This window comes from Lutjanus erythropterus, chromosome 8 (genome assembly GCF_056507025.1).
Source record: "Lutjanus erythropterus isolate fLutEry1 chromosome 8, fLutEry1.hap2, whole genome shotgun sequence".
NCBI classification, from domain to species: domain Eukaryota; kingdom Metazoa; phylum Chordata; class Actinopteri; order Lutjaniformes; family Lutjanidae; genus Lutjanus; species Lutjanus erythropterus.
The window spans coordinates 31,330,926-31,619,283 of record NC_139324.1 but is presented as its reverse complement, the minus strand read 5'-3'; the positions used below and the strand labels follow the sequence as shown (position 1 = coordinate 31,619,283).

Sequence of the window (288,358 nt, the reverse complement as noted above, 5' to 3'; positions counted from 1 at the left end):
TAGCTGCTCTGTATGCACCCCACATATGAACACATGCAAACGTGACTGCTGTGTGTAAACAAGTGCACATGCAGACACTGACAGGAAGGTCTGTGACTGTAATTACTGCTAAATGTAATTACAGTGCACTAATAAATTGAGAATAATTGGTCCAGAATATATAAAAAGAGATACTCTGTCAGAGGTTGCAGTTAATGCAGATTACTAACCTTAACCCTGCATAGTAATTAAGAAAGCAATATTGGAAACTCAGAGAGGAATCAAGACACTGGCTCTGCATTTCTAATTAAGACATTTGTTGTTGTTGCTTTTGTCTTTAGGGACAGTGAGAAAATTATTAGGGAGAGAGGAGAAGACAGAAGAAAGCAGAAATGAGAATTTTCAATTTAGTTTTAGTCTTAGTTATTTACTGAAAACTGTTTTTAGTTAAAGTTACATTTTAGTCTTTTTGTTTTGTTTTAATTTTAGTTTTTACTTAATGTTTCAGTTATAATTTTGTCATTTTCATGATGGATCTGTGAAAATTCCAATGAGAAGTAAGCACACCTTGAACTTTGTTTAGTCTTCTAGGCTGAGAATGTATCACTGACACATTCTTTCATATCATATAGGCTAAAAACGAATGCATTAGTCATTATTGATGCGTCATTATTATCTCTGCCAGGCGTAAATCTGGAGGGAGTCATTAGATGGCTTGTGTGCGTGACGTGTGGACCTGGAATCTGTCCACAGCTAATCTGGCATACTACTGGACCGATCAGCCTGATTTTGCTTGTGCACATTCATGATTACATGCTGAAAAACCTCTGTGATTCACAAATTTTGAAAAACTTTTTTTTTATGGCTCCACACAGGCAACAGAAGTGACCACAGGCTTTATGTTTTTGGGTCATCTCACTCTTGTGATTGTGATATCTCAAGAACACCTTGAGGAAATTTCTTCAAAGTTGGAAAAAGTGACCACTTGGACTCAAACATGAGCTGATTAAATTTTGTTGTCATTTGTGTCAAGTTTTAAGAAATTCCCTCAGTTTTCCTCTACTGAGTGCGCTCTCATGGTTGGTTATCTAACACTGTTTATTACTTGACAAAACAGACTTTTCATCTATTAGTGAGATCTTCTGCTAAACTCAGCATTGTGTTTCACTCAGCAGAATTCAGATTTAATAAATCAGCAGATAAAAAAGTTGAGACATATAAGCATTATCTGGGAAACATTGCATCTCTTCACTTATGCAGAGATAAAATTAATACCAAATTATGTTAAATGTTCACCAAATGAGATAGTGTCTTTTAATGAGTTGTAACAAAACATAAATTATCTTTTTGAAGGATGCAGATGTTTACCATGACCTCAGCTCCGTTTAATTAACAATATGTTAACGGAGAACAGCAATGCGCCCTGAAACCACAACAAGCTTTGAGCTACACTCCACATTTAGTCTTAAAAGGGAATTAACATGTATTTTATTGAATCAGTCAGTTTACATAACTGATATTTACCTTGGTAGATACTGAGGTGCTTTGTGTTTTCAGGTGTATTTTCAAACTGGCTGTGATTTTTCCTTCAAATCTTTAATCCACAATTTGTGCCGTCAGAGGGTACATGAAGGTCTTTTGACTTTTTCATATCCCGAATTAATATTTTATTTTGTTGTTGTGATGGGGACAAAAAAAATTAATGTCGAGGACCCTTATTCACGATTCAATGCCCCCCTACTCATCTCTGTATCTTTTGTATGGTCTCTTTTTGGACAAAAATGTAATACAGCAGCACAAGTTTTTATTTTTGAGGTAAACCAACTAGTGCTTCAGACATGCATGCACAGCACGAGTCCTGCATCAAAGCATGCATTCATCTACTGTTTCATATATTGTGAATATTATCGCATGTATGGATTTGCATTCACTGCTGTTGCCTTTGATTTCAACAACAGAAGAAAATGTTGACAATTTACATGGTCTCTCTCGTTAGAGACGGAACATGTAATATATTTACTGTACTAAACCATAAAATGACCATATGTTATCAGAGATTAATGAAACATGATAAGGTGAAACACTTAAATCAAGAGTTAAAATTAATACTGAATGTTTACTGAGTGAATTAGTCCGTCTTTATGAGTTGTAAGAAATCATCAATAATTTTTCAGAAGGAGTAAATATTTATAAAGGTTAAATTGAGCAAAATGTTAGTGCAGTCTGGCAGACAGTCACTGAACTACAACTCCAACAGAGTGTGTATTATCAGAGCAGTGTGCCTTTGTTTTCAGGATAACGGGCTTAAGTTTAGATTGACGGACAACTAATGGTTATAACAAATTATCAACTTAGAGTGTAGGACACATTACCAACTGTCGAGTATAATGTTGCACTCGTCTTGCACTCCTGTTCGGTGTCCCTGCAGCCTGCTGGGAAACCTGCCTGAGGTTCCAGTCTGGGGAGGAAAGAGTGAGGGGGGGGAAACAACTCGCTTCAACCACAGATCGATTATTAAAGATTCAGCCCATTCAATATATCATTTATGGCTCCACTGTTTGGACTGCAGTACTGATTACAGTTACATATTTCACCTTAAAACCAAAAGAATCTGCAAAAGGCACTGAATTAAATCTTATCCAGGTTTCACTGGCAGAAGAAGTGTAAAGAATTCGTCAGTCATCATCAAAACAAGCCAACAAAACACTGAGTCACTTCACCCATGAAAACTTTATAAGACACAAAAACAACTAAGGCATTTACCCTGATATTTTTTTGGTGTTTGTTTCATTTGAAGAGGAAATATATCTATAATAACTGTTCGGTCCAAATCCCTTAATCCATGACTGTGGTAGTGATTGTATTTTTATGAGTGTATGCCACAGTGATTTGTATTTTCAACCCTGTGATGAAGACTAAAGCAGAAACTCTTGCTCCAGAGTTTTTAACCTTTTTATTCAGTCCAGAGAGCAAATCCACAGATTAAAAGCTTCTAAAGCTTTCTCCATGAAGTCTGCCCTGCAGGTTGCTCCTCTTCACTCGACGTTAGAGCAAATCAGGAAACTTGTCAACTGAAAATAAAGTGTTTTTTTTGTGTCAAACCCCCCCTATACTCTACACTGCACTGTTCTGGGAGAATCTCTTACAGCTTTACAATACAGTGTTTTAAGGCCCTTTTTGTTGATGGAAAAGGTGCTTGATTTAAGTCTCTGACCTCCACAATAAAAGTGCAGTGGAAACAAAGAGGAAGTGCACCACTTGTAGGAGGATTTCATAACTACAGGTGATTTCAAGCCAGAACGAAGAACATTTCCGAAAGAGTATTTCAATAATCCAAGCACGCAGGAAATGACCTGATGGCATCAGCCCACTTCAAACACTAATATAAGAAATATATTTATCCTTATCAAACTTTATTTCACACAGGCACACCTACAGACTGCCTACACACAAGCACACAGTTTTGCAAATCAATAAATTGCGGAGTCAGGATGTGCTGAAGGCTTTCATCGCGGATCTGAAAGCTGGTCGCTCACCGCTGAGCAGCGCACAACTGGGCCAATGTCATTTCACTTAACATTTATTCTGTGACCCCATTCACACCTGGCAGTGCAGTCTAATTTTAAACAGAGGAAACTAATGCACCGTGTCACACAGTACAAAAGCTACTTCACAAACTCCATGTGGATTACTCGCAAATCAAAGTTATTTCCCCTTTGATCGTGATGAATGGGGTGTGTGTCATGGTGACAGTTTGGAGCAGAGCGCGCTGACAGCTTAATGTTCCTAATGTCAACTATAATTTGGTGTTGTCTGATCAAAAATAATCAGTGCAGATCAGATAAGGATTCTGTAGAGGGCCTCAAATATAAAGGCATCCATAGGAGCAAAAAAAAAAAGTCAATCAATACCTGGGTCCATCCTAATCCATAATTTAGCCAAAGTTTTGTTTATATGCTTCTCTGTCTCTGTCGTTTGGAAAGAACTCCTTCCAAAAGATTGATACACATTTTGACTTTAAAACATGTAGATGCACAGCTTGATATTCAGCCACACTGGTTCCCAACCTGAGGGTCAAAACCAGCACTAGGAGTCACCAAATCCTCACAGGGGGTCGCAAGGCCTTCGTGACTGTAAGAAAACTTTTTAAAAATATATACAGTAGGCCTATGTTTCTGCATTTCATCCAATTTCATGCCATAGGTGGTTATTTTTACATTTCAGATTATTATTTAAGATAAGTCACAGGATAACAGCACATTGAAAGCCTGACAATCATATTCACAGAGCGTTCGCTCTCTGCTATAAACAGCCTCGTCCTGCATTAGAAAAAAAACACATGTAAAACAACGAGTGGAATCATGGGAGAAGAAAACACTTACATAATAGAGAGAATTGTAAAGAGAAGAAAGTTCCTAAAAATATCAGTAAAGTTCATCTCTGATGCAACATTCAAATCTGCTCAAAATTCATCCAACGTTTTACACAAACCTTCCTGCAGGTATTGTTTTCACTGTGGGGGTTTATCGGTTTTTCTATAGACTTGCATTGAATATAATATGGAATATCCATGAAATGTCACTTAGTCAGGGGTCATCAGTTTTTTCAATGATAGAAAAGGATTCTCGTAAAGATGTAATGTGCGACATCTTCCTAAAAAGCAAAAACAAAACTCCATCAGCTGCACTCTTTCACCTTTTTTTCTACACAAGCTCCCAAATGTTTGCTCACCAATAAATTTACAAATTGTTTCACTAATCTTGAACTCCACTGCATGAACCCAGAGGACAGTTGATTTAGTATGAGGCAATGCCTCATGCATTTGTTACCCATTGTATGGAAAATGTAAGTATAGTATAGCTTGGATCCTAGATTCTCACACTACGTTACCACTGGTGTTAGTTAAGTTCCCCCTTGTGGTGTACTATGGAATCTCCTAAAATAAAAAAAATGAAAAATACTAGAAGCAAAATACTAGATTATTTCATATGAAAATACTTAACTTGTGAATCTCTGATTGTAATTTTGCAAAGAAGGCCAATGTTACTCTATTTTTCTTTAATGAACACAGCTAATATGTTAGCAGCAGTTAACATTTTGTTGAGGGTTACGTTCCCAACAGTCCCAGTGGGGAGGAGAGACAACATCAACAGGGCATCACTTAATGATCACCTCACGTCCACATCTGTCTCGGTCCATCCCGTCCTCAAAGGGAATAAAAATAATTATTGCCTTTGGACATCGAGTACACATATAAACCTAGTATAAACCCACTAAAAGAAATTAATTATGGAGAAAAAATCAGAGGAAAACAAACTAAGAAAGGAATACAAATCAAATAAATAATAAATTAATGTTAAAATAAATAAATAAAAAAATTCTGATTAATCCAGTTAGACAACAAACTTATGTTAAAAGAAAGAAAAAACAAAGGAGAAAGTAAAACAGACACACCACCAGTAATTCCTTTCTTTCTATGTAATGTCCTTATTCATGTGTGATAACCACTTGGATCAGTACTTACAAGAAAAATGACCATTTAGCAGTCAGTTTCTCGATATCGTACATTTCCTTAAAACTGCTACCCTCTCTCCATTTGTTGGTGGTTCTTTGTCTAGCCATTTACTTTGAAAAGGTTCTTAGTGCTCCATTTTGACCTCAGATTGATTCATGATTCAAAAAGTTTGAGAGACACTGACATAGATAATTCTGAATCTTAAAATATAAAAACCTAACTCAAATACAACAAAACAATGCAAGTCTTATTTTTTCCCCAAAATAATATCAGAAATCTGGGCCAGGGGTCTGCAACCTTTAATATCAAAAGAAAGAAGAAGAAGAAAACAATTCTGGAGCCACAATTATTAAACTTTTACATTTTCCTCAGAGACTTTGGAGGCATTGGCATCTTTAGCTAGTCTAGAGACTCCAGACTAGGAACTGGCATAATTTTAGGGAAATGGGCAATAGACTGAGGCTAAGACGGACAATGTAGTTGAGGAAATATTTTTTTAAATTCAATATAAGGCTATACACAAAGTAAGAAACACTTCAGGCCTAGTGCAATGATAGGTAAAAAAAAATTAAATATTAGTTAGAGAACTGTAGTATTAGAGCCGTAAATTAAAAATTCTACATAATAAACATTTCCCACCTAAACTCAACTATACACGCAATCAGCCTGAGTGAAGTGAACACAGCACAAAAGGACACAAGTATAGGCCTATACAGATCATTGCGGTTTTTAATAATCATCAACACAATTATGTACAAAGCAAGCGATGTCATTCAAATGACAAAAAAAAAATCCTAAAATGCATTTTCTTCCTTTTTTCTGTCATTAAAATAGCTAAAGATTATCTGAGGAAAATTCAATTAACCGGTTCAACACTTTTGGTACGGAGTCAGTATAGTTACAGTTTGACAAAACCTTCACAGATTATCTTCCACAGTTAAACAGCCCTGGGCATGTGGGTGGTTGACAAAGAAGGATGGATCCAGAATGATTTCCCTCTCCAGCGAAAATAATATGAGTTGTGAGTGCAAGATTCCTTAAAAAAACAGAAAAGCCTCATCCCTGCCAGTTTCCACAAAAGCACCAATTTCGTCTTTGTTCTTCAGTTATCAAATGGGACGAAAACACGGATCCCGTTTAACCAGACAAAGCTCACACAGAGGACGTACCACCAGCCAGGGTAACAACAGTTACAACTAAAGCAGATGGTAAATGTGTCAGAGGATAACATGAAAAGGGTTGTTTTTTGTTATGTGTGCGAGTGTTAGACATTCTGTTATCAATAATTCTCTCCTATGCCATCTGAATACAACACTGCAGGATGTCTACATTTCACGTGGTTTTAGTTCTTGAGACAAAGAACCTGATTGTCTAATATACAAAAACCTTTAACAGTGTCACAGTTTGGGACTTACTAAACTGTCTTCATTCAACTCTATAACCACTACAAGTCATTTGTCATCCCCCCCCCCCCCATGCAATAACATGAATTCTGTTCTCCACGTGTGCCTCTAAAAAAAAAAAAAAGCCAAAAATAGAAGTTATGCTTTAATAATATAAACAGCAACAGAAAGGGAAAACTTGTCATGTATTCAGTCACACAGTGAAATACAAATGTTCTTCTAAACAAGTAATATTGTCCTCCATTTACAGTGTGAAGTTTTAGAGAATTTCTTTTTTTAGAGAAACTGCATTTTCACCCCTCCTGTTTTATATCATGAAAACAAAAAAAAAAAAAACATTTATATAGCCTGAGCTTGGTGGATCAAAGTCCAGGCAACTGGGTCTAAATTGTGATCTTAATCTGGGATTATAAAATGTTTTGCTCTGTTGGCAACATCCCAACATCTGGGATCTCCAAGACAGTCATCAGTCCAATTCACAATTCCATGTTGGTTTTTATGCATTTGACATTTTATCATATATAAACACATAACACTGCATATAAGCATACTGGTGTTAAAACTGTGGCAGATGAAAGGTCCATTTAAATTTGCAGGAAACATGTTTCTAAGTCGAGAAAAAAAAAAAAATCCCAACAACAAAGTCAAAGGCCTTGGTCATGCCTGGTATTAAAATGCATCCCAAATGATCCGAGCCGATCTCTCAGACCAGATTCAGAGGTGGTCTGGGCCGCATGTGACCTACAGTCTTTTAACGATGTGAACGTAAATATGTCCTGGGGTACACTGAAAGACCGCCTACCTAAGTGACGTCCTCTAAGTACATAACTTGGTTCGATGAAATGTAAATTACGCATGGGCTCCCTTACCTGCAGAGGATGTTTGCCAAAACAACAGTAACCCCAGACTCCATTGAAAAATTGCACCATTTTGTGAGTTACTGAATGAGGAGGAACTTTACAAACGTCATGAAACACTGTCTGCAAGAAATTCTTAATCATTTGGAACTTCTTGTACTTTCGGCCAATGATGTACATTTCTTTGTGGGGGAAAAAACACTGTCTTCATTTGTTAAAAACAACACATTTTGCTAACGTGTTTATTTGCATACAGAGCAGGGAAGTAAAATGAATATGGTGAATTCTTAATCTGTTGTGCCTTCTTATAAATACTGCATTAAATGCAAAACACTGCTTTTATTTTCCTTGTTAAAAAAAAACAAAAAAAACCAAAACATTGTGTTTCTGGGAACAGCAGACAGGAGAGGCTCTGTCACAGGATGCACACTTTTACTTTCTGATTCTCTGACTAGGTCATTCTTTGTCATCTGTGATGTAAAACCATCAGATTTACACACTGTCAGAAAAATATAAGTGTGCATAGTCCTGATCATAGTTTATTTATAAAAATGCAGCACCCCACAGAGCTCTCCTGCCAAGCTGCTGACAGCGCAGGTAAAACATGAGTCTCATTGGGGGTTGATAGGAGTTTAGTGTGCAGCTGAATTACAAAAAAAGAGAACAAAAACAGCCAAATGGATAGTACTGGACATTCAACTGACAAAATAGCCTGTTTATTTGCATACAGAGCGGGGAAGTGAGATCCAATCACAAGTGGTTGCACAAAACGAATCTGGAGACGCATTGTAACGCCAGGTGTGAACTCACATACTCAGAGCTGTCCACTTGTGAACGGATCACCCAGGATGCATGTCAATACCAGGTCTGAACCAGGTGAAAGATTAGCTTGGTGCAACTTAAAACAGAGAGGAAAAAAAATCACACCCAGGGCAGAACTAACTGAATTTAGTTATGTTTTAGTGAATAGAGGTGATAATCTGTCTCATAGTCGAAATTCAAAACCTTCTCCTGTTTGAGGCCAATATATTCAGTTATTCCCTTCCTTCAAAATAATCCAATCTGGCACCATGTTCCAGGATTCACAGCACGTGAAAACAAATCACATGAGGATCGACCAAAACTTCGTCTGCATTATTATTAGTATATAAAATCAGGGACTAGAGATAACCGAGGGAAATACAGCAGAACAAGGAAGCAATCTCCACTTAACACAATCCTTTAAGAAAGCATAAAAGTAAAACAAATTTAGAGAAACTAATCTTTTACAAAAACACTTGCGCCACTAGTTAGTTTGGTTTCTTTTCCTCTTCAGTCTTTACAACAGTGGCTGCTTAAATGCGCAGCGACACTGAGGAGTTGGTGGTGAAAGTCACTATATACACACACACAATTCACACACAGACACACACACTCACTATACAGTCATACAACTGTGCACACATGTCAGTGTGTCCAGTTTTCTCAGTGGTATCACAGGTGACAGTCTGCCAGTCTCTCATTCTCTCTCACGCAAACAGAAACAAACTGGGGAGCTGAGTGGGGTCGGTGCTCCTATATCGTAACTGTAACAACTAGGGTGGTCTTCTTCTTCTTGTGGTTTATGAGGCTCAGTCATGTGGCTGCCAAATGGAACCGTGGGAAAGGTCCTCATGTTTTTTTTTGTTTTGTTTTTTTACATTTTCCTTAAGTCCTTTGAGGGGAGAGGGGGAGAGGCTGTGTGTAGGAAAAAAAGAGAGAAGAACTTAGTTTCTTTCAACATTTCATTGATTTTTTTTTTTGTATTAGAGACAAAATCATCGGTTAATGCCTACTAGAGGCTGACATTTTTTGTGAATCCCCGTAGGTTACCAGCTGGATGGAAGTCAATTTTATTATGATGGGACTGGGACAGACAGGAAGAAACAGTCAATGATAGGGGGCATGATGGGGAATCGTAATAAAATAAAGATCGTTTTTTTTAATATATAGAAATATGCAGTTCTAATATGAATACACTATTTTCTTCGTTTTGTGTGAACTGTGGATTGACAGGAACGAGATGGGAGTCATTCTTCAGGGACGGGGATGTGACAAGAGTATTTATGTGGGAGCCGGATGGGACAGAAGTGAAACCAAAAGTCAACCTCCAAGAGAACAACATTAGGTTTCATTATGACCATACCTCGTCTACACAACATGTAGAGGAATCAGTGAGCACACATATAAAGTGAGAGATAATTGTCTGAACAGTGAAAGAACTGCCACAAAAATCAGTGTCTGATTAGATAAGTCTGTCTGGTTAGCATGCTTAAACTTTGGCATGCAAAGGACCAGCGTGGCGTATTTAGTGGCATCTAGTGGTGAGGCTGAAGATCACAACCAACTGAAAACCTCTTGCCTCAAATTTCTCTTCCAAGGGTGTAGAAGAAACTATAGCCTTTTTTTTGTTTTTAGAGAGATTGTGCAATACTGATGCCAATGAAGACTCGTCTGTTACCTTTATTTTTGGGGTGACAGAACTCGAACGCTTATCGCCTTATGTGATGATCTGTGGGGAGGGATTTCACTCTGTGTGTGTGTGTGTGTCTGCTTAGTGCTCGCAGCGCTGTGTCAATGCTGGACGAAGTGTCTGCTTGTCTCCCTCTCTCTGCTTTAACACAGCTGACAAATATGTGTAATAAGTATGTAATTTAGAAAACCCTCAACAGTAGGGACCATGTAACTCAACAGCATCCTGTCCTGTGGCTCACCATTTTACACAGGCATCGATTCTGCTCTGTTACTTCCTTCTCTCACAGATCAGAGAGGGAACAAAAATGCCCAACAGGCTGCAAAAAAGGGGCTTGTGATGGCTGCAAAGCTTGCTGAAAAAAAAAAACAGCTCTGTCTTGAGTCAGCGTTTGATTTGTCCATTAAAAAAACATGGTGGTGCAACATGGGCAACTACTGGGAAATGGACCTGCCCCCTCCCATAGATATAAATGGCTCATTCTAAGGTAAAGAATATGAGTCTTATTTTCAGGTAATTATACACTAATGAAAACATTCCTTGCATGGTCTGCGAATAAATCATCCTAAATCTTACATACTGGACTTTTAATGAGTGCAATTATCATAAAAATAACAATGACAAGTTTGAGCCATTGTAATGCTGGATGCCACGGTGCAATATTTATCAGGGTCTATAAATAATTTTAGCAGTGAATTTTCATGCCAGGTTATCAGGTAAAATGGCCAGCAGGCTAAAGAGTTGGTGTGGGTATTTAAACAGATGAAAATGTATGTGAAAATTGAACTGAGTGAAGAAAAACCCATCTCCAACAATGAAGGGGTTGATTGTATTTTAATGGGTCACAGATAAATGACTTAATTAATCATAAATATAAATTAAGGATGTAGGGAAGAGGAATGGAATGCTAAGCCAAAGGGAAAAGCTATAAAAGAAAAGGAAGAATATTTCATATCAATAATTTAAAAAACCCAATGGCCACAACAGAAAGAAGTGAAATTAATAAAGCACTAATATAAAGACACAGGACAGACTGACAAAGAAATGAAAGAATGAGGATAGAAAATCTTACCATGAGGGCTTGGTGGTTTTAGCTTTCATCATCTGAGACATGAGGTTTAGCGATGGCCATCTCCTCCTTGCTATTTGCGATCATCTTACACTTCTACAAAAACAGAGAAAAACAAATTACAGTCGAAACATGTTACTTTAAGTGAAAAACAACCAAACTACTCACTCTGTTACATTAATCATGCAAACGTGCACACATATTGTTCAATCAGTCCACCAACCACCCCCCGATTTACCTCAGTAAGCTCCTTAATGGTGTGTATGTTAGCTTGCTGAGTGACCTTCCGCTTTGCTTCCTCGATGTGGTCCAGGTTAAGGGTTGGCGTTGGGGGGGCGAGGCACGGGGGAGGCTTGTTAGTGATGGTAGGAAGTGGGGCGAGGGGAGGCATGGCCGCCAGGGCACCCATGTTGGTCAAGGCAGCCGTCATAGTAGCTGCTGTCATACTCGCCATAGCTGCACTCATGGTGATGTTTGACATGCTGGGCATTCCTGGAATATTGGGTAACCCCATTGGACCCATGTTGGGCATATTCGGCATGTTGGGCATCCCCATGCCCATCGGGAGAGGTAAAGGTAGCGGTAAGGAGAGGGGGGCAGGAGATGGGGTGGGGAGAGGGAGCTGGAGGATCGCTTTTGGCCGAAGACTCTCAGGAATGGGCACCCCCGCCTTGGCACACATGGCAGCAGCATTAGCTTTGGCTATCTCCAGTAACTGGTCCTTATCTGAGGAACAAGGGAGGAGGGGAGGGAGAGACAGGCAAGATTAATTAAATGAGCAGTGTAAAACAAATCATCAACTTAAGAGAAATTGCAACAAATCATGTAAAAATTCCCAGTGGAATCAGATTTCGCTGTCCAAAACAAATATTCAACAATTCATTCTTTTTTTGTTGTTGTTCAGGGTGCCACACTAAATTCCTATATTAGCCAACGTGAATATGTTTTATCATTAAGACTCACGTGTTAACGCCTTAAAGTTTAAGTCTGTCCTATATGAGTATAATATGAGTGCACTGTGGAGCTTCTCTCTCCCGCTGCAGCCATGTCCAGTGTCATCTACCATGCAAAGTAAGCGCTTCTTTGCACCGAGAATTAATGATTTATTTTGACCAAACCAGAGTTGATGATTGTTGGAACAGTGGAAACACAAACCAAGATGTTTTGGGCGAAGTTTTTTGGTTTCTTTGTTTTCTAATTTTGTTGTGAAGTGGCTGATAGTGCTTCACCAATACTCTTCTATCACTCTTCTCTGCTTCTATTACAGTAAGTTTTGTGGTTTGTGGAGATTTTGAGATACAGTTTGTGAAGTTTAGAGCCTGTGATACAATACTTTGCTCTGTGTACAATGACATAACTAAAAAACAAGAGCTGAAACTTATTTACCAACCAGTCGTTTCATCTTCTCTTGTCAATTAACCACCAATGAACATTATTGCAAGAATTTTTTTTAATAAATGCGCCAGCTAATATACATTATGATTCATCTTGTTCATAAATCCTAATTGAAATGTTATCTCTGGGCATTTTTGTAAGCTTGTGTGTTTCATCCTCTTATTGTAATGCACACTGACTGACGAGGGAAAAATCTGTCAGCTCAACTGGAAGAATTTCAATCGACAGTCTCTCCGTCTGGTGATTTGAATTTTCGACTTTCAAGCAGCAGCCCCACCATTAATGATCATTAAATGTAACATCATAAATGTACCGTGTCAAGTGTGATCAAAACATCTTACCCAGTTCAGTGAGCCGTGGAGGAGTCTTGCTGGTGCTGCGTCGTGTCCGGGACCCTGAGCGGCGCTGTTTGCGGAGAATGAGAACTGGAGAGTGGCTAGGTTCCCTTTTCCACCTGTCCCGTCTGTCAAATGAACGGCTGCGAAATGCCGGGCGCCTCCCTCGCCCCCTTGATCTAGACCTGCGCCTGCGATCAGAGGATCGAGACCTTGATCGCCTGCTTCTGTCTCCTGATCTGGACCTTTTCCTCCGGCCTGTGGAGCGGCTCTTGGATCGCTTGCTTCTGTCTGTGGACTTGGACCTTCTCCGCCCACGGCCGTTGGGTGAACGGGATCGCCTCTTGCGGGCTGGAGAGCGGGACTTGGACCGTCGGGTTCTAGTCCGTGACTTGGAGTGTGATCGCTTACGCCTTGCAGGAGACCGCGACCTTCGCCGTCGGGCAGGACTCCGAGATTTAGACCGTCGCTTCTTCTTTTCTGATGGAGAGACAGAGTCTCTTTTCCTTACTGGAGACTTGGACCTGTGGAAAGGTCAATGAAAGACAATGATCAATAATAAAAACATATACATAATACTGACTTGTTACACCTACTGGGTGTGCAGCATTGCATCTGGCAAATAAATGCCTTTCAAGTCTCTGTGTCATGGGGTGATTAATATTTAATTCCTTTAAAGACCTTATTGTTATTTAATTCAAATATATTTAGGCCCCAGAGAACAGACACACGGGACGGGCACATACAGTATAAACAACAAACCTCGACTGCTTCTTCTTCGATGCAGACTTGGATGTAGATCGTCGAGGCGATGAAGTTGAGCGTGAAAGTTTCCTGCGGTCTGTGGGAGAGCGTGACTTGGACCGCTGCTTCTTCTGCGCTCCCGGAGATGCTGAACCTGAGGTGGTGAGGAGCCTGAGGAGGGTTTTAACGGGAGACTCCTTTTCTTCATCTGAGCCTTCCGAACAATCCGACCGTTCCGGGCTAGAGCCAGACTCTCTGGAACCAGACCTGGACCTGGAAACATCTCTTTCGTTGGATGAGCTGGCACGCTCCCTCTGTTCCTTATCACTGTCGGGAGCAACAATCTGAGCTGAGGAGCTTCCAGCGTGGGGGCTGGGGGCAGCTACTGAGGGCACGGGTTTCCATGCACCTGCATGACACATTAAATGACAAGACATTAAGATACATTAGGCCATTTGAAGGTAAAAATAACACAGCTTTCTGGGAATTGTGTTAACTGAGTCTGTACTTTGAAAACTGAATTTACATCAAGTATTAAATAATAAATATTAACCACTCGTTAAAAAGAGCAAATAAGGAGCAAGGTCATAACTAGCTATTTGGATTGCCTTGGAGGCCTGAGGGGTGGAGGTTTACTTGAGTGTCATTTGACACAGAAATCCGATCATGACTAAAGGTAATATGAGTTTTAATATTGAAATTTTATACATTTAATTGATTTATTAATAATATTTCCCATTGAGTGGAGCAGTGATTCCCAAAGTGAAGGCCCTGCGGGTGGGCCTGAAGAGGTCATGAAAAATAAACAAATGAAACATTTTTAGCTTCAATTTTATAAGCAACAAATATCCATGAAATATTTATAATTAACTTTAATAAGTACTCAGAATTGATGAAGCAAAGCCATGGGATTTAAATTACGGGTTAATCTTCATTTATCGGATCAGGTGTTGCACTATATTTGGTAACCTGTCACATTAACACCAGAACGCATCTTATATCTTGTCTTTGGTACGATTAATCTTGTGTGTTCATCATAGTAGTGATTAAAGGTGGGCAGATTTTTTAAGCTTTCAGATTAGGCCCTGGCACTCTTAAGTTTGGTAATGGCTGGTGTTTGCTGAGCCATTTTAGGAACAAAATCAATCAGTTATTCAGGGCTCAACAACTTCCCTGACAGGTGAGGGGTAAATAAAGAAATAAAACTACTAAATTACTTTGATTATTAATAATTAAAGCTTTTCTCTGTTTTATATCATGTTAAATTGTGTATCTTTGGATATGGACTGCCTAAACAAAACAACTTTGGTCAATGTTGTTATTTGAAAACTGCAAATAAATAAACCAGTTTGTAGAGGAGTAAGTAAAAACTGGCTTCAAGCAAGTGGATTTCTGTCCTGCTTTCCTGACTGGGCAAGTGGGAAAGAAAAAAAAAAAAAGAAAAAAGAAAAAAAACAAAAAAAACATTAAGGTTGAACCCTGATTATTGTAGTTTACTTGAAAACACAAAAATGAAAAAACTCACCTGTTGCAGCTGAAAGATCTCCACTTTCTCCAGCTGCCTTCCCTGCAACTGGCTGCTCTGCCTTGGGAGAGGAAGACTTCTTTTCTTTAACAGGAGAAGAGGATGTGGATCTGGCTGGGGAGGAGCTCTCAGACCGTCCATCACTTGACTCAGACCTGGAACCCGCAGAAGCGGATTTAGACTTTGACCGTCTTCCACTCTTCCGAGGAGATTTGGATCTCCTCTTGCCAGGCAGTGGTGAGCGTGATTTTGACCAATGTCTCCGAGACAAAGAGCGGGATTTGGAGCGTTTGCTAGACCTTGGTGGAGAACGATTTCTCCTAGCAGGGGATCGAGAGCGCCTTCTGACTGGTGATCGGGATTTAGACCTTCGGCGGGAGGGAGGGGTCCTGGATTTGGTCCGTTTGCGGGGACTCCTGGATCTGGACCGACGGTTGCGCTTAAGGACTACAATGGAACGTGACCGAGTCCGCCTGCTCTTGCGGATCGACCGGGAGCGTGAGCGGCGGGATCTGGGGGGTGGTGACCGCCTACGTCGAGACAACGATCGACTCCTGGAGCGCCTGCCTCCACGCCTCACAGGCGTCCGCGACCTGGAGCGATGAGCAGGGCGTCTCAGTCTAGAGTGGGATCGACGGGTTCTTGTGATGGAACGTGACCGTGAACGCCTGCTAGCTGCACCGCCTCGTCTAGGTGAGCGAGTCCTGGAGCGCCTCGTGCCTCCACGAGGCCGTGACTCTGACCTTCGACTCCTCCTTGGGGACCGAGATAGAGAGGGGGACCTGCGGCCACCACGTTTAGGAGATCTTGACACCTTTCTTTTAGGAGAGTGGGAACTCCTGCGCCGCTTTGGGGAAACAGATGATGAACTTCTCCGACGTTTAGGAGACTTGGACTTCTTTGGAGGCTTTGACACCTTCTTCTTGGGGGTGAGGGAGCGAGAGGTGGACCGAGATTGACGGCTAGCTCTCTTGGGCGACTTTGGAGACGGGGAGAGTGACTTCCTCCTAGATTTAGGAGACTGCGAGATGGACAGAGAGCGGGACAGCTGGCGACTTTTTAGTGGAGTTGTAGAACGTTTTCCTTTTGAGGTTGACCTGGGGGTTCTTGAACGTTCTTTCACTGCTGCTGCTTGATCATCAGACTGCTGCTTACAGGGACTACATGTTGGTGACATACTATGACTTGACCCAGACCTCTTAATGTCAAGGCCCCTGGAAGGGGAAGGAGACCTAGACCTGGAGGAATCCCGGTCCTTGACCTTTGCCCTCTGAACTGAATTGGCCTGATCTTTCAGGCCTGGGTCATCTCTGGGCGTAGCACCTTCCTGTTTGGGGATGATGTCTGGGAGTTCCTGGGTGAGGCTGAAAGCACCATCAGCATGACCACCCTCTGTCTTAACATTAACAGACGCTGTCTGTGTTATCTCATCCTGGCATGCAGGGGGCGACCTCATATCCTGTTCGGATCCATTGGTATTACCGCCCTTGACGCCGGACGGGGGGACATCCATATCTGATATCTCCTCTTTCTTCACTCCGAGCAATTCGGGTTTCTGCATGAGGATGGGAACTCCCTTCTCCTCCCCACGTTTGCTTTTAGGAACCAGTTTGGACACTGGTTCCTGCAGGTCAGATGCTGCAGCTGGAGAGTATTTGCCGTCACCAGCCCCTTTACCTCCTTCACCATCAGACTCCGAACCTGAAGCGGAGCTGCTTTCAGACGGGGAGCGAGATGGGGATTTCTTCTCCTGCTTTTCATCTTTCTTCCTCTTCTTTTTCTTCTTCTTGGCAGCGTGTCTTTTGTGTTTTTTAGATTTTGCATCACCCTCCGTGTCTGCACGATCTGAGAGGAGAAATGATGATTTTTTTAAAAAAATCAGATGGGAATTAACCAACTTTCAAAGCAAATGCTTGTGTGTTTGAGGATATTGTACCTGTAATTACATCCTTTTTGCTCTCCTCCTTCAGCCCAGCATGGTCTCCAGCTCCTGCAGCTGCTGCCAATCTGGCACTACAAGCACAAGGAAACACAAAGAAAAGAGGAGAGTGTTTGCAAAAATTGTGTTTCTGATAAAAACAAACCACAATTGACAATTTGTGTAAGGTACAAAATTTTGTTCAGGTAAGCATAAAAACCAATTAAGCGGGATTTGGAATTTCCTTAGTTAATACCGTATTGTAGACCATTACATGCATGTCAAAATGTGGCTTGGTGCCTAGTGACTCTTAACACCTCCTATTACACACAACATTAACTTTTCTGTATGTAAATCAATCACCATAAAACCTGCCAACAATCCACTGAGATTTATTCCCTACTTTTTTTTGGATGAGAATGTAGAAATGCATTTTATAATGGTAGTTTGTGTTCAAAAGTTGTGGCCACAGCCTGAGTAATATGAGCTCTGAATAGCTAAAGATATAAGATTTTGAATAAAAATATATAGTAACACATTACGACAAAATGTGCTTACTATTACAGTTTCTTAGCTTACTTGAAATTTATTAAATGCATAAAAATTATAGAATACATTTGTCAAGTCAAGTTTACACAACATATTCTAATTTAAATTTTAGCTCTTCTGACCTGGCTCTGGTGGTCCTGACAGGTCTCGGCGGAGGTGCTGGCTCTACATCCGACTCTGCACCAGATTCTGAACTGCTCTCCTTTTCCCCCTTCCTCTTCCTCTTCTTCTTCTTGCTCTTGTGTTTTCTGTGTTTCTTGTTTTTCTTGTGGGGTGGCTCATTCCCTTCCTTGGCATTCATGTCATCTTTCTCAGGTGCCTCATCCTCACCTGCATGGGGCAGCCAGTTTTTCAGATTACACAAGAATTTGGCAAATCCATTACATGTACAAACAGGAGAGCAAGTCATTTCTCGAGTTATTTGATTAGTCCATTCATTATCCATTAACATTATCCTCCTTGGAGCCTGTCCCAGCTTCAATTTACTGTGCACCATTCCCAGGAATCCTGTGTAAATTGTCCAAGGTACACAAAGAGTAAAGTGATGTATGGCTAAGGGACATCTGGCAGACACTGATTAAGCCTTTCATGATTTCTCCCAGTAATGTAAAGACATACCCACATCCAAGAGCATGTGCAGTGACACCTGTCTGAAATGAAGCCAATAATGGACTTTTATGATAAAGAGGCTTAAATTAACATTTTAAACATGAAATCTGGGAGAAAAAGCAGCAAAGTAAACTCAATCAAACTGGGTAAAATTTACACTACAACTTTACTTTGTCATTTCATTACAGAGTTCTTGAGCTACCCATCTCACCTGAGGGAATGTCCACTGCACAGTCCATTGCGCTGGTGCCCCTGGTTTGTTAAAAGGCCCTTTTAATGTCACTGGTGTGCCGCTCCCTCACTCAACCCTATAAGAAAAAACAAAGGCACTGAAACTTGAGCAACAAAGAATGCAGCACTAACACTAGAACTATTATTATGATTCATGATGTCATAGCCATGCTACAGCAAATTATAAGTGACACCATCTTGTTTAACTAGCGATGTACATTAAGAATTACTGGCCCAATAAAGGGAAGTTCATATTATTATTGGGGATGCAACTAACAACTATTTTCATCATTAAATGATCTGTATTATTTTCTTGATTAACTGATTAGTTGTTTGGTCTGAAAATTGTGAAAATGTTGATCACTGTTTTCCATTTCCCAAGGTGACATCCTCAAATGTCTTGTATTGTCCACAACCCAAAGATATTCAGCTTACTGCTACAGAGGAGTAAAGAAACCAGAAAATATTCACATTTGAGAGGGTAAAATCAGAGAATTTTGACTTTATTTGAAAACTTAGTCAATGATTAATCGATTATCAAAACAGTTGATGATTAATTTAGTTGTCGATAAACAATTGATGAATTGTTGCAGCTCTAAAAATAACATTATAGCCGATAATATAAAGCCAATTTGCTTTCACTGACTTAACAAGTGTGCATCCATACACTCTGACACTAAGTGTGCACCTGCAAGTTAATCTGCAATCCAACAATAAACACAAAAATGGTTATCAATATAATCTGAAGACTAAAATCAGCATCGTGCATCATTATCAACAACCACTAACAGGGTTTTTTCTGTTGGTCTGGGTCCATCTGTTTTGGCCAATTCCGAGCCAAGCTGTGAAGAAACGCATTTTTTCTCTACAGCCTTAAAACAGGGGATAGTCACGCCACTATGGACCTGCTTGGTCACCTATTAAAATGATTACGGTGTGATTTTTGCAGGGGTCTGCAGCAAAGAATGTTGTTGTCTTAAGTTTGTAGAATATGATGTGCAGGCTGGGTCAACTCTATATTTAATTTAAAATGGTATTTTAACACACGTTTTGCCTTTAACAGATATTGCTCCATAAGCCATATTGCAGTTTTGATAAATTTCAATTAATTGTTCAGCCCTTGCATCAATACAACTAATCTGATGAAGAGCTTAATAACAGCAACCACCAAGAAGTCCAGGCTCAACACTGTTGTTTATAGCCACACCAAACAGAAATGTTGCTCAACAAATAGAAACCCTCCACAGATGATCAAGGTAGGCAATGCATTTTACCACAAAACAGTCAAGTTGCAGCCCCATAATTTACTCAAATTGTGTATACACCTAAATATAACCAACAGTAGCACAAACTACAGCCTCCGAAAAAGACATGAAGCTGAACCAACAATACCTCTCTAAAACAGTGTGAGCAAAAGCTCAACATCATCCTTTGAGAGGGTACGCTTTATCACAAATCTGCTGCAGCATATGGCCCTTCTGTTATCAAAACCAACAACACAGACCAGAAAAGTCCCAAGAAGATCTACATGTTCAGGACTGGAGCTGATCTGTTTCCATTTTGTGCTGACATGGGGCACAGAAAAAAATAGGCCTATAGCCTATATAATAAAAATTTATATTGAATAAAACTTGATATTATCAGTATTCTCCCTCTGTGCCCCATTGTGCCCCTAGCAAACTAGATCTCATTCCCCATTCCTTGACAGGTATTGGGATGAATATTGATATCAGAAGAACACCTTTTAGCCAGTGTGATATTTCATTTTTCCACAACATACTGTAGTCCCATCACAAGAACTCTTCTGGTGAACAGTTTGGTTGTTTAATAGAGACACCCTGTCTCTGAACATAAAATAACTCCAATTCTTACGAAAACCCCCAGTATGTCTCAGCACAAAGATTGAAATCTGACAAGCTTTTACAGTCTGTAAACACACTTTTCAGTTAGATTTCAAGCAGTGCAGATGAACTGTGACATGTGTATGCTAACAGATCAGCTATCTTTAGGGAATAAATACAAGCATCTAAAAATGCCAGAGGGAAAATACCTGCCATAACACTGGTACTTGGCCAGAGGTGTAAAAGACAAACATGGTTTGTCAGCACTTAAAGGGACAGCTCACCCAAAAGTTTAAATTGTCATTTTCTACTTACCTTCATGCCAATTGAAGGTCAGATTTTGTTTTTTAGTCTACAAAACTGCTGGAGTTTCACAGGAAAACAGAGTTGCGGAATCTCCCAAACTACATAAATGAATGGTGACCCAGATTTAAAACAATAAATAAATAAATAACCCCATACTGCTTGTCTGATGGGTGTAATCCAATTCTTCTAAAGCCCCAAAATGCAAAGATAACTTGAAAGACGTCATTCACAGCGTGTGTTTAGCCTAAGTCTGCACTGTAGATCCTTAGGTTGGAGCCACTTTCATGGGCGCATGCACACTGTTTGAACTGGCTGTGTGTCAAGTGACGGTGTGCACACGGAAGTGAATGGCATGTTAGGGCTTTAGGAGAGCAGACAAGCAATATGGAAGCATTTAATGATTTTTTCCCCCTCATTTCAAAACTGGTCACCATACACTTAAATGGCTTTCCTGAAAAAGTGATTAGTTGACTAAAAAACTAAACTCTGCCTTCAATCAGTACGTAGGCAAGTACATAATGATTGACTTGTCATTTTGGTGTGTACTACTCCTTTTAATACAGGAGCGCTGGTAGTATAAGACAATGGTATAAACTGGATCTCTACTAAGCCAACAAAAGCTTTCCCTGTGGCGGGTCACCAGACTACAGTGAGGCTGGACAGCTGATGCAAACAAACAGATCGTAAATATCTAACTGTATAGGTTCGTCGCCACACCATTTAAAACATCAATGGGGTATTTTCTCCCACAAACTCATTTAATGTGAACTGAGATCTCAAAAACAACTAGTCGTAATGGCAGTCGGTTTATTGTTAATCCTAAATCTATTGTGTGCATACATACAGTGTACAGGTTGTATTTTTTTGTGAAGATAGGTAAATCCAAATGTTGACCAAACTTTGCGCTTGACTGAAGTAAGTAATCGTTTTATAATCTTAAATCGTCAATCGAGTCAACATTAGCACCATATTCACACACATGTGCACTGCTGCTCACAAACATTGGCAATGTAAGCTAGCCACAATCTCACAGTTTACTCAAATCACGAGCGTGCTTTATTTGCAGAAAATCTAAACTTGCACGAAGCAATACTGCAAGTGTCGACTAAAATCGCAAGATAACAACACTGGAGGTTATACAGACATCACACCTAGCATAATGTTAGCTGGTTAGTTGAGCGCTTCGTGGCTAAAGCTAGCCATCAAAGGTACGATTGCCAACATGTTATTTTAGATTTCCGTTAATGTTAGCTAACATTAAATTAGCCCTTCTATTCCTGATACGTTATATCGGTATTATATCACATATATGCATTTATCCACACGTAGATCAAATCTTCATGGAAATAATAAAAGCAAAAAGGAAAAGTTTCAAGCAGCAACAGACAGTTCACTCACGTTAGATAACGTTAATCACTGGCGGCCCTGAACTGCCGTATCTAGCGGTTCATTCACAGATCACTGCAGCCAGCTAACAATTGCTCAAGTTAAGATAACAATTGTGAATGTTTTTTTTTTATCAAACTGTTATTTATAGAAACGTAATTTATTTTGCATGCCTACCAGTTCAAAAACACATAACTGTAACTTTATAGCCAAACATGCTGACTGCACGGCGCGGCCTAAGCGGCGATCCACTGCCAACTCGTTCAACAACCAGGACATTGCCGCTAGCTAAGTTAGCATGCTCCTAGCTAGTTTGCTAGGGCATTTAGCTGCGAGTTGTTTTAACGAAGTAAGTTAATTCGCTCGTCGCAGCAATCGACTCTGTAGCAAATAATTACCCAGTTTCTGTTCGGTGGCTGCAGTCCCTACGTAGAAAATCCCAGATAGGTGCAGTCTTAAATTGTGTGGAAGCAAACAATCGTTGAATATGCTAACGTTAGCCAACTGCCTGATCCGCCATGATGGAGAATGGTATCCCGACATGCCATGCTTCGCGGTTTGAATGGCGGCGTCACCGTCTCCTAGGCAACTCCAAGCTCCATGGTAGCAAACTGTAGCGTAGCAAACTGCAGACCCAAGGAATCTTAAAAAAAAAAAAAAAAAAAAAAAACGGAACTTTTTTTCAGTTTCCTTGTGTGGAACAAGATTAAATGACCCTTCGTCTCTTGTTGTTGTCTTTATGTGCTAACAATTTATTATTTCATGTTAGTTTCTCATGTCCTAAATTGACCTTTTACTTGTAATTTATTTAATTTTTCATTTTAATTCTGTATTCTGTATTTGTAAAATACAGTTTTTACAAGCATAAAAACTTCCAAATAAAATACAGTTTAGGACAGAGCAAATATCGTCCAAGTATAAAAATAAAATCATTGTAGAAAATAAGAAACTCAAAAAATAAAGTGCATAAAATAAATCAAAATATAAAGCATTAAATCAGTTTCACCTTTTATCTGGGGTCTAGTGGAATCAAAAAGCCACACAGAAGTAGGTCTTTCAGTTATCAGCTTTAACGCTACTACATTAAAAAATTATTTAAAAAATATCAGAAGTAATAAACTATAATTTAAAAAAAAGAGGTGTATCTTAACCACCCAGTCTAGTACAATGATCCGGCACTGATTTTAAGTCATTAGGTCACATAACCTGGAAGTTATTTCATTTTTAAAAATCAGTTTATGATCATAGTGTCTTACTTATGATATTGTATGTTATGAATTCTGAGTGAACATGAATGCTGATTCAGCATTCATACCATTAAAAAAATCAAAAGTACTTTTCAAGTATCATTAATAACTCTAGCTCTACAGTTTGAGGGTTTTTTTTTTATTTTGTAATCGTGTTGTTGGAAACTTCATGTTGACTGTTAAAGCCAGATGTTTAGAGTTTCATTGAAGGTTATGATACTGTGATGCCAGCTTAGGTACTACTTTTTGTTTGTTTTGTTTTGTTTTGTTTTGTTTTGTTTAATCTGTACCATTGATTCTCTTTGGCCAATAGTATTTCTGGATAAAAGAAAATGAAAATATCTAAGTACATAAATGTATGTATTTGCAGGTGTTTACATTATTTTTAATTTAAGATATAAAGCCTATATTATTAGTAATGTTATATTCTATAAATGGTGTTATTGTTTTATGTTTGTTATAGATGTAAAAATTATTCAGTAGTAAATTATAATAATAGATGAGTGAAATATACCTCTGATATTTATGAGACACAAGTATGTATGTGTTTATTGTATCACATGACATATTTGCATCACTAAAATCAGGAAAGGTTGTGTCATTCTTGTTCTCTGTAACAGACTTTGCCTACTGCATTGGCTGTTTTGGAAACACTTCTTTTTATTGGAGTTTAAACCTCATATTTTTTTAGATTAATTTTTTAAATGGCATTTTAGCTCAATAGCTTCCAGGCAATGTGACCAAATGACTAAAAATTAGTGCAGGATCATAGTACTAGACTGGGTGGTTGATAAACACCTCTTTTTTAATTTAAAATTCAAAAAAGTGAAACAAGAAGAATACAATAACCACTTCAGTGTCTGGCCTTTCACAATAAGAAGTACAGATTTTGTTGTATTAAGATGGTAAAAAGCATTAATGGCTTGAACAGTTTGGTGCTTGATTTAAAGGACGTGCAAAGCCTCGTTTACAACAGAGATAAGGAAGCATTGGTTTTGGAGATAGGTCAAATTAAAGACTATCCACTTGAGAATATTGTTAAAACTGCAAACTAAGTTGTATTCTAAATGTTGCAGAGGAGACAGTGGTCTCCATGCGCCATAGTATTAACGTAACCTTTCAGTATTTGGAGTCTATCAGAGTTCTACTGCTCGTGTCCTGAAGAACTTTCAGCAGTCAAGGTTTAAAGGTATGGGTACAGTAGGTGTGGGTCTATTTCCAGTGTGAGATTGAAATGATCATATATGGCATTTTCAGGACCTACAGTCTGAATCACAGAGGCACAAATAAAATTATTCTTTAATGCCACCTGGCTTGACCGCAGTCAGGCGAGACGCGGCACGGACTCGTGCTGCTCACGCTGTAAAAAGTGAAATTTAGCGCGTGTCAGCAGTATCTAACTATTTGAGACTTCAAAAAACTTATCTTACGGCGGCCATTAAAAGCAGGGAAGCACCCCACCGCTGCCAGCAATGTAACCGACTGTTTATGCTGTGTCCATATTTCTGAAACTGTAAAACAAGAAACACAAAGTTGAGCAGACGGCTTCATCTTATAACTATGCAACGTGGTCTTGGAGCACGTCAAATCCACCACTTCCGTTTCTGACCTTTCACAATAAGAGCCACAGATATGGGCTTCAAACTCGACCATTTCTCTGAGTGTGCGCATGCGCGAGTTCGAGTGCCACGGCACGTGACGTCACATCGAATGTTTGGCTCAACGGTCCTTGTGACGTCATCAAACGCTTTAATCAAATAATCCTTTGTGACGTCATTCAACCAGCCCTATAAATACTTCCCTGAAACCAAGGGACAGCTTTTTTGATCCAGAGAAGTTAAGTGAAGCCATTTTCTTAGAATTTCAAAGTATCATTCTGAAACCACTGTTTACTGATAGACACCTTGATAATTAAACCTTACTGGACACAGTTAACAATTAACAGACAGTTCCAATACCGCTGATTTAAAAAAACACAGCGAAGTTCAATACATCAAAAAACAATTAATATTAAGTTTCAAACAAGAAACGAAAATATGTCTGAAACAGACCAATCCCAATCCCAGACAGACAACATCCTGCTCATAATACCAGAGCATCTTCTGCCCATTGTGCACAAATATTTTGACAGAATCTCTGCAGCACAGTGGAGCTTGTTAGCTACAGGGACATGCGACTCAGACACACAGGCAACACTGGTTGATATGTTCACTGAAATTGTACAGACAATCTCTGCACAAGTTCTGAGACATATCCTGCCACTACTTCAGGAATGCATGTTCAGCCGTGCATCTGGTACAAGCAAAGTTTTAGCTCTCCCTGACCTGGAAGTCTCCATTGCCGAGAGTTTTGCTGATGCTCTTCACGTCCCACAGAAAAAATGTGAGAGTGCAGAAAAACTGACAGAACTGGTGAAGACTGAAATTTTGAAAAAGGTGACTTCTCTTGTGTCTGTGGCCACCAGGGAATCTCTTTTGCTAAAGGAGCCTGCCATTTTTGTCTCTAGCGCCACATTCGATATAAAGTCTCTTCATGACATGGTGGGTCATGCTATCACATGTCTGAAGACATTTTTAGGTGAATTGATCTCTGACTGCATGGGAATGTGCCGGCAGCTAGAAACCATAGGATATTTCCCATACGGGTGCCCAGAATCTGTAAAACAGGACACGGAAAGATATAAATCATCTCAGAGTGTAAAATCTAAGAACTCTCAATCTGAGAGAAATACCACAGAAATGGAAGGAAGACAGAGACCTGAATCATGTCACAGCATAAAATCTAAACTCTCTGGCACCTCAGTAACTGAAGCTGTGAATGACATCCTCACCAAATGGTCCAGCAATACAGTGGACATCAAAGCTACTCATGATGTAGCAGTTGAAACTGTCAATGATATAATTGATGCCCTTCATTATCCTGACTTTGGAGCTGTAGCTGAATGCAGTGAGACAAGTACCTCACCGAGCCCCCATTTAAATGTACAGAAAGTACTTAACAAGGTGAAAGACTTTTTTGCCACACCTGCCGCACCTAAAGAAGACACCACCAACATCAAGTTTTCCAAGTTTGTCAAAAAACAGTTTGAAAAAACAGTGGCAGAGTTGAAGAGCTTAATTATGACAAACAACTCCAATTTCCTTGTGAGCCTCAAACAGAGTTCAGAAGAGAAAATCTATGTTGAAAACCCTTTACCAGAATCCCCAAGTCCAGAATCCCCAAGTCAGACCAGCAAAAGATCTTCGAGCGAGGTAAAAACCATACTCGATGAATTAAACCCGACAAAGAAACATTCAACACATTACTCAAATATACCAAATTGCATCATGGCCAGTGACAAGATATGGAACTTTGCAAAGGAACTGACTGATAAATTGTATGATCATATGATACGTAGCAGGACATTTCACCGTCCCTCAGTCCCAGCTGGTAGAAGTCTCTCAGACTCTGTCATCTCTCAGCCCAGGTTGAGGGAACATGCCACTCTACACCACTTTTCTCCTGAAGTTCTGTACGCCATGACAGAGGATACAGTTGTAAAGTTCCTGCAACAGGTGTTTCTATGGATGGTAAACAACCCTTCATATGAAACAAGTCACAGTGATGAAGTGTCCAGCGTGCTAACAGACATTGAAAACATTATCGCAACAACCTTACAAGAAAAAAACATTGGGTCTGAGTCCCCTGAAGCCAGTGAGAACAAGACAACAGCACTCCCTCTTTCGAGTTATCCATCACCTAATGATGCCACACTGATTACAGTCAGTGATGATGAGAGTGATGGCTTGAATGTCAGGGTCCAGATTGATAGTCAGCTGTTGATCAGACCCAAGTGCGAGGAGGCTTCAGAAGTCAGATCTCCTGAGGTAACCACTGAGGTTAGACTGGCCCCTTCCCCCTCTCCCCAAGTGCCTCACCACAGTGAGGTGTCAAGCACTGAAAAGTCAGGTAAGAAACATTTATCCGTGCCATTTTATATCCCAACTCCTGCAACAGACGAGATAGTCAAGCCCGAATCCCTGACAGACAATATCATCCTCCCCCCAGAGGATTCTCGTGCCATAGTGAACAAATATTTTAACAGAATCTCTGCACCACAGTGGAGCTTGTTAGCTGCGGGGACATGCGATGTAGAAACAGAGGCAGTACTGGCTGATATGTTGATTGAAATCATGCAGACACACTCTGCAGGTGTCCTGAGAAATGTCCTACCAATGGCTCGTGAACGCATGTGCAGGAGTAATTCTCAGGCTGATGTGAGCGAAGCCTTGGAGAAGCTCAACATTCGACTAGGAGTCTCCTTCAGTGACAGCTTTGCTGATGCTCTTCATGTCCCACAGGAAAAATGTGAGAGTGCAGAAAAGCTGACAGAAATGGTGGAGAGGGAGATTTCTCAGAAGGTGACCTCTCTTGTGTCTGTTGCCACCAAGACTTCTGTTTTGCCAGAAGAGCCTGCTGTGTTTGTTTCTAACTCCATGTCCAGCTCAACAGCTCTTCATAGCATGGTGTTACAAGCTATCGCATGTCTAAAGAAGTATTTAAGTAAACTGTGTTGTCATTCAAAAAGCACAGACTTTGCAATAAAAAGCTCAAAGCCAGAAGAACCAGAGCAGAGTGAATCATGTCAGAACATAAACTCCAAGATCTCTGTCACCTCAGTGACAAAAGCTGTGAGTGACATTCTTACCAAATGGTCCACTGATACACCAGACCTCAAAACAGAGGCTAACAATGATACTATTCCTGTCAGCACCGGCCTGGATGCTGAGTTTCTAGCAAGTGAAATTGCCAATGATATAATTGATTACCTGCATTCTCCTGACTTAAAAGATGTCGCTGGATGCAGTGACAACAGCACTTCAACGGGGCCTCAGTTTAATCTAGGAAAAACAGTGAGCAAGGTGAAGGACTTTTTTACTTCACAAGCCGGACATGAAGAAGACACCACCCATAGCAATCAAATATTTAACAAACCCAGCTTTTTTGAATTTCTCAAAAAACAGCTTGAAAAAACATTGGGAGAGCTGAAGAGCGCATTTATGAAAGAAGACGCCGCCTACATTGTGAGTCTCGAACCAGCTTCAGAGAAGGATGGCTGTGCTGAAGCCATTTCAACAGGAGCTATTCCAAAATCCTCAAGGTCCAAATCTGATTGCAGTCATACCAGGGAAAGAACGATGCATGTATTAAAGAAGTCTTCTACAGTAGATTTTGAGACCATTAAAAATGACGTTGAAACGTTATTTAATAAATTAAACCTGACAGGGACACCTGCAACACACATGCAAAAAAGGCTGCACAACATCATGTCCAGTGACGAGATCAGGAAGTTTTCAAAGGAACTGACTGATAAAATGTATGATAATTTGATGGATACCAAGACATATGAGCGTCCCATATTTCAAGTAAGAAAATGTCTCTCAGACACCGTTATCTCTCAGCGCAGGAGGGGCACCACCACTCAGTTCCGCCATTCTCCTGAAGTTCTGTATGTCATGACTGAGGACGCAATAAGAAAGTTCTTGCAACACGTGTTTCTCTGGATGGAGAACGAGCCATCACATAAGACACGTGAGCAAGTGTCTGGTGCAGTAACCGACATCAACCACCTAATCACAACCCTACAAGAAGAAATTAACATCAGCAGGCAGCAGTCCCCTGAGGCCAGCAACAGCCAGACAACAGCACACTCTCACTCAAGTCAATTACCAGCTAATCCAGCTAATCATGCTGCACTGAAAGAAGACCTAAAACCAGAGTTTCTTGAAGCCAGGGACATACAGATGGCATCCCCTGTAGCAGAGAGGACAATGAACAGCATCATCTTGTCTTTGCTTTACAAGGTCTTCATTAAAGGCACTAGGGATATGCCACATCGTACATGGCGTTACAATAAGTTTGAGTCGGTCGTCAATCGTCTGCGAGACAAGGCGCTGGATGAGATCGACGTCGATGAGGTTACAGCAGGAATAATCACTGAGAGGATGAAAAAAATCAACAGAGCCATAATGAAAGACCTTACCAAGGAGTTTGGCCCCCCAAGACGCCTCCTGAAGGTTGCAATATCATCATCAAGATATCCATCTTTTGATGAAGCTGTTGTGAAATCTCTCAAAATCCATCTTAGTGACCTCACCAATACACCCCCAAAGAGGTCCGCAGTTGGCAGGTTTTTCTCAGCAGTGGGAAAAGCCATCACCAAGCCTTTCAGGTGCTGCATCTCAGACAGCTCGACTGAATAACCATGCCCCCACCTATAACTAACCCCCACTTCTTTTAACATCTGGAATCTCACAGTGGGCATTTTGATTTCAAAGTGGATGTGTTCCATTTAGGTATGTAGGTAAGCCACAGCTAAATCGAACACAAGCACACTTGAGTTTGAAAAGTCAGATTGTCCACTGTGTAGTTAGGGCTGGATTCTCAGCCTTAATCATTGCTGTATGGAGTCTCTATGCTGTCCCTTTTCTCCGGGTGCTCCGGTTTTTGCCACATTTCAATATTTGAAATGGAGAAAAAAAACAACCCCTAAACAAACAAACAAACAAACAAACACTGTGAGAGACGTCCAGAGGCGCACAGCAGATCAGTGTTTTAACACTGTGGCCTCACAGCAATAGTTAGGGCTGGATTCTCAGCCTTAATCATTGCTGTATGGAGTCTCTATACTGTCCCTTTTCTCCGGGTGCTCCGGTTTTTGCCACATTTCAATATTTGAAATGGAAAAAAAAACAACCCCTAAACAAACAAACAAACAAACACTGTGAGAGACATCCAGAGCCGCACGGCAGCTCAGTATTTTAACACTGTGGCCTCACAGCAATAGTTAGGGCTGGATTCTCAGCCTTAATCATTGCTGTATGGAGTCTCTATACTGTCCTTGTTACCTTGGTTTTTCTCCGGGTGCTCCGGTTTTTGCCACATTTCAATATTTGAAATGGAAAAAAAAACAACCCCTAAACAAACAAACAAACAAACAAACAAACAAACACTGTGAGAGACGTCCAGAGGCGCACGGCAGATCAGTGTTTTAACACTGTGGCCTCACAGCAATAGTTAGGGCTGGATTCTCAGCCTTAATCATTGCTGTATGGAGTCTCTATACTGTCCCTTTTCTCCGGGTGCTCCGGTTTTTGCCACATTTCAATATTTGAAATGGAAAAAAAAACAACCCCTAAACAAACAAACAAATAAACACTGTGAGAGACATCCAGAGGCGCACGGCAGCTCAGTATTTTAACACTGTGGCCTCACAGCAATAGTTAGGGCTGGATTCTCAGCCTTAACCATTGCTGTATGGAGTCTCTATACTGTCCTTGTTACCTTGGTTTTTCTCCGGGTGCTCCGGTTTTTGCCACATTTCAATATTTGAAATGGAAAAAACAACAACCCCTAAACAAACAAACAAACAAACAAACAAACAAACAAACAAACAAAGCAATAAATAAATAAATGAAAAATAAAATAAAAAAACATCTAAGTCTCATTTTAGTCATGTTATAAGTACTCAACTTGATTCTAAAAAAAATCTTGCATGTGTTCATTAAGTGTGTGTTTCATTTTCAGCTCAATACAACAAAATGAGCTTCACAGTAGTTAATGTAAATTTTGTCTGATTGAATTAACAAGAAAACCTTAAGTGCATTTGCCACTGCTAAAAATTTCAAACACTGAACTGCAGGGGAAAAATCTTTGCTGAAGTTTTTTGAGTTACAAGTTCACATTAAAAACACAACAGCATTTACTTCTATCACATAGACAACTGTATGGTGTGTTAATGCATAAGAATAACATTTTTAGTCAGACAACAAGACAGAAAATTACTCTAAGTGTATCATTTAAAAATATGTCAGATTTCAAAGCCTTCATCATGAGGCACCACACATGCTCAAACCATTTCATGGGGAGCTCAGGTTATTTCTTGTAGAATTCTTGTTGTCATTCTGTTCTAATGTGTAGGAGAATAGGGCTACATGTGATGTACGGTACACAATGAGTTTCTTTTTTTTTTCCCAAACATTTTTTATTAAACTTTTTTTGCAAAGCATGGGACAGTATAAAATATAGCACTAGTAATAGTGCAGAAATACAGACATTTAAACCTGACAAAGATACATAAAATAAAATAAAATAGATAAATAAATTGAAAAATAAAAAAAATGAAATATGAAATGAAGAACAAGTGTTCAGGAAGTCTGATCCTTTTCCCAGCAAGTCTTGCCCTCATCCTACTGGCCAATAGTATTTCTGGATAAAAGAAAATGAAAATATCTAAGTACATAAATGTATGTATTTGCAGGTGTTTACATTATTTTTAATTTAAGATATAAAGCCTATATTGTTAGTAATATATTATATAAATATTGCTATTGTTTTATGTTTGTTATAGATGTAAAAATTATTCAGTAGTAAATTATAATAATAGATGAGTGAAATATACCTGATATTTATGAGACACAAGTATGTATGTGTTTATTGTATCACATGACATATTTGCATTACTAAAATCAGGAAAGGTTGCGTCATTCTTGTTCTCTGTAAGGGACTTTGCCTACTGCATTGGCTGTTTCAGAAACACTTCTTTTTATTGGAGTTTAAACCTCATATTTTTTTAGATTAATTTTTTAAATGGCATTTTAGCTCAATAGCTTCCAGGTCATGTGACCAAAATGACTCAAAATCAGTGCAGGGTACCACAATGGCTGTTTGGCTCCTCTTTTTATTCCATTTTAAGATTTATCTTATTTTTTAAATTATTTTTTAATGTAAATATTAGCATTTTAGCTCAATAGCTTCCAGGTAATGTGACCTTATGACTCAAAATCAATGCATGGTCATAGTAATTTATTATAGTTTATTACTCCTGATATATATGTATATGTATATAGCCTCTAGGTCATGTGACATAATGATTCAAAACCAGTGCAGGTTCACACTGACGCATCTCTTTTTATTGGCTTTCAATAACCTACATTTTATTTTGAAAAGCGGAAGTACTTGAAATGTTGAAGCAGCTGGCTTGACCGCAGTTTTATTTTGAAGGAATCGTGTCGGAAGTGTCTGTGTTGTTGTAGCTGTACCTGACAGAGGGGTAGAAAACTGAGTAACGTTAAAAAGTCTCAGTCGACAGTGGCATGTGTTTGCTTGAATAGTCGTTATCAAGTAAACAACATGAAGAAGAGGTTTAACATCAACCTGGACGACTCTGCTTTCACTAAAGAAAGAACACCGGTCGGTATATTAGCTGAATTAACACTGTCGCTCTACGGCGGCTATGCTAGCAGGCTAGCTAGCTGCCCAGCTGTGAACTACCGTTACTGTTTTCAAAGTCACTTTATTTAAAATATATTTCCAACCGAACAACACATAGGTTTGGTCAGAATAGCTTGTTAAAATGCGTTTTTTACATGATCTATATCATAAGTATTCAATGTGATTGTATTTCAGCTAAAGCCGCAGTTTCAGCCATCCAAAGGCGGACAAAACGCCTCAACATCATCTTATGCAAAGCCTGCTCCTGAGCGCATCGCCCAGCCCTTATCCTATGCAGAATTCATCGTCCAGAGTAAAAACAATGTGGATGCTCCTCCTCAGAGAGAGGGTCCCTCCAAACCGCTCAGGACTGAAGGTGCTGGAGTTACCAACCTGAAGCAAAGTGAGCCAGCTTCGGTGTCGTCTGGTCCAGCAGGAGTTGTAACAGTTCAGGACTGTGCTAAAAGGACAGAAGGTGGATCTGAAGGGGTTAAGAAGAGTGAGGAGACACAGGTGACTGGCACGGACCGAAAAGACGGGAACTGTCAAAGGTCAGATCCAGGCCTCAGCCTGGGTCCAAAGCCAGTGGGGTCTGGGAGCAGCATTATAGTCAGTCCTCGGCAGGTATGCATCAAAACGGGGCTGAAACTAACGAATATTTTCGTTGTCGATTAATATGTTGACTATTTTCTCAACTGATTGGTTAATTGTTGAGTCTATAAAATGCAGTGGTTGACAAAGTACTCAACCCCAGTACTTGAGTCAAAGTATAGATTCTCCTGGTCAAATATTACTCAAGTCACAATTTTACTTGAGTTAAAGTATTAGAGTTCTTGCTTTTAAAAATACAGAAGTATTCAAAAGTACAAATTACAAAGTACATTTTCTAATATCAATACATGCTGCACTGATTTGCTTGTAGAACCACTCTGCTACACAAAGCCTATAGAAACACCTATGAAAACTTCAGCATAGAAATGCAATCAAAAACAAAAAGGACAACTGTTGTCATTTTCTGATGTAACTGTATTAAAATCACATCAGAAAATTAGATTGAAGCCGACTGTAAGGAGTTCTCCAAGTCTGTTAAATAACTGAGATTTCTTTCTGGCTTCAGAGCAGTATATACATGAATTATGAGGTATTTTTCACCCTGATAAAAACAATCCAACTTTAAAAGCTACCTTTTGCCAATTGCATTTTAGAATAGAAAAAACAGCCACAGCTGACTTCAAAGCTGTGCTTAGTTGAAAAGTATCAATAGCCTTCCTAGAATTGTTGTGGAGTCACAAGTTCAATATTTGTCTCTGAGATGTAGTGGAGTGAAAATCATAAGTTTCCAAAAAAAACAAATACTCAAGTAAAGTACAGATACTCAAAAAATGTACTTAAGTACGGTACTCGAGTAAATGTACATAATTAGTGTCCACCACTGATAAAATGTCAGAAAATATTGGGGGAAAAATCAGTTCATAGATAAAGAAAATGTACACATTTAAAGGGCTAGTTCAGTCAAAAATGGTTTAGTTTTAGTTCCCAAAACACTGCTGGAGTTTCACAGGCATATAACGTTGCAGAATCCTCCAAACAGTGTAAGTGAATGATGACCAGTTTTCAAACAAAAAATCCCTTAAAAGACCTCCATACTGCATGCAATCCAAGGGGTAGTTGTTCTTTTACGTTTAAAAGTTGGTCACCATTCACTTGCATTGTTCGTGAGATTCTGTAACACTATTTTCCTGTGAAACTGAATTTTAATTTTTGGGTGAACTATCCCTTTAAGAAGCTGGAATCAAAGATTATTCTTCCTTAAAATTACTGAGAACTGTCACAAAAATAGTTTGTGATTCATTTAATAATTGATTAGTAATCAGTTAAGCATTGCAGTTTTATATCAAACTGTACATGGCTCTTGACTTAATAGACAATAGTAGGTGTAGATTTGTGCAGGAAATCGCCAACACTCTCCATTCTGAGTCGACACATTTTATTACCTCTCTCAAGTCACTTTACATGGTAAATTAGTTTGCTGGCGCCACTCTCCATAAAGGCATCAGGCCTATAGTTGTTTCTTTAGAGCCTGGTTTTGCACATGTGATATGATTCATGATTAGTGGAAATGATCATTTGTGCATCACGATTTTCATTTTCACTGAAAAGACCTGTTGAAATCAAAATTTGTTGGTGTCTGTACCAAATAGACATGTTTTCTTATATTTGGAAAACAAGTTTTGTAGGCTGGGACATCTCTGTGGGACATCTCTGTGGGACATCTCTGTAGGACTTCATTGTAATGCTGTTTTGTCACACATTTCTCCTTTATCAAAAAATTGCAGCTTCTGCCATTTGGATATTGCTCTTGGCCATGTTGCGATTTTGATAAGATTTCGATTAACTGTGCAACCCTGACATATACTGTGTATTTTTCTCCAATTCAGAGGGGAAATCCCATTCTGAAGTATGTGAGGAGTGTGCCGTGGGAGTTTGGAGATGTTGTACCCGACTATGTCCTGGGCCAGACAACTTGTGCTCTCTTCCTCAGGTGAGTTTTTGTGCCTCTGTGTGTATATATATGTGGGATAAAGAAGAGGAGCAAATTATGTCACATTATTGTCAGACACAATTTCATTTGATAAACACTGATTTTAAGTAAAAAGTAATATTTGATCGGCCACAATGGTTATGTACTTTTGTCACATTTTTTTCGCTTGTGTATTTTATTTTGCTGTGATGGCGGTTGTTTGGACCTGGCATTAAGTCTGAGGTATCACAATCTCAATCCAAACTACATCCACGACCGTCTCAAGCTGCTTGGACAGACGTTCACCCTGCGAGTGTTACTGGTACAAGTAGATGTGGTGAGTAAAAAGATGACTGTGATATTGTCAAGTTTGTTAATTCAGTCAACATAGTGTGAGTCACAGCTGAAAGTGGAATGTTTTGCAAATGGTTTTGGGTTTTTTTTGTAATTCCTGGAAGGTTATATTCTGGTTGTTGATACTGTTTTGCAGTTTTCTGTTTGCATTATATTTCCCCCATTTAGCTATTGAACACACTCGATTATATATGCAGATATTTCACAACATGATTTAATTATAAATTAAAAATATCAGAGTGACATGGTGGACCAGCACACATTTATTTAGCTGACACTTCATCCAGAGAAACTTAAAATAAGTGCATTCCACTGTGTGTGTGCATGCATGTATTTGCATGTGTTAATGGATATTATTGCATTTGAAAAACCAATATTTAATGATGAAGTCCCTGGACACATCTGTTTAGCTGTTAATACGAGAAGCAAAAATATAGGCTTTTAAGGACTAGTGTGTATAATTTAGTGGCATATAGGTGAGGTGAGCTTGCAGATTTTACACAACTGGTCTCACTCTCTCCTTACAAAGATGTAGGAGAAACTATGGTGGCCACAAAACGTGTGAAAAATGCGAGAGGCCAAATCTAGAGCCAGTGTAACTTTCCGTTCTGGGCAAGTATTGAAACATGGCGGTGTAACATGCCAGTCTCAATGGAAGAGGACCTGTGCCCTTTGTAGATATAAACAGCTAATTCTAAGGTGACGAAAACACAACAGTTTTCATTTTCAGGTGATTATACACTATTGATAACTTACTTATGAATATTATATTCTATTTCTGCCATTCTGAAAATAGATCCCCGTTAATATTACACACTGGACCTTGAAAGCAAATTAAGAAGAAAAAGAGAGACACAAAATACCTCTACATTTTTGTACGCTGGCTAGTTGACTGTAACAGCTCTGAAGTAGATGATGTCCTTTTCTATTACAAAGGGTTGACAAGGATTAAAACGTTTAGGAATGTTACATTTAACAAAGTAGAATGGCCTAGAGAAAACACTAAACTGTTACAGGGGAGCTGTAATGTAAGCTATCCATGCAGAACATTTAATTTGTCAAGGGTATCTTGCCTCATTTGAATTAGTTTCACCAACGGTGGGGTAATTGACGGCTGAAGTGTGCAGCTGGAGGCAATTTTGTTGGAAATTTAAATGCCAGAATTGACAAATACCAGATACTGTACGAAAAAGACTCAGATCTAAAAAACTAAAAAAAAACAAAAAAAAAACAGGACATCTTTATGTGCAACAAATGTATAGCCCCAAGTTCCATTCATGAATTATGAATTAATGTAGTTTTTCTCCCTGACATTGGTTTTTCATCACAGAAAGATCCTCATCATGCATTGAAGGAGCTGGCTCGCATCTGCATCATGGCTGACTGCACTCTCATCTTGGCTTGGAGGTAAGACCTGCTACAGACTGCCAAGAAAGCAGTTTGTCACAGGACACAGACATAAAAAAAAAGAGTGCTCTCAAAATCAGTTTTCAGTCTTTACTTCCTCGATCCTGGCCTTGCCACCTAAAAACTGCATAATCAGAATATAAAGTCTGGTATTTCAGTTTTTTGAACGAGTTAGCTTTTCTTTCTTAAACATGGCTAATATTTTCTTTGTTGATTTGTCAGTCCAGAGGAGGCAGGACGTTACCTGGAAACATATAAATCATATGAGAAGAAACCAGCCGACGCACTGAAGGAGCAAGTTGAAAAAGACTATCTGTCAAAGGTGTGTGGATTCATCCCTTACTATATCAAGATTTCTGTCCTTTTTATCTTGATAATGATGGCATTTTAAAATATGAAAGTCATTTTCATGTGACTGACTTAATATGATGCCGATAGATTGCAGGGTTCCTGCATCCAGTATGGAAAAGTGTGGGATTTGATTTGAGTAATTTCCAGAATAAAAATATAAAATGCAGAACTTTCCAAAAAGAACTGATCACCTAAGCAGAGTATTTGTCTTGGTGTTTGGAGCAGGCAGCCAGCACAGCCAAAATGTTTTCTACTGTGTGAGAGAGTGTGGGTCAGAGCAAGCTTGATGTGGTTCTACAGAGAGACGCCTCCACGCCTGTACATCACAGCCTGCAACACAGCTCTGCCCCAACTGCCTTATAAATGCACCGAATCCAGACATCGACGACCAAGTTAGTTTAAAAGAATATGCAGAAGTATCTTCTGAATTATACATAGAACCACAAATAACCACAATTTATGAGTTATGCAGCGATGTCATTATCGGAGAAGTAAGCAGACGGATCTTTCCTGCTCAAGGAAAACTACACCTTTCTGGCTGCCATCATCATAGTTTCCGTGGAGTCAGTGAATAAACAAAGCTGCACATATACTGCGAAAATTTAATTATTTAACTTTATTCCACTTATTTTTGGTTCCTATTCATAAACAAGCCAAAAAAATATGTGTGTGGGGGGTAGAAAAGAATCCCATATGATTTATTCAGTGTGTTATGGGAAAGTATTGGTAGCACAAGTTAGTTCACTTCCTCTTTGTGCAGAAATGTTTGACAGTTGCACGTTGTTCAGCTTTTTACATAGGAGTGTGGACTGAATGGCCATAATGGGTAATGTTACATTTATTTGGTCTTGTTGATGTTGTTTTTGCCTTGTTACATCTTTGATATTGTTTTTGTCTTGTTACCCCTTTTACGTCATTTTCATCTTGTTATGCTGTTTCATCTTATGCAGTGTTGTCTCATCCATTTAGATGGAAGTCGGTCTTGATGTCAGGATGGAGGCATAAATAAATAAATAATACTAATAATCAATAACTCCCCTCAAAGGCATTAAAACTAAAGTAGTGAGCCTGTTATTAAAATGTAAGGAGTAGAAAATAACAGATATTAGTGTTAAAATGTAGGGCGTAAAAGCAAAAAGTTGTAAAAAAAAAAAAAAAAAAAAACTCAAGTAAAGTATATATACCTGAAAACTCTAGGGCTGGCTTGACAGTCCCAGTTATGAAGCCTGGTTGGCTGAGGATGTTAACAGTTGGATTTTAAAAACAATTCATTTACATAATAAACATCTCACTATTTTAACTTGGTTGTAAAGGATGGTATGCAATTTTGAAATGGAAAATGTGTAAGAACCCTGAGAATGTCAAAGAAAGAGTATATATATATAAGTCTTTCAACGCTCCAGTGCTGATTGTGATGTTTTGTTTTCAGGTTACAGATTGTCTGACCACTGTGAAGTCTATAAACAAGACGGATGCCATTACCTTGGTGTCCACTTTCTCTGTGAGTACCACTACACTGAAAATTCATCCTCAGATTGATGCTGTACTATAATAAGTTTATATGCACAGGCTGATTTGATGGTGTCCTCTGAATTAATCTTTTTAGTCGACTACTAGGGAATGATTTTTGTGCTTTTTTTTTTTTTATAGTCTGTAAAAGGAATTATCAGTGCCTCTAAGGAAGAACTGGTTCTCTGTCCAGGCCTTGGACCACAGAAAGTGAGTAAAAATACAATATGAGCAGTATGAATGCAGGCAGAAGATGGATTGTTTCTTAAATGACCATGTTGACACTTTGTGTTTGCAGGCAAGGCGACTATATGATGTGCTGCATAAGCCCTTCCTCAAGTCGAAGACAAACGACAGCTGACACCTCATGATTGTGTGACATATTTTGGAATAGAACTTTATAAAGGTGGTCATCATGTTGAATTAGGTGCAAACACATAAACACACTTCATAGGGCTGAATTAAATACTATGCTCTAAATTAAATGGGATAAAGAAAGAAATGTGTAAAATGTGACTGTTCTGAGACTGAGAATCAAGAAGGGGTGTTTAGAGGTTGTGAACTCCTCAACTGTTAGAGTTCCACACTGACTCTATGCTTTACTGAGTTATGGTGTTATATCTTTTGTTCATTGTTGAATGTTTTTTGAGGAAAATAAATATTTTTATACTATAATCAACATTTGTCTGGCAGAACTTTTTCTTCTTTCCACCTCCAATTACTGATCTGCTGTATTGTACCTGATGCATATATATTTAAACGTGAAGAAGAAATTAGTGAGGTTACTCAAAGACAGGAGTAACGTGAAAGCATTATTCCTTTCTCCTGTATGTGCTAAATATCAGTGGATCTCATTGTTTAAAATACAGGAAATTTAAATGAGTTGAAGTAGCATGTGGTGCTGCCTTTAGGTTCTCCTCTGAGATACCACTTTTCTAACTTCAAAAGTCAGATTGTCACAATTGTACTTTTTGAGTGCTTTGAAACAAGCCATGAATTGGTAACACAGAGCACCATTGTCTGGATTGTCATAATAACAAATATGTCTTTAAGATTAAAAGAGCAGACTAACTTAAGAAGTTCAAAAAAGTTAGACCGTAGATCTAAAAATCTTCAGGATATTTCACAATCAAAAAATACATTATTTTTTACATTCTGATTACAGAGAGTACAGGAAACATCCATGTCTGTGAATGTATGCAAATGTATGTGAGATCTTAAAGTGTACATGTTTAGCTTTATTTGAGATACAGTCCTAATACTATAAATACATGGGTAAAAGCCAACTAACCCAATTATTGTTCACAATTTGAAACTTCCAAAAAACTTGGTTCTAGTTCTAGTTTTATTCTTCCTTTGAAAAGCTTGGCAGATATGATTATTGTAACAGTTTTCATAATTTTTTTTAGACTGCCTTTATTCTTAACAAAGCAATATAACAAAGTACAAATGTGGACTTTACCAAGAATAATCAGAGGCTCAATTATATAGTTCATATCACTAGCTGAACAGCACCACATCAAATGCATTAATACCCATTTTTATATTTATGATGTTTTGCATATTTTTCAAAAATGAATTTGAATGGTCGCACTGAAAAAACAAATGAAATATTGTTTCTCCACTTGAATAGCAAAAAACACATGTATAGTCGATATTTAGCTTAAATCTTTCCAATACTTACTTAATAGGGTAAATTCAATGTAAAATCTTGAATGATACTTCTTTCAGTGTATTATTAATGAAATATGTAGTTAGAATACACCAAGTATCGCTGTAAATCTACACTTTTATCCGTTGGTTTAGATATTTCCGACAGCACGTGAAGGCGCGGTAACTTAATTTGACGTCAAAACAGGAAGTGTTCGTGACATCTTACGCTCCGGCAGTTGACGTGTTGTAATGGTGTTTTTACCGCTAATTTTACGGCAGCACACAGTTTTTTCTAAACTTATACAGACGCTGTATTATCGCGTGAGAAGGTTTGATTTGTGTCTTGCAGGAAACTAAACAGCAGACGAGTGGAAAAAAGCCGCCGTCAGACATGCAGACAGAGAAAGAGGATGAGGATGAAGCCTCTCCTGAAGAGTATGTTGCCCTGTCTAATTTCACTGGAAGTGGCAGCGACCAGGTTAGAGACCCACACAGACGTCTGGCGGCGGAATAACCGCATACTTTCATACAGGATTTTAGGACAGCAGCGTCTTATTTCTTTAAGAGGCAGAGAGGTTATACAATCACAGCTGTTTATTTTGATTTGTTTACATGTTTCATGCTAGTTTAACGTCAATAACCGCACATTCGATGTGTTTACATTAAAAAAGAAGACAAAAAATGCTTAAACCAAACATCACCAAATGTGTTTCCCCCTTTAACCAAAGCTTTTACTCTGAAACATATAGACGTGACATACTTAATACATACTTGAATATTACATAATATGTGGAATATGCTTACAAAAATCAACTCTGTTATATTTCAGGTATTTATTTGATCGATCAAATTGATTAATCATTATCATCCCTATTTCTTACATGGCATGCTCATTGCTTTGTTTGTACTAGTTGTGTCGCTTTCATATTAATGCAGTATGCATGTTTTATTTGCTTACTTGAGGTCGTGCTCATTTAAACCTGCATTAAGAAAACTTATCATGAAAAAAAAAATGATCGGCATGATCAGTGCTGCAAAATCTGCCAAAGATTAGCTAGATCTCATTACTTGAGCATAGAGTGTGAAGAAATGCCTTTTTGGTTTCTGATTTCATATCTGCAATACACACAATGTGCAGTTAATTGTGTTTTTTTTTAATGTCAAAGCACTGCTCATTTAATATTTTCGTGTTTACATTAGGTTTTGGCCAATGGCTGTTGTTATTTTAATGTTTATGCAAAGAACAAGTGCATAGTGCTGCTCACTTTTACTTGTGGTTTTTCAACACAAAAATCTGATAATACTGATAACTGTTGTCATTTTGATCACGATAAGTGTGACATGAAAAATTTCATCCTGTTAGTTGTAACTGTGCTGTTTTTGTCACACAGCTCAGTTTCAGCAGCGGGGACAGACTGCTCGTACACGCCAAGCCTTCATCAGAGTGGTGGTGGGCAGAGCTACGTGAGGTCATAGGTTACGTCCCCGCCTGCTACCTCCGCCAGAGTGCTGCTGAGGAAGAGGAGGAGGAAGAAGAGGACACCTCCCTGGAGGACCCATGGCAAGATGAAGAATACTTTGGCAGTTATGGGACACTGGTTAGAAATCTAAGAGGATAAGAGTGTTTTGAATGTCACATCCTTATTATCTACAAATTGCACATGAAAACATGACATAAGACTTACTTACAGCCCTCAGGTCGAGCAGAAGTTCTTTTTTTTCTTTTTCACACTAATTCTTAGTTATGTAAAAAGAGAAATGTATTAGAAAGATATTAGATGTGTTTAAAATATTTCCACACAGAATACACATAACATAAGCATATGCACACTAGTACTGCAACTAGCGATTATTTTCATTGTTGATTGATCTGTCGATTATTTTCTTAATTAATCTATTAGTTGTTATAGCTATAAAATCTCAAAAGATGATGAAAAATGGCTGTCTGACAACTATTCACAGGCCCTCTGGCAGAGTACCACAGAGAACCACTGCAAAGTTATTTTATTCTTGCTATGTAATGCGGTTGCTATAAGTCACTGTGCTTTGGTGGTACGTTTAAAGACAATTTCAAAGAGCCTGCAGAAATTCTCTACATTAACAAGTAATGTTGAAAAATGAAAATCAAACCCAGAATAGATGCGTAAATTAAATGTTTGGTCGGTGCTTTGGACTGAATGAGAAGACAGCCGGTTGAGTTGAAAATTATTGGACTATTTCAAAATTTAATGCTTGTATAAATTTGTAATATTACTTATTTCACAGTGTCATCTTTATTTAATATATAACACTCCATAAAAGACCATTGAACGCTGTCAGTATCGTCTTGACTACAGTACGTGTCATGATATGCTATGTGTTGCACTTATATACTACTCTGCTTTTTTCTGTCATGCAGAGGCTTCACTTGGAGATGCTGTCAGATAAGAGCCGCACTGAGGCGTACCGGCAGGTTATTCTCAGCAACAGTGCTTTTCTGAGGAATAAGGTGGTGATGGACCTCGGCTGTGGGACCGGCATCATCAGTCTGTTCTGCGCTCAGCTGGCGCAGCCCTCAGTGGTAATAACAACGATATGTTACTCAAACATTAAGGCTCTTTAATGCGAACACACCGGTGCCAATCCCATTTGAGCGATTTCCATGTGTGAAGAGGAATTAAGCTGCATATCATTTCCCAAGTTAAATTTGAGCAAGTCATCTGTTGGCTTATTAAAATTTATTCATTGGTTTTGAGGCATGTATTAAAGGAGCAATCTGTGGCAATTTCACGTTCAAAAACTAGTACTGCAGTCCAAATAGTGAGTGGGAGCCGTAGATTGTATATTAAGTTGGTTGAAATCCTATTTAATATACAATCTGTGGTTGAAGTGAGTTGTGTCCTCCCGCCCCCTCCTCCCCAGACTCGAGGAAGCTCGGGCAGGCTGCAGGAACACTGCAGAAGCAAAAGATGTGAGCATCTGTCTAAACTGACAGTAACAAGTGACGATGAGTCCTACACTGTGAGTTGGTCAGCTGTTTATAACTGTAAGTTGTCTGTCAGTGTAAAGTTTGTCAACCTACAAACAAAACCCGCTGCTCTGAAAATACACAGTCTGGACTCCAGACTCCATTAAGAAAACAATAACAGTTATTCCAGCCCAGAAAAGAAATTTCAAAGAGGGACACTGCAGCTGTAGTGTTGATGTCAGACAAGCAGATATTTCAACTTAGCATGTTTCCTTCATCTCTGATGGCATAAATAAATAAATAAATATATTACAGATTTCTCCTTTAACTAGGGCTGTACTTTATGAATTCTTTGAGATGCTAATTGCCTGCTTCTCATGGGCAATAACTAGGGTGACTGGGTGTCCCAGTTTATGTGTTACTGCACAGCATTTTAATCCCGTGTCCCACATCCCACAGTTTGAGTGGGTCTAGTTTTCAAAATGGAAATCACTGCAGGACAGACATTTGCATGAAGTAACTCTCAAATATCATGAAAATGTGTATGAGAAATTTTATCTAAATGTTAAATACTGATCATAGTATGAGTAAATCACTCAAATTATTGCAAAACTCACAGGAAAAAATAGCCAGAAATGCTTATGGTAAGTCAAAATAACTGCTCATTTTATTAACAGATGTACTGCACATCAAACATCAGTGTACTTATACTCCCACCTGCTGGACAAAGAGTGTTGCCACATGGTTTAAACATCATGCTGTATTCAGTGTATGAGTTCATCTGTGGTGTTGTAGGTGTATGCTGTGGAGGCGAGCTCCATGGCAGAGTACACCAGACAGCTGGTGAAGCAGAACGGCTGCGAGGAGGTGGTAACGGTGCTGCAGGGACGAGCTGAGGAGATCGAGCTGCCTGAGCAGGTGGACGTCCTGGTGTCTGAGTGGATGGGCAACTGTCTGCTGGTAATGATGCCATTGCCAATACTCTTACTACTAATGCAAGTTATTGCGTATTATCACAGTTTTATTTGATCCCCTCACGCTCATCCACTCTCTGAATTTAGCACATCATGTTTCTGTCTCGCTGTCCTCTGGTCTAGTTTGAGTTCATGGTGGAGTCGGTTCTGCTGGCCAGGGACCGCTGGCTAAGGGAAGGAGGTGTGATGTGGCCCTCATCTGCGGCCCTCACACTGGTGCCGTGTCAGGCTGACAACTACTACGCAGAGAAAATGGCCTTCTGGGAGCGGCCCTATGGCCTGGACTTCACTCCTCTTCAGTAAGGGACATCAGTCAGCTTTTCTCAGTCAACATTGTCCTGTCACACTTATATTTCTTTGTTTACAAAACTGACAAGGTCACAATATACAGTGTGGAAACAAAGCAATGAACTGCTGTGGACAGGGTCAGCACAAAAGGTATTTTGGGTATTTAAAAAAGGTTAAAAAAGTGTAACTTATATTGAGAATATTTTCACTGCTTTACTTCACCATCAGACAGCCTTTTGTGGTGAGAAACTGCCATTATTAAAGTCAAATATCTTCCTCTCCAAACCAACCAAACTCCACAGGTGAAATCAGTAATTTAACCTCGTGGAACACGGGAGTTGCTGGTCTACTGCTCCTTTGACCTGTTAATTTGTTTGTCACTGTGTGACTTTGGTGTTTTAAAACAGTGGTTTAGATTCACAGAAGTCTGTCACAATAACACAAACAAACTAAGAGATCGACACAGAAATAGAGGGTAGCAACCCCTGTGTTCTGCAAGGTAAAACTACTGTTTTCACATGGAGTTTGGTTGGTTTGGAGAGAGCAATATTTGGCTTATACAACGTTTCCCATCAGAAAAGGCTGTCTGATGGCAAAGTAAAGCCGTCAAGATACTACAAGCATACACTTACTCTGATATTGCTTTTTTTTAAGTGGCTGATACTCCTGTCTGCTTCTTCAAATTGGGAGCGCTGGGGCCCTTCAAACCAGATATTATTATAGCCGATACTTAGCGGCTAACATACACCTATAACAAACTACAGCAATAAGGCTGTGATAGGCAATATTGTCAGATAATGTATCGGTCCAGATATTTAGCATGCATCCCTTATCTTTAATAGTTTAATTCTAAAGAATTATGATAACATATACATATAAAAGACAGGAGAACTGCATTAGTGATTTAGTTTATCCAATTCTAACATATATTACTTATTACTACTCATTTATTATCTAGTAATCTATATTTATACAGCCACTTGTGACCACTAGTAGCAGTTGTAACTAAATGCATGAACAAGTTCATAATTTAAACAGATTACCGAAATTTCGACTCTAACACAGAGTACATTATGTACTGTATTGTTAATATTACTAAGGCACACACACAAAGAAACATAATATTGTATATCTTATTCTTTTTCTTTGTCATGTGTGCTTAAATTATATTTGTCCTTCACCTTTTAAGTCTTAAAAGATTTTATTTCTGGTAGCAGAATAATGCTTCTTCTTTGCAGGCCCTTGGCACACCAAGAGTTTTTCACTAAACCCAAGTTCAGCCACCTGATTGAGCCTGACGACTGCCTCGCCGCTCCTTGCGATGTCATATGCCTGGACATGTACACTTTGCAAGTCAAAGACCTGGAGGTACTGGTTCGTATGAAACGGCTCCATCCCTTACACATTGAACAAGTTGGACTCAGTGACTAATAGAACTGCTCTGTTTCATTTCCCAGGAAATCAACGGTCAGTTTCATTTTTCTGTGGACAAGTCTGGTGTTTTCCATGGATTCACCGCCTGGTTCACTGTTCATTTCGAGAGCCTGGAGACAGGAGGCGCAACAGTGGAGCTAAACACTGGACCTAACTCTGAGTAAAACACACAAAAATCTTACTCATTCTGTTGTGCAGTTAGAAGGACAGTTTCCTCACTACCAGCAGTGCCAATAGACAATTCTAACAATCAAAATTAGTGAGTGGTGAAGAAACAAATACTTAATGACCAATGCAGTGCATCTCTAGTGTCTAAAAAAGTCAAAAACTGCAATGCATGACAATATTAAGTAGACCCTTTTCTCCTCAGGCCGACACACTGGAAGCAGACTCTGTTCATGTTAGACAGGCCGGTCAGTGTCTGTGCCGGAGACTCCATCAGCGGAACCATTGTCCTGCGCAGGAACCCTGTCTGGAGACGCCACATGACCGTCACCCTGCACTGGAACATTAACCGCAGCACAGAGGACACAGACAACTGCCAGGCAAACTTCACTTTATACTCTTTATCTGAACGATTCATTGACTATATTCATTCGGTGGTGGTAGATTATTTTATCGTCATTTATAGCATTAAGGTTGCATTTGTGACTCTCGTAAATGAGCCTTAGAGTCCAAATGCAACCTGGAAAGGGATAGTTCAGATTTTTTTGGTTCAGGGTTGTATGAGGTACTTAAAAAAATCAATACAAGTTTGAGTGCACACTATATTTAGAATACTTTCATTGCTTTACTTTGCCACCAGTCAGCCTTTTCTGATGGGAAACTGCTGTCACTGACACCAAATATCGTTCTCTCCAAACCAACCCAACTCCATAGGTGAAATCATTCATTTTACCTCACAGAGCACAGGAGTTTGCAGTCTGTCGCTGCCTCAGTTTGCTAGTTTGTTTGTCATATTCTGTGACTTTGGTGAATCCAAACTATCCTTGTTAAATCACACAAATAAACAGAACAGACTGAGACACTAAAATTAATGATTTCACATATGGAGTTTGGTTGGTTTGGACAGAGCAATATTTGGCATCTATGACAGCAGATTCCCATCAGAAAAGTCTATCTGGTGGCAAATTAAAGCAGTGACAGTAATCTAAATATAGGTTTCACTTAATCTGATATTGATTTGTTTTAAGTGGACCTTTTCTAAGTGGCTGAGAGAAAGTGAGGGCGTGCAAACACACCAACTATCACAAGGACGTCATACAAACCCCACTTCTAATAATCTCAAACCATCCCTAAGCTTGTAAATTGTGTCCTTATTGTTGTCCTCTTGTTTTTGTCTTTCCATCCATAGGTTGGGACAAAGACTTTCCCCATGTGGAGGTGACAGATTCTCCACCAGTGGTGAAGATCCAGAGAGAAACAGTTGAAAACATCTTCTGTTGAGTTTAGGGTCAGTGAGGTATCAGCTGCGAGCTGCTGCTGACCTGGAATGAAGTGCAACTGTCATGTTATGATGAGCGTGACAGTTGAAGGAGGCTCATCTGGCGGGACGTGTCGTCCAGTAGGGTTTAAGCCTGATAACTGCAAGCACAGGTGATGCAGCACAACATGAACCATGTCATAAGAGTCGATCAACAGATAAGAAGTTACATGCTAAGAATGAACTGTGAACATGACTGACTATGTTTACATGCACAAAATATTCAGTTTTTTGCCCTCATTCTGAAAAAGAAATACCCATGCTAGGGATTTATTAATACCAAAAACTCACAGTACAATAACGCCATGATAAAACATCAAGAATATGATACTTATTGCAGTATTAAAACTCAAAGAAAAATCACTTCTTGGAAAAAAAAGCTCTTTATTAAATCAATAATAACATTAAGATAAATCTGATGCGTTTGTATAAAATTGTTTTTTTTCTTTTAAAACCTTAATAAAGGTAGGAGCCATGACATAGGCATGTGCTAAAAAATTGTCATGATTTGTCTTTTGGCAATGAATACGTGAATTATGTATGAATAACTGCAAAATAAAAACTGCTGCAGTCACTAGCAGCCCTAGTCCTCCAAGTAGGTTTGTTTCTTCTATCAACCAGAAATGTGTGTTCTTCTTTTGTGCAGCATCCCTACCCCAACCTTGCAAACTGGTTGGTTTGTTTACAACGCAAAGAGCCGCCTGTAAATGGACAAGAGGATGTGTCAAAAACTGCGGCTTAAAACCCCACATGAGACAGATTCCACGTGTCCAAATAATTCTCCTAAAACCTCAATAATACCAGCATGTACCACAAGACCACAACGCCTAATTCAGACTATCTCAGCAGAGAATGCTGTTTATGTGGCCAGAAAATTGTCACATTCTGAATAATTGTGGGAAAATTAATGTGCATGTAAACATAGTCATCATAACTTTGACTTGAATGCTTATTGCATCAAGAGACTTTAAGAGAAAAGTGTTGTCAATAACAAGAGGCAACAAAAGAAATTGTTCAGTCCAAATTATGCTTTCATGTTTATTTTTTACTCTGTGTGCATATTGTTTCACAATAGGCATCTCATTTACATTGATTGTAATTGGTATGAGTGCTACACATGCCAATAGGTTTGAATGGATTTAAGAAAACAATGATTACCCATGAATTTTAATGGTCAGACATATTCTTTGTTTTAAATATTCAAAGATTACAGTGAAACATGTACGTCAATGAAATGTTAATTAGCCTTTTACAGCTAAAATATGCCTTAAAAACAACATTGTAGTACTTAAAAGATCATTCACAATAAAATTAATTAAATAACTGTACAATTAGTGAACTCATTGATATAAATCACAACCGTTTTGGGAGTTACTCAACTACAAATTTGCTCTTTGTCCCTTTCTCTGATAATTTGTAAACATGTAACTTTTCATTTGTTCTGTTGGTAGCAGGTGAGATTCGAAAACACCATTGTCCTGCATTTGTCATTAAAGGGACAGTTCACCCCAAAATAAAAATTAAATGTTTTTTCCCTGGCTTGTAGTACTGTTTATCTATATTTATTTTTTGGAGTGAGTTGCAGAGTTTTGGAGATATCATCTGTAGAGATGTCTGCTTTCATGACCCGGTTAGTCAAGACAGGGTTTGTACAGGTGCTGGAAAGCCTTGGAAACATTTGAATTTGAATGTATTGTATTGTAATGTATTTTCAAATGTAGTTTTTGTTACTTTGAGCACCACAAGCCGAGTGCCATCTAGTTCCATTATACTGGAGAGAAGGCAGACATCTCTACAGCCGATATATCCAAATCTCTGCAGATCTAGATGGATACGTACCACTACAGGAAAGGGAAAAAATGATTTGGGGGTGAACTGTCCCTTCGAAGAGATTTTTTTTTTTTCAGTCGATGCACTCTTCGTGGTCATGGCTCTGTTTTAGTCTTTGCTTTTGATCTGGAGCGTGTGTTGACCTCTGAGGGTAAAGGCTGAGTGGGTGAGGACTCAGAAGGTGAAGGAGGTCTGGAAAGTGGAACAAACAGCGGAGGTTTAACAACTTTGTCTTTCATCTCCTTGTTTTTCTCCTTTTTCTGCCTCAAGTGTTTATCACAGTGGTTGACAAACGTATCCAGCTTGACGAAGGTCTTGTTGCACACTTTGCAGTGATAAGGCCGCTGTCCTTTGTTGAGGCGTATGTGCAGCCTGATATATGATGATCGGACGAAGGTGCGGCAGCAGACGCCACACTTGAGATCCTCGGAAATACTTTGTGTTGTCTGGGGCTGGTTGGGTGCGGGTGCTGGTGCTGGTTTGGTCTGCGCAGACGCCTCTTGAGCCTTGTGAGTGAGCAGGAGTGGCAAAGAGCGAAAACCTGCGCCACACTGCTCACACTTGTACGGCCGCTCCCCTGTGTGGAGACGGACATGTGCCAGGAGCCCGGCCTTCTGTGTGAACGACTTGTCGCAGAAGGTGCACTTGAAGGGTTTCTCGCCCGTGTGGAGGCGACGGTGGGTCTTCAGATGTGAGGCGCGGCCGAAGGTCTTACCGCACTCTGGGCATTTAAATGGCCTGTCCCCGCTGTGGATTATCTTGTGTGCCATCAGGTGGGACGACTGATGGAAGTACTTGCCGCAGGTGCTGCATCTGAACTTCCTCTCCTTGTTGTGAGAGGCGAGGTGAAGGCTCAGGTGGGCGGAGGAGATGAAGGTCTTGGTGCACAGGCTGCAGCTGTGAGGATCCAGGCGGATGCGCCGGTGTGGACGACGGCCATTAGGGAGGCTGCTGCTCGCCTGGCAGGATGGACATTTGGAAGGACTGTCTGCATTGTCCGCGCTCTGCTGTTCGGGAGAGGCGGAGGTGTTGGCCGAGTCAGGGTCCGAATCAGGCTGTGGGAGGCTGAATGTGCATCCACAGTCTGAGCAGGTCCCAGTCTGCTGGCCTTTATCACTGGTTTTATCCAGCATGGTGGTGTCTACAAGCAGAATGGGCTGGGAGGAGGTTTCATTCTTTGACACACCTGAAAGTGATAAACACACGTTTGTTAATGCTTCACGGTGGTGCAGCTGAGAATAGACATGCACTATGTCATCAGCTTTATCGATTTAAATCTCTTTATTAACAGCAGCACATTAATCAGCAACACCCAGAAAAAAAAACAAAAAGACCGTAATGGCAACAATATTCTGCTGTGATTTTTTACAAGACTCATTACGCCTCCCTCTCAACCGTTCTTTAAGAACACTCGCCCACCCACTCCAACCCTCTGCCATCCTGCTCCGCAAGGGAGGATTCCTCACCTCACCCCACCCCTGATGGGGTCATCAGCTTTATTACTATTACAATAAAGGCGTAATTACAGATCATCTTATCTTTTTATGACCAGGGGCAATTGCAATAGAGTGTTATTGCAAGACACTCAGTTACTTCAATCAGAAACAAGCTAGAGTGATGACACTCAGGACCCAATCAGACAGAGCACTGTTTTGGCATTGAGAGGTTTCTTTTTCCACTCGTTTTCTATGGGCAGGAAACATTTTGTGCACCAATAATACGAACATGTTTTTTACAGGAGCACGGTTAACAAAAGCGTGTTGTCACGATACTAGTGTCATTAACATTTCTTTCTCATTGAAACATGACCCCTCTGTGGTGATAACAAAGTCTAGAGGTGCTTAGAAATAACAGTCAAGGAGGAGAAATCACTGCTGACTGTTGCTGGACACCTAGAGCTGCATGATTTTACCAACCATAGTTAAGAAACTTTTAACCAAAAGCAGCAGCCTGGAGTCAAATTAATCTGGTACTTGAGATTTCAGGGAAGTTGTTTCCATTCATTTATATAAACTTTACTAACAACTGGTAACATATAGTTCATGATTTGTCTGTGTAGTTTTTGTCTATGTTTAGGTAGATAATTAACTAAGAAGATATCTACTTTAAGCGAACCAAAATATAAGGTCACAGATCTGAGTTTACACATTAAGATCACTGGGCTAAGGACAGCTGATTTGTTAGCTGATTTACAGTGTTTTTCTTATGCTGTCTAAAGTTTAGTGGACTGCAACTTTTAACTGGATCAATTTTATCTCTGGGTTATTTGTTAAAAATTAACAAACTGTGCGAATATATGTAGGAGTTGTAACACTGTGTTGCAATAACCCCCGGGCCACAAGGCCCACACTTTTCTGGTAGAAACTGAACACATTTCACTTAATTTAAATGAAAAATTACTGTTACCTCATTTCAAATAATTAAAATTGAGTTGCCACGAGAACAGTTGCCAAGGTTTCTGCAATAAGAGAAAGACTTTAATCTTGAATGCATACAATACTTTAAATCTGAAGTAACCTTATTAGATACTACAACAGGAATGTGACTACTTTATTTGGTGGGTTAAGTAAGGGACTGGTGTCACAATTTTAAGATTAGATTGATATTTCAACTACTTTTTTCTCTGTAAACTTGCCTACTTGCAGCCTCCAGCATGTGTCTGAAGAAAAATAACAGACAAACAAAACCTAGCAGCTGTTACATCACACTTTATACCATATTTACTGTCTTTTTAATAATCAATCAGCGGTGATCACAGCACCACGCATGCCGGTTAGATTTGTGTCTGACTTGACCCCGACTTGCTCTGACATCATGCACATGTGAGCAACGATAACCTTGCGAGATCACGGCTGCTGCAGTTTTTAGAGCCAGGCGACATAGTCATTCTCCACCACCTGTAAACACTCGGCTAACACCTGATAAATGAGCTGACAGGCTCCGATTGGCTCTTAGTTTTGACAACAAACACCACATGTTGTAGAAATTCTTAATTTTATGTGTAATTGTAATATTTAACACTAGAAATAGTAGTCTTATGTTGTGCATTGAATATTTTAAGACATCTGTGTGTGGTTAAGAATAACAAATGTCATTCATATATCACTGAAAAATAGGAGTTACAAACATTACAACAGACAGAAATTAAAAGAGGATCACAGAACAGCAGGGTGATCTCTGCTTCAAATCAAGATCACTTTACTTCTTAACTATCAGGGTGTGGTAGACTTAAGTATGTGATGTAGCAAGATGCCAGTCATTTCCTGTATATTCTCTGAGGCTGCAAAAAAATTCAGAAAAACACTGCAACACTGCACTGCAATGTTTGAGAAAAGCTGCCATAAAATTAGGCATTTTAGTTCGTAAAAATCCTCAAAACAGTCTGCAAAATCCTGGAGGGACTGATAAAATGTTCAGTTGATATCATTCTTGACTTCTCAACAGACTTTAACTAACACTTTAACAATCTCATAGCTCGTGACAAGTCCACATTGGACGGTTATAATATCTTGACTGTTAATCTAAATCTTCTGTGCAGAATATGAATGGGATTTTCACTTCCTGAACCTCACTGCTGAGCTCTGTAGCATGACTTATTTTTTCAGTGATACAACTGCCCCTTCTCACATTATATTCAATGTTGCAGTTTTGTCCCTATTGTTAAAACTATAGTATCATGAATTAGTGCACATGTTTCTTGCATCAAAAGATGACTAGTGTGTTTCAGGACGTCTCCGAGCTGTGAGGGAAAATGAAATGTTACAATTGCTCCTGGTCTCCCCTACTATTTGTCAGTGCACGGCAGTACCAAAGATCATCTGATTACGCGGGCTGCAGAACTGAACAAACAGACAGATCACAATCCGACATGCAAATCTGTAAAACACAAATACACTAGCTTAGCAACCAATCAGCTGTAATGCACGGTACAGTTAGGCCTTGCTTCGCCCTGAACAATGAGGAGGAGGTAACTCGCGGGTACATGCATGGTAATAACACACAAACATAGATGTTACATACCGTGGACATTCGTGCAAAGTAAACGTGCACGTATCGAAAGTAATTATGTCGCAAGCGCTGTTAAACATCTCAACAACGGAACCTGATAACAATGGAGTGATTGTTGGATCGTGTTTCGTCTCCTGCTCTTTCCTGCAAGACGCTGCTCGGTCTGCGGGATTAAACTGCGCTGCAGCATCATCTAGCGAGTGGCGGAATAACTGATCATGTCGGCAGTTTATAAGATGCACAAAACCGATGAGGGGAAAATACAACTTTCAAACTAAGCTGAGTGTGAATCATCCCTGATAAAGGTGATGTGTGTGCAAATAAATATGACAGGATCGGGATCTAATGGCCCGTGGAGCCGCATTTTGGCGCTTAGACCGGTTTAATTGGTCATCTGAGGACAGACGCTCTCCACGGAAATGATGTTTACTCCCCTTGACAGAAGAGTTTCGTTTCATTTGGAGATGGCGGTGGAAACGGGCCTAGATTTGCTACGATGCTGTTGCATCCTTAAGTTTCGTTTCATGCTGAGTGACACCCGAATTTTGTTGAAAACGAAAGAAACTTGCGAGAATGTGACTGGAAACAACGTGTGGGTTGGACATCAGCAGCCTTTATAAACTGAAGAAGTGATGCAGCATCCAGAGTTCAGCCTGACAGCAGCAGCAGAACAGATGAGACTCTTCAACAAACATGACTGAGGTAATGAGAATTTATTACTGTGCAATTATTATCATTATTATTATTATTGTTGTTGTTGTTATCATAGTTGCAAAAATGGCCAATAGACCGAGGCAAGATTTATTTGAATGCCAGAGGAAATTGGAAACTAATCCATGACTTGAGAAACAAAATACTTAAAGCTCTGAATCCATTATATTTGCCAATACTGTGATGACTCACGTTAATACTTATGTTAGTATTTAGATTTCTCACCAAAAAAAAAAAAAAAAAAATGCATTTCATGGGTTGGAAATGGCTGGACAAAAATGGAGAATAGTATGAGGGGAAATTTATTTTAATGCCAGAAAAAAAAAGTATTGTTTCTTATACTTTATTCAGCATTGATTTATATGTGTATTGTGTTCTTTTGCACGTTTAATCCCCCATTTATTTTTTCAGTCATTTCCTGGTTTGGTGGCAGTTTACCAGAAAGGCAAACTGAGTCTCGAACAATTGTAATTTTAGAACAGTAAGTTAGACAATCAGTATAAGAGCCTCAGGATCAAATTCAGGCCATTCAGTGGTGAAAATCCAGAGAAAAGCTGGATGTGGAAGATCTTAGTCAATCATCTGTTAAGAAAAGTGTACAGTAAATGATTATTATAGACTATAATTTTACTCCTGCACCTGCCTGCATGCTGTGGAGTACACAGTAAAATGATGATACTTCCATGAAACAAAGAATTCATAAAACCTGACAACCCTGCATGAACTAAAATAGTTTATAGCATTAGAAATTCACAATATTTGGTTTGACGAGTCCACAGGCAACTATACATACAAACACCAATTTCGGCAGGGTGACTCAGCAAAATGATTTGATTTCTGTTCTCTTAGTTTTTATCTGGTGTCAGTGTGTGTAATAAAAGACTATAAATCAGTTAACGCCCATGCATGTGTAATCTGAACTGTGCACTTAGAGTTCATGTGGTCAAACATGCTGAGAAGTAAATTTGTAAACTAGTACAGAGAAGAACAAGTACAGAATTAATAATACAAATCAATACAGAACATGTTCTCCCTTTTCCTTTTTTTCTGTACCAGTTTACTTGCTTTTCTCTGTATTTTTGCATACTCATGCTCATGAGCTGATGTTTAAAAATATTTTGAATTTACTGTCTAAGAAAGAGTATGAGACTTGGACTACTAAAATGATAATAAAGCAGTCAGTTCAGTACATACAGTATCCAATAATTCCCAAATTTGTAGTTTTTTTTAGTATTAAAAGAAAAAAATCAGCTGTATGTATGTATTTATAAGGAGTTTTATCCTGCTTGACTTGCTTAACAGCTTTGTGTCACTGTCTTACAGCATCCAACCAAGGAACGATGAGTTCGAAGTCAAAGAAAAAGAGTCGGTGAGTGGCTCCTTGTTTGTTTGCACTTGCAAGGAAATTGAGGAACACGCTATTATGACCCAAGTTGTGCACTGAAGCTACATCAGAGTTACTGACAATTAAGAAACATGAAATTATGTCATTTACAGTCAGAGGACTGCCTACTGCCTTGATTTTTTTTTCTTTCTTTTTGCAACATATAGTGCCTTACTGAAGAAAAATATCCAATTAAAGTGTAACGTCTTAATTTTGGACTCTCCCAAGCACCACACATCATACTGTACTGAATGTTATTGGTGGATATATGTCACATTAACCACTGGACCTAAACACTCCCTATAAAATCTTTAAATCATAGTATTCATGCAAATGATCAGATTTGATGGTGAGAGAAATGACACTTGCATTAGTGTTGTGTGTCAAACCTATCATGTGAACAGAAATAATCAAGAACAACACATTATACAAACTTTGTATTTATTTGAAGAAACCTGTTGCATAATATTCAAATACATGCATAATAATGAATACGCTGAAAAAGTTTAGCTCACAATTCTAAGCAAACTTTTTTAGTCAAACGATATCAATTCATTTGTTCTTGAAATTTGTTTTCCTTTTATATTTTCTTAGTTGAAGAATCATTTCTTTATTTCACACAAAGAACATACAGCTGCTGCAGATACACAACAATTTCCATTTCCATGTTTTCTTCAAACTATGAAAAAAAATAAAGGTCTCAAGAGAGATTTAACTCTCAAACAATGCATGCTGGGAAGTTTGCTGATATGCTGATCATGTTTCTGAAGAAATTTACATTGTATTTAACAGTTCATTGTACAGTACATTCATTCACGTTCTGCAGTGTTCTGAAAAGAAGATGTAGAAATTTTAGAAAGTTTAATTAACTTGAATAAATGAAACTTTTTGAAAAAGTTCAGTTAATTCCACTAAATTCATGTATGATTTTTTTTACAATGTAAAATTAAACCAGCAACTAATAAGATAAGATAGGGCTCATGTTTATATGACTCATGAGCACATTATAAACACATTAATACTTAATCAATACATTATTTCACTGAATGACTTTAATTGCATGACAGATTAGAGATAATAAAAATACATGATGGTTTAATAACCACTTACAAGGCTCAGGAGGACTCGCTGTGTGAATTTGAACTTTCTCTTTACTCCTGCTTTGTTTAGGACGTCCTTCGGGGCAACAGCTCCACCCTTCATAGACTACCTGAAAGATATTCTACGTCGGTATCCAGATGGTGGACAAATTTTAAAGGTTGGTACAATGCTCTGTCAAATACTGGTTATAATAATTACTTCATATAAAATTTCCTCTTTTCCTAGCCAATTGTACACACCTGTATTCTGTAGTCTCTTTCTTTTGATGTGATCACCATGGTTGCAAAAACGAGTTAATGCTACTTATTTTTCATCCTAAAAATGGGTAATTTCTTAGATTTAGAGAGATTTTAAATGAGAATAACTAAAAGACAAAGCTTGTTTAAGACTTGCTCATGGCTCAACCAAATATTTCTAATATTAGGGTCACACAGAGGAATTTGGCCATTTTTCTTTATTCTTTTAATTTGCACAGTTTCTGACAAAAATGACTTCTGCCTTCACTCTGACCTGACTATTGACGTTTTCTTTCTGGATAAGCCAGATCAGTTGGTTTTGTTTCATACGCTGTTTGTTTTCTGGCTTCTCCTGTGGGCTGAGCACCACTGCTAATTATACATATAGTGCCAGCCCCTCGATTAGCGGGATTGGTTCCATAGGTTTATGATGTCATATACCCAGCCTGCCTGAATACCTGAATTTTTGAGGCTGTCTTTATATCAATTGTGTTGTCGGATTTGGAGGCTGACACACTGGCAGCCATGCAGAGTTTTAGCTTTGGTCTGCTGTGATCTGTTAATGGTCATTGTTTTTATTGGTCAACAGGAGCTGATTCAAAATGCAGATGATGCTGAAGCCACAGAGGTGGTTTTCATCCATGATGAGAGAAGCTATGGGACTGAGAGCCTTTGGACTAAAGAACTGGGAGAATTCCAAGGTATGCAAGATAATCAGAGGATAGCAATGTTCTAACCTGCTTATCATCATCTGCTATAACATATTTATTACACTGTCAAATGTTTTGCACCGGTGTCATGAATACTGTACTGCACTTCAAGTGAAGTGGTACCATTTGGACGTGTCATAAAGATGTCATTAAATGTTATTGTCAGTTTGACAACAGAGCACAGTCTGCTATTATCGGTAGCTAGTGTTAGCCAGTCAGCTCAGTTAGCTGAGGAGCTAGCGGCCTAATTAGCTGATTCAATTTCAGGGTGCCAGGAGCCAAACCCAATAAGAAAACCAAATCAGTTCTTTATTCCCTGCGGTCAAACTGGCCATTGTCAGCCTCAGCGATGGTGTATCTCACTCTGTGTGGTCGGTGCTGTGCATGTTCAACTCTCAACAGAGGGATGAAGACAGGAGAAGGAAGTGAAATGTCTCACTCAGAGCTACTTTATTCATGAGCTCCAGAGTAAAATAATTCATTAATTTAAAATGTTATTAAGACTTTAAAAAAAAAGAAGTTTTAACATCTTCTGGATGTAGTCTGTTTAAGATAAAAGTCTGGTCCTAACTAGGGATGCACAATAAATTTTGGTATTGATAAATTATTAGCCTATTCAGCTCTTTTGGTTTATATCAGTTGGTGTCTGTTAGCTGATAGATATCACATATAATATCTTAGGTAAAATGCTCTATTAAAGCCAAAGTACATTTGAGATTTTTTTGACGTGCTAATTGAAAAAATAAATGAACATTTCCAGAGTCAGAACTGTTCTTTGTTTTTGTTGTCACAGTGATGTCAGTTAGATTTGGTTCAGAGTTATAGAATATTAAATCATGCATTTTTGCTCACTACATTTTAGTCTTTCTTATGCTCAGGTGTGCATAAACTACAGGTTATATAAACTTATTTTTAAAATACAAAAATGAGAAATTATTGGTTACCTTACCGGTATTGGCCATGAGAAGCAGATAATTATTATTATTATCAGTATTGGCTGACAAAAATACATGCATCTCTAGTCATAACAAAGACAAAAACGTTGTTGGTCTGGTTAATGTCAAGTTGTCATAGCAAATACTTGATGACAGCAGTCATAAATCCTCATAAAGACTCCTTCATGTTCATGACAGGTGTCATGGCATGGTTATGACAGTATAATGACCTTCCTTCAAATAAAGTGTTACATTATTTTTGGCTAAAAAATATAGAAAATGGAGCAAATAGGAGGTAGTCCAGTGACAGGAGTTTGTATGTTCTGTTTGTTTTCATGGGTTTTCTCCCCATAGTCCATCGTGGCTGGCTAAAGAGAACGTGTGTAAAATAAAATATAGAAATTCATTTTTATCTTGGTTCTCATTGTCTGACTCACTGGATGCACAGTGTGGTTATAAGCCTGCCATTGGTTTGCTTGGTTTTCGGTCAGCATTGTGGCATCTGCTGTCTAAGACCTCAGGAAACAACAACAAGCTCCAAGCTGCAACCTACACGCTGAAAATGACAAATTAGCGCCTGGGACACTAATGATACAAACTTAAACAAACCAGCGGCAGTTTTCTTTTCTGTTGGGGTGATTTTGCCAGTTTAATGCCTAAGCCTGCCTCCTGATGTGCAAGTGTTCCACCAAAATAGTTCCCTCCTTGACACTGTTTTGCAGCAGCGCTGTCGCTGCATCGTGAGCTTAGCTCAGAAAGAGCATCTGTGCTTGTTTTAAAGAAATTCAAACAAGGCAGGGTATTTGTCCCCTGGTTCCCCTGGTTCTTTGGGACTAATTTTAGTCTAATTTAGTTTACTAAATTAATTTTTTTTTTTTTTTGCAAAGGTCCTGCTCTCTACGCCTACAACAATGCAGGGTTCACTGAGGAGGACTGGGAAGGAATTCAGAAGACAGGGAGGAGCGTCAAGCGCAACGACCCAAACAAAGTCGGGAGGTTTGGAATCGGCTTCAACTCTGTTTACCACATAACAGGTGAAACATTATACATTTACCACACATATATATTCTCGGTTTAAGTTTTAGTCTTAAGAGAACATGTGTAGTAAATAAATGTGACAATATCTATTTCACTTTTTTCACAGATGTGCCGAGCATATTCAGTTCAGGACACCTTGGCTTCCTGGACCCCCAAGAAAACATATTTGGAGACAGAGAGGCAGGTTTTCGGTGGTTTCTGGATGATCCAGAAGACCAAGAAGCTCTGATGACTATGCACGATCAGTTCCAACCCTTTCGAGATATAGTTTCACTTGTAAGCAGACAAGAATGGTCAAAAGTCATCACAGAGGATCAGAAATTTGATGGGACAATTTTCAGATTCCCCTTGCGCAACAAGGCATCAGATATTTCAGATAACCTGTATGACTCCAATAAGGTGGTTGAGCTTTTTGATAGCTTCATCGCAGATGCAGACTTGAGCCTCCTGTTCCTGAAAAATGTGACCTCTGTGTCCTTGATACACATCAGCGTACATGGCACTGTCAACACCAGACTCGAAGTGAAATCCTCAGTCCAGACAGACAGGGTTTTGAAGACAGAAGACGAGTCAATCGTTGAGGGTTCAACAAGGTTCAAATTGATAACCCTCAACTCAGAAGACCACAAAAAAACAAAGTGGCTCGTAACAACATGTACCATGAAGGAGGGCAATGTAGAACATCTTGATTCGCTCGCAAAAAAGTTGAGCTTTTTCCCTCAAGTTGACCTGGCGTTCCCTTGTGGTGAGAAGAGAGACTGCAGTGAAAGTAGACTGAGCTGCTTTCTCCCCCTCCCAAACAATGAATCCAACAAGACAGGACTCCCGGTGTATGTCAACGCGTGCTTCGGCCTCACAGACAACAGAAGACACATCAAGTGGCAAGAAGAAGACCAGAAACATGATGAACATGCTGTGTGGAATGAGTTGCTCATGAAGGAAGTTCTCCCGCAGGCATACCTCATGATCATTCAAGATGCTATCAAACTTGCCCAAGAATCTATTCTGCCGGTCTCTTCCGTGTACGATCTGTGGCCAGACATCGCCCGGGTAAAGCACAAAGACAAATGGTATGCTGTTGCCCTGGATGTTCTTCAACACTTATTCAGACAGAATGTGGCTGTCCTTTCTCTTGCCAAAGATGAGAGAAGGTTTATCCCTCCATCAGAAGCCGTGTTCCCCTGCAATGGCCCGACAAGCTCTGAAACACTGGCCGCCATTAAAAGGACTTTGATTTCCTGCGGAGAAAATCTAGTCACTTTACCAGGAAAGGTAGAAAGAGCTATAAAGGAAGCCTATCCACGCCATGACACCTTAAAACAAGTGACTCCAACTTTCCTAAGGAACATTCTCCGCAGGTTTAACTTGCACATCCTCTCTAAAGATGACAAACTCCGTCTTTTGGAGTACATCCTGAGTGATGGAAAATACAGAGAACTTGAGGGTCTTCAGCTGCTTCCACTCAGCGATGGCTCTTTCAGGTCTTTCACAAACAGAGAGGAGGACACAGCTCTAATCGACAGCAGAGAATTTCCAAGGTAGGGTTTCTTGGTTGTTGTTCTTTTTTAATAATTATCCAACCACAACCATCCAACCAATTCAAACGCAGTATCAGGAAAGTCTACAAAAACTTGAAAATACAATATTTCAAATTTGAATTTAAATTAATTCCAAACACTTTTAAGGCCCTAAATGGGCCTGGTTGTGGATTGTGGATTTCAGTTTCCAGAGCCGTCAACACTGAAAAGGGTTTGATGAGAGCGTTGCATCAAATCATTAAAGGTGCAACTGATAAAATAAAAACAATGAGCTGAAAGATGCCAAAAGTGTTCTGTAAAACTGAGAGGGATGCAGAGTTTGGCATTTATGTACCGTGGACATGTCATTGCAAGTGACCCCTTTTACATGAAACATTTAATAATTTGTTATATAAAAATATTGATTCGTGCAACTTTAAATATCATGGTTATAAGGTAAATGTTGTAGGTGTGGTTCCACATCCCAGTTTCAACTGCTCTTATTAGAGCCCAGCCAATACTGGATTTTTGGGGTTGATACCGATATTAGTGTGTGGAAAAAATCAGCCAATATTCTTTATCCAGGACATAATACATGGAATATAGAATATGTACATTGGAAACACTTTTTTGCATTGATCCCTCAAAAGTGACTAACACTTGTGACTAAGATATGTAATTGAGTCGGGATATTTTACAATTTATTTACAATATTTATTTACAATTCATAATAAACATTATTTCTGTTACAAAATGACTTCAGGACACAGAAACAGTAAACTTTCACCCCCAACTTTAATAATTATAAATAACTATACATGAAAAAATACAAATATATCAAACATATATGTATATATTAACCTGAATTAGGATGATTGTATTTTGAATTTACTCTTAATTCTTAATTACACTATAGACTATATTAAATCAATTGGCTAAAAATATAATCATTAAATGTAATGTAAAGCAGTTATATCACATTAAGTTAAATGTTGGCAGTTGTTACCCAAATCCAGTGTTTGGATCATTGGTACTGATCAGCTCACATTTACTTGATTGATTTGACAGTTACTAATATTTCATCTTGGTTGGACTGGATTTAGATTTCAGTATCAAAATATATTTTTTGGTAACTCAGTGTGCACTAAAATTATATGCAAATGTTCTTGTTTACATTACATGCACAATGAACAAACTTATCCTTTGTGCAGAGTCTTGCTACCATGCTGCAAACACCTCTTCATCCCAGATGATCTCAGTCCAGCCTGCAGTACTCACCTGAAAGAACTCGCCACAAAAAGTAGGGATGTCATTTTATTGAATACATTGATTTAAAAGTTATTTTCATCTGTCATTTGCATGTTTTCACACAACATATGAATTTCTATTTATCTTTCAAAAATGTATTTTTCAGATTTATTCAAGGTCATCAACATCGATGCACAGAAGGTGGTTGAATACACAAGGAGGTATTTGCCCCAGGACTGGAAGACGATGAGCACAGGGCTTGTTACCTGGGACATCAGCAACGGTCAACATCCCCCTTTAGACTGGCTCCAAGAATTCTGGAAATTTCTCAACACTCACTTCAAAAAGTTAAGTAATTTTACTGGGATGCCATTAATACCGGTCAGTTCCCTGTCTGTCAGTCAACGTGTATCGCTAGCAAGACTAGAGCAGAACACGACCCTCATTTTTCAGAAAAGCAAGCAGATTACCTTGCCAGAAGACATAGCTCAGTTGGTGAACAAAGTCGGTGGCACAGTGGTGAAAGGAAATGACTGGCTCAAGCACGAAGACCTAGACTCTTATGTGCTGTGCCCATCTCCAAGGAGTGTCATGAAAGTCTTGATGAATTTAGATTCTCAGGGTCTCATCAGAGACCTCAAGACTGCTTCTCAGAGAGAACGAGAACAACTGATTGACTATCTCTCTCGTCTGGATTCTCTTGCTGCCAAAGAGAAAGATTTACTCTCGAAGTTGCCTCTTTTTCAGACAATGAAAGGATCCTGTGTTGCAGCTCAATCAAAACAAGCTGTGCGTCTAACTTCTGGTCCAAGCATACCAACAGAGTTTCCTATGCCTGATTCAGTTGTGCAGTGTGCAACTCAGGCTGATCACAGACTGTTACAGCTGCTCAAAGTTAAACTCTTGGACACAGCTGAAGCAGCTGTTCTCCTCACTGACTGTATTAAGAGTGGAAGTTGCAAAAAAGAAGACACCAAGAAGATCATGACTTGGATTTTACGGCATGGTGCTGTCCTTTTCTCTCAAAATCAGACCTTGAAGCACAAATGTAAGGACTTGAACTTCATTGAAGTTAATGGAGAGCTGAGAAAGACCTCAAGCTTTTTTGATCCAACAGTTGAAACTTTCAAAGTCATTTTTGAGTCAGATTTCTTCCCCCCGCCTTTATACACTCAAACACCACAGATGCTTAAAAGTCTAACAGATCTTGGATTGCTAAATAAAGAAGCTGATGTTCGACCTGAGCACTTGTTGCATGCTGCCACACTGATTGACCAACTGGATGTTGACTCTCAGACTGAGGCTCTCAAAAGAGCACAAGTGCTCTTGAAAATGTTGGATACTACTGATCTCCTGTCAAAGTTTTCTAATGACCAGCTTCATCGCCTCAGAATGCTAAAATGGGTCCCATGTGCTGCATCCTTTGATGACAAAAGACACTGCGATGACAAATCTCAGAAAGGTTTCTTCTGTCCAGATGAAATGAGACATTCTATGTATGAAAACATTGTTGGGCATGTAATGCCTCTGGTGGGAATGTTCAGCGACAGAGTTGCAGACAAACTTGGTCTCAAACGCCTGCCCCCAGCTGAGAAGGTGATGGAGAATTTGTCGGTCTTGACATCGAAAGCACAGAAAATGGCTGATCCTGACACAAATGTGGATTTCAAAAGGAAGCTGCGTAGCATTTACGAGCACATGCAAGACCACATCTCTGAATTTGCAAAAATCATGAGCAAGGACACACGCTGGCTGTGGAGCCGCAACCAGTTTGTATCACCACAGGATCTGGTTCTAGACTACCCACGTAATCTAGATCTGAGCTCTTACATTGGGAAGGTGCCAGATGAATTCCTGCCATACAAGAGGTTGCTCCAGACGTTTGGCCTGAGAACATCGCTCACAGATGATGAAATTGTAGGCATTCTTCATTCTCTCCAGCAAACCATTGAAGGAAGGCAACAGCCATTTGCAAGTTCTTCTGAGATAAAAGTGTCAATAGAAATTCTTAACTGGCTGGGGAGAGAGAAAAAGACAGTTCAGGATGACATCCCGGTGCCAGTCCTCATAGACGGTGAACAATATACGCTTAAGCCACTGTCAACAGCAGTCTTCTGTGATGTAAGCAAAAATGGGTTGAATGAGCTTGAGTACAGCCAGGAGGAAATTCATGTTGTACATGAGGAAATCCCAAAAGCAACGGCTGAATGGTTGAACATCAGATTTCTCAGTACCTACATCCTCGATCCAGAATTAATTGGAATTGAACAGTGTGGACAATCTGAACCGATAACAATGAGGATTAAAAACATTCTTAAAGAGTATGATGAAGACAGTGACATTTTTAAAGAGCTCATTCAAAATGCAGAGGATGCTGGCGCAGAAGCCTGTAAATTCTTGGTGGATTTCAGAGAGCACAAAGATAACCCTGAAAGTCTCATTGACCCTGACATGACCCTCTGTCAGGGACCTTGTCTTTGGGCATTTAATAATGAGCAGTTCACAGCTGAGGATTGGGCAAACATTGTCAGAGTTGGCTCTGCCTCAAAGGAAAACAAGGTGGAAAAAATTGGGAAGTTTGGACTTGGATTCAACACTGTGTATCATGTGACGGATGTTCCTTCTATCCTCAGTGGCAACAGTCTTCTCATACTTGATCCAAATGTAACTCACCTTAAGAAGCACATCAAACATAAAACAAATCCTGGAATCAAGCTGAATCTCTCTCACCAGCACCTTTTCCGTTGTTTTCCTGGTCAATTTGGACCATATGAACGCATATTTGGTTGTAATTTCACTACACAAAGTTCCCCTGAACCCTACCCTGGCACTCTGATCAAACTACCTTTCCGAACTGAAGAAGAGGCCCACATGTCAGAAATAAGCACAAAGGTGTATCACAAACACAACATCGCTGCTTTTCAACATCATTTAACTGAAAATTCACAAATTCACCTGCTGTTTCTGAAGAACATCCACACATTGTCTCTGCAAAGTCTATCAAAAGATGTATCAACTCCACCAAGAGATGACAAAATAGAAACCGTCCTCACCACCTCCAAAACGACTGAAAGTACAATGAGGATTCCTGATGAAACCAGTGTGTCAAAGCAGCTTCAAGCTGAGAAATCACTGATGAAACTCGACAGAAAATGCAAAGAAGTCATTGACTGCTGCACAGCCAACATTGTCCAAATAACCAGTCAGCAATCTGGTGTCACTGAAGTCCAGTCCTGGCTCCTGTACAACTGCTTTGGGACACAACAGTCGTTGAAAATGGCCCTTCAAGAAAACAAGCAAGCCAAGTTCTCTTTGCCTATCGGGGGGATTGCTGTGCCTTTGCAAAATGATCCAGAAACTGGAAAAATGGCTCCGTCACAAACAGCTCTTGTTGGACAGGCATTTTGCTTCCTTCCACTTTCCATTCACACAGGTCTTCCAGTCAATGTAAATGGAACATTTGCTGTGACAAGCAACCGGAAAGGTCTGTGGGAGACTGGAGTGAAACATGACTGGAACAAAGCCCTTCTCCAGGATCCTGTTGCAACAGCTTATGTTACTGCACTCTTGGTATTAAAGAAAATGTCTCAAAACAAGCAACTGGAGTCTTACAGTTATCACACTTTTTGGCCTGACAGAGAGAAAGTGAGCGAGACTTTCAAGCCTTTGGTGGATGCATTTTATTCCGCCATTGCCCAGCACTCCATTGGTCCAGAGCTCTTTAGTGATGGTGAACATTGGTGCTCAATGAACAGTGCCATATTTCTGGACGAGAGCATTGAAGAGGATAAAGACATCAATGCACTTGCAGTGCAGGTATGCAAGAAACATGCGAAAGCACCCAACTTTGTTGTCACTCTTCCATTGTGGTTGAGAAATAGCTTTAAACAGGCTGGCCAAGAGGAGGTTTTACAGAACAGAACATGGAACTGGGAGAAGTTTTACCAAGAAGTAGTGTTTAACAACCTTGGCACCATGGACCCACAGAGCAGAGACACTCTTGTACTGCATGCTATTGACCTTAACATCAAAGAACTTGACAATCTACTGGTCTCCTATCCATGCATCCCTACAAAAGGTGGGCAGCTCCAGTACATCAAGAAACTTGTGAATCCATCAGGGAAAGTGGCCTGTCTTTTTGAACCAGAAGAGGGACGCTTGCTTGGTGGTACCAAAAATGACTTTGGCTCCCCAAAAAGGATTCAGCGCTTGAGGAACCTTGGAATGGCAGATGATGATCTCCCATTGGAGGAGATCACAGAAAAAACAGGCACAATCACCAAAACCTGGAGCACTGACAAAAAGAAAGCATATGTGCATTTGAAGTGCCTTCTTGAACTTATGAAGAATCACTTGCATGACAAAGACTCTCACCACTGGGAAACACTTAGGATGACTGAATTTCTTCCAGCATTTCCCCCTGGTGATACAAAAATGAAAATAAATGTAACACTTGGACGGCCCACTAATATTTTTAGTGACAAATGCACCCTGCTTGTTAACATGACAGAACGTGTGCTGGATCATACCAATCTGAAAATACACAACAGTGATCCAGTCCTGCAGATGCTGGGAGTTCACAACAGTCCAAGTCCTGAGACAGTGCTTCAGCAGCTGCAAGAAGCATATAAGCAGTCTCAATCAACTGACAAATCTATGCTACACAAAATAGCATACGAATGCTACAAGTTTCTGGATCAATGGCTTATTGATTCTGAGGATTCTACTTTCATTTCAGAGAGGGCAAATTCATTCCCATTCATTCTTGTTGACAGTACATTTGTGAATGTGAACCATGTAGCAGAAAATGAGCAATTTGAAGCAAAACCCCACCTCTATGTACTTCCACCTGCTTTCACTTCCTTCAGGAGGCTCTGGGAAAGTGTGGGTGTTGAAAAATGTTTTACAGTCAGCCAGTTTCTGACTGTGCTCCAGAAGTTGTACTTTCAACATGGCAGCAAAGCCCTCCCAAAGAGAGATCTCTCTATTTGCCTCACAATTTTGAACAAAGGGATATACGAGTCCAAAGAGAAAGTGATGGGCGACTGTCTGATACCCAATCAACATGGTGTTTTACAACCCGCAAGTGAGATGTTTTACAATGACAGCCCGTGGATGCCAGTTGCTTCAGATGTCACATTATGCCACGAGAATATCCCACGTGTTATGGCTCGCCACTTTGGAATCAAAACTACCAGGCATCATACTCTGCAAAACCACATAGTGGACATGTCACCATTTGCTTTTCACTTTGAGCAGCAGGAACAACTACCTGTTCGAATTAATAACATAATAAAAGACTATCCATCAAAGAAGGATATCCTGAAAGAGCTTATTCAAAATGCTGATGATGCAGAGGCAACAGAAATTCACTTTGTTTGGGACAAACGACAGCATGGCAAAGAAAAAACTTTTGGGGATAAATGGAACCCTCTGCAGGGTCCAGCACTGTGTGTGTTCAACAACAAAGTGTTTTCTGACGCTGACCTGGCTGGCATTCAGCAGCTGGGAGAGGGAGGAAAGCGCAACTCTCCAGGGAAGATAGGAAAGTACGGAGTGGGATTCAACTCTGTTTACCACCTCACTGACTGCCCCTCAATCCTAACTGGAGATGAATCACTCTGCATTTCTGATCCCAATCAAGAATACATTGAAAGTCATTCAGACAAAGCACCAGCTGGCATTGGCTATCACCTTCCTGACACTTTCAAGAACATGTACATGGATGTCTACAAATCCTTTCTTCCTGACAAATTTCCTCTTAAAGAGGGCACCATGTTCAGATTACCTCTCAGGATAGGTTCCATGACAAACAGCTCGAAAATATCAAAGCAGGAAGTCACTGACAAAGACATGAACGAACTCTGCTCTGCCCTCTCTGAAGATCCTGAAGGACTAATTCTGTTTCTGAAACACATCTGCAAAATACAAGTCCATGAAATCAATGAACATTCAGAGGAACTCAAAACCGTCTTTGTGGTTGAAAAAAGTATACCACAGACAAGCAGAGACAGAAAGGATGCATTTGTGAAACTTCAACAAAATGCGCTACAATCAGACAAACAAGGACCAGCTCACAAGGAAATTTATGGAACCATCATTTCAACTTCAGATAAAGGACAAAGCAAATGGATCATTGCAGAACAGTTTGGCACATTCAAAAACAGTGGCGGAAGAGAACTAACACTATCAGACAAACTTCCTCATGCAGCAATAGCAGCACGTGTGAGCATAAAGATCAGCAAGAGTCTAGAAACATCCAGCCATAAGAATTTCAATGGACAAGCCTTTTGTTCACTTCCATTGCCAGGGAAAACTGGGCTGCCAGTGCATGTCAATGCAAACTTTGAGGTAGATTCTGCCAGGAGAGACCTTTGGAAGGAAGATGGGCAGAGTCTAAAATCTAACTGGAATGAATCTTTGAAACAAAATGTTATTGCTCCACTGTATGCAGATCTCCTTCATCACATCAGCTGTAACATTGCAGATAAGAAAGCCGAGTCATACTTAAGTACCTCATACTTGTGTTTTTGGCCAAGTGTCTCAAAAGATGTTGGTCAGGATTGGCATGACATGATACATGAGGTATACAGATCAATCAAAGAAAGAGGCCTCAATGTGATTCCAGTGTTGAGGAGTTCAACACGACTAATTGCAAACCGAGAAATTAAGCAGTACTCTTTTGACTGGTGTAATGTCAGAGAAACTGAGTCAACTAAAGCACCTTACCTGACACACCTAGGAAGTGATGAGATTAATTGCATTTTGGAAGATCTTGGAATGGCATTGGTTCCTTATTCTATGGAAAGAGTTTGGCACAGTTTCAAATCTGCTGGCATCAACGTTAAAGATGTGAATCCTACAACTGTGCAGACTTTCCTGAGAGAAAAGCCCCTCAATGATCCAACCCAAACAGACCAGGATTTACCCCTGCACATAACTGCCACTCTGATCAAAGATGAAACAAGATGTTCAAAGCTCTTGAGTTTCTGCTTAAGCGAGTTTAAACCAGGCTTGAAGAAGATTACCAAGGACGATTCCAGTTTAATCAATGGGCTTCCACTTCTTCTTACAAGAGACAAAGTTTTAAGAGTGTTTAACTCCAAATCTCCAAACCTGATATCAAGACATGAAAGTCTGTTCTTTGGGTACGAGGAACAATTTGCAGATTATAAGACAAACAACGCCCACATTGATGTTCTACAATCTATGAACCTTGTCAAAAGTTTGACACTTCCCTGTGCAGCTGAATATCTGAAGCCCATAATTCAACGTCTTCTTCAGAACTGTGAAGTTGATCCACACAGTGGTCTTCATGTCCCCAATGAGACAATACTGAAGTGGCTGAAAGATCTTTGGACGTTCTTAACAAGTCAGATTAAATCAGCTACATCCAGTGATGATAAACAAAGTCTGTCACTAAGTGATGTGAGGCAGCTCTTCAGTGATTGCTGCATCCTACCTGTTGTATGTCCAAGGTTAAAAAACAAGCACCTCCTGCAAACAATGAGAGCCATGCCAAGTGTGATTTACAGCTCCTCAGAAATGGACATATCAGGCATCCTCTTTAAACTTGGTTTTATGAAGCTTGACACTGTATTCTTCTCTAAGGTACTTGTAGACATACAGCTACGCTTCGCACTTCTACACCCCGAACTTATGGATGTGAATGATAAAATCTCTGTGTTGGACCAAGTCTACAACATTAAACACCCAGAGTTTTCCCAGCTTTCCACTGATGAGAAGAAAGAGCTTCAGCGTTTCCTGCAGGATGGAGTGTCCAAGTCCAAAAACAAACAAGAGTATCAGACAAAGCTCAAATCCTTACCAGTATTTGAAACAATACATGGCGACCATGTGAGGATTGATGAACACAAAGGGGTATTTGTCCTCAACAGCACACACTCAATGACATTTCCAGATTTGTTCATCCTGGCTAACAGCAACAACATTTTTCTCAAACCCACTACAGAGAATAACAGTCTGGCAGCAATATTGAATATCCAAATCTTGACTGATTTGGAGTATTTCATGAAGTTCATTCTGCCTGTTGTACACACTCTCACAGAGAGTCATCTGCTTCACTGCCTCAAACTGATGCCGTTACTACAATGTGACTCAAAATACTGTGACTATGAGGACAAAATCATCTCCTCAATGAAGACAGTGAAACTGATTCGCAATTCTCAAGGCAGATTGGAGATGGCATCATACTACTTTGATGAGAGTGTTGAGCTGTTCAAGAAAATGTTGCCCCAAGAGAGATTTGTGCCTGAGAGATTTTGGACTGAGTTGTGTGGAAGAGATGTATTCGCAACAGAACGACTGAAACAGTTACTCAGAAAACTTGGAATGAGGCATGTTGTGTCCAAAGATGACATAATAGATTTTGCAAACCAACTGGAAGCAGAAGCCAAAAGAAACGTTCAATTTGCAGAGCTGAAGAAGAAATCATCATCAGTTTTCAAAGCAGCCTTGAATTTTGTTGGGGAAAACAAAGACAAAAAGTTGTTGGAGAGCATAGCAGACATCAAGTTTATTTTTCCTGTGATAATTCGAAAAGAACTGTGCAACTATCACCCACCATTTGCTGCTGAGACAACTGCTGTTAAGATCAGAGGATCTCTGATCGAAAGCAGTTCTACACACCAAGAACTGATTTGGACTACCATGCCAATTGTACATGTACCAGTTTATATGTCACAGAAGATCAGAGAAATTCTAAAAAATGTAGGAGCCTTTGATCAACCACCTTCACACTGTGTAACTCGTAACATGAGCAACATCTGTCAGTCACTGTGTGAAACAAAAGATCTGATCAAAACCCGTGCTCATGTGTTTCGAAGTTCATATACCTACCTGTCAGCAAATGCATTTGAAAGCCAACCACTGGCTGGTCTTCCTGTTGTGTTGGTTGAAAAAGACAAAGCACTTGTGAGGACTGATGATATGTGTCTCTTGCTCGAAAATGCCCTTGAGTTTAGACCGTATTTGTACAACATTTCTCTGGAGTATACCCAGTTCGCAGAGTTCTTCAAGAAAATTGGTGTAAAGGAAAGACCTACTGCAGTGCAGTATTGTAATGTTCTGGCAGCAGTTCATGCTGATTCCTGCGATAAACAACAACTAAATCCAAACCAACAGAAAACTGTGAAACGTGCTGTTGAACATTTTTTTAAGTTGATCAAAACACAAAGAAACCAGTGCCTCGATGATGCTGTAAAGACACTGTATCTTCCTGCAGTAGATGGTAAATTATACCCATCATGCACACTCTACTACAATGATACTGTGTTTGAGATCAAAAGATTGGAGGAAGCCCTGGAGAATAAGTTCCTGTTGCTTAAAAAACTCAGTGAATGTTATTTGGGAAGTGACTACTATGAGCATCAACGGTTGCTGCAGTTGCTGCCTCAGAAGTTTCAGCCTCACATGTTGTCTCAAGTCACTGAGGAGAAAGTAGTGGAGTCACACATGCAGCTCTGTGAGCTGGACACTGACTGCGAATTTCGTAATTGGTTTGACACACACCTGTCCTCAGCAGAATTCAGACATGGACTGATTTGCCTTATCAGAGAGCAGTCTGAGGGAGAAATAACACAAGAGGATGCTACTACAATGTGTGAGAAGACTTTTGGCAGCATTCAGATTGTCTGCTGCCAAAACCTGAAAACAGAGCTTTGGGTGGATAAAAAGCCACTACACAAAACTGCCACAGAAACTGATGTTTTTGTCAAACGAGCGGAACAAGGTTGCATCTTTTACTTGAAGCACAACAATGGCAGGAATTTCAAGGTGATAAATTACATCAATATGACCTTGACAAAGGAGATTAATGCTCTTTTAGCTAACAGGATTGCATCAAGTCACCTCACAGTCATTGGAGAACTTCTCACGTGTGACAGTCTGCAAGATGTTCAAAAAGTTCTGGCTAAGAATGGGATCCATGACAGTGCTGAAAGCGAAACCTTCCTCTTCCATCCACCAGCCCCTGGAACAGATATTCCAGAGGAATGGCATGACAGTCTGGACATGAACTGCCTCAATAACTTTGAAGAGGGGGAATATGTTGGCTACAACACTAACGACAAGTACATTTATGCAGTTATTGTTGAAGAACTGCCTGGGGACTCTGGACCATACACAAGGCGATACAAAATAGACATCGGAGAGGAGGAGCCAATTGACGTCAGCTGTCTTGACCTGTATCAGATTAAACGACCAAAAGAAAGAGAAGCTCAAGGGAGGACCACATCTGCTGAGTCTACTTGCATGGAGCTGGAGCCACTAGCGGGGTCTGTGCCACATTCTTCCAAACCATCAACTACAAGTTCCTCATCTACGAGATCCACACCAACCTCTATTGATGAAGCTAAAAGGGAAATTGACAAATGTTTGGCAGAGGTCTGGGCTCTTCCTAAGGAGGAGAGGCATAAGGCCATCAAACGACTGTACCTGAGATGGCATCCTGACAAAAACCCTGACTGTGTCTTGCTTGCCACAGAGGCATTCAAATACTTGCAGAATCAAATTGATGAGCTCAGCAAAGGCAAAGGTACAGGCAAAGGCAATGGCAAAAGTGCAGGCTCTTCATATCCAAGGGGAAGCTCAGATTTTAGCGACTTTTTTAGGCAATGGAATCAGGAGGCCAGGCATCACAGAGATAGCCGGGAGAGATTCTCCAGACGCCAACAGTCCTATAACTTTTGGAGCCATAACAAAGATGTCCCGAGGCCGGACAGACCAGAGGCCCAGCGCTGGTGTAGACAGGCTCGCTGTGATCTAAATGCAGCTTACAAAGACACTGGTGGGGGGAGCACAGAGTGGTGTCTGTTCAAAATCCATCAAGCAGTGGAAAAGTCCCTAATCGCTGCTGAGTATAAAAGACATGGTCAGCATCCCAGTAGCAGCTCAATTTCAGCCATTGCTGCAAAGGTTTCCATTTACAGCAGCCAGCTGAGAGATCTTCCTCAAATTGTGGAAAATCTGAAGAGGCTGGGAGTGGACCCCAAAAAGACTCAGTATCCCAAATGCCATCCATTTCCCCATATTCCAAATGGACAGTTCAAGTCAGAGAATGAACAGTTAGCACTGACCAAGGCATCTGAGCTTCTCACTAAAGTCGAGGCGTATGTGAATTAAGGATTCAAGACAGACAAACATGTCATGTTGGCAGAGTCAGATTAAGTTTATTGAAACAACTGCATGAGGGATAGGAAATGTCTGATTTATGAAATGAAAAAAGTTTTTTTTATTTATGATTCTTTACTGAAGAAAACCCCACTTTTCTGCCGTTTTGTAAACAGTTATAACTACCTACTGATGACCAGTATAATCACTGTATGAATTTGTTATGAAAATGCAAGTATCAAAGTTTTTTTTTTTTGCAGGTTTGTAAACATTTATAACTACTCACTGATGGCCGATATAATCAGGTTACAACTAGGTTATGAAATAATATATGTTTTGTTTTTTTGCAATGTGTAGGCCTACTATAAATATTTACTACTCACTAAGGTACAAGATAATTATTGTATGACTTTGTTATGAAATGAAACATCAGTCATTTTTGTTTTGTGTTTTGTTTTTTGCCATGTAAACATGTATGACTCCACACTGAGGACCAATATCATCACTGTATGAATCTGTAAGGAGTTTGCAAGTATTAAAGGTTTTACTGCAGTTTTGTAAACATTTATAGCTACTCACTGATGACCGATATAATCAGTGCACAACTTGGTTATTAAATAAAATATACTTTTTTTCAGTGTATAGGCCTTAACATTTAAAACTACTTACTGAGGTCTAAGATAATTATTATATGACTTTGTTACGAAATGAAACATCTGTGTTTTTTTTTCTTTTTTTTTTGCAATGTAAACATTTATGACTGCTCACTGAGGACAAGTTTAACTACTGTACAACGCTGTGACAAAATGAAATATTGTTTTGTTTTTATTCATTTTTTCATTGAGGACCAGTAAAATCACTGTATGTCTCTGTTATTAAATGAAATAGGCCTATCAGTTTGTTTGTTTTTGCAATGTTGTAAACATTTATGACTCCTCATGCAAGTATCAGAGAGTTTTTTTCATATTTTTGTACATTTATAATTACTTACAAGTGACACAGTGTACAACATTGTTATGCATGACTATAATATTTTCAATGTTGTAAACATGTATAACTAGTGATTGAAAACCAGTGAAATTACTGTATGACTTTGTTATGAAATGACAGTTAAAATATCAATTGGTTTGTTTTTTTTTTGTTTTTTGGTTTCTTTTTTCTTTTCTTGTTTTCTTTTTTCTTTTCTTTTTTTGCATTACTGTAAACATTTATGATTATTTACTGAGTAGTCCAGTATAATCACTCTGTGACTTTGTTATAGAAATGGAAATATCATGAGTTGAGAGAAATTTGTCACCACAACTCATTTTTGTTTGATTTCTTACAGTTAACCTTCTGAAATGAAAAACTAAAATAAAATTCAATCAAGGATGAAACTGTGATTCCTGGTTCATATTTTTAAATGACTGTTAAACGTGACACTGTATTAGTGCATGATAGTATACAGTATGCTCAAGACTTATTAAAAGATAATTTTATTAGAATACTTTGATTAGTGTGGCATTTGATAGCACATGATGTGTCCCTGAAAAACCATAATTAATTGCTTGTTCTTTTTTAAACTGAGTTACAATCCACGTGTTTCTTGAAGGCAACTTCTGCGATATTAAGTACTGCTAATAATAAAATACTGTGTACCAATTTACAAAAGGACTGGTTTGGAACACTATAAACTATTAATTAACAAGTTAGAACACAGTTTTCATACATGAATGGGGCCTCACTATTTGGCAGGATCCAATTACTGCTTACGACTAATTAATCTTACTAATAAATTACTGTAAAATACGTCAACATTTATTACTGACTTATTACCAGGTATGATTGGCAAAGGGAGCCTCATTGTAAAGTGTAAAACATCCCCATTTCTCAGTGACAAAGACTGAGTGATTAGTACACCAAGTAAGGAAGATTACCAGCTGTGCCACACCTGGAATTTTGTTCCAAAGAAGATACCAATCATCTGGTAGTTTGTTATGTTAAAAGGGGCTTAACAGTGGACATAAATGTGGACTCACTATTTGGCAAGCAACAGGACCCTTTTATCTAATGTGTTGTAACAGCTTATTAATGATTTAGAAAGTGTTGACAACCTAACTATGAACATTTACAAATAATTTATATGGGTAGATTTATTGTTAAGTAATTAAAAGTAAACAAAAACAATGAGATGGCCTGTTAACTCAGTCTAAATGCATTTATTTCTCATTAAGTATTTAAAGTGCATCTTTTCAGTAACATGCATTCATGGCAGTAAAAATGGTCAGGAATGTTTGTTTATGCACAAAATTAACTCTAACCCAGATTTATTGATAAGGTCTATTGTGACTTGGGTTGTGATGGGTTTGTCTTTCTTTTTTTTAAGTGGGTCCCCATAAAAAAGTCTGGGACACATTGGGCTGGAGTAATGGAAAATTTCAATAGCTTCTGTACAAGTTCATTGTTGTACCACAAATCACAAAAACTGAGTATGAGAAAGTGGAAATATTCTTAAATTGTACTTTAAAGCATCACCAACTTCAGTTGTGCTGAATAATGGTGTTAAAGCTCTTCCTCAGGTGGTTATACAACAGGTTATGAACAAAGTAACATAAAGTAGATAGTGAATGCAAAGATGGCGCCCATTCAGCCCAATGAGAGTTGCTCACATGGCACATAAGCCAAAAACGTTTTCTAGTTTAAGGGTTTACTTACTGGAGGCGCTCCTGTAGCTCGGTTGGTGCCCAGTGTGCTGAGGCTGTCGGTCCTCTGTGGAGGCCACTGACTCGACTCCCGCCTCTGCCCCTTCACTGCATGTCATCCCCTCTTCCTGTTTACCCTTCACCTGCCCCAATCCAATAAAGGCAAAAAACGCCCCAAAAATAATCTTAAAAAATGGGGAGGTATGCAATGCACGCACACACACACACACACACACACACACGTGCACAAGTTCCTGCTCGGCCCACAGACTTTACATTTTATGTTAATTTAAAAAAAATATATATTTTTTTGGCTCAATCAAAGTTTCACATATATAACAACTCCATGGATCAAAAATTCATAATAGAGTCATAGGTTTTAACAGTTTTAGATGTCTCTTTTATAACGGTGGCCTATGGGGGAAAATGCTTTTTGGGCCTGTGGGGAATTCTCGCTGCTACACCATGAGTGGCTGCTGGGAAAAAAAATGGTGGCGGGGCTGAGCAGCAAAGCCCTGTGTAGTTCTATAATAAGTCTATGATTTGAACACGCTTTGAATCTCTAGCTGACCAATCAGACTGCTTGGTCAGAACTACCTGTTGTAACTAAAAATACTCTTATTGGACATGACACCTGGATGTTCAGTTGCCAGTGAAGACAAACATTTCAAGTTAAAAGCACTTTTTTTTTATTCATTAAGAAATCATGTTATGAAAATAATGACAACTAACCATATATCAGACAAATGTATCTTTCCATATGTTAACAACAAAAGTTTGCTCTGGAGGATGTGACATCTCAGCAGTCACCAGAGCTGAACTGTCTTCTCCTTGTGCTTCGTCTCGCCCTGGAAGTGGCCAGTTCCCACTGTACTTTCACGCTATAAAAATTTTTACAAGGCTTTTTGTGTCTCTTCCCAATGTCCACACACGAGGATACATTTCAAATAACTTTTTGTTTGTGAGGGAAAAGTTCACATATATACCAGATTCAGTCTTTGTGTTATGCTTCCTGTCGTCTCCTCCATCTATTAATAATTTACACAAAACCTGTACATACTTACAGCAGGCTGGAGCCTGTTTCTGAAGGGATGCGCACATAGAAAAAAAAAGAAGCAACACACAGTGAAGTGAATCTTTACAAATTCGATGTGATAAGGTGGGAGGAGGTTATGGTGTTACGAGCATATTGGACACTTGCCTCATTCATTACATGCAACTAACTCATTCAACCTTATGGCACTCGAAATGAGGCTGTGACATTCTGCATCAGATCCATATGAACAACTATTTCTTCCAGTCTTTTGCTATAAAACACACATTCGACACAAATTACCCTTCTTAAATCCCGTCCCTTTTGGAACCTCAGTCAAATTTCTCCTTTCCCGTTTCCTGTAATTACATATGCTATGAGCGAGGTATGTCTCCTGTTGAAAAGAGAGATAAAAGATAAGATAAAAGATGCTGATGGGGGACATATAAAAGCAGCTTTATGGATATATACATATACCATACTATATATATATGTGTGTATATACATCAATCATTAGCTCCAGTAGCTAGTTACATCTCATAGCTAACTTTATCAAAACTCTAGCTAACTAACTCAAGCTAAGATAGCTAGTTAGCTAGTGTTTGGCTAGCACTAGCTAAAGAAATGGCTACATACATATATGTTACTTTTACAGATCCAGCAGAACATTTTTAACCACCTTCATAATTTGGTTTTCTTTTCAACATAGGTGAGCGTAGCACACAGCATGTCCAACTGCAGGAAACAGGAAAGGAGAAATCTGAGGTTCCACTGGGTACCAAGCTTGCTCAGCTGTTACTGGAACTCAGAGCAAAAAAAAAGGGGCGGGACTTAGGCAGGGCCAACTGACGATAGGGACAGACATTATTAAAAATATTTATGGAGTAAGTGTGAGTTTGTAATGGCTGATGTTAGGATCAAGTATATTCATCTTAGATCAAGACTTTGGGTGCAATCAGAGCAGGATTCACCATCCCAACCTCCCTCTGCATATCCCCCCCACCCCCATCCAACAGCTGATAAACTTCACAAAATTAAGTTACACAGGAGCTGGGATAGGAACAGGCGCCTGAAAAAACACTTAAGGCTTAATTCATATCATTTGGCACGTTGCTAAAAGTAAGCAACGGTAAAATTCCTCGCCATCTCACGACTTCAAATGATCGGCACTTACTGTCTGCTGTCATTCAGATCTTTCACATCACTCATATTGCATTCTGTTCAGATAAAACAATAACTATATTACATGTTTTAGATTTAGAAAAAGAACAAGATTGAGTCAAACCACAACATTATTTCTAAGGTTTCTGTTACCGACACTACAAACTAAAGCACTACTGCTGGAATGAGCAACAAATAACACCAACTCCTCGGACACTGCCGTGTGCTTCTTTGTTGATGCAAATAACATGATCTGGAAACACTGAACAAAAAAAAAAATAAAAAATCAGGGTTCACTTCAGGATGCAGCCGTAGTCTGAAGAGCTACTCCCACAGATGTAACGACTATGAACGCCGTGTAGACTTTATCAAGGACCTGCGATGACACACGAGGCTCTGCGAACATGAAACACGTTAGAGCTTGTTTGAACCAGGGTTAGGATACTGGCGTCTGTCCTGTTCTATGGCACAAGTGTATGGCAAACACAACTAACATTCAAACTTTTGGAGACTGACAAAGTAAATTATGTTAATGGCACAGTGTAATAGTATTATACCTTAACTGCCTGGTGGGCTGCTGTCGGGTGTCCTGGGTTTGAGATGTTATCAAACAACCACAATTTAAAAAAGGCTGGGACGTTGTGTAAAACGTAAATAAAAACAGAATGCAATGATTTGCAAATCATTTACGACTTGTATTAAATTGAAAACATTATAAAGACAAGATAGTTAAAGTTCAAACTGATAAACTTTGTTTTTTTTTTGTAAATATGCACTCTTTTTGAATTTGATGCCTGCAACATGTTTCGAAAAAGTTTGGACAGGAGCAACAAAAGACTGAAAGTTGTGGAATGCTAAAAAAAAAAGTGTTTGGAAGATTCCACAGGTAAACAGGTTAATTGTTAACAGGTAAAAGCTCAGTCGTTCACAAGCATGGATGGGACGAGGCTCACCACTTTGTGAAAAAACGTGTGAGCAGTTTAAGAACATTTCTCAACACAAAACTGCAGGAATTTAGGGATTTCACCATCTACAATTCAAACTATCTTGAAAGAGAATCCAGTCCAGAGAAATCAGTGTACGTAAGGGGCGAGGCTGAAATACAGCCTTGAAATATGAAGCGCAAAATACGACAACAGAGACGCCGGACTGTTGAGCACTTGCAGGCGTATATCAAGCAAGAGTGGGTAAGAATTTCATTTTCAAAAGTTCAACAATTCGTGTCCTCAGTTCCCAGACGTTTCCTGAATTTTTGACTGAGCGCGTATTTCCAAAAACAAAACAAAAAAAGTTAAACAGTTTGAATATTAAATATCTTGTCTTTGTACTGTATTTAATTAAATATAGGTCAAAAAGTTTTATGCAAATCATTGCATTCTGTTTTTATTTACGTCTTTCACAACATTGCAACTTTTTTGGAACTGGGGTTGTACATACAAAACTCTTGTAGACAAAACCAGAATGCCCTTTAAAACATTATTTGTTGAGGCAAAAAATCACAGGGAGAAACAGACATGAGGGGCGTGTCCATCTTATTTCTCTTGGAATTTCTCTCTGAATTTCTCTCCATTTTGCTGTGAAGTTTTGCATCCACATTTTGTTCATATCTTCACTCCGTGAGCTGAAAGAAGAGGGCAGCTCGCTTTCTGTCGTCAAAAGCTGTACTGACACCGACCTGCGTCAATCGGGAGCCCCATATTTACTGTCCTGCTGTCTCCTGTTGTGTGATGAGCCACATGGAGGGGTTACCCTCCCGCAGCAGGGCCCTCACATGTTGTAAGCCACATATATGGGGTCCAGCTGGTCGGCCAGGAATCCATCTCTGAGGTGCATGCGTTGCTTCTCCCCTCGGGAGTTGATGGGTATGACGCCGGGGTCGACCACCACCACCACCCCTACGATGAGGTAGTGCTCCTCCAGGACGACGTTGGTGACCAGCGCCACCAGGTCCAAGGCCTCCTGCTCCGATCCCTCCAGCTCCACAACCACCACGAGGAGGTTGGTCCATGTGAACACGGCACTGGAGGGTGGAGGAGGAGGAGGAGGAGGAGGAGGAGGATGGAGGGAAGGAAGGAAAAAAGAAACGGGAGATAAATGAAAATAAAAAATAAGAGGATTAGGAAAGGAGGTGAGCATAAGGGAGAAGACAGAAGCAGATGAGAGAATTTAGACAGAATGAATAAACACTGACTACATAATGAACAATTCAAACTAAATAAAATAGGAATAAAATAGTGATCTATAATTGTTGTAAATTCCTCACCATTCAGCTATGCTCTTGTGAGAACGGATGACCGAGGTCTCGATGTCAATTGGGTGATACCTCATCCCCCTCAGCTCCAGAGTCTCATCAAGAGAGCCCACCACGTAGAGGGCGTCATGGCGCTCTGAGACACACACAAGATGCAACAGATTTGTCAGTTTATATCTGATAAGTTAAAGGGATACTTCAGATTATTTGATGTGGAGTTGTATGAGGTACTCATACAATATTACTGACAGGAAATGTCGCTCAACATGCCCCCAGTTAGAAGAAGCAGAGACAAATACCAGCATAGAAGCTAAGCAATAGACCGCTGTGGACAGGGACAACAGCAAAATGATTTTAAGCCACTTAAAATACATCCACCTTAATGAATTATATCAATTTAAGTCTACACTATATTTAGAACATATATAATGCAGTCAGACAGCCTTTTCAGACAGAAAACTTCCGTTATAAAAGTTAAATATCACTCTCTCCAAACCAACCAAACTCCATGAGTGAAATCAGTAATTTAAACTTGCAGAACACAGGAGTTGCTGGTCCACCGCTGCCTTGATTGATGTTAGTTTGTTTGTGTTCTTGTGTGACTTTGGTGTTTTAAAAGGTTATTTCAGATTCACTAAAGTTATTCAATAACACAAAGACAATAACATATCAAAGCAGATGTAGACCAGCAACTCTTGTGTTCTGCAAAGTAAAATTACAAATTTTGCCCATGGAGTTTGGTGGGTTTGGAGAGAACAATATTTGGCTTATATAATGGCAGTTTCCTATCAAAACCAGCTGTCTGACAACTAGGTGAAGCAGTGGAAATATTCTTAATAGAGTGTGAACTTAAACTGATTTTTTTTTTTTTTTCAAACTGGACCTCTTCTAAGTGGCTACGACACCTTTTGCTGTTGACCCCATCCACAGCAGTACATTGCTGAGCATCAGTGGTGGTACTCATCTCTGCTTCTCCAAACTGGTGGTGTGCTGACCGCCATAATACTGTAGGATATACACTGACTAGTGGTATCATATAATCCCACATTTGTTTTATTAAATTACATTAAATTGATCAGAATAAAATCACCTCCTATTTCTTTTTAACTATCTAACATACCACTCATTCTAACTTTGTCAGAGAAAATGTAAACGCTTCATCTGTTTTCAAGGAGGACCAAACCCAATGACAGGCATTAAAAATAACTATAGAAATCAGTCAGTCGTCTCCTGGATAGTCTCAATAATTTATGTGGGTCATATAGAGGCTTTAGTATCAAATTTAGACCGTTTCATAACCAGTTAAAAACTCCTTGTAGTAGCTTTAAAAAAAATCTAAATATAAGTCCAGCTTACACCAAAAGCATCACACTGACTGTGAGCTGAAATGTGTGCTGATGATTCTCACCTCCACTGGCATCAGTCAGCTCAGTGCGCCGCAGGAAGCCCAAGTAGCCCGTCCTTGCCCAGACGGTCTGCGTGTCACCAAAACTGAGCTTGGTGTTGAAGTGGTCAGCATGCAGCGCTTCCTCACCGTACACTGTGTAGTAGCCCGTGGCATTGTGAGGACTGCTCACCCAGATCTGTCATACACATTAAAGTACACATATGTACATATATAAGTGTTTTTAGACATTTTAATGCAGAAATGTTACATATTATAGCTTTAAGAGATCAGTTTACCATGGAAATCCAACTATAACCTGATGAAGTAAGTGGAACAAGTCTGCTTGGTAAAAATCAGATGACGTTACCTCTCCCAGATGGGAGTCTCCCAGCGGTCCTTTAGTCTCTGTGTTGGCGATGATCACCTTCACTCCTGGAAGGATCTGCAACAACAAAAAGCCATGTATAAAAAAAAAACAAAAAAAAAACATGACAGCTTGAGAAATAAGCAACCCTTTAGCATCACAAAGTCACAGTCACTTGAGGTGTTTCAGTGCATGTTTTAAATGATGCCGTACCTTCCCAGACTCCATCAGTGGCAAGCTGTGTGGCGACCCCCTCTCTACCAGGCGGACCCTACAGAAAACAGATAAAAGGACGAAATAAGCTAATTTCATATCTCTATTTTTATTCCATTTCTCAACATACGGTATGTAAAAAGATTTGAAGAATGTATTCAGGTAAACTTTTTAATCTAAAAGTAAATTAAAAGTAAAACAGAAAACCAAATTAACATGAATACAGTTTTTCTCATTTGCTTGAATATATTTGTCCCTTCTGAGGTTACATTTGTGCTCACATACAGGTCAAAACTCGGCCTCAACGGTTTTGAAAAAAATATCTAATTATCATTACTTTGAGTGATATTACATTTGCAATATAATGTGTGACATTAGTTATTCTCATTTTCAAAGAAAAACATGGTGTGATTTTTGCGGGGAACAATCATTACACACTGAATAACAAAATACAAAATACAGCTAACAATATGAGCCAGATCAACTTTAATTTGCACCGTGTGTCTGTGCAATTTGTTGAATCTTTACCTAGTTATAGTATGTGCCATAAAAGACAAGCAAACATATCACAACATGATTTGTAGCCTTTTCTCCAAAGATGATTTTGTTAGAGATAAGAAACCTTGCTGTACTTTTTGAGATGAAAGTTTTCTCCATTCATTATATTCTTTTGTGCAGGTCTTTTTCGTGCCCATGAACTGTTTTTGACATGGCATTAAATATGGCACAGCTTTTATACTGCATTCTGTCTCCTCTGAAGGGCCAATAAAGAGTTTCACTCAAAATCAGAAACACTCAAAAACAAAGATTTGTGCAAAGGAGTTTCACACAGGTTGATTACAGGTTCATAATTATGCAAGTAATTTCAGCTGTGATCTGACATTTTCCTTAACACGCTTAGTTGAGTAGAGTTTTTGGTCTCTCTATGAGATCTCTGTTTACTGTTTTGAGAAAGAACGTGAAAAATGCGTGAAAACAAGAAAAAAGTTTAAGTGCACTTTCAAGAGAAGATCTCCGCTGCTGTCGAGAAGGTGATGATGAAGATCTTAGCAATCATGAAAAACTGTAATAATGGCATTAATTATTCCATATGCTAGAGAATTGTGTACTAGCATTATAATTACCTGTCGTGTCGTAGAGCTCTCATGTCCACATAAACAGTCGTGGGGTCTGGTCCAGCTGTACCCTGGAGAAAAAAGTGGCAGATGAGTCATTAATGTAACTCTCACAATGGCGACATTAAGGCTGTATGTTGTATGTTGAGTGGAGGGGAGGTGGAAGCTGCTTATGATACAACTGTTGACAAAGCGGGGAGGGGGGTGCAGCCAGAAGCCAACCAGCCAGGCTACAATAGTTAGGACTTTGGCAAAACTCAACCGTGTAGCCACAGACGCTGTAAGTACCTGCAGTTAAATTCACCCGATCTACTGCTGCCAATTTGTTTTCATGGTTGGGAAAAGCTACAGTGCCAGTTATTAGAAGCCTGCAAGAAACTGAGAAAGAGCTATAGTTTATTTCCTTTAAATATTTATTTTCTGTAACAAAAAGGGCACACAAATGTCAGAGAAAGTCTAAGTGAGTGCCATTTGTTTTGATTACATGTCGATAGCCCTGCCGTGCTCTTGAGTTCTAATTGAATCATTTCTCAAGCACTGATTCGGCTTGTCAGATATTGATTCTTTCTGCTTTGGGATTTGTCATCATTACCGCTGCGAGACGAGTCACAAAACATTATGTTTTCCATCACTCCTCTGCCAGCATGTAGCCAGAACACAAGCTAGCAATGAGTAGCTGTATGATCGTCAGTGAGGTCACAGCCAAACAGAGAGAGCGGATTGATTGAGTTTAATGAGCCGGCATGTCGAGCCAAGGCTTCTGCAACAGGGTGTTTTTGAAGCATTTGTGTGACTGAATTCAGAGTTTTGTTCTTGCTATAAAACCACAGCCAGCGGTCTGATAAGCCTAATTAAAAGTCGCTTAATGACAAACATTTGCTTTTATGAACCTGATCAACATGTTGGCTCATCTAATACAACTTAACAGTCAAAACTCTGTGCAGTATTTGTTAATGAGGAGCGTAATTACAAAATGAAATATCAGAAAGTTAAAGGGGGAAAAAGACCATTTTCTAAAGGCCCAAACAGACTGAAAGCGATAACTAGCAGTTTTTTGGAATAGGTCATTGCACACTTTTTTTTAGGTAGTGCTGCAGCCTCGTCAGCACCCACTTTTTATGCCCATGCCTTTTTTTTATTCATCTTAGCTCTCTCCAAACAGGTAATGTGGCTGCAGAGGAAAAAAAAACCCTTCTCATTTAGTGCTCCAAAATTAAGGCAAGGTCAGAGTGGAGATGTCAAGGTAGTTGATGCCTCATAAAGCTTTTGGTCTATGTTCAGCCATTTAAAACAATAGGTGTCAGTGCATTTGGGCCTTCAATCTGACTTGTTTTCTCTTCTTTGTTTGTCACTTAAGAACAGGTGTGTTTGTTGTTGTAGTACTCACTGTGGCCACAAGAGGCTGAAGTGGACCACTCACCATTTCCCCATGCTCTAAAAGGGACTAAAACATACACGTTTCCTTCCAGGTGAGTTTTAATAGTGGTGAACTTCAGCCTCTTTTGGCCAAAATGAGTTTTAAGAGTATTACAACAGAAGAAAAAAACAGAAAAGGAATCACCTATCACCTGCACTTTTTTAAAAGATAAAAAAGTAACTTAGAGAAATGAGGATAAAATAATTTCTCTCACTACATGACCACTAGCATGTAAGACAAAGAAATCAACAGAGTATTCATTATATAAATAACTAAATAATTAATTAATGTGTGGACTGAAACTTTAACAAAAAAGTGGGGTAAATTGTTTTAAATGAAAGTTACAATATTGAGATTTTCATCAAAATAAAACATCCTTTCTCTGGTAAATAAATACATAAATAAGTAAATAAATAACAAAAAACATACATAAACGATTCTCCTTCTTAGTAAATATTTCTTCACGTTGTGGAGTAAGGATCACAGGGTTGGACATGGCACTTTACACATTAGTCCTCCCAAATTAGACTACATCACGGCAGAGTTCATGCTGCTAGCTCATGGTATAATGTAGCACATCACATGTAACACACATATATCATAAAGCAACAGTCGCTACGGGTAAGACTCAGCTAAAATGAATAGCAGTAAAATGAAGCCAAAGCTCGTCAGAGAAAAAGAAAAACGAGAGAAAAATCAGTGAATTAAAGTTAAGCGTGTTCAAAAATCATGCAAGGTAGACAAAACACACACACATGATCACGCAGACACACACACACACAGACACACACAGAGACCCAGCGGCAGCCCAATGAGCACACAGCAACTCTTATCCTACAGTTACCTGCTCAGCCAGTTTCCCTAACCTGTTGGGCTGACAGGACAGGGCAGGACAGATAAATAAAGATATATATATATATATATTTATATACGTGGACACACATGCACGCACACACACGATCAAATTCACCAGGGATATGAAGGAAACAAATAAACCAGAACACTGAAGGGTCACAGGAGAAAAGAAAAAATGATGAACAGTCAGATTGAGAAGCAACTGAGCTCATGCTATTTTTGCCATCGTTCAGAAACCTTCTTCTAAATATCTGTGAAATATCAAATATAAAATTAGTTGGTAAAAAAAACAACTCTCTTTTGCTGTCTCATTTTTCCCAGCTAAAAGTTTACAGTGTTACAGGATGTGTACAGTGGCAGAGAACTATGGAGTTGAAAAATAAAATGAACCAGTAAAAGATAAACAGAGGAGTAAAATATTAATTTTATCAGCTGATTTTTTTGTTTTGTTTTATTGCCAACTAATTGGAGGTTACAGAGTAACGAGTGTTTTTCAACCTTGACCCAATTTTCCCACAGGGGTCCATGGGACTCTGCTGCAGGGTCCAATCCATGAAACGTTTTCAGATTCATTCATTAAAAACAGCTTTAAAAAATATGTAAGGAATAATCTACAGAGAGCAGGTCATTATGGCAAAATAAACCTCAACAGGGTGATGCAGAACCCTTCATTATTGTCTACATTTATTCTATGATTAGACTTGTAGCAAGCATTACTTATTTGCACAAACTATTTCCTTTCCACAAACATGCTTTCTATGTTTTTGAGAAAACTGAGAACCTCCGGTCTGAGTGACTAATTTTTGAAATCGCTCCAGTATTGAGGATGACTGCAGCAGCCCAAAGAAGTGAAACTAAGCCATTATGTAATCCTTCTGGGCATCTGTGCACTGTCAAAGTATGACCACTAAACATGATTAAAATCTGTTTATGTTTAACCAGAAACAGCTGATTTATTGCTCTTGCCAAACCTTCCTTAAAAAAGAACTTTAACATGATCCTCTTGATTCAAACTTGACATCTTAACTTGTCTTTTCGCTGCTCCAAAAATCAGCAACTCTGGTTTGGTTAAAAAATAAACTCTTAGGAGAATAGAGTCCGGGTTGAAAAATACAGAAGTTAATCTTTAAGGGGAAAATATTTCTTTAGTGCTCCGTCTTAAAACAGTATTACTAATGATACATTATAGTTATATTTCTGGCCCATCTGATAACCTTTTACTGCCTCTTGTCAGTTTCCTGACTCCATACATCAGCCAGTCTACACGATGATTATTTACTTTTCATGTAACTGACAGGGATCACATCATCTCCACTGTGCTTTTCTCACTTCTTGTGCACTTTTTATTTTCAGTGAACTCTTACGTACACTAGCTGTCCAAGCAGGATGAGGCAGTAAAATAAGCCACTTGTATTTTCCATCATAACCAACATTCACTCTTTTAAAGTGCTGCTAATCCTCCATCTTCAAGGACTTCTTGGATGTTGATCTGAACTGCTGCATAGATTCATAGCCAGTTTTGCCTCCCCAACCCTCCCTTCTTCCTCTTCATCCTTCACCAGCTGCTTACCTGCAAACATATAGCCACATTCACCCTGCAGCCGAAGGTGGTGCTGACGGCTCGCGGCGACAGCCCCAGGTCCTTGAAGATCTTTGAGAAGGACTGAGTGAGTGCAATGCGGGGCCTCTCCTCTGCTACCACCATGCATGTGCGCACGCAGGACAGGTTCACATTTCGCAACTGGAGGTGGAAAAAAAGGAGAGATGGATCAGCAAGTGCAAACTGTGTGAAAACGCGCCACTGTTAAGGTAGTAATGTGACTTTCTTTCTCAAGTGGGAGTTTCTTGTAACCCAGGAGATGATGAGAGAAATGTAATGGTTACAGTTTCATATTAATTGTTTTTTTTATTAGATTTATTCTACTCATTAAACCACAGACATAATTTGTACACAATCCCAGTCTTAAGTGCTGCAGACAGTAATCAGCACACAGATAGAGAGGAATGAAGTGTTTCACCCCTGAGTGCGTTGATTGTCTCTCTATAATCACGGCGCTATGGCAACAACACGACTGGGAAAAGAAGTAATTGAAGAAAACTCTTAAATTTTGTAGAAGAAAATGCTGCAGATTGTTGCCTCCCCAGTGGCGACACTCAAACTGACCCGCAGTGCTTCTGTCTGAGAACCCAGGCCCTTGGTGCACATCTCCATGACTGAGTACGAGCAGAAGGTGACGCGCACTTTGTACTGGCTGACTGCCGCCAGCCACAGAGACGCATTGCTCTCCAGCTCCAGAGGGGGAACCAGGATCGACTGGTGGCCCGAGTACACACTGAAACCAGAAACACACATGCAAACAGAGAGGCTGAGTGAGATGACGCTGAGACAAAAGACTGCATCAGGAAATAACACAATATGTGTAGAAAAGGAGATGACTGGTTGCTCTGTACACTCAACCATAGATGAACAATGTGTTGGGTGCTCCTGGAAAACAGAAAGGCAATCCAGGCACACCAAAATATGAGTACACATAATTATGTAGTGCCTAAATAATTTAAAATGCCAACATGTTTCAGCCACTGTAGGTCTTCATCAGGACTTTTAACAAACAAACACAGGTGTAAACACACCCATAAAGTAGCAACAGCCAATGGGAGGCAATCATAGGACCCAGATAATACCACAACAGGTGAAATAACTAAAACCCAAAATAATATGAGATAACAAAGAAAAAAAAAGAAAAAAAATTATTTTACACATCATAAATACATAAGTTGTTAACACAAGCTGTGAGAAAAAGAGGGAGGCCAATTACACAGTGTTTGTTCCAACCACCAATTTAATTTCTGGTTTTACTGCTGGTCATTTGTTCTGAGCTGCCGGTTTACCTGCACAGACACCAGAGAGCGAAGCCCAGGCCGCAGTAGGGGTCCAGACAGATGGCGATCTGCCGGGAGGGGTAGAGCTCACACTGCAGTTTGATGGAGCGACACAAGGCACTGGTGGCAGCGTGAGACATCTAGAGGAGGTGATGTGACACACAGAGACACAAGAGATGCATCAAAACTGGATCCTGTAGGAAAAAATCAACAACTCCTAGAGCTTCATTTCATTCCATTATGTCACCTCTACAGTGTGTGGATGGTTGCTTGAAGCTGAGCACTTAAAATGTGTTTTTTTGAAGTCTTTTTTTCAGGACAGTGCACCATACTAAATTCCTATAATCAGCCTATAAGAGCATGTTTTACCAGTATGTTTTAACACCTTTCTTCATCGCCTGTAATGTGAAAATATTAGATTTTCACACAGTCAGAGAAAGTTAAAGTGTACACTTCAGTTACAAATCAGCGCACCACAGGAGCATCTCTCCCCGGTGTTTGCACACTCTTGTTCACACTTACAATAACCGTCTGAACCCGTCAGAGGCAAAAACAAGCTAGCGGGGACTGCCCTGTGCACTCTGCTGAAGTGTCTGACAGTGTGTCACCTGCGTTTCTATCACTCTTCTCTGCTGTTTATTTCAACTTCAGATTCAATTCAGAGACTCTGTAGCCTGCCATGGTGTTGCGTTGCTCTGTGAACAATGACACAGCTAAAAAAACAAGAGCTGAAACTTACCAACCACTTGTTTCCCCTCCTCTCATCTGTTACCCTCCAGAGCATGTTGTCATGACGATTTTTTTCATAAGTGTGCCAGCTAATATAATTTATGATTCCCCTTACATTGAATTCCTCATTGAAATGTTATACCTTTGCATTTTTCTGAGCTTTTATCTGCTTTATCTTGCAAATGTAAAGCACACTGACAAAAAACTAATCAAAAAACAACTGCTTGACTATAAGAATCTCCGTCGATTGAAAGGTCTCCATCTGATGATTTGAATCTCTGACTTTCAAAGGGCAAAAAAAAATCAAAGCACTCTTTGGATAACCTCTAGCTAGAGACTGTGGACTTAAACGTGCTGAGGTTTGTATTTTGTTAGCTTGTAATGACAGCAACCACATCCTTGTTTTATTCATGATCTCTATCTGCTGACAGCAGATGGTAAAATATTAAAATTTACACACTTCCTGCTAACGGGAACAAAGAAGGACTGGCAGCATCCCAACACGACAGCTACAAACTCTTAAACGCCCATATGACTCGTGTGTCCTTCAAAATTCAACATACTTTGACCCCTGCTAAGATGCCTGTTGTGGACACGCTGAAGTCCAGGTACGCTAACATCTCCGGGGTCGGGGGTTTGTACATCTGGGGACTCTTCTTCCTGGGGAGGTCATCTGATGGATGAGCAGAAGCAGAGAAGCCTTTACTTAAATATTTACCCTTTGGTGACAAAATAAGAACATAAACATGAGCCCATCAGTGTGTTTAGTATGTGGACATGACTCACCTGTGTCCAGGACCATGGGCCAGCTCTTGATGTCCACAGCAGCGGCAGCCTCTTTGGACTTCAGCAGCTTCATTATTGCTTGAGTGGTCAGGATGCACACCGACTTACTGACCTTTAACACACAGATACCAGAGTATTACTACATCTAAGTTACGTTACTTTGCCGTTGGAGAGAAAAGCCCCCCTCACAGAGCAGAGCTGACTTTGTATATGAACTCTCTGTTACCTCAACAATCATCTTGACAGTGGGCAGTGTGGTTGCCAGGTTCTGTGGGTGCGGAGGTCTGACAGTGACTGGCACACAGCCAGCATACAGGCAGCCATAGAAGGTGGCAATCAGGTCGATTCCTGCACATAAGAGTTTAATAACAGCAGAAAAAGTTTTACAGTAATATAAAGAACCTTACTATGAGCCTCAGTCTCTTCTTGTGTGTGATTATGATTGACAGACTTATAAACAGAAGACAGGAACAAGTAAAGACACACCTGAGACACTAAAGAAGACAAGCAGAAATAATGCTTTTTACCTGGCGGGTAGACGAGTGCTACATGGTCTCCAGTGTTGAGGCGTCCCATCAGTGCTGTGGCCACCCGCTCAGCTCGCTTGTGCAGCTGCAGACAGGAAGCTGTACTCGCCACTGTGCCCTGAAGAGCAAAACAAAAGAACACAAGTTACACTAAAAGTAAGGTTTTCCATACCCCTGTTACCTTAGTGCTTTGCTCTTGGTCTGAACTGCTGACCCTTCGTAAGTCCCTCCTCTTTTAGTTTTATGCTCCAATGACAGTTGAGCAACCTTAGTACCTCAGTCAACATTTTCTTCTTCCTGTCTCCTGTAATTAGATATTCTATGCGCCAGGCTTATCTACAAATAAAAACTGACTTGACTTGATTCACCTACGATGCTGCTTTAATTTAACAGATATCAAAGTTAGAAGTCCATCCTAATGAGCAAGGTAGCTTTGATAATAAAGGTGCATTATCCAACATCGGAGCTTCTCTGTTTATCCAGGTCAGCCACACATGCATGTTAGTGCACGTGAGCCTCTATCTGTCCTCCCCATGTCTGTTTTCAACACGACCGCCTAGTGAGTGACTTTCTCATATTACAGATAAACAATTTCACAGTTTGTGAGCACTGTGTGTTCAAATGCTGCCTTCTTTTTTTCAACTTCTTTCACTAAATGAAGCGTGCATTTGTTTTGGTCTGAGATGCTGGTGATTTACTATGACCCCTAGTGGCAGGAACTTCACTTACAGCACCTTCATTATTTTCCTGTTATATAAAAGTGGTTTCCCATCGGAAAAGTCTGTCTGACAGCAAGGTAAAGCAGTAAAAATACTTTAAATATAGTGTACACTTCAGCAGATTTTGATATTTTTAGGTGGACCTTTTTTTAGGTGGCTAAAATACACCGACTATGGATAAGAATGACAAACAAACCCACTTGAACTACATCACATTATATATTGCCATCACAAATAACATTCTACCATGACTAAAAGGCAGTACCTTAGCATTGAGAACCAAGAACAGAGGATGGTCTGGAGTGGCCTGAGCTCTCCATTGCAGCACATCTTGTATGTACAGGAACTAAAAGGGAGAGAGACACACATGTTTAACTACAGAGAAATGAGAGACAACACACAGCAAAGTTAGACAAAAACTTAGACAATGATGAAACATGACGCAAACAATGTAGAAATAATGGAGCACAGTGGCACAACGTGGATTTTTGTAATGAAGAAATGAGACGTGATGAATTTCAATATATGTGAAGCTGAGAAGTGTAATACAAAGGGGATCTGAATGACACAACTCCTGTGTCTGATCACTCCACCGTGGATCCTTACCTGTGTCTGCAGAGTGTGTGTGGAGGTGATGAGTGGGTGAAATGAGGATGACTATCTACCTTACGTGCCTGGTCATTGTCCTCTAGCTGGGCCACGTCTCTCCCACAGGCCTGTGCTATCCTCTTGCCTGCCACCAGGTTGCCCACTATCATAGAAGCAGGACCGACCTCTGTCCAGCACAACCACATTCATCAACGTCATCACATATGTCAGTGAAGAGAGGGCCAACATTCATATAGACATAAAAATATACACAGAAAAACAGCAAAAAATGAAAAAATACAGGGTTCCTACACATTTCCACTTCAAAATTCCTGACTTTTCCAGACTTCCAGACTGGGAAATAGCTAAAATCAAATTGCATACTTTTCCACATTGCTTAGGAACCCTGGAAATTAGGTAAACATGTCCTCATGCTACATTTGTTTCTAAACCTGATGCATGCTGGGACTTCTGGTGGTCTACCTGGCTGTTTCTGTCTCGGCTTGGGCAGGTTGGTGACACACGTGTGAGGGCACATGAGGACGTTGCAGGGGTGCAAGGCGCCCTCCAGGAAGCGCTGTTTGGTCTCTGATATATGGATGCCGCCCAGGGGAGCCTTCGGTAGCGTGTTGGCAGGCACCAGAGCCAGGCAGTACACCCCGACCTGGTGGATGCTGTCTATGGCCTGGAAACGGACGAATACATGCGAAAACAGAGGAGAACTGGAGATCAGCAAAGTTTTTTTCATTTCACAACAAATAAAAAAAAAAACATTTGAGCTTTTTGGCTGTCCAGCTGTAGCTTTAATAAACACTCTAGGGAGATGTTCTCACTTGAAATCATTCTTGATTTTTTATTAATCACTTTTACATGCATATGTAAATTAGAAAAGAAATCAAACTGAGACATAAATATTGACATTTTTTCAGCTTTGAGTTGGAGCATAACCAGTAGTTGTGTATTTTTTGATTAATATAAATGAACTACAAACGATAAATATTTCAAGCATGCAGTGAGGCTTAACTGATTTTATGTCGTCAAGATGTGTAGCCATCGTCGAGCACAATACGTTAGATCTGCCGGTAAGGGTCTCTCTCACATTAAAACGATAACAAAAGACGTAGTTTGCCGATGTTGTGAAGTAGCGTGGGATCATGGGAGTCGGCATCTTCATTGTTTAACCACCACCATAGCAGATGAAAATCTATCTGACTTGATTTCAGCAGAAATCATGTTTAGACAAGTTCAAATAGCTGCTACAAGGAAATACACCGTTACACTGAATAAATTATGCTTTTCTCTGAGTTTGACCGTTGGTCAAAACTGGATGCTGGAGGTATTTACTATTAATTAATCAATCTAAAACTTTGTGACGTGTAGAAAAGCGTAAGAAAGGAGTGATGTAAAGTATGCCTGATTTGCACTTATTAAAGTAAACATGCAAAAACAAAAGTATAGTCCTTCAATTAGATGAGACCAAGTATACAATCAGAGATAGAAAGTACCAAAGTACAAATACTATGTCACTGTACTTTACTAGAGTTTTCAGGTATCTGTACTTTACTTGAGTATTTATTTTCTGGCAGCTTTTTACTTTCACACCTTCCATTTAATATTTGTACTTTCTACTCCTTACATTTTTAAAATAGGCTTGTTACTTTAGATTTAATGCATATGAGAGGAATTACAGATAATTTTTATTTTACATCACTGCACGTCGCCTTCCCAACATCAAGACTGATTTCTGCCTGAATGAACGGGTCCATCACACATAGAAAAGACAAACACTTGGTGTATCTGTCAGTGAATATCACGTACAGCAGACAAAGAGGGAGACCTGACTGCACAGAGGAGGTGATGCTCAGTTAGCTTTGCACAGAAACAGCCAGTAGAAATGTCCTTCAGAGGGCTACTTTTCACTTTTATAATTTTTGGCACATTTCAGAGCCTGTACTTTTTCACTTTTACTTGAATAAAGAAGTTCAATCAGTACTTCTACTTTTACCTGAGTCAAGTACCTGTACTTCAACTTAAGTAAAGAACCTGTGCATTTCTACTTCTGCATACAATATGAAAAAGACAGAAAAGTGAGCACCTGAAGGACGCGGCTCATCCACTGGAAGCTGTCTTCCTCAGAGGCGTCCGGCCTTTGCTCTGCCACAACAACGATCCTCTCATCATGCAGCACGGACACAGAAAACACGGCTATCCTGGAACACACAATATTAAAAAAAACACTGTTTCAGCTGGACTGTACTCAGCCAATTAGCTGCTGATGTCCAGAAGAGAACAGTGAAACTATGACAGACTCTTGATATGTAGAGAAGTGAAAAAAATTTACCTCCCCCTGTACACAAACTTCATTGGCTCCACTGCCAGCGCTGTGGCTACCACGTCATCTGCATTATGTCTCCGTCCACTGACCACCATCAGCCCATCCATCTTCCCCACAACAAACACAAGGCTGTCCTGGTGGGAAACACAAAGCACATACCGTAAGATTGATGGACAGATTTGATTAGATAGGTAGAAAGATATAATGATTTGCTTTTATTGGACAGTTTTGGCAGCTAAGAGGCAAACAGGAACGAGGTATGACATCCAACAAAGGTCCCCAGCTGGAATTGAAGTACCAGTTTAATACCATGGGTAGATCTTGACATTTACCTGATCTGAGGGAAAAAAAATCATATACTGCTGCATTTTAGTACGGGTCCAGTTCCTGTTCACATTAACTTTTTGCAAACAAACCAAGTGGAATAAATCTAAAGTTTTACAGTTGCACTCAGGTGTTGCAGTCTTTATGTATTTTAAGTTTTACTGCACAAACTGTTTTCATATTTTATCTTTGGTATTTTATTTATGGTTTTAAATCATCCAATGTTTCTACGATTCATTCCTCTTTTCCTCCTTAGGCCTGTTTTCTCATACATTACTGCATATTTTATGTGTAACGCACTTTGCAACATTGGTTTTGATAGATGCTATACAAATAAACTTTATCATTATTATTATTACTTATCATCCCAAATAAAGTAGATGTGAAGGCGCCCTTTTAAGGTAGTTCCTATATAAACAGACCTGTCTTTCAACAATTTCCATTCCAACTACAGCATACTGCTGGAGAAATAGTCCCAATGAAAACTGTACCAGAGATGTCTGAATTATCTCGAGTAACTGGGATATCATTTCTGGAAAGACACACTGCAGTTGCATCTTAAAAATGTGTCTTTTTTTCCCATGTCACTGTGGTGCCAGCAGAAGTCTCAGAGGCATATATCTCAAACCCTGAGCACATAAAACTGAAACTATCTGCAAGGCTCGATACTCCTAAAGGTTAGTGTTTGTGATTTGAGTGAACTTATCCCTTACCAGGGACAGTGGCAGGTTAAGCGGGAATATCATAATGACATGACAACATCACAGATTTATGACAAATTAAGACTATATGATGTCTGAGCAGATATGATGCACGTGTGATATAAATTCAGGGAGGTCTCATGACTCATATGTTTAAAACAGGATTTCCTTACTGCTATAAGACAGACATTAAAGTAAAGTAAAGTCAAACATCTGCACATTAATGAGGTGGAACTTACTGGTCCCACAAAGCCCAGCAGTGAGGTCCTGGTGAAGGGTCTGTCACTGATGGGAACTCCAGATGATAAAACTGGGATGGTCTGTAACGAGACACAACACTGTTTAAAAACACAAAGTCATGGATGAAGTACCTAACCTTCACTTAAAAAGACTCTACACATAAGCCTTTGTACTCTGGATTCATTTGGCAGTAAATCATTTTGAATAATGCTAAGGTGGAGTTGCATTAATTTGGCATTTCAGAGTTTTAACTGACATTATTTTTAAATTTGTGTTTTATGGTACGCAATTAAAGGAGCAATATGTAACAATTGTGTATCCCAAAATGAGTACTGCAGTCCAAACTGTCAGTTGTCTGAAGACGTAAAGCCCATTATCCTGAAAACAAAAGCCCACTGCTCTGAAAAGACACTCTGTAACTGGAAATCAGTCTCACTGCCTGCCAGACTCCATTAACATGCTGCTCAATTTAACTGTTATAAACATCTACTTCTTCTAAATGCTTAGTAATGATTTCTTACAACTCAAACAGACATGTACTCATTCAGCAAACATTCATCATTGATTTGAACACTAATGAACATGAAACAGGAAAATAAATTTCAAAGGAGGACACTGCAGCCGTAGTGCTGTTGCCAGTAAAGCAAGTATTTCAACTTATTCTTAATCTCTGATGACATATCATGGTCATTTTATCATTTATTACAGTACATATATTACAGATTTCTCCTTTAATTAAATTCATCCATTATCATTGAGAAAATATTTAAAATTTGGTGCTGCTTCATGCATTTGTTGACAAATATCATAAACTTTGGACTGAACCCTTTCTTTGTTCTTAATGGTGTCAGAATCACCGAGCTAAAAATAATTTTTTTGTTCCTAATAATTTGATAGTGTGACTACACCGTCTCATCCAGCAGCAGTTATATAAACAAACAGGGGTGTGGATGGATAATATAGAAAGTTCACACATTTATAAAGAGAAGTTAAAGAAATAAAAAGTGTCACGCGGGAACAGTTCCAGAAAATAGACACTTACCTCAAAGACGTTCTTGGTCATGCCCGGGAGGCCGTAGTAAGCTACGCCTGTGCTACCTGAGCTCACGCAGATCTCTCCAACCTCATCTGTCTGACAGAGATAGGGTGTCCCCTCGACCCGCACAACACAAACCACCGCTGGAGACACACAATGACGACATGATTAGGAACCATGAAATATCATCTAAAGTAGATTGTTTAACTTTGATGGATTGTTTCATTACTGTGTTCAAAACCTTATTAATAATCTAATTATAAATCATTTATAAATCAGTTATAAGAGTAGTCTTACTGTGAAATGGGACTAGTTTTTCTTCCACAAAATCCGATCTGATTCCCTCCATTCTCGACACATGGATGAAAATCTTTCATCCTTACCTTCAGCTTTTTACTCGTTAACGGCAGTAAAATGTTAATAGCAGAGCAGAGTGCTGTACCTCCAGGCATGACCTGTCCCACATCCTGCACTGTGAGGACAGAGAGTTTCTCCTCTGTGTCCACACGGATCACACTGTGGCTCAGCCCACCCATCGACAGCACTGCTTTCCCTGGAGGAGGAACACCCATTTCTGGAGGCCTGCAGGACAAAGACATTAAATTTCACTTGTTATTACTGAATACAATAAGACTAATTTCAGACTGCAGGCAAAAAATATTATTTTTTTTGCTAATATGAGACTAAAAATTGTGAGTGTGACAAACAAGAGAGCATAGATACTGGTCTGTCTTTTTGCAATGTGAACTCAGTGTGAACAGTCATATCATATTATGTCACTAATTCAGTGTCTTGCCACAAAACCCTTGTGGGTTTCGGATGAAATCTGTTTCTGTGAAGCTGTTTACATCACAATCCCACCACTCCTGGTTCTATCTCCCTCTCCTCATCCTTGTTATCTTCTGCTCACAAATTCATTGGTTTTCAATGCACATGAACTTGAACCTGAAACCATAAAAGATTAATTCACCAGCTTCCATGTTTACTTGCATACAGCTGCATTCTACGTGACATTCACACTGCAAGCCTGAGTGGTCAGTTCTGATTTATTGCTCAGATCTGATCTGATCAGGTCATGGTCCTGAACTGACACACACATGCAAAAGAACGATAACAAACTGTGTTGGCGAAAGTGTGTGAATAGTGGTTGAAAAACTATATGTAAACCATGGCTTCAGTTCTCATCATTTACAGAAATAAAACACTCGGTCAGTACCTGACCTGTGCGCCAAGTATCAAAAACATAAACTTACAATAAACAATGCAAACAATAAGTACAGTAAGCATTAATGGTTTAATTTATAAGGTGATGTGCAGTGGAAGCCAGCAAATTCAGGATCACATGATAAAGAGGACGAAGATGAGGAGATGACTGACATGAAAGTCTTCACAGAAACAGATTTCATCTAAAAGTTCAGGATGTCCAGGGATACTTTTAACTACACCTGTCAGTGCCTCTCCACAAGAGTATTGCTCAAGAGACTTCAGGCATTAGCTGCATTAATTCTGATATGACGGTTGTCACACTGCAAAATTAGTCCTGCATCTGATTTAGGACCACATATGAAAGTGTGCCACATCAGATTCTAAAAAAATCAGATTTGGCCCACTTTTGCCTGCAGTGTGAACACAGCCTTTGTCTTTGTTCTTTTGTGCATGTAGGTCAGTTCAGGACTGTGACACTGGAATCTGATACTTCTCTAAAAAAAAAAAAAAAAAAAAAGTGTGAACAGCTATACAAAAAATCTGATCTGACCAAAAAAATCAGAATTTAGCACCGAGACTCACAGTGAATGTATTTTAACACACACGGAGAGACTCACAGTTAAAGACATACGCAGTTGTCAGAGACTGATTCTGTCACTTATTCCTCTTTTTTTCCCCTCTGCCTTTCATGGCAAACAACACATACAGCAGGTAGAGGTGGCATCATAGGCCAGTTCTATCTTAGTTTATATATACAGCTTTCTTTTGCAGCAGTACTGACACCTCAAAAGGAGACAGATATGGTTTTCTTAGAATAATGTGCAGTATAATGACCATGTGAATCTGTGAGATACAGACTCTGGCTCTATTACGACATTTCTAGACTCTTGCATACTCATCAAAAAAAGGCACCTCTCCTTATAAAAATAGAGCCAGGTTGCCTATTTGAAGCATGTGTTTTCAGTCCGTCTGTCATCATAATCCTGCTCCATGACTGATCAGCAGAAAGCTGTAAAATCCTACAGTTCCTCTCTCAGTTAAAGACGCCTAAATCTCCCTCCTCTCCCTGCAGGATCACAGTAATGCTCTGCACAGTGATGCAAAGCGGTGGCAGGCTGCTTTTGTTCTTATACGGTGCAGTAACGGCAGCTCACCTGCGGATGGCGACAGTCATGGCTTCTGAAGAACTGGCACATGGACAGATCACCTCAGGTCGCAGCCCACGTGCCTGAAACACGTTGAGGAAGGCGTCGCAGGAGGATATCGACCCTGTGGTAGCACGCGCACACACACACACACACACACACACACACACACACACACACACACACAGAGCCGATCAAACACACATACAAGCAAACACAAACAGAACAAATCAATGATAATCTCTTGTGGCTTCAGGGTGTTTATAGCGTTATTTTATTTAATTAGAATCTGCAGGTGGTCTCACATGGGTTCGCTCCGTCAGCTACAATGAGCATGCGCAGGGAGCTCAGGCTGATGTCCCTCTGGTCTCTCTGGGCCAGCAGAGACCAGTGCATGTCCCTCGACTTCACAACCGCAACCCGCGCTGTGCAGGGGACACAAAGACAAAGAGACAGGTTAAAAATACAACCATCCAATCAACACCTTTGTCACCCAGCTTGACAGCCAATCACAGATCACAACATCTGACAGCAAATAGCAACACGGTCTGACTCAGTTGCCAACAGGTGACTCAGCAAAGCTCGGACCAGAGAGGAGGTGAATTATATTCAGAGCAGCAGGCCTCCTGTCCTCGACCTCCGCGGGGCTAATACAATTGAACAAGAAATCAATGAGTACAACAAACTACTGCTTCAATCCATCCACCCCTGTCAAATGTGTAGTGAGAAATGAGAAACAGATACTCTCTGGCAGCTAAACTTAGTCTTACACAGGCTTACAGACATTAAAACAATAATAAAATGTTGGATAAACAATCATTTCACCATCAAGCGAGCAACCGAGGCAGTTTTCTCAGTGTACTTCCTTGTGAAGAACCTCGGTTCTCCTGAATGTGTACTACTTTCTAAGTATGACAGACAGTAGAAATATGACACACTGACTTTACAATGGAAACCTTCAATCTTTTGGTTCCAACTGGGTACCGACTTTTCAGGTTCTGAACCAGTTTATTTTTGGTGATTATGCTCCGAACGGTTCAAAAATAGGTACTTGAACCAGAACCAAGCTAGTTCCATGTTGTTGTAAAAGGCCTTTTAGTCAGGGTTAAACTGATCCCTAGTCAGTGTCAGTGTACTACCTACAGTGGATGGCGCTTGGCACACCCCAGTTTTGGAGAGGCAGCAGGAGTGGTATTTTAAAGGGTTTGCTTGGATTCACTGAAGTCACACAATAACACACAAACCAACCGACTGGAAAGCAGTAAGCCAGCAACTTCCATGTTCTGCAAGGTTAAATAACAAAGAGTCTGGTTGGTTTGGACAGAGTGATTTTTGGATTAGAATTGGAAATGGCTGTTCTCTCACAGTTTGACATCTGACATTATTGTGTTGTTATTATTACACACATTAATGTGCGGTGTCATTTGTTGAATAAGAACAGGCAGATAAGAGCAGCTGTTTTTGAAGAACTCATTCCATTCATTTAAACTGTTTGTGCTTCATGAATTAGTGTTCCACATATCTAATGCGTTGCTAGATTTGTTTAAACCTGAACTGAGCAAAAGACATGCATTTTGTAGCTTAGTAATTATTCATTGTTAATTGATTATGGTTCATTATTGTGATCTGTTAAATAAAATGCTCAAACTTTGAAACCTTATTAGTGGCTGTTTTGTTGCTGACCCTGTCCACAGCAGCACACTGCTTAGCTTCCTGGTGAAGGACTTCTGCTCCTTTTCCAAAGTGGAGGTGTGTCAACCACCATCTACTGTACGTAAAAAACACTGACTATGGATAAATACCTCCTACTACCCCACTTCCAAAAAAACTGAAGCACCTCTTCAAGATGCAGCAAGCAGAGTAATAGTGAAAAACGAAAGTGAAAGTGAATCGACCCTCACCTTTGTATGTGTGGACCTTCTGTATCCAGGAAAGAGGGTTGACTTTCATCAGCGAGTAAGGAATGCTGATCACGTGCATCCGATTCATGACACTCTGCCATGACAAGAGACATCAAGCATCACATCAGTACCAAAATATCTAAATTGTCTTCTAACTAAATGATGTAACTGTAAACAAGCTGCGAGTCATGACAGGACTTAATCACCTACTGGTAAGAGTATACACAGAAGCATGTTTGTGCTACTGCTGTGTCATTTTAGGAATTTAAACGTGCAACAGCAGGTCATTTACTGGCTGTATGTAAATCCCACGGCCTGTTTGAAATGAGTTAATCAAAGCTTGGTTGAGAGAAAGAACATTTTTTATAGGTTTCAAACCCTTGAGTTATGAGACGAGATGTTTCTGCCCATGAGGACTTCATTAGTTTGAATGTATTTACATACTGATAAAGCCCTCACAGGGAAGCAGTCAGTCAGATAGATCAGACTTTTTTTTCCACCAAACTGAACATGAATCTCTTCCATTTCTGATTATATAACCCATCTATTAGCTTTAAACTCACAGTGAGAACACCATGCCATAATCCCGCTTCTCTCTTGAAGTCCAGCACGTTGGTTATGGTCTCAGCTGCAAATCAAAAAGGAGATTTTGCAAAGGTTAGAAGGCAAAAAAAAAAGGCTTTGAGACATTCTTATTGTGCTGTAGCAGTCCTGGATTGAGTGAAGCACCAAACTTGAGTCTCAGTAACAGACCTGCAGAGTCTCCAGGGGCTGATGGTGCAGTTAGAAGTTATTTAGAGCAAAACTGGGACACTGGAGGAGAGGAGGTGCCTCACGTTCTCTTTCATTTTAAGCAGACCTGACCCAGGTCTGACGGAAAGAAACAACGAGCTGAGCAGCTGTATTTATCAAACTTGACTGTAATTATACTCTGATGGGATCTGTGAGCAATACTAAGGGGAAATTCTATAATATCATACATGGCTGGCCCAAGGATTTTTTTCTCTCCTGGTGCTGAGGGGGAGCTTGACTAATATGAGGGGAGCTGAGGAAATAGTCGATTTTTCATGACTTCAGAGTTACTTTATACAGCAGTTCCCATTCTTTCAATAAAAGCAGATACAGCACACAGCACAGTCAGTATACAGTAAATGTATTTTATTCAATGACTTTGGACAAATAATATTCAGTAGTGGGTGAGAGGTGGGGGTACAAGCTACCAGTTCATCACACGGAAGACACAAGGAGAAAAAAGGACCACTCACACTCACATTCACACTTACGGGCGATTTAGAGTCACCAATTAACTATAATCCTGCATGTTTTTGGACTTTGGGAGGAAGCCACAATTACCGTAGAGAACCCACACAGACACAGGGAGAACATGCAAACTCCCCACAGAAAGGCCCTGGCACAGCCTCACACTCCTCAGCCCCGGAGAACCTTCTTGCTGTGAGGCACCGGTGTCAACCACTTTTCCCGCCCTGCAGCCCATTTATTCCACATGCATAATCAGACAACTGTGCATTGGTAATAATATTTCAGATGAAATGGCTTTCACAACGTGAGAAACAAAATTAGTAATATCCAAAGTGCAGTTTATGCATTTAGCTGTTAGCTAGCTGTTAACTGTGCACACACTTGTAAAACAAACTGGCTGCTATATTTCAATTGCAAAATAATATAGTGCAGTGCACCAGTTGTGCATTGTTATAATTTTAATAATATCCACAATGCAGCCACAACAGGAAGTGCATTTACCTCTATGCCTGTCAACTGTGAACACTTTGTTTAAAACGAGCTCGCTGGTTATTAACTTTTCCTTATTTCTTTATTTAAAAATACAAAAATACACAAAAGCCCCCCATAGCCCTGTTGTAGCACCATTCCTGATATCATAGATTATGAGACAGGTTTATTCAGCAGTATAAAGAAAAAAAAAGAATACAGCAATTCTAAAAGGTTCAGCCCAATGTATAAATTTCTTTTGCATATTCCCACACATTTAGTATTATTTATTACCACTAAAGCTGGTTTCTGTCTCCCTCCCAACTGAATGTTTTTCTCTGTCACTAACAAATGGTTGAAAAATCATAAAGCAAAATAAAGTGTGGGTACTTAAGAAGTAAATTCAAAGTGTCCTCCTCACCTTCAGTGTAGCCGCAGGCCTGTGTGAGGGCGTGACAGTGAGCCAGCATGGCTGAGTGGGAAACTGTGATCCCCATAGTGCTTCCTTCTTTGCTGGTTTTATACTGGAAGTAGGAAACACAGAAACACATTTGAACAATTTAATTCCACAAAATGAGACCTGGATAATATATATTTATACATGGATTATATACTGTATGGATCAATAAAAAAGGCAAGAAATTAACACCATGGGTCACCTATATGTGAAGTGGACTTTTACTTCCGTCCAAGAATTGTAGTAAAAATACAATCTGAACATTAATCGTTGTTTTTAGATTTCTTTTGGTTAGGGAGATGTGAAATCACAGGACTACAGTACTGCGTGTCCAGACAAACCTGATTATTGTTTGAATAAGCAGGCAGATTCAGAGAAGCAGATATCCTATATCTACAAAACATTAATGCCCCCTCATCTGAGGTCCACGAGCATGCATGGGAGGATGAACTGCGCCAAAAAGTTTAATAGACAAATGGGACAGAAGTTTACAGTATATTCATACCTGTTTGATGAATGCCAGTAATTTTAAGTTATTTTTTTAATTTAAAAAAATGTAGTGAATATTTTTGATCAACTGATCAATAATGAAAATAATCATCTCAGGAAAGACTTGAAAAATAGGTCCAAACATGTGAAGCACACAGGTGTACGTCCATGTGCACAACTGCTTCCATTAAAAATATCTGAAACACAATATAAACATAATACATCTTTGTTTTATCGGTAACATAAATGAAATTACACTTACCTCTATGTAGGCTATGTCATTACTGGCTTCCCGTATCGGAGGGTGCCAGTCTTTTGGAGGCTTCACAACATGTTTTCCATCTGTCACAAACCACAGCAACCGCGGCCAGCCTGCAGAGACAGAGACATGAAGTCAATTCAAGACTAACTACACAGGCAGACAGTCAAAATTAAAATAAAACAGGCTGTACCTTTAAAAGTGGCTACCTCCCCCGTTTGTGCTTTAGGCAAGCCTTTCTGACAGGCGTCAGTGGTCAGAGCCAACGTGACGCCACAGCTGCCCAACAGAAAGCCAATCTGTTGACTTCCTGCATCCTGGTGGACCAAGGAAGACGAAAATGTGAAGTTATCAACGTGAAAAACTTTAGCAAACAGTGTCTGTCACACAACAATCAACTATTAAGAAGAATAAAATTCAGAGCATGAAAGAAGAAAAGATGCTCGGAGGGGATGTGGGAATTGTAACGGGGAGAGAAAGAAGGTTGATGACTGAAGAAGAAGAAGAAACCTCAGAGCATCATACATCAAAGCAGCAGCAGGTAAGAAAGCAGAGTGACGGCCAATCACTATTAAAAACTCTACCGCAGAGCATCAAAGCACAATCGTAGCAGGGATGAAGCCAAAGATCTGACACACGCTCACTCATATTTGATTGGCTGTGCAAATTAGCTTACAGCTAGACCCGTGCTGAGAGACCCATGCTGTGCAGAAAAGTGAGAAAACGGTGAAAGGAAAAGAAAGAGAGAGGAAGAAAAATGCGCAGAAAAAGACGTAGAAAGAGAGAGGGAAGTAAAATGTGCGTTGGCAGACTGAGCGACTGAGCTTCTGACTCCAGAGAACAGTTGGCCTGTGATCTAATATTTTGACTGGAATTACACATCATTTCACCTCACTCAAATCTCATTAATTACAGCACAGCATCCGCAAACAGCAAGCTTATAAAAGACAATCAAGAACAGGCATTAATATTCAGCCTGTGTAGCTAATGTGGATGAATTTGGTTCAGTTTGAGCTGATGGATGTGCCAGAAACTGCAAAGCATTATAAAAATCTGTAATTAGAATATTTAAAAGATAATCCTGCTGCTGTGGTTGTAACCATACAACACATTATTATCAAGAAGTCAGAGGTTCTTTGGTATAAATAGATATTCTAAATCACAAATATATACAGTGAACCAACAGCTGTGCACGTGTCAATCATTTCAGCATCAAATGTCCAGCAGGGGTCACTACTGTTCTTCAGTGTTTACATAGATATTAAAGGGATAGTTCAGATTATATTTGACGTGGGGTTGTATGAGGTACTTATTCATAATCAGTGTATTACCTGCGGTAGATGGAGGTCAGCTAACCTCCAATTTAGAGAAGGAGAACCAGAATGAAAGCTAAGCAAGTACTGCTGTGGACAGGCTCAGCAACAAAGGCCCACTAAAGAAATTCAATATCGCTTTAAGTATACGTTACATTTAGAATATTTTCACTGCTTTACATTGCCGTCAGAGAACTTTTTCTCACAGAACACGCTTAGCTGTCTCGATCTGTTCATTTATTTGTGTTATTGTGTAACTTCTGTCTTTTAAAAGGATAGTTTGGATTAATGTTTTGCAAGATATGGAAAAAAATATTTGGTGTGACTTGATACATGAACTCTCTTTCTCTCTTTGCTCCTGAGGCATTCAAGTCAAGATGTAATGGTTGGTGTTAGTTGTGGCAGACTGAACAAAAAAAAGAGTATTTTCTCTCCTGGATACATTACATGTCTCTCTAAAGCAAACTGGCACAAGATAGTCGTAGAGTGTTTTCCTCTTGAATACTTGACTTGAAGGACAGTTCATAAAAATATGGACTCCATAACACCAGTTTTCCAATTGCACAGAGGTTTCAACAGTTGTAACCATTATCTTTAACTGATTATGACTTTGACCTTTTGTACCTTGCTTATGATGGTGTAATTGCATTGCCCCTTTATCATCTGAACTTTGATTATTATATCTTGGGTTTTATTTTAATTCTTTATTGTCTTTAAAAAGCACCTATGTATAGCACAGGGTTTTATTTTCTAACTATTATTAATGCTGACTGTGTTGGCCTGTGTTGTGCTGAACTCCTTCATTAGTGCTTTATGTTCAACAAACAACCTTCATAACACAAACAAACAAAATAATCACGGTAGCAATAGACCAACAACTACCATGTTCTGTGAGGTAAAATGACTGATTTTGCCTATGGAGTTTGGTTGAACAATATTTGGCTCATATAATGGCAGTTATTTGTTTCCCATCTGAAAGACTGGTGGTAAAGGAAACACACTACACTTAAACTAATATTTATTATCTTAATCGGCTAAAACACCTTTTGTTGCTGACCCTGTCCACAGCAGGGCACTGTTCAGCTTTCATTCTGGTGTTCCTCTCTGCTTTTCACATGACTACAGAGGTACCTCATACAACCCCACAACAAATAAATGGAACTATCCCTTTAAAGATTAAAATATTTTCCAAGGAGATTGTCTTTACCTTTCTTGTCAGCGGCACTTCAATAGGCACTGGTACCAACTCCGCCAGGAGGCAGCCGTAGAAGGCCACCATGAACATCACCGGGTCATTGTTAGGGAAAACAAGTGCAACCTGCAGGTGCATCACAGAAACAATATGTCATAGTATTTAATATTACAAAGTTCATGTTTTAAGTAAAAGTATGGAAGGCATGGTGCACGGTGTGCAGCAAGTATTGTGATCAGGACCTTACACCAAACATTTGTATCAACTTCACAAGTAATGATATTGTGTTCATAAAGAGAGAGAAAAGCTTCTTTAACTTTTGCTAATACTGGTGGTTTGAGCTTATTCTACTGCTGTATTTGCTGATTGTTGTTTTCGGAGCCTGAGCTGAACACCTAAAAATGCAACAAGGCATGCATCATACAGTTTTATCTCATGACTTACTCTGTCTCCAGGCATGAGCAAAGGCTCATTTCTGGTGCTCAGCTTGTTAAGAAGAGTGTAAGCCAGTTTCTGACTGCGGGTCCATAGTTTACCTACAGGAGTAAAGGTATTTCATTTGATTTGACAACTCCAGACCCACAAATCAACATATAAACATGCAGAATTATTGAGATCAGAACAGCAGATGACAAAATAAGGAGTATCACTTTATACCAACCATCATTAATAAATGGTAAATAAAAACATAATCCCTTTCCATCTCAACAATTAACTATCTTTCTGGTGTATTTACAAACACCTCGAACAAATTTCTCTGATTGTACCTTCAATTAATAAAGGTTATAATAACTAACTATTTATGTACCATTTATTTATGATGGTTATTATGAGAGACACAGACACATCCTCGTCCACTTTTTCTACAGTGACACCCACAAAGAATAGCTGACAACGGTTGACTTTATTCTCTATCTCCATTGTAAATTTTGGGCCCATCATCCCCAGGTTGGTACTTACCATATGTGAGTGTGTAGACGGGCTTGCCAGCATTGTCGAGTGCCGTCAGACAGGGGCTCTTGGGCTGGGTGGTGCCCCACCGTTGTAAGGCTGCTGGCAAGGAGGGAGGCCATTTGTTGACCACCCCGAGATGCTCTCCTTCCAGAGGACTCATCTGCTGGCCCTCTGGCTTTGGCTGGTTGGGATCTGGCTCCTGGACTAAATACAGAAGGAAGATAATGGGGCATCAGTGTTTGAGCAACAAAGCTGAACTAGATCCTGGCGACTTTTATGTCTGTTACCGAGCAACCAACACTACTTTTCTCATCTTGCCAAACTAAACAACTTAAAGGTGGCTGTTGAATTTTCCTCATTGAAACATACCTTTCCTTAAAACATACAAAGAATGCAGCAAAAATTACAATAGGCACTTAACTTTAAGACATATTTTTGGTAACATATATAGAGAAATCCAAACATGTTCTTTTTGGGAAATTTACAACAACGCTTATCTTATCTTAGCTAGAGTAAGCGAACACTACCATTTGTTACTGTTAGCAAACATTATCATTAGTTACTGTTAGCTACAGTTAGTGACCACTATCATAGGTTACTGTTTGTGAACACTATTGTTATCTACTGTTAGCAAACACTACAGTTAATTACTGTTGAACACTATAGTTACCTACAGTTAGTGAACACTACCATTAGTTACAGTTACTGAACACTACCTTTAGCTACTGTTAGCGAGCACTACAACTAGTTACTGTTAGGGAACACTACCATTAGCTACTATTCGCAAACACTACCATTAACTACGTAGCAAAAACTACATTAGTAACTGTTAGTGAAGACCAGTGTTAGCTGTCAGCAAAAATTACTGTTAGCTATTGTTAGCTAAAACTACCTTTAGCTACTATTACAGAACACTACTATTAGCTATTATTAGGGAACACTACTGCTAATTGCTGTTAGCTGACAGTGACTAATGGTAGTGTTTGCTAAGACTATTGTTAGCTAGTTAGTACGTTAGCTACTTCTACTGACGGAAAGATTAAAGTTAGGACAGCTTAACAGTTAGGCTAAAGTTAGGAGAGTGTATTTAAGATTTTAGGAAATTATTATGCTTGTGTAATACACATTTCCTATCTTAAGTTAGGATAGGAACTGATCTGTTCATCTGAATTGGCTCTTTTTTTTTTCTTTTTTATTAAATCAGGTCCTAACCCTAATTACCATGGCTACCACACAGCTAGGATAGGATCTGCAGGTTAGGAAGTTTCTAATACGTCCTCTGGTGCCATCCACGCTCTCTTAAAGGAAGTCTGGGTAATGAAAGGAGTGTGGGGACTGAAAGACAATGAGATGGGTGAAGCAGGAGGATTAAAGTTGAGCTGTATTCTGTTCTTATCAGTCTTAGTTGCCTCAGATACAAATTCCTGTGAAAGTCAGAGTTACAGCTTATTGAAAGGCACAGGTTTCTCTCCTCATCCTTCGCCTTTGCTTTCTTCAAGCACCCTCCTCGCTCTTTGATTCGACTTCCATCTCCCCATCGCTATTCTGCCCTCACACTCTCCTGAACGCTCTGATAAGAGGAATTCAGAGCTCTTTAACTGAGCTGGCAAGATGTCCCCGCCAAATATAACACCTCTATCACGAGCAGACAGTGTCCAGCCCGCTGCCATTTCAGCTTTGTGTGTTTTTTTTCTGCTCACACCAAGAGGTTTGCCATGCTACAGTTTCAGTGCCAAAGTCGGAGAGGATTTACAATTACCTGCTGATGCATTAGTATTCCTGCCGCTTATTCATTTTCACAGTGTTTATTCAGCCTGGCAGAGTACCACCCAAAACCCATGATGGGCTGGTTGGAATGAAGGAAATGGTTAGACGGGGCTGGTCCACTGTTTGTCTGTGTGCCTCTGTACACAGTATTCTCTAACCACTCCCTTAGCACACCTGGTGGTCTCAGCTCCAGCCAAAGGCAAAATAACAACCACTGATCTAAAAGTGCTACTTTGACTGTTTATCTGTGAGGCGGGGTGAGGTCAATGTGACATTTTTATCTCGGCTGCAAAAAGAATTTGATAAATAACCAATAGTGAAGCTAGAAAACCCCACTGAAAGCTACAAAAAATTACATTTTGATTCAACAAATTCTCAGAAAGAATCTGTTCAAATATTTGCACATACCATCAAAATATAAGACAATGATGTCCGTTATTAAGGAAATAACACAATAATCTGGTTAGGAAGGGACAAACATCTAAATTTTATAACCTGTTGCCAACAGAGTCAACAGAGTCAACATCAGATGGATTAAATGACACACAAGATGATACTGAGGAGGACTGGGTAATATCTTTAAAAAAAAAAAAAACACTCAATTAATACACAATTAAAATCACTTCAGTATAAGTGATTAATGAGAGACTACGTTATCCCTGTTAAACTTCATCAAATTTCTCCAAACATTCCTGATATTTGTATCAAGTTCAGTCTGTTATATTGCTTATGGGTGTTCCCAGAGATGCAGGTGCTGTGGGAAAATGTTGTTAAATGTTTATCAAAGATAGTTAAAAGTAGCATTTCACTGAGGCCCAAAATATGTGTACTTGGACTGTACCCCAAGGACTTTGTAAGAACAACAAAGCTAAAGAAAATGCTTCATTCTGGACTGCTTCATGCAAGAAGATTGATTAGACTATGTTGGAAAAATGTTGAATCACCATCACTTCAAGTGTGGAAAGCAGAGTTGTTGACACATCTTTGCCTGGAGAAAGACACTGAATGCCTGTGACCTTTGGCTCCTCATGTGGCAACGCATTAAAAATTGCATTAAAATCCACATATATTATATTATTTAAAAGATATTACATGGTGTCAGTAACACTTTGGAAAACCGCTGCTGGTAAACAAAGTTTGTTGCTGCATTTAGAAATGCAAGTTAAAACTTTACTATGCAAAGTGAAAACCATATATCAGCAACATCCAGACACACTGCAGAGTCGTCTGTGCCCGAGCTGGTCTGAGATGGACTGATGCAAAGTCAAAGAAGTGGAAAAGTGTGCAATAGTCTGACAAGTCCACATTTCAGATTGTTTTCAGAAATCTTGGGTGTTGTATCCTCTGGACTCAAGAGGAAAAGGACCATCCAGATTGTTACCAGCACTAAATTCAAAAGCCAGCATCTGTGAATGGGTGGGGGTGTGTTAGTGCCCATGGCATCATGGGTAACTGTCACATCTGTGAAGGCTCCATTAATGCTGAAAGGTTGAAAGGTTTTGGAGCAACGCATGCTCGCCATCCAGTCAACGTCTTTTTCAGCGATGTCCCTGCTTATTTTACCAAGACTGTGCCAAGACACACTCTGCATGTGTTACAGCAGTCCGACTTCATAAAAAAAAGAGTTCAGGTATTTGAGAGGTCTGCCTGCAGTCCAGACCTGTCTCCCACTGAAAATGTGTCTTGCATTATGAAGTGCAAAATATAACCACAGCGAACCTGGACTGCTGACCACCTGAAACTGTATATCAAGCAAAAATGGAACCGAACAGTGGTAAACATGCTCCTGTCCCAACTTTTTTTGAAACAAGTTACAGGCATTACATTCAGAATGTGTCTATATTAACTGAATACACAATAAAGTTAATCAGTTTGAAGATTAAATATCTCGTCTTTGAACAGTTTTCAACTGAATATAGGTCAAAAAGTTTTTGCAAACCATTGCATTCTGTTTTCATTTACATTTTACACAATGTCTGAACTATTAAGGAATTGGGGTTGTAATATTATAATTGTGATATTTGTTTTTTGTTGTTTTGTTTTAGTTTATTTACAAAATCTTTATTATTATTTTCCCATTTATATTATTCTATTTGTCTCATTTGAAATGTCTGTCTGAATGTGTGACTGTGTATGAGGGGAAATATGTTTGTATACTGATGTGTTTCTTTTGGTAGTACGATTGAAACCTCCATAAAAAGTGTGGTTAAAAAAGGGCTGATGCAGCTGTCACACTTGTTATAAAATACAGCCTTTAAGTGCTGAAGTCTCTGATCAGTATGCTGATCACACCACCAGAAAGAGGGATGCTTTTTTTCATGATTTATTGATTTAATAGAAGCAGTGTAATTACTTTCAGGCCAGCTTACCATCCAAAAGCTCCTCAAAGTCGTCGACAAAGAACTCTCGCAACGGCGGTCGCTTTGGTCTCTTCAGGGTGTTGAGCAGCTGCTGGATTTTGGAGGAGACGCGGCTGTTGACTGGAACACCTACACAATGAGATCGGAGGGGATGAAAGGGAAAGGATTGGGGGGGGGGGGATAAACATGCAAGAGAAATACAGACATGGAAAGGAAGAATATTAGTGAGGGAATGGATGTAACGGAGAAGGTGGGAGGGGATACAGTAGAGACAGACAGATTGATTGAGAGATTGATGAAATAAGGCAGGGAAGATGGATGGGGTGGGTGGATAAGAAAAGAAAAAAGAGGAAGGTCAGTGTGGTGCTCTAATGAGACATAGAGGACAACCAGCTGTCACTCACATTGCAGCAAGACAACAAAACAGTGGACCTTGTGATCCCCTACAGTCACCTGGGGGTCAAAGGTTACGCTCTTTCAGTCAAGATACTCCCTAGAATCAGTGAAAAACCTCACAGGCAAAATATAAATCTGGAAATGAGGAACCTCCTCGTCTGCTGCCTAGCAACAAAGGTGTCCTCTCTGCAATAAGTGATTCATGAGGTGTCTCAAAAGGTGTCTGTTTCACATACGCTCTGCAAAACTCATAATTGTGGGAGGCTAAATTCAACTATACCCCAGTCAAGTCAAAATGTATGCAAGTCATTTGAGAATTATGATAAAATTGCTGATACAGAACACGAACACGATGCTGCCAAAGCATAATCGCAGAGACATGGATTTTTGTCAAGGCTGAAGAGCATGAATGATGGAGCAGGACAGGAGAGAAAAAGGGAGACTAAGAATAACAGGGGACTGTGCAGACTATGATCATCATCCAACGTCATTTCCTCCAAAATGAATTCATAGTCAGTTTGGGAGGGGTGGTCTGTGTCAGACATTTCAGACAGCCACGAGAGACGAAGGCCACAGCTGCACACAGCTTGCCTGATCTATCTTACTATAATAAGCCCGGCTCAGACAGACTCTGCCTCCTCGTGCGGGGACAGATGTACCGGGAGCAGACGTGTGGGGGTCAGCGCTGCACCTGATGGGCCAATTAGAAAGCCCTAGACACACAGGAGAACATCTGAGGGCCCTGAATCCCACCCACTCGAGGGCCTTGATCATTAATATCACAGCCAACCAGGACCTGCCTATGATCGAGGCTATAATTAATGTATTAATTTCATAATTTATCCATTATTACTGCAGCAAACACTGGCTCCAGTTTAACTTAATCAGACCAGGTCTTTGTAGTAACATGCACTGACTGTACACAGAATCACATTTACCAACAAACTAAGGCCACAACAAAGACGGAGATGAAGAAAGAGACGATGCTTTCTGTATATTTGTCTCACTGTTAACAAATCCCATGGAAAGACCAAAACCAGCAATTTGTTGGTCTGTCTCTGAATATTTCTTCTTTTCTATTTCCTTCTTGCCTACTCTCTCTGTGCCTTTCAGCCCCAAGTTAATTTGTTCTTATTAAATGCATAATTCTGTAAAGACAGCTCACAATTACAGCCTGACTGACACTGGATTTTTGGGGCTAATGCTGACAATGATATTAAGGAGTAAAAGAAATATTAAGATTTTGATTGACCAATATTGCAATGATGTCTCAAATGTGGTTAACAAATACTTGTGACAAAGATATGTCATGGAGGCAGGATATTTTACAGTTTAACAATTAACTGAAACAAACTTTCACAGGCATTTTTCAGAATTATAAATAAAATAAATAAAAATCTGTGTCATGTTATTAAAAAAAAAAGTTTTCATATTGGCACATATATGCTGATACCAGCATAGATTGATATATGATATATGATCAAACTGTGATAGGTCAATAATGTCTGATTACATCGACCAAACAATATATTTGTCTGGGCAATATAGCTTATAAATAATATATATATTTTTAGTCTATGTCTAGATGCCCACATTTTCTCTAAAATATCATACCCAATTCTAAATTAGTGCAAACATGTGACGATCGTATAGAATATGACCAACTGTTTTATATTAAACCACCCAAAAGTATATAAACTACTTAGGGCTGAGCAATATGGACATGGGTGCTTTCACAAAATATTAAATAACAGTCAGTAATCTGGCTAAAATGATTGATTTGGTAAAGACAAATAACATAACAGTTAGAACAGTCTGGTGAGTTCAGAATATTATATCACTTTACCTGTTATGCAGCCTTTAAAACAGGAAAATACAACACTTTTGACATAACACCAGATAAAGATGTCCAAAATCTAAGATGATATCTCGTCTCATTTCATAATATCAAGATAATATTATATATGGATTAATTTCTTCAGTAAGTTATTTCTTAAAAAAGCAAGGCATTGTAGTTTGTATGAAATGTTATTCATTTGTTCAGGACTATTTTCAGCTGCTGATTAATCCACATTTGGTGCTCTAGAGAGTCACGGCGTCAGGGAGGTGTATGTGGCATTGACCCAAAATAAACTACAGTGCCCGTGTTTATCATTATGATGTCAGCGACTCATTGTTGTGTTTTTAATAGCTTTCGGTCATCAATGCAGCTCTGTGGCACAGGGGAATAAGCTATATCAGGCCATGGATACAGACAGAATACTTCTGAGCACGATTAATTCATTGTTGGTTTTGTTCTTTTCATGAGAGTTGTTGACAAAAATGCAGCACAGTGTGGTGCATTTCTGCACACATCAAGAAACCAACACATACAGCGTCAGTGTTCCAGTACAGATGGATGTCAAGTAACTGGGTGCCATGTTTTCTACACCCAACTATGTGTTGCACCCACTGTGTAGCTGCAGGCTCACAGGCTTGTGTTACAGAATGTAGTGAGAGTCATAAACTGACGAGTCTCAGTGTCTCAGTGTGAGCGCAGAAACCAGTATGTCAGCATGCAAATTATTCGCAACCCCCGGATGAATAGTTACACCTGTCATGGAAATGACCTTTTCACACAATCTGCTTCAACATGATCCATTTCGAGAACATTTAGGTTAGACACTGCTTGAAGATGCGATAAATGCTAAAGCCTTTTGCAGCATACTCAGTTATACAAACACACATACACACACACACACACACACACACAGGACTTTAATGACTGGATTCACTGTAGCTTTGCATATATTTTTGGAAAACACACACGGCTTGGACAAGTGCTAGACCTGACAGTGGAGGCGAAGGCAGAAACACAAACACACACGAGCACAAATGCACACGCAGCAGAGTGCACACACAGCGGATTGCCATAGAGTTGGAGGAACAGTTATAAATACCATCCATTAAACTGAGGGATCCTTCACCTCTCCACTCACAGCCTGGAGGAGAGACACATCAGGATGTCAATGAAACAGTCCTGTTAACTTTGCATGTGTGTGTTTGAGTGTAAATGTGTGAATGTGTGATAGAGAAATCTACCAGCAGCCAGACGTAAGTGAGAGGAGGCTTAACAACAGACACAGACTGTTGTTGTCGCACCATAACAACAAGGATGGGATTTTCTGCTGTTTTTGTTATTTTTGTCATTTTATTTTAATGGCCCATGTGGGAAAACTTGCCTAGGAAGTGTGGGTTTGAAACATCTTGAATACCAAGCAGCCACAGAAACTGCTAAAAATGACACTGTTTAAATCTTTTAAACATCCATAAAAAAATAAATAAATACATCAGATACCTTCACACTTATGTGTTAAGCTAGGTGGGCTGGTTTAGCATTTAGTAGCAAACCAGACAACACACATATTCTTAATGACAAAGGATGGATGACAGAGAGGTAACAGATCTGCTGAAGCTGTGTTCCAGTTTTCTGGCTACTCACTTATTAAAAAAACTGGACATTAATTCAAAGCAGCATTTCAGCCTCTGATGTTGAATGAATGAAGATGGAAGGGTGATGGGCACAAACACGGACTGGTCGACCAGACTGTCATCTATGGCAACCATCTCAAGATAACAAACTTGGCATAAAATCATCTATCTTAAAGAAGCAATATGTAGCAATTGCACAGCCAAAAATGAGTACTGCAGTCCAAATAGCCAGCTGGAACTATAGATGGTATATTAAATTGGCTGAAATCCTATTTAATATACGATCTGTGAAGCTGTTTTCCAACGCACCCTCATCTACGGATGTGAAGAAGGTCAGACAGGCTGCAAGAACACTGCAGGAGGGCAAGACGAGCGCAACATGATAAACTGACAATAATAAGTGAGGACTGCAAGTTGATCAGCCGTCCATTGTCTGTCAATGTAAAGCTACGCCCGTTATCCTGAAAACAAAAGCCACATTTACTCCTTCTAAAAGATTATTAATGATTTCTTAAGACTCGTAAACAGACACTGGAATAGCAATTTCAAAGGAGGACACCGCAGCTGTAGCATTGTTGTCAGAGAAATTAGTATTTCAATTTAGCATGTTTTCTTAATCTCTGATGACATTCATGGTCATTTAATGCTAAATTACAGTTAATATATTACAGATTTGTAAGTAAAAGCATCAGTGATTTTTCCACAGGTAGATATCTGTTAATGTCATGTGATATTATTTTCCTTTTTAGAAACTCTGCCTGTATAAATCATTATTAACTGTGTGTTGTTATTAGTGTCAATAGCATGTTACACATTAAGGTAGAGACAGTATATTTTGGTGGGGTTGGAGAGATGCAGTGTTACCGTGGCAACACGAGAGGGTCAGTCAGCAGCTTGTGCCAGTCTGACAGGCAGACTGACTAAGGAGAGGACAGAGGGACAGACAGCAGGGGAGAAAGGGAAAGGGTAGTTACTGTGTTTCTGTATGTGTGTGTGTGTGTGTGTGTGTGTGTGTGTGTGTGTGTGTGTGTGTGTACGTGTGTGAGCAGGAAACTCACCATCTGCAGTCTCCATGACGCTGGTGTGGTGGTTGTAGCCCCGGGAAACGCCTCGCACCGAGGCCACCTGGGGCCGCTCTGCATGAAGCGAGGAACGCTCCGACAGCCCCGTCACATCGGGGGGCGCTGAGTGGTTATCTGTGATGAGTGGGGTGTCGGGGGTTAAAAGGTCAAACGCCAGGTCTACTCTGGGCTACCATTACTAAATAAAAATCTACTTTGTGCGCTTGCAAACAGACTTTTTGTCATCAGCAAGTGAAGAGAAGAGTGAGGAAGAGTGCTTTTCTACAAGGATTTCAGATTTTGCCTCCATTTTAACTCCCTGCCATGACAATGAATTAATGTTTCTTTTCGGCAGGCAGATGCATTCCTGTCAGCGAGTAATGTATCCTCAGAGAACAAGATGTCCGTGTAGTATGATTAACAGGCAAGTCTGAGAACATTTAGACTACCTCCATTTGTCCTCCTTTTTGTGCCTAACTCTAAAAAGCATGTCTCATGATGAAGTTAAAAAACAATGCCAAGACTTCTTTAAATAAATGCATTCCTTTAAAGATAAATAAATATAATATTTTGAGCTACAAAGATTATCAAAATGACAATTATTTGTATAACACAAGTGTCTTATTGCTATATACCCTCCCTATACACCTATACAAGTGAAAGCAATCCAGTACAACAGACACATTCTACATTTAGGAAGATTATATCTTCCTAAGATTATATATTTTTATCACTGAATGCATAGAGTTGTACTGGACTGCGTTACACAGATGGGTGACAAATTAAAGGAAAACATATGTAAGCCCATTTCTGACAGTAAAAGAAAAAATATATCACCATAGTAAGTCATAAATATGAAATCATAATTATGTGATAAAAAGTTGAAATTTCAAGATAAAAAGACAAAATTATTCTCATTTCAACTTTTTGAAAATCTGACCTGCTGTTTTCGATTTTGGCAGGTTCTGATTTTCTGTCTTTCTCAGAACTATACTTGGCAGAAGACAAAAACAGTTTTGTAACACTTCTTCAAGGGAAAATTACATCAAAATTGTAATTTTATGTTCATAATAAAACACTTCTACATTTTCTCAGAAGTGCTCCAGGTTACTGTCAGGCCTTATTATATTATTGAGATACCAGAGGGAGCACTGTCTCATGTTATCTCATGGGAAACATGATCTTATGTGACCTCATGTGGAAGCAAATGTAAACAAAACAGAGGCTGGCACGGTGCAGCATCATGCTGCAGTGACACTTTACAGTGAAAACAAAAGAGGAAGGCTAAACAAGTTTAGATGAGAAAGTGTTCTGGAAAACAGGGTCTATAGGGGTTGTTTATTCTTTAGCCAGAACAGGAGGTGAGATTTAACAGCTGGTCTGAACAGTAGTATGCTGCTAGCTAATGTTAGCCTGAAGAGCTACAAAGTTTAGCATTGTTTGGCAATGCTGTCAGCTGCTCAGCTGCTCCGTCTCCATGTCTCTCTTCTCTTTATTGCTCTTCTTAACACAAACAACTTGCTACCGTGTGTGTGTTGCTGTGACCAGTGAGTGAACTGGTCAATCCCTAATTATGACTTTCCATGAAGACATTTTTTTTTTACTGTCAGAAATGGGCTTCCAAAAAAAAAACTGAATGCACATGCTTCCACACAGGTGGATGGCATTGTGAAATTATGCAGTGAGCATTCAATCATGATCTGATGCATGTATAAAAAGGCTGAAGAGACCCAGCTGATTTTGATTTGGTTAAGGCAGAATTTATGGCTGAGCTGTTGTATTGGATTGCATTAGATTTTATAGGTTTACCCAATAAACTGGCCTGGGAGTAGGGCCATAGGTGCTTTGGTACAATATGGTGTGGTGGCAAGAGGGTTTAAAAGTGCTGTGGTAGTACAGAGTTGTTGGAATCAAATTGATTGTGGTTAAATTATGATTGTGAAGAACTGCACCCTGAAAGCTGAGGTTCCCCTCCAAAGCGCATAATTGCATATAGATGTACCATATCATTCACATATAAAATCAATAACAAAAGAAAAGGTCCTGTTTGTTTTTATTGTCCATATTATCCTAAAATGTTGCTCATAGGTGATGGCCTACTAGACGTCGTCTACATCGTCTATTGCTGAAGTGAATGACAGACAGAATCAGAGTTTGAGGGGCCAAGGAACAGAATAATATGAGAGATTTATTTACAGCTTCATTCAGCACCAGTCATTGCTGCTACTTTATGACAGCAACCTTGAGGAGAGACATGCTGGACAGAAATCAGACAGCTCCATCCTAATAGGATATCTTCCAGCAACACGTACAGACACACATGGACACACAAAAACACACACACATACACATACACGAGCAAGACGCCATCTCACTTTGCTGCTGAGGAGAGACGGATGGAGATAAATCCCCTGAATCTCATTAACTAGCTTGTGACACTCTCCATGGTAAAGTGGAACGAGGAGCTTTGACATGACTGAATGACAGTGAGATGGCAGACGGAGACGACTAATTAGAGAGACGTGAGTTAAAACTCTGTCGCTGGTTGCCTTTGTCTTGCCTCATCAAGTGCTTTTGTGTGTCTGGAGGGAGATATGGCCTCGGCTGTTCCAGATGTGAAAAGACACCTCTGGCTGTCTGCAGTTGGGCTACAGTTGTAGAAAAACAGTCTGAGCAACATAATACAGGTCAAGATGTCATCTTTGATATGACAAAAGTTCTGATTGGCTGGCAATAACAGAACGCGCCAAACTTCTGCTGATATCAGCAAATGTAAGACAACGGAAAAAGTAAAAACATCTGTTTGACTCGCTGGTTCATGGAGGAATTTAAAACCATACAGCTGAGCAGGGGACAATGAGAACACTATATTGAGGAAATACTTTTAAACATCTAGTACTGCTACATTGCTTGGCATGAAATGTTATCTCATTCTAGTTGTTAATACCTTCTTCCTATTTCAGTTCACAGCCACACTACACACATTTGTTGCATATCTCTGAATAGAATGAGGAGGCAAAAAGAGTTTGAGTAACCACTGGATAAGAGCGCTGGATCAATTGGCCCTTCCTTAGTCCCTGCCCCTTTTGGGAACCTCGTTCAACTTTCTCCCTTCCTGTTTCCTGTACTCAAGATAAGCTATGTGCTAAGACTGTCTTTGCTGAAAAGGATGACGATAGTTAAAAGATGCTGCTGGAGGACCTGCACAAGCATCATAGCCTGTCAAATCTTAAGTAAGCTAATGTTAGTTGTGGTTCATATTCATAGTCATTTATAACTATTAACTGTACCAATGACAGTTTTTGTCATTTTGGATTTTACATAAACATTTATTTTATTTTAATAGTACCTTTCAAAATATAGTTATAATGTGCTTCATAACGGCAAAATAAAAACAGAATCCAAGAAAATTACAATAAAATAACATAAAATGTAGAATATCGGCTGATATCGGAATTTTTTACTCCAAATATGAGTATCGGGATCGGCTTTAGTATGGGTCTGAACTGTTATTGGAGCACGGAGCAAAAGGGTGGCGAGACTTAGGAAGGGTCAATTAAAAAGGGACAAGAACATACAGACTGTCCAACCGAAATGTGATGGCGTGTGAGACTGCGTGTGTCACTGACCTAGCTGGGTGTGTGCCATAAGATCGGCCAGTGCGGTGGCTGCGGCGTTGGCGTTGAGGGCTGCGTGGGCAGTGGTGTTGGTGGTGGTGACGGATCTCCCTCCCGGGTGGGATGAGGTGGATGACGCGGAGGATGAGGTGGACGAACCCTGGATGACACGGTTAAACCAGTGCTCAACGGCTGGGTGGCCGTGGCCCTGGTAGGGCGTGGAGGTGGCCAGACGTCCCTGCCGGCGCAGCGAGCCCTCGTCTTCCGACGCTGAGGAGGTGTCTGTGTTTGACAGGTCAAGACAGGGCAGCGTCACAACAGTGGACAAAGACATGGGCCTGTCTACAATGTGACCAGGAAAATAACCAAGATGGTAAAGCCAGTAATGGAAGAGTTAGACGATATGTTGATGATACATTATTCTACTTATACATACTGGAGAGAGTACATATAAGTTAGTGGGATGACCAGATGATTTCAATGGAGATGTTGTCTGAGGGATGCTTGTTTTTAAATGTCTTATGCATGTATTTGATATTGGATTGCCTATAGAAGTAGCAACATTACCACCCAGGAATAAAGACAGCCCACAGCAACTATGTGCACTATATATGAATGAAAAAGTGTGAAAGGCTTTGACAACATACAGACCAGAGGGTTTCATATTTGTAGACAACAAGAATGAAAAGAATTAGGGTGCGGTGGAAAACAGAAGTTTGCAGGTTGTGTTTTTACACATTCAAGGTGGACATTAAACGTAATCAAATGAATACAACTATCAGAATGCAGATTTTTAAGAGAAATACTTAGGGTACAAACTATACAAAATTATGTCTACAGTAGGATTGAGCTGTATGTACTTCATCATGCCTTACTGATATTTTTTCCTGGGTATATGGCAGTGGCTCTCAAACTTTTTCTTGAATGCCTGACTCCAGAAGCCCAAAGAGGTTTATGCCCAACACCCCTACACACATTTTTATCAATTAATAACAATGTTAGGGGAAGCATCGAATAAAAAAGGATGCAAGTTTTATTTTTGTGAAGACCAGCACAATAGCATATTTTTCACCAGGTCATCCACACCGTACTTGCAGTCACTCTATGCCCCACTAGTGGTACTCGCCCCGCAGTTTTAGAATCACTGATATATGATATTCTGAGGGTATTTATGCAGAACTTGTGTAAAACTTGTACTCAACTCGACTCTACTTCTCTGTAGAAAGTACTCCTTCAGCATGGGTGGAACTGACTGTCATAGTGGCGCGATTCCCACATTTGAGAAACAACACACACTCAGGAGCTCTGCTTCGGTCTGAGAAGCTGCTGCTTTAGCTCATCTTTATCATCGGGACTAAACCTAAAATAGTCCCAAACATGGACAGTCCTGTAACTTTATCATCCCAGATACCATATTTCTCACCTTAGCCAGTGGAGAGACTGACCTCTTGTGGTGCGTGCTGTGCACTACAATACATCGCCTCAAGCATCTCTGTATCAGTTTCATAAAAAGAGGATCATCTGGATTTGCATTATTGAAAATCATACCATCAGGATTTATTAACACTCCGGTATACCGTAACACCTTTATAGTGCCCAGTCTAGTCTATGGTACATACTGCTAGAAAACTAGGCAGCTATATGAACTTATAAATCTTGTGCCTGTTGAATTACAGTCCTCAAAAATATTGATTTTAAAGAAAAAAAAAACATTTCGATAGTATTCTCTTTAGTATGTCAGTGCATTTACATATTACTTAACCCATACTGGTATTCTTGTTTTAAGTGTTTTCAAGTTTCAGCCTATTATTTTTATAAAAACTAAAACTTTGTTCAGTGTAGTGTATGCTTAAGTTATTATGGCTTGGATTCAAACCCAGTGACTGATGATTTTACTGCCTGTTCCCTTGAGGCAACTGTGAGCAGTTGGTCTGCGAGCAGCAAAAATAGCCCAAACAGGAACGACTTCAAAGCAAGGTAAGGATCATTCAAAATGAACACATTCCACGTCATTTGCCAAGCTCACAGAAATGTCTGTTCTTTCGACAGGATCACTGAAGTTACACAAGCGCAGGCCAGTCTGAGATTTGTATTACGCAGAGAACTGAGTGCAATGAAAGGGCTAAACAGGCTTAGGCATCATCCAGTTGAGAAAATGAAACAACTCCTTTCAAAATAATCAAGAAAGGACAAGCTTTCACCCATTATTAATTATTGGCAAAGTAAACAGCAGTGCCTGGTCTGCAGCCCTGGTAAAAAGGTACAAATCTCATTCACACGTCTCAAACTATTACACTGAAGTCTCTGAGCATACTTTACAAAACCAAGCCTTAAAAATATGGAAAATCTATTCCAAGTCCACTGGGAGGATGAGAGAGAGACATTTAGAAGACAGACACTAAGCCTGTGTGTGTGATCAGCACGTGCCTGACGATGTTTTCTGAACTAATGAGCCTTCATGTGATTAATCTGCCTCCTAATCACTCACAGTATGAAGTTATGAGCAAAGTCCATTGATTGAGAAACTATTAAAATCCCTGTTACCTTCCTCAAGCTTTCTCCTGGCCTTGAAGAGGCTGTCAGAGGCAGGCTGGAGGAGGTTTGATTATAACAAGCTAAAATGTAATGTCTCTACAACCAGCAGACTCATGGGGGTTATCTCGCATTTATGATTCTGTTTGTTATTCCTCTCCCTCTCTCCAATCTCTCTCCATATCTCAGTAACCTTGACACAGTTGCACAGAGGGATAGGGAGAGAGAGGGTCAGAGAACACATGCAAAGCAGAAAGAAAGGTGGAAAGAATGGGAAAGAAAGTGAAAGAGAAAAACGGATTAGTCACAGAAAAACAGACAAAAACAAGAACAGATAGTGAAGAGGCAGTGATGGAGAAATTGAAGGCAGGGAGGGATATAAAAGAAAGAAAACCTAAAGAGAGACCATAGCAGATACGCTGAGATCTTCGCTACTCTTGTGCAGCAAAGAAATACTTCAAGCAAACAAAAACAGGTATATTCATTAAGTTTCAGCCAAGCAGTTAAAACCGTGAACTGTTTTCTTTTATTGATATCTCTCTACAAGAAATCAATTCAATCGTAGGTGTCTAAAAGTACATATTGGAGCCTCCAGGTTCATTTTTTCTAATGTTTATGCTAATGTTTAGCATGTATAATGTTTATCATGTTCATACTTACTTTTAATAATGAGCACTTAGCACAAAGTGTAGCTGAGGTTGATGGGAATATTATTAGTTTTGAAGGTATTTGGTTCTAAGCTAAAGTCCTGGACAGACATTTTGACCTGATGATCTAAAGGTCACCAAAATGACACGAATGACTGAACCAAATTTCCAGTCAAACCAATCTATCCAATAGCTGTTTAGACATTTGAATCAAAACCATAAATGTGAACCTCAGTGGTGCTTGAGGAGAAGCCAGAGGATCACGAAAGTCAACAGGAACGTCTATACCAAATGTGGACTGTGGTGACAAACACATTTCTGTGGTCATGTGATGCCTGCCACAGGGTTGAGCTCATTACTGTCATCACTGCAAATTTTTTATTTTGAAAGGTCAATCTCATGCTGAAATCAGTGCACTGATCTATCAATACATCTACAGTATGGATCAACGCTGTCACACACAAGTCAGGAACATAGCCTCCGACTGGTTGAAAAGTCAGGACCGCAGCCTCTTATTGGTCGACATGCTCACTCTAAGGCATTTTAGGATTGCTGGTGGACGGCTTCCAACACGCTAACAACAACAGCAACTGTTTTCAACACTGAAAATTTGATAAATAAGTACAGAAGACATTCATTGTTGGATTTATCATTATGGACTCATCATGTGACACTCAGGACAGTGCAGTTTATGGCTGGATTACAAAGCTTCTGACAATGATACACTCACACTGAAGCCAACGTTGTAAAGGTATAAGTCTAGCATTGACTAAACAGCAGCCTTCTCTGTCCAGCTTACTTCGGGGCTAGTCGCCTTCACTTTTCCAGCAGTTAGGAAACAACAGACAAGACTTTTCTTGGCCTTGAGAAGCTATGACAGTATGCTTCAATATAGTCCAATAAAATGTAACTATTAAGGCGGTTGTGGTAAACCGCCCTTCCTGTGGGAATGTGTTGTTTTGCTCCCACAGTAAAATAAAAAAAAAAAAAAAAACATCCATAACGTCACCACCCTGATACCAAATTTAATGGCATCCAACAGTTGTGGAGATATTTCAGTCTGGAACAAAGAACTGGACTGAGCAACCAACTGACAGACCAACATTACCATCTGTAGGGCAAAGCATGACTGAAAATACATTGGAGAAGGACTGTTGGACATTCATAAACATGGTTTCTGCATGTTTTTTCATGTGTTCCAATATTTTGTGCATATTATAGCTGTTGTTCTGTGACTTGGCTACATTTACTGTATACAGTTTAAATAAGGCTTGTACCCATGATTTTGCCAACATTAATACCAGAAACCAGCAAAATAATAGTTGGAAAAGGATAAACTTAGTCAATGTGCTGATGTGTTAAATACTGGGGATGTAATGATATAAAAAATTTAAAGTATTATATTAAAGTATATTTAAAGTAAGATAAAAAGTAAACAAACAAAGACAAGTGACAACTTGAAAAATTGTCCTTATTAAATTAAAAATTTGATGTCTGGAGCATTTCTTGTTTGTACAAAATCTGGACGTCCTTTTCACTTGAATTACTTTTCTTCCTCAATAAAATAAAACAAAAGTAGCCAGCCATGAACAAAACATGTGCAAAAAACTGCAACACTCTACAGTGCCATTAGAGGCCAAAAGTTAATCACTTTAGTACCTTTATGGCCCCTGATAAACTTCTGCTTATGTAGTCAGCGGTTTAAAATCAAATCTCAGACAAAAAGTTGAAAAAACTAACAGTCGTGCTACTGTGTGCACAGCTGTAGCGGAGCCCCAAAATATTTTATATGTACAGTATTGTCAGCCATAACTATGACTGAAAACAACCATGAAGGGACCTCCTCCTTCTTCAGTTCAAACTCCAGTGTCTGAGCTCTTAATCCGGTTACTCGCTCCACGGCTGTGTCCTCTCTTTTTACCCAAGACATGAGGCTCAAAGGCCCCCCACCAATTAACTCATACACCAATGATAACACCACTGCACTGTTTTCTGCAAATTTTCAGTCATCAGATCTTACACAGATATTTTACTGACTGATCAGAGGATGAAAGCTCCTTTGGGAAATATTTGTCCAAAACTAACACAAAAAGGGCTTTTTCAGGCTTGAAAATCTCAACATAAAAGCAGCTGCAGAATGCGGTAAAATGACAAATATTCAAATGAACTGGCCCACACAATACAAACAGTTGTAAAAGCAGGCAAAAGGTCAACATTTTGAGACTATGTTAAAAATCTGATTAAGCACCCATTATGCAACTCATGTGGGAAGGTCTGCCTGGGAACACAACGGTGAGAACTGAGTCCTTTATAGTCACAAAGAATGGACACATTCATCAAACTGCACATTTCTTTGCAGTGGCAAATGCGTGGAAACATCATCTTCGATCACTGGACACAACAGAGTGTCAGCATCCTACACTCCAGTGCTCATGAGAACACATGCAAACAACCCAGTATGAGCATGAACCTAGGCTGTGTGTGCAAAGGATAAACTCTGGCCTTATTGAACAGTGGTGAGCAGTTTAGAGATCTCACCTGGCGGAGTGCATGCCTCAACAGAAGACTGAACTAGCACAGATCGTCTCTTGGAGGGCATTGGCATCTTCCTCTCTTTGTACTTTGCCAAAGCTGCTTGGACGGCTTCTGTGTGCAAATCTGAGAGAACACATCAACAGTGATTAGCAACAGCATAAAAGAAGGGCACCAGACATATAAAACTCTCATGCAGTACGGACACATGATTACCAGATCTGAAGCGTTCATCCCGGGTGTTGGCCGCCCGGGACTTGTTGTGTTTGGAACCTGGGAGAACAGCTTGGGAGGAGGCTTGGATCCTGTTGTCAATTTGCAGAGACGGGTCTACACCTGCAGAGAGACAAACCCAAAGCAAGTGCTCCTTTAACGCTCAAATGCAGAAATATTGTCAGCATCTACAATCCATTATATCATTAAAAGATTCAGAGAATCCACGGAAATCTCTGCACATAAGGGGCAAGGCAGAGAACTCACAGTAAATGCCTGTGACCTTTGACCTCTCAGGTGGCACCGCAGTAAAAACTGCATTAAAAATCCACATAATTGTAAAAAGGATACTACAGGAGCTCGAGAACACGTTGGAAAACCCTTGTCAATAAACACAGTTTGTCGTTGCATCTACAAAGTTCAGACTATACCATCCAAAGCGAAAGCCAAATATGAACAACATCCAGAAACACTGCTGACTTCTCTGGACCCGAGCTCATCTGAGATGGACTGATGCAAAGTGGAAAAGTGTGCTGTGGTCTGAAGAATCCACATGTCAAATTGTTTTTGAAAATCATGGACGTCATGTTCTCTGGGCTAAAGAGGAAAAGGACCATCCAGATTGCTACCAGCACTAACTTCAAAAGCCAGCATCTGTGATGGTATGTGGGTGTGTTAACGCCCAAGACATAGAAAACTTCCACATCTGTGAAGGCCCCATTAATGCTGGAAGGCACAGACAGGTTTTGAAGCAACATAAGCTGCCATCCAGATGACACCAGATTCTGTACATTACAACAGTTTGGCTTTTGTAGTAAGTCTGACATTAAAGGAAAGGAAAGGAAAAGAATGGGAAAGAATTCTGTTTTCAAAACTTCAACAATTAGTCTATTAATATCTTGTCTTTGTACTGCAATTGATTGAATATAGGTAAATCATTGCATTCTGTTTTTATTTACATTTTACAAAACATCCCAACTTTTTTGGAATTGGGGTTGTGTGAGCACATGCACTCTGTGCAGACTGTGCCTTGGACATAGAGAAATGCTGCTGAATATTACTCGACTAGATCAAGTATCCACAAGCTTAATGGTAATCCCCTACTTAGGCTGCTTTCTTCTAATACAGTAGCTTGGAGTTGAGAAAGTATTCACTTTAATTAATCCAGCCTCTCTCACAGCTTTCCAGCTGCCTCCAAGCTTTCCAAGGGAGGCAAATGCAAATTACATAGACATAACAGAAAGGAGGTGATTAAGCACCATGAATGTCAAAAAGACAACATCTTCTAACTGGAGCGTTCTAAAATTATCAAACTCTCAAACTCGTCAGCCTCTCTGTGCTCTGCGTGACACAGGCAGTGATTCATCCTTCAGCTTACGCAATTCTCATTTGATCTTCATGAAGTAACTAGAGGTTAGAATCAGAGGGGAAACCCAAGACTACCGCCTGCAAGAAGGTCACGGTTCAAGCTTTATTAGCAGTCTTCTACAGTTGGATTCACTTCTTCTTTTCAAGCCCTCATGCTGACATAACTGAAGTGTGTAGGAAGGATAAATGTTATGGAGAAACTCGAGAAAGAATTCTGATGAGCTTTTATCCCATGACACACAGAGGATGTAACATGTACGTAAACGAGGTGAATATAACATCACAAGCTGGATCCAGAGGGACCAATAATCATTGACAGAAAACATTCATCTTCTCCCCTATTGTGCTATTTAATATTTTTCACATAAAAGATTTAAATGCACACATTAATCTAAAATATTAGTTAAATATGTGACTTGGTTCATTACGGCATTCTAAGGTCTGTTATTTCTGTATAGCAGAGTGTTGCTATGAAGAACAGACCGTTGCTATGGACACAGCTCTGATCATTGACTCTGAGGGAGCAATAAAATATTTTTTAAATCAACAAAATCATTTTTTAATTGGTATTTTGTGTCAATTTTCTTTTTAAGTAGCTGTGTAATAAGCGGGGATATTGTACTGTGACCGGGTCATTATGGCAAAATAAACCCCTTCAGGGTGATTTAAGACCCCTCCCTGCATCAGGGTCCCACATCACCCTGCCATGGTTTATTTTGCTATAATGACCCGCTCACTGTACATTATCCCATACGCAATGAACACACTATAAGAAATGTGTCTCCCACAGCTTGCTTATATTTCTGTGTTGGGTAATGAAAGGCTTTAGCAGTTATTTTAGGCTGTGTTGACTTCACAGACAATGACACACAACAGTTGTGCTGTTCTGACACACGACTTCACAACAGCATCCATACAGTAACTCAGCGATACAGCTGACAGATTTATACGTTGTTTTTTTTTCCTGAGAGTGGGACAGAGAGGAGAATAAAGTTTAAAAGGATGCTTCTGCAGTTCCGTGGCTCTTTCTTGATAACAGTACCAACTTGCTTCCACCCGACTGTTTTCACCTGTACCTGCAAGATTTATTCCAACAAAGTGTCTCTGTTTGGGATCCCTAAACACTGCATGTTTTGTACTTACAGATACACATGAAGGCAAAAGCACATTAAATATCTAACTACATTACATTTTTTGTGTAAGGAAAGTACTAGAACCCCCGTGGAGGTGACAATGTAGGATGAAAAAACTAAGTTGAAACATCACAGACTCAGGTTCAGGCTACATAGGTGTAAATAACATAATACAGTTGTCTTTAATTCCATTTCTTCAAATGAAGCCTGCTGACTGAATGTTAAAACATGCAATAACAGAGACATGAACCCCTGAAAGTGATGCAAGTGGTGCCACTCCCACGAATTCAATCAAATCTCTGTGATGGGAGGCGAGAACTTTACTCCTACACTGTTCTCTGCGTGAGTATGATAAGATGCTTTTACTGACTTCTTGGCCTTGTTTTTCTGTTGTTTAATGCACCAGTTTTGGAGGGTTTCTTCTCCAAGGGAAGTGTTTTGAGTAGCTACCAAGATGAGTCATTTAAACAAAAAGTCCAACTTTTGATGTCATCCATGACATTTTACCACATTCAACCTGATGACACTGAATGACTATGTTGAAAAGACTCACCATTAAAGGGACAGTTCGGATTCTTTTAAGTGGGGCTGTACGAGGTATTTATTGATAGGCAGTGTACTACCTACAGCACATGTCGGCCCACATACACAGAGTTTGGAGAAGCAGACAGGAGTACCTAAGCAAAGGAGATGTTCCAATACCATTTTTTCCTTCCTGAAACCAACTCCAAATCTATGTATCCACTGATACCAAATACCGATCTGATGCCAGTACATTACAATATTACATATTATTTTAATTTTTTAAACAGCTGTGCAGGACTAACCCCAGTATGATGTGATTGCTATCTCTATTTAACGCCCCTGTAAACCATGCAGCCTTTGTAAACCATGAACAAATTCAAAGATGATTGACTTTTGTGCCCTCATAAAATTGAAATCATCAAAGGCCAAGTGGCACCCTGAGAAAAAAGTGGCATACAGGATGCTGCTGGGAAGTAGCGGGGTCCAGTTTTGGGGTTAATAAATGATGTGGTATCGGATCAGTGCATAGACACAGGTACTTGCCGATACGGATACCAGCATTTTAGGTGGTAACAACCCTACTAAGTGATGTACTGCTGTAAACAGGCAATATTTTAGCCATTTTCCCCCTTAAAATAAGTCGGTATCAGTTTCGCTATCCTACCATTGGCTGGTGATCGAGAGTTAAATTATGTAACAAAAGTTAAAATGAAAACGCAAAACATCCTTTGTGGAGGTCAGAAATGTGACTGAAACTATAATCACATTGTGGGATAATAGAAAGTCTACAAATCCACAGCTGGGTGCCAAAATTAATAGTGTAGCTAAAAAGCATCTATGACCAGGCTGTGGTCAGCTTTGAGGTTGCTGTGATGTTGCAACTTTTACTGCCCTGTGACCGAATGAACCACACAGAGTGGCTGCCTCCGCATATATACCAATTAGAAAGCAGCCTTTTGAGGACAGAGTCCTACCACGCCACGTTCAGTCAGCCAGATCCAACAGCTAGCTGGCTGGCCAGTCAGACACCCGGCGAGCCAGCCAGCCAGCCATCAGCTCGCCCGGCTTTTCAACGGCAGCTTAGTGGGGATCAGTGAGCTCCACACTGTCAGCAACTCTCTGACAGCAGCAGCACACACACTGAAGTGCTGAACAACATTCACACGCGCTCAACTAAATCTATTCAATAACACGAGATCCAAATATTACATAAGGTTCAATAAGGCCTGAGGACATCTAAGGACGTAATGCATGGAGTCTGACTCACAAACACACACACACACACACACACACACACACACACACACACACACACACACAGTTCCATCCAAGCATGGATAGACACATCAATATACGCTGGTCCCTTATATTGCTCTGACAGGCCAGTCACACAACAGCCTTTCCCCAGCTCCCAGAGGAGACAGGTCTATAAAACAAGCCAGGACACCAGACCCGGTTGCTGGGCAGAACACACTTCAGAGACACACCGCCCTGAGCCAATCAGAGGCGTGCTCCGTCACAGCAGATGTTGTTATTGGTTCACGGCGAGCCCTGATGAATTTTTAGCACCTGTCTGATGCTGACACTTAACTGGTGTGGCGGCTGACGACACGTGCGCCGTGTCTCACTTCCTACAGAGCACAAACGCTTCGCTAATGACTTGCATCAAGTTCACAGTTATATGACATGACATGACACGACATTGGCTTATCACTTACAACGGATGGTGTCTAAAAAAGACACCCCCAACCCTCATTATCTCAACCCTCTTGTTTACTACATAACCACAAGTTTGAACTATTGTTGTATTCCTCAATTTATTTTTGTCTTATTTGTTTTGTTGTTTGTCTTTGTCTTACTTTGTATATTCTCCTTAGGCTGCAGATGCATCCCTGTACCTGTCTTCTCTCGTTCTGTAATCACTTTATTACACACACAATTTATTATTATTAATTATTGTTTTAAGTCATTAAAAAATCTCTGATTTCAGCTTCTCAAATGTGAATATTTTCTGGTTTCCTTACTCCTCCATGACAGTAAACTGGATGTCATTCGGTTGTGGACAAAACAAGACATTCATCAACAATGAAGATAATCATTAGTTGCTGCGGCTGAAACTGAACTCCACTCTGGAAAGCTTGTGTAATTTGTGTAACTTATGTAGTGGCAGCCTTCAACCACAGTGGGGCGCTGTGGGATCCTGGTTTGTGACATTGGCACCGCTCTAGCGTAGTGTTTACAAATAGAAAACATGTGACAAACACGTGGTGGTGTGGAATTTAGATTGGAATATGGATCACTGTCATAAGTCTGATACCCGATGAAAACCATTGATCAATATTGGGATCCAATATCAATATTGGAATGGATCCTCCCATCTTTCACCCAAATCAAGTTAGGAAGGGCACATCACATACCTGTACTCTCAACGATTGAGTACAAAGATTTGAATCAGTGCATTCAATTCTGATAGACATGCATTCACATGCCCACTTTTCCTCAAAGTTTGACCTCGTATGGTCAACAGCGAAAACAATTATTTGCTCTCAAAGCTCACAGTGAAAGCCAAACCCTGAAATATAAACAAAGGAAATTAATCTACTCTCTTACAGATCTAAACAATCTGGCTTTGTTCACCTACTTTATTGCACTTGGCACATGTAAAGCCCTATGACAACAACTGTGAATTATAAGGCAGTAAAACAGCTTATGAAATTCTGTGTGGAGCTCAAAAGCCTACACTATATTGGTCTCCTATTTCGGTCCCTAACCCACTGATTCATCATGCTGGGTGGATGTGTCATGAATTCCCAACACATTCATGTGCTGTATATAAAGAATCAAACCCACTCCAGTGCCCATCCATTTCTGTCCATCAGCTCCCTTCAATCCAAGAAAACAAGGAGGGAGCAAGAGGAAGACAAAGAAAGACAGAGATGATCCACCCAAGCTAAATAACAGGCCTGCTAACGTCAGTGGAAAGCCTTGAATGAGTGGCCCACACCAGACTCTGGTTTCCACTAAGGTTTGGTGTTCTGATAGCAGGCCAAACCAAAGACTGCCATGGACCCCAGATAGAGGACGGAGAACCCATGAAATACACAGCCAGCACATCACCGCAAACCACCTCGACCTTATAGTCTGCCTGAGGCTGGGGAGACTGATGGGCTGCAGGAGTTGAGCTAAAAATACCATGAACTGATGTATAAACAGGCATGGGGGGTAACGGATTACATGTAATGAGATTATGTAATTAGGATACAACAGTAGGTGAATATATTCCATAACAGTCAAAAAAACATTTAGTCAAAATTAAATTACAATTGTAGGATACATTTTAAATAAAGAAAATATATTTCATGAGTGTCACAACATCACTCCGGTCGCAGTGAAAGCTAGTCTGACAGTTGCCAACTCATTACCTCTTTAACTGTGTGGAAATTCCACCATTATCTAGTCTTCAAATCAGAAAATAGGAACAACATCACAGTACAGTGACAGTTCTGCCTTAAGCCGTGAAAATGCTGACATTATCCAGGAACTGACATTTAATTTGAAGAGACATTTACAGGTAAGACAGACCGCTAATGTTAGCAACACAGACCATCAGCTTATCAGACAGACTGCTAACGTTAGCTCCATTACTACAACTAGATTACTTTTATATTGTGATACTTAGGTTACTGATTACATTCTTTAACAGATAATTAATAATTGTATTGGAATAGGTAAGCCTCACAAAACTGTATAGAGTCAACAGTCATAGACAGATAATAAGTAGCAACATACAGCTGGGAAACTTCACGCCTCCCTGTTTTTCAAAGTTGATAAAGCTCTTTTCAAACACCCACATCCTGACACTGGATGGCAAAAACTGGCAAATTAAAAATCAAAATATTACTCTGAATAATTAGCATTCTGTAAGATATGGTATCTTACCTATGAAAGCATAATCACATCCTGCCAAGACCTTAACATCTGCATTATGAAAGTAGAACACAACTTCACTCAAAAGTAGAAGGAGGCTAAATTAAGACCAGATCTCATTCCAGCACCTTGAAATGTATATTTCAAAATATGTATGTCCTTCCTAGCACTGGTTGGTTAGCACATATTTTCATTTGCTCCCTGCTTACACTTTGACTGTGATATACAGCTCATGCAGAGCTGTGGCATTAATAACAGACCCAGGGGTCACAGGACCTGAAGAATCAAGGGCACATCAGCAGATATCTATCTGAATGAATAAAGCAGAGATGTGTCAAAAGCCTCCACAGCAACCTTCATGACAACTTTATGGCCATGTGATGCTCCCATGTGCTGTCTGTGGTATAAAGAAAATCAATGTACTCTACTTAAAACATGCATCCTCTGCAGGCAACTCCTGAATTTGTTTTGGCTTTGCTTTTTTAATGTTTGTTTATGTATGTTCTAGAATTTATTTTTGATTTTTTGATTTTCTCTCTGCATTTTTATGTTCCTTCTCTTTCTTTAATTTGTGTCTACAAGCTGTAAGAAGGCTTATTTTATTTAATGTAAGAAAAAGTCAAACGTGTTATGTGTAAATAAAGCTGTTCAATCATCATAAAATACTTTTTCTCATTCTGTTTGCTCTTGCAAGGACACTATGCTAATTGCTAAGCTAACAGGCAGCCAGGGCAAAGATAAAAGGTGCTCTGGACAGTACATTTCCTGCAGGCCTGTGCGTCTTACCTTGTATCTGTGGGATGTACGGTGCCAACAGCTTGCCTCTTTTCTTCTCATAGCCCTTCTGAGTGATGTCTCCTGTACAGACAGAGACAGAGAAATACAGAGGAACAGACAGACAGAGAGAGGAGGGGGGGGCAGAGAGATGAGTCATTAGCTCAGCCGTGCCGGGGTGGTGTGTGTGTGTGTGTGTGTGTGTGTGTGTGTGTGTGAGAGAGAGAGAGAGAGAGAGAGAGAGCGAGAGATGGTCAAGTGCCTCAGGATCACACTGCCAGGCTGGTTACACTGGCACCACGGGGCACCAGAGGAGGGCTGCGGCAGCAGATGACCAGCTCTCAGCTGAGCTTGTAATTGTTGAATATGCAGGTTGGTAGATATGGCAGTGTGGCGAAATTCCCACTGAATACTTGAATGATAACATCGACAAGGCAAGGGGCATTTAAAAGATCATTTGTCTGGCGCGCCTGGAACATTTTCTCTCCGAGCATTTTTACCAGAAGTGAAAATACTGCTGATGTCAGCATGAACTGAATCCGCCTCAGTTGTCTCCCCACACATAATTAAAAGGCGGTCTGTTAAATAAGATCGAGCCGCATGTTATTTTAATAGCCCTGTTTGAAAGGATGTACAAGCTTTTCCGAGCCTGGAGTTTAACTATAAGTGAGGAAGAAGAATAATGAGGGCAGAGGCAGATAGGGTGAATGTATAAAGTTGAGTAATACTTTAGCTCTATAGATGCAGAGAGCACAGTTTTTGCAATGAGAGACATCTTTTTCCAGTTGTATTGTATAGGCAGTGAGCGTTCTGCATGCTGCTAATGTACCCTGGTTGCCTTGCATGTTAGATGCTTGGAGCGCCTCGCATATTTGTGGGAGCGCTCTGAACAGCTTGTTGAACAAACTTTACGCCCAACGTCATTCATATTTTTTTCCCCATTGTCCAATAAGATTAATTGAGCGATGGGCCCTCTGTCGTGGTCAGAACAAAGTTGAGAGATTCTTGGAAATAAATGTCAAAAAAGCGCTTTTCACCCTTTTCACTCTGATCCAGAATCTGTGTCAGAAAAGTAAAAGAGTAGGGCTGGGCAACATGGCTTAGAAATAATCTTGATATTTGGCAATGTTGTGATATAACATATATATCTCTGTATACACATCTTCTCTAAAATAACACACTGTAAATTCTCAAATAGTGCTGATCTTATAGAATATGATTGCACTGGTGTAGATTAAACTACCCAAAAGTATATAACGTATGGTGGGGCAATATGGCCAAAATGACACTATATTTTTGACCAAATAAAATATTGACACTATGAGATTTTTGATAAATAACCATCAGTAATGTGGATATATTAAGTGGATAAAGGTAAATAACAGAACAGTTTAGAAAATTACATCACTTTACTGTAATGCAGCCTTTAAAACATCATGATGTATGATGTATCCAAAATCTAATATCTAGTCTCATATCACAATGTTGATATAATATATCAATATATTTGCCAGCCAGAGTGGATTGTTTCACCAGCTACAGCATTCAAAATGCCCTTTTCCCAAGAAAAAGGAAACCAGAAAAATACAGTATCTTTGCAGCATGACACAAAAGCTTATAACAACTGAATTCATGACTATAGGGCCACCAAAATGCCAGATACGTTGAAACACATCCATGTCCACATGGGACCTGTTCAAAAGGCAGAGAAGTAGGTCATAGACTAGTGTTTTGGCTGCTTGTGGTCGATCTGGGGATGCAGGATGTCACTGTGTTCCTGCATGTTAGACGCTGCTGTGGGCTGATAGGGTGGAGGCTCGCTCTTTTTCAGACAAAAGACGTATTGATTCAGTCAGTGAGGGTTGACTGACGGCACCTCTGGCACACAAACCACAAGTATGTACATAACTGTGCTCCCATATATGACCTCTAACAAGCTCAAACACCCTTAAAAATGGATGTAAAAACAAAAAAAGGAAAGAAAGCTGTGGAAGACGAGGCCTCTTATGGAAAATATTCTAAACACTCGGGCTGTCATAAGTGTCAAAGTCAAACAGGCACTTGACATGACGTATACATTGTTTTGGCCGGAAGCTAGAAACACTCGTGAAAGACACTGGAGTCCACTGAATAGGGATCACACTGTGTCCTTAACATGAATCTCTACAGGCTCTCAGTGGGGGTCATCAGGGTGGAGGTCAAGTGAAAAAGCAATAAGTTCAATAGGGGCATGTGAACAGAACAAATTGATTAAAATCCTTCCCATGTGATCCCGTTTCTTCCTCTCACCACGGGGAGAGGGAGAAACTGCTCCTTTATTGACGTGTTTAACCTACATTAATTCATAGACGTAGTACTGTGCAAATATTCATTTCCCCTGTCGTACAGTACAGAAGAGCTGCAACGGTCAGCTCTTCTTAACTACTTTAATAATCTATGAATTGTTTTTGTCATTTTTCAGGCAAAAATGTCAAATATTTTCTGGTTTCAGCCTCTTCAGTGTGCTGATTTGCTACCTTTATTTTTTGTTTATGACAGTAAATGAAGAGTCTTTGGATTTAGGACAAAAGAAGCAAATTGAAGATGTCAGTTTGGGCTCTGGGAAATTGTTGAAACAATGCATCAATAATCTTTTTATAATAAAACCCTAATATATACAAAAGATTAATTAAATTCAGAGTAGAATAGGATAAAATATAAAACAAAATAAATCAATATATTGTGGTATTGTTAAAATGCGCAAAACAAATCCACATTGCTGCTGCGCTCGTGTCAGGGAGACTGTTGGAATGAAAATTTGAAATGGTAGGCTAATCTTCAGGATTTTTTATCACAACCTATTGTGAAACAGATTATTGTTTCATCCCTAATTGGCAGATTAATCCATCATGAACATAACCTTTAGTTGCAGTCCTACAGTACATCTTATGGCCCTTCTTGTTGGTACATCTTTCATTTATTTGTGTTGATTTATCTCCGTCGGTTCTCTGCTCGTCTTGAACACAACAGTGCAGCAGTGTGAAGGCAGGTGTTGTTGATCACACTGGTTGCCGTGCTGCCCGCTGGTCCTGACTCACCACTAACAGTTGAATGCCTGCACTGTTAAATGTCCAGGAGAGCTGGAGGCTGGCAACAATACAGCGCTGTCCACAAGCCGAGCCGGCTGACCTGACACTGACTCTTTCTGGTGATAAGTGTCTCTGTTTGTATGTGTGTACAACAGTATAAGTCTGCTAGCATGCCAGCGCGTCTGAGTGTGTGCACCACAGAAGCCAACCAGCCTGACAGTCACACAATAGAGGGCTATTCTCTCCGCTGCGGCTCTGAATTCTGGCTAGCCGCCTCTGTGGCCCAGCGGCCCCTGGCCCACACTGATCCATCAAGTTATGTCTCAGTGAAGCTAATCTTTTGATCTGAGAACAAACAGCTTTGTCATTAAATATGGAGGAATGGACTCAAGCATTCAATGGTGAACAATGATCCTAACCGAAACAAAAAAGTCAAAGGTACCAAAGGATCACAATATTTCCTGTGTGAGTGTGTATAAACAAGTGTGTTTGCATATGTTTGCACATGCATTTGTGTGTGTGTGTGTCTGCATTTTTATGCATTCACAGACAGACACTCTGTTTTCCCTCTCTGTTTGATCTCTGAGTGCCTCCATAAGGGAAAAATGGGAGGATTCAAAGGTCAATGTGTGGCCTGTCGCCTGGGGAATAACAGAGGGGAGAGGGGACAGTAGTCAGATGCAGAGAAACAGAGAGATGGAGGGATGGATGGAGGGAAGCTTAGCACCTGCACTAAATTACACCGTCACGAGGGACAAGCTGTAGCTTATAGTATATTTCCAGCAGAGTAGGAAACACTTCATTTGGCCCCTTCACCCTTCTGTGCTGACTACAAGCTTTGCCTTGTAATTGAGCTGTAAAGAAGAGGGAAAGGGTATATCTCCAAACAAGCACCTAGGGAGAGGTGGGGGTGGTGGTGGGTTGGAGTGAATAAAAACTGAGAACGAATGTGTCAAAAGCACAAGAGGGAGGGGGGGGAACCAGAGAGGAGGTATTTCTCATGTCACAATGTCAGAGAACATCTTCAGGGGCTCAGCTGGAAGACGACTTTTTCTTTCTACAGCCGGCGTCCACCTTTGTCACCTGCCATCCCTCCACTCCTAACCTCTTCACCTTCTTCTCAACCCTCAAGGGCTCACTGTCCACACATAGCTAAGCATTCTTGGTATTCTGGTCATCTTTTGACCTCTCTTTTTACAGGAGAAATCTGTCATAAATCTACTGCACTAAGTCATAAAATGACCAAGATATGTAATCAGAGATTACGGAAACATGCTATGTTGAAATAGACGCTACTTCAACAGCACTACAGCTGTGTGTTTCATTTGAAATCTCTTTTCTGGCCCCGTAACTTGTGTTATTGTTTGCTACTTTCATGTTAATTAAGAGTTAAAATTAATGCCAAATGTTTGCAGAATGAGTTACTGTCTGTTTATGAGTCCTAAGAAATCATTAATAATCTTTTAGAAAGAGTAGATGTTTGTAACAGTTAAATTGAGCAATATGTTAATGGAGTCTGGCAGGCAGAAGGCAGACTTACACTCCAGAGTGTTTTGTTTTGTTTTTTTTTAGAGAAGTGGGCTTTTGTTTTTGGGATAATGAATTTTACATTGATAGACAATTGACAGTTATAAACAGCTGATCAATTTATAATGTAGATCTCACGGTTGCTTTTTTATTGTCAAATTGCAATGTTGTACTCATCTTCTGCTCAGGCAGCATGTCTGAGTGTCCTTGAGTCTGGGGAGGAGGGAGCAGGGGGAAACGACTCACTTCAACCATAGACTGCACATTAAATATGACTTCAACCATATTTAATAAACCATCTACAGCTCCAACTCGCTATTTGGACATGGCATGATACATTTTTACATGTTTAAGGTAGCTAAAGCAATTGTGCATAAAGGAAGGAAGTATCTGGTGGCAAGTTCAAATTTGCTTTTGCAATGAAAAATGTCTTTGGTCATCATTTTGTGCTTCCATTTAGGCACTGGTACCATTTTAAAAGTATAATTTTAGCACTGGTATCAGAACAAACCCAAGTAATGTTGGACCCTACTCGTTTTTGGGCATGCAATTGTTACATACTGCTCCTTTAATTACCTGCAGCAAGATATCTTATGTCCACATTTGTAGGGATACGCTGGTCTTGTGACTCTAGCCTCCATCCATCTGGAGTGACAAGATTTTATTTCTCAGAGACCAGAGGCATTTTTGTCTGGCACATCATCCAGTGTTGTTACCGTAACACATTCCTCTCACCCGGCATGCAATCCAATTTCGAAAGAGGGACGGTCAATCTTGTGACACCCTGAACAGTGACAGCAAGAGAGCCCACTGTCCTCTGCTTTGTCTTATTGACTTTAATTGACTGATAGCTATTGACTGATGGCTATTGAGTGGAGCTGTCCCCCCGTTGAGGCCCATTAGAGAATTACCTTGCATCTGCCCAGACGGAGCTCTTCAATCAGGAGGGGAACACTGAATCACAGCACATTCCTCTACCAGCCGCCACAGACACATTAAGGACAGATAATGAAGCTCTGGATGAAGATGGTGTGATTGGTTTTGGTCGGGGTGTGAGATTTTCTTTCATAAGACCGGGAAAAATTAGGATTCATATGAAATCCACATGGTCACACACATATTCTCTATTCTTTTAGATGCAGAAAGCCAGACAGGGATGTTAAGTCTTCCTTTTAACTATGATGCACACACAGACACACACTTGTAGCAGAAGCAGCAGCAGTAAGGGCTTGACAATCACACAGCAATAGTTTCAATGTCTAAAGCCATGCATCTGTGTGCGTTTTCCTCTCCTGCTGGCTGCATATTAAAAAAGAGAGCTCACAGCCAGAGTCTGTGTATAAGTGAGTGTGTAGCTATGAGTGCAGGCTGTCTATGTGTCAGCCTGGCTGTGAGCCTACCACAATATCACTACAGCTGGGCGATAATTTAATATTACAACAGATCATCCCTATACCATATTTAATTGCATTTTTTTTTTTTCAAATACTTCAGTCGTCATTTCTAAATCAACCAAGGATGCACCTAATTATTTTCATTAGCGGTTGAATTGCAAATTACTCCCTTGATTAATCAAAAGCCTGAGGTGACGTATTCAAATGGATTGTTATGTTCGACCAACAGTCTAAAAATAAAATGATATTCATCTTATTGTTACAGAGAACAGTGGAAAAAACAGCACATTTCAGAAGGTGGAATTTAAAAAAATTATAAAGAGAAAAAAATTGCTCTAGAACTCTAAAATGAATGATAAGTTTCATTTCACCATTGATTTTTCTTTTGAAATATATATTAGATAGAGTGCAACCAACACTGGGTTTTAGGGGCAGATGCCAATACCAATATTAGGGTGTAAAAAACAAATCCAACAGTGATATATCAACTAATATTCTTTTAGGGATGTCAATGATTAATCATTAAACGATTCACTGCCATTAACAATTTAACAGATTAAAATGTTAACAAGATGACATCAGGGCACTGAAATAGAGAACTATTTTTAATAATTAGAAATTACTATAAATAATACAGCAACTTGACTTAAGAAAAGGGATCAAATAAATATACATCATTGATATAAATGTCTGGCTCTAATATTAGGCAATAAGAAACATAAGAATCATCCTCTGACAATTTGTTCAATACTAATTGTGTCCATATTTGGCCACAGTTAATAAATAATCTAAAATTATTTGTTTTCCTTTAAATAAAGCCCCTCATGTCTTTACCATACTGCACCCATCTCTTCCCCAGTGACAGACAGCCAGAGAAGTGGCCCCACCCACTCTTAATGTCAGTTCCTGTGCCAGGCTGACCCACAGTGTGCCAACACTGCTGCCAAGCCAGCAAACCAGCGCCGTCTGCCCTTCAGCCACAGAAAACCTCAGTTAAATATTTAGGCAGGGCAGCAGTTGCTCTCTAGGCTTGTGTGTTGAATCCAACAAAAGCAGATGTAGCCAGCTGTCATTTAGCATTAGACCGCCTGCATACAAACGCTACTTTTACACATTTGGATTAAGCTTTCCTTCTGACAGGCGAGGAAATCTTTTCCAATGCATATTTGTGGTGGACAGTTTATTTAAGGAGGAGAGGAGACCTATTTCAGGTGCGCATGGTCAGCTCTCTGCATTATTCCACTCATTCTAAGAGTCCAGAAGACAAGGGCATAATAAACCCTCATTTGTGTCTGACAGATCTATAAAATATACCTGCCGTTGACTGAAAACAGGAACGGCTCTATGAAAAAGAGGCAAATAAAGGGATGGATGGGAAAAGAGCAGAGCCACCCTGTAGATTCAACCACATGTCTAGCTTATTAACCTGTCTGCATGACAAAAAACACTAACCAAGCTGCTGAAAAAAGTATAGTTCAAGTAGAGTCTGCAATGACCTCAGCAGACCTCTATTAAATTGTTTCAGCGCACACAGACACACACAAGCAGAGTAACTCACATGCAGGAGCCAGCAGCAGAGCAGCGATGAGACGTCCTCAGCAGAGAGAGACAGATGCACAGACGGATGGAGGGAGGAGGAGAGGCCAGCGGCGGAAAACAGGCAGTCAGGTCAGCCGAGGCTAACCAGCTAACAGGCTAACAGGCAAACTCTAAAGAAGTCCTGCTGTCATAAGTCAGGCCCTTCAGCATCCTTTGTCTCCTTTCCTGGTGAGAGCAGGAGAATGAACGAACCCCATCTCCCTCATTCTCTCATTCTCATCACTCCCCTCCCTCTCTCAAACCCCACGCTCCAGACTCTCCCCTCTTCAATCGACTGCCCCTGACACCCCCTCCTTCTCCCGCTCCCTCTCACTCTTTCCATCCCTCTCTCCTCCCAGCTAAGGTCTCCACACAAAGCCAAACTAGGCTGCAGGATTAAGGGTGTCAAAGCAGACCCCTGCCCCCCACCTTCCCACATACCAGTCTCTCTCACACACACTGTACACGCACCGTGGAAGAGGCTTCGTTAGCTTGTTACGACACGTTTATACAGGTCAAGTCACAGGAGCAAGCAAACCTTGTTTCACTGTCAAGAACAAGCTTTCAAACAGATGCAGGCAACCGCAGCATTTAGAGATAATGCTTGCTTCAATATTACAAAGACCACAGCTGAACAAGGATTACAGTTCTGCCAACCAGTCAAGTCTCAGTTTACATCCATGTCTCTGTAATATAGGTAGTGAAGACTTTGTGTATTTTTTAATACTATATTGACATATATGATTCCAGTGAGAAACATGCCGACTTCACTTAGAGACTATTTTGACAGGAGTACAGAGGACTGATAGAGAGCTGAATGTTATGGTGGTACAGTGAAGTCAAAATGTCACCATCAGCATATGAATTCTAGAGTTATGGGCAAAAACATGTTTTGTGAGGTCACAGTGACCTTGACCTTTAACCTGCAAAATCTAATCAATTCACCCTTCAGTCCAAGTGGACGTCTGTACCAAGCTTAAAAAAGTTCGGTCAAAGCCTTGTGATTGGATGGGTGGATGGATGGTGGCATAAAAATACAGAAGTAAAGTAATCTACTGTATATAACACTGCTGGATGGTGGATGTAACCACACAACGACCAGGACAGCCAAATCAAACCTGCCTGACGATATACTGGTCCGCTGTTTCTAACTTCTAACAGCAGGTTTCAACAATAAGGACTGAAATAAAATCCCATATTGGGCAAGTAAATCTTTTAACTAGTAAAAAAAAGGTTTTAAAAAGTAGAATTAAACCAATAACTTTTCTGATAATTGTTTTTTTAATGTAATTTGTCAGGCAAAATTGCAGAAAATTCTGTTTTCAACCTCTCAGATATGGAAGTTTCCTGCTTTTCTTCGTTTTCTTATCACATTAAACTGAATATCTTTGGATTTTAGACTGACAAACCGAGACATTTAAATACATCAAATTGGACTTAGAAAAATGTTTCTGACATTTGATAGACATGGCAAACCTTAGATTATACATGACAATTAACTTTGTCCTTTATTGTTATTTGATGACTGCTAATAAATAAAACAATTTGCACAGGCGCAGGTAAACATCGACTTTGGGCAAGTAGATTTCCGACCCCAATAACACTCAATTGGCTGTCATTCTACTGTAATTTCCACCTCAAAATTGCTTTGTGAAAAATCTTGACTACACTGGGGAAGATTAGGCTTTTATTATGATGAGGAGCCCTTTTGATGGGGGAGGAACCACTGCCCTGTGTGTAGACTGGATGGAGATGGAGTACTACAGCAGTCCCAGAAGGCTTATCAACCAAGTGTGTGTGTGTGTGTGTGTGTGTGTGTGTGCGCGCACATGCGTGTTACTATTTCATTTTAGAAATTAGAAACCTATTCACCCTATGGCAATAAGTTTCAATGAATAGCTGCATATAATTAGGCTCAATTATTGCTTGCTACCACAGCCACTAATGGACCTCCACAATCACACAGCAAACGCCCACACACAATAGATCATGTCCTGTGTTTCTACAGACCGAGATGAACTACATGCCAGTTTGAACTAGAAGGTCAGTCACCTACTGTGTGTTGGCTAAAGCTCACATGATTAGAAGCTATCCACATGTTAAACACTATATAAACTGAACTGCTAAACAATATGGTCTTATATCACTGTATTTCCCCTACTTTGAGAAACTTGTAATTGTTGATTAATTGATAAGGTGAGTGACAAAAGATTATCTGGAAACTGTGTATGTATGATAATGAATTTCAGTTGTTTTTAAGAACAATAATGCCAAATATTTGTTGGTTTCAGCTTCTCAAATGTGAGAATTTGATGTCATATGTGATGTGGTTAATAAGTTTAACATGTTTGGATTTTGGACTGTTGGTCAATTGCAATTAGGCCATTTTCTTTCAATGATTCATAATTTTGTTTAATGCTTCTACAATTAAGCAAGACAATAATCAGCAGATTATTCAATAATAAAAAAAAATGGCTGCATCCCTACTTATAACATTTTAAATTTAACATTAAATGTAGAATAAGTCGCAGCAGAAAGATAGCTGATTGATGAGTCTCATTTCCAGCATGTCAAAAACCAACATTTTGGCTTGGTATTTGAATCTAGAGGTTCAACTTCAACAATGCAGCAGCAATTTCCCCAGTATTTTAGTAGTATTTTTCTACTTGCAGTGTCCAGCACATGTCAAAAGACAAAAACTTCAAGGACAACTATTATTGTAAATTGTAAATTATTGTTGTGAGGGCGTAAAAACAACGATCTGCTGATCTTTACAAATCAAGACTCGACTCTCTAAAAATGTCATAGCCATCAGTGCAAAAAAAACCAAAAAGAAAACATGTTTAAAAACAAAAAATTGAATTGAATCATGGATTCAGAGAATCATGACATCCCTATTTTCTAGTCTCTCTGAATGTGCATCCACACAGTCGTTAATGTAGCAAAGAGAAGACAGCATGACAGGACTGTAGTCCTGGACCAGCTTCCATCATGGTTTGATTACAGGCCAAATCCTTTTAAGTCACATACTGAATGTTGCTCTCGGCTAAACACAGCATACAGTATCTTTCAATAAAACTAAGAGATGTCATGTAAGCTCAAGGCTGTAACAAACATGAGACAACAGATTTATCATTCTGCACAGCTCCAGTCAGACTGAATGACATGAATGCAGAGTTTAGGATCATTTATGTGACACACATCCTACTGGAAGGTTAAAGGCAGTCAGGGACGGGAGGAAAAAGGGTAAGTGTTGCAGAAAAGAGGGGTTGATTGAAGATGACAAGGAGCTTGACACTGAGAGCCAGCTGGAGAAACGGAGGGGGGGCAGGGCCAACAGGAGGAGGCTTTAGGGAGAATTTAGAGACAGAAGGGGGGATGAGGAGAGAAAGGAGAGAGGAGGAAAAAAAGGATAAGGAATAAAGGAGGATATGATTAAAAGGTAATGACTTCCTCTTCCTTTCACTAGACACAGACACATGCTGACACACACACACACACACGCACACTGATATCCCTGATCCTAAAGCTCCTGGGCGTTTCTCAGCCTCCATCCATCAACTCCTCCAATCACTGTGTCGCATCACTTTTAATTAAGTAGTACCAACGAATTAGGAGACTGAACGAACCCTCCATTACCACTTTGCTAATACATAACCCCCTCATCACATATGCACACACATTCACACACACACTCAGCCCAAAATCCCCCATCCATCCCCCAGGCTCTGTATGGCTGGTGAGCAGACAGACAGCGTGAATAATAAGACATTAGATGCAGCGCTGCCTTACTCAGGGGCCCTGCAGCTGTGCACTGATTTGGGGAGCAGACAAGAGGGGAGGGCTGTAATTAACAGTCACAAATAAACACTGATACTGTACGCACACACATCAAAGGAGCACACACACATGTGCAATGCTTGCACCAGCTCTCACAAAGAGACAGATGCAGATCAACTCAAGAACAAATTCTAAAACAGAGGAATCAGATGAGGGATCAAATGTGGAAATATGGCGTCCTATAGAAGCGTGAACTGGGCACCACCTGTGTGTGTGTGGGGGGGGGGGGGTCTTGTGAGGACCAATTTCAAAACAGTGGGGATATTTGGGGCAGTCCTCGTTTAGGGTAAAGTTTGGGGTTAGACATGTTAATGGGATAGTTCAGATTATTTGACGTACATATCGATTTTCAGGCATGCCCGCAGTTAAGAGAAATGGAGAGTAACAGCATTGAAGCTATGCATTGAACTGCTGTGGACGAGGCCAGCAACAAAAGGTATTTTAGGCACTTACAAAAAGGCCCACCTCAAGTAATCCATATCAGTTTAAAAGTACACTATATTTAGAATATTTTTGCTGCTTTACTTTGCCGTTAGACAGACTTTTCCAACGGGAAACCGCCATTATATAAGTCAAATATCTCTCTCTCCAAACCAACCAAACTCTATAGGTGAAATCACTAAATTTACCTTGCAGAACATGGGAGCTGCTGATCTGCTGCTGCCTCAGTTGGTTAGCTTGTTTGTGTTATTGTGTGACTTTGGTGTTCTGAGAGTTTAGTTTAGATTCACTGAAGTCAAGCAATAACACAAACAAACCAAAAGATTGAAGCAGCGGTACAGCAGCAACCCTGTGCTCTGTGAGGTAGAATTACTGTTTTCACCTATGGAGGTTGGTTGGTTCAGAGAGAGCAATAATTGTCTTATATAACAGAGGTTTCCTGTCAGAAAATTTTTGTCTGACAGCAAGTCAGATTTAAAATGAATCATACGCTTAAACTGTTGATTATTTTTTTAGGTGGACCTTTTTAAATAGATAAAATACATTTTGTTCCTGACCCTGTCTACAGCAGCACATTACTTAGCTCCTGTGCTGGTAATCCTCTCTGCTTTTCCAAACTGGGGACATGTCGACTGCCATCCGCTGTAGGTAATACGCTGACTATCCTCATGCAACTCCACTTCATATAATCCAAACTATCCCTTTAATTGTAATGGTTAAGTTTAGGATGACAGACCAAGGGATGCATCCTCACAAATATGTGTGTGTGTGCGTGCGTGTGTGTGCGTGTGTGTGTGTGTGTGTGTGCGTGCGTGTGTGTGTGTGTGTGTGTGTAGCTGGCTCCGGTCCAAACATATTCATCTCAGTTCCATTCACACATCACATCCAGGCTCACAGTAACAGAGCGATGTGCAGCTATTCTGGCTCTCAGCCAGAGTTTCATGATATGATGTTAAAAAAGTGTCTCAACCTACACGGACAGCAGCAGAAAATGTCCTCACAGTGAATCTGTACATAATGGCTCAATGAAATCACCCTGACAAATGACGACAAAGAGGTAACGACAGGCCGAAAGGCCTCCTTTTACTGAGTGTAATGTAATGCAGAATAATGTTTGTTTTACCATATATGTAAGTGAAGTGACAAGAACAGACTCTCTCATTGTCTAAGTCTTTTCATGTTGCCTGTGTGTTAGTGTGTCTGTGTCTTTACAGTGCATGTAGTGTGCGATTTGTGAAGCAAGACATCTGTGTGACAGGCGTGATTGGTGTGGGAGCCTCAAAGTAAAGACTCTACCATGAAACACAGGAATCTGTTCACAGCCAACATGCACAACTCTGCATCCAGCCACAATGTGACTGACTAACCACTGTATTCTACACGCTTAGCTTATGAGCGCAGACCTTACTGTACCCCCTGCTGGTTCAGTTATTGGATGGCACGCCTGTAAATCTGCTCCGCTGGTGGTGACAGCTCCCACCTTTCTGTGAGCTACTGTCATTTAGCCAACGCATCTGTGCTAATGGTGATGTTACAGAGTGAGTGGAGCTGCAATGATCAGCACAAAAATGAAGTCTAGTGCCTAACTAGCTCCTAATGAAAAGCTCAGTCTAAAACTGGAGCTCCATCCAACTTGTCTTCATTCATAAAACTGCTGTGTGTGTGTGTGAAAATTAATGATATATCCTGCAGTTGGCACTTAAACTAAAAGCAGCCTTCACACACCCACTGTTAAGTGAGCTGATTAGGAAGCTGAAACTGTAAGTAATAGGTTCAGAGCTGCAACAATTACTCAATTATAAGGCTATTAATAAACTAATTGTCAACTATTTCAATTGATTCATTGGTTCAAGTCATTTTTTTTTAAGATTCCAGCTTCTTAAATGTGATTACTTTCTGGTTACTACTTTATGACAGTAAACTGAATATCTTTGGGTTGTCAGCAAAATAAGATATTTAGTGATCAACATTTTTCATAATTTTCTGACAATAGAGTTGGACAATAGATTAATCGTTTACATAATTTCTCAAGCAAAGATGTCAAACATTCGCGGTAGTAAATGAAGACTTTGGTTTCGGGACTGTTGGTTGGACAAAAGAAGCAATTTAAAGACATCACTTTGGACATTTTATACACTAAACGATTATCATGAAAATAACCGGCAGATTTATCAATAATGAAAGTAATTGTAAGTTATGTATAGATTTTTGTTCATCATTGTGAGCAGTTCTGAGAAATAAGAAACCAAGTCAAGCAAAGTCAAACTCTGTTTCACTAATGTCCTCCATTCTCAACTCAACAATCTTATTTGTCCCAGTTCAAAAAGAGTCTAAAACACAGAATGTCCTACCCTGGTGGAAGACCTTAAGCCATTGTCCAGATGCTTTTCAACACACTCAGCCACACATGCTGCATGCAGTCGGACTGTTTTACATTCCTCAGGGGAGCTGTTAAATAACCGAGCAGGAAACTAATGTGTTCACAGACCAAGGCTCTGATTAATCTATGGATGAAAATTACACTTGTTTTCTAAATGTAGCCTCTGTTGTTATAAAATGCTGTGTGATGAAATGAAAGTGGGGGGAAACTATGCCAGATCATAATTACTTCCTCGTTGTCTTCTTTATAAAATAATAGAGACAGTGACACCAGTTTAAAGGGCAACTCCTTTTGTGTTTTTTTTTTCCCCAGGTTTTTCAGCTGGAAAGTCCCACTTAGCCACTAGCAAAAAGCGGAGACGTAGGTTAGTGCTGATTTCCTCCCCTCCCTTCCTTCAAAAATGCTGCAAGAGATTCTGGAGAAAGATAGTTGATTGTTGAGTCTCCTTCCTAGGTTATTAAATACCGAAGCTTTAGGTTTGCCAGGTCGTCAAATTCAGCGCTTTGGGTTGGCCATGTTGTCATAATGGCGCTTTCAGTTGCCCAGGATGTTGTACAGACGCTTTGGGTTGTCAAGGTTGTGCCAACTCTTTGGCTTGGCCATGTCATCAAATACAGACATGGTGGCTTGGGCGTGTCATACCAACGCTTTAGGTTGACCACATCATTAAATGCCAAAGCTTTAGGTTGACTAGGTCATCAAATACCTTTGCTTTAGGTTGGCCAGGTAATCACACTGACGCTTCAGGTTGGCCAGGTTGTCAAATACCAACAATGTTGGTTGGCAGAAACCCAAAGCTTCAGTATTCAACAACCTGGGAATCAGACTTAACAATCAACCAATTCACTCCAGAATCGCAACCTGAACCTTCAACCTAGGGGTGTCATATCATGCACAAACTTCCGTCAAGTCATGTGGGAAAACATTTTTAGAAAGGCTGGCCAGGGCTGGATACCAAATTTTGGTACCGACCAAAGTATTTTTCAGGAACTGGTATAAATATACATACCCAGCCCTACTACTGGGAAGCTACAGAAAGATATGACAACTTAAAAAAAACAAAACATAAATGACCCACCCTTAAAAGCACATCTGAGGCCGACTGCGCTCATGAAGAACAATGCTACTGACTATAACTACCACCTACTTGGCAGAGGCAACACTTCCAGCATGTGAAGAGAAATCCTGTGTCCCTGGCTCTTCAGATACGAGAGGGATGATGTCCCATCTGAAGCTCCCAACTCTGTGGGATCTGTTCACTTCTCTGCACTGCCTCAGAGGACGTGGACAGATTTATTGTCCTCGTCTTTGCCTTGTTATTACCATATGAATGACCATGTTTTCACCGGGCCTGACACAGGCTTAGCCATTAAGCTGCTTGCATATACACACACATAAACACCTTTGCTATAGTGAGCGATAGCGGGGTGGGAGAGAGTCTTTGCATTAACACACAAAACAGCTAAACATCTACACATGGGCACCGTGGCAATCCAATTAAAAGGGTGCACACACAGATACACTGATGCAGGCTAACGCCCCCAACTGAGCGTTTGTGTATCCATATCTATATGTCAGGGGCCACAGCTAACTAGCTCTGCTCTCAGTCTAACAAGCCATACGGCAAAGTCTTTTGTTCCTCGTCTGTGATTCATGATCAGACCTTGGAGGGGAGCCCAGCCCAACATCAGTGTGTGATCACAGCAAAGTGTGTATGTGCGCCTATGTTTACCCAACACAAAACATACTATAGGCCCTTTATCTCTTATCGTCACTGCGAATGTGAAATTGTACGTTTCCAAATATACACAGCAAAGCATCAGTGCAGGTCAACAGAACATGCAGGTGGACACACAATGTAGAACAAATGTGCTCAAACAAATATGTAGCTTAAACCTGCAATGGAGTATGCAACGTGTGTTGTCGAGCCAAACTGAGTGGGGATTCGACTGTATGCAAGTTGACTTTTATTCTTATTTAATTACAATTGAATTTGAGAAGTTGTAACCAACTATACTTGGTAGGTGTTAACAATTTAAGTACTTTGAGGACCTGAAAGGCTCCTAATAACTCACAAGTGGAGATTAAGCTGCAACTAGTGATCATTTTCATTATCAAATAATCTTTGTATCTTTTTGATTAACCTTTTAGATGTTTAGTCTACAAAATATCAGAATAAAGTGAAAGCTTACCACCAATTTTCCAGATGTCTTTAAAGTGATGTCTTCAAATTGGCTGTTTTGTCTGACTAACAGTACAGATTGCAAAGGTATTAAATTTACAGTGCTATAAAACAGAAATCAGGGCTCATCAAGAAGGATTGCCTTCTTGCCTGGGCCAAGCAAAATGCCATATCAGGAAAGTAAATGTTGCCACTCACCTTTCCGGTCATGTAAGTGTTAAAAACTGTTGAACTATTAAGTATTTTTTCGTGCAAAAAGGCAGAAAATGCACTTTTCTTGGTTTGTTATCATATTAAACTGAATAACTTAGTGTTTTAGACAAAACAAGACATTTAAAGACTTCATCTTGTCCTGGAGTGGACGTTTTTCACTATTTTTTGACACTTTATAGACATTCCAGCTTGATTAAACATGACAATTAACTTTAAACTTTGTTCTTATTTGATAACTGCTAATAAATAAAACAATTTGGACAGGGACAAATACAAATTGACCTCTGCCAAGCAGACCTTTGACCCAACAATAATACTGAATGTGGGAAATAAAAGCAGCAAATCCTTACATGTAACAAGCTTTGTATTTGGCTTTTTTTTTGGTTGATGAATGACTGAAAGGTCCATTGTGTAAGATTTAGTGGGAATTTATTGTCAGAATAAGGCAGAAATGAAATGTGATATCCATAAGTATGTCTTCATTAGTTTATAATCAACTGATAATAAGAATTGGCATGTTTTCACTACCTTAGGATGAGCTAATTATATATACAGAAGGCTTGGAGCCTCTTCCATGGAGGCCACCAAACCAAACACTGGCTCTACATATAGCCTTTTGCATTTTGTGCAAGTTTCGTGGCCACTATAGATTTTCCTACATGCTTGGAAGAGGAGTGTGACAAGACGTGTCTGAAATCTGCCAGGTTTTTACTCACTGATATGGGTTACAAAGAGACAGTTTGTGTTGCTCACATACACCACTACAATTCTCTGTCTTTCTAACATACATTAATGGTGAACAGGCCGATCTCACCAGGCTCTGGATAGGATGACCACCAGCTTCACCTCCTCTCAAACACCATCTGTTCCTCTTTTTCCATTTCTCTTCCTGCCTGCTTTACAAACCCAACGCCTGAAAATGCACAGTCGAGTAAGTAACCAAGTAACCATGCGCTCTATTAACTGCATGCAGAGTGGTGTCACATGTGAATCAAACTGGAACATCAACCATGTTCCTTGTGTTTCAAACCTTTAAAACATGAAACTGGTTGCACAGAACACAAGTGTTCTCCATAAGTGTGACGGTTAAGGTTTAATTTCTTCGTAGTTGAGGGATTTACTTACATGGAATCCCTTAAAAAAGTCTCCTTGGTTAAGGAAAAACCTTAATGTATTTCCTGCATTTAAAAAGATTTTACAGCAGTCAAAATCTACAGTTTCCATGGAGATAATTCGCTTGCACTGGCGCTTGTACATTTTAAGGAAATCTTAAGTGGAAGACTTAAGGGTGTTTTGTGCAACTGGACCCTGGAATCTACTACCATGACATCTGCACCAACACAAGCATACACAGATTATAAATGTAAATGTCCCATCAGTTTCAGTCATTCTCGCTTCCCTGTTTACTTTTCATCCTTCTCTTCTTCACACCTCTCACTGTTTCCCATCCCGTCTTCTGCCCTCATCCTTCTCCTCTGGCTCTACTTAATTTTTTCATTATCCTTCACCACTGATGCGGTGATGACCCTCCTCCACAGATCATATGCCAATGCAGAAAGTTGGCAAGAGGAAACAGAGACAAAGTTGTCTCTGTTGTGCTAATAAAGTCAAATTGATAAGAAAACTTTAAGGGACAGTTCAGCCCTAAAATCAAAAGTGCATAGTTCTCTTCACACCTCTGCTGCTATTTATCCATCTAGATTATTCAGGTGTAAGTTTCAGAGTTTTGCAGATATCAGCCGTAGAGAAGCATTCTGTCAAATATAACGAAGCTAACTGAAAAAATACATATAAATAAAAAAAAACTCAAAACCAATGTCTATTTCCAGAAATTATGACCCGGTTACTCAAGACAATCCAGTTTCATGGTGCAATTTCATGGCGGAACTATTTTCTTTCTAGTAGAAAGAAAATATTTTCTTTCTAGTAGAAAGAAAATAGTAGAAAATAGTTCCAGTAGATTCTACTGCAGAAAGGAGTAGTTCTGGTAGACTGTAATTCTGGTAGGTAGTGCTACAAAAAAGTAGTTCCAGTAGATTCTACTGCAGAAAGAAAGTAGTTCCAGTAGATTCTACTGCAGAAAGAAAGTAGTTCCAGTAGATTCTACCGAAGAAAAAAAGTAGTTCTCATAAATTCTACTGCAGGAAGAAGTTCAGCGAGATTAAACAATAGAGAAAGTACATTACATTACATTAAACTACAAGGCTTGTTAACTGTATTTTTGTTTGGTGCTTTGAGCACCAGAAGCCATGTAGTTACATTATATATATATATATAGAGAGAGAGAGAGAAGGCAGACATCTCTACAACTGATATCTCCAAACTTAAGAACTCACACCAAAACAGTCTAGATGGACAAATAGCAGTACAGAAAAGAGGAAAGATGTGTACTTTTGATTATACTTGTCCTGAACAGTCCTTTTAAATTGAAATAGCTGCCATTATCCTTGAAAACCAAGCCAAAGAAACTTTAAACACATTTCACACTACATATGCTCATTTGTACTCACGTTCTGTCTCATGTTTGCATGTGATTGGTTATTTATAATTCAGCAGTGTGGCACTTTCACTTTCTTTCTCAGCCACACAGCCACCTGAACTGTGCTCCTCCGGCTGCACCCAGGCAATTAAGTGGAGCGGTGATAGTGCTCTCAAGGCCGGACATAAGCCTTTAAAATTTTAACACCACAGCTCAACACTGCCCCAGCCCTTGTTAACAAGAGCATGGCTGGCTGGAACATCTGGTCGCCCTCAGACAAGATATTTATTACTGGACGAGAAGAACAAAAGTTGCTGTACATAAACTGACGGCCAGCAGAGTTGGGTTTAGAAACAACGGCAGACTTGCAGGGGTTTGTAGTGTTTTTTAACAACAATTTGACATTTTACTGTTTTGGTCTGACATGGCTGACTATTTTTTAGGATTATCACTCGGAGGACAGCGTGTGAGTGTGTGTGTGTGTGTGAGAGAGCTCATTAAAGTCAGTCTCATCTCAGATCCACCCCCTCACCACACACACATTACTAGACCCTGCTGCGATGAACCCACTTAAACAGCATAAACATCTAAACTCAAAGAAACACACACACAATATGTGAATATGTGTATATATATATATATATATATATACACACACACACACACACACACACACACACACACACACGCACACACACACGCACACACATTCTTATGCATTTGACAGCTCAGACAAATTCTACCGATTCCACCTTTAAGATAAGGTGTTGCATTATATAGACTTTGTAAAGGCAACTGACTCACCATCATGTACACATCCCACTCTCAATGAACACATTCATCAATGCTTCCTCATCACAACTGACCTGACTAGTCTAGTTTTTATTTTTATTTCAAAGGACAAATCTGTAATATATTTAGCACACTAAATCATAAAATGACCATGATATGTCATCAGAGATTAAGGAAACATGCTAAATTGAAATACTCGCTTCTCTGACAACAACACTACAGCTACAGTGTCCTTTGAAATTTCTAGTCCAGCCCATAACTTGTGTCTTTGTTTGCCCATTTCACATTAATTAGAGTTCAATTTAATGCCAGATGTTTCACAAATGAGTAAGTGTCTGTTTATGAGTTTAAGCAATATGTTAATGAAGTCTGACAGGCAGTAAGACAGGTAATCATTGAACTCAAACTCCATGGTGTGTGTTTTCAGAGCAGAGGGCTCTTGTTTTCAGGATAATAGGCTCAACTTTTGCTCATTCTCACTTGTTATTGTCAAATTACAATGTCGCGCTCCTGCAGTGTTCCTACAGCCTGCCGGAGCTTCCTTGAGCCTGAGGAGGAGGAGACGGGGAGAAACAACTCACTTCAATAGACTGTATATTCAACCTATTTATTATACTGTCTACAGCTCTAACTCACTATTTAGATTGAAGCACTCATTTTTGTATGTGAAACTGCTCCTTTAACTAAAATGTTTTTCCTAGCTAGTTTTAGTTTTTAGTTTAGTTTCAGTTCATTATAATAACCTTGGTAGACAGACACATGCCCACACCCGCACGCAAGGACACACACACACATACACCCCCAGTGAGCAGTACATTAACAAGAGCAGCGGTAGAATGAGGAGAGTCCAGCTGGAGCACATGTGCAGAGCTCCTGTTCTAATGAGTCTATTAGTCAGAGGCACAGAAACCACAACTGCTACCACACACACGCATACATACACAAATATACACACATGTGCAAAAATGCACACCCTAAACACACATTTTTAAACATATTCATGTTTTGCATATTCACAAACTGAGGCGTCCTCTGCCCCTGAGCCACAATCAACATGACACATTCATTTTGCTGTGATAAATTGATACTCCACACCAGTGGATAACAGAGGGAATAACACTCCTGTCAAACTGGCTTATCGTGTTACATGATAGCATCTCACCCAACCCCACGGAGCAGAGTGTGTGCTGACAGTGAAAGAGTGGTGGGCTTTTGTCTAATGTGTCCAACAGAGGGCGCTAGAGAGATGCGCAGTCTGAAGGCTCCCACACCATCACTTCTTCCACCGCCTCTTTTTTGTCCTTCATCTCCCCTGTCCTTGTCCTCTTCTTCCTCTCCTCTGAGCTCCTGTCGGTCTCCGCGCACACAGTCACACAGGACTATTTATACGTCCATCTGAATTAGGGTTGCAACTAACAAATATCTAATTATCAATTAATCTGTCAAGAATTTTCTCAATTCATTGATTTGTTGTTTGGTCCATAAAGTGTCAGAAAATAATAAAAACTGTCAAACACTCTATCCCAAACCCCAAGGTGATGTTCTCAAATGTCTTGTTTTGTCCAGAACCAAAAGACATTCGGTTTACTGTCATAGAGGAGTAAAGAAACCAGAAATTATTCAAATCTGAGAAGCTGAAATCAGAGAATTTGGACATTTTTTCTTGGGAAAAAAAGAAAAATCATAAACATGTCATAGCAGTCCAAAAGGTATCACTATAGCGATTTCATGAATAATTTACTCAAAACAATTAATCAATTATCAGAATAGTTGGTGATTAATTTAACCAGGGCTCAAAAATAAGGCTTGCCCAGGGCAAGTAAAATTTCAAGTCGGGTAAGTTAATCCGGCAACTCACTTGCCCAACTGGGCAAAAAAGGGATACACTACAACAGTATTTCTAAAACGGATTGATCATTTTTTCACACAAAAACGGCACAAAATGCTGTTTTCAGCCTTCAAATACAGAGGTTTCCACTCTTCTTTGTTTATTATCATATTAATCTAAAAATCTTTGGACTTTAGACTGTCAAGGTGAGACATTTTAAGACCCTGGTCTTTCCATGGAATTTGAATGGACATTTTTCACTATTTTCTGATATTTTGTAGATATTGCAGCACTAGATTAAACATGACAGTTAACTTTAGTGTTGTACAGGGGCAAGTAAAAACTAAGCTTGGGCAAGTAAATATCTGACCCACTTGCCCAACCAGGCAAGTGAAAAAAAAAAAAACATTAATGCCAAACCCTGGACAACTAATTGATTAAACAGCTATTCATTGCAGCTCTCATCTGAATATAGTTTCTTTATGTGTATGTTTGAGTTAAATGTCTTAATTTTATCATCCTGCTTCTACCAAAATTTCAAGTCTGTCCAGTCACTTTTCAATCACTGGAGTATAACCATGGAGACTCTTGTGGATAAAAGCCCATTACACCACTATTTCAGACTATTAACAGAATAATTCCACCATGGCCTGGGGCAGCTCTGGGCTCTGTAACGAGTGTGTGACACACACTGTATCTGAGAACCAGCAGCTTGCAGACAGAGCTACACTGTCACGTGTGGACTGACACTTATTGAGCAGCAGCATGGATGTAAACCCAGCTTCAGAATATGTGTGTGTGTATGCATGAGAAGTGGCAGCACTTAGCCTGTCCTTATCTATCACAGTGGTTGTGTGTGTGTTTTCTAATGAGTGTGCTCTTAATGAGGGTGAGCTCTCTGTGATCAGCTCTCTTCAACAAAGGCCAAGCTGTAAAAAAGCTATCAGTTTACCTCAGCAGCACAAGCAAAGAGCTGCTCTTGCACAAAGTGTGAAGCTCTTGATCCGTTCAGGCCAGAAGCACTCATCATCTCTCCATATGGGTTTATGTTTACACCAGTGTGTTTACATCTGGGCTGCACGGTGGGTGCTGAAAAGATGATCTCTGTTGTTTTAAAAGATATAATCTATAAATCTGTGGGTAATCTGCTGCAGGCAGAGAGCAAATGCATCCGTTAAGCCTTTCAATTTGTTGCTGTAATCACAGAAAATGAAAACTTTTGATCTGTACCGGGAATCTGAATCTATATCTACTTTTTCACTCAAGTTACTATAGTAGTAAACAGCAAAATAAAATGTTAAAAAAATCATTAGAAAACCTTTTTCACTCCTAGATATTGTTTTGTTTTTAATATCCTCCTAATAAACTGACAAATAGAATTACAGTTTTTTTTACTGCTAACATGCATCAGTAAAAGTGAAGTCACACTGTCAAAACTTATCACAGAGTCACGGCTGTGAATCATTTTCATTGCTTTCACACAAAATGCATTCAATGACCACATTTTCCAGAATCCATGAACTCTTAATTCACAATCCATCACCTGCAAAACACTAAATATCTGCAGCACATTTGTCAGACAAGGGTTGTCACAATACCAGAGTTTAATACTTTGCTACAATACTTCTATTAAAAAACAATACTCAATTCCTCTTTCAATACCACAGCAACAATAAAAAAGTCCTTGAAAAACAAAATAGATTTCTTTTGTATTTTATTTAACAACCTGCACACAGTGCTGGTACACAAAAAGTCACTGAACACTGTCTGGTTTGGCTGAAAGCCAAATTTCAAGCAGAACAATACAGGCTGAAGTGAACTGAGGTGTTGAATGAGCACTCAGATCATTTCTTTTTCAGATACTTCAATACTTCAATGCTATCAAATGTTAGTATTGTACTGTTCTGAAACACTTTGCATTGAAAATGCATTTAAGTATTGATACTTTTGACAAACTTAATGCAAACACTATATTTTTTATTGCAATTATAACACACTGCGCATGCTACAAAAAAAACACTCATTCATTGACTCCTTTATTCTCCTGCAACCTACAGACCTTAACTCAATTCAGTAGAGCCAGTAAGTGGCACAGACAGTGTTTTGTGGATGTGGTTGTTGTTTGGAAGCGTAATGAAGCAAGTCTATCCATTGGCCTCCATTAGGCTAAACTATAGAGCCGTGACAAGTGAATTTTGGAGGTGAGATGAACTGTTTGGCCAGAGTGCATGCAGACTGTATGAAGAGTTTTGAAAAAGTGGTTTCAGTATTGACTGTTGCTTGTTAGCATTTCAAAGAAACTGTAATGCTTGTTACAGTATTGGAAATATGCCACTATTCTATGATTGTTATTGCTATTGTGCATAGTTGAGTCAGATCACTGACCATCTAGGGAGCATCGACACATTTTTGTTGCCACAGTGTGAAAGCATGAGCCCAGCACTGCGGGTGACACTAATGACAATACACCTCTGAACACAGGAGCAGCCACTGATCTCAAAGGCAGTTAAACACTTCACTAGAAATGAGCCATGTCCATTTATGTGCTGAGAATGCAGATGTGGGCCATTGCAGACAGAGGAGAGTGAAGGAAGGAGGGAGGGAGGGAAGGATGGAAAGGGTGAGTGACAGATGTTTGCTCTTTACTGTACCTATGAGAGAGTGATGCCAGCCTGTGACCTACCCTCAAAGGGATTTGCATTGCTAATGCAAGTGCACAGCTCCCCTCGGGCTGAACTAATCTGTGTAGCACACTGGACGTTTACCTTCTACCCTCTGACTGAAGGTCACACACCGACTGAACAGAGACAAGAGTGTAGGGCTGCGCGCGTGCGTGTAGGTCAGCCTCTGTTAATGTGCATATTTATGTGTGTCTTTTGGCCAACTATGTCCTCTGACTGTGTTTTAGCAGGGCAGAGTGAAAGCTGCCCTGACCTGACAGGAGCAGAGGCCCCGTCACTGGTGAGTCATCAACAAAGTAACTACAGACAACTGGACAAAAGGTTCCAACTTCAGTGTATCAGTATGCAATATTTCAAAAAAAAATGCAGATGTTAAATAAACTAGTGGGGTGGGGGAAATCTTGCACTGTGACTCTCTCTTGAAAGATTATGAATTGATGCATAAAGGTCAATAATCAGAAATACAAAATGAAATTTTTTGATATAATGATCAACTGCCATAATTTTGCAAGACTGAGCCTCAATGAAGCTGCAGGAAAAGGGGACCTGTTGAGAGCCGCACAGTATGCAAGTTGTGTCTATCTAAACTAATAACGGATCATTAAAAATGTGCTGTTTTAAAAGTAGCAAGTAGTCAAACAGTGAGAAAAAATAAATTATGTATAATAATAAAAAATTGATGTATCAGTTAGGGTGCAAAATTAGCTTTTTTCTCCCCACCAGCCAAATGACTCATGAATGTTCAAATTTTTCCAAGGTCGGTAAATTACCATTGTGTTTGGCTGATGAGTGAAGCAAATCTACAAGTCTCTTGCATACTTTACCAGCATTTGGCTGCAGCTTATTTTGTGCCTTGATCAAGATGCATTCATAATTGTTTTATAATCACATCATAGCCCTCTGGATCGGAATCAGAATCAAATAGAACAGAATCGAGAGTAGCCACGAGATTCCCATCCTTAATTAGGACTGGGTATCATTTAAAAAGTTACAATACCAGTACCAATACCAGAACCCTTAAAGTGAAACCAACACCAGTCAGGGTTGGGCGATGTGTACCAAACTGACATATAGCGATGTTCATAGTGAAACACTGTGATGTACAAGGATATTGTTTTCATATGCTTTCTCTTATACTGTTTAGATCTATGTATCTGGAATATTAATTACAAATTGGGGACTTCATGTTGTTTTTGCATTGGTAAATCAGATGCAAGGTGCTATTATAATAAACCCATCCTTCATTTATGGGCTTTCTGGCTGATACTCCTCAAAATACATATTCATCAGTTCTAAGGCACATTTCCTGTCCGGCATCTTGTTGAGGCTGGCATCATCCATCAGCCCAACCCTAATACCAACAGAATACTTTACTGCATACCTTTTTTAAACAGTGCAGCTGTCCACACTGAAGTTTTCTCCATGCCTTATCATGAGGTGCTTTATCATGTTACTCATTCACAGTTTTTCCTGAAATAATCCTTTAACTTTTATGCTTTTATTTTTATTAGATGCCAGGTTGTGTGATATAACCATATTTTAAGACGTTTTGGTGGCATTTCAACAAGCTGAACTGACAAATCTGTCAAATACACCACACCACAGACTATATGAGTGGTAGCTTCTGCAGTGGGCCAATCACAAAGAACACTTACCATGACTGACTGTGAGCAAAACATACAAACAGCCATTTCGTTCAGGATCTTGGTACAAAAAGGAATGAAGGTACTGTCTGGCTGGAAAAATGTCAATACTACTTGGTACTGGGTTATTTCTGTTGATAGCAAATGTGTCAAACTCAAGGCCTGTGGGCCAAACCCAGACAGACAACTTATTTTACATGGCCCATAAGAGCTTGCAAAGAATGCAATTTACGCAATACAATTCTATACTGCATTACCAAAGTTAAGTGTCCTTAGAACAGAATCTAACCTGATTTTATCCTCACACTTAAGGCATCTAGCAGCTACACGTCAGTATAAAGTGAATAGCATCCAAGGCTACAGCCATGTGATTGTATCTAGTAGCATTAATATTAGCAGCCTAGTGAAATGCCATCATTTTATTTTCAAGCAAATATACATTTTGGATTTTTAAACCCAAACTAAAACAACCCTTGTTCTTATTTTGACTTTATATTTCATAAGACATTTGAATTTCTGCTTTCCATTATATTTCCTTGAATTCTGCTTTCAGAGGTAGTTATTAATCATTAAGATATTATTTAAACCAATAATAATAGTATGCAGAGGCAATTATATAATATTGGAAATAAGTCGACACATTGATATAGTCTGCATAGTTTATAACTGTCTTTGAGGGCAACCAGAGGTCAGATGTGGCGCGGGATGAAACTGAGTTTTGACATTGCAGCCTTACAGGTATCAAGTACCAATACCCAGTCCTAGTTTACATGCTGCTCACTATTTTAAGCTTTACTTTGAAGGAAGTGAATTCAAAAGAGCACATTTGCAAAAGCAGCTTTTTTTAACTTCAAAACTGTCCCTTTCTGATACTGCAAAGCATGACAGAGCAGCAGAACGGGAATTTGGTAATAGAGGCATGTCATTGTAAAGACCCGTGGTTAAGCCTGCTATACAATCCAAGTGAAGGGAGATATTATGTGGTACAAAGTTCAGCGGCGATTAAAATAGATGCCATACATTACTGCCTGTCTTGTATATATTTTGCGCTTTGACAACTGGCTTTATGGCATTTCCTGGAAAATAGGAAGCTCCTCTAAAAATAGCTGTGAAGATGGAAACTAAGAAAAAGAAAAAAGGCACATTAGTCATTCTAGATTATAGCCTTGTTGTTAGTCCTCAGACAGCTTTCCTTTATCCTCATGTAGCCTAACAGTGTGTAGTGTACATTTCACCACCATTTGTCCATACATTCCTCCAAGTATGACATAATTCCTTATTTGGGCCTTTACTTTTTCCACAATCGCTGCACCAGATAAGGTGCAGTGTGTTTCCACACTCCCCTGAGGGTACCTGGCCTTGGCATGAAGCCTGCCTGCCCGCCCGGCCGCCTGAGTAAATAACTGCTACAGTACACGAGGGGGGGGGACGTTTCTTTGATGTGTTTGGTGGGATCCACTCAAAGAGGGATGGAGGGTGAGAAAAAAAAGGAGGGAAGGAGCAGGAAAGGGAAGGCGCTGAGAGATAGAGGACGACAAAGACAGAGAAACCAGCAAAGGGGAAAGATATCGATTGAACAATGGAAAGACAGGAGAGAATACAAATAAAGGAAGAGAGGGATTGAGTAGGTAGGCAGGAAAAAGAGGAGGGGGCATGTACTTTGAAGCTGTGAGCTGAGCAAAGACCTGTCTCCCTAGAGTAACGTCAGGGGTGGGTTGGAGCCTGCAATCGTAAAGAGTGGACGGTTGGAGGAAAAGGAAAGGTGATGAATCATGATGAGCTGGATAAGACTGGACCTCTTTCAGTCTCCATATTTCTGTTTGTGTCTGCGCTACATGTTTTATCTGTTAAATGACACGAAACAGGGGAGCCAAGACTTGACGCACTGGTGCAAAAAACCTGAACAAGTTTCTTCTTTGATGTCTTTACTGCAGTTCAGTTACTTGGCCTGTCTGCATTAAGACTACTTTCTCTTTTCTTTTCTATTTTTTCTCTTCCAGACTTTGGCAGCATGTGAATCTGTCTGATTCAGCCGGGCCAGCAGTGGTGATTTAAAGCCAGGCTTTCAGCATCTGCAGCACTATAGTCCAGAATGCCCCGCTGTCCAAGATTGTCTGTCCCAAGCAAAGGTCACCATGGTGACAGCAGCAGCGCTCTCCAGGGTCGTCTGGCATGGGGAGTGGATGTACTGAAAAAGATTGATTGTTCAACTTTCGCTGAAAGAGTAACAGCAAATTAAGAGAAACTAGACCGCATAAACCCAGTTTCCCCTTTCCACACTCGTAGATTTACTCCACTGTGCATCACTGAACTCCAAAACAAATAAATTTGTCCCAAAAAGGAACGGAAAAGTGGCCATGGACTCATAAAAACTGTTGGAGAAATAGCATGTGCTTTATCCAAGTGCAAAACCAAATGCCATTTTATATATTCACAGCTTCTGTTGAGGTTTCAAATGTTTGTTGTCATGTTTTATGACATTATCACCTCCCAAAAAGTCCTCAAACAGAATCTCCTGAATTTAAATAAAGTAATTAATTGGCTTGAATGAGTTTTTTTTTCTTTTTTTTAATGTTTTTATTAATAAATCAACTTTCTTAGACCGCCGTGTTCCTCCAGGTGTGTGCATCTCTTTTGTGTGGCAAGTGGGGGAGCAAGCAGCCAAATTGGCCAAATGCCAACAAACATGGACTGAAGTATAATGTTTCGTCAAGAGTTTTTGGCTTTACCACACTCTGGAGTTATTGGAAATGTCTGGGTCACACAAGTCAGGAACAATCCTCCGCAGCCACCACTGGAATCTAAGTCTACTAACAGTATAATACTTACAATATATTTGTGCACTTATGGATGAACGGTATAAATGGTATGGAAAGTACAACAGTATGAATTTTGTCTATACGGTACAGCCCTCACTCTGCTTGACCAAAAAGAAGTATCAATGAGGCAACAAGCAGAACACAATAATTCACAAATTATGGTGGATGACAGTAATTACAAGGGGCGATAACACTTGATATAGATCCAAGTCACAGTGCAGATATAGAAGAGAAAACAAACAGACGCAGGTCGAGCCCTGGCAGATAGGGATAATGGAAAATGACGGAGCTGAGAGGGCGAGCAGGGGAAGAAAAGAGCGGTTTATAGGATGGAGAGACCACTTTATCTTTCCTTCACACTCCGTGGCCTCTCTTACAGTTGCCAGGCACTTCCTGTTCCATTGTGCAGAATGCTGGCTGTACGTACAGGAAGTGGGCTCTTTGTTTCCTTTCTCCTTCCTGTTGGTGTTGAGCACGGTGAAGAGAGGAGTGTGTGTGTGGATCGGGGAGGGACGGACAACACACGCTGCTGTTTGCAAGTAACCAGGAAGGAACTCCTGGGGACCTTTGCACTTGAACGCACACACGCACAGCAGCAGAGTGAAGGGCTGTAGTTCAAACATAAAGAGAGCACAGATGGGGCGATACCAGATACTTAATATACAGACATTTAGCACGGCCACGTGCCAAACATTAAAGCTCAGCTGATTAGACACCTGATCCTTGCTGATTAATTGATCAGTTTCATGACTCATCTGGGAGCCTAATAAATCACCAATGGCAGGCTCTCTGCTACAACATATGTCATGTCAGCCAACTCTATTTACCACTCTTTATTGATTCACGCCTACACAATGGGCCCCTGGAAATGAGGACCTCTTTTTGGCTTGAAATATCCCATCCATCCTCCACTTAATCTACCCTGAATGGCCGACAGCCAAAAAGAGGGAATTTATCAAGACCCTCCATCGAAAAAGATTAAAAGCTAAGTATATGGCCCCAAATCTTTCAGTGTGTTATTGCAGAAACAGTAACAGCACGCTGCGATGCTCAGATCAAAGAGGAAACCGACTTCTTTCTTTCACTGAGGGTAAATGAGGCTACAAGTAGATCCTGTTAATAAGCCATACATATCACTCACTAGTCTGTCACATACCAGTAACAGGATTTCACATTTCCTCCTTGCGTCATTAAAAGGATGTTTTAAATGGAAAACACTCAAATCAGCTCAGAGTCGCACAGGAATCTGCTGTGTGGTTTTAAAGAACCAGCTTCATTTCAGTGTAATTTCACACTTCTACGTGCCATTTAAACACGTTCCTGTCAATCTGCAAACCTGTAAACAATCAGCAAAGTGAGAAGTTGGTCAAACGAACAGGGTGCAATGTAAATATATCACACTTGTACTGATAATAGAGATGGGACCAATCCAACCTCGGTATCAGGGCCTGATATTCACATAATGGCTTGATTCCACCGGGCACGGCTGCATCATGTTACAGCTGCTCCGGCTCCACCAGAGCTAATCATGGCCATCCTACACAATGCTTGAGATTCAACCCCAGAAGCGTCTCTCTGCTCCGCTTCAAATATGCGCCACATCTCTTTTTGACGTATGCTGCGTCAATCTACACAGAGCAAATTGAGAGTCTGGAGAATCCAGTCAATTTTTAAAAATGAAACACGCAGATACACGATCATAAAAGTAGACAAAAAGAAACTACTTAACTACATAGCCTCCTTTTCATGGTAAAAGCCCAAAAAGCAAATAAAAGAGAACCAAATCAACACAATCTGAGAAATTCAACATAATCAGATGGGCAAAACGCTCCGCTGCTAAACGCTTCTGAAACGCTGCTGGTGGTTGATCCAAGTCGTGGTCCAGACGTGCAACACTGATCCAAGTTTGGATCTAAATTCCACAACGCCACATGTTTTTCTAGTTGTAAACACCATATCAAGCAGTGTGAATTATGATCTGAATAGCACTTTTCACCCCTAATCTGCATTTACATGTAACCTAAGAGAAAAACGCTCCAAATTATGGTGCTATGATACAGCTGGAGTGAAGAAATGTAGTCGCCACCTCACTCCCCCCTCACAACCCCATGGTGTCACAATAAACCAACACAGTTACCAACAGAGACCGCCATGTTCTGATCAGACAAACGCATGACAAACACAAACATCACTATGGTGTAATGGTTCCAACCAGAACCCTCCCTGAGGTGTTCTATCCAGAATCTTTCCACCTTCTGAGGGTGCTAACAAACAATCTTTTTATATATATGTTTTATCTAGAACCCATGTAAGAAGTTCAGCCAAGAACCTTTTTATATTCCAAGGGTTTTTTCTAGAACCCACCCAGGAGGTTCTACTGAGAACCCTTTCATATTGTGGAACAAAGAATGCTTTACAAACCCTTGAAAAAAAAAAAAGAGTTCTTTAAGGACTGTCTTCCAGAAGCGTTCTTATGACGAAAAGTGTTCTTAATAGAACCATTAGTTTTACAAACAAAGCAACCCTTGACAAACCCTTTCTTCATGAAGAGGGTTCTTCAGAAACGGTTCTGGGGAGAACCTCAGCCCTTGAAGAAGAACCTTTTTGGAACCCTTATTTCTTAAGAGTGTATAGTATTTAATTCAGGTACCAGATCAGAACTGAAAAGGTAGATTGATACATCTGTGACTGATAATATATTTAATTTGCTGTATTATTATTTTTCTTATACTCTTCCATGAAGTCTAGTTGTGCTATTTGTTGTATTCCTCTCATGTCCATGCTGTTCTTCCTCACTGCAATGACCCACTTTCATTTTAATTCTTAGAGACATGCTCTGCACTCAGCTGCATGGTGTGCACCGTAGAAATCTGATGCAGTCTTGGTTCTGCAAGTCACATTGAAATTAGTATTTAATTTTCATGAAATAATCACTACAATTTTGTTTATAAGAAAGACAGAAAGTAGAGAGAAAGGTCAACAAAATGCTGCCAACTCCTAGAGAAACTAGTCCCACTGGTTAGACAGGTCAGAGGAGAAGGAAACAGAGAAAGATGAGGACAGTGAGGGGAAGGAGCAGGGAGGCAGGCGCAAGAGCAGCTGTCGGAAAGATTGATTTAAGGAGAGCAAAGTAACGACAGCCCGGCATCATCCAATCAGACCCTTGTTTCACAAGGCTGGCAGAGCGGGGCAAGAGTGTGTGTTTGTCGGGATGGTAAATTCTCTGAGGAAGGAAATAAAAAGAAATAAAGGAGAAAGGAGGAGGTAAGAGGCAGTGAGAGGAAACCTGCGGTGTTGTGTTGTGCTGTCAGATGTCACTGTGAGTTTGAGGATCCGTCAAATATCCAAGGAGCAATAAGAGTAATGGAGGATGCAGAGGGAGAAGCAAGAAGTTTGAGGAAGTTTTAGACCAGAGGGTGCTTCTCTGTCAATTTCCTCTGTTTATGCTAACATGCTGATGTTGAACAGATATTATCTGTACCATGTTCCAGAGCCTGATCCAACACTGGATTTTTGGGGCTGATGCTGATATTAGAGACTAAAACAATTCTGATTTCAATAAATTGGCTGATATTTTTTATACAGAATGCAATATACAGAATATAGAATATATTACCACATATGCTTTGCAACAATGTGGTTAACACAAAGATGTTTTGGAGGAAGAACATTTTACAGTTTACTGCCCATAAAGCTAAATGCAAGAGAGCAATATCAGCCTGATGATATAAACTGGCCATGTCAGGCTCTACCATGTTCATCTGCTTGTTTTAGCATGTTAGCATGCTAACATTTTCTAATCAGTGCAAAATACAACGACCAACTGAGGCTAACTGCAATGTTATTAGTTTTTGCAAGTATTTAGCCGAAAAACAAATAACTGGCGAAAAGAAATTTGATGATAACTAGTCACTGCCATTCCTAAAACTGTACTGCTAGCGTGGATAATAAAATATCGACTTGCTATTCATCAACTATAAGCTGTTTCTGTGCCTTATTCTCAAATTCAGGCTTTTTCAAGGCAACTGTGGGACACTTTTTCCTCAAACTGGAAACTCAAACCAACGTCACATTTAAAGCCTCCTGAACTATGCTGATCCCAGATGAGGTAATTACAGCTGAGCTGAACGCCACCCATCAGCCTTTGTGTCCGTCTCCACCTCAGGACTTGATGGTGTGAGACGCATCCAGTGCTGTTACATCCTCCCTCAAAGCAAACAGTCTGAGAAAGCAAAACAAATAAGATGAACGCCCCCACCTCACCCCCCACTGACAGGCTCTGGCTCATTGTTGTCGTCACTTCAAGCACTCTTATCCCCATTGTGTCCACTTGACTGCTGATGTGTGTACTCACGTGAACTGTTGCACACATGTTTGCCAAGAGCGTGTCTAGGTGTGTGTTTCTGTCCAGATCAAACACTGATCTGGAGGCGAGATGACCCTGTGTGTTCAGGTCAGTGTGTGCGCCTGCGGTGTGACCTGAGGCGCGCACACTATAGGATGATGAGGATCTGTAGATTAGACTGCAGAGTAGACAGCTGGGCCCTTGACTTCTGGCCATCTCAGCCGTTCATGGAAGTTTAATGGGGTGTGATAATAATGGCGACTAATCCGAGGGGGTGATAGGAGGTCGAGACCCTGATTGACTTGGGGTCAACGCAGGAAGAGAAGAAAGGGAGACATTGTGTGTGTGTGTGTGTGTGTGTGTGTGTGTGTGTGTGTGTGTGTGTGTGTGTGTGTGTGTGTGTGTGTGGCCTGAAAAACATCACACATAAAGGAAAGATGAGTAGAATAATGGTGAGCTTTTTGTACAGACAATAGCACACCAGGAGATGAAACTGATCTGTAACTGAATCAGATGAAAGTCTAACTCCTGCAGCAGCACACACACTCTCTGACACACACTAAGAAAAGTGACCGAGATATAACCTGATAGAGACAGACTGGTAGTTGTACAGTATCTGTCTGCTCTTTGATGATATGGGAGTGTTTTCCCACGGGGGTAATCCCCACCGACAGGACTGACGTGAAACACAAACAACTACATTGCCTTTCTTCCTCCCGCTCTGCCTGTGAGCTTATTTTAACCCTCCATTACCTCTTTCCCTTCACCTTCTTTCATTGTCTGTCTCACTGCCTTCCTCTTCTTGTGTCTCAATGCTGAGAAACAGCAAGGACATCTAAACACAAATTTGTGTTGCTGTCTGTCCTGTCCTGGCCATTTTTGACTTTGAGTCTTAAGGGATTGAAAAAAGGTAAACGTGAATTTTTAGATGGGCCTGCTGGAGATCTGAGATCTGATGTCCTTAAACTAGGTATTTACAATAACCCTAAAATGATTGTCTGATGTTATTTACCTGTTCTGATGATTTTATTGTCCATCTGATATTATTATTACCATATCCACTCTTCAATTCTAAATGTAAACTTTCAAAACTTACTGACATACTTTACTATAATTATTAACAGTAGAAAATAAACTCACAGCGCAAAAGTTAAACTATGCAGCACTGTTTGGTAGTCTATACTGTCTGTGAATGGACCTGCAGGGAGTGGGAGTTAATCAGCCGTTGCTTAAAAAAAAGAGGAAATCCTCCCTTTTCCCAGCTGCCACCTGTCACTCCACCTGACATCTGCCCCACTGGCTATGTCTCTCAGACACACTGCAGAGAAATGTCCTTCCATATGACCACTAAACACACGGTGGGAAATGTAAACAAACCGGTTAATACACAAGTACACATGTACACACAGGTAAACCCACACGCCTGTTTACTCTGCAACACCTTAATATAACCGGCAGGCAGAGACGCAGAATGTGTGAGTGAGACGAACACTTCAGAGGAGCGCTGACACCGATGGTTTAGAGACTGCAGGACCACACACACAGCACACAGACACACAAGATACAGTAATTATACACATCCATGTACTGAATCATTCATTACAAAATAAAGCTTTCTTTTACTAAAACAGCTTTTGTGTGAATTAAGATCAAGATACAGAACCAACATTTTCATTCACTAAAGATGGGAGCTAGCGCTTACAGAGGAGAAAATAAAGGACAATTCAGTTTGAAATATTTGTCCATCGCTTCTAGTCATTAATTAATAGTTTATGTCTACATACAGTTAGAAATTGACAACAGAAGTAGGGAGGCAAATGATTAATCAATGAATCGCTGTTAAGAATTTAACTGATTCAAAATTTATTAATCGTGGCCTGGTGGTTCTTTTTTCTTGTTCTTTTCTTTTGCTTTGACTCCTAAAAGTTACTCACGCAGATTCTTAACTCCTTTAAATTAGAGGACAACCCCTGTTTCACTCTCTGGCCACATCTGCACAGGGCTCTAGACTAATGGCAGACTGCATTAACACACAGTAAAACACACACACACACACACACACCAATACACATACACACACAGGCCGTAATCCTTTTGTTTCACGCTTGGATTCCCTTCCAAAACACATCCTGAAATGATCCTAATGTGGACCTATGACTCACAAACCATTTCCCTTTTTTCTATAAGCACACATACATCTGTGCGTCTGTGTATGTGCGGTGCTTGAGTGCTGTGTGTCGTTTTAACAAAACCCCCCACCTCACACAGCCATCCGTCGACTCCGATGTGGGTTGTGTTTGTTTTTTTGAAGCTGTGAACCCCAGCTGTGTCCTGATATACCTCCACTCCGAGTGGAGAATGAAAACCAGGTGAGTTCACACCAAACCGACGAATCAATGCTCACCTCAACAGACGTTCCACCATTATTATTTTATGTGCCAGTGGGTAGCGGTGGGCGGTATACTGGGTGTCATGCTCGCTCACGACATGAATTTCACAATACCATCATTACTGTGATGAATGTTTTAGCATATTAAAACTAACGTGCTTTACTGTGGCTGTGATGAGGTAGAGGGCTACACATGTAATCATAGAACTGGAGTTATTATCCAGTAACTTCTATTCTCCTTGCCAACACCAACTCCAGTACAACATGTGTAACAGAAGATGCAAAAGGTAATGTCACAACTGACAATATCATTGTTGTTGGTTGCAAGAACCAATACAAAAGTCATCACCTAATGTTAATTACACATCAAACCTGTCCCCACAATAAGTGTAAAAACTCACGTCTTCACCTGAGTGACCAGACATCCTGATATCCAGTAAAAATACTGACTTGGGAGCAGTGAGTTTTGCTGCTTTTACGTTGTTTTACTGTTTATTTCACAGGTCAGCCTGTTGTACATGTTGCAGGACTGTGTCTAGTATCTGTTATATCCCACAGACTGGGATGATGTTGGACTAACGATGTTAGCTGTGCGTATGGTGAGCCTCATTGGAAAGCCAGTTATACCAGAGTAGGAGGTTAATGTGGGACATCATGTTGCTTTTTGTGGAACTTCATATTGCAACTCAACCTCATCTGGTTTTGCTGTTAAAAAAAAGCCCCCCTCTGTTCCCTTACATCGCCAATGAAGTGAGAAGAGACAGAATCATGTTTTGAGTTGAGTGTACCTTATTAGTTTTGTAATACAGACTTTGCTGATACAGGCCAGGGACTCTGTTTTGCATTTTACTCCTCAGTTATGCTGTGCTGCATTTCTTTTAAAATGTTGTAATTTCCTTGATTTGATGCATTCTATAAACTCTAGTTTTAAATTTAATTTTATTGTTATTATTCAGTGAGTTTTGTTTTCCATCTTGCGTTGTTGTTGCATTCATTCTTTTTATGTCTTTTTTATGTGAAGCTCTTGGTGCATGTAATGTCTTTGTTGTAAAGCACTTTGGGCTGCATTTCTTGTAGGCAAGGTACTACATATATCATTAAATTGTTTGACTACCATGAATGAATACACTGAAGAAAAAAGATATATATATATATATATATATATACATATATACATATATACTTTTAGGTCATCCCTATCGGATAAAAAGCCCCAACACACATGCAAACACACTTTGCAACAGATCCATACAAACACATGCAGAAACATGTTTGCATTAATGTACTGAAATACGAGCACGCAAAGATTCACTGCTCTGCTCTCACACCACATGTGCTAGATAAATACCATAATGCAGACATTAGAGCACACACCCACACTGTAAATGCAAATTTGACATACAATAGCTTAATCCTAATTCTTAATCCACCAAGATTTTCATGATATGCAGACATAACCTAAATAGCGCGCAGCTTACCTCGCAGATCCCTATTAAAACCTGAGTTGTTGCCACTCAGCTGGTATTATCTCCTCCGCAGCACACTGTCCAGGTCTAATGAGTGACATGGATAACACAGATCCATTGTGCTGGAAGGATTACTAATGTAAACACGTGCTCTCTGACTCAGGACACGGTCTAGCAGCTTCACTGACAGACTTGATTATTTCATCCGTCTATCGCAAACTCACACTGTGTGGGCTGTTTGATAAAGCAAAAAAAAAAAATAGAGGATCTACTTCTCTCGCAAAGATCCCTATTGTGCGATAAACACTTACTTGTAAATCTGGGGCCAGATCTTTAGCACAACTCCACAGCAGTCTATAAACACACATGCTGACTCAGGTCACAGAGGTGTGCTACGTGTTCGCCAAATGAAACCCAAGAAATGAGACAGAGGAGGAGGCCTTACAATAAATCACTAGCTAAATATCTCTCAGAGCTCTTTGGATCATTTCCTTATATGGACCAATGGACCGGTGATGCAGCAATACAGTCATTATGCTGGAGGTAAAGAAAGACTTTAGAGCAGTGGTTTTCAAACTAGGGTCCAGGGACCAACAGGGGTCCTTGAGTGGGTTGTACGGGGTCCCCAGCAAAAGGAAAGAAAGCAGGGAGGACAGGAGGCAAGAAGAATGGGAGTTGGGAGGGTATGAGAGGGTGAAAGGAAAAGAGACAGAGGAGTAGTAAGTGTAGACACAAAAACTGAACTGTGAAAAGATGTAAAATATAAGGTTGAGGGACAGATGATGGAAGGTGGAGGATGAGAGAAAAGAGAGTGAGAGCACAGCTACACTAGATAAACACACACTGACAGGAGACACAACAAAGGAGAGTGAGGCAAAACTGTGTGTTTGTGTGCATGTGTGTGTTTGTAGGCCTCCAACAGGAAGCAAGAGACACAAGTCATGGCCGGTCTACCGCTATCTCAGACAACACGCACTCCCACCCCCCCAAGTCAGACACAAAAACAAAAGACGGACACTTCTCCGCTGCACGTGCACACCAGACACACACAAAACGAAGTAACTGCCACTGACAACACTCGTGTTTACATCACAAAACACAAATACTGCTGCGCTGTTTGTGTTCACCAACAGACATTTCAGATTTAAGACTAAAAGCACCTGCATGACCATAAAACTAAGTGGAGCAGAAACTGCACATGAAGCCTTGCATTCAACTGTCAGCACACAAGTATGGAGCTGGTCAAAGTTCATTCTTGACATTGAATGCAGAAACTGAGACAACAATCTTACAAAAAGGGTCAGTTGTTCTCCAGCATTTGATCATATCACATGATCTTTATCAGCAGATTGAGGTTCTTTTCATTATCATTTCCAGGGTACCGAATAAATTTTGAGGCAGATTTTAAACTGACATGGATGAGACCTCCTCAGGAAAAAAAGGTTCCACAAGACTGGATCATGTTGCTAAACTGACAAAGTGCTGCTCAGTGGGAAAGTTGTTGTTCTGTGTTAAGGCAAATTCAGACAGAATCAGGCCTTGCAGTGAAATTAACGCCAGGCATCTCATTGGTTTTGAAAGGGGGTTGTGTTTAGGCTGCACTGGTAGGGCTCATAGTGGAAGCCAAGGAAAAAAAAAAGAACGCAGCGTACTGTGGAAGAAGAATTGAAAGTTCAAACAGAGTCAACCTTTGGATAAACACAACCCAGTGTCACGCTGTGGTGGCTAATCATGTAATCCTGCGATCAGACTGCTCCACAGTCAGCCTGGAATATCTTTAAAACCGGCCGCTATCCAGGCGAGTTCGTCGACCAAACAAGGATGGTCTCCCAGTTGTGTCCTCGCTTGGCTTATTTTGCATACCCAGCTTGGACGTCTGGGTCTGGCTGCAGTTTATGCTGCAAAATAGTGATAACAAGAAGCTTCCTTAGTTTTGTATCCACGTGTTTGAGAGAGAGAGAGCATGCAGCTGTGGTCATGCAAGTTAGAGACTGAATGAGGGGAGGGAGCACTGGTAATGGAAAAAGCCGGTGAATCAGATATATAAAACATTAAAACGAGTGCTTATGTTCAACTACAAATAAACATCCCTGCCACCCCTTATACTGCTGCACAACTCCATGGCTCACCACCACAATGCCTGATTCTGTCTGAATACTGGCAATGTGTACGGGCAAGAATCTGTCAATCCAATACATATCAAGATACAAGAGTTACAATTCAATATGCTGCGATACTGAAAGCAACGTGATATATTTCTGTTTTTTTAATGTAATTTTAAGAAAACTGTTAACGTATGAAGAACACACAACCATAAAATGTTAATTAATTTTTTTTTATTTTTATTAGATGGGGGGTTTAAACACAACACAAAATGAGCCACTGCCACAAATCTTTGCATGTATCACGATACAGTTTACAAAACCAAATATCGCAGTAATCGATTATATCTAATCTATTTTCTTGAACCTTCAGAATACAGCCTTTTTGCTGGACTTACAAAGTGTATTTCCCTCGGGTTGAGCAACTGAATCATATTTTCTGACTTCAGAGGGTTTAATACAATCAACAATCAAAGGCTTTTTGTTCCTTCCTTCTTTCATTACCTGTAAGCAAAAAATATCACTGTGACCATGTATGGTGAGAAAGATTTCACGCAAAAAAAAAAAAAAACACTACATCACTGGATAGTCTTGCAAGCCAGTCATCTGGTTGCCATATCATTCAGTGCTGTGCTGCTAGGCAAGATGCTAGCTGAGGTCAGAGATATGTTAGATGACATCAGGGTGAAAGCAGGCTGGAGATCTGCCACGTATAACTTTACACACAATAGAGGAGGAGGAACACTGGGCCTTATTTCTGCTCTTTCTCCCCGTTTCCCCTCTGTGTCCTTCCTTTCTCCCAGCCTATCCTCTCGTTTGTCTTCGTCTTTCCTTCTGTCTTCATGTCTATCCTTTGCATCTTTCTCAGATGAGCTCTAGATAAATGAGGGTGTGTGTTCATGGTGTCCTGAAGGGAGTTTTGTAGCTCTGTCTCATCTTTCAGAAGTCCAACTTCCATCCCAACGTCCTCGAGCTACAAGTGAGAAAATGGAAACTGTCCTTTGTTTGGTCTAGGCTATATGACTCACAAAAAAATCATGGGAAAGATATAGGGGAAGTCTGTGAGAGGCTATAATACAATCACTGTATTCCTCTCTTGGTCTCTCAAGTAGACGATACAGTAATACAGTTTTATGCTCTTGATCCAAATGAAACCACTGTCCCATTAATCTCTCCCACCAGAATTCAATAACATTAATCCTGAGCAGCTTCTCTCCCTCTCTCTGTTTCAGCCTCACACTGATGCACCCCACACACACACTACACAACTGATGTCATGAAGCCAGGCTGCCTGCCAGGTGTTACCTCATTGACCTTTGGTTAATTTGGTGGTGCTGCAGAGCTCAAACAGATCATCAGTGGCTGCAGTGGCCTTTAGTTTAGCTGCTATGAGGGGACTCGGACTAAAGCAGGTTCCAGCTTGGAGGTATAATTGTGTAGGAGAAGCATAAAAAGGTCAACCTAAGGGCACTGCCTCTTTTGAAGCTGATGGCCCCTGACCGAGGCTAAAAGGGCCTGTGGCTCTGCATGTGTCATGTATGACCTTAGCATGTGGACAGAGCCAGCCGGCTACAATATGAGCATCTGAATCCAACCTGGTCAGCTGACTCGAGAGGTCAAAGGTAAAGAAACAAGTGGCTGCAAGTGCCTACATGTGCATTGGCATCAGGATTCAATACATTTGTTTTGACAGAAAATCTTAAACTTAACACCACAGAGTATACCTCTGTCAACCAGTCAAGCTGCTGCGTACTTCCACATCTGTCCAGACTCATAGAATATATGCAGTAAAGATGGGAAGAATTTAATCAAAGGTATTACATTTATTTTTTGTCAAAATTGATTACATTAACATGTATAACTCCAGTGAATAATTTCACGTGAGAAACATGCTGTCAATTGACATTAAATGTGCATCATAGCCTACATCTACAGTTCAAAGCCTTTTCCTCTAAATTCTTAAAAAAAAATCTTTTGGCTAAAAAAGGTTCTTTCTTCTTAACCTCTGACCACCAAAATCAAATCAGTTCTTTCTTGGGTCCAAATGAATGTTTGCTACAAATTTGAAGAGACTCCTTCAAGGTGTTGTTGAGATATCATGTTTACAAGAATGGGACAGTGAGGTCACAGTGATCTTGCCCTTTGACCTTTGACTACAAAAATTTTATCAGTTCATCATTAAGTCCCAATAGACGTTTGTATCAAATTTGAAGAAATTCTCCCAAGGCATTCTTGAGATGCTGCGTTCACAAGAATGGGACAGACGGACAACCCCAAAACCACGTGGAGGCATAATAAGGAAAGCCCCCTTGAATTTCTTTTAAATGCTCCATACAATAGATTTTTTTTCCAGATAAATTTAAAACCGGAAGTAAAGAAATAGAAGTGGAAAAGTAGACTGCAGTAGAATGTTATTTTCACAGTCTGGCACTAGAGGAAATGCCATTATTTTAGCGTTTGTGTAGCGACACACACGCTCATCTGTGCGTGACCTCTTTAATATCCGACATTCACAAAGGGAACAGGGTCCAGCCTCCAGTAGTCGGAAATACCAGCAGGATGGAGAGAGCCGAGGTTTGATCGCTCAGCTGATGACGGACACTTCCTCCTGCAGTCTGCCTGATAACACTGTTTACACTGGTTACCTCTCAGCAAACCCCTCATCCAAAAAGTCTTTACTGCACTACCAACCACCTGGACAGGCGAAAAAACCCAATGTGTCCGACGAAAGACTCAGTCGCAGTGCAGCCAAGGTTCATTCCAGTGCAGTACCTCAAAGGAGAGTGGCACTGAATTTCAGTGAGTTTTAATAACTGAATAATTTTATTTATACACACACAGACAACAAGCATTGCAGGAGATGGAATTTGGGAATGAAAGTTGTGTGTTTTGTTGAGGCCTGGGGACTGTTCTTTTGCTTGACTGAACACTATATGACAACCAGAATTCATTTTTCAGCACGGAGTCTGTTATAGTGCTGCTATAGCAGATGATTACTCCTGCAGCACATAACTGCAAAAGAGCTGAACTTCTTGCAATACCATAAAACAGTGTTTCACTGCTATAAAAGAGCCAGACTCCATTGTTACAGTATCATTGTACAAATCATTGCAGATTTTATGAAAGATCTATGAGTTTGTTTTTTAATACTAATTAAAGAGGTAAGTACAAAGGACATCCTTGACACTCTGAATTATATCACTTAACTTCTACAATGTGCAGTACATAAACTCTGATATCTCACCCTGCCATGAAGTATCTTGTTTATATCTGTGATCAGATTTTTAGGGCAGATTCACCTCATCAAAAGGTCTAGCTCATGAATTGAACCAATGCAAGAATAATGCATTGTTCAAATTTTCCAACTGGTCTGATTTGTGTTCACAAAATACAGTTGGTGGATAATAAACCCCTCCCAGTTTCTACCTGGATATCAGGTTCTGTTCATGTTAGTGCTGATCTAGAGCACCGATCAGCAGACTTTAGAGAACTGTGCAGGTCTCGTAAGATAGAAGATAAGAAATAATATAAAATAATTTAATAATGCAGGCATTTCTCACTTCGATATGAGTCCAGGTTTGTCTCCTGCCAGTCAACATTTTGGTAGCAAATGCATTACTAGTTCATCAGTCACTACAGACAATGAAATGACACACACAATGATACACTTCTGTACCAGAAATTAACCAGTCTGCAGTTAACTTGACAGCAATCTAAGACCACACACCAGACAGCAGTTGTTTGGTTCGCACCAGAGTTTGAGGCCGCCATCCACACCAACCCACTTAAACTACATCAAGGGGGCCAACGCTCCAGGGTTCGAGTCAACCAGACTAAACAAAGCTGGTGTGAACCGCCATTTACTTATGGCTCAAAATGTACATCTAAGACCTTACTTTACGCCTTGAGATGTTACAGTCAGATAGCAGTGAGTTAAAAAATAACATGTTATTATTATTTTTTAACAGCTGTGTACTACAAACACTGTATGGAAGTGATATAACTTCATTGAATGGCCTGGCTCAGGTTAAACCGTTTGTAAAACATGAAGAAATACACACAGTGAATGAATGCCATAGACCATAACTGTACAATCCTGGGGAAAAATAGTATACAAGATGCTGCTGGGAATGAGCAGGGTCCGATCGGTGCATAGACTCATTTACTCGCTGATACTGATACCAGCATTTCTGGCAGTATCTGAAGCAGTATCCAATACTGGTATCAGAATCAGGACAAGCCTATTTATGCCTCAGTTATCTTTGAAAAACAACCATTAGATGATATGCCCTGAAATGGATTCTTTTATTTAAACTTCACAGAAGTAGGCTTGAGTGATCCAGAGAGATCCAGTGCTGGGAGGGAAAAAAAAATATTCAGTCAGAGTGTGTGGAAAACATCCTTTAATGCCTTAATCTTTCCTTGACACTTGAACGATAAGGAGAAAACACCATCATTATAAAAGGGATCCACACACTGACTCATCAGATAATCAGAGGGACCTTGCTACATACTGAAGGACAATGAGGACAGGAGTGCAGCGATTCTTTAGAGGACAGTGTTAACCTCACTACTCCGCTCTGCAGGCAAGCTGCCCAGTTCCTGGAGAGAGCGAAGGAGGGAGAGGGAGGGAGGGAAGTGTGTGACTGACTGAGGCACTTGCTGACCCGTGACTGTGCTTTGCTTGCAGACGCTAACGCAACACACATTCCAATCTGCAATCACAGGACACACATCATCCACTTTCACATTCGCCTGAACAGGCACATATATATGTTAACACACACACATATAGACATGCAGAAAACCCAAATAGGTCACTAGCAGCATGGTTGGGATGAGCAGGGGGAAAAGAACAGCTTCTTACAAGGAAAATGCTTATCCCAGCTAGGGATGCTTGGCTGCTCAGTCACACATCCCGGCGCTGGGATAAAGCCACTTCTGAAGGTCTTATCTGGAGACAGGAAGCCCACAAATGGCATGAATGGCCAAATGAGAGTGAAAGTGGAGAGCTTCATTGGTCCCCTGTGACCTGCAGGCTCATTACATTTACTGGTCAACAAACGCTGTGGGGCTAACAGCGCTGTGCAGCGCGGAAACCTGCATTATTGTGTGTTAAATTTTACTTTAACTAGAGCACCAGGATAGGGGACATCTACACTTTGCTCTAATGCTGCTTTTGTGTCTGAACTTCTGTGAATGCAGCACATCGCTGTCCATCAGTCCAACCATGATCAGAAAACCACTTATCCAGTGCAGGGTGGTGGGGGACTGGAACCTATCACTGCATGCACTGAGTGAAAAGTCAAAAGTCTACATCCTGGACAGGCCAGGAAATTGGTTAGTGGACCCGGTAAGTGCTTCCTCCATCCCCCAGTTAATCACAGCTATTGATGACATAAGATTAAATAGTCAATAGTGTCCTGCAGGGATCCTGAATTTTTGTAGGCCAACTCCGAAGTCAGCATGATTCTGGTTCCCTCCACAAAAAGCCAGTGGGATTTTTCCATTGGATCTGGATTAGTGCAGAAAATAAACTCTGTGGCGAACAAAACTTTATGACACCGACACATTTTGTTCAGAAAAATGTGATGATTTTTGAAATGTGAATGCAATCGCTAAAAGTAAAAAGCTAACATTAGGCTATAAACAAACAACTCTGGTCAACCTCTGTAATGTTATTTAGCCACTTGTCAGCAACCACCTCATTTAAGACACGTAAAAGCTTAAAAAGTCGCAATGCAGGGCTTGGCATTAATGGTTGCCCGGGGCACAGGGCAAGTAAACTCTGTGCTTGGGTAAGTGGAATGCTTCATGCAAGTGAAAAACAAATGTGAGGTTTTTTATTTATTTTTCGTGTTTCTGTCTGTCTTTTATATATATATATATATATATATATATATATATATATATATATATATATATACATATATATATATATATATATATTTGTTTTGGGGCTTTTTAAGCCCATACTTATAGGACAGCTGAAGATATGACAGGAAAGGGGGAGAGAGAGTCGGGGAATGACATGCAGCAAAGGGCTGTCGGCAGGGGTCGAACCCACGGTCACTGCATAGGACCCACAGTCTCAGTGCACAGGGTGAATCCTCTACCAATTGAGCTACAAGGCCACCGACGGTGTGTAACTTTGATCCCACATACACTGCACAGAGAAACAAAGAATGACCATCTCAATTTTGGCTTTAAATGTTCCTCCGCCACCTATAACTGGCCAATGTTTCCATTATATAACACTATATTTATTACCACTGCTGCTTCAGAATTTTATGAAATGTCATGAAGCCACAATTACACAAATCTGCAAAGCTGTCTGCTCCACTAAATCCATCCTCATTGCTATTGATTGATTGTCTTTAGCCTGAGTCATAGCTGCTAACTGGCTAGCTCACTCTCACAAGAAACCTCTTTAGACCAACGTCTCACACACACACAGGCTATGCACAAAGCCACCTTCCTTCAAGGGGAAGTCTCAGTCAATAACAGACACGTGCAGTTCGGCTGCAGACCAGAGATGGAAAGATTCTGGTCCATTATTTAAGAAAAAGTACTAATACCAAACCATCTGTAAAAATACTGCACTACAAGTAAAAAGTAAACGTTCTGCATTCTAAGCCTTACTAAATAAAAGTTTAAGTATGATATAACAATTGTCCAAATCACTGTTGAGTTTCATTTATTTCTTTAATGAGCCAACATTATCCATTTGTGACTGATTGGGCTGTTTGTCTCTACTCTGTAAAAACTCAGAAGGCTTTGTTGTTTTTCTATTCCCCCGACACTGCCATGTGCTGCTCTGATTATGTGCTGTGAAGGAAACACACGATGTGATTGATCAATCAATCCCCTGCTGAGCTGAATCAGTCAGATCCTGATGCAATCCATCTTATGATGGATGTAAATCGCGATTTAAACAATCCATTCGCTCATTAAATATGCAACCTTGTCTGTGTCACATAGCACCGCTCCTCTTTCTGCTTGGAGTTTACAAGGCCAAATAAAAATATAAGAATAGAAAACACTATAAAATGCTGCAGAAAAGCCACTTAGAGTTTCCAGCTCAATCTCATAACTGACTGAATTCAACTAAACCACAGATACTTCAATACAATACTGATATTCAAAAGGGAAGAGTATCAGTTTAACATCTTTGTCTTGTAATGATGTCAGCCTGTTGGATCGTCTCATCTGTGACCATCTGCAAACTGACATCACAAACACCTGCTGGCTGAGGTAATTTAACCGGCAGAAATACTTTTCACAGCACGATCATTTTACAGTGAAGTGATTTTGTGATTCTCTGCATTGCTTTGAGAAGATCTTTCTCATCTTCCTTCATTGGGACTCTGTGTATCTGAGCTGAAAGTGAGACATTAACAGGCCTTTCCCATACCTGACATAGCCCGAGGGCTTGTCTGTAACACATAAGCCTTTCTCTCTACTGTATGTTGATACCTAATGCACAGTAATTGATGAGTCTTCCAGTCCTGTGAGACACCCGAGTTCTGTAGGATTACTGCTGCCTCTAGAAACCTTCTGTTTAATTATTTATTTTCCTGAGTTTAGATAACAATCACAAGTGAAAGTTTCTCTCACAAACTCCTAGGACCTGTGAACAAATGAATGCCATTCAAATTCTGTTTCTAAAAACACAAAAGCACGGTGAGAGATTCAAAGATGAGTTGCTTTGTTATGCCTTTATCTGTCATCAGTCACGGTGTATGAAAATATGACTGACAGCCCTCAACCAGGAAGCCAAACATATTATAGCCTTTCAGACACAATTTTTGTGCAGTTTCTTAAGAAAGGTCACTCAATGATAGCCTCTTTTGCTGTAAATAAAAAGCTGTCACTTTAGACAGCTATTTTGAAGAAGGCAAGCATAATCTTTATCTCCCCTGCAGGAGTTGTGGGGGATATTTTAGGGAATATTTCAGTTCAACTTGATGACACATAAAGGCTGAGCCTACGGCAGCAACAAACAACCATGAGACTGTAGAGAGCAAAAGGGATAAAATCCTCTATTACAGTGCACAGAATTTGATATGGCAATAACCATTTGTATATCATAATATGTATAATTTCCGGGTGGAAAAATGTTTAAAGCTGCTACAAGCAATTCTGGATAAAGAATCAACTATCTTTCTACAGAATCACCTGTAGCAGCATTAAGGATAAAAATAACCAGATGGAAATGTTTGTTTTGGCCATTTCTCAACAGAACAGTAAAATCACAAAAAATACAATAACTGAAAACAGTTTGATATGCTATGTGCTAGGCTCAATATGTTGAAGGAAACCAAATTTTGAACACGGTTGAAGGATGTAGCTAGGGGACCTGTAAAAGTGATATATATATTTACAGCTCAAGTTAACTAACTAGCTAACTAGCTAGCTAACCTTCATCAATTGTTCGTTCACCAGTTAGCTAGTTAGGTTGTTAATTAGCTAGTGCTTTGCTAACATTAGTTACCTGGTTAGTTAGTGTTTTTCTTAACTGGCTCATTTATGATGTGAACCTTTGTTACTTTTACAGGAAAAGGAGAAAATTGACTGAGGTACAAATTTTTCTCATCTATTAGCAGAGCACAGAGCAAAAGGGGCAGGGCAGTACAGTAGGGATAGTTACTAAGTTATAAATGGCATTTAAAAAATTAGGTTGTGTTTCAGTACACATGTTGGTCAAACCTCCTGCAGTGCGTTTCGTATTCTCTTACTCTAACAGTCACACTGTCATCCTTTTCTCTGTATGACATTTATCTGTCTGTCATTCAGAGGCTCCTGTTATCTCCCTTCTATCCTTTACTTCCACATATCTATGCTTCATGTTCCCTCTTGCTGCCTCCCATTTTCACCATCTCCCGCTTTGCTTCTCCATCCTCCAGCTCCTCAATCAATATCCTCCCCACTGAAACCTCAAGCATTATTGTCAGTGGTCAAATCCCCGAGTGAGCCTCTTTCTGAGGAATCTGACAGGCAGACAGAAAGAAATGAACCCAGAAAAAATACAGTAGATTCCAGCCTGAGGTGATCTGAGGCTTGCCTCGTGCCCTTTAAACTGTGTGTGAGTGAGGGAAGAAAGACATGGATCGACAGAAGACAGCTCCAGAACATCTGTGCTGCAATGACACGCGGTAATGTGCCTCAGAGAAACAGAGCAACATGTCCTGAAGCTAAACTGTATGTAAACCTTCATTCTGACAAACGTGGTACAAAACCTTGGGGTGTACCTTCTGAGAAATAATTTACATTTCATAAGCAAAGAATCCCACAGATGCATGATAGGTAATGTGTGCTGTATCATGCAAACAAACAAACAGAACAGCAGCAATCACAGGAGCTTGTTTGCCCATGTCTGTCAAAAAGACAACCAGGTCCATTTCACCAGCTTCCTGAGGTATTCTGCCAGCTCTTTCTTCTTCCCCATACATGGGGAAAACAACCGAATAATATGCTTGTTCTAAAATTTCTCAAAGCCATCCCAGGCCTTTTTCCAGCTCTACATTCCACACACACCCACAATTCAAAGTGAGGCAGGCAGCGTTCGGACGAGGCAGCAGCAGGGCTGCTCACTGTTCTTCCAGGACATGTGGAAGATAAGGCAGAGAGAGTCAGCTGCGGTGACATTGTTCACAGGGCTATTGCTCAGTAACACTAGCCAGCTGATACTGTCTGCCAAGTCCACTGCAGGCTAATCGGCCTCTATTAGCTAATGTGGTGAAGCCTCTGCCTCCTCACTAGGGAAATTAAAGAGTTTCAAACTCGTCCCTCGGGAGTTCATTATATGAAGTTACACACAAACACAGTCAAATATTTGTGAATAATTCTTACAATCTGCTTGGAGCAAGAAATGATTGGAGCTTCTATTGCTTAAATAACTTAAAGGGACAGTTCAGATTATTTGATGTACGGTTGTGTGAGGTACTTACATATAGATTACTTACAGCAGATGCTGGTTGACACGCCCCCAGTTATGAGAAACAGAGAGGGAAACCAACATGGAAGCTAAGCAATGAACTGCTGTGGACAGGGTCAGCAACAAAAGGTATTTTAACCACTCAAAGTCCATAGCCACACTATGTATAGAATATTTTCACTGCTTTACTTTGCTATCAGACAGCCTTTTCTGATGGGAAATGCTGTTATATAAATCAAACTCCGTTGGTGAAATCTGTCATTTTACCTCCAAGAACAAAGGAGCTGCTGGTTTACTGCTGCCTCAAATTATATTGATTTTTTAGGTAAACCTTTTTTCAGTGGCCATAATACCTTCTGTTGCTGACCCTGTCAGCAGTACATTGCTTAGCTTCCATGCTGGTGCTCCTCTCTGACTATGGATAAGAACGTCATACAACCCCATTTCAAATAATCCAAACTATCCCTTTAATGAGTGCCGGAAAGAATGGGCTATTTTAAAGTCTGTTGAGTAACACTTAAGTATAGCTGACACCCTGACATTGTGTGTACTGCAGTAAACAACATGCAAGTGGTGAACTAAATGGGATAAATGCAAACCTCAGGAATTACTGGCCATTCTTAAGGATCTAGCCAAAGGTTTCTAGAGTTCACCACAGGAATGCATGAACTTCTGTAATATATTGTTTTAAAACAAACATCTCCAAAAATGCAATTAATAAACACCAGTCCATTACAGCAGACAAAATATCCCGTATTTATGGAACCAGTGTTAGATTGCTAAGGGTGGGGTTTAAATTGTTAGCTGATCCTTCAAAAACAAGAGGAGCTGATTCCAAGACAAAAACAAACTCTTGTCCTGGCTAAGCCTTATAATAGCATTTTTCACTGAGCCCCTCCACCACTCCTTACAGGAAAAAAGACTGGGAACAAGAATAAATGGTCAGTTCCAGAGAGAGACAGACGGGGCGGCCAGCGCAGGGTCTGCTTTTGCACTTATCCTCACACAGACACATGTAAGCCAGCGGCCAAACCCGCAGCCTAACTCAACAAACAGGCTGTGACACGAGGGAGGGAGTATCAGTGTGTGTATTTATGTGCACACATACATGTGCAAAGCCTGCCGACGGCGAAAAAATACAGAATGGAGCAGAGTCAGGGGTCTCAGATGATCGTCTAGGCAGACAGAGGCAGTAGCACATGGTCTCCAGCCAGAGGCCGATTCATTTCGCCCTGAAGAGAAAGTGCAGATTGATGGCAGCCCTGCTGAAGCTTTGCATTAGCCTATCATTCGTCTTCTGTGACCTGCAGGGGATACAGCACTCATCCTGAAGCAGCGTCAATCACATCGTGTCAGAGGTCACGGCCTTGAGGACGACCCCGCCGTGGCCTGATTCATCTACACACCCCTTTAAAAAGACGAAAGGGTAGCGATGCACTCACACAAGTGACAACTGTGTGACAATATGTGAAACACAAGCAGATGTTGGAATTATTCTTGAAAATGTCTTTAGGAGTGAATAAAAACATAAAGATCAAATAGAAAAAACACTGGGATTGCAGCTATCAATTATTTTCACTGTGGATTAATATGCAGATTAATTTTGCAAGTAATCAATAAATCAGAAAATGGTGAAAAGTTTTGACACATTTTACCTTCATCAAAAAATTGTAGCTTCTGTGATTTGGAAATTGGGATCAATTATTCAGTCCTGGTACACTCTTAGAAATAAAGGTGTATAAATAAGAGAAACCTTTTTGGTTCGAAGTAGAACCTTCCATAAAGGTTCCACTTTGAACCCCTTGAGAGAGTTCTACCTAGAGCCCGACATAAAGGGTTACACCTGGAGCCATCTCTAAAAGGTTTCACCCAGAACCGTCTTTGACAGGTTCTACAGAGAACCCTTCTGTGGTGTCATGGTTCTACCCACAACCTTCTGTGGGGGTTCTATCCATAACCTTTCCACCATCTAAGGCTGCTAAGAAGTACCCACCTAAAGGGGTTCAACCAAGAACCTTTTTATATTCCAAGGGATTTATCAAGAATCCACCCAGGGGTTTTACTAAGTTTTATCTAGCACCCGCCATGGAGGATCTACTAGGAACCTTTTTTCCAAGGGAACCGACCAAGAGGCTTTTATGAAATCCTATTTACATTCCAAAGGTTTTCTCTAGAACATACTCTGGAGGTCCTAACAGGAACCCTTTGAACCCTTGCTGAACCCTTGAAAAAAAAGAATTTCAACAATCCTTTTTTCTTCTAAAAAGGGTTCCTTCAGGTAACAAAGAACCCTTAGCAAACCTTTTCTTCAGCAAATGTTTCCGGGTTGAACCTCGGCCCTTCAGAAAGAACCTTTTTGGAACCCTTATTTCTAAGAGTGCACGAATCGCCACAAAAAGCCAGTAAATTGCAAGTGCAATGCTGCAAATTGAAAGTTATGCTCCTGATAGAGCTCAGTATTCCCAGTAGTCTGACTGAGGAAATAAGGTGTGTCAGCTCTGTTGCTGCCATAACGGCACAGAAAGAATGTACTTTTACTACTCCGCAAGGCGAAATCAATATGCATCTACAAAAAGCACAGCGATTGCATACTCATTTTCAACAATGCTACAAAGTCTGCACACAGACATATCTGACTGCAGAAAATGTGGCGGGTTCACCTGAGGGAATACACCATGTAAGGATCCAGTGTTCATGAATGCATAACCTTAATTCTTAGCGTTTGTTTAAACATGGTGTTTACTGCATCAGAATAACTATAATCATGAGGAAGCCATCCCAAAAAAGAAAGACTTGAAATAGTTTCCTATGATTGTTTCTAGTATTCCATCTGTGTTAGTCTATGTGGCAAGGCACATAAATCAAATCAAAACAAGCAATGTGAATAATTTGTAAATGTTGATTTCTTGAAGATCTGACACACTCCAGCTGTTTCTGTGTAAGGGAAAATTTAAATCCAGGCCTCATTATTCCACCCACTCCTCCTTCCTTCCTCCCTTTTTTCTTCTCCCTCAGCTGACCCTCTGGACACAGACATGTAAATACAATTCTCTTTACAGATTTGACTTGGAAGGACTGAGTTTAACCTCAGAAAACCAGACCAAACTGCATGTCGCCTTTAAATAGAAACAGACAGTTTCAGTCGGTGCATTTTCAACAGCTTACTGTAGCTTGGTCAACATGACATTCAGAAACTCCCCACAAATGAGAGTTAACTGCTCATTTTAGAGTACACAAAAGGCAAAAACAGAAAAATGAGAACCAACAGGAATTTCAGCATTCAGTTGTAATGTAGACAGCGTGTTCTCTGCTTTGACAGCAAGCCTTGTTGTGTAAATCCTTCCCATTTTAGCCTTCTTGATCTTCAGACACGCCATTTGTACAGGAACTTTTCCTCCTCAGTACATTCAATGTGAGGGGCTCTGCATAAGACTAGGGCCACAACTAACTGCAACTTTTTCTTGATTAATTGATTAGCTGTATGCCAAGAAAATTATGAAAAATAATGGATCAGTGTTTCCAAAACCCAAGATGACGTCCTCAAATGTCTTGTTTTGTTCACAAACCAAAAATATTCATATTATTAGAGAATTTTTCCTTCAAAAACTGATCATCAAAATAGTTGCTGATTCATACTTGACAACTAATCAATTAGGCTGATCAATTCTACATAAGACTGTTATAATACCATCATAACCATGTCATGATACCTGTCATGAACATGAAGGAGTCTTTATGAATGTTGGCTGTTGTCACTAAGTGTCAATTATCGTTATGTCAATTGTAATGCAAAGTTAATAAAGTTAATGTTGTTTAAGATGTCTTTGCTATGACAACTTGACAAGACAACATAACATGTCATAGCAGGCCCAATTATCACCTCAGTACATCAAACCGGCCTTATAACATTTGATGGCATCATTATGACCAAGTCCAAATGGTGCTACTTTAGTTGAGGTTGAGGAAATCGTTCATGACACTGTTATAAAAACATTTGATAGTGTATTAAAACTTGATGACATCTTTATGACAAGTCCACAAGGTATAACTGTAGTTCAGATCAAGGAAAATACCCATGACACACTTAAAATGGTCTCATGATGGCTAGTGTCAAAAGCAACCACATATGACAGTATAATGTAATACTAAAAGACTTTCTTTAAGTTTGATGATTAGGCCTGCTATGACATGTGTATGACAGGTTATGTTGTCTTGGTTAATGTCATGTTGTCATAACAAAGACATTTTTGTTTGTCAAGTTGTCATACCAAAGGTATCACAACAATGTCCACGTTGGATTAATCATGATGTAATTCACAACATTCACAAACAATGTTTATGACAGCTGTCATGATGGTGTCATGTCAGTCTCTGCACACATCCCTTCAAATAAAGTGCCACCTCCTCATTTCATGTCTTGATTAATATCAACTTGTCATAACAAAAACATCTGTGTCCTGTTTAATGTCAAGCTGTCATAACAAAGACATTGTTTGAGATGCCTTTGTTATGAGAACTTGACATCAATCAAGACAACACAATCAACTTTGCATTAAATATTATGTAACTGAATGAATGACACTTAATTACAACATGCATAAAGATTCTTTCATGTTCATGACAGGTGTCATACAATGGTTATGATGGTGTCATGTCAATGTTGTGCACATCCCTTCAAATAAAGTATTATCTACTCATTTCATGTCTTGATTAAGGTCAAGTTGTCATAACAAAGACACCTCAAACAATGTCAACTTTGCATTGAACTGATCAATGAACATTCATAAAAATTCTTAAACACTCTTTCAAGGTCATGCAAGTCTTATGCATACCCTTCAATTTTTCTCCTCACCCCTCCCCACGTTACATAAAGTCGCTCAGCCATCATAAGAATAACACTATTTAATGTACTGATGTCTAAATATAGGGTCTGACCACAACAACAGTAAAATTAAATTCAGTTTTTCAGGTCGCATTAGAGGACAAGGAGGAGACAAGCAAGCAGCAACTCTGTCATGGGTTAGCTTTCTAATTTTCAGGTCATATGGCTTATCCACTCACACACACACACTTAGTTACTTGCCAGTTATGCCAAGAATTGGAGGCTGCAGTAGTAAGCCTCGGGAGAAAGTTTGCACTCAAGTGTGTGTGAGTGTCATCAGGGGCATGACACACTGGGAGAGGCCGCCAGCAGCTATCTGCCACTTGTTGGTATTTCAGACTTGACTGCTTCTCCCTCCTTAATGACAGACAGGGCGGAGTCAGCATGTACACTGTATTTGGGCTTACTGTAATTATTAGACGAATGGGAAACAGACTTCTGAGATTCAACAACTGAGCTCCAAGTGTCATTGTGAGGCCAGTCGCACACACATTATTGGACCACAACCGCAGTCTGCAGAGGCCTGGGACTTGTATGTCAAGAATGTTGTGAGTAAGAGCACAAAGATGTGACGTGTGCATGTGTGTGTGTGTATATTAGATTACAGTCGGCTTAAAGTTGTATCCATGTCATTGTTCCTTCCCAAGCGCCTGGGATTCCACAAGTAACACTGTGTAAAAAAGGTTATTCACAGTCTCCAGGGTGTGTTGACAAGCAGTTAAACTGTGCTTAATGCAGTGAAAAAAGGAGCATTTCTCCAAATAATTCAGAGGCTACATACAGGGCAAAGATAAGACTTATCAAGGTTTGTTATATGCATAAAAACATGTTTCTGTCATCTGTAAACTAATTTTAAAGTTAAAGGAACAGTTTGAATTATATGAAGAGGGGTGACATGAGTTATTTATACATAGTGACTGTATCAGCCATAATAGATGGTGGTTGACAGGCCCCCAGTCTGGAGAAGCAGAGAGGAGTACCACCATGGAAGCTAAGCCACATACTGCTGTGGACAGTCAACAGCAATATGTATTTTAGCCACTCAAAAAAAGACCCACCTGAAAAAAATTAATCAATATGAATCAAAGTGACAGCCTTTTCTGATGGAAAGCCACCATTATAAAAGCCAAATATCACTCTTGCTCCCTAAACCAAAGTCCCCTTGCAAAAACAAGGGCACAGGAGTTGCTGGTCTATCACTGCCTCGATCTATTAGTTTGTTTGTGTTTTTGTGTGGCTTCAGTCAGTCTGAACTAACCTTTTAAAACTCAGAAGTCACACAAAAACACAAAGAAACAAACAGATCAAGGCAGCGGTAGACAAGCAACTCCTGTGTTCTGTAAGGTAAAAAAAAAAAATCCTGATTTGCCAATTGAGTTTGGTGGGTTTGGGAGAGTGATATTAGGCTTGCACAACCTATCTGAAAAGCCTGCCTGACAGCAAGGTACTTGCACTGTGCACTTAAACTGACACTGACTTTTTTTAGGTGGGCCTTTTTTTCATTTTGCTGCTGACCCTGTCCACAGCAGAATATTGCTTAGCTTCCTACGCCAGTACTCCTGCTGCTTCTCTGAACTGAGGGCGTGCCAGCCACTATCTGCTGCAGATAATACACTCGCTATCGATAAGTACCTCACACAACCCCTCTTCAAATAATCCAAACTAAGTGAAGTGCAGACAAAGGTAAGAAGCTTAGTAAGACAAGTTCTTCAGCTTAAGTCTAGAGTTAAAGAACTTCGATAGCAGACTCCTCTCAGAACTCTTTATCTGTACAAACATCTGGTGAATAACACCAGAGAAAACAATCACAGTGATAACTTTAGACTCTGAACATGCACAATATGAGTCTTCATACATCATCACTTAGGAATGGAGATCTTTTAAGATAGCAAATCCTACCTGCCTATAAAAGGGCCACTGAAAGCATGTGAAATCTACAGAATGAAGATATGTTTTAGTTATCTTTTCATAAACACAGAGGGGTACAAGGAACATAAGAGGGAAAAAGTCAAGTGGAATAACATTAGCTTGCACAGTAAAACCTGTAGCTCTGCTCTTTTTTTGTATTTATTCTGTTTTCCTAGCAGTATCTTTATTGTGTTGTTATTTCATGGCTGAGGTACTGAGGTAGTTTAACAACGCGGCCACTATTCAGTAATGTTCAATTTATCGAACATGCACTCAGACTGGCATTTCAGTTAGGACTCTTTTTCTCTTGCTCTCGCTCTGTCTCTCAAAAATGTGTATGGCAGCAGGAGCTGGTTGTGTAGGTTGAAGTGGCAGTAGGAAGGGTTTCTTCTTTTTTCTTTTTTTAACTGAAAAAGCATCTATATCACTTTTTACAACCTCTGTCTCATGTTAGTACTATTGGCCATGACAACACATACACAAGCAAACAATCAGATGGGTTGTAAACAAGAAAACAGAGAAGGCAGACACTCAGAACCACTTAACTGGAAGGTAAAATGTCTGTAATTGTCCCCGATTGCATAGGACAGCTGGGCAGGCTGAGTATGTGATGTCATAAACCTAAGAAACCAATCATGTTAATCCAGGGGATGGCACTATACATGTCATTAGCAGTGATGATCAGCCTACAGAAGAAGCCAGGTGTAGCTAGTTACTGTGATTAAAACAGAAACGGTGTGTGGAGAGGGCGGGAGATATTTGCATATTCATAAATCTTTGAATACAAAATGAAGGCAAGGTGTAGAGCTATATGTAAGCAATTTTAGCAAGGTATTTGAACTTATTTTGCAAAAAAAAAAAAAAACATAGACACAGTCTTACTTTTTGCAGACCATTTTCTATCGTTTAAAACATGACTTTAGGTGGGTTGCCTTCGTTTTTGCCTTCAAATGAGTTTAAACAACCTGGGAGTTTATTCAAACCTCCATTATAGTCTGAGCGCTTCTGTTTCTTGCCTCATCTGACTTAATTTTAGTGATTTCACCGTGTCTCAGGTCTTAGCAATAAACCTGGTGAGTACAAAGTTATTATTAACCACAGAAATAATGACCACAATTGCAAAAAGTAAGACCCAAGCTGTAATAAACCAAAACACATCATTTGACATTTCCCACAAGCTAACATTTTTAATGTTTAAAATGAATTCCTAGCAGCTTTATTTTTGCCTTCATAGTTGTATAGTACAGACTCTGCAGAGTTGAAAGGGGTTAATGTCTACTTCTGTCACCCATAGAGCCTTAAATTTATGAATCAAAATGCAGCATCAGGCGCTGACTCAGAAAAGAAATAGTCTCATATAAAAAACAAAAAACGGTTGGATGTTTATTCAGGTGATTTACAACTTGATGCCTTACAGACACTAAATACTAATTGTTAAATGCTGAAAGAGACAGTTTGTCAGTTATGCCTCGGGAGCTGTAATGCAGTCCTGACTTGCCCTTACTTTACGTCCCTTTCTTCTTCCTGGCTATACGGGTAGACGTTGAATAACACACTGTCTCTGGAGAACAACAGCAGCAGTGCTCACCTAAAACTGTCTGCTTGCTCGGAGCACACAGGCTGGAAACACGTTTTCTGGTATGAGTTAAATTTTACATTTAAAAAAAAAAAAGCCAGGCTTTAGCCCCATCATAAAAAAAAAACTTGCTCAGTTGTATTTTATTCCTTCCTTCTCATATTCTACTGGGACACCTAAGGGAAGGAGGTAAAGCTTAGGTGGGGGTGCAACTTGGCCTTGATTTTTGAAAGGCTGGGACAACATGCTATGCTATGTGTTTGCTGTGTGTAGTCGTGCCCTCCAGCAGTGGTGGGGATTTGGAAAACCCTCTCCTCATGGTTAAGTTGATAGGTCACGGCACATTCCAGACATTTTCTGTCTGTTTGTTTTCCACCAGGAAGGCTCACAATGCAGCCCGCTGCTGCTACAAAGGGCCTGACTGTCTTTGATCTGCACATCACACCTGAGTAGGCCGAGACATCGATTGAACCAACAAAAAAATTCACTTCAAAAGGTCCATACTTTTTCTAGTGATGTTACACTAGTCAGTGCAATGTAATTGGGCATCATGAGTGCACTCAGTAGAGCAGATCTTTGCCAGGCAACAGATGGTGAAGCATCTCTTATAATGCTGCCACAACTGCAAGCTGCACCCACCAGAGGTTTGCAAAGTTTTACATTAAGTTTTTTGTATAGGCCAAGTATAGTATAGTGTAAGTTTTCTTATAAAGATATTTGTAATGTTTTTAATTAAGTATGTTTGTATAGTTTAGTCTCCTTTTTTACATGAAAAGAATAGTGTAATGGTATTCTAACAGAGCATCCTGGGTTTGTGTAACTGTATTAACCAAATTTCTTGAAAACTGGTTCAGAATTTACAGTCAATTTTGTAATCTGAATCTTTCATTTGTTTACTAGCAGACCTTGAACAGTCCTTGACCATGCAGACGCATTGCGTGGGTGGCGGCAAAACTAACAAAACAGGGATTTATTCATCTTGCGTCGTGCTGAACTTCAGTGGATCATAACATATCAGGCATGGAATTCATCTGCAGATGTTCTGGTTTATGATGAGACCAACTTTTCTGTGGATGTCAGTTTCATGAGCCAAAACAAAAAGCCAAAACGTGGTCTGCAACAGACTAGGTAAACCTTTTTTAGCCAAGCAGGTGTTGATGATTTGCTGCTCACTGAGTCAGCAGTCAGTATAAACTAAAGCAGTCAATAAAGTGGGGTTTTTCAAAAAGGGTGAAGCACCACAACGGCAGTCATAAATGTGATCAAAAATATGAACCTGATGGGTTCAGTAGTATGTGAGATTAGCTGTGGTCAAAACGGAGAGTAGCTCTTGCCCCGCTGGTTGGATCACAGACACGGAAATGACAGGTCACGTAATCAGAACTCTACGTTTCATGGCAAACAGACTGTAGAAGCAAAGCAGCAACACTGTGTTAGTTTTTTCAATAATGTTAACCATTTTGATTTTTGAAAATACAGTTGCCCTTTGTGGTGCTTCCTACGTACTTTCATTGAGAGGTGCTTGCTGACCAGCTGCTGATAGAGCTAAGTTCATGGACTCCACACGGTCCTGTCATGCTGAGCAAGCTGACCTCTGCCAGCTTCCGGCCAGAGAAGGTCAGGAGAAGCTAATCTGTGTTGATGGCACTGACCAGTACATCATTACACCACCTCTCTGGAATTAATTACCTCCACTTATTTTAATTAAACACAGCCAACTCCAGCTATTGGCAGCAAATTTAACTGGGATTCCAAGCAGCTATAATCAACACTCTCTGGCAAGACACGGCAGATGATTTGTTAGACAATCAGATGCCTCAATGATGCCTCTTGAGGTGTTTTCACATTTGCAGACTTTATTATCAACCCGACTGGTTTTAACCATGAAGGGCTCACTTGCGAATAGGAAGCCAATACAGCGAAAAGAAAAAAAAGATTAATAATTCAAGAGGCTGTAATTGTCATCACTAAAGTTCTTTTGCTTACGTGTGCAGAACAATCAAAAGTGTTCGGGAGATGAAGGCTGATGTTATTGAGAGGCAGCAGCCCTGGTGGTGTGTTAATAGTAGCAAAGCCGAGCAGAAGCTGCTGCAGTCAAAGCAAAGTATTCCTTTAAAGCCTCTGGAAACTCAATCCCACAACAGTCTTCTAACCATGTAATTTGTTTTATTGGTTTCATGTACATAATACTAAGCAACTAAGAAGTATTAGAAAATAGTTTTAATCCAAATTTGAATTATTGTCATTTAAGGTTTTGTTCACTTCTCTGTATTGGTTTGAATTGGGCAGATATTTATTACAAAAATTACGCAGTTAATTCCCCAAACCAATGATGAAAAAAAAAACCTCACGTCAGTTGCTATGTTTTCATAGCAACATAGTGCAAAATAGTCCAAGGTGATGTCTTCAAATGTCATGTTTTGTCAGATAAAGTTACTAAGTTTAATGTCATAATAAAGAAAGAAAAGTGGGAAATCTCCATATTTTGGAGGCTGAAAAGAGCATTTTCTGTTTGCTTAGCTTCTGGGTTGGCTCTCCTGAGTTATAAACATTTAATTATACTCGAATCTTTGTGGATGAACTTTGATCAAATATGCATTTTTACAATTTATACGATTTCTTTTTCAAGACGCTTTAAGGCAACAGAATGAATGTATGAAATGTTTCAGAAATCAAATATAAAACAAGGAAAGATGAGATCAAATAATCAAGACAGTAAAAGAGAAATCTAACGAAGGACTATCAATGATTTTCTACCTTGAGCTCTTTCAAGAGTATAAAAACTCCCTGCACACCTCAGTGACCTCCCTCTTTTATCCTCGGCAAGCAATTCACTGAGCACTTTGAAAACACTGCAGTACAAATGTTGTGAACATACTGTACTTATGCAGGAAAATGAATAAAAGAAAATACGCTGTGAGAGCCAGTTCTGTATCGTTTGGAGACAATTCGGCTATCAGGAGAGGCCTCTGTGTGTTTTACTGTGAGCGTGATTGGACCAGAGAGAGGCCATATTGAGCTATGGTGCTGTGGAGGGGTGGTGGTCCTTAACTGCCATCCAACTCTCACGCTAAGCCTGCCTCCACCAGATGGGCACAGACAGGGTGAGGGATCAAAGGCACACACACAGGTAGGTGAATGGGCAGCAAAGAATTTACACGAGAGAGCTGATGGAAGCAGAACAAAAGCCTTGCTGGGCGGAAGAATGTGGTGCACGGAGCAGAGTGAATTTTGTGATGTGTCCTTGAAGTGGGGCATGTGGCTTGTTTGGTCAGCAGATCTCCCTGGCGCCAGTGCCCGCTGCACTGCCCTGCTCTGCTCTGCTCTCCACTGCACATGCCATCTCTCTCCCGCAGCAAGGACGTATCCAGTGTCACCTGGCACCCATTACGACGAAGACCATATTCTGAATCCGAGGACCTATTAAGCAAAACGATGCACACGCCTTCATTCATCTAAAAAATGTCCTTGTCTAAGAGCTACCAGGCACACCTTGCGGCCAACCACAGAGCGCAGTGGTCTTTCTGTGGCAGGATGAACAGGATGGAGGCCCGGCTGGAGGCTGGCACCATTGCTCTACTGTTGTCTTAGCAAAGGGCCAAGTTTCAGGCCCAACTTCCTTCCTCTATACCAGGCCAATTCATTTAAGTTTCTAGAAGGGCCGGATTTGAACAAAAGCAAAGTGCCAATAGGCTGGACGTTTACATTTCCTATGTCTGACCTTTAAAGTAATTTAAATGTGTAAAAGAATGCTCCTTTTTTATTTTTTCTCCACTTTATTAGTTTTCACAACTGGAAAATAAACATTAGTGTAGACTTAAGTAAAATGACAGGTTTAATTTAGGGCTGCAATGTCTCTAAGTGAAAAATGCCCATCCCATTTCGAGGTAATGTCTTGTTTTGTCAGTCTAAAACCCAAAGATATTCATTTCACTATGATAATAAATAGAGAAATGTATAAAATATCCATATCTGAGAGGCTAAAAACAGCATTCTCTGCCATTTTTGCATAAAAAAAAATACTTTACTCATTAATCAATTATCAAAATACTTCAGTGATTAAAGAGCGTCGACGTTGTTAAGGACAGGGATCCAAAAGGTTAAGGGAGCTCAACCACAGGAGACTAATGACAGCAGAAAAGTCCAGAGACATACAGTATACACAGCCAGTTTAGCCTGTAGTAGTTTAAGGATTAAGAGTCAGTGGTCCTCATATTTATTTTATTTTGGCCAAGTTATAGCAAACTGTGTTACCTTAGACAGGATGAAAATGTATGATTTCTAAAAACTGTGTGTGTTGACCAGTGCAAAAGTCCAAGATCTGGGGCTGTAATGTATTTATTAGCCTCATAAAGAACAGATAGAGGCTTTGATATACTGGTGCCAGCGGTTATATTTAATGAATACTTATACTCAAAATAAATACAGATAGCAATTATCTCTGTTCATTTGATTTTAACACATTTATAATCAGTTGAGAGGTTGTTAACTACTCGTTTAGCCTGCAAACATTGTCGGTGGTTGATGTCCTTAAAGATTAAGGCATTGCACTTCACTGAAATCGTGAACATATTGAAACAAATGATGAGGAGTCAATTTAGCTTTTGCTGCATATTTTGCTGAGAAATTAAGTGCAATCTGTCTGCATAATTTGTCTTGGACAGTAAACAAGGGTTCATTTCTGACCAGAGTGATGAAACGTCCAACATGTCAGTCAGGCTTTACTCATTCGCTGAGACTTTTAGCTTTTGTTCTTTACTCACACAGTATATTGGAAAATGCTGCTGTCTGTCACACGCTGCGGACTATGAGAGTGTGGCAGTGTAATCAAATTGTGCAGCGATTTGTGCCATCAATTTTAACCGTAGCAATAAAGCACTGTACGCGATAAAACACTGCTGAAATAGCACCAGTAAGTCAGTGAAACTGCATGGTTGAATCAGTTGAAGGAAAATGAAATGTCATATTTTTGGCATGCATGCAGAGAGGCGGGGGAAAACTTTTTTTTTATCTCAAGTTTCTGAACAAACTTTAAAATCCTACTGAGCAGAAAGCCTTCACAGTATTTCCACAGGGACATACAAAGTAGCTGGGAAACAAGCATTACTAAACCAGTGCTCATAACAAAATATAAAACATGGAACTACAGAAAAAAATTATAAGTTGATAAAGTAATACAGGAACTCTTTTGCTAATTTACTCATCTTAAAAGTCACTTGTCGAATACACATATGGTAGACTTTTAAAATTCTCCTGCGCTGTTTGGGTTTCTTGACAGATTGTGCCATTGCTCTTTCCATTTTAAGACATCATCATGATTTTGATAATCACTTAATCAGTCTGACTAGTTTTTTAAGAAAAAAAACCTCTATATTCTCTGATTCCAGCTTCTTAAATGTGAATATTTCCTGGTTTATTTACCCCTTTATGACAGTAAACTGAATATCTTTGGGTTGTGAGCAAAATAAGACATTTGAGAAAGTAATCTTGGGCTTTGGGAAACACTGATCAACATTTTTCGCTATTCTCTGACAATTTATAGATCAAACAACTTGAGTTGCAGGAATTAATCAATGGATTGAATATCCATGATGGGTTTGAGTCATTTTTAAGAAAAACATGTTTATTTCTTTGATTTCAGCTTTTTAAATGTGAATATTTTCTGGTTTCTTTACTCCTCTAAACTGAATATCTTTGAGTTGGGGACAAAACAAGACATTTGAGAACATCGTCTTTGGGAAACAGATATCAATATTTTTCACCATTCTATGGACTAAACAACTAATTGATTACTGGAGAAAATGATCAACAGATTGATTGATTGATAATGAAAATAATCGTTACAGAAACAACTTGAAAAATACGTCTGAGCACTCCACATGTTTGGACCTAATTTTCAACTGGCAAGATTGTGACAGGATTAATTAATCAATTAATCAATAAAATTATAGACCAATTAATCAACAACAGGAATAATTTTTAGTTGCTATCCTAAAAATGATCCTTGAAGTCACTTGTAGATATTTAATGTTTCTTAAATAAGATGCATTCTTCAGGTTTGTTGACAAGATTGTGCCATTGTTCTTTTGATTTGAAAAACATTATTGATTAGTTGATGGTTTCAGACAATAGATCAGCTGATAATGGTATTGCTGGGGGAAGTCTGGAGACTCATCCACACTTGAATAAAGAAAGAAAAAAAGGCATTTTTCAACATATTACATTCCCACGGTGCAATCCGTTAAATATTCATGGCTCCTATAAAGACAGAGACAGGATGTTGAAGAGCACTATAAAGAAAACAAACAGGATCTGTGGTTTGTACTTAATAAATGGAAAGAAGGGCTTTCATGATCCATCCAGAGACACCAGCAAAAAGTAGATGGACCAAACAAGCGCACGCTCTCGTGTGCACAGACAGGCAGAAGCATATGAGAGCAGCACAAGAATCTGAAGCTCTACTCTGCTCGGAGGCACACCCTTGAAATATTTATGACCCTCCACGTTCTATCCTCACTCCACTATGGCAGGGGCACAGCAGAGCTGCCTCTTTATCTCCAAACTGGACTTTATAGCAGCTCCAGCAGCTAGCTAGCTCGCTCCAAGGCTCAACATTCTTCTCTTCTGGATCCTGTTACAGGGTGAACCAGCAGCCGTGTACAAAGGTCCTGCAGTAATCTCCCTAAATCCCGCAGTGTTCTCAAAGCTCTTAATGTACAATGTGATTCTACATTCGTCAAATGTTTGGTTTTGCTTAACAATGGGCTGAACAAGCTGGGTGAGGCCCGGTGGACGTTCTTCCTTCATGACTTGGTGGTGGGAGTGAGTGACCACAGAGAGGAATGAGTCAGGACCAGTGAGCCGTCGTTCACTGCACGAGGTGGTCTTTCCTTAACTAACTCTGCGGGCCAACTCACTGGGGTTTCCTGTACACTCATGCTTTCCAAAAAGAGCTTTTATGAAACCACCAAAGCTATCCACTAACCCCACCTAGTATGCAGGCCTACGAGCTTGATTGTATAATAGGCCTATAAAACACGTTATTGTGGGATGCTTCTGTTGGATGAAAATCAGAGATTTTTAAAGCTTTTTAAGGGGGAAAACTATACCATTAATGTCCCTGCGTTTTTGAGATTGAATTATAAAATTAGTACTGTAATGATTAATCAATCAAATGAATCACCAACTATGTTGATAATCAATTGATTGGTTTAAGTATTTTTTTTTAAGAAAAAAAGTCAAACTTCTGATGATTTCACCTTCTTAAATGTAAATATTTCCTGGTTTCTTTGCTCCTTCATGACAGTAAACTGAATATTTTTGGGTTGTGGACAAAATAAGAAATTTGAGGACATCATCTTGTGCTTTGGGAAACAATGATCAACATTGTTCTACATTTTATAGATCAAACAACTAATCGATTAATCTAGAAAATAATCGACAAAATTATCTTTGGTTGCAGCCCCACTCATGGAAGCAGAAACCAAATTGTTTGTTTTACATATTGTGGTTGTCCTACAGAAGCCTTTGACAGCTGTCAAATGCAAAAATGATTAACAGCAAATTGACGCTCCCTTTTTCGCTCTGTTTTCCAATAACAGTTGAGCAAGCTTGACATTTCTTCTTTTTCCTGTACTTAGGGGACTCCCTAAAAAACGTAGTATTTGCCATGATGGCCATGGTTTTGCAGAACGTAGAGGTGTGCATTTCAGCAAGGTCATGGACGAGCTCCCTTACTGTCTCAGCCTGTGCTGTGAGTATGCAAAAAAAAAAAAAGCTATATTGAGTGCCAAAGTATAGCCTAATTTCATTTCTAAAACTTGGATCTCATCAATATATTTTAGCCCCATTTAGTTCAGGGTTGTAGCTCAGGGTAAACTCAGTTTATCCACATCTTTGAAATGAGGCTGCCAGTTTACTCACCTATTTTCAAATCAACTGTATCAATCAATCACTCTCTAATTATTGTGAAACAGGCAAACAAAAATAGCTACACTGGCTCAGAATAGAAATTTCAAGGGGAGGCCCTGCGGTTGTAGCACTGTTGTCACAGAAGCCAGTTTCAACTTAACATGTTTCCTTGATCTCTGATGACATATCACAGTCATTTTATGATTTATTACAGAAAATATATTACAGGTTTCTCCTCCATGTGACCTTTCAATCCACATGAAAGACTGATTTAAAGTTACAGTGTTGTATTACCAGCAATAAAATACACAGCAGTGATCTGCCTGGTCACCTCTTTACCTACAGGTACAGTGAATAAAGTCCCACCTTATCTTTGTGATTAGATAAGGTGGGATTTAATGATCTCCATGGGGAAATTGGGTCATTGCAGGAGCAGACACGAGGATATAAATAACAGGAAGAACAAATGAAAACAGTGTCAAGTATCATTAAATTAATCTGATAATCTGATTTATAATAGAGAACATTTTCATTAAGCATTTGCAGAGCATAGCAGCTGCGGCTGCAGGATCTTCCTCCAAACATGTAAAACCTGCTACAAACCCAGCAACCATTCTCAAACAACCATAAACAAGCCAGGCACCACTTAAGCTACCAAAAACCTGCAATGCTGCTCTGTAAATGTTTGCTGAATGGCAGCAGGCAAAACAAGCGCAATGACCAACCAGGGGTCTGGCAGTTTCCCAGCAAACACCAGCAGTGGACTAAAAATGACTTTGTAATCAGAGGGTTTAGAGAGCAAACAAAGGAGGAGGGAAGAAAACCAGGGAATGATAGAGTGAGCCTATGAATTACTCAGCAGACGCGTCTCTCCCCCTTTCCTCCTTGCAGGAGATAATGGGGATCATTCGTCTTCTTGCCCTCCTTTACGCCCCATCTTTTGGCCACTCATCTGCATCCAGGTCAGCTGAGAAATACCACAGGCCCTTTCCAATAACTGTGGTGTGTAGAATTTGGTAGGCGGGGATGTCTGTCTGCAAGCATTGTCGGGAAGAACAACAACGACCCGTCTCACAAAGCAAAATTGCTGGACTGCACTGACTAAAGGCCCTAAAAACCCATTTTCTCAATCAACTACTTACTACCAGTCCTCCATGAAAACAAAAGTTGTTTAGATTTAGATTTTTTAAAGTTCCCATGAATTAGCTGATGGATACTTATTCGTCATGTACTTCCCATAAAACAGGCAGCTAGGGAGGGACTTGTTGCAGACACTGATTGGTGTTTATAGTGACCAGCAGCGCTGTGGGTTACGCCTTCTAAGTGGTCCAGGAATGTAACACTATGAGGGAGAGCAAACTTATTAGCTGACTCTTCCTGGACTGGGACCAAAACAGCCTCCCCGACCAACAGTTTGATGACAGGAAATAGGCTACAGTACCAAGGGTGTCTTGCTGGGTTTGACTCCAAGCACCCCAGGGCTGAGTCACAGTTAACTGAGCTAACAACAGTTAGCATTTAGCTAACTCGCTTTAGCAACAAGTAAAGGTACCTTTCCATAAGAAAACTCCATAAAGGAACTCTGTACTGTGTTCCCTGTCTGTCTCAGAGGCTGTGCTCATCCCAGTGACCGGTCATGTTCATGGGAGGCTGCTGAGCCTGGTTCTGATCCCTGCTAACAGCAGCTAACAGTTACAGTTACTTTAGCAACAAATAAGCTCCATCAGGAAAGCTCTGTAATTAAATGAACTGAGCAGCCAAAGGACATCTGAGGGGGGACTAGAAAATATTTTTACACAAAGTATGACCCAGTTTCAAGCAAATCAGAGAATTAAGTTATAAAGTTGTGCTTCTTCTTTTTTGTTGTGTTTTCCAAGAAACACTGCACTCCCTCCAGTGAATGGATGTACTCGCCTTCAATGCTACACTGCATCATAAGCTTGAAAGCATTTCATTTGAACCAACTTTGAAAAATACTTAAATACCTTTAAAAATATCTCGAAATATCTACAAAATTACTTTTTTGTCATTGTTGAGCCAGATACTGGTGTAGGTGACGAATAGCACAGTATAGGCCAAGATCGCCTGGAGAGGGTAGTCCAGCTCGACTCCCCTCAGTTTGTTTGCAGAATGCAATCGACCCCACCATCCAAAATAACCTGCTTACACATTACCTGATAATTCTAATAGTCGAATGTGCCGTCTAAAGAATGAGTGTCGTGAGAGAGTGTGATGGTATGCACCGATCAGAGTCCATCTCTGATGGTGTAATAAGATGAATCAGGATATAGTTCTACAGTCACAGTCTAGATGCTCTCTGGAACTGGATATTTTCTTCATGTAAAGATCAAATAAGTCACTCCCTGGCGTTCAAAAATGAGTACCACTGTCCAAATAAAGAGTTGGAGCTATAGATGGTATGTTAAATAGGTTGAAGCAATCATCTCCCCCCGCCCCCTCCTCCTCAAACTCAAACAGGTTGCCTGCAGGCCTGTAGTCACATAATCTCGTTTCTTGTTCACAGAATAGGTTGTTGCTCCACATTCCATTTATCAGAATGGAACTAGGAAAAATGTCATTCTCTTACAGAACACATTATACCAGGAACAGTCTGCAAAAGGCCTAAAACTTGGACTCTCTGCTGCCACTATGGCCTTATCTCATATTGATTGTAACTGTTTTTAACTACATTGTAATTTTAGCAGTTTTTATTTATTTACTTTATTCTATTTTGTCACTTCACTATATGTATTTTATTATCTTTTTCATAGTGTGTTTATTATCTTATTTATTAACTTGTTTTTACAGTCAGCTGTTTTGTTCTGCATGCACTGTTGTACAAAATGACACTAGTGTAAAAGAGGGTGCTTCCTCAATGATCTTTTGAGGCAAAATAAAGGTTTAATAATAATAATAATAACAGTTTGTCAGTGTAAAGCTAACTCTGTTATCCCAAAAACAAAAGCCAACTGCTCTGAAAATGCACACTTGGAGTTCAATTATAAATATCTTCTCCTTCTAAAAGATTATTAATGATTTCTTGCAGTTCATAAACAGACATTCTCTCATTCAGCAAACGTTCGACATGAATTTTAGCTCCATGTAAAGTAAATAAACTTGAAACAATCAGTGCGACCAAAACAAAAACAGACATTCAGCGCTGGAATGGAAATTTTAAATGAGAACATATTGGTTGCAGCAAATTCATTTCTGATGACATATCATCGTCATTTCATGATTTGGTAAAGTAAATATATTACATACTTCTCCTTCAACAAACACTGGTATTAACCACATCAACACAGTGAAAACAATTAGCAATACACAAAGCCTGTGCTCCAAAATTAAAAAGTAAAAAAAGGAAGAGGGGGATGTGTTTCCTGGTAATATTTCTGACCAATGAGAACAGCTTGTTTGCACATGGCATTTGTTTACAACACTTGGAAAACTCTTTAATGTTGCCCTGTAGACACAACCAAACAAAGGGGCAAATAAGTCCCTCAAACGGAACAAAGGAAACCAACTAAAGGTCTGGAAACAACCTAAGAAATAAAACCAGAGCAGGATAAGATGAAAATAAATGCATCTCTAGAGGAAACACCATTTATTATGACCACAACAAGAGTGCACAGATTGTTTATTTCACACATCAGCAGGCCAAACATGCTGACGCTGGAATATTATCGAACTGAGCTGCTGAATTGTCCTGAACTCATGTTATTCCAATGGCTGCTGCTGCTAAACTGCTTAAGAAAACATACATGACACATCTATTCAACTTCATGAATAATACAGTGTTCCCGCACACTCACACACACCTACACTGCCTGGCACACTCATGCATACTAAAAAACTGGGATGTGTCTCTCAGTGGGACATAGCTGACTTTAAATCCATATGAGAATAGCTCATTGAGAAGGATAGAAAAACCTGCAGCATTGTCAGGCTCTCATCTCCTTCCAATAAAACAAGTCGTCTATTCTATCCTGAGACAGGATGCGACGGGAGGAGGCAACCGAAGGGCATCATTGCGAGGTGAAGAGTTCACATCGGCATACAGGAATAGGATTTGAGAATGGAAAAACGAGGTTGATTTCTCTTTACCCTAAAGACAATGACAGTCTCTTCTTTGATCAGGGAGAAAATAGAGAAAACATGGAGGTGTGGAGTCACAGAGAGAGGCAGTGAAAGGGAGAGACGATGGGTGAAAACAGAGCATGCTAGGAGAAGCAAAGCCAGAAAGAGAAGCAGAAGGCAGCGGAGTCAGAGGAGACGCTGCTATCAGAGCTCCAACATGGCAGGATGTGACATGTGGAGAGCAGGAAGAGGAAACCGGACAGATATAGATTAATTTGGTAGCCGCTCCTGAAAACATGTCTATCCCATTAGGGGCCTCAGTGGCAGTTAATGTGCTTATCAAAGCGTACACCTTTGCTCTGTTCCTAACCCCGGTGTGGCGCTACTGCAGGCAGCCAAGATGGACACAGAAAAGACTTTTTACTTTAACTACAGGTCAGGAGGTTTTCTCCTATTTCAAGTTCTAGGACTAAACTCTTTGCATCGAGAAGAGTTTCTCCAGAGTTGGCAAGAAACAGGGTCAAACCCTGGGGTCAAATCCTGAATCTAATCAGACTAAATGTAGGTCATTAATTAGTATGACTGTACCACAGTCAGATAATTTTTCCATGTGAGAACCGCTCAAATAAAAGGAGAACAGTTAAACAATGAGTCTCATTGAACTGACAAAAAAAAAAGCTTTGCGAACAACAAGCGCCCTCTTATTTACAGTGCACTGAAACTCTACTTTTAAGGATTTCAAGTCATCAGGAGGATGAGCTTAGCTTTATTTACTTTGTACAGTGATGAGGGAGAACAGTTAGGCCTAAATGTTAAGTCCCTCTAGCACCAACCACGAAGACAAAAGAACAGTTGTTGGACATGTCATGCAGGTTTCAGTCGACAGGTGGCACACATACAGTCAATTTAATGTTTTATCTTCAAAAAGGACCATGAGAAGGTAAAGTCTATTAGGACAGATTAAGTATTAAGATTTTACGACACTCAGTTGCATAAATGTTGCATTCAGTATTTTGTCATATCAGTAAACACTGGTTTCTTATCATACAAGAGGTGGGTATAGTGAAAGGACATGCTGTATTCTTTTGGGTATTCAGTGGGTTTTATTCTCTATCAAAACATATGATTTTGATTTTACATAACCTTATGTTTGGAAAATTAGATTTTCATTAGAGCCTGATGCATATGCTGGTTTAACAAATATTATCAGCCAGATGTTGGCTTATCACAACCATTACTTTTTTTAATAGAACATAATGCAAACTGTTTAAATTTGTTAGCTTTATATACAACATTCTGCATATATTTGATCCTTTTTCTTCAGATTCAATAAACACACAATTCAGGTCTAGTACAACACATGTATTTTGGACTATTGGTGTTTTTTATAGTTATTTATAATTATTAAAAGGAGCGGTGAAAGTTTACGTGACCTGAAAAAATTTTGGACTTGGGATGTTAATGATTAATCATGAATTGATTACTTGCTATTAAGAATGTAACCGATTAAAAATGCATTAAATTATACTTAATCAATAGTCTAGAAATGGTAGTAATTGCACCTTATTCCACTCTGTTTTGTAGTGGATCCATGTGTTGAATAAGGAAACTGAAACTTGAAATGAAAATAAGAGAAAAAATAAGAATCAAATGTATGTTTTGTTTCTTGTTAAGTGTTATCAATTATGATCAATCGATTTTTGGAGTTTTCAACTATTGGTTAAGGAAAATGCTCAAAATTTGCATCCTATTTTTTACAAAAAAGTTTATTTTTTAACTGTAAAACATCCTGCATCCATTACATATCTTTGTCTCAAGCGTTAACTTTTGAGGGATCATTGCAAAAAATGTGTTTTTATGTATATATTCTATATACTGTAGCCAATATTATATTCTACATGAAGAACACTGGCTGATACATCTATACTGGAATGTTCTTTTACACCACAAGTATTGCTATCAGCCCCAAAAATCCAGTCAGACCCTAATTTGAATACTTTTTATCGACCTGCAAATGCAAGATCTCCATGTTCAAACACCTCTCTTAGCTGTTTCTCTAGTAAAGTTTATCAGAGTACAAGTGGATGTGCACCAGTAGCAACAAAATTCTTGGAAAACGTCCATAAAGATCCTAATATTTGTGCGAACAAAAACATATGTTGTTTTGTGAACCAGTGAAAAAAATACTCTTCATTGTTTCAACTTTTCTGATGACCTTGTAATTTCATGGTTCAGAGTCAGACACCATTATGGAGCTGGCAAGAATGAGTGATATTTTTCATGAACTTCAAAAAGGGACAGACCCTGTGGTTGTGTGAAAAACAGCAGCATGGGTGTGTCAGCTCAGCTGTTACCGATGAGGCAGATAGCCATCTGATCAAATATGGAATTTGGAGTTTGAAATCCATAATGTCAGGATAATGGGAAGCAAAACAGTGCAACCTATTATTAACCAGTGTTTTTTAGTTCAACAACTCCCTGAGCTGCAGTAGTTGACAGTCATGAGGAGAAAACTACAGCACAAGTTGAGTTTGAGGGGGGATGACTGATAGTAGCAGAGGGACTTCCTCTGTGATGCTGGCATGTTTTCAAACATGAGCCACAAGCCAAGATAAAGGGCGGTGGTCATACACATGGAAAATATGTTTAAAGCACCCCTCCGTGAGGAAAAACCCAGCATGCTTTGGCTTAAAGGTGCAGCGGCAGTTCGTTTACATGTTGTCAACTTACCTTCAGAGAGCTCCAGCTCCAGCTCCGCCAGCTTCTCCCGGACCTCAGCCGGCAGGGTCATAGCGACAGCCGGCGTGGGCTCCAACATCATCGTTAGCAACCCGGTGGAGGTTCTCTCAGCCATGGTGGTCCGGTCCGAAGCACGAATAGGTCCAGTGAGTCGCAGGTGAGGAGGACAATGCGACCAGAAATGTTTTTTTTTTATTTATTAATTTAAAAACAACCCCTCCTTACTTGGTTTCGGCTGAGGAGAGCAAACAGGGTGTTGGTGCTGCTCCCGTCTCGCTGCAACAACGTCGCACAGATGTGTGAGAAATGTCTCCAACCGTCATGACACGGCTAGCTGCGAGGCTAGCAGACACACCTGGCTGCGTGTGTCCATGTAGTGTGAGAGGACACGGTCCTGCCAGCGTGTCTCCGTCCGTCCGCTGCCCCGCTGTGTGCGCGTCCCTCGGTGTCCTGGCTTGTCGGCGGCTGCTTCACTTCAACTGTGCAGAGAACTCATTCAACTCCTCGCTCCTTCGCTTCCCACGGCGCAGTCGCCATTGCATCATAGCAACAGCAGCCCTGACCGTGCGCGTTCACGAGGCCTGCTCCTGAGTATGTGCGCGTGCTCGTGTGCTGATGTTGCCTCGTAAAGCTCGCCTGCCTCCTACTGTCACAATCACGGTGCTGCGTGGCACCGAAGGATGTGCAGTGATTTAGGAGATACTGTTGTAGGGGAGACTGGGGACGGTTGCGACATTTTCATATTTCTAAGTTACTCAGAGACTATTTGGACTAGACCAAACTTTTTTATCTGGTGACCAAATTTGGGTCTTAACAATAAATGGAAAGGACTTTTTTGCATAATTGAACACTAATTTGTGCATAAATAAACATTCCTGACCATTTTTACTGTCATTTCTGCATCACTTTGTATTGTCTCGATGCATTTTATGGAAATCCTACGCATTTTAAATATTTCATAAATGAGAAATAAATCTAATTTGGACTAAATCAACAGGCCATCATATTATTTTTATTTCCTTTCATCAGGATAAATATATGGGAGATTTGAGCCTGTTTAATAAATGAGACAGAATTAACAGGCTGTCATTTTTCCTCTCATCAGTAAAACAATATACATATTTTAAATCTTAAATTTGCTGAATTTCTTCAGCAGTCTTTTATTTATTTGGTGACCCAAATAAAATCTCCTGTGACCCATCTGTGGGTCCCGACCCGGTCTTTGAGCATGACTGGGCGAGACCAACCAAATCTTTATATATTCTAGTTTTTCTCATTCACTTTGGCTCAATTCTCAAATGAGAGTGACAATTTTCAAAACATGAAGTTCAAATCCCTAGTTGGTTGTTCACAACAGAGTGGAATTTTAATTTAATTCAAGCAATTTGCACATTTTATAGTGTAATTTGTCAACAAATTTGTCCAAACCGCTTGAAAGTGGCTGATCAAAACTGATGAGTTGACTCTCAGCAAAACTATCAGACTCCTCACTGCTTCTAAACATTCTTTCACTGTTTGAGTCGTCAAATGCAAAATGATCCATTCAATTATCAAAATCTATCAGACAGACATATATATCCCATAAATATCTATGACATGTGATGTTTGTGATGGTAAATGAGCTGCCAGGTGACCGTAATGACCTATGAATCACATGGACGTCATTTTGTGGAACATTTCTTATGACTCCACATGAAAACTCAGGGGAATTTTCTGTTTGCAGTAAATGTAAGTAGGGGTGCAGTGGAGAGTAAACACAAGTAAACTCAGCTTATCACCTCTTTGAAGTGAGGCTGAGAGTTTACTTATCTATTTTCAGATCAACTGCATCAGACCATGAGGGGGAAAAGGTGGGTGAACTGTATTACAGTAAATCTGCATGTATCACTACACTCCTGTATGTAACACATTGGTGTTTTCGTTTAGGTGGCATTAGCCAGTTTACTGACACAAAAATTGGGTTTTGAAACATGAATGAAAGGTTTTGGGTGAATAACTACCCTTTACAAAAATGCAAAAAGGTTGCGATGTTCCATGAAAGAGTTGAGACAATTGCAGTTACAGTTTTGAGAAAGTTAAGACTGTTTTATTTTTTTCAAAAAATGGGCCAATTGTATGTATACAGTAAATTCATTATTGTTGTCAAGGTGGGTAAACTGTAGTTTAGAGAGCTCATTCAACTCCTTGCTCACTTGACAACACCAAGGAAATATTAATATATTAAACTTTTGTCTAAAAAGATTACATATGACATATCGTTCAGTTTTTATTTGAAAGGAAGAGGGCAGTGACCCCAACGCTGAGGACAGACAGCAAGATGACCAAATCATTATTTTTTGTTAAACTTTATTCCAATGTAGCAAACATAAATATTAATATAACACAGAAAAGTTTACAAATTAATATACAAGTAAAGACTTATTCAGAGTTGAGTTGGATATAATCAGATTACAAAAAAGTAACTATAATTAGCCCACACTACATTTGAAAAAATGTTTAATTATATTACAGTTTCATTGTCATGGACAATATTAAAATGATGAAACTTGTTTTAATGATAGCCAACACTTGATTAACTGACATACAGGGTTTCTGAGACGTATTGTTCACAATATTTATTTGAATGGAAGAAGTCAGATTTTGCAGCTGATGCTAAACCTGGGGACAGTTGCAACATGATCAGGGGACAGTCGCAACAAATTAAAATACATTAAATTTCACAAAATATCTGTCTTTGCACTGACTCGCCTGCCTCCCACTGTCCCAGTCACGGTCCTGTGTGGGACTGAAGTACACACAGCGACTAGAAAGATGCAACTGAAAGGGAGACTGGGGACAGTTGCATCGCTTCTCGCATTAGTCATGATCGTCATTGATCGTTGTTCTTAAATTAACTTGTAATGTGGCAAACTTAAATATTAGTATGATATAAACATGCATAAAAGGAAAAAAGACAAATGCTAAATATACAGCTGCTAAATAAAGTCTTATTCAGGGTGGGTTATTGGATTACATGTAGTCAGGATTACATAATCAGATTATGAAAAATAATGAAGCAAGTAATCAGCCCAGCTACATCTGAAAAAAAAAATATGTAATTAGATTTTAGTCACATTATCCAGGATTACTCATGAAAAGTGTGTTTTATATTTACATTATGAGACGAGCGGTCCATGTTGTGGTGGATCAGGTGCGGTAAAAAATAACACAATGCAAAAATGCATTTTATTTGAAAATTTGAAAATGTTTTGAGATGTTTAAAGAGAAAAGGGAATATTTGTGGAACTCAAATTAGCTGTGTCTAATTTCTTAGTATAAGGTGCAGTATTTTCCCTGGTTAATTTCGAAGTAACACAAATATAATCCAAAAGAGTTCAGATTAGTTTCCATTTTTTGTAATCCAGTAGTTTATGCTCCTAATTACCAAACTTGTTATGTAATTTGCATTCAGTAAGTGATCAAATTTGAAAGTAATCTGACCCATCTGTTGTCTTATTGTGAAAACATTTTTAACCTACTAGGATTTTGATGCTTTTATTTAAGGACCAAATTGTTTGAATAATATATTGTGTTAATAGTAGAAAAATACTTTATCTGTATATAAAACATGAAAGTATGTAGCCTACAAAGTCAAACATATCGAAGCAGCGCCTAGAATCTTCTTATATGGATATATGTTAATATTAAAGAATCAATTTGACAATCATAGACAGACAGACGGACAGATGGATAGATAGATAGATAGATAGATAGATAGATAGATAGATAGATAGATAGATAGAAAGATAGAAAGATAGATAGATAGATAGATAGATAGATAGATAGATACATAGATAGATAGATAGATAGACGGACAGACAGACAGACAGACAGACAGATAGATAGACGGATGGACAGACATACAGACAGACAGATAGATGGATGGATGGATGGATGGATGGATGGATGGATGGATGGATGGACGGACGGACGGACAGACGGACAGACGGACAGACAGACAGACAGACAGACAGATAAATAGATAGATAGATAGATAGATAGATAGATAGATAGATAGATAGATAGATAGATAGATAGACAGACAGATAGACGGACAGACAGATATAGTGTTTATGTCTCCCAAATTATTTTCACATTTCAACACGAAGTAAAAAAGTAAATAAAAATATAAATAAAAAAAATGTTTTAGCTGCACTGTTTGTGGCAAGAAAAAGGCTGTTCACATTTATCCTTCAATAACCAAAATAATATTACTTGTACAGTAAGTAATGATTCATACATACTGAGTCTTCACGTGCTTTATATTACTCTATAATGTTCTGTTTTTGTGTCTTGCATGAATTGACATGATTTTATAACGAGGTTCTGACTGAGTGGTGTAGCTGTTGTCTGATGGTTTGGGTTGGAAAGTGGGTGTGTCAAAAAATAAAGCACACTGAGTGGTAACATGAACATAAAATAAATATAAGCTTAGCTTCATCTGTAAAATAAGCTTAAGTGTTTTGACTTATTTCCACCAGCAGGTGTCAGTGTATACAAAGTAAAACAGGTTCTTCTGTGGCAAAGAATATATTACATTACTATGTGGCCATAAGTATTGAAGGTTTACTAAAAGTGATGGTGATAAATGGTTTACGTTAAGTACAGCTCTTTCCGTAGAGTATGTTTCAGATCGATGTGATACTTTTCTCCAGGATTCCTCTTGTTATGTTCAAAGATGGCCCCATTCACCTCAGTGTGAACATCAACAAGATGTGTTTTCCTGTAAGAACACAAACAAAACTTTAGTCTAAAGCTTATATAGTCTATTGCTCATATGGAAACTAAGGAAGTCCTGAGAGGCAAGTGAGGGAAAAAAGATTCAGGTGATTTTCTAAACTAAATGTGTTTTCTCTTGTGTGTTTATGGCTTTAGAACAGATGGGGGATAACAGATTTAGCCAGAAGAATCTTTACAGGTTTCTTAAAAATTTTAAGCATCTGCGAAACAGGTGGGAAGAAGTTTTGGGGGAATTTTTTTTGTCAGGCTCAAGTATTACAACGACATAGTATATATTTTGGGTAGAAGAGGCTGAAATGCATCAATATTCCAAGTTCTAAACAAGACTAAAAACACTCAGTGCTGCAAAAAATAAATAAATCACTTGGCAAAACTTTTTTCACACCTGTTTCACCTGTTCTTAAGTCATAAACACACAAGAGAAAACAATTTAGATCATGGATCACCAGAACTTTTGATTCTCCCTTGCCTTCCTAAATCCCGCCCCTTTTGGAATCTTGGCAAACTTTATCCATTCCTGTTTCCTGTCCAGGAAAATAAAGTTTCCCGTATGTCACTCAGATATGCCATGTGTTAATCTCAGTTGAAAAGAAATCCATATTTCAAATTTTAATTTTCTTTTCAACATAGACGAGCCTAGCACGTAGCATATCTAAATACAGGAAACAAAAGGAGAAAGTTGACAGAGGCTCTGACAGTTACCAGCCTGTTATTAGAGCACAGAGCAAAAAGGGGTGGGGCTCAGAAAAGGTCAGTGTGCTGTTGAGTGTTTGCCTGTACCTCCTTTGGCCTTTGTGCAAGGCTTCTGTCAGAGCCTTCAGGTAAAGGGAGCGATGGTGTGCATGCTGCAGTTGACATTCGTCCGTCCAGCAGTGACTCCAGAACACATCTGCATCCGTGGGGATCATGTCACGTCTGAGAGGTCCATCACACCCATCCGTCTCCAGATCCTCGTCGCGGTGGTCCGTCCGGGGACAGGGCTGAAACTCTGGGATGCCGTACCTCTGGATGAAGAAGAGTTTGGGCTTGCCAGCCAGCATTGGGCAAGTATCAGCAGTGAACAGACGCCTGATATTGTCCAGATGTAGACCTACGCCGTACACGTCTGTACCCAGGAGGTGATCTGATATACCACGGCTGATGATGCAACAGACAAAGCCATCACCTTCGAAGTTCTCTCTCTTTCTGATTATGTCCCGGAGAGCTAATTGAGTCTCATTCACAGTCAGTCCCTTGTAGAGGACCACATTGAAGTGAAGGGTCTTAAATGTCTCCTCCAACATGTCTGAGTGAGTAAGGAAAGATGAAACCAGAATTTAAGTTTTACAATGATGATAAGTCATTAAAAAAAAAAGGAAAAACCCTACCAGACTGGGCTGCTACTAATGATGTCTTCACATTGCTTGCTTTGTTCAACCAATAATCTGAGTAGTTATAGTTTCAGTAACACATGTAACTAAGAACATTTACTCAGTAGTAACTTAAATACAATTTTGAGATTTAACTCCCTCCATTTTCAGCTAGTTTATACTTCTACGTTACTCCACTGCATTTATTTGACACTTTGTCACTTCTCTGATTAATATTTTACATTAAAACACATGTAATAGGCTTGTAAAATACAATAAACTCTTAAAAATCTAGAGGTGCCCGGCACATTTGGCTTTTGACCCCATACAAAAATGCACCATCTAGATGGGACTGTGCGTTATTGTAGTTCTACACATTTCCCCTCAAAACTTCTCATATAGTTTTATTTAAATAACTCCTCAAAACCAAAAAAGGTACAATTAACTATTTAAAAAAAGAAAAAAAAGAGCAAAGATTGGAGAAAACAATAACAATAAAAATTTGTGCAGCAGAACTTTTTCTGTTTGTTTCTGTTTTCTCTTCTCTCTCTCCCCTTAGCTGTATCCTGTGGCTCGTCATAGGGACGAACCCAAAGGTTGGAAAGCACCTGACTAAACTACCTACAGTAACTATATATCATGTGATCAAAACAGCAGCTTCAACAGTAAAATGATGCTTTACAAACTGATGCACTAGTTTTAGTTTTAAAATGCTGATTCTGATTGGTCAGTTACAGCATTCTGATCATAGGCTCTGGCGAAAAAACAAACAAAATCAACAAAATTAATTCTTAATTTAATATATTGTGTCAATTATTTATTATTATTTATTTATATTAATTTTTAAATTATTTTATGGATTTAGCAATCAGATTTTATTACTCCTCCAGAATCTATGATCAGAACTGTCTGGCAACGGTCTGTTATTCATAGCAAAAGACTGTTATACTGTACATAATACAGTAAGCTATACAGAAATAAAAGACCTTAAAATACTGTAACTGACCAATCACAACTGAGTATTTATCAAAGCCATGTAATACTGCGCTCACTGTACATTATCCCTTACATAATATACCTGTCAAATGCCATTTTTATGCAGAATGAGTCATTTTACTTTTTATACTTGTGCCATTTTGCTGATAATACTCCAATACTTTTATTTATAATGCAGGACTTTGACAAGTGATGGAGTATTTTTACTTCCACCACTGGACTGTAGGTACAAAGTAATCTGTGTCTCACCTCCGTCATTACCCACGCAGTCAATGATCACACAAACGCCTCTGGGATTAGTGTTAAATTTGTACAAATCTGGTTGATTCTGCAATGCAAAGGAACAAGCAAAACAGTTTCATAAATGCGTTTTATTAATCAAACACAGCTCCAAAATATAATAATGCGTGGAAACCTTACCTGACAGCTCTGTGCTCTGTACACAGACACTGGTCTGTTTTCTGCAGCTGATGACAAAGAGTAATATGATAATGTGAATATCACAGTGAACGACAGCGAAGGGCCTGAGGCTCTACAACTGCTTTTACTGGCCGGTTATGAAGCCTCGTCTGAGATAATATTTGCTTAAACTTGTTCTTCTGGTTTGCAAGTTCAGTATTTCACTTTCAGTACTTCTGATAAATACATGCAGCCTGTCTTACCACTGTGACGGGCTTGTCCTTGTCTTGCTTGCTGTAGAAGATGAGAACTATGTGGAGCAGAGAAGGGACGCTATAGGAGAAGATGTTTTGGAAAAGTATTAGTTTCGTGAGAGAGTAAATGAACACAGTAAATGTGACCTTCTGCACTGTGTGGCACTTAAGGCTGAGCAACATACCAATATTATATGAACACAGTGACATGAGACTAGATATTATCTTATCTTCAGGTATTGATATATCATGATATGGCATTAGTGTTGTCTTTTCTTGGTTTTTCCATATCGCTCAGCCCCTGTCGTACTTACAGGAGCTCTGTACTCTTGTTGTTGAGATGGATGTTGTTCAGATATTCCAACTGTGGAAAGATGTACACAGACAAATACAAATTAATATTAGTAATAAAAGGTCATTTCAAGTTCTGTGCCTTTAGGATAGCCTTTTAAATGTACATGTGAAGTTACTTGGCCAGGACACTGTTTGTGTTGTAAACAAATATAGAAATGTTGGAATCTCAAGACACACTAAACTCTATCAAGCCTGTGCAACAAAAAATCCTCATGTGGGAAACATGAGAGATGTGAGGTTCTTGGGCAAATCCACATTTTATTTCAATAAGTACGGTCTGGGGGAGAGTACATTTTGAAAGTAGCTCATATTATTTGAAATTGAAAATGCATTTCATACCATCCTTTGTATCCCAGTTATGTGACAAACTGCAGTTATAACTACTAATGTGTCTAGTAATAATTTACTAATTGTACTCATGTTAAAAATGTGCATATTATTGAATATTTTGTAAAGATACTATTAACATTATTTGATACAGAAATAAGCATTAAATAAGAGTTAATTAATACAATAAGTAACTTGTTAAAATGTATTCATACTGATATACTAATTTTAGTTAGTACCTTAATTACCATATAATTATTTGTGTATGCAATATATGTGTTAAGACACATTTTTAACAATTACTTAGCTGTTAGCTAATGCTTATGTCTGTATTAACTAGCGTCTTTACAAACTATCAAATAATGTACATTAGATAACATGAATACTGTAAACGAGATACATTAATTGTTAACAGTTAACTGTTAATTAGTTGTTGGCTAAAGCTTATTACTGTATTAACTAATGTTAATGTAATGTACCCTTATTGTAAAGTGTTACCAAATTTTCTGCTATAGAAGACTAAGAAAACCAGCAAGTATTCACATTTCAGAAGCTTGAAGCAGTTTTGCTTTTTTCATGAACATTTTTGCTTTAAAAATGACAATTAATAAACATTTTTGCCTGGGAATTCTGACTTAATGCCATAACCTATGAAGGAAAACACTATTAGTTTTTGGAACAGGCAGAAATACACTTTTGTATTGTCAGTAGTATCTGGACGGAGCACGGACATTGACGAAAACATGTGCTGCATATGCGGCTTCGGCATTAGGTTTCTATTCTTACTGTTCTTTGTAAAGCAAATTTTACTTCCTTTTATTTGATTTAGAAACTATGTACTGTGTACCATGTGATGTGCTTTATTTGTATATGTGGTATTATCATGTGTAACGGACCATGCAGTGGTATGAGCACAATAAAATTACTAATTTTCAGTTCCCATTTTCAGCATTTATCTCTTAAGAATATTGTGAACGTTTTATACTTCAGATGCCCTCTAATCATACAGGAGTTTAGTGGAACCAGCTAATCTTTTCTCATGCACAAGTGTCATTTGTTCAAGTGAATTTGACTTAAAATTTCTAAGATTTATTTTCAAAACACTTCAGGATTCTTTTGAGTTGAAATGATGAGTTGGATGAATGTGTTTGAGAGTTAAAACCCTCCTGATATGCCTCTTTTTTATAGTCTGAAGAAAAATCGATTAATCGATTAAATCTCATTGTGTGTCTTTAATACACTTTATGATAAGTCATAGTTGCTTTCACATTGATGAAAACGTTGTGAACAATGACTAAGGTTAGTACTGAATTCAGTCTCTACCCTTTACACTTAAAATTGAATATATTCACTTGGGGCAATTTCACATCTTGTCTTTGTGTGTCTTTATTGTCCAAGAAAAGGAAATCAATGTTTGTCAGTGTCAATTTGTCAGTGTGACTAAACAGCTGTTGTATCAACTTAATATCCTAAGCTTATTGAATATATGGTTTCTACAAGTACAAATGAATTAATGAAGTTTATTTGACTTGCAGAGTTTGTTTTGAATCACAACAAAATTACCTCAAAATTTATTTTCAAATTCAGTCCATTTAAAACTTTAAGGCAACCCAGACACTGACTTTTTTTTTCACTTCAGAACGTCTCACCTGCTATCTTGTATGCAGTCACTTTTTTGGCCAGGTCCAGTCTGCCGATGTCTTTTAGACATTTCTCTACAAAGTCGACTCTTTCAGGTGAAACTTTGTCCAATTTCTCAAGTTCGACTATCACGTCCAGGAAACTCTGTCACGGGAGAGAGACAAGGAAGTCATAAATCCATGCTATTGTTCCCCCTTTACGTCTGTCTCTGTGTAAAACTGTCTGTGTGTAAAACGAGCTACTAACTTTGACTAAACAACATTCAGTTAGTTTAAAAGCAGTTCCTTTTTTTCATTTCCCAGAAGGTAACAATTTTGGACATACAGGTGTCTGACCAACAGTGATGCTATGCAAATTGTGACATTTTGGTGTCAAATGATATGATACCAAAACTTCCCTGCCTCCCACACACACAAGAATGAGAAACTCAGTGAGTGAAAAAAAACACACCTCTGCTTTTCCTGTCTTCTCACGGGGTAATGTGGTGCTTAACAAGAATTTCATACAGTCCAGATCGTCATTGGCCATATCTTCACTTATATTAGCCATCAGCACTCTACAGTGAGGGAAAAAAACATGGTTACCACGACAACCACTTCACACAACATTTACAGCTGATTTGACTTCTATAGTACACATTCTGATGCCAGCTGGTAATAAAAATCTGAGTTACTGTTTAAAATTTGAATACAATTCACTACAGTGGTGATGGAAAATATTCAACTGCCTCACCAGTTTGAACCTGATCTGATCTGACCTTAAAAATAAACTTTTTAAGTTTGTTATCTTCAGACAACATTGTACCATTGTGGGACAGCCTGTATGAATGAATGTGTACATATATTTCAGCAAACTTTACATTAACAATCTATCAAACCAAACTATCATAGCCTCATTTAAAACAAGATAATGAATCATATTTCAGTGTTTGACCAATTTTCTCAGGGTTTATTAATTAGAGTGTGCTGAGAAAAAAAGCATTTTTCCTTTAAAACTTTCTGTAAGAATAAAAGAAACCCCCTGAAAATCTGACATAAATCAGGACAAATACAGGAAGATTGTGACATTGAAAAGGGACAAAGAAAAATATGTTTCCTGGGAAATTGGTGAGGATTGACAAGTATGACTACTAGTGCTCCAAGTAATAATAATAATTATAATAGTGACAATAAATAATCATAAACACCAAGAAAAAAGAGTGTCTGTATCTGTATAGTATGGGTATCTATAGATATTCAAATTCAGGTATCAGAATTGGATTGGAACTAAAAAAAAACAGATGATGTGAATTCATTTTTTTCCAAATTGTAAAATGACAGAAAAATACAGTCTCAAAACATTTTTGTGGAGAGAGATGATGGAGCTGAACCATGTGAGAAAACCACAAAAAAGGGATTCTACAGGACCTCCAGATAGTCATGAGACAATTTGTTCCTTCCTTTTTTTTAAGTACTCTACAATAATTGAGGATGTATGGTGTCATTATGAATGACCAAAAAACGGATGCCTAGAGGCAACACTGGTGTGATTATGAATGGCCAAAAAAAAATGAATGCCCAGAGGCAACACTGTACCACAAAGTGTTAAAATCATGTCTTACCTGAATCTTGGCAGAACCTGCCTGTTACCCAGAGTCCTCTCCACCTCGTCTCTGCTGGTTTTACACACTTTCTTCAGAATATCAAAGCGTTTCAGGCGCAGCATCAGCTCTCTCAGGAACAGGAGGCCGCCCTCCTGTCGCAGCACTTTACATTTCAGCATCTCCTTCATACCTGCCACGCTGGTGTCCGTGTCCAGACTGCCACACAGGTAGAAGAGCCTGCGGCGTTCAGCACCGTTCAGAGACTCTGCTATCTGATTAATGACCTGAAGCGGATGTTGTTCCGGAAGAGCCATGAACTTCGGATTGTCTATAAACTAGAGTCGGATTAAATACTGCGCTTGGTTTGAGTTATAAATAAAATACCAGAAAGAGAATAACAATACATGCATTAGTAGCTGGAGGATTACCGAAGCAATCTAACTTTCGCTGTCGATATGTGACACGACGACAACCTAAAGAGGAATTGAAAAAGACGTAGGGACAGGAAGATGACGCACAACCTCAAAAACTCCTCTGGGGGAGCACCTCTTTCAAGTGAACCTAAACAGAGAGAACTTCAGTCGTTCACGACGAGCCTGCGAGTATAAATAAAGAGATTTGCACGCACAGATGCGGGGTAATACCCAAACTCTTCGAGACTGTCTACACCCCACAACAGACTGTGGCTGAAGTGAAAGTGAAAGTAAAAAAAAAAAAAAAAAGGCGGCAGCGCTTTGATAACAAAAATAAAACCTTAAAGGCACAGGGTTGCGCAATGGCATAAAAATTACATTTTTAATTCGGCTTTTGCCACAGTTTTACCGATGCTGATACATTTCTGAATGGATATACAGCTTTTTTAAATAATGACCAATTTCTAGGGGAAAATAATAAAAAAAAATCAAAAACTACATGCCATATATCAGCCATTAATAATCAATTAATTAATTAAAAAGCCAAATAAAATGTGTGCTAATAAAAAAATAGTAAATTTTACATTTTTAATTTTATTTTTGTCACAATTTTACCAATACTAATAATTTTTAACTGGATTATGCAATTATTCAAAATAATAACCAATTTTTAGATAAAAAAGACCACATGCCATATATCATCCATTAATATGAAATTTATTACAAAACCATATAAAAACGTGTGCTAATAAGTGAAAACAAGTCCACTTAACAGAAATACTATTAAAAATTACAATAAAATGGATAATTATCTCAGTGTTTTTGTTCATCCTCCTTATAAATTTCAGGGTGTGTTATTTTTAAAGGGAGAAATCATCACAAACCCCAAAATACATATTTTTCCTCTTACTAGTGCTATTTATCAATCTAGATTCTTTTGGTGCGAGTTGCCAAGTTTTTGAGCATTTGGTTTGTGGTGCTCAAGGGGCCAAAAAAATATTCTCATTTTCATATTTTACATTGTTTCTGCTTGACTTTAGGGTATCATACTGCTGTCAAGTTACACATCCTGCATTTATGTTTGTATGCAGTGAACTTGATGTGTTCAGGTTTCTTCATCACTAACTTACTGCAGGTGAGTGGTTCTCAAATAAGAGATCCATGGCCATCTGCCAAGGGCTCCCTATAAAGTTTCCAGATTCAATGATTTAAATTATCATGAAATAAAAGATATATTTATTTGTTTGTTTGTTACAAGAGGCTTCACTATAGTCTGCATTTATTTTCTGATTAGACTTTTAGCTATCATTATTTACACAAACAATTTCCTTTCCACAAACAGTTTTATAGACCAATCATATAAGTTCCAGGTGAGGTCTGTTGTTGCTCTTTTTATTTTTTATTAGGCTTATTTTATATTTTATATTGTTTATGTCTCATATGTATTTTTTTTATTGAATATTATTTAAACTAATCATAATCTGCATCTTATCTTACATATGCACAGAGTGAAACATACTTTCTTTATTTATGTGTATGTTATATATTTTATATGGTGAAAATATTTCTACTACATGTCTGTAAGTTTATAGTATATTTCCTTTGTGGTGTTCTTTGCTATGACTGTAGAAGTGTTAAAAAAAAATAGGCGATGTAAAATTATTCCAAAGGGTCCTAGGTATTTTCTTGTAAGAGGTCCTTGGCTGAGAAAAATAGAGAACATCTGCTTCAGACTGCATTTATTTTTCATATATTTTGACTGTTTTCATATTTTCCAATTAACCGTATATTGTGAGTTATATTACTGATGTCAATTTACGCATCCTACATATATCATATGTATGCAGTGAGGTCGGTGTGTTAATGTTTCTTCATTATTAACTTCCTGTAGGTTGATGTACAAGTGCGCTCAAAGCTCGATCGTGAGTTTTCCGATAGTCATGAAGGCATCACCGCTGCTCCCCCTGCAGGTAGGTTGAGCTTTTTGCTTACCAAAGCGCGCTGAGTTCCGCTCAGTCTGGCCAATCGTGTCCCGCTGTGGTTCATCAGCACCATTGCAGTGTGGAGAGATCATACGGAGGTGCTGCCTGCTCGCTGGGAGAAGAGGGGGCTTTTTAGAGGAAAGATACTCGACCTGGGTGACTGGTCCGGGCGCACACCACCCACACTTCCCCGATACAGCCACCGCGTGACATTGCCATACCCAGCTCCTGTCGGGGTGAGTATTTCATTACCTGGTAGCAGGCAAAACATTGTGGATTTTCTGGGTAGTCGCAGTGAAGGGCTGCTGGTGACTTGGAACATCATCAGCAACGGCTGTGTTGATGTGGATGTGAGCGAGGAGGCTTCAGCGTTAGCGGGCTGGCCAGTGCCGACACACTTTAGCTGGGGACCACAGAGCAGATGCTTCGGTATCACCCAGCAGCCAGCCATTTCGGCCTGGTCACGACTGGTGAGAAATAAGGATGAGGATGTCCATCAGCTGCTGACAAGAGCAGGCACGCTAACGGCGTGCAAGCCGAGCTAAAGGTAGCTACCGTTGACGTACAGGTTGAAGCTGTCGTGGCAGTGTTGGAACAGACGTTAGCTAGTTAGCAGTTAACTAACGGCTAACAGAGCTGCGTAGACCCATCCAGGTAACACGTTAGCTAGCTACAGTGTTTAGGGTAAAACCGCACGAAGGTTGTCACTTAGCGTCAGCCGCTGCTCATTTCATCCTGAAATAGAGTTATACACACTATTTTCACTGTAGCACCTAAAGTTGGAGTTTACAAAAACACTGCAGCTTGTTTGCTCAGAAAATGTTTTATTTTGAAAAAGTACAAGCGGAAGTGTCCAATTTGCGCCCTTGTAGGAGTGATGTGCAACTTTTTTTTTGTGCTAAAAACAGCACAAACGTGCATGCCATTCGTTTCGTGAAAGGGTTGGGTCTGGTTCTGTTAAGTAATGCTGTGTCTGAAAGGAGTTGCTGTGGAGTAAATCACTGTCATGTACAGCGGTTCAGTCTCTGAATAGCCTTTGCCATGTCAGCTAGCCCGAGAGGCCAGTTAGTGACTTGTATGTTTTATTTCTGGCTGGTTTGTAGTTAGTCATCATACCATCATGTTTGTGAGCTGGCAGCAGTACCATGTTATTTTTTTTTCAATTCACCTCCACATACGTGTACGCACATTAACATGTACACGTGTCAGTGGCCAGCTTGTGTTGGATATGAACTAATAACTGAGAGCTGTTTATTCACAGTTGCCTCAGTAAACAAAGGTGAGAGTGCACAGTGCATGGTCAGTGTTGGAGCATCACATCACCTGGGGCCTGATGGTGCTTGAACTTTTCACCCAGAAACCAGGGCTGCACAATTAATCACAATATTATTGAAACTGTAATATGGCCAAATGCAATATCCAAATCGCAGAACCCTGCAATTATTTTAATAAAGGGAAAATGTGTGCCAAAACATGTTTATTTGGTACAGACACCAACAAATATCACATCATCACAATTTTAAGGGTTTTTTTTTCCAGTAAAAGTGAAAATTATAATCCCAAAATGATCATTTTCACTAATTGCAGTATCTGTCAAAATAATTGCAGTATGACTTTTTTTTTACCAGATTGCGCAGCCCTAAAAATAATCATTCTCACTAATTATATCACAATCGCAATTCCAGTCAAAATAATCACAACATAACTTTTTTTTTACCATATTGTGCAGCCCCACCAGAAACATTTCATCTTGGTAGCTGTTTTCAAATCCAGTGCCTATGTACCTCCACCATTTGGTGACACTATTACCCCAGTGTGGTTTGATAAACTGCTTTGTCAAAACAGTGTTTTATACTCAACAAAATATAAATGTCACACTTTTGTTTTTCCTCACAGTTTAAGTAAAAGTTCTAAGACTTATTCTGAGGCACACACAAGGTTTATATTTCTCAAACTTTGTTCACAAATTTGCCAAATCCGGGTTAGTGAGCACTTCTCCTTTGCTAAAATAATCCATCCAGTTGACAGGTGTGGCATGTAGAGATTAGGGATGATCTTGGTGACTAATTTCCCTGTCTACTAATTAAAAATTGTAATCTCGACTAGTTGATTTGTCCAACAGTAAGAAAACACTCAGGTAACAGTTAACAATGCAGACAGGAGGACTGCCATCTGCCAGGGCTGCAGCCCCCCCCCCCCGTCTAGAGGCAGGTGGCTGCATACCAACTTGGAGGCGACATTTAACTGGCTTTTTACACAAATAAAACATAGATAAATAGTGTAGGTGACTAGTATTTCTGGTGCCGAGTAGCGAGGCTGGTGACGTTTAATCACAGTCGATTAATCATGCACTTCCCTAATAGAGATGCTGATTAAACGGTGTGTTTATTGCCTTGGACTGGTCACAATAAAAGGCCACTCTAAAATTGACTGTTTTATCTTGAAAGAACACCCTTATTAGGCACTGAACTATGGATATTTCATGGATACTTTTTTTTCCCCAGGAGGGCAAAGTCTGCCGCTGCATGCCTTATATTTTAACCGTAACACTAACAAATCACTCCTCATGCCTAAACCTAACCAACCCAACCAACAAAGGCAATGAGCATTACCAATCAGAGGCAGAGTAGGGCAGGTCAAGACATTGTCCTCCTGGGAAAAACATTTGGTATTTGTAGCCTTATGTGAAACAGCCAAAATGCAGCAACTAATCCATTTTTTTCCAAATTAAAACTGCACATTGTAGAGTGACCTTTTATTGTGACCAGTCCAAGGCACACCTGTGTCATAATGATGCTGTTTATTCAGCATCTCTTTACACCACACCTGTCAGGCGGATGGATAATCTTGGCAAAGGAGAAGTGCTCACTAACAGAAATTCAACACAATTTCTGAGAAATAAACATTTTACACCAAAGAAGAAGAAGTCGGAGAGCTTTTACTTCAGTTCACGAAAAATGGGAGCAAATACAGAAGTGTTGTGTATATATATTTATTGCAAGTATGTTAGATCAGTAGTTCAGTGCTCAAAGTTACCAGCACCCACCACTCCTTATAAAACAGCAACATCACTGATTCATTCCTCTTTGCACTGCCAAGCCAGTTCACGTCTGCCTGCCAAGTTTCGTCCTAGTTGATCTTTCGGTGTTTTTAACACTGATATCAGTAAATTAAGTGAATTCTGCTTGGAGTGATATTGGCCATGATAAGTAAACTACCCCTCAAATAATGGCGGCATGGGCAAAGATGTTGAGCTGAAGATCCAGATAATTCCATGCCATCTGCTGCTCATCCTCAAATCATCATCCTCCCCTCGCCTCCTTCCTTGCTCTATCTCTGCCACCTTGTGTTTTGGGACTAGGCTATCATCGGAACTGCAGCCTATTTTAGACAGAAACTCCATTTACCAACTTAATCTGTGTCTCTGTCTCCCGGAGTTGAGTTTCTTGTATTGCTCTGTGTAACAAACGGTGTCCTGCTCAGCCCATGTCTTTGCTGTATCACATCATATTGTGGAGTTGGTGAATTCACTTATCACACAGTGTACTGTAGTTACGGGGTATTTGCAGCTGATGTGAGCTTATTGAGACAGCTCTAAACCAAAACAAATCTAACTGTAACCGTATTGAGCCCCAGAGTGTGTTGCCTCCCTCCCACCTATGGCGATGCACACGCCTAGGGGATCAAAGCTGTAATTAGCCTGCCATGGATTAGCAGTGGGGACTATTTTCCACTGTACTCGCGCCCACAGAGCCAGAGGATCACACAGGCAGTCAGCCCCCTGCCCTTCATATTCTTCAGGTTTGGACATCCAGCTTTGCTTAATTTTATTATATTTTCCTTTTTTTTTCCATTCATTGTCCAAATTGGCTTCTGGTGTAGACAAGTCACCAGCAGAGCGATTCTTGTCAGTCTTGAGAATCAGCTGGATATGTGGTTGGCATGCAGAGAGAGCTGCTGACTCACTGCTCTGCCAGGTATGAGGTCTGTCTGTGTGTTGGCTGTCTCCATGATGTACAGTACATCCCCACCCCCCACCCTCCGCCCCCCACGCTCAAAGCCTTGTCTCTCCGCCAGCCAAACACGAGTTCATACTGTTCCTCTGGGGGCTCCAAAGAGGTGGAGCAGCATAATGTGTGTACTCTCCTGTTTGTAAATGAATCAATGCTTTCAAAACTGATTGCAACAAGGTTTGGGAATCACAGCGTATATTGCCCAAGCTAATGATGGGTTTACCATGCAGGCAATTCTGCAAAATGCAATGCATGTCAGGAGTGCAGCTGATATTAAATCACAGTACTTGTGTTTAGGGCTGCAAATAACATTTTTTTTATAAAACAGTTCACGTGCACATTATTTTTCTAATCAATCAGTTTATATAATAGAAAATAGGGATGTTCCTGGTGACTAATTTCACAAATTTAAATTTAGTCAACTAGTCTAACAGAAAGAAACACTCAGAAAGCGGGTAAATTGAGCACAATTAATTAATTGATAATATCAAATAAAAAAATATTGTGTGTATTAAGAGTCATTTGAACCTTTAAATCGGTTTCTTCATTGACTCAGTGTGGCTAACGTTAGCAGTGCTAGCAGCAACAGACTCCTCTGCTTACAGGTTAATGTCCATACATGTGTTACGTTTTGCTCTAGTTGAGTAGCTATATACCATCTTACCAGTTTTATTCTGAAACAGCCTACTTCAACCTTTTTGTCAATTACTGACAAACTACACTGTTTATGAGCTGTCATCTGTACAAATTATTCTTCTCAAAAACTACTATTATTACTACTATTATTAGTATTAGTATTAGTCACTTTTTAACTGTTGATTTTTAAACATTATTAATACCAAGCATTCACACAATAGCAAATAATACACACTTCAGTACATGTGAAATTACAAACTTTAAGAAATAGTCATAAGTATTCAAAGAAATGCCTTTATTACAGTAATTTGAGTATTTATAATTAGTTACTTCCCTCCTTGTGTGTACACATGTACTGTTATATCATAGTATTCAAAAAGGCAGAACTGCCAGGACGCAGAACATATCCAGCATTAAAATGTGTAGAAAAGGATGATTGCACTTCTGCCACATTTGACTGAATCTCAAGTATGTTCAGTGTTAGAGGTTAAAAAGTTACCAAAATTTCTCTGGGAGATCCAGTCTATTTAAAAGTCATGCGTGCTTATTCAGTTGTTCCAGTGTATTAGTACACTCTCAGTAGGAACATATTGTGGCTCATTGTATGAGTTCTTTGTCAAACCTGTAACATTGTTTTTGTTTATGTGGTTGAACAGTGGCTGACCTGTCTCAGAGTATTACCTGTGCATGCAGCGTAAGATTTTAAAACAATCTGAGATTATGTTTGGAAAGTGGACGATGGTGCTAAACTCGGCTGCCATCGCCGGAGCGCTGGTTTGCTGAAAGTGTGTGAATGTTTTGATTAGGTTAGATTAACTGTATTATCCCTAAGGGGGAGATGGCTGGTTCCCATGGAAGTGGTGAAGGCTTTGTCATTGTTCTGCTGTACAGTATGACCGGTTGATTTCAGCGTGCCACACACTTTCACCTCCTTCACTTCATTTCAGCGGGTGCAACGTTTGCAGCTGTCCATTATTAATACAGTGCTGTGTAGGCAGATCGGGTGGTTAACCTTTAATACACATTTCTGCCTTGGTCTCAGTGAATAGCTAGCTCACAGTACATATTTTAGTCAAGTTTAAATCTGTCTGATAGACTGTCGACACTAAACACGGAAAAGAAAGAAAGACAGCTATTAACTTACAGTACTTCAAGCTACAGTTTTTCCATTTTGAAAATGATGAAGTTCATTGTATAGCAAACCTCAGAAGTGAACATATGTACATTTTTTGACCCCCCCTGCAGGAAGACTAAAGCACAGTATCACCAATATTTTCTTCAAGATCAAGCAAGAATGATAAAAGAGCAGCCCCACATGCAAGGCTGTCATAATATGTATCTTTGAAAATAAAGATCTCACAGCCCTGGACTAGATGCGTCAACTATGTAAAGAGCAAATGCATCTAGTTTAATAATCATTTTCGAAAGCGAGCAACACTCTGCTTACTAATTCATCTACTGCTGTTGGTGTATCTTATATAGCGCTATGACAGTATGACAGTCTTGTATGTTGTTTCCCAACTCCTGAAAAAATGATGGAGTTAGACCCAAAGTAAGCTGAGCAGGAAAGGCTCATATTAAGTTCATGCTTGTGTTGTACCTTTACCTCGTTGGCTCCAGTCCAGTTGTTTTCCATTCAGAAATCCAGCCTTGAACTGCTGCATCTTTTTTTTTTTTTAGATGTAGAAAAATAAATCCATAATGAGAAATCCAGCGCTGAATGTCCTCTGTCATTGTTTATCCATTTTTCTGTGTTGAAAACAGTTGTTGTTAGTCATCCGCTGATCATTCCATGATGCCTTGGGTTGACTGTCAACAAATAAGAGGCTGTGTTCCTCACTTGTCAACCGATCTCAGGTTTGTTTCTGACTCGTGTGTAGCTCTGATGTCAAATCCGTTGCACAAACTCTTCAGAGTAAAATTTGTGGTGATGTGGTAATGCAGTTATCTTCACAGTCCTTTTCTTGATTAGACATTTACTTGATATCTGCAGCCAGCTGCTAACTAGCATTAGCTACCAGGCAGAGACAGACTGAATGAAGTAGAATATACTTTTTGTAACTGGATAATACTTTGTAAACCAATACAGTGTTAAATTCACTATTCACTTCACGAGATAGCCAGAACTAGTTACAGTTACAAAAGCCTCATAAACTGCAACAGATACATGTTTATCTTACAATCGTTATTAAACTTACTGGCTGATATCTTGATATGGACCAGTAATTTTTTTCCTTCCTATTTTTGTTATCAGCATTGAGTCCAGTATTGTACAGCCCCTAGCTATTATTCAGATCACAGTTAACAAAATTGTTATAGTTGAAGACCAGCTCTCTATTATATATATCTATTTTGTGCATTTCTTAATAACTCAATTTTCACTAGACTGTAGACATTTTATACTTAGTACAAAAGCAAATAATACTATTTAATTAACAAATTAATTCAATATATATTTACCAGCCATATTTGCAACCAGTGCTACCAAAATCTTCAATTTACAGCAACAGAAAAGCTGCAAAAATGCAACTTGATAAGTTGGAGTCTGTGAATGTTTGACATTTTAGCCTGATAAATCAGCAACTCAGTGGCTCTGTTGTCGCCCAGAGGTCAAAATGGCTATGTTTTAAATAATTTTTTACTTAGAAATAACCACAAAGTATGTTGAAGAAGTCTAATACCAGCCATGTTGTAATTTAAGACTGGTCCCCCCAAAAGATTACAGGTGTGTTGAGCAGTTTGACCTGATAGGCTGACATCTGACATGCTGACAGCAACTTTTAAACAAAAGAACATGATATATCCTGCTGTTGACCTGGACACAATTTACACGAGACTGAACTGCACCTGAACTCTCACGCTGTTGTACTGGGGGTCAGAGTGTATGTGTGTTTGCAGGGGGAGGGACATAAGCTTTGTATCATTAATATGGCAGTATGGATGTTTTGTTTGAGCCAAGATAATAGGTCATCATCCTCTCAGAGCCGCGGCTCTCTGCTGGGCTTTACCTTCCTGTAGATCAGCTCTCTGCTCAGCTTGCTGGTCACGACTCAGTGCCTGTCTGAAGTTGAACCAATGCCAACGCCTGGTTGATTCCAGCAGCCTTTGAATTATTGCCAGTTATTTGTTGTTGCGATATGATGGAAAAGACTTGGACGGAAAGTGGGGGCTTTTGCTGAAGCAAGCTGTGAGGGATGTTTACTGGAGAGAAAGGCACCTGTTAACAAACGTGCGCCCATACATTTAGTGAGGCCTGGTTGTTAATGCTGCCACTGGATGGAGGATTCCTAATATTATGCAACCTAGCTGATAAAATAAAGACAGTTAAAACTCAGTCCAAAGCCTAAAAAGAACAGTTTGCATTGTGTAATAAATTTTTTTAGACATCTGAGTCCTAAAAATACTTTGAAGGACTGAGTGTTTCATTGGCAAGCCAAGTCTGGCTAGGGCTCTTGTGCGTCTAATGCTTATTAACTTGGATACAGTTGCTAGCAGAACTCTGTTATTGTCCAGCAAGTGTGGTTTCTTTGAATCTGCTGCAGTGGGATAGATGGAGCCAAAATGTAGCCCATATTATTGTTGTTTTTTATATTGTAGGAAACAATTTGATTTAACAACTATTATGAGTCTCTGGGGTGGGATGAAGTTGAGAGGCCAAGCTCTCTGGCTTGATTTTCTCTGTATTCAGCATTTTTGCAGCCACCCCCCAGCATCTGAGATGGAAGTGTAGTAATGCGCCCACTCTCAGCCGTTTTCCCCCTTGTTGATGCTTTGGTCATGCAGGCTGTGGTTTGTGCAGCGCTCTTGCATGTCACGAAAAGCTCAAGGTGGCCTATTGTTCGACGACTGCTGAGCAGCTTATATGGCAGCGCAGCATTTTCCTCCGTTTCTCTGGAGTAAAGTTAAATGCTTCAGCTACTCCCCCACACACCACGCGCACAATGTCAGCAGCTGTGCTAAATACTGTGGAATTAGTGGTCATGTGTCTGTAGTTTGAACTGTCAGTGAACTTGTGACTGCCACTGCCCAAGCTTTCACAAAAAAACAACCCCTGCCCACCTCATGGCTCCTGTTATACACTGTTTATTAGTAACAATTACAATCTAATGCAATACAGTACAATCGCCCTGCTGTAAATCCTTCATTGGTGAAGCTTAGTGAGTGCTGATTAGCGTCTATGGTAGTCTTTGAGGATGTAGCTAGTGTGGTGGTGTTGGACAGCAAAAATAATAAAAGATGTTAATGTTTGTTAAGGCCTTCTTAGATACACAAGGGCGACAGAATATAAGAAATACCTTTTCAGTATAATGGAAAAATGAATGCGAACAGTCCACTTACTTACTTTAGAAATGGGACTGCAGTTGCAACGTATTACTGCAGAATGGTTTTGTACTGCCATTAACCCCATGGTGCAAAAATAATTATGTTTTATTAGACTTTACTGAAGGATGCTGTTATCAGAGTAGAATGGCTCCTTGAAGTGCACAGCAGGTGGCATGAGTGGCACTGGTTGGGCAAGGGGAGAGCAAACGGTGAAAGTGCTGTCAGTTAATAAACACTGCAGATTCTCAAACCCAAGAAAAGTCTCATTTGTTATGTCCCAACTGCTGGAAAAGTGAAGGAGGTTAGCCCCAAAGTAAGCTGAACTGTTAAGGCTAACGTTAAACTAATGCAAATGCTAGTGTTGTACCTTTACAATAGCAGCTCCAGCACGATTGTATCTCTTTCAGAAGCATTGTAACCTGTCCTCGAACTGCAGTCTTTTTTGAGACATGGAAAAGAAATTTAAAATGCTAAATCTTCTGTGGTTATTTATCTATTTTTTCCATCTGGAAAACAGTTATCTTTTGTTAGCATGTTGTTAGCATGGATGCATTATAGAGAACTGGAAACGGCATTGGAGTCTAGTCTCTGTTCATTCCTGTGAGAGCTGCTCAGTGGCACATGAATGAGTCAAAAAATGTATTTACTGTTGTACAGCTGCTTCTTTCACAATGTAAGGCCATGGAGAAAAGTCTTTTTGGCATAGCATTTACATGTTGTTGACAGTTGTCATTACACCGTTTGGCCACTATGTCTGCATTGCAGAATAGAATAACATGAGATTGACCCTTCAAAATAAAAGTTGCAGTGACTGTAATGACCTCAATCTGGTGGTAAGCATCACATGGCTGTGGTAATGTGGTTATCTTCACAGCTCTAACTACAATAGATACTAAAGTATAATGGTTCTATTTTTCCATTTCAAGGAAAACCATGACTTGTCACCACAACACTGCTTATTATCATACTTATGAAAATCATTGGGCGTTGTGTAAAGAACAACCCACTGTAAGTCATTCTGGGTAAGATCACAAACTAAATGTTTGAATCGTAACAAATGCCACTGGCTTTGTTGTAGTCAAGTTGCTCTGCTTTGATCCTAGTACTAAAGTCTATAGGTGAGGTTAATGGGGGTCACCCTGAAGGGCCTCAAAACATCCAACATGTATGTGTGTTTGTGTGTGTGAATGTGTTTATCCTGTATGTGGTGAATATTTGCATTGAAAGCATTTGTATGCCTCAGTTTGAGGAGCAGAGAGGAAGGGGGCAGGATGCTGTTGGCATTCACCTGTGCTGTTGTGTGTTGTGGCTCACCCGTCTAATTGATAGAACTGTGTGTGTGTGTGTGTGTGTGTGTGTGTGTGTGTGTGTGTGTGTGCTTAGTTGCAACACGGGCCCATCCCAACACGTCTGGCCCTGCAGCTGCAGCAGAGCTAATTTTAGCCCAGGATGTGCGTACGCCTCAGTTCCCCTAGCCTGGCCTATGAGAGATGAGGAGAGGATGAGGGAGAAAGAGTAGCCAATCTTTCACTCTCTGTTTCTCTCCTCTGTTCTCCACATCTCCCTCTCTTTCTTCCTTTCAATGTTATTACCTGTAGTATGCATTTTTCATTCCCAGAGAAGTCGTTTTTTTGTGTGTGTCTCTGTCCACGTGTCCTAGGGGCAGCACTATTGATTCACACAGGAACATATTGACTGTAGTCACTGTTGCCTGCATGCTGGTGACCTTTACTCACCAAAAGTCCTTGTCTCTGTCAGTTGGCGTCTCACTGAGGTGTGCACCTGTTTGCCTCCATATCTCTATAACTATACACGGCCATCATTTCAGCAAAGAAACCCGGGGAATAGGGGTAATTTTCCAGGCCTGAATTTGCTATTAATAAACCCCGTTCTATTCCTGTGCAGACAGCCTACTCCACTGGTGAGTGGCTGGTTCTTGTTACGATTGAGAGAGGCACGGGGATGGAGATTACAGCCGACTGGTTCACTGTGGTCAGGTATTAGAATTAATCCCTCTACCTAGGGAAAGTGTCTGGATAAAGAGTGAGCGCATGTGTGTAGTATGATTGTGTGTATGTTTCATGAGGACTGGCCACCTGCAAAAACGGCTGCCATAAAGAGGTTGAGTAAAATTGTCTTGTGACTGTGTCAAATCAAATGTGTGAGAGGAATACTTCAGCAGAGAGGAAACAAAATCAGAGCACGCATGTGTGTGTGTGTGTGTGTGTGTGTGCTTTTGTGCTTTGTGCTCATTTGGGCTGTGCTATATGTTTCTGTGCAAATCAGCAGACTGAAACTAAACACGGTCATCAACCAGCCCCAGATTCCTATAAACCTGCCTTCTAGGCCAGTGTGGTCACACCTCAGTTCAGTCATTGATCGAATGTACGGCCAGATTATTTTTGAAATTTTTAGTGATATTGCAGTTGGCCTTAACAGATAACATCACATTACTGTAATTCTCGCTTCCCTCCATCGGCTTCATTTTCATTTTCGAATTGATTTTAAGGTTTTGGTCATCACTTATGAAGTCTGTCTGGTTTGGCTACAAGGCAGAAATTTTGACCCCATATGAATCAGTTCGCAGCTTTAGATCCTCAGGCAGTGACCTTGTGGCTGTTTCCAAATACGAGGCTTAAATCTAAAGGTGACATCAGGGCTCCTTGACTCTGGAACGACCTGCCTGAGGAGATGAGGTTAGCAGAATCAGTGACATCTTTTAAATCACTTCATTAAACATTTTTTATTACTTTTACTGTTTTTATTTAGATATATTTATATTGATTTTTTTTTTATTGACATCTCTTTTATCATTCTGTCTTTGTTCTACTATGTTTTGTATCTTTAGCTGTGTGTTTTAATTTTACCTCAGTTTTAGCTTAACTTTGTCTTGCTTTTGTTTGGATTTACTGTTTGGCTGTCTGTTGTTATATTGTCTCCTGGGCATCTTGCTCTTGTTTGTCTGCCAAAGCATTGTGTAAACTCTGTTTTTAAAGGCATTATATAAATAAATGTATTATTACTGCATAAAGTTACCTTAATTGTAATATGATTTTTGATATTTTAGAGAAACATTAGATCATAGTACAATTTCTCAAGACATTTTCATAAGTCTGTTGAATATGATTTGTTGGCCAGGGCATCCCTGCAGCACAACAATTTAAAATGTTACTTTGACACACATTTCGCTTTTAACAAATATTGTGTCCGTTGCAGTTTGAAAATTGTAGAGCCATATTACAAATTCTATTGTTTAGCCCAAGTATAAACGTCCATTTTTTTATTTTTTGCAGTTAAATTGCCCTAATTTAGAGACTAAAATCTAACAGCATTTGCATATGTTGTATAAGAGCAGCATTACAGTATTAAAATGGCAATAAAACCATAATGGAATGCTTCCGCACTGCTTAAGTATCTTTGACCAGGATACTGACTTCCTTCTGGTCTGTATTTGACCCTGTGACCTTTCTGTTGAAGAAGCTAAATGCAAAGAAAATTTCCCAAGAGGGATCAATAAATTGTCACATCATCCTTATTGGATATTTAGTTTGTCGTGTCACAGTGAGCAAACTTGAAAGAAGGAGGATGGCGTCAGAAGTGGCGCAAACAGAACAGGCACAGAGCTTGCTCAAGCTCAATAATTCATGGCTGACTGAGCTAAGCTGACCTTGAAAAATCCCCAGTGTTGGACCGTTGAAACCTGGCACTGCTCATTTAGGACAGAGAGGAGAAGTTGAGACAGACAGATACAAGCCAACAAAAGCAGTACTATTGCAGGGTCCTTTTATGGTGGATTTTTTTTTCTTTCATTTTCTGTTGAAGGTTAAGAGAGTAATATTTTCTATCATCACAAATAAAATTTTGACTTTTATCAGTGTAATTCACATGTTCTCTTTATTGACTTTCGACTTTATTTTTGTATCTTCTTCACTAGGTGTAATTTTAGACGTGACAGACAAATGTGTTCCATGACTTGTTTCACAGTAATGCCTTGGTCACACTAGTTATTTGTGACTGATCAGCAGTAGCGGTTTTACCCATTACAAGATCTTTCACCAGATGGAATCCCTGACGAATCTGTCTGCTCGCTAAACTACGTTTTGTCACAAAAACCCACACTAGAAGTGACATTAGATTATTAATACTGAAACCTTACTGCTGCAGTTGATTCACATAGAAAGATCTGTCTCCACAGCACTGCTTCAGTGCTGCTGGAGATGGAGTTAGTTTGAACTACTTTAAAGCTGCTACTAATTTATAATGACTTTTTTCTTATTTTCCTTTTATACTTGGGCTTTTCTGCTTGCTGCTCTGGTGGTCTTCCATCTCTCCCACTCAGCTCCATCCCCTTACCCAGCCACTTGTTTGCTCTCATTGGCTGTAGCTATCACATGGCTCCTAGAACTGTCCTCGACATGACCAGATATCAAACTGGCTTGATATCTCTCAACTGTCTGCGAGACAGTCGCTAAGCTCTTAGATCGTGTATTTGAACTGTTCGCACACAGTGATTGTTGCCAGGGTTAACTTTAATTTACTTAAACTAACTTTAACTTCATTAACTTTTTTTCTCTGTGTCCTGCAAATGTCACAAATTCTACATTCAGCTGTCCCAAACTTAACAACCACTATTCCAAGTTGTAGTTCGTTTTTATCATTCTACATAGCTGCATAAATGCAGTTTAGTATTTTTGTTCAGTAACTTGCATCACTTCATTGACTCACTCTGGTCCACCATGGAAGTTCTGCTAGTTGCTCCCTGCATGATATGAATAAAAGATTTAAATCACCTTGGATGTTTGGCCACCATCAGTTTTCATTGTTCTTTTAGTCAATGGTTGAGTTTGTGTTTCTTGTTTAACAGTATGATAAATTAATGCAGCAAATGCAAACCTGTTTCTGATTGGTAAACAGTGGTACACACTATGAACATATCTCATAGAAAACACGCAATTGTAATGTCAGTGTGTAAGGGCGAATGTGACACAGCGTTGAGTTTGAGAGTGCTGATGCCACCTCACATTTTTCGAATTTGAACACCTAACAATTAAAATGCTATATATATCCCAGAATTGTCCCACACACCATATCTTTGTGTCCCTGCTGCTATTGTTATTGTCCCCGGGACAAATGGATGTCCTTAATTTCAAGCACTGATGGTCATTCACAGGAACATGCACAGATTTGCCTCTGACCTGGAGGGTTTTTGTTGGCAATCTCCAAAACCTGTTGGTGAATGGAAAATCCTGGCTATAATTCTGTGGTGTCAGCTCTGCTCAAGAAAAGGGAAGCAGCAGAGATTATATTGTGTGACAGCAGGAACTTTCCATTGCATATTGGTGACGCAACTACTGACAAAACCCTAAAATATACCCACTTTTATTAATGCTGTTTTGCTACTGTTTGATGACCACACCTTGCTGTTTTATGGCTGTAAAGGAGTTGATCTTGCCTAGCCAATGCTTCTGCAGTATTCAGTTGTCTTCCATTTGTTGTTACTGTACCCGGTACATCAGGAAAAGCTAATGCAAATGAGCACAGGCCCATCATGCTTTGCTCATTGGTTTTGACTCCTCTCCCTCCTCTCCTGCCAGAACCTCTCATCTCAACCTCTAATCTCGTGGCATGACAGTTTGCCAAAAGTCAGCCTGATCATTTAAATACTTGTGTGTGCACATCAGTTTTGATTACGAGTTCTGTAGAGTTGCCAGTTGCATTTGAACAAAACAAAGCTTTTTTTTTTTCCAACTGTCATGCAGATGAGATAAACTGTAGGCACAATCACACAACCATCATTTTGTTTGAGTGTTTAGGACAATACTTTACACGTCATGCTGAGAAGTACTGCACCCACTATTCACACCCTGACTAATGCCACTGCACCATTTGCATTTGTTATAAACAATACCACACCAGACTTATTTGTTTTCCAAATGTTGCTAGATTTTGGCCTGCTTTGATGGATGTTGTGAAGACTCACTCGCAGACTCATGTTCGAAACCGACGTATGTGGGGAAAGCTGTTAAATTTCCAGTGCACATGTAGTTGACTTGAACTGCAGCGGAGCTCATTGGAAAACCCCTTTGCAACATGACCATAAATAATGATGGTTGACTCATAGCCTGATTGGTAAAACAAGTAATAAAGGTTGTTTCCAGGGGTGTAAATGTATAAAATGCGTCATCACTGTGACATATAGATTCTTTGGACAACAATAGCATTTCATTTTAATTATTAGCCAAATGCTCTGCAAAAACCATTGTATATAAGTTTTCTGAACTTAACTACAAAAAGTAAATAATGAACTTTGTCTCTGTTTTTGTTGTAATATTGATCTCAGTTAGATTTGGTTCAGTCAGAGCTGTGGAATATTTAATCATCTATCTTTGCTCATTACATTTTAGTCTTTGTTACGCTCAGGTGTGCATAAATTGTGGATTATATGAACAAATTTTTTGGATTTTGCATATCTGGCAAAAAAAAAAAAGTACACGCACAGTTTGCATGAGGGTGTATTGGTTCAATGTTGGTTTTGTTTTGTAGTTACTACAGCATGATGAATATAGGTTTTATCCCAGAAACACATTTAAAAGCCAGACTGAAGTTAAAATCAATTTTATAAAAGTAACATTAACTTCATTATGCAATTTTTGAGACCTGTCAAAATAATTTTTAATACATTTTAAGGTATTAAATTCAGATAATTGTGTTTCACAATTCTTAAGGACCTGCAGAAACCCTGTGTGGGGATGACTACTGTATGGATGACTGTTGGTGCTTTCCCTAAAAATTAAAACAATTAGATTTCTGATTATTAATCATCAGTCATGTGGATATAATGACTAAGTGGTTAAGGCAAAGGGCAACGGGCAAAGGGCAGCGAGTCCAGTAAGTTGAGATATTAACATCACTTCACTGTATTGCAGCCTTTAAAACCAGGAAAAGACAACACTTATGTCATATCATGATATAATCCAAAATCTGAGACGATATCTAGTCTCATATTATGATATTGATACGGATTATAATATCCATATATTGCCCCAGGCCCTAATCCAGATCAATATATATCATTACACCCCTGGTAGTTTCTGCTGTAGCCCATAACTTGGCCAGACCAGATATTCAAATGTGTTTTCTTTCCTCTGTCCTGGGCGCAGCAGCAGTTAAATGGTTCTCTGTATTTTGCAGGGCTGTAACCTTATGTTTGTTTACACTGGTTTAATGAGTCACTTAGTCACGGATACTCGTATGAATCATCAGTCTGCAATGAATGATGAGCATCCTGGTAGGTGCTTGAGGGAACCCTCCATTTAGTGCTCACTTGAATAAGACTAACTACTAAGAACATGTCAGGAATATGGTTTCATGTCATGTTTTTGTGCGAATGTGTCACCTGATGGAAAAATGTTCCTTTATCAGCGTAATCATCATCATATGTTAGCCTGCTGTGTTATGTATAGTTCAGTCAAGCCCCAACTAATGAGGTGTGCTTACGCTGACGGCAAAGTAAACACACACAATACACAGAACAGCAGTGAGGGATTAACATCCAAACTGTCTGTCATAGACCTGACTTGATTAGCATGCTTGTAGTGTTTGTTTTTAGAGTTGCACAGCGTGTTGATTAGCATGCTGCAGCTGTTGTTAGTCCTGTATGTCCTGGCAGCTGGCTGAGGAGAGCACTGGCTAAGACGGTGTGCAAGTAAAACACACACCAGCACGCTCCTGCCCCAACATTCAAGGTGTTAATCTCATGTTGTTGTTTTTGGTTTTAGCAATGACTTGATTGTATGAAGGGGTTTTACATTTACCAGCTTAGCTAACAAATGCTGTACTTGTTGAGTCATGAGACTGCTGAGGTTCCAGGCTCCAACATGAAAACAATTTCAGTCAGTGAGTGTGAATAGTGAGCAGTTCCTTCACCTCCCTCATAAGTGCAGTTGTAACAACACATAGCATTCAATATCCGCCTGACTGGGCCGCTCAGTGGCCCCTTTCTCAGTTATTTATTAATCAGTGGTGATGTGAAAGGTTCCACTGTTTTAGCCCCATCATACAAATTAATTCATGCTGTGTGGAGAGACTGAGGAAGGAAAACTTGGGAGCCATGATGGATTGGAAATAGGGCTGCAGCTAACAATTATTTACAGTGTCAGTTAATCTGCTGGTTAGTTTCATGAGTAATCAGTTAATTCAGGTTTTCAGTGTACGAGTTGGGCCTCCCCAGGGTGGCTCCAAACAGTTTCAGGGGAGGCTCAGTGATTGGAAAGACCAATAAATGCCCTTGGACTCTTTTTTATGTGTTTGTTTTATGTAAGTTATTTCAAACAGCAGTATAAAGCTATAGGCCTATTGGTTCAATTGTTGAGTGTCTGTTGGATGAAATATCATTTTACCAACTGAGCAAAACTAAGCAATAAATTGTGGGCGGTGGGGGGTAGACTTTGTAAATCCCTGGTTAAGTCCATAAAATGTCAAAAAAAAATTGAGGTGAATGCTCATTATAGTTTCCCAGTTATGTCAAATTGCTTCTTTTGTGTTTCACAGTTTTCTAACATTTTATAGACAAAATAGTAATAGAGTAAGTAGAAAGTAGTCAAAGGATTAATCAACAATAAAATAATCAGTACTCGCAGGCCTAATATCCATGGTGCCCAGAATTTGAATCCTTTTTCTCTAGCACTGCTAGTAAGGTAAAAAATTTCACTTACTTCCTGCACTGACACACAGTTTGGTACATACATTTAAATTAAGGATTACTACTAGTTTTAATATTTATGACAGTGTCACAGAGCTACATATTGCGTGTTAAGTGCTCCGTCTTGAAACTGGATACACAAAATACACTTGTTGGCTTCGTTTCAACCTTGTGCACCGTTGAGCAGTTTGTTTAGCAATGTCATTGTGATTTGGGGTTTGAAGTGCCGTAAACAGGATGGGTTGGCACCCTCCTATTCCCTTGTGAGTCCCGCCACAGGACAATGAGCAGGTCCTGAATAGAGGAAGAGCGGCCCTTGAAGGAAAGTTTGCTTATTGTCATTCGCCAGGCCTCATTAGGTGTATGACATATTTAGCTAACAGTGACGGCTGGCTGGAGAGCGCTGTTGTTGCTAGACATGCAAACACTGGGATAAGACGTGTGCGGAGTGGGGAGGAATTACACTGTAATCCAAAGGTACGGTTCCAGCTAATTATGCATTGTTGTAACAAGAAGGGAAGAGAGTTGTCATTTCTGTTATTCCTTTTCTTATGTCTGTTACCAAGCCTTAGCTGACCTTGGTGTTTAATATTGATACCTTTGGGTTTCATCTGTAGGATGGGGAAAACTCTTCCCAAAATCTTAGTCTTACGGCCAAGGCTTTGGTAAGGCTGAAATTTCTAAATTGTGGAAAATGCATGTTCTTTTGTTACAGTGGAATCATTTTATCTCACACCGTATAATTTGAAGCAGCAACAGTTTCAGACCCATCTACTGCAATTTAAATGATGTTGGTGTCTTTCACTTGCCAGGTGTTCTCTGAAAGGTCCTCAGAGAGACTATAAATGAGGATACCTCTGGTTTTCTGTGTTCCTTATTGTTATGGAGCGATGTTTTTGTAAAGACAAGAGTGAGCGAGGGTCATACACAACGAGGAGGACTTATTAAATACATCTGTTTTATTGTAAAATGTATGCAAATATAAAATATACTATTTTCTCCTTTATACAAAGGAACAAAGCTAAGAAGAACAACATAGTTATTAAGGCCAATATGTATTTTGGTTGTCAAATAACACATTCTTTACACATAATTATGATCTACTTGCCATGCTGTTTGGACTTAAAAGACCTCAGTGAAACTTTTGATTCATGAAATATTGAGGCTATGATACTGTGCAAAATATTTAACCTGTCTGGTGAACTTGTATTTTTTAAGTTAATTTTATATTGCACCATTGATATATATTGTGATTTAATACATTTCTGGCAAATCAATTGAGAAATTCTTAAGAAATAGGCTAATGTATCTGAATGGAATATCTGTTTTAGGCTAATACAGCAAGTCAAATGCCTGACAAATCAAAGCCCTACATTACACTGATGTAAAAACAATATAAAAAGCTAGTATCCCCTCAAGGAAACTGGAATTTTGTCATTTAAGGAGCAAGGCTACTTTGCCTTTAGTGTTATTAACTTTTTTCAAGAGCACAAAGGCCAAAGGACAGGGCAGCAAAGCTGTTAAATAAAACAATGATTTTAAGTCCACAGAAATAATGAATTTAACTAAAGGGTTATGGTTGACTTTATTTTTATTCATTTCTTTCTCTAATTTGTTAACTAAGTCCAGTGACACTGGTGGTCAGTCCCAGTTTGCTGAGAGGTCAGTCTATATTATATTCATAAGATTAAATGGTGCGTGCCCTTCATGTTTTTTCAGCAGACTCTTCACAGAGGAGTGGATCATGTATGACATAGATCTAGCTGTTTGTCAGCTGTTAACAGAGACTTCAGTCTGCAGTGTAAACCACAGACCTGTAGAATCACTTTAGGCTTCATGATCAAAGAAAGTTTACATCACATCAACACTTCCGTCCATATTCACACGTGCCCGTCTACATAAGCACTTTATCTGTCTCTGCTGCAAGTCATCACGTTTAAACAGCCTGGTGGTTTTCCAGGGTTTCATACCAGACCAGAGGAGAAAATGGCGGGCAGGGCATCAAGGCCAGTGTGGCTTCAGGGCAGATACTTTTTTGAAGAGCATAAGGCCAAAGTGAGGGGAAAATCTCACCCTGGATAAAACAAAACACTAGCTTGTACTGTTAGGTAAAATGATGAGACATCATTTCCACCCAGGGTGCAAAATTAGCTTTTATGTCCACAGGCCAAATGTCTAATGAATGTTCAAGTTTAACCAGCCACTACATAGGTTACGATTGTTATTTTGATTGGTGAGTGAAGTGATCTGTCAGCCACTTGCATATTTTACCAGCATTTAACTGGTGGCTGGTGCTAATTTGGAGCCCTGTTTCTGCCATATAAATAGGGATAGATGCCTCAAATTAGGCTGATTGCATTTATTGGGTACTCATGGTTTTGTTGTCAAACCTTTGCCTTGCATGGTTCTGTCGTCTAAGATGCACTTCATTTATATTGCAGATTTTATTTGTGTTGTATTATTTATTCCTTACTCCCTCCTATTGCTGTATTCACTCAACCTGGAGCCACGGTTACCCCGGCTTTGATGAGTCATACAGAATGAGTACACTTTATCTGGCAAAGGAAAATAAATACCTTCTTCGCAGCTTTCAATAGATTGAGAGGCTATACACATCATTCTAGACAGATGGGACTCCTGCATGGTAATTTCCTCAACTCTTTGTGATGAATTGGTAATGTAAGAGTCCTTCAGATAAACACAAGGCTGTGTCGGGAATGCTTGACATCAGATGGAGTGCTCAGCGATGTGGCACCGTCTGCTTCTCAGGGACATGCGGCAGTGCAGAGCGAGCTCTATACAGCATATTCTTGTGTGTCACTGAAGCCCTAATTCATTCTGCCAAATACAGTAAATACTATGGGCGTGGATCCTCAAGATGCATTTATAACAGGCGAGGACAACAAGTTGGCCAGCTGACTGTTGCTATGCAACAACAGGAAACTTGAAAATTGACTCCTTGTGCCTTGACATATCCTTCAAAACAAAGCATTTTTGGAAGAAATGCATAGTTTTTATTATGAAACTAAATATAAGTTGGCTTCTACTGAATGTGTGTAGTACTGTAAGGCTTCTCTGCATCACAGTAAATATTCTTTAATGTTAAAACTGTGCATCTTTATTTGAGGGTCCATCTGTTGGTCTCCAAGTCTCCTCAGCTGCTTTGTACATTGTCTTGACTGATTATTTGTCGTTTTTTGTGTGCTACCAGTAGAATTTCCCCTTCAACAAAATAAGTAACAAACATTCAAAACAACTCTTTGTAGTACAGTTTAAAGTTTATTTGTAATTCCTTTACAGAGTCATTTTAATCCAGTCTGAAATGAAAGAAATTTGAAGCAAGTTAAAGCTGGGGTTGGCAGGTTATTTTTGGCATCACTGGGAAAAGGTTCCATACTTTCCTTTGAGCATAATGTAATTCAAGTGATCTAAGAGAAACTTAGACTTCTGCTCCTCCTCTTGGCTTTGTTTTCAGGCTTTAGAAAATGCGGCCTGTGGCGAGAGACTTTGACCAATCACAGGTCAGAAACTTAGTTGAATAGTGAGACTCTTCCCAAAATTAGGGCCTGACTGATACTGGACTTTTGGGGCTGATAACAATTTTAGGAAGTAACAAATTTCCAATATCAATATATCAGCCTATATCCTTATTACAGTTGCAAATTTTATGCATTTTCCTTAACAGAGTTGAAAATAACAATAAATCATTACTAAGATTCAAAACGCATTTCTTTTTCTCATTTTATTTTATTTTATTTTTTTATTTCAACACTAGTTATGTCAAACATTAATTCATGAAGCACAAAGAATTTAAATAATGAGAATAATAAAACAATAAGACTCTGAGTTGGGGCAACATATAGGCCGATATGGTATCGCCTGATATAGCTGTGCTCGGCCAATACTGGGCCGATAATATCGGCTGACCGATATATGTATCTGGCTCTACCCAAAATGTCAGTATTTGATGAAATGGGAATAAGACTCACCAATCTGCTAATAGTCACTAACAATGATGCAACAAATTGTTTTCATTATCAGTTGTTTTGGTCTATGAAACAAAAATGCCTGACCAACAGTTCTTCATGTGATGGTCCGATTGATTGATTGTGTTTCCTTCTTGTTTTGTTGCAGGTGACCCTCAGTGATTGACAGATGTGTGACACTGTGGAGAACCACTTCCCTCTCCTAGTGGAGATCTGAGTTCTGGGACACTGAGGTAAGGACAGGGTCACCAACATGTCTCTCTGACTGCCTCATATTTTGTATTTTATTGAAATTGCTTAAATTTATTTCCTGCTTTGATGCTGCAAAAATCAATTCTCATTTACAGTGGTATTGTTCTTCCTACCTAGATTCTTTATTTAACCTGTTTCATCAACATGGAATCACAGGAAAGTTAAAGTATTTCCCTTTTCCAGTTTAGTACAGATTGGTATCCCAGTGGAGGACACTACACAGTTGGGTCACACATGGACTTGTCCCCACATTTTTGTTCTCTGCCACATTGTTTTGTTGATCGTTTTCACCGTGATACTAAACAAATATTGAACAATGAAACAAAGATATCATGAGACAACAATGCAAGAGTGACTCCCAGATCTCGGGGTGAGCAATGGCAGTACAGCAAAATGTGATGTCCAAATTCGCATACAAAATCTGTCAGAGTGATGCCAATATGATTTTCTTTACTTTTTCTTCCTCATCCCTCCTCCTCCGCCTGTAAAATACTTTACACCAGAGGTTTTCAAAGTAGGAGGCGGGCCTCCCCAGGGGGGCTTCTGAACAATTTCACAGGAGGCTCAGTGAATGGAAGTGAAAAAACATTACTATTATTATGTTACTTATCAAAAGGATATCACATAGAATAGCCTAAATTTGTGTTATTTGGTTAAAAAGATAGTTCAGAGACATAATATCATGGAATTATACTGTTTTCCCATTTCTCTAATAAAACTAAACTAATACACACCACCTTTGAACCTTTTTGAGTGTTTGACTGAAGGTCATACTCCACCAAACAGCAATATTAGGCTATCTTGGCTCAGCTGTTATGATTATTCAAGTCCATTGAAACATGACTCCATAGACAACCAGGAATTAAGCAAAACTAAGCAAGTAAACTGGGAGGGGGTGCCTTTTTCCAAGCTTTATCTGAGGGGAGGCCCGTACCCATGGACTCTGACAGCCCCTGGTTTACACAATCGCAAAAAGACGGGATCCCTAAGAACATTTTCAGTGAGATATGTATGAATTTTTGAGGCAAATCACACCAATTCCACTGATAACATTTGGAACATTAATGGTGCAGACTAATTCCTCATTATGTTGAATCCTTGGGCATGAGCACATTCAGTATAGATTAATAGCTTGACACAAGTAATTATGTAAACTGTTACTCTTGAAAATTACTATTTATAAATCTGACTTACGATGCCAGAAACTGCAAGTGAAATATAAATGCAAGCTGTTGAAAATTCTTCCCCTGATAATCTGACTGATGGATCGTTTTTTCCGTAATGATGCAGTCCCAGATTTTTTTTTTTTTTTTATCACAGTGAAGTACACTGTGAGTGAAGTTTTCTTTCCTCTGGCTTTATGTTTTGACTTTGATGAGTTCTCACTTAAAGCATTAAGTTGCTTCTGACACATGGATAATAACAAGAGCAACATCAAATTTTGACATTGTTTCATGTGTCAGATCTTACATTCTCAGATTATAATTGCAGTAATGCTCAGCTCATCCTTTACCTGCCACTGACAGCACCCACCCCTGTTTTATATTCATCATGAGAGCCATATGATCCCAGTTGTTTTTACAAAACTGGACATTTCTTGTTGGCGAATACTTGCCATCGCCTGAAAGTCACTTGACTACAGTTCCCATGGTAACTGATGAGCCTGCCCTGCCAATGGAGAATTGCACTTCAGTGAATCTTTGACAGTTTGACAAGCCAGAGTAACTGAATGAGTCAGCCTTTCATGAAGAGCTGAACAAGCTTACTAAATGGAGCCTTTCAATTCGCACACTCAGATTTAAGGAGCGTGCTCACACAAAAAAAGATTTGACTCGTTCAGATCGTCATCTGTTTTGAGCAGCGAACATGATCTCTGTCTCCATCAGCCCCACAGCAAATCGGATATCTTGCTCCTCTAAGCCTGTTTTGTAACAATTTCAGGCTTATCTGCACCATTCAGAGCACCACGCATCGTTTTATGTTGGATTTGTTGAAGACGGCAACCTCTAAATACTGGTGTGAAATACTGAAGTCCCTTTGAACTGTTGCAGGGTACAGTAGGTGGTCCAAGTTAACTGTGCCTCTGAAAGAAGTGGATGTGTTGCATTTACAGTCTTCTTTGATTTTAGACGAAAAGCCAAAGAGGAGAGAGACAGGCCAGCAAGCTGTCAAATACACATTTTTAATAAGGTAAAATTCCAAGCTTGTTTACTTAGGAGAAAATAAAGATTTGTGTAAAAAGCAGTTTGAGGATCAACACAAGTCAGTTTACAAGTTCTGCCTTCATAAAACAATACCCACATTATAACAGCTGAGCTATAAACTGCATTTACATTTAGAGCCACAACTATTAAACTAATCACCAACTATTTTAATAATAAAAAAAAGACATAAGAGGACGTCATCTATGCTTTTTGGAAACGCTGATCAACATTTTTCAACATTTTCTGATACCAGCAACTGATCAATTAATCAAGAACATGATTGACTGATGAATCCGCAAAGAAAATAATTGTTAGTTGCAACCCTTCTTATGTTGGAGTTGTAACTTCACCATATGTTAATTGTGTTTTTCTGACCTTGAATACAGTTCTAATAGTAGCACTTATATATAATTTGCATCAAATACCACCAGCCTTTTTTTTTTACCAGTAAAGGTAAGAAAGTTTGCATTTCTTGCCTTGCAATATAAAAAACATATGTATGCAAAACATAGCGAATAAGGAATGAATGTAAATCCACAGAGGCATTAAAGCTAGTGCAACTCTCCTGGCTTGTAATGGTTTGGGTGTACCAAATGAGATTAAACAGGGGTGTGTCAACGTTCTGGCTTACTGTGGGACTGAGCATTAACACTGTGGACATGCACACAGTTTTACACAATTTGGGTCTTACATAAAAGGACTACTGTGTGAACATCTTCTAGGCAAGGGTTGCTTAATCTGACAAATTCAGTGAATACATAGTTTCAGTATGCCTACACAGCTTTTTACCCTTGAATATAAATGTTTTATACGTCTAACTCTCTTAACTGTCTGTATAATCCCTGTGGCCAGAGTTTATTCAGTTCTATTAAGTTGCGTGTGTCAGAAAGTTAACCGAGGACAGTGACCCAGATACAGCTGCAATGACTTTATTTACAACACACTTCTGTCACATGTCGCATGCTGTGAGAACACATTTATGTCCAGGGCAGGGAGAAGAGTGAAGTGGACAAATCTTAATATTGTGACATAAATGTGTGTGAATTAAAATGCAGTGTTTTCAAGGTTTGAAAAGTGTTCAGATTTTGGCGCTTTAAATTGCTTGAAATCGTAAACTGCATGTGTGGCTACAGGTTATGTAGGATGCCAAGTCTACTTGCAGGCAGGTGATATATTTTGAAGCATGAAACACAGTTTTTTTCCTTAATATGTCACCCTTCTGAAGAATTATATAACAAAACATAATTTGGGGTGTTTATAAGACATTAACATCTGATTTCATGGGATGAGAAATTAAATATATATAATATGTATAAAGTGTGTGTGTGTAAATGTCATTTACCACAGCTGTAAGAAGCTGGAAAAGATTAGAAATCCTTGAAAAATTCTTGAATTTGACTTTGGAAAATATGTTGGAACCCTGTTCTTATAGTTGTTAACAAAAATTAAGAGCCATAACATGATGCCACCTGTAATTGCAAATATATTCTTGTATAACAGCACAGCGCCATGATTAATTGCTGTGGCATACTGGTATATCAGCATATATGTGGTCTATATTAAAGGCAGTTAATTTATGACCATTGAAGATTGCAAACAAATCCACAGAATTAATAAAAGCTAAGACGGGAGAGAATCATCTTGAAGCATGCAGAATACAGATTCAGTGTGTTGGCTGTATAATAACACCTCCCAATCAGCCAGCAGGCTGTTGCCTGCAATGTTAAGTGGGATCTTCCCACATTGAATATATCGAGTTAGTCCTAATCCCTAATCCCATCAACTCAAAACCACAACAAGTTTATGAGCCAGTTTTTTCTTCTGAGAGCAAAGGCTCTGGGGCTGACACAGCTGAACACAGGTGACACTAATAAGAAACCAAACTCGTGTCTGAAAGACACATTTTTACAGGGTTTTTGCAGTGGTCTTGAAATGACAAGGTCATTGACAATGATGCAACCTTGCAAGACACAGGGTGTGATAAGGATGCAGGTTATGTTCACTGTAGGCTGGTGTTGTCAGAAAGGCTCCAGTGTGACTCAGTCAGCACATTTCAGTTTTGGTATTGAGTTGAGTATTGTTATTTGTATATACTATAGTTGCTGCAGCTTCCAGCTCATAAAGTTTGTTATGTTACCCAACATTGTGGCTCGTATTTAAGATTGATTTTTTTTTTTCTACTTGTATTGCTGAAAGAACCCTTAGTCCTCTTAAAGGTTAACAATGGAGGATTTTGTCATTTATGGTAAGTTAGTTTGAATATTTTGTTCTGAAAACATTAAAAATACATTGGGGGCAAAAAATAAGCATAATTTTTGTTATCTTTATCATTTTTGGCAGTTTTGCACAAAATCAGTCAACTGTTTATAATTCAGTTCTTTATAATTAGCCGTCTGTGCTAAAAAAAAATATATATATATATATATATATACATATATATATATATATATATATATATATATATATATATATATATATATATATATATATATATATATATATATATATATATATATATATGTGTGTTCAAATTTGAATCGTGACCTTAAAAACCAAATCAAGTCAAATCTACTTGTGGATTTTGGGAATCCTGACACCCCTAGTCTACATCCACACTGGATGCATGTTCAACAGTAGTCATACGCTTTCACAGTAAAATCCTGGCTGCTGATTATGTTTGATGTTATTAGCCTAATTAAGTGTCAAAAATACTCCACCATTCTCATATTTGAATAATCAATTTTTTCCATCTGTGTGAATAAGTGTCTGTGCGTTTTTATCTGTCAATGAATGAGAGGCAAAATTGTAAAGCACTTACTCCATTAAGGACAGAAAAGGGCTATATGTATGTATGTATGTATGTATATATATATATATATATATATATATATATATATATATATATATATATATATATATATATATATATATATATATATATATATATATATATATACACTCCACCACTCTCCACTCTCACACACTTGAGGAGACACACACGCCTCCTTCATGGCAAGCCTTTTTATGGGATAATTAATATCTTCCACAGTGTGAAGTCTGAAGGAGAAATGGCTTTTTATTTTTGGCAGTTTGCTGAAGTTAATTTTAGCTGCTGGATACAGAGAACAAAACCAAGGATAACAGTGTGCCTGCAGCCCGAGATCACATTAAGTTTGAAGATATGAGGGACTAACTGTCTTTTGTTATCTCATTTTTCATCTGTCTTGATGTCTTATGAGTTAAATGTTTGTGGAAACATTTAGGATCTCTAGCTTTCTGAAATTGCAACATCTAAAAATATTTGAGCAAGATTGTCAAAGTAGGGTTTTTATTGGGTTTTTGCAAGGCATTGTTTTTAACGTCACATCATCACCAGTTAGATCACCCCCATGTAACTGCCCTGTGAGGTTTTGTGTCTGTTTCATACGATTTCATGAGAAGCACCAAAAAAGACTTGAGCTTCAGTCACATGAGGTTTGAATTGTCAAGGGAAAACCCATATGACTGCCTGCTGTGTTTCATGTTCATGTCATCCCTCATCCATGGTGACAGGTGAGGTCACTGAGGTGGCTCCTTATATAACACTGTGGACAGCATCATAGCTTCCACACTCGAAGGCGTTAAAGGACCATTCATGTGTTTTTACATGTCGTATCCCAACTCGTGCAATGGAAAAGTGGAGGTGGTAGAAAAACATGAGATTGTGGGTTTTTTTTCTCAGGAATAGGAATTTCCATTAAGACAATTGCTAAATGGAAAATATTGTGATCTTGGTGATCTATATATTCTCCTTTATGTATTGGTCACTGCTTGATGAGACAGCACTTTTTATTCATTCTATTGTACATTTTATTTACCACTTTTCTACGCAGTTCAGGACAGTCTTTTGGGTTCAGTTTCATAACTGAAGGATGTTAATTTAAGGGCTCGCATTTATGCTGTGTGTAGTTTTCAGGGACTCGTCTTATTTTGTTTATTTTCTTATGGCAAAAACTTGCCTAGCAGAAATAGGTAAAGTTTCCCTCAAAAAGTATTTCATTTAGACTACTCCTTTTCTATGCAGTATAGTAATGATGCTACTGAAATAAAACTCAGAAGTTCTGACCAACATGTGATGTGCACTGTTTTGGGAAATATGAATGTTTCATAGAGTTTCTAGAGGTGTATGACTCAACTTTTTCACATTGTCAAATGTTAAAAAAGCAAACAAAAACCACAATTAATTGTAATATTAAATAGCAATACTATTAGAGTTGTAATACTTAAGAAGCTCAGCACATATCAAATCATCAACCAAGTGTCATGTTATCATATCATGCCCTGTATTGTTCATAGGATATGATGCCAGTCAGGATATGATTGGTATTTATTTCAACTTGAAAGATAATTCATCTTGGTAAACTTTTAGTTTCCTTTATTTTCAAAGTGGCTGCATATTTAATAGGGAAAATGCATTTCATATCTTTTAAAAAATATTTTGTGTAATATTCTGTGGGAAATGGTTTTTAGTGATATGAATTGAAAGTGAATGTACTTTGAAGAAGACACTGGTATTCCCCTTAATCATGTCATTGCAAGCACATAGTTTGAATAAGTGCTCACTGTTCTGTCCTGCTTTCTTCTTGTTCTCTTCCTCTGTTTGCTTTGCTTCTGTTCAACTCTATCTCCTCCTCTCCCACAATCTCTTTTCCTCCTTTTCTGTCGCTCTATCACTGTCTTCCCCTGTCCTCTCTGTGTCTTTGTCCACCAGGCAGCCGAGGGGGGGTCTCTGAGGAAGATGCTGGGTTCAGAGCGCGGTGTTGTCGAAGAATGGCTCTCAGAATTCAAGGTAAAGGCCCACTTCTGCTCTCCCCTGTTCTTCATCATGACTCATGTAAATGAAATCTTCTCCTGGAGGTCATAGTTTCCAGAGAAATCCACACAGTGGGTGTAACAAATATGATGACAAAGACAGTGGAGCATGCAAGTTGGCGCAAGTCACCCAGTCTTCAGCATTTCAGTTCTTTGTAAATTCTGATTAAAGTTAGTGAATCCAAGCAAGAACTGTGGCCATTTAAGGACAGTTGAGACTCGGGGGGTCAGCTCTGCTCACATCAGTGGAAACTGATTGTACTTTGTCCACTCAGTTCAAGCTCAGCTCACAGAACAGATATACTTTGGATTTAATCTGTGAGAAATTCACATTCATCTTTAGTATCATGTATCGACTTCATTCATGCATGTAAAGTATGAACAGGTTTCACACACAAAGGTATTCAGATCGCAGTAATCCCACTTAGTGACTATACTCATGAACTCACTAAAACTGTGCAAGTCTTCTTACTGCCGTATACGTCCTCTGAAGGACAGATGCGCAGTTAATTGAAATATCATCAAAACTCTATTATAGCAGTGCAATACCAAAATCACATAAGTTGTAATTTCAATGTGCATGTAAATATGTGACAGAACAGTATAATAATGATGCACTTTAGTGCTGCAGAGATGACCTGGCCTGAAATCTTCAGATGTAAGAAAACATGTTAGTTTGTTATTGACAAGCTGAAGCTGACTGAAAAACAATAAATAGAGACAGTTTAACTTAACCACAGCTGAAACTCAGACAGTGAAATGATAACAGTAGTTCACCTGCTGATGAATGATTCTTCTGGACTTATATACTGAAGCTCAGTTGTACTTTCAGCTAACTGCTATGAGTGACAGCATGCTAATATTAGCACTAGCAGTCTACTGATGTCTTCCTTTGATTAAAATACGTATTTTCATTACTCAGGGTCTTCAGTGAGTCGCCTGAGCTTTGTCTGAAGAATGTGAAACCATAAGTCATGTTCAAAGAATGTAGCTTGAATCAGACAGAATAAGTCTGGATAAGTCCCTTTCAAACCCATAGTTATAGGGTGCTGAACAGTGCAGCGTTGTAGATAAATTATAATGAAAACAACAATAAACAATAAAAACACACACATATGCATGTTAAAGGATAGGAGCAGATACAGTAGTATAGTCGCTTGTCAGTTGGTATTTCTAAAGTATTTATGTAATGTGACTTCCAAGTATAATTTAAGAACACAATCTTCTTAACAGGGGTCTCATTACAAAACAATCCTTAGTGCTTGTCTTATCTTAACTTAAGGTTCAAAGATAAGAAAAATCCTCTCTTCCTATTACAGAAGCAATTCCTTTAATCATGGCTGTGTCTTATTCTCTTAGACCTTGTGTCTTATTTTAACTTAAGGATTCTAACTAGAGCTGTAAATTTGATTTTTCTATCAGTGCTCGTCCTGTCAGGCCTGTGTTTAGAATGTACACAAGACTGTCTTTGTCCTTTACTCTGAGTTCACTTGTTGCTGATTAACTAGCTTGTGAATGGACAAGAAAAGATGGCTGTTGCATTTTAGCTTTGATGAGTCAGAAGGAATTAATCATGTCGTGAAGGAGAGGAAACCCCACCTTTTTGAGAAGTGTCCTTGCCAATTAATGCCCCGGGATAAGGTTTTGAACTGATACAGCACATCAGCACAATTTAAAGCACTATCACAGGGTTTGAGTATCTTTTTGGTCATAATATTCTTCATTTAGGATGGTTCTGTAATAGCTAAATTCCTATCCTTAGATAAGAGAGGATTTTTTTTTTCCCCGCCTAAACTGAGATAAGATAGGATTTCAGACTTAGGAAGTTTCTGTAATGAGGCCCCAGGTCTATTTGTGATGGACTATCTTATGTCTCTGAAGCACAAAAGTTACTTGTGAATTTATATAAATGCTGATATTACTTGTAAACTGACCAAATTTTTACATCCCATGAAAAAGAGAAGAAATCTTTTTATTACAAGGCAGCATGCTGCATAGATTCAATAAAATGAGTGGAATACAATAAGCTGCAAATACATTTTCAGGATGCTTTTAAAATGCATGAATTCTCAGTAAAATAACTCTAAGTAATATAGAAACTGTGGCTGCTTGAAGACGTGGACATGGGACATCAAAACATCAGGGTAAACATGACAACAGAGACTACAGATCATAGCTGATCTGAGCCTGTTGAGTCTCAGATGTCCTGAATGGCCACTGTACATTAAGTATTTAAAATGATCCGTATGAGATCTAAGGAGTTCAAAGGGGCAACACGTCAAAAATTATGGCGTTAGTGTGTAGTGGGAGGGCAGAGGAAAGGAAAGGAAATTGTGAAATAGAGTAAAAAGGGAGTATGATGAATAGTGAGGGAAATAGATTGGTATGACTCATTGTGTGAGTGGTGCAGACCGGGCACATTGTGTTCTGTCCTCAAAATGACCATACTTAGGCCGTGCTGAGAGGATATCTCTGCCTTCTGTCATCTGCACACAAACACACAGTCTTGACCATTTAAAGAATTTCACCCCGGGAAATTCTGAGCCTGTCAGATATCATCGCTCTGTGATGTTTAGAGTTATTTAGTGATTCCTTTTCATGAGTTAGTGTAGCGACTTTCACTTAACCTGCTTTATTGACTTGCCCGGCCAATTTTCAACATGTCCCAGAATGCTTTTTAACACTGCCTAAGAGAAGAACCTTTTTTTAATAAGACACTTTGGCCTGTCATAGTAGGAGAGGCATAGGTGTAATATAGTTAACGATGGCTGAATGCCATTTAGCTACTTTAGTTTCAGGGTCCTGTTGTTATTTGTGTTGTCACACTGTCATGTTTTACTGGGGCACTTGAAAAGGACAGAGGCATCGTTAATATTAGTAACTCCTGTGATTTTTTTCTGTTGTGTATGGGTGTGAATTTGTGTCCCTCAAGTGTGGGTCATACATCCAGGTGGAGAGTGTGAGAGTAATATTTTTAATAGACTGCCCATAGACCATAAAGATGGTCTAATTGAGCAGCTGCTGGTGGAGAAGTTGGTGTATCTGCCTCTAGTATGATGAGTTTATCTTTCAATGTCTGTTAAACATTGACACTCACAAAGATGTTTTCAATCAGCCTGGCTGATTAGACCTCACCAGGTAGAAGTAGGGTGGAGCTTTGCTTGGAAGTTACATGATGTCACCACACTCTGTGGACCAATACGATTGGCTGTGTTTGAAATAACTTCCAATTTACTATGTAGTGCACTATATTACTGAGTGCCATCTAAGTGTAAATGTGAAGTATTTAGTGCCATTAAGATGGAACAAAAAAAAGCTCCTATAGATGTTAATGTAAATTGATGTTTGTTTGGTTTACTATTTTTTCAAGTTTGTATGCATTCATTACATGTTAAACAAAACTTTATGGACATGTCTTATAATTATTTTGTGAACTTGCCTGAGCATTTGTGATGCCTTAAGCCCCCTTCCAAATGGATCGATGACTCAACAGTGGCCAAATATTGCTTATATCGAGTCATGAAGTGAACTGTTGCGTGTTAATAATCAACTTTTTAATAGACAACTGTTTAATCTAAACTAGGCTAAGAAGTCCAGCAGCCTTCAACTCAAGCTAACATTAGCTCTCAATCACTGATAGCTGTAACCAGCAGCATTTAGCTATTTACCACGCTGTGATTGTTCATGTATCTAAAGAGCCTCAAATGTGAAGCTTTGGTTATTAAACAGTTGTGTCTGGTCTCCCATTCAGCATCATTTAAACAACATAAGCTAATTCATATTTATTGTCACCAAAGAGGAATTAACACTGCTGCTAAAATAAAGAATTAATGTTCTCTGTAGGCTCTCACATTCTTACTGCTCTTCTTTTGAGATCCCTTTCCTTTCCAGGAAGGATGGGGAACCAGGAATTGTGATGGATTTCTATGTTTATTTGTTTACAACCCTCTGCACAGCAGATTTTTTGGCATTTTCCCATCTGTCTCATTATGTGAAAGCATGATGTTTCCCCCAAAAGGGGGCATGGCCTTGGCAACTGGATCTTGGTTGACATATTGCCGGTCTGATGTATAGGGAGAGGAGAGTGAGTGAACAGGGGACTGATTTTTGGACACAGCTAATGAAGGCAAGGTGAAGCAAATTCATTTGAATAGCACCTTTCTACAACAAGACAATTCAAAGTGCTTTTAATGAGACAGAAATACATTAGGAAAATATATAAAAGAAAGACAAGCCAATATAAACTGACACTGTGGAAAGAAATGCATAAGTAGGATTTTTAAAGAGTAAAACAAAATAGAAGATAAAATGAGCTGAAGTGCAAAAAGACAAGTCAAATAGTAGTGCAAGAATTACAGTGCACCTGCTCTGTATGACTAAATAGTTCTAAGTTTAACTTGCAGTGCCAAACAGAAAAGTTTTAAGCCCTGATTTTAAACAGCTAAGATCTGGGTAGATCACAGGGTGCAACAGAAGCACCAAATGCACTAATGTGCACATGGGGCTGGACCAGATAGACCGAGAGGCTCGGATAACAGCACATGCACAGGGAGTGTGACTTCATTCTCTGCTCAGGACATTACTCAACTATATCTTTGCATTGCAAATAGTTGTTTACTGACTCTAGTGTCACTAAATGTTGCAGATTGAACCTTTAAATTATAAGAGATCTGTATGGCTGATATTTTAAGTTGCAGAAAATGTCCTGCATTTAAATTCTGCTGCAGCTGAGCTGGAAATATCTGGACATGACATGGCATTGTCAACATTTGCCTTCTGACTGTTTCCCATGCATCTTATAATGGTGACTATCTGTAGGGTTTCAAGGGGGAAATGATACATGTGCCTTATGTATGTGTCAGGCCTCTGTCCTTGTGAAGAAATGTGAAAATTGTGCACACTTGCTCAGCAAATCTCTTTTTCTCCTTGCTGCAGTCCCTACCAGAAACCCACATCCCCAGCTACGCCGGCAGCCTTCATCTAAAGAAGTCCCTGGTGCCAGCACTCTACAGAGTCATCCAGGACCCCAACAATGAGGTGACATACAGAGGGCACACACACGCGCACACACACACACACAGAGTCCCAAGTATGCCCGTTTTTAGCTCGAGGAAGTGTGTTGCTGCCTGTGACTCATGCTGTCGTCTCAGTTGGTAGTGAGCAAGAAATGGACACACAGCTGTGTCTGTGGGCGACACGTGCAAACTAAAACACAAGCACACTGGACTCTGGGAGAGAATGATGGACGGGCACAGTGGCAGTGCCAGCCACACTACCTGTGAGATGGCACACAGTGTTTGCTATACTGTATATACACACACAGCACACACACACACACACACACACACACACACACACACACACACACACACACACACACACACACACAGAGCAGTCTTACAGAGTGGAACATCTGCTGCCCACACTGGAAAAGCTAAATGCTCAAAGATGCAAACACAGATACTGTACACACACAGACTGGTTTATTATTAGGCGTGCTGCACCACACAAGCACCTCACTGTTTTTAATGCTCAGGTGTTTCCTGTACCAGAGAGGCTCAACCAGTATTTTCTCTTTAAAGGACCTAATGACACAATTTTTGAGCAAAGGCCTGAGGCACTCACTGAGACGGGACTTCATTTCACTCTAATGACACAGTTGGTGCCTCCAATTCTCTTTCCCCCTCTGTGTTTTTTCCCCTCCCCACTCTTTCATGGCTGAACTCGGGTGTCAAGCAGCCGTGGCTCTAAATTCCATTAGTGTTGTCAGTTTGGCTGCACAATCCCATTAATGATCAGACAAGTGATCCAGGAGAGAGAGAATGAGTGCGCGTGTGTGCGCGCACGTGAGTGAGAGAAGTTGCAAATTGTGCTTAACTAGGTACATTATTTATCGTGATATTAAGTACAGGGACACTGAAAGTCGATAAGGCCAGCCTATATAATGTTGTCATCCTAAATATTGTGCAATATATGAGTTAGTATCTCAAAATAATGAGAAACATTCTTGAAATAGTCACTGAATGATAATGAAAATGTTTCTCATGATTCTCATAAATCATTTTTTTTAAAATGCCAACTCATTATTTTGAGATAATAGGTCATTATTTTGAGCCTCATTATGAACGTAGATGATGTGGATGTAGCTGTTTGTCACTGTTAACAGAGACAAGTTTATATCACTTTGACACTTCAGTCCATATTTGCTCTTGTCCTGATCACTTTGTCTCCACAGTGAGTAATCCCATTTAAACAACCTGGTGGTTTTGCAGTGGTTCATATATGCTCAAAATCTAACCCACCACTGGTTATGTTCGCAGCATTTCACTTGATATCTCAGCAAAATTTACTGGTGTCTAAAAACTGTAGTGACAGGAAAGAGGCAGAGGAGAAAACAGCAAAATCAACTGGGACAATGTGGGCGGGGCATCAAGGCTACTTTGGCAAAAAGACCAAACAGAGGGAGCATGGCAGCCATGGCCATCGTGAAATTTCTGCCCTGGTTACATCCCTGATGTTTTTCTCTGATGACATGGCAGGCCAAACTCTTTGCCAAGTTCATTAATGAATTGCTGCTTGTTTCAGGGTCAGCCACAGTCCAACATACTTACACAGTAGTGCTGTGTGGGCACTCACTTCACTGACCCCCGGACAGCACAAACACATTGGCTCAGCTGGCTCCTCTGAGACGACATCTGACCAGACTTCCATTGTAGTGATTTATAGCTTGGGCTCTTACACACCTCCCACTATTGACCAGCAGTGAAACTTTCCCTCCATCTGTCCATCGCACCGTGTTATAGTCAGGCTGACATTCATTCAGGTTTTGAAATAAGAGCTGTGACGCAGTGATGCTGTCTCAATGTATTTCTGACGGCTGTTCAGAAACGAGGGTTTGGTTTCCTGTGCTTGTTTTTAGACTCTTCTATCACCACAAGCATACATTCATGTTAACATGATGAATTTAAATGAGGCAGATCACTTCACTTAAAACTATCTCACCAATTTCTTAATGACATTATATCATTAACTGATATTTTTGCTGGTTTGAAAATAAACAGCCAAGTACTCATTAAAGTCCCGCCTGCTATTTCATTGGTTCTCAAATTATCATGATATAAAAAAGTATTTCCACTAGGGTCTCAGACTTGTTCTTATTTGCATGTACTTATGTCCCCAATCCAGCTCTTGGAGCCTGTGTGCCACCAACTGTTCGAGCTGTACCGGAGCTCTGAAGACCGCCTGCGCCGCTTCACCCTGCAGTTCCTGCCTGAGCTGGTGTGGGTATACCTGCGCGTCACAGCCAGCAGGGATCGCCAGAGCAATGGGTGCATCGAGGCCCTCCTCCTGGGCATCTATAACCTGGTGGGTGTCACTCCTCATGTGGGTATAGTGAGACATGAGTGAGTAAAGGCAAGACCTTATGCATGATCTACATTTGAGGCAATGAATTCTGTTTTGCATCCCCAGTATGGTTACTAAGAGAGATGCAAAATAGCAACCACAAAGTGGCTCAACAAAAGGAGCTCTGACTTGAAGTGTCATTTAGAGAAGCTATGATTCCCTACACAGCTTGAGGCTTGTTGCCCTGTAATTGACCCTGACAGAGAATCACACCATGATTATCACCTCCAGTGTACAAATTCCTGCAGTTGAACTTAACTTCAAACACATAGTGTGAGAACTGGTTAACCAGGACGGTGTAGCATTTTGCCACAACACTGTCAGTTGACAAAGAAGGCCTTGTTTTGTCCCTGACTCCCAACTCTCTCCAGAACTCATTCCACTTACATGTTATTCACTAGGAGCCTCAGTATCAGGATAATAGTTGACAAAATTTGTTGTTGGTTGACTTGGATAAATATAGGTGCCTATTTTCACAGAAAACACTCTACTTTTTTAGAAACCCCTGTTAAGACAGCTATGAATGGCTCTGTGTCTGCAGTTTCAAACTGTTAAACAAATAATTTGGATTATTTGAAGCAAGGCTGTATGAGGTACTTACCGATAGTCAGTATATTACCTACAGCAGACGGCGGTGGACACACACCTAATTTAGAGAAGCAGCTGGAATCCCACTGTAGGAAGCAAAGCAATTTACTGTTGTGGACAGGGTCAGCAGTTAAATGCATTTTAGCCACCTGAAAGAAGCTCACCTTAAAAAATCGATATCACTTCAAGTGTATGCCTTTTCCAATGGTTTGTTTGTGTTACTGTAGTATTGTAGTGTCGTGTTAAGTCACACAATAACACAAACGAACTCACAGATCCAGGCAGCAGTAGACATCAACTCCCATGTTCTGTGAGGTAAAATGACTGATTTCACCAGTGGAGTCTGGCTGAGCAAGAGTGAGCAATATTTGGCTTATATACCGTCTGTTTCCTGTTGGTAAAGGCTGCCTGGTGGCAAGGTAAAATGGTGAAAGTATTCTAGATATAGCCTACACTTCAAATTATATAGTTTTTTAAGTGGCCAAAATAGGTTTTGCTGCTGACCCTGTCCACTGTAGTACATTACTTAGCTTCTGTGCTGGTACTCTGCTTCTTTAAGAGAAGGCATATCACCTGGCTTCTACTGTTGCTAATACACTGAATATCGATAAGTACCTCATACAACCCCACTCAGATAATACAAATGATCCCTTTAATGTGTAAAATACAAAAACTTTGATATTCAAATCGCTGGTTATCTTTTACACTTAATACAGGTGGCACTACTGTGAGGCTGTAATGCTGTTGACATTACCTGCAATCTGCAGGGAAAACCCCAGTTAATGGATATACCCAGGATAGATTGAATCACCAGGAAACACCCTTGGGGAAATGGGATAAGAGCTAGAGACATCAATAGAAAGAGCTCCATGTCAGGCAGCACGGCTAAAGGTATATCCATGCATAATTTATTCCTCTGTGTCTATACCACTACATACACACACTCTCTATACATGCCCATAGACCTCTCGCCTATGGTCCCTGACGACTGAGCTCTGATAAACAGCTTTGCTCTCAGCAGTTCCATCAGATATTCAGAGATATACCGTGAGGCAGTGAAGGGCAGGACACGGCCTGAACCAACTGTACGCTCAGGGAGAATTGGAGATAAAAGGGATCAAGCCTTTTTGGTACCACGTTCCAAAATGTAGATTATGAATGCTTGGATGCGTGGATTTTTTTTTTTCTTTTTTTTTTTTTTCTCTGTATTGCTTACACAGATACAAATCTGACCACTTTCATCAGCACATGTGGGAGAAAAGCATGTTTATACATCCAGATAAACCTGAAGAATGTTATACACTCAAAACACAATCATTTTATGGCACCAACAAAGATTTTTAATCTAAGATTGGTTCCAAATAGAGTTTACCAAAACAAGGTTTAAAATGAGTAAATCTAGATTTCATACATAATCTCATTATTACATAATCTGTTTAGTGAGTCATAATTTATTGAAGATTGATTTAAATTCATGTGCTGTTGGGACCTATTAAGTATATAAGTATAAGTTTGCAAGGTAACTAAAAAGTTACTAGCCAACATTAGCTAAGACGTTAACAAAATGTTACATTGTTTTCTAGCTAGTTAAAAAAAACATTCTGTTATTTCCCAGCTAGCTAAAAAGTCAGCCTATTTATGTTGGCTTGGCAGAAAAGCCTTAATTTCTCCTCCATTTAAAAAAGCCAGCCATTTTAAAAGTAAAACCCGCTCAAGTGTAAGTTTGAAGTTAGTACTGGATCACAGTTTAAACTGGAGTTTAAAGTTTTTGTGCAGCATCTAGATTTAGGGTAAAAGAGAGGTTTAAATTTAATCATTCTTAATTTAAACTAGTTTAGAAGTTTGGTGCAGCACAGTTTAAAATTAACCGTAATTTAATCATGTTTAAAAATGAATCCTTGTTGCTTCAACTTAGTCTATGTCTCTCTATCAGTTAACAATGCTTGTTATGCTCATATGTAGTAAAAACAGCCTTGATAACTCTTACACACCCCTTGAATCCTACTCAGCTGCATGTAATTGGTTTACAGAATAAAATGGGAATAACAAGTGCTTTCTGCCAAATGGAGCAAAATGCTCAGCTCTACGTCTCTGTGATTGTATTTCATTATCATTTTGACTGTGATTGTGACTGGTGCAGATAATCAGGCATTACTTTTAGAAATAGCATCATTCGCAGGGACACATTAATCTTTGTGTCACATATCGCAGTGTGAAATTGGAATTGAGTGGCGAGGGTGCCGGCAGTGACATTTAATCTGTCAGAGTCAATAACACATATCAACAGAATGGTCTTACACCAGCTCTGCAGCGTGAGGGACACTGGACTGTGCAGCAGTTGTTAACCGTATGCTGCTAAATGCTTTGCCCGGTCCACAGAGAAGGGCTAAACTGGGTTAAGTTATGGAGGTATAAATCTGAATGCATTTAATGACACAGCTTTTCTGTCTCTTCCCTCCCTCCCCTTGGTTTTTGCAGGAGATCGTGGACAAAGATGGCAACAGCAGGCTCCTCTCCTTCACAATCCCGTCTCTGTCCAAACCATCGATATATCATGAGGTAGGGCTCCTGTCTGTCCTTACAATCAATATTTTTCCAGGTTTTTCACCACGCCCCTCTTACTCTACTATTTACTTTGACTATTCCTGCTTGCCCTATATATTGGAGAGAGTTGATTAATTACTTTTTCCTTTCACACAAAATGAAGACGACTCCACTTGGGTCTCGCTTGCCCACTGATGAATGAGTGAATGTGAGGCCGGGACGTTCAATGAACATTGACTCGAAAGCAAAAAAAATAGGGAAAAAAGAAAGATTTTACTGAAGCTGGAGTACTTTTTAGTAATATCTAGTGATTGTTTTATAGTGGCTCAGCCAGCTTATTTAGAATGCCAGGTCTACCTACAATGACACATTTTAAAACATGAAACTTTATTGTGTTTTCCTTTAATTTGTCACCCTTCTGTAGAGTTTTTTTTAATGAAATGTAGTTTTGGTTGTTTATAGCACAATAAGTCCTTATTAATGTGATTTTAAAAACATGGAATAATCATTTTCACCGCAGTAGGGTGCTGGAAAAGCTTGAAACTGCATGAAAAGTCCTTTAATTTGACTTTGGAGAAGGTGTACCAACCTTGGAAACAGATCATTAGTGGTGTTCTCATTAATCAGGGCTGGTTATGTTGTTGTATATTTGCGCATTAATCTGATTGTTTTTCTTCAGTACTTAATGTTTCAAAGGTTTGTATCTGCAAGTCTCATTTATATTGTCAGTTGTCCTCCAGTTTGTGTCATTTTGCATTCATAAATCCACACAATCTTTGTGGCCATCTCTTATCGTCCATGTTCAGAATGCATAACTTAGAATCTAAGGAGATGTTTTCTTTAAAAATTGTAAATAGAATTATAGTAACCTTATTCAAAAATTCCTGTAGTTTTGGACATTTCCATATCAAATGGAAAAACTACCTGCCCCTCTTTTTTAATCTCTTTTGCTGCTTCTGTCTCCTCCTCTCTGTCTTTTCCTCCATCCCACAGACTGCTGGAGCGTTACTTAGACTTATTTAAGTGGCTATTTGGAAGATGACACCTCCTCAGTGTCCATTTTCATTAACCGCACCTTCAGGGCTAATCCATCTCCGCCAAAAGCTTCACTATGAATGTCTTTGAGGAAGGATTGTCCGATTTATTGCACCCCTCTCTATGACAGCTCAACTTTTCAGCCTGCTTTTAAGTGTTGCCGCCAGAGTCACTGTTCTTATTCTGTGATCTCCACAAGATTAAGTTTGAAAACATTTAGCATTAAAAGTTTAGGGCCGACAAAGAAGAATTGCGCAGGAGTAACTCCTTTAGACTTTTACTGCACTAATATTGAAACGTTGCTGTTCCTGAGGTGAGGTGACTGAAGAAACTTTGCTTTTCATTCCTCTTTCACTCTGTTTTAGTCATTCTCACTGTAATGTTCAGTCTGTGCAACATCCCAACTTCTGTCCTGACTGCTAAAACAGAGCACAGTATTGACTCTTGTGTCAGCTGGAATTCATTAGGAAGGTGTTTAACAGGACATGCTGACCTAGGACCATTTACTGAGGTGAAAAAAGAAGCCCTTTGCCAGTGTTTTAGGCCCTTTTCCTGCTACTTAAAACAGAGCAAAGCTTGTACAGTATGCTGTCATACACTGTGACAGCCCTCAGCGGGTGCTAGTGTGTGTGTTAGTGAGCATGGATGAGACTACAGTGTGTGGCGTGTGCTGAGGGCGATTTATCGCTGTAATTACAAGCTTGAGAGGCTCTTTCCTCCATGCTGAGAGAATGAAGAAAACATGGAGGCGTGGTGGTGGTGATGGTGGGGGGGGTTTGTGTGTGTGTGTGTATGTGTGTGTGCAAGAATCACAACAAGCTTCCTAGGCTGTAGTACTGCTCAATGCATCACGTAGCCTTATCCCCAGGCATCCAGCATTAGCATACACTCCAGTCTCTCTTTCTGAATTAATCCATTCACCCCTCTGTCTCTGTTCAGAATCGTCCAAGATACTTGGGACAGAATATCAAATCAATTTAGGGGTGACTGTTGCTCTGCACAGCATCAGAATGAAGTGGCTCTGTGATATGATTTCACCTGGACGTAAATTTATATTCTACTCAGTCACTGGCTCACGGTTCACGACTGGTTCTTATAGTCTTAGTGCTTGGAGCATGTCTGTTTGTTTTGGATTGACTCAGTGCAGGGCAAACGATTCGAGTAGTGCAGGGATCTTTAGCTACATTTGACCATGTCAGGACCAGTCTTTCAAATACTATAAACTGAATTTATTTAGACCTAATTGCAATTGTCAAGTAAATTTCTTTTAAAATTTGTCATTTTTATTAGCCTATCAGTGCGAAAAGATTCCTAAAAACATGTGAAATCAACAATGACTTCACCAGAAAATTCTCTCAAACCTCCACCAAGCAGGCAGTTCACTGAGGAGCGATGGTTAAAATCTCTATCTCCTGAAATATAATTGCAAAGTGCAGTCCTTGTTGGCAGGGAATATTAATCAACTTTAACCGGTTTTGACTTTATTATGCAGTTGCACCATTACTGTGCATGTGACCTGTGGTTGTAGGCCTAACACCAAATATAGTTTAATACTAAAGGTCAATGATTTCTAGGGGCAGCAAAACAAACAGCTGTTGTTTTAACAAAGAAGTCTGGCAATAATTATCCTTTTTTCATCATTCTGTGAGCAACCGGATGTGACTGAACAGTCAGTCCATGAACAGCGAAAAGTGAAATGAGTGAACGCTGGAGGTGTGCCGCCTGTCATCTGTCACTTCTAATCTACATTCACACTGCAAACCTTAGTGCTCAATTCTGATTTATTGCTCAGAACTGATTTTTTTTGTTTAGCTGTTGGCTGCACTTTTTTTTAATGTGGCCCAAATCAGATTCCATTGTGAAACTGGTCACAGTCCTCAACTGACCCACACCCTCAAAAGAACAATAACAAAGACTTAACACACAGCATGTCTTTGTGTTGAAGTCAGTGTTTATGGCTTCATTTCTGAGTCGTTGTGCAGTGGAAGCCTGCAAATCCATGATCAGATGATAACAGGAACAAAGATGAAAAGAAAGCGAAACATTTTTTTTTATTATGGCTTTTTGTTGAGACATGATTTCTATTTCTGTACAAATGTTTATGTGGATGTGGAAACAGGGTCAGGAGTAATGGGAACGTGATGTGAACAGTTTCACAGAAACAGATTTCATCCAAAATTTCAGGATGTCAAGAGCTTCTTTTAACTAAATCTGTCAGTGCAGTTCCACAAGAGTCTTGCAGCAAGACACTTCATGACTGTCACATTGCAAAATATCAAAATATGTGACTACTTCACAATAAAAGTCAACTTGTGTTTTGCCAGTTTAATGGAACTGCAGCAGTAGGAAATGTTTCTTTGCATTAGCAGTAACTTAATGCAGCCTTTTTTTTTACAGGCAATTCCCCATGTCCACCCAGTTTGCAATACTGAAAATATATAACTATTTAAATACTGTCATCAGTGGCTATTATATTAGATATTTGTGTAGAATGTTGTCATAATTAGGATATGAATTCTTGAGTTATGGCCAAAAATGTGTTGAGTGATGTCACCATGACCTTTGACCACCAAACTCTTAACATTTTTATTCTTGAGTCCAAGTGGTCATTTGTACAAAGTTTGAAGAAATCTCCTCAAGACGTTCTTGAGACATTGCGTTCACAAGAATGGGATGACCTGAAAAACATAAAGCCTGTGGCCACAGCTGTTCTCAATGTGGAGGAATAAAAAAGTTTTTTCAAAGATTCTGAGTCACAAAGGTCCTTCAGCATACAGTTATGAATGTGCACAAAAAAAGTAGACTGACTGGTTCAGTAGTATTCGAGATTAGCTGCAGACAAGATGCAGGTAAGTTGATTGAGCAAACACACACACAGAAGTGATCGCATAATTAAACAGCAAATGAAATCAAGTGAAGTGCTGATTAACAGGATTGTGTAGTAGTGTAATCGTCACTCTTTTAGGGAGACAGACTGCATCACTACTGACAAGTATATGTCTTTATAGTTTAGGACAGTGAGTGGGATGTGTGTAGGATTTCTCCCCAGGAAATAGTTTAGTCACCAATATTCTGATAAATCTTGTCTCATGATCAGTTTTGTCAGTAGATGACGGCCTAAATGGCTCATTAAAGGTGTGTCATTTGATTTGTGAAATGAAACCTTCGCTCAGAGTTGACCAAGAATTTGGCAGAGGTCCATTTCTACTATCATTCCACTCTAACAGCAGCAGTTTTCTATCTGAGCACAGCGGAGGCCCCAGTTTGTCAATCAACAACTTGAAGGGCTACAGCAGCTTATCGCTGCCAGTTCACCAGTATGTCATAAAAGCCAACATGGTGGGCAAGTGTTTAATTAACTGTAACATTATCTTTTGTGTGTGCAGCCTTCAAGCCTGGGATCCATGGCATTGACAGAGGGAGCTCTTTGTCAACATGACCTGATCAGAGTGGTGTACAGCGGCCTCCACCCGCAGAGAGAGACCTTCACAGCTCAGAACAGGTACCGCTCTGACTCCAACAGCTGTTAACACAGAGGCAATCATTTGAGACGCAGTACAGCTGGGGCATGTCCCATTTCTTATCTGACAGTGGGACCCCTAAGCCCAGTGTTTCCCAGACTTGTTTTCTGGGGACCCACTTCTTAAACATGACAAACCACCGCAACACAACAGGTCTTATTAATAAAACTTGGAAGAGTTCATTTGTGCATAAATTAAGATTCCTGATCATTTTTACTACCATTTCTGCATCACCTTATATTATCTTGATGCATGTTATTGAAAAAATATATGTTAAATACTTAAAATGGGAAATAAATTCCTCTCATCAGGAAAACAATATAGGAAATTTTAACCTGTTCCATAAGTGAGACAAAAAGAGTGCATTTAAGCAGAATTAACAGGTTCTGTTTTTTTTTCAGGAAAACTATACACACATTTTAAATGCTTTATAGAAAGTGTACTGTAGATATGAACCTTAAATTTGCATAATTTCTTCTATAGTCTTTTTTATTTTTCCAAAGTCTATTTATTTGGCAACCCAAATAACGATCGCCTTTGGGTCATGACCGTCGTTTTCCCATTTTTCTTGAATATGAGCTATAAAGAGATTATGTGTAGGAGATAATGTACAGTGAACAGGCCATTATTGTGAAATAAACCCTGAAAGGGTGATGAAGCATCCTGATGCTGTTTATTTTGCAATAATGACCTGCTCACTGTACATTAACCTGCTTATTACACGATTACTTGCCCTCCAAAAAAAATCAATGATTTGATACAAAATATGATTCAGAAATTATTTTGTGGAGTAAAAACAAGAGTCTATAATCAGAATGACCAGATAATTAACCAGGATCAGTCAGAATTGAGTATCGAGTACAAAATCATGTAATAACTATCTGTTATCTGAGCATTGATCATCGAGACACTACCCTTATTTATCATAATGACCCCTAACAAAAAAATCTAGGCAAGAACATTTAGGGATATTTGTTTGAAATCCCCAATTGATAAATACTGAAAAAAATGAATGCTAGTCAGTTGAAATTTTCTGAATAATTATTCAAATCTGGCGAAAGTGTTACCAGTATATAGGTCCATGACACTACCTATACCCTTACCATACCAATGTTGGAAGCTGTTATCAGCTAAAAATGGTTGAAAAGGGTAATTTTTTTCACTTTAGGTGAGTGAATAGAGATTCTCTGGAGTTTGGAACAATATGTAGTGATTGGGTTACAATGACATTTCCATGAATATTGTTAATCGTTGATGGTAAGGGGGGGTGCAGACTGCTTGCTGTCGTTTCAGTCTGCCTCTCTCTTATTTATATACTTATTTTTTCCAACAAAATAGTTTATTTTATCTCACATCTCATCCTTCCACATAAGATGAAAAAGACCTTTTAAGGCAATCAGAGCATGACCCCTCGAACCTCATTCAGCCTCCTCTGGACGGACTCAGCAGGCCTGAAAGCTTTTTTGGCTCTCAACATTTTCTCTGCTGCTGTGGATGAATGATAATCTTAGCATAGTAATGAAGCGTGCTGGAATCCTGCCAGAGAATGGTCTGCTGCTGCTGCTGCACCGAAATGGGCAGAGTTGCACTTTGTACACGCGTTTGTTTGCAGTGACACATGCGCAGACGCACACACATCTGAACCATCAGTATTGATAATGTAAGAGCAGCGCAGATAAGATGGGTGGTCATCCTGCGTGTCGGAAAGAGCAGCGAGGCCCCTCGGCGGTGATGAACACAGAGCATCGTAAATATCCTCAGTGGATTTCAGCAGGTCCGGGCCTCATAGTTTATCTGGAAATCCATTTGCGTGGCTCGGCCTGAGCTGGTGTTTACGAGAAGAAAGCCCAAAGCTCCTAAGAGGTGCCAGCTTACTCCGACTGATGATATACAACCAGGCCATTTACCTCCCCCTGCGCACAGAGTCAATTATGGCCCTCCTCCTGGTTGTTTTCCATCAGCACACACTCCAACACACACATGCCGCCAAATAGCAATGCACAGTATCAAGTTTTTTACTGGTATCGGTGTTACATACATAACGGGTCATTTCAAGTGGATAGTTTTGTTTTGCTCTCATTTCATTACCACCATTTACCAGTGTTATCTCTGCCACTTTAACTGGAATGCTTTGTGCAAATGAAATATCAACAAAACCAAACAACTCACTGTTCTCAACAGCTATCATTTTTTTTAGTGATCGAGTACACTACAGATTACTCCATCAATTAATTGAGTAATCGGATAATAAATACTTTTGCTTTATTAAATAAGATGAGTCTCTTAAAATGAACAGCTCTACTTTTTTGGAAAAAATTACATTTTTATAATACTACACAGTATACTACTAATACTGTTCTCTACTGTATTATTGTAAACTATAATACATTTATCACATGGCTTTGTTAGATACTCTTTTCTACTCTCTTCTTGCTATGAAGGAAAGAGTTGCTATGGGTACAGTTCTGATCATAGACTCTGGAGAAGGAATAATTTCCTTCCATTTTGAAATTAATATTTCATGCGAAACTATTGATCATTTGGGGTTTATTTCACAATAATGCCCTGCACACTGTATATTATTCCTATATGTAATAGATAAATATACACTAACAACACTACACTCTACACTGCTAGCTCAGTGTCCGGCCGACAGCACTGTGTAATTGGTTAAACTTCATGAGTAATAGCCAATCAACATTGAAGCCCGTGTCACAGACAGAGACCACAGCTGCTCCGGTGAGTGAGAGAAGTTGTGCGCGAGTGAAAGCAGCAGCAGCTGCAGACATCTCAGAAGTTACAATAAACCTCACAATCACATGATTTACTTCTGTGATGAGAAGCACGCCCAGCTTACCAGTTTCACCACTGACAATACCAAAGTCACAGCTGACAGGATTTCACCAGGTGGAGGCGCAAGCAATGTCTTTTAAATCAGCTTCTCTTGCTCTTTTTTTTTCAAAGACTTTTTTTTAAAGACTTCAAAGTTAAACACAGCACGTGTCTGTCTTGTCTTTTCAATGCAAATCTACATTGAAATTTAGGGAGTGTTACTTAGTAAGTATGACTTTGAAAAGGAACAGCCACAGTAAAACTGTACTTCACACTAGGATGGTTAAATTTCACAGTCTGTCAAAGAGATCACAGATCACTTCGACTCAAATGCAATATTTATTTTGCCTCTGAAATGTTTTTGTTCCTGGAGTTTTTCTACAGCAGGTAGATTCTTGACAGCTCCGTGCAATCTGCTGTGTGTAATTCACATCACATTTGAACAGAAATGGCCTACTATTCATTTATTTATTGCGATTACGATTTTAAAAAGGCATACTTTTGCACTTGTAATTAACAGTCCATACACATAAAAAAAAAAACAAGTTGAGAAGACTCTCAAGGCCTCAGAGAAGGGTGTTGCAGGTAGCTGGAGGTGACCACACACCCCTCTCAAATAAAAAAAAGTGCTACGTAAGCCTCCACATCAAGCACACTGATGTAAACTAAGACAAAAACCTTGCAAACATATCTGAACAACTCCTGTCCACGTCAAGCATCAGGCCTGCAGAGCTCCCCAGTTGCGTATTTCTAGTCATTAAATATTCTTGCCAAATATTGTATCAAATGACTAAACTGCAGTGACTCTAGACCACTGATATGCAGTGTGTGGAGAGTTTAAGGGTGATTACTGCAGTATATTCAGCTGTGCATGTACATACAATACGGTGCCTCACATTGAGCAAAGCTGCTTAGTCAAGCAGTTTGCGTGCCACACTATTTTACAGTTCACAGTTAATAAATTGCTTGAGCAGCTCAACATAATTGTCTACAGTACACATGTCAGAAAAAATGGATAGAATGTTAAACAGAAATGAAGTTGGGGGCCAGCCGAGTTTGTACATGTCTGTCTTGTCTTTCGTGCTTGGTTTTGACTTGAAGTGAGTTAATTAGATCCTAATAAGAGTCTGTATTACTGACTGTTTTGTGGTTGCAGGTTTGAAGTGCTGTGTTTCCTCATGCTCTGCTACAACTCCGCTGTGGTCTACATGCCCCTATCGTCCTATCAGTCAGTCTGCAGAATGAGCTCACGGTGAGGAAAACACACGTGTAAAGCATGTGTCCTTTTTTTTTTTGACCTTTTCCACCCACAGTTTTGTCCGTTCTCTACCTAATTAGTGGCCATCCCCTCTTCTTCTGCCTCTATTATTTTCTCTCTTGAATCTAGCATTAAATTGCCTCCTCTGCCCTGTAGCCATTCACTGACCTCGACCAACTGCAGGAGGATTTGATAAGTACGATTTCATTAGGGCTCAGTTGTCCGTGATCGGGCAAATGAAAGCATCACTGCTGGGTACCTGTCTGAGTCAGTCTGTCTTGGAAACACGGAGATGCCCTGGAGTCAGGAGGAAGGATCAATGTGGAATTCACAACATGAGGCTCTGTAGAGGAGCCGCTGCCGCCCGGTGATTGTTCCACAGTGGCGTGCACACGATTCAGGATATTAAGACTTCCCCACTGTGAGTGAGCAGACAGACGATGCCTGAAGCTAGCTCAGTCTAGACAGACGGCAAACTGTGACTGTGAAGATTTCCAAGCACAAGAACAAGACTCAGTCTTTGAGTTTAGCCACACTGTGTAGACCCTGAACACCCCGTCATCTGACCCTCCACAAGTGTAAAGTCGTTAAAATTTGCTCACTGTCTGATATGTTTCCTCTTTGTGTCGTTTACTTGGGAACTCTCTGATGTTCCCTTCAGTTGTTCTGCTCATCTGGTCTGTGTTACTCCCTGCAGCAGTTACAGGGGACGTGATTTAAACAGCAGAACATCTCTGAACCTTTTGTCTCCCTTTGTTGTCGCCTGCTGCTGTATGGCTTTACTTGCTCTTGTCACAGTGTACGTGTGTGTTCCCTCCTCAGGTTGTGTGTATGTGGCTTCCCCCGGCAGCAGCAGAAGCTTTGGAGGGAACCGTGCAACCGCGTGCTGCTGGACCCCGAGTTCATGGTGCAGATGCTGACCTCTGTCTATCATGCCATGTATGTATCTTTATGTCCAATATTAACTCATTTAGCTCTGCTTTTTCCTCTACCAACTTCTGAGGGAAATATCTGACATTTTAGCTGCTGAATGCTCCACTATGTTCAGCTAGGCCCTGTGCACATATAACATTAAGAGAAACAATGAATTTAAATTGGGGGTTAAGGATGATTGTATTTTTATTTACTTTTTCATAATTTGTTAACCCTAAGTACGGGAATACTGGAAGTCAGTCAGAGTTCAGTCTATATGTTTATAATACCATGATAAAATACTGCCACCCTAAAAAACAAAAAAATACAGTGATTAGATTTTATGTCATATTGCCCACCCCTACTAGTTTGCAGGTTAAACTGAAAGGCTTATCCAGACACATTTGTGGAGTATAATCATGCGTTCTGCCTCAACAGTGCCTGGTTTCGTAGCTATTTTGGGCTGACAGCAGAGAGTCTGTTTGCAGCTTGACATTGGGTTGCAGTTCTCCAAACGTTGACTCTGTTTCAACTTCTCAAACATGAGAAGTCATGCCAGACATGCAGATCGTGTGTATGTAGAATGGGTTAAATGCAGAGACTTAATCTCACTGTAAGTTGTACTGTCTGTAATTGTATATATTACACAATTGACTCTATATTTGGTTTTTATGCATGCTATATCAGATGACTGCTCTTTACTGGGACATCATTGAGGACTTTGAGTGATAGATATCAGTTAGTTAGTGCATAAATATTTGTTTGTCACCTAAAGAGGCATCATTATGTGCAGAGTTTCTTTACGAGCTGCGTGACACCATGTTTCTGTTTTTTGTTGTCGTGCCTCTGTGGGACATCTTTAACGTGGGCACGCTCTCTTCCAGTTTGATGTGATCTACTGCAGAAAATCTCCCAACAGCATATGCTAGCACTCCACCAAGGACAGAAGCTTCCCACTGTACAGACTGATTACATCGGCAGTGCATTGTGGGAGCAGGTGATTTCATTCCCTATGAGAACAGTCGTTGCAAAGCTGATTACGTCTCCTCGATGATAGCTCGTCCTCCTCGATGGATCCCCTGATACGATGACTGGAAATCACCACTGCTAAGGACGATGTAGGGAGGAGAGAATGAGTATGCATTCTGCCTCATCACCCCCTTGAGGGTGCACAGCAGCAATCAGGAGATTGGAGCAGTCGGTGCTGCTGGAAAAAAAACCCAGACTGTGTGTGTGTGTGTGTGTGTGTGTGTGTGTGTGTGTGTGTGTGTGTGTGTGTGTGTGTGTGTATGTGTGTGTATGTGTGTGGGAATAATAGCCTTTTTAGTAATCCCTACCATAGGTCACCTCGGTGCCAGCCTGAGCTCTCACATTCACCCTTGGCCCGAGCAGGCGTATGTGAAGGGCAGATAAACATGAATACACACATGCAGAGGGACCTTGGCACTGGTTGAGGACACTCTGGGATTTAGGTTAATATGTTCGCTAATGCTACAGCACTGTAATACCGCATGAAGAGAGACCGAGAGAGAGGGAGAGACAAGCAGGGATATCAGAACAAATAGACACACGCCTTTTCTCTTTTTTTTTTGTTGTTCTCATATCCGGTTTGAAATGTATTCTGGGACGATTTTTCCAGCTTTCACGACATCAGAGACTGTTTTTACCTGCCCATTCATTCTAGTCTTTTCATCTTGAGTCTAAAGGAAACCCCACGCATTTGTCCCTGGCTGCATGCACAGGACGGGATCAAAGAGAGTTCAGCCGTGCCCTTCTTCTTCCTCTCTTTTTGTTTTTCAATACGTAATGTGTTTAGCTATTGTGGCTGCTCCTTTAATCCCTTGTGATTGAATACGGGGTTGTGGCGTCACCTTATGCAAAGACATCCCTCATCTTTGCTAAAAAGGGAGCCAGGTGACAAACCCAAAAATGTACCTACACCAGCACTTACAGTACATCCTTGTTGCGCTCCCGTCGGTGTGTTCAGAGCTCATCCTCCCCAGGTGCTTTTGGAGCCTGTCCCCTAAATCACGACAACACCAGAGGTCACCGAGTCCGCACTTCTGTCTGGTTCCTAATGAAGCAGCATGCTGAGTGCTAAGATTTTAAATTCTAGCCTTTAAAACATGACCTTACAAATGTCAGAACTCTAATAGTAGTTAAAAAGTTTTATATTTGAACATTGAATATCTTTGGATTATAGTATGACAAAATGAGACTTTTAAGATGGGCTTTGAAAAACTGGGGTTGACATTTTATAGATGTTGCAGCCCTAGATTAAACATGACAGCTAAATTTAGTCTTTGTTGTTACTGGATAACTGCTATTAAATACAATATTTTGTATAGGGGCAAGTAAAAATTAGTAGATTTCTGACCCACTTACCCAGTTGGGCAACATTTACATTAAACCCTGACTTATTTCATGTCCATTAGGATATTATTTCAACACATTAACTTTATAGAGATTAGCAATTTTAACAGTTTCATTCATTCATTCAGTTTTATTGCCACATATATAGGATGAAACATGAAGTTTTCTTTAATGCCTGGGTCTTCAACATGGAACCATGGCGCCTAGAGGTTCCTTATAGTTACTGCTGGGGAGGGGCACCAAATTATTGTTTGATAACTTGTTTTTTTTTTTTTTTTTTTTGCATTATGTCTAAAAATTTACATTAACGTGAATCCAACATATTATGAGCAAAGTGAAATCTGTCTATTTGTAAAAAATAAAATAAAATATTTAATGGACACAACACTGACAAAAGGCTGCACATGAATCCTTGTGCAATTATGTAAGCTAGCTAACCTACTAAATCATTGTGTGGCACTTATCCATAATGGTAAACTAGTTAGTTATGTATTATTCAAACATATTGGCCAATTAGCCATGTTATTATCCCAAGACAGACACTCCTTTGAGCCACAATGAACTGTTTTATAAATTCACAAGCAAGAGACTCTGACATACCCTCCACCTCAGACACCATCTGTGAAGGTGCAGAGGATGAGCTCAAAGCAGCTAACATTAGCCATGCTACAACTGCTGCTGACTTAGCAGCTGCAGATAAGAGCAAACAAAAGGAGACATGAAAAATATTCAGTGTAATATATCTAGTCAGTGAAAATTCTGTCCTGTCTCTCCATCAACTTAGGGGCCCGTAGTCTGATAGATGTTGAACTAATGCATTTTTAAACTGTGATGTTTTTGTTATTTTCTCCGTACAGAAATCCCAAGGAATATTTGTGTTCCCTTTACAAGTATTTGTGTTTGAATTAAAAAGGTTAATCATAGGTTAAAGAGACAATAGTGTGACAGAGAGGTATAATCACTCCTGACTCAGTGCCCAAATTCTTCTTCCCTTCCTCACTGTAGGTGGAGGCATTACTAAATATCTAATAATAGTTCAGGAGGATGTGAATCAGACATCAAGGCATCTTGTCAGACCCTCCTGTTTACTCAAATAAGCTCACAGCATGACGTTGTTAAATGACGGTGCATGTGTTTTTGTGCTTTGTGTGGTGATGTGTAGATACAATGGAGAGTGGGAGATGGGACGGGAAGCTCTGGAGGACATTCTGTACCGAGCTCAGCTTGAGCTTTACTCCCAGCCTCTCCTGGTAAGACCAAAACCACCATCTGTAAGGAGTCAGTCACACACAGTTCAGTTCAATCAGCACAGTCCCTCCACAAGCTGTAAAATCAGTGATGATGGCCAGATCGGGCTCAAAATCAGGCTTTAAATCTTGTAATACCTTCCCGGTTTAACCGTTTAACTGCGTATTGATCTGTGTCTGTGCATGTGTCAACTGCAGCTGGGGAACGCCATGAGGAACTCGCTGCCAGAGAGCGCTCCCGACGAGCCGCGGGGGCGCAAGGTGCTCCAGGTGGAAGTTACACCCACCATTAGCCGCATTTCCATCTCAGCCATCACCACGGCCTCCATACGACGCCACCGCTGGAAGAGAGAGGGTAAGACTGCGGCAGCCGTGAAAACTGGAAAACCTGCCTTCATTGCTTCAGCACGCAGCGAAGTGAAGCAGGCCTCAGTGCAGGAGAGATGTCAGTAGATGTGACAGCACAGTAGATTCATTACAACCCTTTTATCAGTTTCGTTATCATAACCCCGATTCCAAAAAAGTTGTGACACTGTGTAAAATGTAAATAAAAACAGAATGCAATGATTTCCAAATCCTTTTTGACATATTTTCAGTTGAATGCACTACAAAAACAAGATATTTAATTTTCAAACTAATGATCTTTATTGTGTTTTGTAAATATACACTCGTTCTGAATTTACCTGCAACAAAAGACTGGAAAAGTTGTGGACTGTTCAAAAAACTGTTCCTAACACTCCACAGGTAAACAGGTTCATTGCTTACAGGTGATATTTTCATGATTTGGTATGAAGGGGCCATTAAGACACATCCTGCACATGTTACAACAGTGTGGCTTCATGGTAAAAGAGTTCAGGTATGAGACTGACCTGCCTGCAGTCCCGCACTGCCTCCCATTGACGAAGCGTGGCTCATCATTAAGTGCAAAATATGACAACAGAGGCCCCAGACGTGTTGAGTACCTGAAGTCGTATATCAAGGAAGAATCAGAAAGATTTTTGTTTTCAAAACCTCAACAATAGTGTCTTCAGTTCCCAAATGTTTACTGAGTGTAGTCAACAGAAAAGGTGATGTGTCACAGTGATAAACATGCCCCTGCCCCAACTTTTTAGGAATGTCAGGCATCAAATTCAGAATGAGTGTGGTTTGAGCATTAAATATCTTGTCTTCGCACTGTATTCAATTGAATATAGCTTGAAAAGTATTTGCGAGTCATTGCATTCTGTTTTTTTTTTTGTTTTTTTTATCTTTCCATAAAGTCACAACTTTTTTGGAATTGTATCAGGAAAAGCAGCAGTGTTCAGTTATGGTTTGAGCTGTAAACTTATGAGCTGTTACCTTTTTTTTTTTCAATCTATGAAAGGCCACAAGAAGGAGCTATTTGGTGAGAGAATTACTTTTCTGTTTGTTTTTAGCAGTGAGAAGGAAATCTGTTCCTGTGTAAACCAATCACACCATTAGCATCATCCAAATGGTGTTTTGTGTCAGTTACTGTATGTAATTTTGGTCACAGTCTCTGTGTTGCAGTGCTTGTGCCACTCGCTGCTCCTTATTGCTCTTTTTTTTTGCTTGTCTTGTCTATTAAGTGTGTGCTGTTCTTTATATCACCAGTTAAATTTAAGGTTTGTGGTTTTAAAAGAAACTCGCGACAAAATGGTGCCTGTAGATTCTACTGACTCCGTTTTACCCAGTAGACGGGCGATTAATGGGGCAGTTCATTTTTAAAATATCATTGCGTTCTTTTTTTCTATATTTTGTAGTCTACAAATGAATTTATAGATAGATGTTAGGCCTGCTGTTCCCATGATGGATGAGGCCCGACTCGGTTGAGGCTTGGTTGCCACTAAAGAAACACGTTTCCCCGTCTGTGTTGTTGACTCCCAGATTGTTTTGACTACTCAACCGATGCAGAGTTGAGCCTCATCGTCAATCCTCCTAGCCTCGCCCAGCACCAGCAGCACCACAATCCCTGGGACCCGGCAGCCAATGAGGAGAGAGGAGGGCGGCCTCACAGCCACCACAGCAGCAGCAGCAGCAGCATCATTCCCCCCATCACATTTGAGGGTAGGGGACAGGGGCGGACGCTCAGAGCAGAGAGGGTCTCAGGAGGAGGTGCCCCTTCGATCTGTATCTTTCCAACCCTCCTCCTCCTGCTCCTCCTCCTGCCCCTCCTCAGCTTGAGAGGGTTAACTCTGCCGCTCCCATTTTGGCTGCCTCTTCACTTCCCCAGAGTAAACTAACTCATCCAGTCTCTAAGACCCTCAGCCAACAACCCCTCTGCTACCAGACCTCATTCAAGAGTGGACGAGTCGCCTATTCTGGGTTTGAAGGAAGTGTGGCTAGTGGCCATTTTGCATGGGCCATGTCATCATGTCATATCCTCTCTTTTTCCTCATCATGCCTCCAACGTACTTTAGACTGCCGCCCTTGTCACTCACTGAGCATGTTCAGTGCCCAGCCTGCAGCTGAACTGGTATTTCTCAACTCTCCATATCTGATAATTGGTTTTATACATTAGATTTATTTTTTCTGTAGTAATGGGATAGTTCCATTTATTGAATGCAGGGTGGTATGAAGTACTTATCGATAGTTGGTGTGTTACCTACAGTAGATGCTGGTTGGCGCCTCCCTGGTTTGGAGAAACAGGGAGTGGCACCAGCATGGAAGGTAAGAAATGTACTGCTGTGGACAGCAACAAAAGGTGTTTTAGCCACTCAAAAAAAAAATCAATATCAGTTCAAATGTACATTGTATTTAGCATATTTTCATTGCTTTACCTTGCCGTCGGACAGCCTTTTCCAACAGGAAACTGCGGTTATATAAGCCAAGTATCATTCTCCCAAAACCAACCAAACTCCCTAGGAGAAATTAATAATTTTACAGGAGTTGCTGGTCTACCACTGCCTCGGTCTGTTTGTTTGTCTTATTGTGTGACGTGTCTGTTTTTAAAAAGATTTGGATTCACCAAAGTCACACAGTAACACAAACAAGCTGACAGAATAGAGGCAGTGGTAAACCAGCCACTTCTGTGTTCTGCAAGGTAAAAATTTCTGATTTCACCCATGGAGTAAAGCAGTGAAAATCTTGACATAGAGTGTATATTTAATGTGATATTTATTTGTTTATTTATGTATTTTTAGGTGGACTTACTTTAAGTGGCTAAAATATGTGTTGCTGACCCTAACAAGCAGCATATTTCTTAGCTTCTGTGCTAGTCCTCCTCCCTGTTTCTCCTACCTGGGGGCGTGCCAGCCAGCATCTACTGTTGCTAATTCACTGACAGTTGAAAGTACCTCATACAGCCCCACATTAAATAGTCTAAACTATTCCTTCAACAGGAAAATACATCAGTTACAACTAAACTAGCACAGAGTACCCGACATCTTGTTTCTGCACCGTCCCTCGCGGTGTTTGACAGCACCACAAGTTTAGGGTCACTCAGGCCAGCAGCACCCATCTGCTGCTGCTGCCATCCTGCAGAAAGAGGACTTCCATTTTGTTTTTCAGTCCAGCAGCTTTATCGTATGCTAATTTTTGCGTTCTGCCATGTTACATTTTCTTTTCCTCAGCTCAGTGAGTGGGAACGAGCCCTTCGTCATGCATGCGCACGCTACAGCAAGCTTTTACCAAAGCATAAAATCCCTGCAACACTTAACATTTCAAATGATGAGGCCAAGTGAGCACACTGAATACTGTCAAGTTGAACTAATCCAATACTTTGAACAGCAAAGATGATTCTATTGCCAGGACCTATCATACGGCCCATTTTGTCTTGTTGAATGTGTGTCCATTTCCATGTGTGGTTGCTACATTTTTTTTGAAGCATCACTCAGATATTTGACATGACTGAAGATCAGCTCATTCCCTGGCTTTATGATCAGTGTTTGTCCGAGTGCCATCCCGTCTTCTTCCCATGATCTTTCATTTAACTCGGTGCAGTTGTGGAGGAAGAACCTTAAAGCTGTCCGATAGAAATCTACCACCTAATTAAGAGAGGGATGATTATTTAAAGAAGACTGATCACTCAGTGTTTGTGTACAATTACTGGACATTCTGTGGCAGAAAGTTTGGAGATGCATCGCAATATTGGAAATTACCATACTTGTGGTTTCGCATGTTTAAGCCAGTTAACTACATGTTGCATTTACTTTGAGAAACAAGGGTGTACCAGACATTTTTTGGCTGTTTTCCTTCCTTCTAGAAAGCCATTGATTTCCATTCATTTCACTTTACAATGAAAATATGCATACCACAAACTTTGCTTGAGGTAGCTAATCTATTGTGAGAAAATAGCACGTAGGAACTATTTTCTTTTTATCAAACTACACCTGTCAATCATTTTACTGCACAGAAGAAAGTCTGCATCTACTCATAAAAAAGTCTTATGCTCATGTCAGCACAAGGATGTTGACATTAAAGTTGAGATGAAATGAAAATTGCCTTATTGCCATATTGTGCACCCATTTAATCATGTATTTTATATCAAAATCATGGAAAATCTGTCATCTTTTCTTCACGTAAAACAAAATCAGATGCATGCTTATAAGCTAGAAAGCTACAACCAACCAATTTCAGCTAATAATATTATCTAAAAAAAAAATCTAAAATTTTGCTAGTCAGAGTGTTCCAGAAAGCACCATCAAGGAAGAGTTTTTAAAATGGTCCTTGTTCCACAGCTGAAATAGCATAACGAAACGTCTGGAAACCAATAGCAAGAATATAAATGCACAAACAAACATAAGTAAACTGTAGTCAAAAGGCTAAAACATGCAGGAACACTGGTATGATCCTTTAATTGCACCCACATTTGTAGAAGAAGAACTTTTAGCTCTTCATTTGGGACTGTGTTGGCTCGCGATGGCCTGCAGACCGGCCCACTTAGCCTGGTGGGCTGTCAGCTCTAACCGGAGTGCTATTGATCTGACGAGGTGTACGGACTCGCCTCAGTGCTCTCCACAGATTGGCAGGCTCGTCTCGGCCGGGCCAACCGTGTGACCTGCGGGCCAGCGCTGCGGGAGAAACGAGGGATGGGGCAGGAGAGCATGAGTCTTCTCCTCATGTTATGTGCATGTCAGTCCAGACCTTTTCTTCTCGGTTCCTCCATTTCTTTTCTGGTGCTGCCTGTGGTTCCCTGTCGTCCAGTTTTGCTTGTCCCAACAGTGCATGACGGAGACAGACGGCTGATCCTCTGTCTCCTCTCTTTAACAGGCTTTACCCTGCATACTTTATGTCAATAACATGCTTTTTTTCTAACTCAATTTATCATCTTTTTTCCCTTTTAGCTTTCAAGCAGTGAGGTCATGAATGGATTATTAAATGTTTTATTGTTTAGACTTCCCTCATGCCAGTGTTGTGCCTTAGAATTTAAGTATACATTTTTAACATATAATAAATATATACACATATATAGGAGACATATTTAGTGAAACAAGCTCAGCTCTCTTATCAGGCAGGTTATTAAGCTCACACTTTTCCTAAACAAACAGCTAGTCAGATTTAAGTCGATGTGAATTACGTCAGACGATCAAAGCTCAAGGTCATTGTGTACCGTATTGAATTGTACCTCCGTTTGCTGCATAATGAGTGAGCTAATGAAGCAGCATTGGTTTGTTGAGTGTGAGTGTTAGTGCTGGCCTGTTTGAAGGCTACTAATTTAGACTGCTAATTTATTCCGCATTATTTATAAACACTCTTATTTATTCTTACTGCTCACATTAATCAGAGTTTGTCGCAGGCCTGTTCACATCGCTGTTAACAAGAATCAGCAGCTAAGACCTTTTCTGTGGATTATGGTGATAGTTTGTCTAGATTCAGAATTTTGGTACTTTATTATGAATATTAATTGGCTTATTAGTATTTTTATTTTTTGTGAATGTGTTATGTACAGTGGATAGTGGTGGACATGCCCCCAGCTTGGAGAAGCAGGCAGAGTATGAGTATATGAAGCTAAACAATGTACTGCTGTGGACAGGGTCAGCCGCACAATGTATTTTAGCCACCTAACAAATCAATTTAATTGTATGGTATATTCACATCTTTACCTTGCCATCAGACAGCCTTTTCCATAGGGAAAACGTCACTATATAAGCCAAATATCACCCCCTCTTGCTCAACCAGACTCTATTGGCAAAATCAATTGGCAATTTTATCTTGCAGAGCTGGACTACAACCTCGGTCGGTTAGTTTGTTTGCGTTACTGCGCGTCTTCAATATTTTGAAAGTTGAAAGTTACTCAATAACACAAACAAAGTGACCGACCAAGGCAGCAGTAGAGCAGCAACTCCTGTTTTTTGCCAGGTAAAATGACTTATTTTGCCTATGGAGTCTGGTTGAGTAAGAGAGTGATATTTGGCTTTATAACAGTTGTTTCCTGTCAGAAAAGCTGTCTGATAGCAAGGTAAAGCAGTGAAACTGTTCTAAATATGGTGTACACTTAATGATATTGATTTTCTTTTTCAAGAGGCTAAAATATGTTTTGTTGCTGACCTTGTCCACAGCAGTACACCGCTTAGGTCCTGTGTTGGTACTCTTCTCTGCTGCTCCAAACTGGGAGCAGCAGTAAGGACACTTATGCACTGATCATCAATAAGAACTTCAAACAAGCCCTCTTGAAATAATCCAAACTATCCCTCTAAGGCAGTAGGGTTAGAAATTTTGTTCACAGTCAAATTGTATTTAAATTGTCAACAGAAGCAGAGTTGTTGTCTTACCTTTCTCACTTTTCTGTTTGTCTATCATGGTTTCTTTCTGTGTCTGTTCCTGCATGTTCGTGTTCAGACGCTGACGGTATGAGCGGCGGGGAAGATTCCTTCAACGTCAACGACCCTGACGAGGGTTTCTCGTCCGGGGCGTCCAACAGTAGCCAGCCCAGCGGCACCAAGTTGGGCAGCGGCGTGGGGCCGAGGGGCGGCAGCCTGAACAGCAGCAGCAGCAGCATCAAGAAAGCCATCACGGCCCGGCTGTCCCGGGACAAGGAGAGGGAGCGGGAGAAGGAGAGGGAGAGGGAGCGAGAGCGGGAGGCAGATCTGTCAGCAGATCACCAGGCTGCCATGAGGAAGCATCACCAGAGGCAGCAGTCGCCTCCGGCCAGCATCAACTTGGACGCCATCCAGCTGAGCCCCATAAAGAAGCACCTGAGCTTCCCCGCGGGGCCCACGCTGGTGCGGACTGGCAGCACCTCCTCCAGCAAGTCATTTGACTGCATGAATTTCAACCTGAACGGAGGCGACGACGAGCGAGAAGAGGCGGTGGGGGGCTCCGACAAGGAAGGAGGGCTCCCTGCGGGCGGCTCTCACCGCCACTCCACCATCAGCCTGAAGGAGGAGCACCTCATCAGGCCGGAAGACGCCCAGGACCTCCTGTCTCCTGGAGCTCCTCTCACCAAGCAGTCCCGCTCCCCCAGCTTCAACATGCAGATCATATCACAGGTCTAATGTGCAGTGCAGGGCGTGGTACACACACACATACACACACACACACACACACACACACACAAAATACCTGTTCATAACACACATCCTCATGCAGATTTTCTCTGCAGCTCTTTACAGCCCTGACACAACAACTTCTGTCTACCTATCTATGTCAGTGTGTGTGTATATGTGTGTGCGTGTGTGCAGGAACACATCTTCAGATCTAAACAGTTGTGTCTCCACCCTTTTAACATCCATTAAACGTCGTTGCTGGTGGGTTAAAAGAAAGAAAAGAAGTAAAACGACGACTGCCCACTGCTGTAACTACAGTCGAGTGTAAACGAGCATCCTCCCGTCTGACTTAGCTGAGTATTCCACACTGAAACATCGAGAGAAAACTCGCAAGGATGCCACGCGAGTTGTAGGGGGATATATGACATTTCAGATGTTTTGAGTTCCTGACTGAATCAGTCAAAAAAAAAAAAGAATCAGCAATAACACTTACCGTCGCTCATGCGGAGAAGAGTGGGGTCTCTTCATTCCTTCCCTTTCATTCCCGGGCTCACGTGCAATCGTTCTTGCTGATTATCTTCCTTGTTAATTGCTGTTTTTAATTAGGCAAAATGGTTTTATGATGAAAAAAATTCTTTTTATTACAGTCCAAAGAAGGTAGCATTTGTTTTTCTTCACTTGTTTGATGACTTGGCAGAAATCAACTCTAGTTTTCAGCCCATCCCCTTCATTTTTATTCTCATTATTTGATCTGTAAAATCAGACTTTTAAGATTGTTGTAAAACCAAACTGGAAGCTGGAGCTTTTAACTGGACAAATCTGAAGAAATCACTAATGTGCAGCTACAAGAGGAATGAATTCATCTTGTGACTTGATTTAAAATCAAAAAGAAGCTGAATCTTGTGGAAGAACTGGATTGAAACCTTGTAGAAAGTGCAGGTTTGGCTCTGAAGCTAAAAGGCAATGACTGTAATTTATATTTGGATTGTTCTTATGGTTCAAACCATTTAATGGGTCCTTCCATCTGAAAGCACTTGTTGGTTGGTGTGTTTGTTTGGTGTCATTCCTGAGCTGGTGGATTACTGCCCTCTGGAGGCTTGTACTAGTCACTGCGTATCAGCAGTCGCCATGACGATCGTTTTGCGTGTGATGTGCTCTGATTGGACGCTCATGAAACATTTTGTTCTACCTCATTGTGTGTTCACCTGCCACTCAGACACCTGTCTCCCAATCAGACGCAGGATTCAAAGACCCCATTAGGTTTGAAACTGGAGTGCTTGACCAGTTTGGGGAATAAACAGTGCGAGCCAAAATGGTTTCACACTGCAACTGTAATGAAATCTGTGTGCTCATGTGAGGAGTTATGACTGAATATCTCAGCCTTGCGTTTCAGTTCAGTCTCATCATGCACAAAAACCTAGCTGCAAAACAAGAACACGACTGTCTTCAGGTTTTTTTGTCATATATCAGACGATCACATTGGGATTAACCTGATTATTTGAATTCCCTCAAAATGTCCTGCTTATCTTTTTTATGTAATGATTTTTGAAGTGCAATTTCTTTAAATCCTCATGTGCATGGAGTTGGATCTTCTCTGCTGTTAAAAATGCCTGCATCTGCGCACAGTGCTAGCTAGCCTTCCGTAGTGCTCCCTGCCCAGGCTGAGTGATTTGAACATGGCGTGCTTGTCTGCATGTTTAGTGCCGTGCAAAGCACTGCTGTTTCAGATGCGTGAAACAGCCAGCAAGCCAAACCCAAGTCTCGTCCTTGTCTTTTGCCAGATGTGCCAATACACACATCCTCTCCTTAAGGATTTTTTTGCTTGGGTGTCTTAAGTTCAAATGCCTATTTTTTCTGTTTACTGGTCTTATTTTGAAGTTAAGGGACAAAAAAAGGGATGTTTGGACGTACGGCTCAACGTGCCCTTAGATGCAGCTTCACCCATTTTTGCCATGAATTTTTCTTTTCACTCATGACAGGTGTGTGCACTGTACACACTGTACTTTCACAATCATCACTAACCTTTGCTGTTCACATGTAAAAGCAGTATATTATGCGTCTGTGTGTAATGTAGACGTCAGCTGTTGTAGTGCATTTTCCACGTCTTGCTCACGTGCTTGTTTAAATACGAGGATGAATGATAAATGTATATAAAAGTCAGTTCAGTCTGCAGTGAAAATCCCATATGCTCATGCTCTCCCACCGTGCTGGACAAAAAAAAAAACAACCTCCACAGCCGCTGCTGCTCCTGGTCCCGAGTGAGTCCTGTGTGTGCTTTAGCCTTAAAACATTTCAGGCCCCAAAAAAAGCCTCGATCGTCTGGCTCTTTGGCCCCGTTTGCTCCTCCTCCTCCTCCTCCTCCTCTTCCTCCTGCTGGACTGGACTATGGAAGACGAAGAAAGGAGTGCAGCTACAGTTCACACTCTCACCTCTGGTCTGTCTGTCTGCTGTCATCCCTGTGCTGTGTGGCTCACGACGAGCCGTGTTCCCATTTTGCTGTATTTTGCTGTGAGTTGAGTGGCACCTTTTTGCTGTTTTTAAAAACTGGTGACGTGTTCATGTCATTAATATGAGTGCCCCCTGACCAAGGTTACCAGCAGCCATGTTGGTACTGTATGTTGACTTAGAGTAACTGATAGACAAATATCCCTCAGTGTCTGGTGTTATTTGCATGTGATCAGGGCGGGAAATGAACACCAGCCAGTGAATGGGGTGGAATTTGTATCTGAATAATAAGCTCATAAATATTCACATAAGGTCTGGTTACATTTTTTTAAAAAAAAGTTTAATTTAAGTGTTTAAAATAATGGTTAAAATTGTCCTGGCCAAAGTTCATTTCCCGCCCTGCATGTGATAACTGTGGGCTTTGTTTTCATACAGTATAATGCACTTTAATCCATCCACCTCTCTCCTCAAGATAGTTATTGAAATGATATATATAGATGTGCAAATGTGTATACACTCAATGCAGGGTTTTAGTCTCTTTAAAGTAGTACTTCTATGTGATGTCACATCCAACACAATGCTATTTTTGTTAAAAGTCTAAGGGTACAGCTATTTATTATATTTTCTTTTCAAAACCAAAAAAAAAAGTAACGGGGTTTGGAAGGTCTCAGGAGTTTATTATCAAAAAGCCACATTTTAAAAAATGGCAGCACCAAAATTTCTGTTCTTGAAGTCAGAATTGATTCTATGCAACATTTTTCCCCCTTTTTTTTTTTCTTTTTACTGGCTTTCATTGGTCCTTGTTGGGGTGGGATGGGGCAGATGCATTTAAGCTGTTTGTTTTTTTTTAAACTCCTCAACAGCGTCCCCATTCAGTGATTCTGTTTAAACACCCTGTTGTGGTGCTGCAGAGCGAAGGACCTCTCTCATGAGGGTGAAATAAGAGGACCATCTCCATTTTGTCATCCAACTGCCCTCACAGACAGAGAGAGAAAAGCCACACCTGGACTTCTGGTGCATGTTTGAGCCCGTCTGTCAGTTTGCTGCTCTGTGGCTCAAAGACGTCAGTTGGTGTATGAAATATAAACAGATTATCAATGATGAATCTCATGTAGATGCTTCGAGGGAAGCTGCTGGACCATGTGATAACACTGTACTATTGATGTTGTATAAATGGAGAGAAAGACTTATTTTAAATCTTGTAAATAAAAAATGTACAAAGGTGAAAGAAGCAAGATAAATATAAAAAACTGAAGATCAGTCTGAGATGTAGAGAGAAATTAATCTGTATATTGTTGAATAAATATTGTGCCGTAAGGGATACGAGTGTCTCTGGTTTGTATGTGGAAGTGGTTCAAGAAGGGATAACGTACTGTGAACAGGTCGTTCAGGGTGATTTACCAAAAAATCAATAAATTGACACAAAATGATAGATGGCATGGATGTAAACTGATTGTTTGGCAGAGGCATGCAACTGCAAGGCAGTAGTTCTAGTTTTTATTTTGATATTTCAATTTGAGGGTTTGTCTCTTTTAAACTATTTAATAAACTGAACATACTTGTTTTTTTGAGTGTTGATCAGACAAAACAATTAATGCATTTGTAGACATCAACTTGGTGTTTCCAGGAAATGATTGTTTGCATTTTTTTCATTATTGTTTCACAAACCAAAAGACACAACATTATTTTCATTGAATAGGTTTTGTTAAATATATTACTTATTGACAAGTTCTTACTGTTTGCTGCCCTCCAGATGAAAATCACAACTTATTGCAGTAACTCATGAAATCTGAGAAAAGATTAGATTACAGCTGTGATCAGTGATGATGTGCTGACATCTAGTGGTGGTAATTCAGTACAACAATCAATGCTCAGCAGGTTATTTAACTGGTCTACTGCCTGATACTGCTGATAATTAAAATAATAACAAAAAAAAATTAAACCTCGTGTTTGCTTCTATGATTCAACATATATTAGCTAAGTTTGACTATCTAGAATTAATATTACATACATTAACTTGACAGAATGTGGCCTAATTCCAGTTGGGCTTTCTGCAAAGCTGAAAAAGAAACTAATGCGTTGGAAGGTCAGATGCGTTGATGATTTCAATGAAATTAGAACATCCAGAAATTGTTAAATGTATTGTCTCCACTATCAAAGATCACATGACGACACCAAAACAACCCAACATCATCTCGAGGTTCTCTGCTGCAGTGGGACAAAGCCATCTTGCAGCCCTTCAGGCACATACTCCTGGTGTTGAGCCCATACAGGTAAGTAATACCATTAGCATTCATCCCGAGGCAAAGAACTGTCTGGGGTCTCTTTTTTTCTTTCAAAACTGATTAAATTTGGCACTTCATCCCATGGTTAACTTCTCCACTGGCCTCTGTCCCTCAACAGAGACCAATGGAAGAGGATTTTGGCAGGCCTTTACTTCTCAGGCCACCTCAGCACTGTGACTTCATCCCAGAAGGCCAGGATTTGATTCCAGACCCAGAGCCTTTCTGAGTTTGAGTGTTGCCCACTTTAGTGGCCCGGGTTTCCTCCTGCTTCCCCCGAAATTATTCACCAATTGGCTCTAAGAACTATGCGATATATCATGAAAAAGACTAATTTAACTCTTCATTTTGAAGGAAGAAACTGTCTCGTTTCTTCCTTCAAAATAGGTGAAATAAAAAGAAAGGTTAAGTGGGTTTTCTCTGGGTGCTTCCGGTTTCCTCCCACGTCCTTCAGTGACTCGCTTCCTGATAGTGGCTGTGCTGAAATTATTTAAATAATATACAATTTTTTTAAAACTTTTTTTTTTAAACTAAACTGTTAATAATCAAACTTTGCTCATCTGTTAATGTGAATATAACAACAAATACCATGTTCTGCGAGGTAAAATTATTGTTTTTGCCAAAGGAGTCTTGTGGCTTTGGAGAAAGGGATACTTGATGTGTATAACTGCATTTTTTCCCCTTGTCGTATCTTTCCATATAGCTTGCTCAAGTTTCCAACACATCTGTGGTATTCTGATAAACTGCACTCAGAGAGCAGTTCATACAGCAGTAGGCTACAACCTCCTCTGTGGGCCTGACAGTTCCCCACTTGTACTTGAACTCCCTGGCATTTTCAATGGGGTAACTTACTTAAAACAGTAATAACTGTTTTTGGCCACTTGAGGGCAGTGGAACAGCTTTAAACTCACACATTGTTCATGGTGAATGTCAGAGTGCATATATCCTTATTTATAGATGACAGTCAGTTTGAGTGTATTTCCACCTGATGAATCTAAGTCCAATACTCTCTCTCCCTCAAGCTCTATGTCCTAAAGAAAATATCTGTCTTTTTAGCTGCTAAATCCTCTGTCTGTCTCTCCATGTTCCCTATGTACACTTGAATGCATCACTGTAGAATTACCTCTTTTAAGCTCAAACCGATAACTATTGTGTCATATTATAAGAAAAATCAGATCGCAGTGTACTTAAATGATATGATTGTGCTGATAATGACAATATATCAAGTTACACTGGATCACAATGCACTAATAGTCCAAGCAGGTAAAATGCCACTAATATCAAGGAATGAAACTCAAGTACAAGCAACTCGTCCTGCAAGGCGTGTGATCATAGTGATAACAGCTAAAGGTAAATCTGCTAAAAACAAACACAGCTCTGTTAAAATGGCTTGCCAAGGAACGTGTGTATTTAGGTTACCATGGTTACACTTCACTCAGTGTTATTGAAGGCATGGGAATTTAATTCAGATCAAACTTTCATTGTTATTTAGCACTGAGAAAGTAAATAGATACTTTACTGGTGAAGATAGAAATTGTTATTATGGCAATATGAGCAGGGTTGGGAGGGTTATTTAAAATGTAGTCAGTAACATAATCCAAGTATCACAATATTAAAGTAATGTAACTTGGCTACTTTTGGATTACCTTATAGTAAAATCATTTAGCCTAATGTACTGTAGTGTTTTTAGGTTGGGGGGGTGAAAGGCAGCGCTTGCCCCTCCCTCATTACCACCACTGAGATCCCCTTGAGCAAGGCCCTTAAAACCAACCGTGGAGCTGCTCAGTGGCCAGCAGATAAGACTGCGGTTGTACTGGACAGCTGCCATGTGTGAATGTGATCAAAAGAATAAATAAAGGTTTTTAAAAAAAACCAAAAAAAACTAGTCTGTCTACATTGCACACCAAATTTTTTAGAAAGAAAAGTAGTGTGTCACAGATGATGAACTGTCACCTTTCTGTGTGCTCTCAGCAGCTCCACTGATCTATTATGTGGCACTGATTTTAAGGCATGTGTTGTCAATTTTAAGTTAATTCAAGATTTATAGATCACAGTTGCCTAAGTTGCACATTTTCTTCTCAGAACCTGCATAAGTTTTTTTTATGCTCAAAATCTTTTATAATTCCAATTTAAGCATAAGGTCAGACATGATCTTAGAGGCTTAGTTCAAGCACAGATTATTTACTGGGTCTGTGTACTTGACTTGTACTTGTACTTGTTTGGCTACTGAGAGCCAAGCAGAGCTCCAGCCAGTAACAAGATCCCTAAAGTTAATTACTCTGGAGGTGACACCTGGCAACAAGCACTGTAATGCCTCACGAAGGGCATGAAACACAACACTTCTTCCACATACCATAGAGTGTATGTGTGTCACGTCACGCACCAGAAACGACTTCATGTTGTTGCTGTCGTTTATTCAAGTAAGAGAAGGATCTGCGAACAGTATGACAGGTAACATCAACAAATCATATATTAAATGTTGATTTTTTTCTTGCTGTTTGCACAGTGAGTGAGCTTTCTCCTCCTTTTACGTAGGTGTATGAAACACTCTCACACCTGTGAATTAAACTGGTTAGTCGACTGGTCGATTGTGTTAAACTCACTTTTTTATACCGCAGTTTGTTGGTTTGGTGGAAATGTGAGATCTGACTGCACGGCAGATTATCTTTTCTGGCAGGAGCTGTAGATGTTTGAAGAGGCGGTTAATAAGCTGAGATCGTTAAGGACTGCCATGACCGAATTAATGGTAGATGGCTCACGACAAACAGCAGAAGTACCAGTGTATGAAGCTGATGCGCTGCTGTGGACACGGTCAGCAGCAAAAACATATGTAAAAAAAAGCAATGTCAGTTTAGGTGTGTATTAGAACATTTTCTCTGGCTATTGTCGCAACAAACGTCTAACTACTATGTAAAATTTGAAGAACATCAACATGACAATCCTAATAAGGAGCCTTCATCAGTTACTGAGGGCTGCTGTTTAACGTCGTCAATCCACTCATCCACTGTCACTGTCAGCCGGCAACTGCAGACACGGTGTCTAGAAGGGAACCCCAGTCCCGCGAGACCTTGCAACAGTGAACATTTTAACCAAAACCTTGAAAAGTCTCGCAAATTTGGGATTTCCCTCTGAACAGAACCAGCAGTCACTGACAGTGATGGATACGACGTGCCACCGCAGTAGTGGCGGCGCCACAAGATGGCGGAACACACTAAGCAGTTGCCAGATTTGTCTATACACCAAGTAAAAAAAACCCCAAAAAATATCTTAATGTTACGTCAAATAAAATGCGCATCATACATCTATAGTTCAGCACCTTTTCCTCTAAATTTTGTTGGTGCCTGTCTAACTATAGATACCCACTAGAATAAAGAAAAGTCTGAGGAAAATAGAGAATTTAAGAGTTGTGGCTCCAGACAGATTTTCTTTTCCTTTTTTGGCTAAAAATGGCTGTTTTGAAAGTAAAGGTTGCAGACCCCTGGTCTAGTTGGTAGTACTGTGTAACTCTGGTATTATCAAGGAAA

At 39.7% G+C, this 288,358-nt stretch overlaps 10 protein-coding genes across 17 annotated transcripts; 6 read left to right on the top strand and 4 right to left on the bottom strand.

Annotated features, from left to right (window-relative positions):
• Positions 1–8,368: 8,368 nt before the first annotated feature.
• Positions 8,369–22,736, bottom strand: sona (SON DNA and RNA binding protein a). 2 transcript variants are annotated; one of them, XM_084725306.1, is made up of 10 exons: positions 22,552–22,736; positions 18,592–18,697; positions 17,903–18,110; positions 17,250–17,326; positions 15,314–17,158; positions 13,807–14,197; positions 13,051–13,568; positions 11,553–12,040; positions 11,318–11,410; positions 8,369–9,470 (listed from the first exon to the last, which is right to left on the bottom strand). In XM_084725306.1, exons 2-9 carry the CDS (start codon positions 18,626–18,628, stop codon positions 11,336–11,338), a joined length of 3,639 nt encoding a protein of 1,212 aa, XP_084581432.1. In that variant the 5' UTR covers positions 18,629–18,697; positions 22,552–22,736; the 3' UTR covers positions 8,369–9,470; positions 11,318–11,335. The 2 variants fall into 2 exon arrangements, with proteins under 2 accessions (XP_084581432.1, XP_084581433.1); XM_084725307.1 differs by having other exon boundaries at positions 18,601–18,697; positions 22,552–22,735.
• Positions 22,737–32,479: 9,743 nt separating this feature from the next.
• ercc1 (excision repair cross-complementation group 1) lies at positions 32,480–39,473 on the top strand. Of its 2 annotated transcripts, none has more exons than XR_014771326.1 (9): positions 32,480–32,631; positions 32,848–33,276; positions 35,091–35,194; positions 35,411–35,510; positions 36,858–36,934; positions 37,157–37,256; positions 37,511–37,677; positions 38,715–38,786; positions 38,936–39,003. XR_014771326.1 is itself a non-coding variant. In XM_084725305.1 (9 exons), the coding sequence occupies exons 1-9, from the start codon at positions 32,572–32,574 to the stop codon at positions 39,153–39,155; spliced, it is 1,074 nt and encodes a 357-aa protein (XP_084581431.1). In that variant the 5' UTR covers positions 32,480–32,571; the 3' UTR covers positions 39,156–39,473. The 2 variants fall into 2 exon arrangements, 1 of the variants encoding a protein (XP_084581431.1); XM_084725305.1 differs by lacking the exon at positions 37,511–37,677 and adding an exon at positions 39,093–39,473 and having other exon boundaries at positions 38,936–39,004.
• A 1,199-nt stretch (positions 39,474–40,672) lies between these two features.
• Positions 40,673–48,026, top strand: prmt2 (protein arginine methyltransferase 2). The gene is made up of 9 exons (XM_084724106.1): positions 40,673–40,925; positions 41,839–42,045; positions 42,846–43,007; positions 44,190–44,354; positions 44,492–44,667; positions 45,895–46,024; positions 46,114–46,250; positions 46,461–46,635; positions 47,445–48,026. Exons 1-9 carry the CDS (start codon positions 40,839–40,841, stop codon positions 47,475–47,477), a joined length of 1,272 nt encoding a protein of 423 aa, XP_084580232.1. The 5' UTR covers positions 40,673–40,838; the 3' UTR covers positions 47,478–48,026.
• A 1,261-nt stretch (positions 48,027–49,287) lies between these two features.
• LOC146323081 (uncharacterized) lies at positions 49,288–53,590 on the bottom strand. Its single transcript, XM_084724105.1, has 2 exons — positions 53,424–53,590; positions 49,288–50,589 (listed from the first exon to the last, which is right to left on the bottom strand). Exon 2 carries the CDS (start codon positions 50,534–50,536, stop codon positions 49,499–49,501), a length of 1,038 nt encoding a protein of 345 aa, XP_084580231.1. The 5' UTR covers positions 50,537–50,589; positions 53,424–53,590; the 3' UTR covers positions 49,288–49,498.
• A 1,872-nt stretch (positions 53,591–55,462) lies between these two features.
• Positions 55,463–59,566, top strand: LOC146323080 (sacsin-like). Its single transcript, XM_084723896.1, has 4 exons — positions 55,463–55,491; positions 56,677–56,764; positions 57,433–57,544; positions 59,376–59,566. The coding sequence occupies exons 1-4, from the start codon at positions 55,463–55,465 to the stop codon at positions 59,564–59,566; spliced, it is 420 nt and encodes a 139-aa protein (XP_084580022.1).
• Positions 59,567–59,640: 74 nt separating this feature from the next.
• Positions 59,641–61,068, top strand: LOC146323079 (sacsin-like). The gene has a single exon (XM_084723895.1). It carries the CDS (start codon positions 59,755–59,757, stop codon positions 61,066–61,068), a length of 1,314 nt encoding a protein of 437 aa, XP_084580021.1. The 5' UTR covers positions 59,641–59,754.
• Positions 61,069–62,429: 1,361 nt separating this feature from the next.
• On the top strand, positions 62,430–73,777 carry sacs2 (sacsin molecular chaperone 2). The gene has a single exon (XM_084725304.1). It carries the CDS (start codon positions 62,445–62,447, stop codon positions 73,431–73,433), a length of 10,989 nt encoding a protein of 3,662 aa, XP_084581430.1. The 5' UTR covers positions 62,430–62,444; the 3' UTR covers positions 73,434–73,777.
• Positions 73,778–79,570: 5,793 nt separating this feature from the next.
• LOC146323077 (disco-interacting protein 2 homolog A-like) lies at positions 79,571–206,790 on the bottom strand. Of its 4 annotated transcripts, none has more exons than XM_084725300.1 (39): positions 205,919–206,790; positions 133,743–133,814; positions 126,007–126,126; positions 125,797–125,916; positions 120,092–120,361; positions 116,460–116,597; positions 114,870–114,911; positions 111,544–111,663; positions 107,414–107,611; positions 106,898–106,989; positions 106,469–106,579; positions 104,142–104,265; positions 103,952–104,061; positions 103,165–103,267; positions 101,579–101,643; positions 101,016–101,109; positions 99,420–99,539; positions 99,124–99,238; positions 97,206–97,345; positions 96,770–96,906; positions 95,727–95,807; positions 94,469–94,596; positions 94,223–94,337; positions 92,611–92,812; positions 92,205–92,314; positions 91,805–91,885; positions 90,821–90,938; positions 90,520–90,641; positions 90,294–90,405; positions 90,071–90,180; positions 88,788–88,918; positions 88,063–88,231; positions 87,469–87,639; positions 83,636–83,697; positions 82,512–82,569; positions 82,302–82,376; positions 81,956–82,130; positions 80,560–80,683; positions 79,571–80,316 (listed from the first exon to the last, which is right to left on the bottom strand). In XM_084725300.1, exons 1-39 carry the CDS (start codon positions 206,040–206,042, stop codon positions 80,064–80,066), a joined length of 4,812 nt encoding a protein of 1,603 aa, XP_084581426.1. In that variant the 5' UTR covers positions 206,043–206,790; the 3' UTR covers positions 79,571–80,063. The 4 variants fall into 4 exon arrangements, with proteins under 4 accessions (XP_084581426.1, XP_084581427.1, XP_084581428.1 ...); XM_084725301.1 differs by having other exon boundaries at positions 92,214–92,314; XM_084725302.1 differs by lacking the exon at positions 114,870–114,911 and having other exon boundaries at positions 205,919–206,789.
• A 3,206-nt stretch (positions 206,791–209,996) lies between these two features.
• On the bottom strand, positions 209,997–218,326 carry LOC146323076 (CASP8 and FADD-like apoptosis regulator). The gene is made up of 9 exons (XM_084725298.1): positions 217,627–218,326; positions 216,477–216,582; positions 216,035–216,170; positions 214,019–214,068; positions 213,714–213,783; positions 213,472–213,518; positions 213,301–213,379; positions 211,487–211,991; positions 209,997–210,689 (listed from the first exon to the last, which is right to left on the bottom strand). Exons 1-9 carry the CDS (start codon positions 217,920–217,922, stop codon positions 210,560–210,562), a joined length of 1,419 nt encoding a protein of 472 aa, XP_084581424.1. The 5' UTR covers positions 217,923–218,326; the 3' UTR covers positions 209,997–210,559.
• Positions 218,327–220,003: 1,677 nt separating this feature from the next.
• Positions 220,004–283,873, top strand: LOC146323075 (hyccin 2). 3 transcript variants are annotated; one of them, XM_084725294.1, is made up of 13 exons: positions 220,004–220,239; positions 241,811–241,895; positions 248,869–248,946; positions 253,905–254,006; positions 256,155–256,334; positions 259,440–259,520; positions 263,927–264,042; positions 268,050–268,145; positions 268,974–269,090; positions 272,599–272,686; positions 272,882–273,038; positions 274,568–274,747; positions 279,461–283,873. In XM_084725294.1, the coding sequence occupies exons 3-13, from the start codon at positions 248,896–248,898 to the stop codon at positions 280,114–280,116; spliced, it is 1,824 nt and encodes a 607-aa protein (XP_084581420.1). In that variant the 5' UTR covers positions 220,004–220,239; positions 241,811–241,895; positions 248,869–248,895; the 3' UTR covers positions 280,117–283,873. The 3 variants fall into 3 exon arrangements, with proteins under 3 accessions (XP_084581420.1, XP_084581422.1, XP_084581421.1); XM_084725295.1 differs by lacking the exon at positions 220,004–220,239 and adding an exon at positions 238,087–238,153; XM_084725296.1 differs by lacking the exon at positions 274,568–274,747 and having other exon boundaries at positions 220,008–220,239.
• Positions 283,874–288,358: the final 4,485 nt, after the last annotated feature.

Excerpts from the sequence above, each read along its gene's own strand:
- prmt2 (XM_084724106.1), top strand. The coding sequence starts at position 40,839 with ATGCAGACAGAGAAAGAGGATGAGGATGAAGCCTCTCCTGAAGAGTAT. Across the intron at positions 46,251-46,460 it reads AACACTGGACCTAACTCTGA|GCCGACACACTGGAAGCAGA; the intron begins GTAAAACACACA and ends TTTTCTCCTCAG. Across the intron at positions 46,636-47,444 it reads AGGACACAGACAACTGCCAG|GTTGGGACAAAGACTTTCCC; the intron begins GCAAACTTCACT and ends TTCCATCCATAG.
- sacs2 (XM_084725304.1), top strand. The coding sequence starts at position 62,445 with ATGTATTTTTCAGATTTATTCAAGGTCATCAACATCGATGCACAGAAG.
- LOC146323080 (XM_084723896.1), top strand. The coding sequence starts at position 55,463 with ATGAGTTCGAAGTCAAAGAAAAAGAGTCG. Across the intron at positions 55,492-56,676 it reads AAGTCAAAGAAAAAGAGTCG|GACGTCCTTCGGGGCAACAG; the intron begins GTGAGTGGCTCC and ends TGCTTTGTTTAG. Across the intron at positions 56,765-57,432 it reads ATGGTGGACAAATTTTAAAG|GAGCTGATTCAAAATGCAGA; the intron begins GTTGGTACAATG and ends ATTGGTCAACAG.
- sona (XM_084725306.1), bottom strand. The coding sequence starts at position 18,628 with ATGGACTGTGCAGTGGACATTCCCTCAGGTGAGATGG. Across the intron at positions 17,327-17,902 it reads GTCAGGACCACCAGAGCCAG|TGCCAGATTGGCAGCAGCTG; the intron begins GTCAGAAGAGCT and ends TTGTGCTTGTAG. Across the intron at positions 14,198-15,313 it reads AGATCTTTCAGCTGCAACAG|GTGCATGGAAACCCGTGCCC; the intron begins GTGAGTTTTTTC and ends TGTGTCATGCAG.
- LOC146323079 (XM_084723895.1), top strand. The coding sequence starts at position 59,755 with ATGACTATGCACGATCAGTTCCAACCCTTTCGAGATATAGTTTCACTT.
- LOC146323075 (XM_084725294.1), top strand. The coding sequence starts at position 248,896 with ATGCTGGGTTCAGAGCGCGGTGTTGTCGAAGAATGGCTCTCAGAATTC. Across the intron at positions 256,335-259,439 it reads TCCTGGGCATCTATAACCTG|GAGATCGTGGACAAAGATGG; the intron begins GTGGGTGTCACT and ends TGGTTTTTGCAG. Across the intron at positions 269,091-272,598 it reads ACCTCTGTCTATCATGCCAT|ATACAATGGAGAGTGGGAGA; the intron begins GTATGTATCTTT and ends GGTGATGTGTAG.
- LOC146323081 (XM_084724105.1), bottom strand. The coding sequence starts at position 50,536 with ATGCTGGATAAAACCAGTGATAAAGGCCAGCAGACTGGGACCTGCTCA.
- LOC146323077 (XM_084725300.1), bottom strand. The coding sequence starts at position 206,042 with ATGGCTGAGAGAACCTCCACCGGGTTGCTAACGATGATGTTGGAGCCC. Across the intron at positions 104,062-104,141 it reads GGAGGTAGCCACTTTTAAAG|GCTGGCCGCGGTTGCTGTGG; the intron begins GTACAGCCTGTT and ends CTGTCTCTGCAG. Across the intron at positions 90,939-91,804 it reads TCTTGGTTCTCAATGCTAAG|GGCACAGTGGCGAGTACAGC; the intron begins GTACTGCCTTTT and ends TTTGCTCTTCAG.
- ercc1 (XM_084725305.1), top strand. The coding sequence starts at position 32,572 with ATGAAGAAGAGGTTTAACATCAACCTGGACGACTCTGCTTTCACTAAA. Across the intron at positions 33,277-35,090 it reads TTATAGTCAGTCCTCGGCAG|AGGGGAAATCCCATTCTGAA; the intron begins GTATGCATCAAA and ends TCTCCAATTCAG. Across the intron at positions 36,935-37,156 it reads ACTCTCATCTTGGCTTGGAG|TCCAGAGGAGGCAGGACGTT; the intron begins GTAAGACCTGCT and ends TTGATTTGTCAG.
- LOC146323076 (XM_084725298.1), bottom strand. The coding sequence starts at position 217,922 with ATGGCTCTTCCGGAACAACATCCGCTTCAGGTCATTAATCAGATAGCA. Across the intron at positions 216,171-216,476 it reads AGAAGACAGGAAAAGCAGAG|AGTTTCCTGGACGTGATAGT; the intron begins GTGTGTTTTTTT and ends CTCCCGTGACAG. Across the intron at positions 210,690-211,486 it reads TTGCACAAAGGCCAAAGGAG|GAAAACACATCTTGTTGATG; the intron begins GTACAGGCAAAC and ends GTGTTCTTACAG.